A 270,118-nucleotide genomic window follows, 5' to 3' on the forward strand; every position below is an offset into this window, starting at 1 on the left:
CTTCAGTACATTCTGAGAAATAGCGGTAACAAACTTTAACTATCAAAATCCAAGATGGCTGCCTGGCGGCCATTTTGTTGACCGATTGGTCCCAAAATACAATATGCACAACTAGGGCCCTAGGGGAACCTACATATGAAATTTGAGAAACATCCCTTCAGTACTTTCTGAAAAATAGTGGTAACAAGAATTGTTAACGGACGGAAGGACGGACGACGAACAGACAAAAAGCGATTTGAATAGCCCACCATCTGTTGATGGTGGGCTAAAAATGTAAGAACCATGCATCATCTGTCATACACTATTTTACATATTACAATGTTCTATACTGTACAATGCTCTACTTTATACAATGTTCTACACAATGTAATGTTCTACACTATTACAATGTTCTACACTAATACAATGTTCTACACTAATACAATGTTGTACACTATTACAATGTTCTACACTATTACAATGTTCTACACTATTACAATGTTCTACACTATTATAATGTTCTATATTGTACAATGTTCTATATTATACAACGTTCTACACTATTACAATGTTCTACATTATTATAATGTTATATATTGAACAATGTTCTATATTATACAATGTTCTGTATTATACAATGTTCTACACTATTACAATGTTCTACACTAATACAATGTTCTGTATTATACAATGTTCTACACTATTACAATGTTCTACACTATTACAATGTTCTATATTGTACAATGTTCTATATTATACAATGTTCTACACTAATACAATGTTCTACACTAATGCAACGTTCTATATTGTACAATGTTCTTTATTATACAATATTCAATACTATTACAATGTTCTACACTATTACAATGTTCTATATTGTACAATGTTCTTTATTATACAATATTCTACACTATTACAATGTTCTACACTAATACAATGTTCTGTATTATACAATGTTCTACACTATTACAATGTTCTACACTAATACAATGTTCTACACTTATACAATGTTCTACACTAATACAATGTTCTACACAATGTAATGTTCTACACTATTACAATGTTCTACACTATTACAATGTTCTATATTGTACAATGTTCTACACTATTACCATACTATTACAATGTTCTACACTATTACAATGTTCTACACTATTATAATGTTCTATATTGTACAATGTTCTACACTAATACAATGTTCTACACAAATACAATGTTCTGTATTATACAATGTTCTATATTATACAATGTTCTGTATTATACAATGTTCTATATTATACAATGTTCTGTATTATACAATGTTATATATTATACAATGTTCTATATTATACAATGTTCTATACTATACAATGTTCTGTACTATACAATGTTCTGTATTATACAATGTTCTATATTATACAATGTTCTACACTAATACAATGTTCTACACTATTACAATGTTCTACACTATTACAATGTTCTGTATTATACAATGTTCTACACTAATACAATGTTTATATTATACAATATTCTGTATTATATAATGTTCTACACCATTACAATGTTCTGTATTATACAATGTTCTATATTATACAATGTTCTACACTAATACAATGTTCTATATTATACAATGTTCTACACTAATACAATGTTCTACACTAACATACTTTTCTGTATTATGTAATGTTGTTTATTATACAATGTTTTACTTCTGTATTATATAATGTTCAAAACTTTTACAATGTTCTATATTATACAACATTCTACACTAATACAATGGTCTGTATCATACAATGTTCTACCCTAATATAATGTTCTACACTAACATACTTTTCTGTATTATGTAATGTTGTTTATTATACAATGTTTTACTTCTGTATTATATAATGTTCAAAACTTTTACAAGGTTTTGTATTATACAATGTTCTATACAAAACAATGCATTGCTTACATATTTATGCACAAAAGAAAAAAATCCTATGTGGCAGCAATCTGATATAGATCATCACATTTGATCTATGCTTATATAATTTACTGATAAACATAAACTGTTTTATTTGTATTTACATATACATATATAAATAGTTTATATGTTATTTATACAGCTGTGTACATTAGCAAGTATCTGAACTACTGTAACTAATAACTATGTTCTAAGAGTGACATTGAGTTGCGGAATCGTGAGGTATTTACACTATAGGTGTATTGTAAACAATTTCGGCACTTAAATTTACTTCGATTACTAAATATAAGCCTAATTCAACTAAAGAATATTCCTTATAGAATGTCAAGCTTGTGTAGAGAAAGCATGTCATTCCATCCCGACCTATTAACGTTATACAACATCTACAGTAAGTAATACACTTACCAACCCTCCGCCAATAACGGCAACATGTTTGGTAGTTTGGTCCGACATTTTGCTGTAAGTTGTACAAGTCCACTTCGGAACAACTCGGCCTAAGTAATAAATCACCTGTGTGGTTACGGTAGTTTCGAATGGGGTCACGTCCCGACAGTGTGAATTGTTCTCGTGATAACAATGTTCCCCAAACTAACACTCTGATTGGTTAGAATCACACACTCCCCCTCAAACGTTCTACTTTCTCTTTCGCTTAGATTTATAATAACTATACATAATTCTGTGGAAAACCACACTTAAAGACATGTGTGACAACGCTCTATTTATAGATATCGAGGACGATAATCGTGAATCTCACGTATCGTAAATAGCACAGTATACTAATATATGTACATTGTAAGCATACACAGATGATGTACATAATGCATTTGTAGTAAAACGCGTTTAAAAAGGTTGTTGTGTCACATTTTGATATTTGTTTATTACACTATTGGTGTTAACAAAATAGGGTAAAATTCGAGTTTCAAAATTTATGTGTCTATCTTTACAGTTCCGAGAAATCCATGTAAAAATATACATCATTTAATTAGAGAACTCCAGAGCGGCAAAACGTTATAGAATACTATCTTATCACGTGTCCGACAGCTGGCGTGTATCTTAAGGAGGCATGTGTTATATACGAGACACATGATGTATGACTATCTGCCTTGAGGAGGCACGTGTTATATACGAGACACATGATGTATGACTATCTGCGATACAAAGATTAAACTGTGACAGATTTTCATAAATTCATGCAGGTGACGAAGACATACACATTGTACATGTTTAGAAATAAAGTTTAAAGGCACGTGAAGGAGTTTATCCATACACGTATTCATGTATAATGGGAGAGAGCGCTCTTTTTCACTATTCTCCCAAGAGAGACCGCTCTTTTTCACTATCCTCCAATGAAGTGTTTGTCCTTTTTCACTATCCTCCCAAGCAAGAGATCACTTTTTTACACTATCCTCCTAAGCAAGAAATCGCTCTTTTTCACTATCCTCCTATGAGAGAGCGCACTTTTTCACTATCCTCTAAGGAAGATATCACTCTTTTTCAATATCCTCCCAAGCAAGAGATCGCCCTTTTTCACTATCCTTCAAGGAAGAGAACCCTTTTTTGTTTACTATCCTCCCAAGCAACAGATCGCTCTTTTTCACAATATCACCAAGCAAAAGGTCGCTCTATTTCACTCTCCTCCAAGCAATAGATTGCTCTTTTTCACTATCCTTAAAGGAAGAGATAGCTCGTTTTCACTATCCTCCAAGGAAGTGTTACTCCTTTTACACCATACTCCCAAGCAAGAGATCACTCTTTTTCACTACCCCCAAGCAATAGATCGCCCTGTTTCACTATCATTAAAGGAAGAGATAGCTAATTTTTTTTCTCCCAAACAAGAGATCGCTCTTTTTCACTTTCCTCCAAGGAAATGTTCGTCCTTTTACACTATCCTCCCAAGCAAGAGATCACTCTTTTTCACTACCCCCAAGCAATAGATCGCTCTGTTTCACTATCCTCCCAAGCAAGAGATCACTCTTTTTCACTACCCCCCAAGCAATAGATCGCTCTGTTACACTATCCTTAAAGGAAGAGGTAGCTCTTTTTCACTATCCTCCAAGGAAATGTCCGTCCTTTTAAGCTATCCTCCCAAGCAAGAGATCGCTTTTTTTACACTGTCCTTGAAGAAAGTGTTCGTCCTTTTTCACTATCCTCCTAAGCAAGAGATCGTTTTTTACACTATCCTCCTAAGCAAGAAATCGCTCCTTTTCACTATCCTCCTATGAGAGAGCGCACTTAACTCTTTTTCAATATCCTCCCAAGCAAGAGATCGCCCTTTTTTATACTATCCTTCAAGGAAGAGAACCCTTTTTTGATTACTATCTACCCAAGCAACAGATCGCTCTTTTTCACAATACCACCAAGCAAAAGGTCGCTCTATTTCACTCTCCTCCAAGCAATAGATTGCTCTTTTTCACTATCCTTAAAGGAAGAGATAGCTCGTTTTCACTATCCTCCAAGGAAGTGTTACTCCTTTTACACTATACTCCCAAGCAAGAGATCACTCTTTTTCACTAACCCCCAAGCAAGAGATCGCCCTTTTTCACTATCCTTCAAGGAAGAGATAGCTAATTTTTACTATTCTCCCAAACAAGATATAGCTCTTTTTCACTTTCCTCCAAGGAAATGTTCGTCCTTTTACACTATCCTCCCAAGCAAGAGATCACTCTTTTTCACTACCCCCCCAGCAATAGATCGCTCTGTTTCACTATCCTCCCAAGCAAGAGATCACTCTTTTTCACTACCCCCCAAGCAATAGATCGCTCTGTTTCACTATCCTCCCAAGCAAGAGATCACTCTTTTTCACTACCCTCCAAGCAATAGATCGCTCTGTTACACTATCCTTAAAGGAAGAGGTAGCTCTTTTTCACTATCCTCCAAGGAAATGTCCGTCCTTTTAAGCTATCCTCCCAAGCAAGAGATCGCTTTTTTACACTGTCCTTGAAGAAAGTGTTCGTCCTTTTTCACTATCCTCCTAAGCAAGAGATCGTTTTTTACACTATCCTCCTAAGCAAGAAATCGCTCTTTTTCACTATCCTCCTATGAGAGAGCGCACTTTACTCTTTTTCAATATCCTCCCAAGCAAGAGATCGCCCTTTTTTATACTATCCTTCAAGGAAGAGAACCCTTTTTTGTTTACTATCTACCCAAGCAACAGATCGCTCTTTTTCACAATACCACCAAGCAAAAGGTCGCTCTATTTCACTCTCCTCCAAGCAATAGATTGCTCTTTTTCACTATCCTTAAAGGAAGAGATAGCTCGTTTTCACTATCCTCAAAGGAAGTGTTACTCCTTTTACACTATACTCCCAAGCAAGAGATCACTCTTTTTCACTAACCCCCAAGCAATAGATCGCTCTGTTTCACTATCATTAAAGGAAGAGATAGCTAATTTTACTATCCTCCCAAACAAGAGATCGCTCTTTTTCACTGTCCTTGAAGAAAGTGTTCGTCCTTTTTCACTATCCTCCCAAGCAAGAGATCGCTTTTTTTACACTATCCTCCTAAGCAAGAAATCGCTCTTTTTCACTATCCTCCTATGAGAGAGCGCAATTTTTCACTATCCTCTAAGGAAGATATCACTCTTTTTAAATATCCTCCCAAGCAAGAGATCGCCCTTTTTCACTATCCTTCAAGGAAGAGAACCCTTTTTTGTTTTCTATCCTTCCAAGCAACAGATCGCTCTTTTTCACAATATCACCAAGCAAAAGGTCGCTCTATTTCACTCTCCTCCAAGCAATAGATTGCTCTTTTTCACTATCCTTAAAGGAAGATATAGCTCTTTTTCACTTTCCTCCAAGGAAATGTTCGTCCTTTTACACTATACTCCCAAGCAATAGATCGCTCTGTCTCATTATCCTCCCAAGCAAGAGATCACTCTTTTACACTATCCTCCCAAGCAATAGATCGCTCTGTTTCACTATCCTCCCAAGCAAAAAGATCACTCTTTTTCACTACCCCCCCCCCCCAGCAATAGATCGCTCTGTTTCACTATCCTCCCAAGCAAGAGATCACTCTTTTTCACTACCCCCCAAGCAATAGATCGCTCTGTCTCATTATCCTCCAAAGCAAGAGATCACTCTTTTTCACTACCCCCCAAGCAATAGATCGCTCTGTTTCACTATCCTCCCAAGCAAAAGATCACTCTTTTTCACTACCCTCCAAGCAATAGATCGCTCTGTTACACTATCCTTAAAGGAAGAGGTAGCTCTTTTTCACTATCCTCCAAGGAAATGTCCGTCCTTTTAAGCTATCCTCCCAAGCAAGAGATCGCTTTTTTACACTGTCCTTGAAGAAAGTGTTCGTCCTTTTTCACTATCCTCCTCAGCAAGAGATCGTTTTTTACACTATCCTCCTAAGCAAGAAATCGCTCTTTTTCACTATCCTCCTATGAGAGAGCGCACTTTACTCTTTTTCAATATCCTCCCAAGCAAGAGATCGCCCTTTTTTATACTATCCTTCAAGGAAGAGAACCCTTTTTTGTTTACTATCTACCCAAGCAACAGATCGCTCTTTTTCACAATACCACCAAGCAAAAGGTCGCTCTATTTCACTCTCCTCCAAGCAATAGATTGCTCTTTTTCACTATCCTTAAAGGAAGAGATAGCTCGTTTTCACTATCCGCAAAGGAAGTGTTACTCCTTTTACACTATACTCCCAAGCAAGAGATCACTCTTTTTCACTAACCCCCAAGCAATAGATCGCTCTGTTTCACTATCATTAAAGGAAGAGATAGCTAATTTTACTATCCTCCCAAACAAGAGATCGCTCTTTTTCACTGTCCTTGAAGAAAGTGTTCGTCCTTTTTAACTATCCTCCCAAGCAAGAGATCGCTTTTTTTTACACTATCCTCCTAAGCAAGAAATCGCTCTTTTTCACTATCCTTCTATGAGAGAGCGCAATTTTCACTATCCTCTAAGGAAGATATCATTCTTTTTCAATATCCTCCCAAGCAAGAGATCGCCCTTTCTCACTATCCTTCAAGGAAGAGAACCCTTTTTTGTTTACTATCCTTCCAAGCAACAGATCGCTCTTTTTCACAATTTCACCAAGCAAAAGGTCGCTCTATTTCACTCTCCTCCAAGCAATAGATTGCTCTTTTTCACTATCCTTAAAGGAAGATATAGCTCGTTTTCACTATCCTCCAAGGAAGTGTTACTCCTTTTACACTATACTCCCAAGCAAGAGATCACTCTTTTTCACTAACCCCCAAGCAAGAGATCGCCCTTTTTCACTATCCTTCAAGGAAGAGATAGCTAATTTTTACTATTCTCCCAAACAAGAGATCGCTCTTTTTCACTATCCTTCAAGGAAGAGATAGCTAATTTTTACTATTCTCCCAAACAAGATATAGCTCTTTTTCACTTTCCTCCAAGGAAATGCTCGTCCTTTTACACTATACTTCCAAACAAGAGATCACTCTTTTTCACTACCCCCAAGCAAGAGATCGCCCTTTTTCATTATCCTCCCAAGCAAGAGATCACTCTTTTTCACTAACCCCCAAGCAAGAGATCGCCCTTTTTCATTATCCTCCCAAGCAAGAGATCACTCTTTTTCACTAACCCCCAAGCAAGAGATCGCCCTTTTTCATTATCCTCCCAAGCAAGAGATCACTCTTTTTCACTAACCCCCAAGCAAGAGATCGCCCTTTTTCATTATCCTTCAAGGAAGAGAACCCTTTTTTGTTTACTATCCTTCCAAGCAACAGATCGCTCTTTTTCACGATATCACCAAGCAAAAGGTCGCTCTATTTCACTCTCCTCCAAGCAATAGATTGCTCTTTTTCACTATCCTTAAAGGAAGAGATAGCTCGTTTTCACTATCCTCAAAGGAAGTGTTACTCCTTTTACACTATACTCCCAAGCAAGAGATCGCTTTTTTACACTGTCCTTGAAGAAAGTGTTCGTGCTTTTACACTATCCTCCTAAGCAAGAGATCGCTCTTTTTCACTATCCTCCAAGGAAATGCTCGTCCTTTTACACTATCCTCCCAAGCAAGAGATCACTCATTTTCACTACCCCCAAGCAATCCATTACCCCCATTTTGTCTCCTGTGTATCTCATCTTTCCATCCATTACCCCATTTTCTCTGTGTATCTCATCTGCTTCAATCCATTACCCCCATTTTGTCTCCTGTGTATCTCATCTTTCCATCCATTGCCCCATTTTCTCTGTGTATCTCATCTGTTTCAATCCATTACCCCCATTTTGTCTCCTGTGTATCTCATCTTTCCATCCATTGCCCCATTTTCTCTGTGTATCTCATCTGCTTCAATCCATTACCCCCATTTTGTCTCCTGTGTATCTCATCTTTCCATCCATTGCCCCATTTTCTCTGTGTATCTCATCTGTTTCAATCCATTTTCCCCATTTTGTCTCCTGTGTATCTCATCTTTCCATCCATTACCCCATTTTCTCTGTGTATCTCATCTGTTTCAATCCATTACCCCCATTTTGTCTCCTGTGTATCTCATCTTTCCATCCATTGCCCCATTTTCTCTGTGTATCTCATCTGTTTCAATCCATTACCCCCATTTTGTCTCCTGTGTATCTCATCTTTCCATCCATTACCCCATTTTCTCTGTGTATCTCATCTGTTTCAATCCATTACCCCCATTTTGTCTCCTGTGTATCTCATCTTTCCATCTTTTATCCCCTTTTTGTCTGCTGTGTATCTCATTTTTTCTTTCAATACCCCATTTTATCGACTATATAATGTTTTCCCACGTTATCGAATGTATCTCATTTTCCAACCCATCACCCCATTTTGCCGACTATCTCAGGTATCCCCCATTTTGTCGACTGTATCTCCTATCCATTCATCGTGTCATTTTGTCCGCTGCACATCCCAACCACTATCCCCATTATGTCGACTGTGTCTCTTACACAGATGAGATACAGTTATTGACTGTATCTCATCTTCCCATCCATCACCCCATTTTGTCTGCTGTGTATCTCATTTTTTCAACCATTACCCCATTTTGTCGACTATCTCAGGTTTCCCCCATTTTCATAATTCCATCCACTATCCCCATTATGTCGACTTTGTTTCTTATATGTCCCTCCATTAACCCATTTCGTCTACGGTAAATCTCATCTTTCCGTCCATTACTCCATTTTGTCGAATGTGTATCCCAATTTTCCATCCATAACCCCCATTTTGTGTACTGTGTATCTCAATCTTTCCATCCAGTACCCCCATTTAGTCGACTGTGTATCTCAATCCCCATTTTGTCGACTGTATATCTCGTTCTCCATCCATTACCCCAATTTGTCTGCTGCGTATCTCATTTTTCCATCCATTATCCCAAATTTGTCGACTTTCTCATGTTTCTAACCATTACCCTCACTTCGTGTACTGTGTATTTCATCTATTACCCTCATTTTGTCGACTGTATATCTCATCTTTCCATCTTTTATCCCTATTTTGACAGCTGTGTATCTCATTTTTTCATTCATTACCCCATTTTGTTGACTATCTCATGTTTCCCTTTGTTATCGACTGTATCTCATTTTCCCATCCATCACCCCATTATATCTGTCGTATATGACATCCATTACATTGAATGCGTCTCATATATTTCCATCTTTTACCCTCATTTTGTCTCCTGTAAATCTCATCTTTCCATCCATTAACCCCATTTTGTCGATTTTTTATCTCAGCTGCTTCCACCCATTACCCCATTTTCTTGACTGTGTATCTCATTTTTTCATCCATTACCCCCATTTTGTGTACTGTGTATCTCAATCTTTCCATCCATTACCCCCATTTTGTCAATTGTGTATCTCAATCTTTCCATCCATTACCCCCATTTTGTCGACTGTGTATCTCATCTTTCAATCCATTACCCCAACTTTATGGACTGTGTATCTCATCTTTCCATCGGTTACACCAATTTTATTGATTGTGTATCTCGTCTTTCCATCGGTTACACCCATTTTGTTGACTGTGTATCTCGTCTTTCCATCGGTTACACCCATTTTGTGGATTGTGTATCTAGTCTTTCCATCGGTTACACCCATTTTGTTGACTGTGTATCTCGTCTTTCCATCGGTTACACCCATTTTGTTGACTGTGTATCTCGTCTTTCCATCGGTTACACCCATTTTGTTGACTGTGTATCTCGTCTTTCCATCGGTTACACCCATTTTGTTGACTGTGTATCTCGTCTTTCCATCGGTTACACCCATTTTGTTGACTGTGTATCTCGTCTTTCCATCGGTTACACCCATTTTGTGGACTGTGTATCTCGTCTTTCCATCGGTTACACCCATTTTGTGGATTGTGTATCTAGTCTTTCCATCGGTTACACCCATTTTGTTGACTGTGTATCTCGTCTTTCCATCGGTTACACCCATTTTGTTGACTGTGTATCTCGTCTTTCCATCGGTTACACCCATTTTGTTGACTGTGTATCTCGTCTTTCCATCGGTTACACCCATTTTGTTGAATGTGTATCTCGTCTTTCCATCGGTTACACCCATTTTGTGGACTGTGTATCTCGTCTTTCCATCGGTTACACCCATTTTGTGGACTGTGTATCTCATCTTTCCATCGGTTACACCCATTTTGTGGACTGTGTATCTCTTCTTTCCATCGGTTACACCCATTTTGAGGACTGTATTTCTCGTCTTTCCATCGGTTAAACCCATTTTGTGGACTGTATTTCTGATCTGCCTTCACTGATTACTGCATCAACTGTTTAACCGTTTACCATGTCAATTGTTAATCTGTATCATAACACCATTTACACCAAAGTTCTCCAGCTTTGTTTATAAGTTATAATGTATTGTAGGATAGGACATTTTGTGGAACATCCATTTTAGTTTGGATTTCTTTATATGTATCTACATGTATATATGTTAATATTGGAAACTGCATGCTGTGATTTGTTACGATCTTGTCCATCAGTATTTTGATAATTTTATTGTTTTTCAGCGCTTATACATTTGTTTGTCATAAAACTGGCTTTACAGAGCTAATGGCAATTCATTTTAAGTATACAGCATAAAATAAATATTCTTGTATCTTAATTACTTATTGAGAATAAATCAAAAATAAAAAAAACGTTGACCACAAACTGTAAATAGTGTACAACAAGGAACAAAAGGCAATTACAACAGGTTACTTTGGTTTTGTCTCATTTGACCTTAGTTAGCACTTCAGCAAGTCAATTGATTACTAGTTTCTGTGAGGCTATTGGTAAACAAATCTGGCAGTCCCCTTCCCAGCATACAACTGGTCCACCATGTCCAGTCACCAATTTGGGAGCAAATCAAATAAGGCTTTCATCTTGGATTACTAGTAACACCTTTCAGCAGTTAGCAATTTCAGGCGTCCTTTTTGTAACACGTGACTAAATAAAACCAGAAGACCTCTTTGATATGTTTTATTACAATTTATTGCTTTGTGAACTTTAACAATGTTAGTCCTGTATATTAATTGTAGTATTTACAATATAGCAATACCGCAATGCATTATATTATAAAGTAATTCATACAATAGTACTTTTGGCATCTGTGATATATAGGTAATAGCGCGATTATGTTCATTATATTTCCTGAACTGTACTAATATTATTGTTCTATACACCAAGCTCTACACATATAAATTACTTTCATAAGATGAAATGTATTACATTGTATTATATAAGGCTTAAGAAAGTAAAATAATAAAATATTCAGATCCATGATGTATGACAGGAGATGCCCATGTATCACAGACATGTAAAGGATCACAGTGTAACACAGGTCTACATACAGGTATACACAAACTAATAATTACAGGTAAACCCAATACACAAACTAATAATTACAGGTAAATCCAATACACAAACTAATAATTACAGGTAAACCCAATATATAAACTAATAATTACAGGTAAACCCAATACACAAACTACTAATTACAGGTAAACCCAATACACAAACTACTAATTACAGGTAATGAAAATTTGTTCTTAATCGGCACTATGTGACAATGTGTAACACACTAAAACTATTGTAATGTAGTCTAAAATATCAAATGCCACTTCCTCATGATTAGGTATTTTTAATTAGAAACTTAAGCACTAGGTAAATACAGAGTTACAATAAAACAAAGTTTCACAACAAGATTTAAAACTATTTTCTGTACTAGTAAGAGGGATAATAAAGCCCATTTCACTTTCAAGAATGTTATACTTAATTTACTTTGACTCTGGTTTTCAATTATTGCTACCAGATAATTTGAACTTTGACCCTGACTTATTTTAAGTACCTGACCTTGACTTTCTCCCTGTGACCCTGACCCTGGTAGATTCCAGATTATTTAATATACCGGTATCATAATATTGGATTTCACAACCGTCAGTCAACAGTATGTAGTAATACCACGATTCTCTCAGAAACACAATGAGACAACGTATATAAATATATCTATATAAACTTTATATCCCTATATAGAACTGGACAACAGTCACCAATCTACTACAAACACTAAGAGGGGCTGTAGAAAAATTAATATAAAAGCAACAATTTTGAGAAAAAAATACAGTATTTAAACCTTTATTTAAGTCCCTATTATCCATAATTGTCATGAAATATACCTGTTTAAACTAGATCAAGTCAATGACAGGACATATTCATTCAATTAAGTCATATATTATAAAATGAAAGTTATCCCCACATGTACATCCTCAATGCAAGCACAACACATCCTGTTACATCTCTCACACTCACCATGCCTCTAGGACAATTTGTGTCATCAAGTTCATATTTTATGTTATATATGAATAAGAAAATGAAAACTGATGTTGGTCCCCTCCATACTTTATATAAATACGAAATGACTTTCAATAATTTTGTTCAATTTACACGGAACGTTGTGACAATATTGGTCCTGATGATTCATGATGTAATTATCTTGGTCCTCGTCAAGCGTTGCCTTGGTCCCAAAGTTATTAAGCAATATTGATAACAATGAATACCATATGCTCAATCTAATTTCTACATTTTAAAGAGTAAAAAACTTAACAAAAACAAATTTCTGTTATGAATGACAGAATTATATAATTAAGGAGACTTCATACAGGGATGGATGGATGGATTTGTTGCATAATATTGTTAATAATAGTTTATCAAAAATATTTGTTTTCTTGTTTATTTCTGCTAGACAATATTCATTAACAAAACTTAAAATCTAAAATTAGGGAAAATAAACATATATTCCAGAAATTGTATATGGAATAAGGTAGCATGTTACTTATTAAACATGTATAATGAACTAAAAGGCTTCTGACAATCAAAGACACATCACAACACAGAATTAATGGCTTTATAACTTATAATAAGTAATAAATTGGTATGCATAGTCTATTACATAATATGTCATAACATATAACATTTGATAACAATTATAAAACTATACACCACAAAGTTGCTGTCGACATCAAGATAACATCCAGAACCTTTTGTCTACATGGACAGCAAAAATTTAACATCTATAGAAAATGTGCCCCCTCTAGATGAAAATGAGAATCTCCCAAGGGTGTGACCTCTCCTGATGAGTTGTTGAATTAGACATACAAATAGAAGCACTATCTAATGGCCTGCTAACAACGTGAATATACTAAAATTATATAAAGTAATTGTGTCGATTAAGTAAATCTAAAACCAACTGATAAAAACTAAAGGTGTATAGCCCTAAACTCTAGTCTATTGAACACAACAGTTACTTTGGGATGGCAGAGAAAGTGCCTGGCCCCTTGTTTTATCTCCCATTTAGCTAGCCTTATAATCAGTAGTCCTCATGACTATTTACAATGAACCATTTCACGTAAAACAGTATTACGTTTATACGTCCGTCAAGCATGTGTCAACTGTTTAGTTACACTAGGAATCTTGTCCTTCCAGATTTCACCTTGACATTGTCATACGAACCATTGTCATACGGACGCTCATGTTCTGTGTTCTCCTTTTTGTGTTTTACATGTTAATGACAAATTTATGATTTACTTTGCTGGCTATGACTCGGCATTCTAGTCCTTTTTGTGTTTTAGAAGTTAAAGAGAACGCTATAATTTACTTTGTTGACTATGCCTCAGCTTTCTTGTCCTTTTTGTGTTTTTTATGTTCTTTGTGTTCCTCATGGTCTTTGTCCTTCTTTTTCTTCAGGAAACCAAACATGCTTCTCCTTTTCCCCTTCTTATCATCATCACCGTGATCAGCTTCCTCTCCACCCAGCTGTTCAGACATAGGTCGCTCTCGGGGTGCTGGGCGAGGTCTGGCCTGTAAAGGGAGATTATCATCATCAATGTGCCTAACACACATATATAACTTTAGATTTGTAAAGGGAGATAATTATCATACATAAACCCTTATCACCACGTCTAGATTTGTATCAAGGGAGACAATTGTCACAGAACATCCAATGTCACAATCCACAAGATTTGAAAGGGGAGACAACCACACATTTTTTAAGGCATGAGCAACCCCCAATCCTGCATTTTGATTTATAAAGCAGTTAATTATTATATTACCGTACAAGCTCTCTTACCACAATTGGGTTTGTAAAGGGAGATAATTATCATAGAGCACTTTTTATTTTAGTAATTGATGTGTAAAGAGATAAACCTTTAGCAATATCTATCTCTATATTCTTTCCTTAGAGATTATTAATTAAATCATACTTACTCTTGGACTGTCCTGCTGGTATTGATGATGATCTGAAATGAAAACATGTAAACAATCAGATTTCCTTCTTACATAATCTAATAACAAACCTTCAGCTGGAGAGATGTACAGATAATTGCCCTGTTACTCCAATGAAGGACAATTTTATGTATACCCTTATATCAATGGATATCACATGTAACATGTTCATTCATTTTATCTATAGAATCTCTCCTTGCATTAGTTTGGAAGGGCTCCAATATCCAAAAACTTACCCTGTCCATCCCCATTGAAATCATCACCTCCGTTGTAACTGCGTGGGGTCACCACTGGGGATTGGTCAGATGTTGCCGTGACGACAGGTGATTGGTCAGCAGTTGCTATGGGAGGCTGTTCTGAGGCCGGTAAGGGAGGGGGTGATGTTACATCCTCGTGATCTGTCAAAAAAAAAAAAAAGCAATAGTGGGCAGGTAAGTAACAAACCAGTACAAGCAATATATGGATTAAAGTGTGAAACTAAGCCACAAACAGGAAGATTATCTAATGATCTCCTAGATCACCGTGACCGACACCGTGACTGACACCGTGACTGACACCGTGACCTACACCGTGACTGGCATGTGAGAGTCAGAGTATCTAACCTGAAGCTGGATCACTCAATCTACTAGCGGTCCTGTCTGTGTGAGGGGTGTGGTGAGCCTCCTCCCTCTGACTCTCCTCTTGTTGTGGGGACACCTCTATAGAGACCTCCGGGACGCCACCTCTCTCTGCCATCTGTCGTGCTCTAGCCAAGTCCTCCTCCCTAAACTCCTGAGATTCTCGGTGTGGCGCCAGTGGAGACGTGCTGCGAGCTCGACCCTCAGCATGTTCTGTGTAAGCCATTGCCTCGGCGACATCATCAGAGACTTGAGCAGCTATAAACCAAATGTAGAAAAGTTATAAAACAATGTATATTATACAAAGTGGCTAATCATACCCTTTACAAGGAGTCCCAGGGCACTGTAATAGCAAATCAAACACATGCAATATTAATAGGGTTAATACACACAAATATAAACAGATAATCTAAAATTAAAACAATTCTTCTTTACACTTGATTTTACAAATTTTACAAACATAATAATTAGTTTTGATACTTATAATATAGGATAGAAAAATACAATAACACATTTACATTTTATAATTTGTAAATCAACAGTTTTTAACAAATAATAAATCAACCTATCTTTAAGACACATAGTTATTACCCCCTTTGGTAACCAATGATGTGTTTGTTATCAAATCATTTCAATACATCAATTTCCAGATACCAAAACAATGTGGATGAAGTATGATTTATTTTCGATTAGTTTTTCAGTGATCATGACATCATATTTTGATGACTTTTTCACACTAGGTCTAACAGATGGTAAATCATACTTCACTCGTGATGTTTTGGTATCTCCAAACACACATATTCAATTTAGTTGTTAAGTTGTACAACTTCATGGTTCACTGCTCCCCAGAGTCATGTGACCTTTGATCAGACAACCAATCAGAAATCAATTCCACTCTATAACATTTGATCATTTACAAATATTTGATTTCGAAAGCTTTAAATCTATGCACTTTTCATATACAAATAAATGGATTCAGTTAAAGCTATGTACTTTTCAATGTATGTATAAATTAAAGGATTTAGTTAAAGCTATGTACTTTTCAATGTATGTATAAATTAAAGGATTCAGTTAAAGCTATGTACTTTTCCATGTATGTATGTACAAATTAAAGGATTCGTTAAAGACCGAGAATCGTAATATACACAGAGAACAAAAGATATATGACAAGGTCAGAGTGATAGTGTTGTTTCTGTACTGTGACAAACCACAGCATCAAAACCACAAGTGCAAGGAATCACAATCAGGAGCTCTGTGTTACTAAAATATGTGAAGAATTCTACAGAATGTCATCTATTGATTTCTGTAACACAAGACAATGTCTGAAATCTGTATAATATATAAGAAGAAAATGTACATGTAATGTAACAATGACAAAAATTGTGTAAGATTGAAAAATGTAAAATTTGAAAAAATAAAAAATTACAAAAAAAAAAAAAAAAAAAAAAAAGATTGAAAGTAGTGAAAAAACAACAAGTAATGAAAGTCATTCCGTTTAAAGATTTGATAACGAAGACAAGATAGGGGCATCTCAATGCCTGTACTTGGTATATAAAGCAGAACTATGGACTGAACAATCACTAGACATCGAAGCATTACATTTAGTACACAGAATTACTAGCTGGTCATACTTGTGGTACCTGCTGATCATATCAACAGTCCATTAAGTTGTATATCTCGTCGCTATATATTACAGGGTTATCTGTTCTTGTGGGTAGGTACTGATTGTAATATTATGGATTCGCGAGCATAACATAATACTTTTTTAGAGAAAAACCATGTGAGTTTTCACACACAAAATAATGACATGATAATGGTACCTTCCTGAAATGGAGAACTTTTAATACGCAAAGACGGAATATCTGGTAGAAAAACACCTTAAAGCAATCAATTAAAGCAATCAAAACTCTTTGACCTTTATTGATGACCTTAATCCTAACCTTAACTTGACCTTAACTATGTCCTAATTTGGCATACAATTCAGGATGATATATTGAGGCACTGATCGATTCACATTTAAAATGATCTAATATGAAGATGGGACTTTATTGTGCCCTAACGATTAATATATAATGGAGGAGAGGAGGGGTATTATCAACATCCAATCCAAAGCTCATAACCCAGCTCGTCCTTGGAGGAGCACATCATTTAGACCTCAGGGGAGCTAACCCGCCGACCCTCCCAGTGTGCGGACTGTTCGTAGAGAGGTAGAGAAATCCTAGATCCACAAGTGGGTAAAGAATCACAGCAGAAAACAGCTAAGGAATGTATTTCCTCACCACTAAAGCCATATTGATAATATTCCATAAAATATTTTTTGTAATCAAATATATATTTGTAAACTATGTGCAATTTTATAAAATAAATTTTAGTTTTACAAAAATTGCTAAATTCATCTTATATATGATATCAGCAAATAAAAGTATGACAAGGAAAGCCAAATTTACAGATTTCCTGAAGTTGTACATTTGATGAGGATGATGAAGTGTTTAATTTGAGGTTTTTCTTGTAAAACCAATTTTACCTAGGAAAATACTTACCTGGCCAATTACAATAGCTTCTTCAAATCTATTAGGCCTCTTTGACACACAAGTTCTAAAAATAGATTATCCCATGGATTCCCCCACCAGGGGAACCACTTCCTGTATGTCACTTCCTGTTTGTCACATCCTTTCATATTTCTATGGCCGAAACCAGTAAAAAGGGAGACAAACGGGGAGGAGGGTGGGAAATCACATTGGCCAGGTAAGTATTTTCCTAGGTAAAATTGGTTTTACAAGAAAAACCTCAATTTACCTTCAGAAAATAGCTTACCTGGCCAATTACAATAGCGAATTCGTCTTACCGTAGAGGTGTCTCCCGCAAACAGTAACCAAAATGATCATAGCAGGAAATCCATGGGATAATAGTGAGGCTTTTAAGACATCATCAACATCCACAAGAATCAACCTCTAGCTATATGCAGACAAAAAGGCACCAAAATGAGCAAACCACAAACTGGACTGCCACCAAGGGCCAAGATTTGGACAAATGGAATGGCCCTCGAAGATGATAGGGCACAACCTTCATGACTGTACACATTACATTGTCCCATTACGTCATAGTCGGAGCCATCAAAGGCAGTCTAGATAGACAGACAGATCCATCATGAAATGGTCGCTGCTGAGATATCTGTGATGCCTTACTGAGAAAAAAAATTCTGTATCTCCTGTTTTGTCTAGGTAGTACCAAGGGGCACATATAAAACAAAACTCTGACTCTTAAATACTTAAATGACTATGTAAAGGAATGTGTACTGTGTCTGAGAAAAATCAGACACTTAACTCTAGTTAAAACATTGAATCTCACTCCTCAACAGCCTGAAGCAAATGTTGAATGATAGTAAGATTTTACTCGTAACTAAACACACAAGGCAGGCTTGTATGGTAAGGAAAGTTCCAGACAGGAGAACCAAGGTGAGATTCCTCTGAGGAACAAGGCACAGTGAAGAGCAAATGCTCATATCTTAAAGCCACTCTAAGCCAAAATATTGGCAACAACGACCTATAACCTTCAATGTTAATTGGAGATAGGACCTCACCCTTGAAAAAAAATGCAGTGAGAAGTCTGCAATCAAGGAATGTGGCTGAAATAGGATCAGCTTCCTTACTGACACACCAATCACTAAAGATAACCTCTCGGGAGAAGAACACGGCAGGACAAAAGATCTTATTGCCCTGGTGATGCGTCAGGCAATCTCTCCAGAAAGGATCTCCTGAGCGAGCTGCAAGGAGGTAGCCTCGATGTGAGGTAGTGTAGTCTATCAGGAGAAGGATGAAGCTGACAAGACTTTAGCAGATTGGTAAGGTCTGAGACGCATGGTAACCTATAATAGGTGTCTACACCAGCAGTTGGAGTAGAAACCATGTTTAACAAGACCTCTGAGGGTCATAGAAGCAGGGAACAAGATTCCTTGCGATGTTGAAAGACAATTGGACCCACCACATTGAAGTGAGGGAACCCATAAGCTAGAATTCCTGACCTGTCTAGAAACATGACATACACAGCTAGCTACAAATGCAGTTCACTTTGTTGGGAGGATGGCCAACAGACAAAATCAATAAAGGATACTGTAACAACAGTAGGACTTTCATTGATAGATCTCAAAAGGAGCAGGGACCTTGTCTCACTCAGTTGTTAAGGAATTTCCCACAACTGTGCAAGTCTGTAACTAGGCAAATCACCTAAGTCCTGACCCTGGTTAAAGGATTGAAAGCCCCTCAGGGATGGCAGGACTTTCCTCAGCTCTAGCACATTGATGAGACCTCTGTGTATAGGACCACTCCCCCAACCAAGTCCACCCAGACAGATATATATGACCCCCCCCCCCCCTCTGCTGATAAGGCATCAGTATACCGAGTGGCTGGACTATATGAGGTAGTTATACGGACAGAGGAACTCCAGTCAGTACACTGGATTCCAGCATCCATTAGAGAGTCCATCATTGCCTTTGGCAGAGGGATGTATGTATCCCACAATGACACATAGAGGGGGTCTAAACAATAAGAGATGCAGTTGGAGAGACTGAGTGTAGAAACCGCCGAGAGGCACTACATGTACATCTGCATCAAGAACTCAGGCATCCGAGGAAACGGGGGAACAACAGTACCTGAATACCTTCCAAACATACCAGGATAGTCACCAGCTGGCACACCTTCTGGAATAGTTGGAGAAGCAGGGTGTAGGGACTGCTAAGAGGCACTACATCTGCCAAAGATTTCAGGTATCCAGGGAAACGGAGGAACCAACATACCTGAATATGTTCCAACAGAACAAGGCTAACCACCAGCTGACACGCCTTCTCAATAGTTGGAGGTAGAGTGTAGGGACTACTAAGAGGCACTACATCTGCCAAGAAATTCAGGTATCCGAGGAAACGAAGGAACCAATGTACCCAAATACATTTAAACCAAACAAGGCTAGCCATGGCTTCTCGAATAGCCTGAAGCACGAATTGAAGGACTTATCAGAGTCCAAAAACAATTGCCCAGAAGAAAAAAAAGAAAGTCCTGAAGGGACTCACTCTAGATCTGACTTCTCCTTGGAAGGAAAAAGACCCAAGGAAGTAAAACTTGGGAGATTTTACCTAATGTTGCTCTTGGAAAGGGTTATTATGACCATATGTAATGGCAACGGGTAGTCGAAGTAGATGTGAACATCCACTGTGCAACTATGCAAGTAACCCATTACTGCTAGAAGTAATTGAGGAACCCAAATGAGAAGTGGTCAAGGTAAGATCAAGGGCATTGCTCGAAATTGGAAAACCCACCAATTGTGGATACAATGTATATTGGGGAAATTCCAAGATGACCGTTTGATAGGTGAATGAAATATGCTTCCATAAGGTTGATAGACAAGGCCCACAATTATTGAGGACACTTATGCAAGTCTATTACGGGGCTTTAGGAGCCGGCCTTCTTGGGAACAAGGAGTAGAAAACTGCACTGATTTCCTCCAGATAGCGTCCCTCTCCTGCACTTAGTGAGGAGGGTATCTATCTCCAAACTGGTTAAGTTTTAGGAAAACCTTAACGGTAATGCAAAGGGACAGGTGGATCCCTGTGAAAAGGGATACTAAGGCCCTAGGTACACGAATGGACTTAGGATTCTGTTATTTCCAACACTAAGAGAGGAAATAAGAATAGAGTCACTGACCAAAAGGTAAGACAGGCAATTGTAGTCCTGATCATGAATCAGGTGACAATTCCTGCAAGAGTACCAATGCATTGTGCGACACTTGAGAGGGCACAACCGTGGAGAGAGAAATCTTCTCTGCTCTGTCGGTCAATGTTTTCAAGGATGGACCATGTATGGTCTAATGCCCTCAACCTGAAGTAAAGGACTGTGGTGGCAGCACAGGACCAGTTTGGGAGAACTCTTGTTTTGCCTTTCTGGGCCTAGCCCAGAACTATGCATGTTCCGTAGATTAGAAGGGCAGAAACCCTATCTAGCACCATAGGATCTTGCCGGATCACCTCCATGAGGGAACAGCAGAACCAGAAGGGCCAATAAAAGACGTGAACGGAACAAACTAATTATCCTTAAAAAACTGATCCAAAACATAAGGTAGGCATGTGACTACAATTGTTTGATTGCTGCAGAGATTTAGGCTACTCCATAAAGGTGAGCCTATACACAGTCCTGCTAAACCTCTAGCTAGAGGATTAGCTAAATACCAAGCTCCTCATCCTGATCAGTCCGACCAGACAGAGTGAACAAGGCAGGAGTGACCCAGTCTATAAAGGTCAGTGTTTGGAAAGCTAAGTGATGATGCTCAGACTTGGTAAATTTCTTTTCGACAAGTTTACCATATAAGTACACATGCCTGCCCAACATGCTAAAACTCATCTTAGGGAGATAACAGATGGGGACCACCTGGGTCACAAACCTTATACATATAAGGTGCAAGGTCCACTAATTAATGATTGCTACCAGCATTGCAGACAAGCTAGAGTGGTCAGAAGTACTCACCTTACCCTGAATTACACATGTAATTGGGTCAGGGAGGATGACAACACTTACCTCGGGAGAGACTTGGCAGAGAGCAAAAGGGTTTCCTGCCAAAGGAAACAAAAAGCCCTGCAAAGCCTAAGTCTTCTTAGGGATCCCAAATGAGGAGGGAGCAGGACAAGCCTCTAGACCAAGAGTTTCATAGCCTCTGTGTATAAGATACAAGCAGAGAACGAAGCACAAATCTTGATAACTCAGCCCTACATCCAACATTGTTGGTAGATGGTAGAGAACAACCCCCTCATAGAGGAGCCAGCATCAGAGGATTGAGAGGTATGATAACCATCCTCAGGGCTAGCATCTCCAACTATCAGATTCCTGATCACTATACCACACAGTGATGGGATCTCTGAACAATCAAGAGAGCACATCTCTCTCATCACATCAACATAAGCCCTCACCAGGACCAAAAACCTCCATAGATCGGAGTGGTACTTATACTAGAGACCACAACAGGAGGGAGCAGGACTGTAGCTGATATGGGGCCTGAGTTAACAGACCCAAAAACAGCTGTAATCTTCTCAAACAAAGGAACAGGAAAACCTGCAAGGGACAAACCCTGCATAGTTAGAAGTTCCATAAGAAGATTAACCTGCATAAGGACAACCTGGATGGCTGAACCAGCTTCAGCTACAGCTGTGCAGGCACAAGAGAAGTCCCGGCAAATGTTCTCGGTGCTAAACCCCTTCTAAAGGGGAGGAGGGTGGGAGACCCATCACTTCCGCTGAAGGAGGGGGGTACTGTCTGGCAAGGAACCAGGCAGTCCAGCTGAATTGGGTAGTACTGCTGGATGAAACCCATATCTCATAATGGAGTAGCCCTATTTCGAGAAAAAGAGGGGGCATGCCAAATACCTGAGCCATATAATGGTCCAGTGAGGCAAAACTCCTATCTGGTATAAGGGAGGAATAACTAAAGAGCAAACCTAGTAGAAACCTCCATGTAACTGAGCTAACCCAGTTCCTGGCATAGCCAAAGACTGGGGGTAATGTGGTCTAGGGAACCTAGGGTCCTCAACAGACCCCCCACCATGTGTCCACTGAGACTGGATAGGCCAGTGGCCGAGACAGTCATCAAATGATTGGTAAACTCCAGAGGAGCTAGTTCATGAACTAAGACCAATCGGCCAGAAAAAAACCAAAAGGGTTTCTACTGAAAGTTAACCCTGAAAGGGGCATGGGAGGCACCCCTGGGGGTAACAGGACACAAGCACAGAAATACCAGAAGCGCCGGAAGTCACATATGTGACTGCTGGTGTAGCCATGACGTCAACACATAATGGAATCAGACAAGGCATACAACCTGGTGGCACCTGAAATCAGGTGCCCGGCTGCATCGCCGTCTTCCCCCCCCCCCCCCCCGCAGGGGATTTAAACGGGAGCGCCACCCTGCCAACCTGGTGCTGAAACACCTGGGGCAGTACAACTTGCCACGCTAACGGGAACCAGAGGACCGGGCCCGATAGGAGGTAAGTTAGACTCATAAGAGCTGGCCCATGAGAAGGAAGGGTCCAAATTGGAACCCAAGGGTCCATACCCTATAGAGCCATTGGAAGCAGATGGAACCAAACTCTACTCCACAAAGGAGAGGAGAGAGGAACTCTCTGAACCCAAAAATACAAATCCTGAAAGGAAAATGTTGGAAACGGGGGTAATACTCCCAAATTGGGAGGAACTTACCTTGGAAGGGGGTTCTGATGAAGCCCAAAAGGCAAATACAGAACAACTACCCTTATTTTTGACCTTACCTGTTTATAGAGCAAAGGAAATACTCTGTCCATTCATGTTTACCCAATTACTACACAGCAAACAAGTTTGGGTTGTCAAGCAGCAGTGACAAAAAACACAAACACTGTGAGGATCAACCTCATTAAATTCCCACATGCCCCTAGCCTATGGTAAGGGGGATGGAGAACAGAATTGGAACAATACATGTTTATTATAAAACATAAACAGTACTTTGTTTAGCATTTAAAACAAAATTAAGTAAAATCAAAAATAAAAATCAATATCAGGTAGCAATATGCCCCTATAGGAAATCAACATTCTATGAAATTGACAATCCCTGATGGAGCCACCAGCTCAAAATTGAAATGAACGCTGAGCTGCCAATCAGATGTTGATTTCATCTGAAATGCAAATAAAAATGTGGTGTACAACACCAGACACAATTTTAGTTGCTTATAAGCAGTATAAGACTGCCCCTGAACTTGATGGAGGTGGATATAATTCCAAGCTGGAAAAACAGCTGCCAAACAAGATGGAGGCCAAAAGAAATATGAAAGGATGTGACAAACAGGAAGTAACATACAGGAAGTGGTTCCCCTGGTGGGGGAATCCGTGGGATAATCTATTTTTAGAACTTGTGTGTCAAAGAGGCCTAATAGATTTGAAGAAGCTATTGTAATTGGCCGGGTAAGCTATTTTCTGAAGGTAAAATGGAATCACACATTGGCCACTTAGGTGTTCAATGTCTAGGTGTTACTTATCAATAAGCAACATCAAGCTCTCTTATTATGACCTGGCAAGGCTGTCTTAGTCAGTTTATGACACATTCAGGCACTTTGGCTGAGTTATCCACAGTACACCAAGACATCACAATGATTTAGCACAGAAGCATGTTGATAACACTGACTAGTCTATAGGAGATCTCCATCAACATCATCTCACTTGTTTATAACACTGACTTAGTCTATAGGAGATCTCCATCAACATCATCTCACTTGTTTATAACACTGACTTAGTCTATAGGAGATCTCCATCAACATCATCTCACTTGTTTATAACACTGACTTAGTCTATAGGAGATCTCCATCAACATCATCTCACTTGTTTATAACACTTCACTTAGTCTATAGGAGATCTCCATCAACATAATCTCACTTGTTTATAACACTGACTTAGTCTATAGGAGATCTCCATCAACATCATCTCACTTGTTTATAACCTCATGACTTCGTCTATAGGAGATCTCCATCAACATCATCTCACTTGTTTATAACACTGACTTAGTCTATAGGAGATCTCCATCAACATAATCTCACTTGTTTATAACACTGACTTAGTCTATAGGAGATCTCCATCAACATAATCTCACTTGTTTATAACACTGACTTAGTCTATAGGAGATCTCCATCAACACATCTCACTGTTTATAACACTGACTAGTCTATAGGAGATCTCCATCAAATCATCTCACTTGTTTATAACACTGACTTAGTCTATAGGAGATCTCCATCAACATCATCTCACTTGTTTATAACACTGACTTAGTCTATAGGAGATCTCCATCAAATCATCTCACTTGTTTATAACACTGACTTAGTCTATAGGAGATCTCATCAACATATCTCACTTTTTATAACACTGACTTAGTCTATAGGAGATCTCCATCAACATCATCTCACTTGTTTATAACACTGACTTAGTCTATAGGAGATCTCCATCAACATCATCTCACTTGTTTATAACACTGACTTAGTCTATAGGAGATCTCCATCAACATAATCTCACTTGTTTATAACACTGACTTAGTCTATAGGAGATCTCCATCAACATCATCTCACTTGTTTATAACACTGACTTAGTCTATAGGAGATCTCCATCAACATCATCTCACTTGTTTATAACACTGACTTAGTCTATAGGAGATCTCACATCAACATATCTCACTTGTTTATAACACTGACTTAGTCTATAGGAGATCTCCATCAACATCATCTCACTTGTTTATAACACTGACTTAGTCTATAGGAGATCTCCATCAACATCATCTCACTTGTTTATAACACTGACTAGTCTATAGGAGATCTCCATCAACATCATCTCACTTGTTTATAACACTGACTTAGTCTATAGGAGATCTCCATCAACATCATCTCACTTGTTTATAACACTGACTTAGTCTATAGGAGATCTCCATCAACATCATCTCACTTGTTTATAACACTGACTTAGTCTATAGGAGATCTCCATCAACATAATCTCACTTGTTTATAACACTGACTTAGTCTATAGGAGATCTCCATCAACATCATCTCACTTGTTTATAACACTGACTTAGTCTATAGGAGATCTCCATCAACATCATCTCACTTGTTTATAACACTGACTTAGTCTATAGGAGATCTCCATCAACATCATCTCACTTGTTTATAACACTGACTTAGTCTATAGGAGATCTCCATCAACATCATCTCACTTGTTTATAACACTGACTTAGTCTATAGGAGATCTCCATCAACATCATCTCACTTGTTTATAACACTGACTTAGTCTATAGGAGATCTCCATCAACATCATCTCACTTGTTTATAACACTGACTTAGTCTATAGGAGATCTCCATCAACATCATCTCACTTGTTTATAACACTGACTTAGTCTATAGGAGATCTCCATCAACATCATCTCACTTGTTTATAACACTGACTAGTCTATAGGAGATCTCCATCAACATCATCTCACTTGTTTATAACACTGACTTAGTCTATAGGAGATCTCCATCAACATCATCTCACTTGTTTATAACACTGACTTAGTCTATAGGAGATCTCCATCAACATCATCTCACTTGTTTATAACACTGACTTAGTCTATAGGAGATCTCCATCAACATCATCTCACTTGTTTATAAACACTGACTTAGTCTATAGGAGATCTCCATCAACATCATCTCACTTGTTTATAACACTGACTTAGTCTATAGGAGATCTCCATCAACATCATCTCACTTGTTTATAACACTGACTTAGTCTATAGGAGATCTCCATCAACATCATCTCACTTGTTTATAACACTGACTTAGTCTATAGGAGATCTCCATCAACATCATCTCACTTGTTTATAACACTGACTTAGTCTATAGGAGATCTCCATCAAACATCATCTCACTTGTTTATAACACTGACTTAGTCTATAGGAGATCTCCATCAACATCATCTCACTTGTTTATAACACTGACTTAGTCTATAGGAGATCTCCATCAACATCATCTCACTTGTTTATAACACTGACTTAGTCTATAGGAGATCTCCATCAACATCATCTCACTTGTTTATAACACTGACTTAGTCTATAGGAGATCTCCATCAACATCATCTCACTTGTTTATAACACTGACTTAGTCTATAGGAGATCTCCATCAACATCATCTCACTTGTTTATAACACTGACTTAGTCTATAGGAGATCTCCATCAACATCATCTCACTTGTTTATAACACTGACTTAGTCTATAGGAGATCTCCATCAACATCATCTCACTTGTTTATAACACTGACTTAGTCTATAGGAGATCTCCATCAACATCATCTCACTTGTTTATAACACTGACTTAGTCTATAGGAGATCTCCATCAACATCATCTCACTTGTTTATAACACTGACTTAGTCTATAGGAGATCTCCATCAACATCATCTCACTTGTTTATAACACTGACTTAGTCTATAGGAGATCTCCATCAACATCATCTCACTTGTTTATAACACTGACTTAGTCTATAGGAGATCTCCATCAACATCACTCACTTGTTTATAACACTGACTTAGTCTATAGGAGATCTCCATCAACATCATCTCACTTGTTTATAACACTGACTTAGTCTATAGGAGATCTCCATCAACATCATCTCACTTGTTTATAACACTGACTTAGTCTATAGGAGATCTCCATCAACATCATCTCACTTGTTTATAACACTGACTTAGTCTATAGGAGATCTCCATCAACATCATCTCACTTGTTTATAACACTGACTTAGTCTATAGGAGATCTCCATCAACATCATCTCACTTGTTTATAACACTGACTTAGTCTATAGGAGATCTCCATCAACATCATCTCACTTGTTTATAACACTGACTTAGTCTATAGGAGATCTCCATCAACATCATCTCACTTGTTTATAACACTGACTTAGTCTATAGGAGATCTCCATCAACATCATCTCACTTGTTTATAACACTGACTTAGTCTATAGGAGATCTCCATCAACATCATCTCACTTGTTTATAACACTGACTTAGTCTATAGGAGATCTCCATCAACATCATCTCACTTGTTTTATAACACTGACTTAGTCTATAGGAGATCTCCATCAACATCATCTCACTTGTTTATAACACTGACTTAGTCTATAGGAGATCTCCATCAACATCATCTCACTTGTTTATAACACTGACTTAGTCTATAGGAGATCTCCATCAACATCATCTCACTTGTTTATAACACTGACTTAGTCTATAGGAGATCTCCATCAACATCATCTCACTTGTTTATAACACTGACTTAGTCTATAGGAGATCTCCATCAACATCATCTCACTTGTTTATAACACTGACTTAGTCTATAGGAGATCTCCATCAACATCATCTCACTTCTACAAAGCTTCACTATTATATTAGCCACATCTAAAAGTTAGTCACAAGCTGCAATAAATCATTCTACGTCAAATTAAACAAGAGATCCCAGAGGGATCTTGGCGCCCACCTAAGAACGATCTTTGTCTGACAAAGGAAAGAGGGATCTTTTCTCTGCTTTTCAAGCTTTTACTACATATTACTACACATGAAATTTCAGAAAGATCCTTTGACTGCTTTCTGAGATATATAACGGTAACAAACTTTAATTATCAAAATCCTTGATAGCTACCTGTCGGCCATCTTGTTCACCGATCGGTCCTAAAATGCAATATGCACAACTACACCCCCAAAAGAACCTGCACATACAATTTGAGACAGATCCCTTCGGTATATTCTTAGACATAGCGGAAAAAAACTTCAATTGTCAAGATCCAAGATGGCGCTCTGTCGGCCATCTTGTTCACTGATCGGTACCAAAATGCAAATTGCATAACCAGGGACCTAGGGGAACATCTTGTTAATCAATCGGTCCCAAAAATGCAATATGCACAACTAGACCCCTAGGGGAACCTACATATGAAATTTGAGAAACATTCCTTCAGTACTTTCTGAAAAATAGCGGTAACAAGAATTGTTAACGGACGGAAGGACGGACGGACGGACGGAAGGACGGACGGACGGACGGAAGGACGGACGACGGACCACGCACAAAAAGCGATTTGAATAGCCCACCATCTGTTGATGGTGGGCTAAAAATTAAACTGACACAAAAAAAACAAGAAAAAACTGTCGACAAAATAGCAGTGTCAATAAAAGCTTAAAAGATTTAAGGAGTGCCACACCTGTGTAGCCGGTTAGGGAGCAGCATTTCAGACACATCCAGTAGCATGCTCATGCCTTTACCCTTTTATCTATCAAAATTGTTTGCATTCTCTTTAGGCAGCAGATTTCATTTTTATAAAAAGTTTTTCTTTCTTTTGCAATGAGCAGGTTGAAATTAAGATATTTTATGTTCATGGCAGATTCATGCATCTCCTTGAAGCAAAATAGAAAGAAAACATCACCAAATGCCATTGAAATTAATTGATAAATAAAATAAAATCCCTTCAACCTGCAAAAACAATGACTGAATTGCTAGAGCATTCTATAAGAAGCGGTCTGAAAGAGCCTTTGACTCCATAGCAATTAAACAGCTCTGCACTCGTCAGGAAAAGACAACTCTATACCACATGATACCTGTAAATATTTCTCTCAATTCCGAGTCATCCAGCATCTCATCTTCAGCCCCTGGGATAAAATCAGAACAGTTAAAATGTATACTCAATCACATATGCTAAAGGATTTAAAGTAAAGGATGTAAGCAAAAATACCAAAAATATCCTTAAAGAAATGAAAGAAAAGAGAGAAAAAGTTAAAGCCATAGCGAAAAAAAAAAAAAATAAATAAAAATATTAAAATATATCAGATATCATCTGATACTCAATTTTAATCTGATTTTTTCCACTACTTTAAATAAAATGATAACTACAGTTAAACTATAAAATAACAGACTCCTCAATAGCTACTTGTATGATAAATTGATAAATTGCATTACACATACTGATCTCTGCAGAAATGCTCAAGTCTTACTAGCATTCAAAGGTGTGTTGGACAATAAAGTTAAAATGTGTGGAAACACAACAGTTAAGCTTTAGCACCTAAATAAAAGATATGACCAAGTGAACCTATCATATCTTTTTATAACCTCTAGTGACCTTTCATAATGAAAGTCAAGGTCATTATATCATGGCCATCTTTTCCTTTATGTCACCATCTTAACAAAAGTCCTTTGCATAGCTAGGAGTGGATAAAATATACCGGTAGCTTTTAAACTTTGATATTTGTTTCTGTGATACACAGTGCAAGATTCCAGGAAGGTCAGTGCTTTTAGATCCTCCAGTAAATAGCTTATAGACAATACAAAACATCACAACCCACACTATACACAATACATAACATCACATTCTCCAACACTCGTTACCTGGTTTTATTGAGATACCCTTGGTTTGAAGGTACTTTTTGTACCATTAACAGATATCCAGATTTAGAAATGTTCCCAGGACTTGGTCCCGAAAGGAGGCTACAATGGCCTAATTGTGTTTGATATTCCACCTCTGTGTTAATGTTTTATAGAGGCCCACGGAGTTAATTTGATTTTTCCTTCAAACTCTGAATTATCTAACTCATCCTCAAATGACCCGAGTAGTTAAATAATGAAATGAGACCAACTAAATTATAGCTACCATTAGTGTTCAAACTGTATATAACTGACTCCTTGCAATCCCTAGATAGCCTGACACATTTACATGTATTAAGATGATCTTATCTCTGGTGTCTTAAACAATGTTGGAATACCTCAGTCTGAGTGAATCTCAATTATCTATTAATAATGAAACAATCTAGCTCATATTCAATACACAGGCCAAAAAAAGAATACGTAACTAATGTACTGCAGTAGCTATTACCATCAGCTAATTACCAATACGTAACTAATGTACTGCAGTAGCTATTACCATCGGCTAATTACCAATACGTAACTAATGTACTGCAGTAGCTATTACCACCAGCTAATTACCAATACGTAACTAATGTACTGCAGTAGCTATTACCATCGGCTAATTACCAATACGTAACTAATGTACTGCAGTAGCTATTACCATCGGCTAATTACCAATACGTAACTAATGTACTGCAGTAGCTATTACCATCGGCTAATTACCAATCTACCAACATACTGCAGTAGCTATTACCATCGGCTAATTACCAATACGTAACTAATGTACTGCAGTAGCTATTACCATCGGCTAATTACCAATACGTAACTAATGTACTGCAGTAGCTATTACCATCGGCTAATTACCAATACGTAACAAATGTACTGCAGTAGCTATTACCACCAGCTAATTACCAATACGTAACTAATGTACTGCAGTAGCTATTACCATCGGCTAATTACCAATACGTAACTAATGTACTGCAGTAGCTATTACCACCAGCTAATTACCAATACGTAACTAATGTACTGCAGTAGCTATTACCATCGGCTAATTACCAATACGTAACTAATGTACTGCAGTAGCTATTACCATCGGCTAATTACCAATACGTAACTAATGTACTGCAGTAGCTATTACCATCGGCTAATTACCAATACGTAACTAATGTACTGCAGTAGCTATTACCATCGGCTAATTTTATATCTACCAACATATTCACTTTGATTTCTGACATATTGAAATCTTTTCTTTTTTCTATTACTTTCTGATTTGTATCCTCACTAAATTGGACATACCTGATTAAGTCCCTAAATAAGTGTCAGAGTGATTAGTAATAGAAGTAAACAGACATGAAAGTGTCTTAATGGTATTTATCCTGGGGACCTCCTGCTAAAATGGGTTGCTTAGCAACAATGAATGGACAAATAAAACACAAACAATACTGTATCACAGCACCCTTACTCTACATTCATTGTAAAAAGTTTTATGGTAGGTCATACAGGATAAAGGTTCAACTAGTTAGTATCTGTTGTGTAGGAGGTGTGATAAGGGGAGATAACCCTTGTCCTGTACGACCAGTCAATCAAGCAACTGATGAATGCACTAAACTGATAGCAAATATCATTTTCATATAGCTGAAAAAAAAATCAATATTATTTCTTGGTTGACTAATTATTTTCTATCTAAATGATAATTTTTCCTCTCTTTTTATATTTTTTTTGTTTCACAGAATATTTGGCTTCATTTCGGGGTGTAGTGTACAGTATATTTAAGATGAATGCAGAGCTGTTGACTGTGCTACACAGAAAACCTGGCTACACAAAGAGAAAAAAATGGTCAAGTGAAAAAAAGCAGGAAATATGGCAAAAATCTGGAGAATACAAGTGAATATAAGTCACCTCCATGGTCATCCGCCTGATCAGACACATGTACGAATTCCGAATCTGTGTGCATGGGTAACTGAGCTATAGAGGGCATAAAGTAAAATATCATGAGTAATTATAATGATAGATGAATATTGGATACTGATTATACTTAGATATGAATATATTGTATACAGGTGACTATACACGTACATACACGATTAGGGAGTATTCAGTGAATTATCTTGTTTCATTCACTAATAAATAAATCTGATTGAACTATGTATGTACATGTATATTAGTTCACCATTTTGTGTGTGTATCAAACACTGCTAAAAGCATCACAACTTTAATAAGCATTCAATAAGCATCACCTCAAGTTAATAAGCAAACTTCAAACCCTACCCCTTATAGTTATAACCTGATAGCTACTGTGATCTAAATAATGTATACTACACAATGATCCTACATTCTCCCCTTGTTTATCTGTGGCGACACTAATACCAGAAACAATAATCATTAAGAGCCGTTTAAATAGGTAAGGAAGTTACTATCATACAATGATATCATGAAGGCAAGTCTTAATTCTTTAATGTAATGGTCAATGTAAATAACATTCCAATGAATGTATCGATCATCCAATTTAGGCTGTATAACGATTTATACACAAATATGTAGCTCCTACATTTTTTATAATTTTCATTTATGATAACACTTTTTTGTTTCCCCAGTTTCCTTACTTTAGTTATGCCACAATTAACAATCGCCACTCCTATATAATATAAACGGTATACAATTTCTGATTACCTGTAGAGCCGAGTAAATGTCTCTAACAGTGATTTAATAGGCACACAAATTAGTTAGATACACCAAGAGAATTAGCATATTATATAAGATAAGCAGGCAGTCAGGTGATATTATACATTATTTACTTGATCAGAATTATATGATTAAGAAGTTACAATACCAGAGTTTTACATCTAGTAGATTCTAGGGCTTTCAATGTCTTGGAATATTTACCTGCAAAATGACTGATTTTTGACAGCCAATCATTCATTTCACCCTGATTTCCAGCCTCCAATAAAAATTCAGCACCATCTTTGAGTCGTAGTCGGAATACATTTTTCTTTTTGTGGTAGTCTCTGGCAGCTTCACAATATGCATTGTGTATAAATAAGGACGGAGCACAGGGCACATTCTCCACAGACGCTGAAATACAGAGGATTCAAGGTCAAAAATGGACACAAATTCATAGTGAAACAATAAGTCAAAGATAATGACATTCAATGCCTTATGTAGTATTAGTCAGAGAAATTTAATTAGAAGAAGTGATAATATACCCTGATAGCCTCTATGACACTTCAATGTGACCAACAGTTTCAGCGTTGAAACATGCAGATCTTTGTAGAAATATTTATTATTATCAAAGACTAGCAAGCTTTCCAATATTTCATTTTGACATTCAAATATGTATTATACTAAGAATATGTGACCTAGGTAACTTATCAAGATACAAATCTCAATGTGCATTGCCATGTATGAACTTTGAACTAATTAGCATATAAAATACAAATTTCAATGTGTATTGCCATGTGTGACCTTTCAAAATGAAAGTCAAGGTCATTACATGTCTTTGTCATCTTTTCATTTATGTCACTATCTGTTGTAAAATTATCCTTAAATATGTACCCTAACTAATACAGTAAAATTATCCTTAAATATGTACCCTAACTAATACAGTCATGAATATGGTAAACTTTGGTCATAGCCATAACGACAATAATAATATATTACCTTCTTTATCTTTGAAAAATGCCATAATTTGTCCATACAACACAGTATACATAGATTTCCAGGATCGAATTGTAGCTTTTTTACCACCAGTTTGTAATTCCTGTTTACGTTCTAAAAGTCCTTCAACTTCAGCAGGTGGTAAATTATCAGGGAGTTTATATTTTTCCTTGAAACTGCGTGTTCGTCTCCGAAGATTAAAACTAGGAGTCCTCTTTTTCTTTTCTTTACCATCATCTTTGAGTGTCTCTATACGTTTCTGTTTGGGACTAAGCTGAGGTGACCGTGCGGGTACACCTTGTTGGTCAGTAACACCCAGCATCTCTGGGGGTGGGGCATCAGGCAGGGTGGGGGCATCCACCTCATCACTGTCATTCTGAACTATGCCCTCCCCTTGTCTGAATTCATAAGCCTTGTGTAGCACTGGGGGCGGGGAACTGGCCCCGTCTGTACGAGACTTGAAACTGATTGCTCTTCGTACTTCCTTTCCACCACTCTCCTTGTCGCCTTTCTTATCTCCCTTATTTTTCTTAATACTATGTGATCGGCCAATAAGATTCTTCACTGTGTTACGATCCAACTTGTCTTTATCACTAAAAATGAACCACATTATTACAGATACTACATTATCATGTATACTATGGATCAATTTGTCAATGCAGGTCAACCCATTTCTATGTAAACCATGAGGAACAGGTACATTTCTAATCAAATATTTAAGATTTCTGAGCAGTGATCATTCAATAGTTTATTTAGTATGCAGTACCTAATGAGTAAAATATTTAAATCAAAATTAAATCTTTAAACACTAGATTTTTCTATATACACTGTGAGAAGTGTACACCTGATCTTTAAACACTAGATTTTTCTATATACACTGTGAGAAGTGTACACCTGATAATTAAACACTAGATTTTTCTATATACACTGTGAGAAGTGTACACCTGATAATTAAACACTAGATTTTTCTATATACACTGTGAGAAGTGTACACCAGATAATTAAACACTAGATTTTTCTATATACACTGTGAGAAGTGTACACCTGATAATTAAACACTAGATTTTTCTATATACACTGTGAGAAGTGTACACCTGATCTTTAAACACTAGATTTTTCTATATACACTGTGAGAAGTGTACACCTGATAATTAAACACTAGATTTTTCTATATACACTGTGAGATGTGTACACCTGATAATCAAACACTAGATTTTTCTATATACACTGAGAAGTGTACACCTGATAATTAAACACTAGATTTTTCTATATACACTGTGAGAAGTGTACACCTGATAATTAAACACTAGATTTTTCTATATACACTGTGAGAAGTGTACACCTGATAATTAAACACTAGATTTTTCTATATACACTGTGAGAAGTGTACACCTGATAATTAAACACTAGATTTTTCTATATACACTGTGGGAAGTGTACACCTGATAATTAAACACTAGATTTTTCTATATACACTGTGAGAAGTGTACACCTGATAATTAAACACTAGATTTTTCTATATACACTGTGAGAAGTGTACACCTGATAACTTTCTGTCCTTACCCATCCTCCTCATCAGACGAGACATCAGCACTTTTCTGTCGTCGCAGGAGGACATCTCGTGCTTTCCTCTGTTCCTCCTCTCGTTTCCTTTCCTGTAAAATAAACAAACAACACATTTTAAAGTGTTACAATTATAGCTCTCCTCAAATCCTCCACAACAGGACATTGTTAATTAGGCTCCAATCAAAATAGCTAGCAGAGTGCTTGCATGGTGAGTAAAAGCCATAACAGTTATCCATCCATGCTAAGCGATGTCTGAAATAGCTGTACATACAAAGGAAAGCCAACAAAGGGAATTCTAGGAACGGTATTGTTTTCATTAACTTTCAATACAAATTACTTCAATCATCATTTCTCTAAATGTGTATGTATTTCGTTGATATCGTTTTATCAATCAAGCTTCAATATTTCAGAACAATCTATATTGAAAATGAATCTTTTATCTCTGAATAAAATTCCTGCATTTTTTTGACACGATTACTACAATTATGATAATCAAAAAGCCGTCATGCAACACAGAACACTTACTAATCAACTGAATTATCCCAATTAAAGTCTTACAATACTTCTCACATATATTTAAGTTATCAGGTAAATTTTCTTCAGGTGTGAGAAAAGATAAGTTTGAAAAATTCATATTTTCATCATTGTTAACATTTAATTAACATTAAAACTTTAAAAAGAAGAATAAATAACCGATCAAACTTGCCATGTGTGAAATTCTCTGTGATGTATATTGCACATAAGAGACAATTAATTTCTAATCTAAGAATATTTTTAATTCTCATTAAAAAGTAATAGACAAGAGAAGAGTTTTGGTTTAACTTATGCACCAGAGAACTAATTAATAAAGTAGAATCTGGGTTTATTGAAAACACTATCCAGCAATAAACACTACATGTATATTGTATATTGATTTGCAAAACTCAAAAGAATATATGAATGTTAAACAAAACGTGAATGAAAAGTCAATCTGAGTAATACTGTAGAGATTAGCGTCATACAACAACTTTTAAAACATCATTCCAGCTAAAACAGAATTTAGCAACGGTACACGACAAAACAACAGTTTTAAGCAGCAAATCTAATGTAGTTAAAACACTGAACAAGCAAAAAAACCAAACATACACTCAGCACAGTCTGCAAAAAAGACAGTGTTTAAATGGTAGGTGATGAATGTTCCTGTTAAAATAACAAGCTAATAGACTTTGTTGAATCCATCCATCTTTGGTTGAAATTGTATATTAATATTTTCTTCACAAATTTTATTTCTGATTATTTTTAAGCATAAGTATACATGAATGGTATAATGAAACACTATTGCCTTTTGTATTTTCTTCAATCCAACATGACAAATCTTTATGGTATATACCCAACAAGGAATCACAAAACACACTTTAAACATGCAGCTACATTTACCAAACATCTACTTCAATTTCCTTCTCATCTTTAATGTTTTAAAATGAATACCAAACTTGTTCATTTTTCTGATCAGCATACATATATCTAGTGTCTGTAATAAAACATCAAGTAAACCTACATATATCTAGTGTCTGTAATAAAACATCAAGTAAACCTACATATATCTAGTTTCTGTAATAAAACATCAAGTAAACCTACATATATCTAGTTTCTGTAATAAAACATCAAGTAAACCTACATATATCTAGTTTCTGTAATAAAACATCAAGTAAACCTATCTGAAACAATTGATAGCACCATCATGCCACGACCACATTATATGGCGGCAAGTAACCATAAAGAACTAAATCATAACTACATTTCCAGAAAGTAGTCCAATTCTTCTTGTGTATACAAATCAGCATCAGCTCCTAGATATGAGAAGTAGTATTACCAACAGATAAAAGGACGAGACAAAAACCAAACAAAGTGACAAGACAAACACCAAACAAAGTGACAAGACAAAAACCAAACAAAGTGACAAGACAAACACCAAACAAAGTGACAAGACAAACACCAAACAAAGTGACAAGACAAACACCAAACAAAGTGACAAGACAAACACCAAATAAAGTGACAAGACAAACACCAAACAAAGTCATTAGTAACGGAGAATTTTACCTCCATGATTCTATCCTGTTCACGTTTACGAATCTCCTCCAGTCTCTCCATCTCGCGTCTAGCGTTCTCCTGCTCAATCTCCTGCTGTTTCTTGTCAAGGGCAGCTTGTTCTAACTGGAAATTAAAACAGTATTCAATAAAAGTTTAGTCGAAAAACTATAAATTCATCTAAATAAACTTTGATTGTAAACAAAGAATGCAAATGCTTCTTTCTTTTTTATGGAGATAAAAATTTCAAATTGACCCGATAGGTACTATGTCTTACCTGTGTTCTACGACATATTCCTTTGAATTTTTCTGACTGAGCCTCGACCGTTTTTTCAAAGTCGTCCTGCCTCCTGAGAAGCTCTTCCACAGTCTGTATATTGCCTCCATAGTTCTTCTCCTTCATTAAAGGTTCCCTGATAGTCATCCAGGCTTCTAACTGTTCCATCTCGTGTTTCAATTGCTGAAAACAGTAGAAGTTCACATGCTTATTCAAGGACACTTTAATTTTGCATTCCTTAAACTGTTTCCTGAAAAAATGTAATTGATCTCTTCACTCCATTTTATTTCCTTTTGACATATTTCATTAAACATTCATAAAAAGAACAAGATAACAGATAAGAAATCTATTTTTTCACATTGGGGATAATGACTTTTAATTGTATTTCATGTCTTTTAATAAGTCTTAAAACTAGGTAAAAGACTGAAGTATCCTTTAAAGTTACAAATATCTACGGACCTGAGCCTCCAGGTTCTGTTCACAGATTCGTTTGTATGTCTCAAACGTACTCTTCAATGCCTCCCAGGCCGAGTTTAGATCCTTCACTTTCTCTTGGATCTGAAACGAGAAATTTATTTCAATATTCCAGCATTCAGACAATTTTAAGCTTTTCTGCGTTATTCATATTCTTGGTTTCCTAATTAAACAGGAGAAATAGATTAGGTACACCCCGAGTACGAACCTCATCAGACAGGAAGTGGCCGTTTTGGATCATGATCTGCCCGGTCTCCCTGAACGTGTTGACTACCTCCTCCCGACTGTCTATCTCAGTCTTGTGTTCCTTACACAATGTGATCTTGGCCTCGGCCAAGGATAGATCTCGTGGGTGCTCCTCCGACGTAATGATGGCAATCATTTCATTAATCCAGGCTCTGTAACAGAAAATGTTTTCTGGTTTAAGTTTTACCTCATTCACACAATATTATAACTTACAATTTATTAAGATAAAGGAAAAAATATTTAAATGATGCAGCTTAGGACTTCCTTTGTATGTTTAAATATTTTGTATTATGCTTACACTGTTGAAATGTTGACTTTTTTCTTTACATTAAATGTACATGTGATAAAACTGAATCCAGAAGCAATTAAAGAATTTTTATAGAAGACTGTTGTAAGTAAAGAATAGAAGCTACTATACACAGTATCCATGGTAACTTACATGAGTTCTCTGTAGTCGTTGAAGTAGACCTGAAGCTGATCTGCCTGTTGTAGTTTCTCCTTACGTAGTGTAGCCTTCTCCACTAAGTTGTTCCAAGCTTGTACCATTTCCTCGTGTTTCATGGCGATATGTTCCTGGGCGTCTGGGAACTGACTGATCAGTCTCTCCGCCTCCTTAGTGATAGACTCCACCTGTTCACTGATGGCTGCAAGGTCACGCTGTACAGACAAGGTCAAGGTCATTTATGGGTAACCAATGAACATCATACTTGCAGTGGACCCCTTATAATATGGATTCCGATAGTCCAGAAATAACACAATCTGAACGGAAATGGTGGGGAATATATTTCTTAACTTTATTTATACTCATCAGTCTGAAAACTGGAATTCTGAATCCAGATACATGTATTCATTTTGGGAATAGGATGTTGATTTCCTTAATAAAATTCATACAATACTCCAGAAGATGTTATGTCGCCAAGTAGGCTGGGAACAAAGGTATTTGGATTATTGAGGTCTATTGTACATACCTTTTCACCGTATTGGTTATACACTACTGTATATGTTTTACTTTGATAAATAGTTAGATCAGTAACAAATACCTCATGCCTACAACAAACTTACCTCTAGTCCTTCGTGCCTACTTAGTAGAGCCCGCACGCTTTCCAGATCATGGCCGAAGTCGTCCTTGGTAACTAGTCCCTCCTTCTCCTGGATCCAGTCCAAAGTGTCGTCTGCATCTCTCCCGTACATATGTACTTGCTTAGCAGCAGCTAGGGCCTGTGGAATAACAGATTGTTATATAATAGTTATTGTAATTACTGTACTAACAGTTACATCAAATGATCTTGCTTCCATAGAAACCAGAAAATCCTTTTCATATTCTACTTCAAAAATTCAACAAAATTTATGATAATTCAAGATACTGTGTTAAAACAAATTATTATGAAGAGATTAAGTCTTTTTACCTTGGACCTGACCTTGACCTTGCAGTACATGTACTTACATCCTGTCTTGCCTTGGTGACGTCCTTTAATTCTAGCCACATCTGATTAATCTCCTCCAATCTCATTTTGATCTTCTCGGACTCAAAGTGTTGTACTTCAACCATAGCATTTCCCATGGTTTCAACTTTCGTGATCCTATCTTCACTGGAGTTAAGGTCGTGGTTGAAATCTTCAAACTTCTGTTGTAACATCTGTAAGGAAAGGTAATGTTTTTTAGAAATATTCACATGACACTTCTCTCGGAAAAACTCTTACTTCACATTTTCGTCAATAATGAAATGTTTCTTTCCAATTTATATATTAGCTGATTCTTATTTTAAACAAATAAGCTCTACTGACCTCAACATGCTCCAGATCTTGTCCATAGTCTTCTGATGCTGCTATGACGACACGGTCAGAGATCCAGACAGTCACCTCCTCAGCCTCGCGGTAAAACTCGTAAAGTTTCCTCGTATCATTAAGTCGAACTCTGCGTTGACTGGAAAGATCCTGCAGATGGCTGTGTTTACTCTCAACAGATGCCTACAGAATATCAATATCATTTACAGATTAGACAAAGAAATCAATTTTAATGATTGATCAAAAATTGAAGTTTGTGCATATGTTACAATTATATTAATTATCAAATACCAGCAATCTTACTATGGAGCAACCCATGGAAGTCAACATAAAAAAGCAAAGAGAATTCGCTTCAGCAAAATTGTGTATTAACTCTTAAAATCTCTCTTTAGTGATGAACGATTGGATGGACCACCTCACGGGATATCAGTTTAAGTAAAGGTGACCTTACCTGCTGTTTCTTGATGTTGTCGCTATCGTAGTGACCCTTGTCCACCAATGTCCGACTCAGTGCCGCCAACTCACCAATGTTGTTACTGAAGTTGTCTATGTCTCTCTCAAGGGCATCCAACTTCTTTGAGTAGGCCTGGTATACAAAAAGAAACTAGGATTACATTTCAATCAATCACACCTTGACCTAGGAATTGGTTGTTATTGTTAGTTATGGCCTTGCTGTGGTTCATCTAGGATCTAGTCAAGGCTGACTTCATTAAGACCTAATTGTGGTTTTATTTGACATATGATCTTTGACCTAGTTGTGGTTTTATTTGACCTATGACCTTACTAGTACAGTATCCTCATCCTTGCCATAGTCAGGACTACTGAGGACAGGAACTTTCTCATCCATCCAGCTGTTCGCCTCTGCTATCTCAGCATAGAACTGAAACACAAACATTACCATAAACAACAGGATCATTCTCACTATGAATGATATCAGAAACTTAATTCAGCTCAAAGTACCCAATCATCTAGTCTAATACTCTACAGAACATCCCAAATGTTAGTTTTTAATATCCTTCAATTATCAAAGATTTTTCACATTTAAAAATATTTTAAACAATTTTACCTTTTGAGATTCCAGAGAGTCTTGTAGCGTGACCTTGCGGACAGATGTCTGTTCCTTGAGTTGCTGAAGGTCGCGGTGTAGTTCGTCTAGCCGCATCTCTATGTCCTGACTGGCAAAGTGTTTGGATTGAATCATCCTCTGAGCATTACTGGCCACATCATCAATCAGAGGTTCATGGGCGATGATCTCCGCCTCCAAAGCCTAAAACACGAGTTAGTGAGGGTTCAAAATTAAAGCCTCTATTCAATCATACTTTAATTACATTTGACCATACAAAAATGCCTTCTGTGTTTAGACTGACCCATACCTGGTGTTTCTTCATGAGGTTCTGGACGGCGGGGTAGGAGGCCCCCAGATCAGTGGAAGAGGCCACTGGTTTCTTGTCTTGTATCCATGACATCTCGTCCTCGACGTCACGGTAAAACTGGTACATCAGTAATGCTTCCTCCAGATTATCACGACGGATAGTGCAAGGCTCAGTCAGCGACTTGTACCTGTAAGGCAATAGCAATATTCAGAAAAGGCCAAGGGTGTCAAGGACTAGTTGTAGTTGGACAGTAAGTAGATTTAGGGTATTTAAAAAACTTTCAGAAAATCACATAAAATACAACGAAGTCAAAGATTTAATCTGTTTAAAATGTACTTGTTGTGGAGGATTAAGAACTACCTGTACGACAGCTACGTACCTGTCTGATGTTTCCTTGGCCCTGACCTGTAGGTCCTTGTTCATGAAGTGTTTAGCCTCCTTGAAGACCTGAGCAGCGTCCTGTACATCAGTCACTTTCTCTCTGTGGATCTGGATATCTTGCTCCAGCATCTGTAGTAAAAAGCATGTGTCTAATTAACAAGCCCATGTCTAATTACCAAGCATGTGTCTAATTAACAAGCTCATGTCTAATTAACAAGCTCATGTCTAATTAACAAGCTCATGTCTAATTAACAAGCACATGTCTAATTGACCAGTCCATGTCTAATTAACAAGCCCACATCTAATTAGCAAGCCCATATCTAATTAACACGCACATGTCTAATTAACAAGCACATGTCTAATTAACAAGATGTCGAATTAACAAGCCAATGTCTAATTGACCAGTCCATGTCTAATTAACAAGCTCATGTCTAATTAACAAGCACATGTCTAATTAACAAGAACATGTCTAATTAACAAGCACATGTCTAATTAACAAGTCCATGTCTAATTAACCAGTCCATGTCTAATTAACAAGCTCATGTCTAATTAACAAGCCAATGTCTAATTGACCAGTCCATGTCTAATTAACAAGCACATGTCTAATTAACAAGCACATGTCTAATTAACAAGCCCATGTCTAATTAACAAGCATGTGTCTAATTAACAAGCACATGTCTAATTAACAAGCACATGTCTAATTAACAAGCACATGTCTAATTAACAAGCACATGTCTAATTAACAAGCATGTGTCTAATTAACAAGCACATGTCTAATTAACAAGCACATGTCTAATTAACAAGCTCATGTCTAATTAACAAGTCCATGTCTAATTAACCAGTCCATGTCTAATTAACATGATGTCTAAATACAAGCACATGTCTATTTAACAAGCCAATGTCTAATTGACAAGCCCATGTATAATTAATAAGCACATGTCTTATTATCCTCCCATGTATAATTAACAAGCACATGGTTATGGAAAACTGGTTATAATATTACAGATATTGTGGACGGAGTGATCTACACCATCTCTACAGTTGAATCTGTATAAATTTTACCACTGGACCAGTGAACATTGTCGTCTATAGACAGGTGACCTTTTATAAAAGTGGAATCTGTATAATGTTATCACTGGACCAGTGAACATTGTCGTCTATAGACAGGTGACCTTTTACAAAAGTGGAATCTGTATAATGTTACCACTGGACCAGTGAACAATTTTCAATTTGTTTATTTCCATAAGCCTTGCGGCTTATAAGACACAAAGTACAATTTTAATACATATTGAATAATTTAAACATGTACGGAGAGTGATTGTATACAATAAAACACAAACATTAGCACACAATTATTATACATCAGATACTATACAGTTACGGCGTATTAAGAGACTGAGAACGTTTCTGGAATGCAAGTTTTAAGAATTTTCCGATATTATTTAAAATTTAACATTATTTACACTGAGTAATTGAACAAGTTTGAACACACTTGGATGATAAAAATAATAAGGTTTCAGTATAAAAAGGACATTTAAGGATGAAGTGAAACTCATCTTCTATATCATTGGTATTACAAACTGTACAAATTCTATTAGGTCGTGCTACATTTTGAAACCTACCACTTTCTATATTTAACTTATGACTACTTAATCGTATCCTTGTAATACTGTTTTTATACTTTTGATCAATGGGTTTCTTTAAATAATATTGCAAACCAAAATTGTCTACCAGATGTTGATATAAAATTCCTTTTGAGGAATTCTGTATCCTGTTTAAAATTACTTGAGTACATACATCATAAAATTTTTGTTCAATTAGTTAATATACAATATTACTCTCATACGTACTATTCCACGAATACCCCAATCCTAGCTTAATCAATTCGGCTGGTACATTCATGATCCAATCATCATTATCTAATATTCTTTGCTCATAACATGCTTTTAATATACAATTATCGGTTTCTTTAAGTTTTACACAGTATTTCAATATTTTCATTTTCCGGATAATATGCATAGGCAATCTACCTAGCTCATAGTATACAAGATCGTTACAAGTGTTTTTACCGACGCCTAGAATTCTTTTACAAAAAGTAACATGTACTTTTTCAACCTCAAGTGCTCTATGAAAACCCCATACTTCACATGCATAAACTAATACACTTCTTACGTAAGTGTCAAATACTGAACATAATGTTTCAGCGTTAAAACTATGGCTTTTAAATTTATTTGATAATGCGAAATATGCTTTTCTGCCCTTTTCAGCTACATGTTGTTGAGTTTTGTTAAATTTACCATTATAATTAAAAAACATACCTAGGTAGTTAAAATCATCTACCACTTCTACTTCTTTATGGTTGTAAAACCATTTTTCTTCTTGTCTTACAATACCACCATTTCTAAAAACTACAATTTTAGTTTTTTCTACATTAAGTGTAAGCTTCCATTCATTATTATACAAAAACATTGCATCCAACATAGTTTGTAAAGCATGCAGACTTTCTGCAATAAGCACTGTATCGTCTGCGTACATAATTAAAAACAGGGATATCATACCAATTTCAACCGGTTGACAACTTTCTTTTATAAAATTCATTTCGCAATCATTCACAAAAAGACTGTATAAAATTGGTGAGAGAACTTCGCCTTGGAAGAGACCGATGTCGTCTAGACAGGTGACCTTTTATAAAGTGGAATTTGCATAAAATTACCACTGGACAATGAACATTGTCATCTATAGACAGGTGACCTTTTATAAAAGGTTATAAATACATGTGAAGATAACTGACCTGGTGTTTTTTGAGGAGGTTGTTGACAGATGTGAGGTCCTTGCCGTGATCTTCTGACATAAGTTGTGACTCCACGTCTTCCATCCAGGACATGAGGTCGTCCACCACACGGTTAAACATTAACGCCTACAACAACAATCAAACACTTGGTTTACATCTCTAGCTCTGTTGGTAGTGAGACATGAAATATTCTAGCCAGAATTATTGTAACGTAACTACACCTGTGATTAGTGTTTGACAAGTCAGTATTACCTGGTACGCGTCCTGAAGTCGGTCTTTCTTTTCAGCACTAGCTGCCATTAGAGCCTCCCAACTCAGCTCTAACTCGTTAAGTCGCTTCTCTATATCCGTCTTGGCGTAGTGGTCTTCCTTCTCTAGACCGCTGCCCTCCTGTTCATTGGTACAGTATAGAAAGTGTGTAAGCAATGATGAGTACAAGTAATGTTAGTCCTAAACCTTTCGAATCAACTTCAATATTATAAAAGTTTCAAATTGTATTACACCTACAAAGAATAACTTTAATAGCTTTCATTTGAACTTAAGACACAATATCTTTACATGAGTATGATACCTTATTGATAACCAGTAAACAACTTATACATATAACTGCACTATTAGCTATTTAGGTATTTCACTGCCAAATCCCCATTGTTCATTGAGGTCAATAAAATATGGTAAAACTAATATAACTTTGGACACTGTTAATCTCACAAATTTACCCTAATAAACACAATCAGGACAATGTCCAAACTTTGCCCTGGCTTCAAACTTTGGGATGATGTGTGTATAGCCTACCTCTACCACAGCGTCCACTCTGTTCCTGTTGGCGGTCACCTCTGCCTCGAATGCCTGGTGTTTCTGTAGTTTGGCCTGTAGGTTGGTCGGGTCTCTATAGGATTCATCAAGGGCCACTTGGAGCTTCTCATTAATCCAGTTAGACACCTAATTACAAACAGGATGGGGTAAATCACAACAATCATTTATTTTTTATGAGTATAACAAAGAAGTGCCTCACAGAGGTACCAAAAGTCTATAGATATGTTACCTTGTCATACACCATACTGGTCACTTACTTACAGAAGTACCAATAGTCTATAGATATGTTACCTTGTCATACACCATACTGGTGACTTACTTACAGAAGTACCAAAAGTCTATAGATATGTTACCTTGTAATACACCATACTGGTGACTTACTTACAGAAGTACCAAAAGTCTATAGATATGTTACCTTGTCATACATCATACTGGTGACTTACTTACAGAAGTACCAATAGTCTATAGATATGTTACCTTGTAATACACCATACTGGTCACTTACTTACAGAAGTACCAATAGTCTATAGATATGTTACCTTGTCATACATCATACTGGTGACGTACTTACAGAAGTACCAAAAGTCTATAGATATGTTACCTTGTCATACATCATACTGGTGACGTACTTACAGAAACACCAATAGTTTATCTATAAAGTTGATATTGGAGACAGTTGTTATCCATGTCTATAGATATGTTACCTTGTAATACACCATACTGGTGACTTACTTACAGAAGTACCAAAAGTCTATAGATATGTTACCTTGTAATACACCATACTGGTGACTTACTTACAGAAGTACCAAAAGTCTATAGATATGTTACCTTGTAATACATCATACTGGTGACTTACTTACAGAAGTACCAAAAGTCTATAGATATGTTACCTTGTAATACACCATACTGGTGACTTACTTACAGAAGTACCAAAAGTCTATAGATATGTTACCTTGTAATACATCATACTGGTGACTTACTTACAGAAGTACCAAAAGTCTATAGATATGTTACCTTGTAATACATCATACTGGTGACTTACTTACAGAAGTACCAAAAGTCTATAGATATGTTACCTTGTAATACACCATACTGGTGACTTACTTACAGAAGTACCAAAAGTCTATAGATATGTTACCTTGTAACACATCCTACTGGTCACTTACTTACAGAAGTACCAAAAGTCTATAGATATGTTACCTTGTCATACATCATACTGGTGACTTACTTACAGAAGTACCAATAGTCTATAGATATGTTACCTTGTAATACACCATACTGGTGACTTACTTACAGAAGTACCAATAGTTATATATATTGATGGACTATCATGTCTATAGATATGTTACCTTGTAACACACCATACTGGTGACTTACTTACAGAAGTACCAAAAGTCTATAGATATGTTACCTTGTAATACACATACTGGTGACTTACTTACAGAAGTACCAAAAGTCTATAGATATGTTACCTTGTAATACATCCTACTGGTGACTTACTTACAGAAGCACCAATAGTTTTCTAAAGTTGATATTGACGTTGTTCTGTCTATAGTATTCCTTGTACACATACTGGTGACTACTACAGAAGTACCAAAGTCTATAGATATGTTACCTTGTAATACATCCTACTGGTGACTTACTTACAGAAGCACCAATAGTTTATCTATAAAGTTGATATTGGAGACAGTTGTTATCCATGTCTATAGATATGTTACCTTGTAATACACCATACTGGTGACTTACTTACAGAAGTACCAAAAGTCTATAGATATGTTACCTTGTAACACACCATACTGGTGACTTACTTACAGAAGTACCAAAAGTCTATAGATATGTTACCTTGTAATACACCATACTGGTGACTTACTTACAGAAGCACCAATAGTTTATCTATAAAGTTGATATTGGAGACAGTTGTTATCCATGTCTATAGATATGTTACCTTGTAACACACCATACTGGTGACTTACTTACAGAAACACCAATAGTTTATCTATAAAGTTGATATTGGAGACAGTTGTTATCCATGTCTATAGATATGTTACCTTGTAACACACCATACTGGTGACTTACTTACAGAAGTACCAAAAGTCTATAGATATGTTACCTTGTAATACATCATACTGGTGACTTACTTACAGAAGTACCAAAAGTCTATAGATATGTTACCTTGTAATACACCATACTGGTGACTTACTTACAGAAGTACCAAAAGTCTATAGATATGTTACCTTGTAATACACCATACTGGTGACTTACTTACAGAAGTACCAAAAGTCTATAGATATGTTACCTTGTAATACATCATACTGGTGACTTACTTACAGAAGTACCAAAAGTCTATAGATATGTTACCTTGTAATACACCATACTGGTGACTTACTTACAGAAGTACCAAAAGTCTATAGATATGTTACCTTGTAATACATCATACTGGTGACTTACTTACAGAAGCACCAATAGTTTATCTATAAAGTTGATATTGGAGACAGTTGTTATCCATGTCTATAGATATGTTACCTTGTAATACACCATACTGGTGACTTACTTACAGAAGTACCAAAAGTCTATAGATATGTTACCTTGTAATACACCATACTGGTGACTTACTTACAGAAGTACCAAAAGTCTATAGATATGTTACCTTGTAACACACCATACTGGTCACTTACTTACAGAAGCACCAATAGTTTATAGATATGTTACCTTGTAATACACCATACTGGTCACTTACTTACAGAAGCACCATATTTATCTATAAAGTTGATATTGAGACAGTTTATCCATGTTATAGATATGTTACCTTGTAATACACCATACTGGTCACTTACTTACAGAAGTACCAAAAGTCTATAGATATGTTACCTTGTCATACATCATACTGGTGACTTACTTACAGAAGTACCAATAGTCTATAGATATGTTACCTTGTAACACACCATACTGGTGACTTACTTACAGAAGTACCAAAAGTCTATAGATATGTTACCTTGTAATACATCCATACTGGTGACTTACTTACAGAAGTACCAATAGTTTATCTATAAAGTTGATATTGGAGACAGTTGTTATCCATGTCTATAGATATGTTACCTTGTAACACACCATACTGGTGACTTACTTACAGAAACACCAATAGTTTATCTATAAAGTTGATATTGGAGACAGTTGTTATCCATGTCTATAGATATGTTACCTTGTAATACACCATACTGGTGACTTACTTACAGAAGTACCAAAAGTCTATAGATATGTTACCTTGTAACACACCATACTTGTGACTTACTTACAGAAGTACCAATAGTCTATAGATATGTTACCTTGTAATACACCATACTGGTGACTTACTTACAGAAGTACCAAAAGTCTATAGATATGTTACCTTGTAATACACCATACTGGTGACTTACTTACAGAAGTACCAAAAGTCTATAGATATGTTACCTTGTAATACATCATACTTGTGACTTACTTACAGAAGTACCAAAAGTCTATAGATATGTTACCTTGTAACACACCATACTGGTGACTTACTTCATACAGGTTTCTATGGAAGAGCTGATATTCTATAAAGTTGATAGTTTGGAGACAGTTGTTATCCATGTCTATAGATATGTTACCTTGTAATACATCATACTGGTGACTTACTTACAGAAGTACCAATAGTTTATCTATAAAGTTGATATTGGAGACAGTTGTTATCCATGTCTATAGATATGTTACCTTGTAACACACCATACTGGTGACTTACTTACAGAAGTACCAAAAGTCTATAGATATGTTACCTTGTCATACATCATACTGGTGACTTACTTACAGAAGCACCAATAGTTTATCTATAAAGTTGATATTGGAGACAGTTGTTATCCATGTCTATAGATATGTTACCTTGTCATACATCCTACTGGTGACTTACTTACAGAAGCACCAATAGTTTATCTATAAAGTTGATATTGGAGACAGTTGTTATCCATGTCTATAGATATGTTACCTTGTAATACACCATACTTGTGATTTACTTACAGAAGTACCAATAGTTTATCTATAAAGTTGACATTGGAGACAGTTGTTATCCAAGTCTATAGATATGTTACCTTGTAACACACCATACTGGTGACTTACTTACAGAAGTACCAAAAGTCTATAGATATGTTACCTTGTAACACACCATACTGGTGACTTACTTACAGAAGCACCAATAGTTTATCTATAAAGTTGATATTGGAGACAGTTGTTATCCATGTCTATAGATATGTTACCTTGTAATACATCCTACTGGTGACTTACTTACAGAAGTACCAAAAGTCTATAGATATGTTACCTTGTAACACATCATACTGGTGACTTACTTACAGAAGTACCAAAAGTCTATAGATATGTTACCTTGTAATACACCATACTGGTGACTTACTTACAGAAGTACCAAAAGTCTATAGATATGTTACCTTGTAATACATCATACTGGTCACTTACTTACAGAAGTACCAAAAGTCTATAGATATGTTACCTTGTAATACATCCTACTGGTGACTTACTTACAGAAGTACCAATAGTTTATCTATAAAGTTGATATTGGAGACAGTTGTTATCCATGTCTATAGATATGTTACCTTGTAACACACCATACTGGTGACTTACTTACAGAAGTACCAAAAGTCTATAGATATGTTACCTTGTAATACATCCTACTGGTGACTTACTTACAGAAGTACCAAAAGTCTATAGATATGTTACCTTGTCATACATCCTACTGGTGACTTACTTACAGAAGCACCAATAGTTTATCTATAAAGTTGATATTGGAGACAGTTGTTATCCATGTCTATAGATATGTTACCTTGTAATACATCATACTTGTGACGTACTTACAGAAGTACCAATAGGTTATCTATAAAGTTGATATTGGAGACAGTTGTTATCCATGTCTATAGATATGTTACCTTGTAACACACCATACTGGTGACTTACTTCATACAGGTTTCTAAGGAAGAGCTGATAGTTTTTCGAATCTTCTAACTTCTGTCTCCTGGCAGCTGACTGGTCCATGAATTTCTTTGTCCTCTCTGAGGCTGCCTGACACCGGTCTACGATCTCATGTGTGGCATAGTGGTTCTGTTCTCTCAGATTCTGTGCAAATTGTTTCAGGTCTTCCAGTCTGTCTTGTTGAGCTGCTGTTGCCTTCTCAAATCCATCATGTTTCTTGATCAAGGCTTCAACACTATACAAGGTATTCTGAAACCACAATAGTATTATTACTGCCACATGAACACTTGATGGTTATGGAGATTACCTAAGTCACTGGTACTGTGATTATTATCTTTGTGTTAGCTTATATCAACTCAGCTTATATCAACTCACCCCAAGGTCATCATTAGATAGGAAAGCCTCTTTCGTAGATATCCACGACTCCACTTGTTCTGCTGTCTCAATAAAAACCTGGCAAACAGACAAAGTGTCGTTTTATTACAAATATTTACAATCAAATTTATATCTTTGGTATATATTTCAATTTCAATTTTCAATTTCCAAATATATTATTGACAAAAAGATATTTATATTAATATGTCAATAGGATTGGACATCACACATAGCCTTTGGTTTGAATTACCAGGGAAATCACTAAAACAGGATGTAGTGTATAGGGTAGTTAATCTTTGTAATTATAATTACATTTTTTCCAATTTTTTTTTTTTTTTTTATCCGTGAATAACTATAATACCTATTGCATTAGCATACATGAGTTTGACCTTTGACCTTACCTGGAGGTCATGACACTGAGTGAGTACTATGTTGCGTTTGTCCCAGGCTCCATTCAGTGATAATTTAGTGTGGTCAAGCTGACCAATGGTCTTCTGTATCTCCTCAGCTGCGTAATGTTTGTTCTCTATAAGTTTGTTACCAAACTCTCTAACAACAGCGAAGTGGGGCTTACGGCCATCGATCTCCGCCTAGACAACAGATAAACATACATGGTAACAGTGGTAACAAATAAGGAACTTTTTATGAGTACCTTCAATGTACTGCTGAATGTAAGAAAATGTTCTGTTTTGTTGAATCTTCCTTGATCATTTAGTACTTTGAGAAGTCCTCTTTTGTCTTTACATACCTTGCGTTCGTGGTGCATCTGCAGTAGACTCTCGGCCTCGGGTACATCCTTGGCCAAGTCCGCAGCATTCATCCTCGTGGTCATATCACCTGACCAGGATATCTGTAAAGGTCAAGGTCAAATACATGGTATACATTGCCTCTGTCAAATACTCCACAAATCTATTACAGACATCAGACAGTTTATCTTCCTAAACAAGTAACCACACTCTAAAGGTTTTATATTCTACATCAGACAGTTTATCTTACTAAACAAGTAACCACACTCTAAAGGTTTTATGAATGTTATGACTTACCAGCTCTCTAGAGTCTGTCAGGTTTACAATATTCTACATCAGACAGTTTATCTTACTAAACAAGTAACCACACTCTAAAAGGTTTTATGAATGTAATGACTTACCAGCTCTCTAGCGTCTGTCAGGAACTTCTGTAATTTGTAGGATTCCACAAGTTTGGACTTCCTATAAAAGGGAAATGAGTGTGTATAAAATGATTCCAATATAAATTCTGCATTGTTTCTTTAGTCTGGATAAATGATTCCAATGTAAATGATAACTCAGAAAACTTTATAAAACAAACACTACAACTTCTAAGTCTGTGAAGACATTTGGTCCCGTTGCCATGCCTACCTGAGGTCTGAGAGGTCCTCCAGTTTCTCCCAGTTGTCTTGTGCCTCCTTCTGTTTTGCCAGAATAGAATCTGCCATATCTGGGTACTTACTACACAGCTGTCGACACTGTAGCTCAATTCTCTGTTCACGGCAACAAAAACACATATCTCTTTACAAAACATTCATAAAATGTTTGCTACAATTGTTAATAGGTATAAGTATACTGTTTAACTCTTTCTGTACTGGTAGTGATTATACGGTGTCGACTATAGTCAATAGGATTTACCCTCCCTCTTCCTTGTTGTCGTCAACAGGATTTTACCCTCCCTCTTCCTCATTGTCAGCTGTCTGTATTGACGTTCATTCTTCACAATAAATTTCCTTGTATATTCCAATTTTCAATGCAGCGATATATGAAAAGTATTTTAATTTCAAATAAACTTTCTTCATGCTAGATAAGTAATTATTTTGAACATGCATTTCTTTTTTATGGCAGAGGTAAATTGTTTGTTGCACCTTCATTCAAAATAAAAATCTTGATGCACGCTTTAAATAAGCTGTAATATCATTACTAAGTAAGTTTAAGTAAATGCACTGACCTTAGCATGTTTAAATTAAAGGAATTAGCACACCAAAACTACCTTAAACTGGACATTTTGCCCAGTATTTTTTGGTGAGACTAATAACTACTTCCGGTGCAGAATCCGGAAAGAGTGCAAAGTACAAAAAGAGTTAAGAATGTTAATGCAAGAAGTGATTTTTGAAGAAAATTGTTCTTGTATGTTAACACTCTTGAACAACTATTAGCAGAAGAATCAGTTCTTGAAATCACTTTTCTTATGTAAATTTTTTTCTTGCTTTGCATTTCTGTTTAAATTTGGCTATTTACTAACATGCACATGAAATGTCAGTAGTTGTTATGAGGTACCTCTAGTTGTGTCTGTAGAGCTGTCATGTCCCGTTCCATCTCCTCCTGTCTTCTCTGTAGGGCCTCCACAGCAGGTAAGTCCTTTCCCATATCCTCGCTCGCCAACAGAGCTGCCTTCTCATTGATGCGATCGTTTATGTCATCTACATCACGATTAAAGGCGTGAATCTCAAGGGCAGCGGCCAACTTCTGTTTGTAGCCATCAAGGTCACCCTGGATGCCCTTCCATCTGATGATAAACAAAGATTGGTTACAGTGTAGTAGCCATGGAGATGGATTAAAGACTTACTTATACCTGACAATGTCTTACAAAGTACAGGTCATAATAATGTGTTATTCACCAGACAGAATCACAAAAAAGAACAAACAGCAATTTTAGAAAAGATTTTTGATATAACTCGCTATTGAACAATCACTGAAAAAATTCCCAGATTAAATCGAGACTGGCAGTGATGAGTTAGTTTATTTGATATTAACTCACTTCTGGTTCATCTCGTCACGTCTTTGTTTGACAGCCATGGTGTCTGTTCGTCCCTGCGAGATGAGCTTGGTGGCCAGATCATTGATAGCCTTGATGCGACTATCATCTACAGTAATACCCTGTCAGGTACAGAAAACATTTATCAGACAAGAGAAATAATCGAGTGGTTGAAAATTACACAGGGGAGATAACTTATCATCATCTACAGTAATGGCCTGTCAGTTACAGAAAGTAATCATTAGACAAGGGAGATAATCAATGGTTAAACATTAGACAGGGAAGACAACTAACATCAACAGTAATCACATCGTCTGGTACAGAGTGTTATTAATAGACAAGGGAGATAACCAAGTGATTCAACAGGGGGGATAATTCATCACCTGCATTGACCATGAAACTTTGTACAAGGGAGATAATTGAATTATTAAACGATTGAGAGGGGAGATAATTTATTAAATTTGCAGTAATACCCTGATAGAAACAGCAATAAATTATTACACCAGAGATTACAAAGAAAGTTTACATAAAAACAAAAACGATGATATGACAGTATGAATCTCAATTGTGTAGTTTAATTTATATATGTGGAAAATTACTATAACTCCACTCAAACACCTCAAGTTTTACTTCTTCTATAACTACATGCACTTTTCTTTAAACGAAATCTCACACATTACTATTGCTATTAATCAAGCACTTAAGTAATAGTGGAATGTAGGCATCAGATTAAAATCATCAAATAGTTGTCATGGTGACTCTTCAACAGGGTAACATCATTGCAGCTCATTTCCTACAGAAAAGCATTGCAGTCATTTTACCTGATTCAACATGTGTTTATTTGTAGGATGACATAAATATACATTTAGCATCACAAAACAGTTCATGTGAAGACAAATAAACAATGAATTCTGGGAAATGTTGTAACCAAGGAGAAGCAATAAACAGTGGGAGAAGTGGTGTTTAGATATAGGTACAGACATATCATGCAGTGATAAAGTGGAATCTTGGAAAAGGAAGATCCAGGTTTATATAAAATACATATAACATATAATGGTACAGCTATCAAATTCTGTGAATAGACATCTTACACAACATTGGACTGAATTAGCATACTCCTATCCTAACATCAACAAGGATATTGTTTAGCAACAAAATCAATAATCTGAAGACTGTAGGTTTTCACACACACTAGAAATATTTCATGAATCTATGATAGGAATATGATATTGATCATACAAGTAAGCCAGTAGAGAGATTGCTATATCCTAGGTATTGAGATTCTCTGAGATGACTGGTGTTGTACATTATCTACCACTCTTTGTCAAGCTTTCAACATGATTTGGTGTCTAGTGCTAGAGGAGATTGAAGGTGAGGTGGTGGACAGAGAGGGGTGTAAAAATGTAAGTGCTTACACCAAAAGAGTCCTGTAATACAAGGTTAGTTTGTGTTAAACAACTGTATAACCAACATTTAACTTATAACCAGGACTAAATACGAATTTAGTATGTGCAGGGGAATTAAAACGAATAGAATAGAAAGTATATCAATTTGCAACTAATCTTACAAAAAAGTGTGTAAGTATGTTTCAATTTTTCAAGGCATTTTATCCAACATCACAACTTCTTTTCATACATTATCAATATTTTTCTAATAATTACTCTTTGATATTTTCATTAATTGTGTCAAATTTTCAACATTTAAACCGTGATATCCTGACAGAGCTCATAGAAAATAGTTAACATAGCAACAAGGACATAGTCATTCAGATCCCCCGCCAATGGAGATATCAAAGCTGAAGTAAGTTTGATTATGGAGACTTATGTGTATGAAAAAAAAACAGGAAAAAGGAAGTTGAGCTAAAGAAAGATAAGGATGGAGTATAATTCAAGTAGAGCCCTTTGGCCCCGCCCCTCGGGGGCTGCAATTGTTGGGTGGAGTTTTGCAAAGTAGCATTTACCATGATATTTTCAGCAATGTTTTCCATGGTAACGGAAAAAGTGCAAAAAATGAAAACCTAAAAATAGCAAAAGGTACTACATGATATTTTCAGCAACCATAAAAAGAATGTACTACTAGACCATAAAAAGAATGTGTCTATGAAGTTTCGAGGAAATATCTCTGCTGGTTTTAGAGTTGTGCTCCGGAAACGATTCTTACACAAAAATCTGCCATTTTCAGCAATGTTTCCATGGTTACAGAAAAAAGTACAAAAGTGAAAACCTTAAAATAGCAAAAGGCACTACTACACCATAAGACCAATGTGTATATGAAGTTTTGTGGAAATATCTCTTCTGGTTTTAGAGTTATGCTGCAGAAACGAACCTGGTACAAAAATATGATATTTCCAGCAATGTTTCCATGGTTACGGAAAAAATGCAAAAAATGAAAACCTAACAATAGCAAAAGGCACTACTAGACCATAAGACCAATGTGTGTATGAAGTTTCGTGGAAATATCTCTACTGGTTTTAGAGTTATGCTCCGGAAACCATTCGTACGGACGGACAGACGGACGGACAGACGGACGGACGGAACCCATTTGTATATCTCCCGCCAACTTCTTTGGGCGGGGGATAATAATATAGTTTCATATATCATAATTTCATATATTATCAGTTATCATAATATCAATTGTCATTCTTTGGTTAAAAATAAAGACAGATTCTTCAAAAGATTATTAATAAAGCTCAAATCATATATCATCCCTAATGTTATTGTATTACTTCTCTTCTATAAACAACATTTAAAGCTCATCGTCTGGTTGTGTCAGGGGTTATAAAACATGCAAAACAAAAACTGCCAAAATATTGTAAATGATATTGTGCTCAACTATTAGATACATTACAAACCACCGTAAATATAAGGGTTACAACACTAGTACTGACACCTATAGCCAATATTTACAGTAGACTATAGTGACATCAACTTACGGCTGATTCCAAATCGTTAGCTTTCTTCTGTAGCTCACAGCAGTGTTCGTAGTCTCGACCAAGATCTCCAGCATTGACCAGTGCTTCCTGTAGTATAATAGGACCAAGTCATTAAATAGTTTAATTTGTTTTATATAATTATGTTACTAACACGAGATAATGATATCAGTGAATGATTGTATTCCAGCACATTTATCTTAAAGAGGATCGTTATGTGAGTTGACCTTGAATAGTGTCAGTTGATATTCCAGTCCATGAATATTGGCAAACTGATGGAATAACAAATGATTTTGTAGACTTTGTGACCTTGACCCGTGACCTTTACCTTTTCTCTGATCCAGGCCTCCACTTTGTTGACCTGCTCGTTGAACTTGAGTATATCCTTAGCTTCCTCCAGTCCTTTGCCACGGTTACTGGATCCCTGTAGCAGTTCGTTCCATTTGGAGGAGAAACGTTGCATACACTGACGTACTCTGTCTGACTCGGGGTGTTTCCTCCGCACCAACTCATTTCCTTTCTGTAAGAGAAAACCTCACAGGTATTAGTAACGGACTAACAATGTTATAATAAAACTATAAAGGAATACTTGTTTAACGGTAGTATCAAGTAATGGACTTACAATGTTATAATAAAACTATAAAGGAATACTTGTTTAACGGTAGTATCAAGTAATGGACTTACAATGTTATAATAAAACTATAAAGGAATACTTGTTTAACGGTAGTATCAAGTAATGGACTTACAATGTTATAATAAAACTATAAAGGAATACTTGTTTAACGGTAGTATCAAGTAATGGACTTACAATGTTATAATAAAACTATAAAGGAATACTTGTTTAACGGTAGTATCAAGTAATGGACTTACAATGTTATAATACAAGAATTCCATGGAAGTGGATGTGTCGCCTGCACAGCATCACAAAAAATATTTATTTACAGTTGAAAATATTGTTAATAATTTAGGTGAAGTAATCAAGTTCCATAACTCTTGCAAATATTGATGGATTTTGAAAAGTATCGAACCCATCTCAGATCTCATTGATATAAAGCAATATACCGAATTTGGTTGAAACCGGACAATAAATACTAAAGTTTTCAAGCGGAAGCCATGTTTCGACTATTTTAAGGTCCGTAACTCTTGCAAATATTGACAGATTTTGACCAGAATCGAACCCATCAAAGATCTCATTAATATAAAGCAACATATACCAAAGTTGGTTGAAATCGGACAATAAATATTTAAGTTATCGAGCGGAAACCATAGATTTTTAAGTTTTGATGATTTTAAAGTCCTGTAACTCTTGAAAATATTGACGAATTTTTACCATTGTTGAATACATCCAAGATCTAATTGATATAAAACAATTTATGAAATTTGGTTTAAATTGGACGATAAATAGTTAAGTTATCGTGCGGAAACCATGGATTTTTCTGTTTTGACAATTTTAAAGTCCCATAACTCTTGCAAAAATTTACAGATTTTGACCATTATTGAACTCATCCGAGATCTCATTGATATAAAGCTATATACCAAATTTGACGTCGACGACACCGACACCGACATAGTGATACCTAAGTGTCGCCCTTGCGTTGCGGGCAACACAAAAACTATAAAGCAATACTTGTTTAATTGTAGTATCAAGCAGACACAAACCTCTTTAATCTTCTCCACTCCTTCTGTGTTAGCCTTGATTTCTGCCTCAAAGGCCTGGTGTTTCTGTAACTTCTTCATCTTCTCATTTAGATCTGTCACATCCTGGAAATCATCCTCATAGGCCACTTTAAGTTTGTCATCCACCCAGCCCTCAAACTGTAACAGGAACACCAGGATACAGATCGGTATTATTACAGTGAACAAACTATTCTACTGTACCACGCCAGTAATACCAGGATACAGATCGGTATTATTTCAGTTAACTATTCTACTGTAAATGAACAGTAAATAAATGATCCATCACATTTATGTAGCTACACATCATTGATACAACTTTGTCATTGGATTTTGATATACAATATACCATTTTTCACATAACTAATATGGTAGATCATGTTTTCTCTAAAACTCTACCTCATGAACATCTCTGTTGAACTGAGCATACAGCAAGGAATCGTCGAGCTTCTGAGAGCGTACACCACTCTGGTCCTTGATGCCTGAACGCCTATAAATATACAATGATTATACATATTTATGTATTCTTTATAGGTTATGAAAAATAATAAATCAATTACTTTGATGAGTTTAAAACAATTGGAACTCTGTTTTCATACATTAAAACTGAAAATATACACAATAAAAACTTACCTGGCTGTGACTTCCTCAAGCGTGACTTGGACTCGTGGAGCCTCGAAGTGTTGTTTGTTGATTAGCTCTGTACCATGGTCCTTTAGTGCTTCCAACTGAAGGTAGAAAAATAATACCCTTCTAAATCAATCAAACCAGTATGGTGTAAATCATAATACTAACAGTGTCTTGTTTCAATGTCACCACAACACTTTCCTTTTTCTATATGGAATTTCTTTTCTCATACCTCATGTATTAATCTGACTGTATAACTATCCAATTGATGTGTTTGTAGACCACTTCAAGCCAATCATTACCTTGTCCTCCTGAACCTCTAGCACTTTGTCGAAGGCTTCATGTCGACGAATGAACATTTCAACTTGGTCAATATCTGTACCAAAGTCAGAACTAGACAAGTAAGCCTGAAAAGGAGAGATAGAAAAACCTTTTCTGTAAATTATGCAGGGTAAAGTTTAATCTAAGTCTTATATAATATTTACCGAGTAATCTTCCATAGGCTGTAGATGTAATGTGAAACAATTGAACTCTATATGCTATAATGTTATGACAAATTACAATACTGTGAAACAGATATTTCTTATGTAAGATGTCCTACATGAAATGCCTAACCCACCTCCTGAGAGGAGCTGATGGTGTCAAGTTGCTGGGCATCACGGAGGAAGGTGTGAAGGTCATAGAGTTTGTCATGGTAATCCTTCTGGTCCTCCCACGTCTTCTTCAGCTTCTCGTGAGTGTCCTCCACCTGCTTCACCTTGGTCTCAATCTATCAACACCAATGTCCTCTTAGTCATACCTATCTTACACCAACATGTCCTCTTAGATATACCTATCTTACACCAACATGTCCTCTTAGTATACCTATCTTACACCAACATGTCCTCTTAGTCATACCTATCTTACACCAACATGTCCTCTTAGTCATACCTATCTTACACCAACATGTCCTCTTAGTCATACCTATCTTACACCAACATGTCCTCTTAGATATACCTATCTTACACCAACATGTCCTCTTAGATATACCTATCTTACACCAACATGTCCTCTTAGTATACCTATCTTACACCAACATGTCCTCTTAGATATACCTATCTTACACCAACATGTCCTCTTAGATATACCTATCTTACACCAACATGTCCTCTTAGTCATACCTATCTTACACCAACATGTCCTCTTAGTCATACCTATCTTACACCAACATGTCCTCTTAGTCATACCTATCTTACACCAACATGTCCTCTTAGATATACCTATCTTACACCAACATGTCCTCTTAGATATACCTATCTTACACCAACATGTCCTCTTAGTCATACCTATCTTACACCAACATGTCCTCTTAGTCATACCTATCTTACACCAACATGTCCTCTTAGATATACCTATCTTACACCAACATGTCCTCTTAGATATACCTATCTTACACCAACATGTCCTCTTAGTCATACCTATCTTACACCAACATGTCCTCTTAGTCATACCTATCTTACACCAACATGTCCTCTTAGTCATACCTATCTTACACCAACATGTCCTCTTAGTCATACCTATCTTACACCAACATGTCCTCTTAGATATACCTATCTTACACCAACAATGTCCTCTTAGTCATACCTATCTTACACCAACATGTCCTCTTAGTCATACCTATCTTACACCAACATGTCCTCTTAGTCATACCTATCTTACACCAACATGTCCTCTCTTAGTCATACCTATCTTACACCAACATGTCCTCTTAGTCATACCTATCTTACACCAACATGTCCTCTTAGTCATACCTATCTTACACCAACATGTCCTCTTAGATATACCTATCTTACACCAACATGTCCTCTTAGTCATACCTATCTTACACCAACATGTCCTCTTAGTCATACCTATCTTACACCAACATGTCCTCTTAGTCATACCTATCTTACACCAACATGTCCTCTTAGTCATACCTATCTTACACCAACATGTCCTCTTAGATATACCTATCTTACACCAACATGTCCTCTTAGATATACCTATCTTACACCAACATGTCCTCTTAGTCATACCTATCTTACACCAACATGTCCTCTTAGTCATACCTATCTTACACCAACATGTCCTCTTAGTCATACCTATCTTACACCAACATGTCCTCTTAGTCATACCTATCTTACACCAACATGTCCTCTTAGTCATACCTATCTTACACCAACATGTCCTCTTAGTCATACCTATCTTACACCAACATGTCCTCTTAGTCATACCTATCTTACACCAACATGTCCTCTTAGTCATACCTATCTTACACCAACATGTCCTCTTAGTCATACCTATCTTACACCAACATGTCCTCTTAGTCATACCTATCTTACACCAACATGTCCTCTTAGATATACCTATCTTACACCAACATGTCCTCTTAGTCATACCTATCTTACACCAACATGTCCTCTTAGTCATACCTATCTTACACCAACATGTCCTCTTAGTCATACCTATCTTACACCAACATGTCCTCTTAGTCATACCTATCTTACACCAACATGTCCTCTTAGTCATACCTATCTTACACCAACATGTCCTCTTAGTCATACCTATCTTACACCAACATGTCCTCTTAGTCATACCTATCTTACACCAACATGTCCTCTTAGTCATACCTATCTTACACCAACATGTCCTCTTAGTCATACCTATCTTACACCAACATGTCCTCTTAGATATACCTATCTTACACCAACATGTCCTCTTAGTCATACCTATCTTACACCAACATGTCCTCTTAGTCATACCTATCTTACACCAACATGTCCTCTTAGTCATACCTATCTTACACCAACATGTCCTCTTAGATATACCTATCTTACACCAACATGTCCTCTTAGTCATACCTATCTTACACCAACATGTCCTCTTAGTCATACCTATCTTACACCAACATGTCCTCTTAGATATACCTATCTTACACCAACATGTCCTCTTAGTCATACCTATCTTACACCAACATGTCCTCTTAGTATACCTATCTTACACCACATGTCCTCTAGTCATACCTATCTTACACCAACATGTCCTCTTAGTCATACCTATCTTACACCAACATGTCCTCTTAGATATACCTATCTTACACCAACATGTCCTCTTAGTCATACCTATCTTACACCAACATGTCCTCTTAGATATACCTATCTTACACCAACATGTCCTCTTAGATATACCTATCTTACACCAACACATGTCCTCTTAGTCATACCTATCTTACACCAACATGTCCTCTTAGTCATACCTATCTTACACCAACATGTCCTCTTAGATATACCTATCTTACACCAACATGTCCTCTTAGATATACCTATCTTACACCAACATGTCCTCTTAGATATACCTATCTTACACCAACATGTCCTCTTAGTCATACCTATCTTACACCAACATGTCCTCTTAGTCATACCTATCTTACACCAACATGTCCTCTTAGTCATACCTATCTTACACCAACATGTCCTCTTAGTCATACCTATCTTACACCAACATGTCCTCTTAGTCATACCTATCTTACACCAACATGTCCTCTTAGATATACCTATCTTACACCAACATGTCCTCTTAGTCATACCTATCTTACACCAACATGTCCTCTTAGATATACCTATCTTACACCAACATGTCCTCTTAGTCATACCTATCTTACACCAACATGTCCTCTTAGTCATACCTATCTTACACCAACATGTCCTCTTAGTCATACCTATCTTACACCAACATGTCCTCTTAGTCTAGATATACCTATCTTACACCAACATGTCCTCTTAGTCATACCTATCTTACACCAACATGTCCTCTTAGTCATACCTATCTTACACCAACATGTCCTCTTAGTCATACCTATCTTACACCAACATGTCCTCTTAGATATACCTATCTTACACCAACATGTCCTCTTAGATATACCTATCTTACACCAACATGTCCTCTTAGTCATACCTATCTTACACCAACATGTCCTCTTAGTCATACCTATCTTACACCAACATGTCCTCTTAGTCATACCTATCTTACACCAACATGTCCTCTTAGATATACCTATCTTACACCAACATGTCCTCTTAGTCATACCTATCTTACACCAACATGTCCTCTTAGTCATACCTATCTTACACCAACATGTCCTCTTAGTCATACCTATCTTACACCAACATGTCCTCTTAGATATACCTATCTTACACCAACATGTCCTCTTAGTCATACCTATCTTACACCAACATGTCCTCTTAGATACATACCTATCTTACACCAACATGTCCTCTTAGTATACCTATCTTACACCAACATGTCCTCTTAGATATACCTATCTTACACCAACATGTCCTCTTAGATATACCTATCTTACACCAACATGTCCTCTTAGTCATACCTATCTTACACCAACATGTCCTCTTAGATATACCTATCTTACACCAACATGTCCTCTTAGTCATACCTATCTTACACCAACATGTCCTCTTAGATATACCTATCTTACACCAACATGTCCTCTTAGTCATACCTATCTTACACCAACATGTCCTCTTATATACTATCATACCTTTCTTTTACATACACCAACATGTCCTCTTAGTCATACCTATCTTACACCAACATGTCCTCTTAGTCATACCTATCTTACACCAACATGTCCTCTTAATACCTATCTTACACCAACATGTCCTCTTAGTCATACCTATCTTACACCAACATGTCCTCTTAGATATACCTATCTTACACCAACATGTCCTCTTAGTCATACCTATCTTACACCAACATGTCCTCTTAGTCATACCTATCTTACACCAACATGTCCTCTTAGTCATACCTATCTTACACCAACATGTCCTCTTAGATATACCTATCTTACACCAACATGTCCTCTTAGTCATACCTATCTTACACCAACATGTCCTCTTAGTCATACCTATCTTACACCAACATGTCCTCTTAGTCATACCTATCTTACACCAACATGTCCTCTTAGTCATACCTATCTTACACCAACATGTCCTCTTAGTCATACCTATCTTACACCAACATGTCCTCTTAGTCATACCTATCTTACACCAACATGTCCTCTTAGTCATACCTATCTTACACCAACATGTCCTCTTAGTCATACCTATCTTACACCAACATGTCCTCTTAGATATACCTATCTTACACCAACATGTCCTCTTAGTCATACCTATCTTACACCAACATGTCCTCTTAGATATACCTATCTTACACCAACATGTCCTCTTAGTCATACCTATCTTACACCAACATGTCCTCTTAGTCATACCTATCTTACACCAACATGTCCTCTTAGTCATACCTATCTTACACCAACATGTCCTCTTAGTCATACCTATCTTACACCAACATGTCCTCTTAGTCATACCTATCTTACACCAACATGTCCTCTTAGTCATACCTATCTTACACCAACATGTCCTCTTAGTCATACCTATCTTACACCAACATGTCCTCTTAGTCATACCTATCTTACACCAACATGTCCTCTTAGTCATACCTATCTTACACCAACATGTCTCTTATCATACCTATCTTACACCAACATGTCCTCTTAGTCATACCTATCTTACACCAACATGTCCTCTTAGTCATACCTATCTTACACCAACATGTCCTCTTAGTATACCTATCTTACACCAACATGTCCTCTTAGTCATACCTATCTTACACCAACATGTCCTCTTAGATCATACCTATCTTACACCAACATGTCCTCTTAGTATACCTATCTTACACCAACATGTCCTCTTAGTATACCTATCTTACACCAACATGTCCTCTTAGTCATACCTATCTTACACCAACATGTCCTCTTAGTCATACCTATCTTACACCAACATGTCCTCTTAGTCATACCTATCTTACACCAACATGTCCTCTTAGATATACCTATCTTACACCAACATGTCCTCTTAGTCATACCTATCTTACACCAACATGTCCTCTTAGTCATACCTATCTTACACCAACATGTTCCTCTTAGTCATACCTATCTTACACCAACATGTCCTCTTAGTCATACCTATCTTACACCAACATGTCCTCTTAGATATACCTATCTTACACCAACATGTCCTCTTAGTCATACCTATCTTACACCAACATGTCCTCTTAGTATACCTATCTTACACCAACATGTCCTCTTAGATATACCTATCTTACACCAACATGTCCTCTTAGTCATACCTATCTTACACCAACATGTCCTCTTAGTCATACCTATCTTACACCAACATGTCCTCTTAGTCATACCTATCTTACACCAACATGTCCTCTTAGTCATACCTATCTTACACCAACATGTCCTCTTAGTCATACCTATCTTACACCAACATGTCCTCTTAGTCATACCTATCTTACACCAACATGTCCTCTTAGTCATACCTATCTTACACCAACATGTCCTCTTAGTCATACCTATCTTACACCAACATGTCCTCTTAGTCATACCTATCTTACACCAACATGTCCTCTTAGTCATACCTATCTTACACCAACATGTCCTCTTAGTATACCTATCTTACACCAACATGTCCTCTTAGTCATACCTATCTTACACCAACATGTCCTCTTAGTCATACCTATCTTACACCAACATGTCCTCTTAGTCATACCTATCTTACACCAACATGTCCTCTTAGATATACCTATCTTACACCAACATGTCCTCTTAGTCATACCTATCTTACACCAACATGTCCTCTTAGATATACCTATCTTACACCAACATGTCCTCTTAGTCATACCTATCTTACACCAACATGTCCTCTTAGTCATACCTATCTTACACCAACATGTCCTCTTAGTCATACCTATCTTACACCAACATGTCCTCTTAGTCATACCTATCTTACACCAACATGTCCTCTTAGATATACCTATCTTACACCAACATGTCCTCTTAGTCATACCTATCTTACACCAACATGTCCTCTTAGTCATACCTATCTTACACCAACATGTCCTCTTAGTCATACCTATCTTACACCAACATGTCCTCTTAGTCATATACCTATCTTACACCAACATGTCCTCTTAGTCATACCTATCTTACACCAACATGTCCTCTTAGTCATACCTATCTTACACCAACATGTCCTCTTAGATATACCTATCTTACACCAACATGTCCTCTTAGATATACCTATCTTACACCAACATGTCCTCTTAGTCATACCTATCTTACACCAACATGTCCTCTTAGAGTCATACCTATCTTACACCAACATGTCCTCTTAGATATACCTATCTTACACCAACATGTCCTCTTAGTCATACCTATCTTACACCAACATGTCCTCTTAGTCATACCTATCTTACACCAACATGTCCTCTTAGTCATACCTATCTTACACCAACATGTCCTCTTAGTCATACCTATCTTACACCAACATGTCCTCTTAGTCATACCTATCTTACACCAACATGTCCTCTTAGTCATACCTATCTTACACCAACATGTCCTCTTAGTCATACCTATCTTACACCAACATGTCCTCTTAGTCATACCTATCTTACACCAACATGTCCTCTTAGTCATACCTATCTTACACCAACATGTCCTCTTAGTCATACCTATCTTACACCAACATGTCCTCTTAGTCATACCTATCTTACACCAACATGTCCTCTTAGTCATACCTATCTTACACCAACATGTCCTCTTAGTCATACCTATCTTACACCAACATGTCCTCTTAGTCATACCTATCTTACACCAACATGTCCTCTTAGTCATACCTATCTTACACCAACATGTCCTCTTAGTCATACCTATCTTACACCAACATGTCCTCTTAGTCATACCTATCTTACACCAACATGTCCTCTTAGTCATACCTATCTTACACCAACATGTCCTCTTAGTCATACCTATCTTACACCAACATGTCCTCTTAGATATACCTATCTTACACCAACATGTCCTCTTAGTCATACCTATCTTACACCAACATGTCCTCTTAGTCATACCTATCTTAAACCAACATGTCCTCTTAGTCATACCTATCTTACACCAACATGTCCTCTTAGTATACCTATCTTACACCAACATGTCCTCTTAGTCATACCTATCTTACACCAACATGTCCTCTTAGTCATACCTATCTTACACCAACATGTCCTCTTAGATATACCTATCTTACACCAACATGTCCTCTTAGTCATACCTATCTTACACCAACATGTCCTCTTAGTCATACCTATCTTACACCAACATGTCCTCTTAGTCATACCTATCTTACACCAACATGTCCTCTTAGTCATACCTATCTTACACCAACATGTCCTCTTAGATATACCTATCTTACACCAACATGTCCTCTTAGTCATACCTATCTTACACCAACATGTCCTCTTAGTCATACCTATCTTACACCAACATGTCCTCTTAGTCATACCTATCTTACCACCAACATGTCCTCTTAGATATACCTATCTTACACCAACATGTCCTCTTAGATATACCTATCTTACACCAACATGTCCTCTTAGATATACCTATCTTACACCAACATGTCCTCTTAGTCATACCTATCTTACACCAACATGTCCTCTTAGTCATACCTATCTTACACCAACATGTCCTCTTAGTCATACCTATCTTACACCAACATGTCCTCTTAGTCATACCTATCTTACACCAACATGTCCTCTTAGTCATACCTATCTTACACCAACATGTCCTCTTAGATATACCTATCTTACACCAACATGTCCTCTTAGTCATACCTATCTTACACCAACATGTCCTCTTAGTCATACCTATCTTACACCAACATGTCCTCTTAGTCATACCTATCTTACACCAACATGTCCTCTTAGATATACCTATCTTACACCAACATGTCCTCTTAGTCATACCTATCTTACACCAACATGTCCTCTTAGTCATACCTATCTTACACCAACATGTCCTCTTAGTCATACCTATCTTACACCAACATGTCCTCTTAGTCATACCTATCTTACACCAACATGTCCTCTTAGTCATACCTATCTTACACCAACATGTCCTCTTAGATATACCTATCTTACACCAACATGTCCTCTTAGTCATACCTATCTTACACCAACATGTCCTCTTAGTCATACCTATCTTACACCAACATGTCCTCTTAGATATACCTATCTTACACCAACATGTCCTCTTAGATATACCTATCTTACACCAACATGTCCTCTTAGTCATACCTATCTTACACCAACATGTCCTCTTAGTCATACCTATCTTACACCAACATGTCCTCTTAGTCATACCTATCTTACACCAACATGTCCTCTTAGTCATACCTATCTTACACCAACATGTCCTCTTAGTCATACCTATCTTACACCAACATGTCCTCTTAGATATACCTATCTTACACCAACATGTCCTCTTAGATATACCTATCTTACACCAACATGTCCTCTTAGTCATACCTATCTTACACCAACATGTCCTCTTAGTCATACCTATCTTACACCAACATGTCCTCTTAGTCATACCTATCTTACACCAACATGTCCTCTTAGATATACCTATCTTACACCAACATGTCCTCTTAGTCATACCTATCTTACACCAACATGTCCTCTTAGATATACCTATCTTACACCAACATGTCCTCTTAGATATACCTATCTTACACCAACATGTCCTCTTAGTCATACCTATCTTACACCAACATGTCCTCTTAGTCATACCTATCTTACACCAACATGTCCTCTTAGTCATACCTATCTTACACCAACATGTCCTCTTAGTCATACCTATCTTACACCAACATGTCCTCTTAGTCATACCTATCTTACACCAACATGTCCTCTTAGTCATACCTATCTTACACCAACATGTCCTCTAAGTCATACCTATCTTACACCAACATGTCCTCTTAGATATACCTATCTTACACCAACATGTCCTCTTAGTCATACCTATCTTACACCAACATGTCCTCTTAGTCATACCTATCTTACACCAACATGTCCTCTTAGTCATACCTATCTTACACCAACATGTCCTCTTAGATATACCTATCTTACACCAACATGTCCTCTTAGATATACCTATCTTACACCAACATGTCCTCTTAGTCATACCTATCTTACACCAACATGTCCTCTTAGTCATACCTATCTTACACCAACATGTCCTCTTAGTCATACCTATCTTACACCAACATGTCCTCTTAGTCATACCTATCTTACACCAACATGTCCTCTTAGTCATACCTATCTTCACCAACATGTCCTCTTAGTCATACCTATCTTACACCAACATGTCCTCTTAGATATACCTATCTTACACCAACATGTCCTCTTAGATATACCTATCTTACACCAACATGTCCTCTTAGTCATACCTATCTTACACCAACATGTCCTCTTAGTCATACCTATCTTACACCAACATGTCCTCTTAGATATACCTATCTTACACCAACATGTCCTCTTAGTCATACCTATCTTACACCAACATGTCCTCTTAGTCATACCTATCTTACACCAACATGTCCTCTTAGTCATACCTATCTTACACCAACATGTCCTCTTAGTCATACCTATCTTACACCAACATGTCCTCTTAGTCATACCTATCTTACACCAACATGTCCTCTTAGTCATACCTATCTTACACCAACATGTCCTCTTAGTCATACCTATCTTACACCAACATGTCCTCTTAGTCATACCTATCTTACACCAACATGTCCTCTTAGTCATACCTATCTTACACCAACATGTCCTCTTAGTCATACCTATCTTACACCAACATGTCCTCTTAGTCATACCTATCTTACACCAACATGTCCTCTTAGTCATACCTATCTTACACCAACATGTCCTCTTAGATATACCTATCTTACACCAACATGTCCTCTTAGTCATACCTATCTTACACCAACATGTCCTCTTAGTCATACCTATCTTACACCAACATGTCCTCTTAGTCATACCTATCTTACACCAACATGTCCTCTTAGTCATACCTATCTTACACCAACATGTCCTCTTAGTCATACCTATCTTACACCAACATGTCCTCTTAGTCATACCTATCTTACACCAACATGTCCTCTTAGATATACCTATCTTACACCAACATGTCCTCTTAGTCATACCTATCTTACACCAACATGTCCTCTTAGTCATACCTATCTTACACCAACATGTCCTCTTAGATATACCTATCTTACACCAACATGTCCTCTTAGTCATACCTATCTTACACCAACATGTCCTCTTAGTCATACCTATCTTACACCAACATGTCCTCTTAGTCATACCTATCTTACACCAACATGTCCTCTTAGTCATACCTATCTTACACCAACATGTCCTCTTAGTCATACCTATCTTACACCAACATGTCCTCTTAGTCATACCTATCTTACACCAACATGTCCTCTTAGTCATACCTATCTTACACCAACATGTCCTCTTAGTCATACCTATCTTACACCAACATGTCCTCTTAGTCATACCTATCTTACACCAACATGTCCTCTTAGTCATACCTATCTTACACCAACATGTCCTCTTAGTCATACCTATCTTACACCAACATGTCCTCTTAGTCATACCTATCTTACACCAACATGTCCTCTTAGATCATACCTATCTTACACCAACATGTCCTCTTAGTCATACCTATCTTACACCAACATGTCCTCTTAGTCATACCTATCTTACACCAACATGTCCTCTTAGTCATACCTATCTTACACCAACATGTCCTCTTAGTATACCTATCTTACACCAACATGTCCTCTTAGTCATACCTACTTACACCAACATGTCCTCTTAGTCATACCTATCTTACACCAACATGTCCTCTTAGTCATACCTATCTTACACCAACATGTCCTCTTAGTATACCTATCTTACACCAACATGTCCTCTTAGTCATACCTATCTTACACCAACATGTCCTCTTAGATATACCTATCTTACACCAACATGTCCTCTTAGTCATACCTATCTTACACCAACATGTCCTCTTAGATATACCTATCTTACACCAACATGTCCTCTTAGTCATACCTATCTTACACCAACATGTCCTCTTAGTCATACCTATCTTACACCAACATGTCCTCTTAGTCATACCTATCTTACACCAACATGTCCTCTTAGTCATACCTATCTTACACCAACATGTCCTCTTAGTCATACCTATCTTACACCAACATGTCCTCTTAGTCATACCTATCTTACACCAACATGTCCTCTTAGTCATACCTATCTTACACCAACATGTCCTCTTAGTCATACCTATCTTACACCAACATGTCCTCTTAGTCATACCTATCTTACACCAACATGTCCTCTTAGTCATACCTATCTTACACCAACATGTCCTCTTAGTCATACCTATCTTACACCAACATGTCCTCTTAGTCATACCTATCTTACACCAACATGTCCTCTTAGATCATACCTATCTTACACCAACATGTCCTCTTAGATATACCTATCTTACACCAACATGTCCTCTTAGATATACCTATCTTACACCAACATGTCCTCTTAGATATACCTATCTTACACCAACATGTCCTCTTAGTCATACCTATCTTACACCAACATGTCCTCTTAGTCATACCTATCTTACACCAACATGTCCTCTTAGTCATACCTATCTTACACCAACATGTCCTCTTAGATATACCTATCTTACACCAACATGTCCTCTTAGATATACCTATCTTACACCAACATGTCCTCTTAGTCATACCTATCTTACACCAACATGTCCTCTTAGTATACCTATCTTACACCAACATGTCCTCTTAGTCATACCTATCTTACACCAACATGTCCTCTTAGATATACCTATCTTACACCAACATGTCCTCTTAGTCATACCTATCTTACACCAACATGTCCTCTTAGATCATACCTATCTTACACCAACATGTCCTCTTAGATATACCTATCTTACACCAACATGTCCTCTTAGTCATACCTATCTTACACCAACATGTCCTCTTAGTCATACCTATCTTACACCAACATGTCCTCTTAGATATACCTATCTTACACCAACATGTCCTCTTAGTCATACCTATCTTACACCAACATGTCCTCTTAGTCATACCTATCTTACACCAACATGTCCTCTTAGTCATACCTATCTTACACCAACATGTCCTCTTAGTCATACCTATCTTACACCAACATGTCCTCTTAGTCATACCTATCTTACACCAACATGTCCTCTTAGATATACCTATCTTACACCAACATGTCCTCTTAGTCATACCTATCTTACACCAACATGTCCTCTTAGATATACCTATCTTACACCAACATGTCCTCTTAGTCATACCTATCTTACACCAACATGTCCTCTTAGTCATACCTATCTTACACCAACATGTCCTCTTAGTCATACCTATCTTACACCAACATGTCCTCTTAGATATACCTATCTTACACCAACATGTCCTCTTAGTCATACCTATCTTACACCAACATGTCCTCTTAGATATACCTATCTTACACCAACATGTCCTCTTAGTCATACCTATCTTACACCAACATGTCCTCTTAGTCATACCTATCTTACACCAACATGTCCTCTTAGATATACCTATCTTACACCAACATGTCCTCTTAGTCATACCTATCTTACACCAACATGTCCTCTTAGTCATACCTATCTTACACCAACATGTCCTCTTAGTCATACCTATCTTACACCAACATGTCCTCTTAGTCATACCTATCTTACACCAACATGTCCTCTTAGTCATACCTATCTTACACCAACATGTCCTCTTAGTCATACCTATCTTACACCAACATGTCCTCTTAGATATACCTATCTTACACCAACATGTCCTCTTAGTCATACCTATCTTACACCAACATGTCCTCTTAGTCATACCTATCTTACACCAACATGTCCTCTTAGATATACCTATCTTACACCAACATGTCCTCTTAGATATACCTATCTTACACCAACATGTCCTCTTAGTCATACCTATCTTACACCAACATGTCCTCTTAGTCATACCTATCTTACACCAACATGTCCTCTTAGTCATACCTATCTTACACCAACATGTCCTCTTAGTCATACCTATCTTACACCAACATGTCCTCTTAGTCATACCTATCTTACACCAACATGTCCTCTTAGATATACCTATCTTACACCAACATGTCCTCTTAGTCATACCTATCTTACACCAACATGTCCTCTTAGATATACCTATCTTACACCAACATGTCCTCTTAGTCATACCTATCTTACACCAACATGTCCTCTTAGTCATACCTATCTTACACCAACATGTCCTCTTAGTCATACCTATCTTACACCAACATGTCCTCTTAGATATACCTATCTTACACCAACATGTCCTCTTAGTCATACCTATCTTACACCAACATGTCCTCTTAGATATACCTATCTTACACCAACATGTCCTCTTAGATATACCTATCTTACACCAACATGTCCTCTTAGATATACCTATCTTACACCAACATGTCCTCTTAGTCATACCTATCTTACACCAACATGTCCTCTTAGTCATACCTATCTTACACCAACATGTCCTCTTAGATATACCTATCTTACACCAACATGTCCTCTTAGTCATACCTATCTTACACCAACATGTCCTCTTAGTCATACCTATCTTACACCAACATGTCCTCTTAGTCATACCTATCTTACACCAACATGTCCTCTTAGATATACCTATCTTACACCAACATGTCCTCTTAGTCATACCTATCTTACACCAACATGTCCTCTTAGTCATACCTATCTTACACCAACATGTCCTCTTAGTCATACCTATCTTACACCAACATGTCCTCTTAGTCATACCTATCTTACCACCAACATGTCCTCTTAGATATACCTATCTTACACCAACATGTCCTCTTAGATATACCTATCTTACACCAACATGTCCTCTTAGATATACCTATCTTACACCAACATGTCCTCTTAGTCATACCTATCTTACACCAACATGTCCTCTTAGATATACCTATCTTACACCAACATGTCCTCTTAGTCATACCTATCTTACACCAACATGTCCTCTTAGTCATACCTATCTTACACCAACATGTCCTCTTAGTCATACCTATCTTACACCAACATGTCCTCTTAGATATACCTATCTTACACCAACATGTCCTCTTAGATATACCTATCTTACACCAACATGTCCTCTTAGTCATACCTATCTTACACCAACATGTCCTCTTAGTCATACCTATCTTACACCAACATGTCCTCTTAGTCATACCTATCTTACACCAACATGTCCTCTTAGATATACCTATCTTACACCAACATGTCCTCTTAGTCATACCTATCTTACACCAACATGTCCTCTTAGTCATACCTATCTTACACCAACATGTCCTCTTAGTCATACCTATCTTACACCAACATGTCCTCTTAGTCATACCTATCTTACACCAACATGTCCTCTTAGATCATACCTATCTTACACCAACATGTCCTCTTAGTCATACCTATCTTACACCAACATGTCCTCTTAGTCATACCTATCTTACACCAACATGTCCTCTTAGATATACCTATCTTACACCAACATGTCCTCTTAGTCATACCTATCTTACACCAACATGTCCTCTTAGTCATACCTATCTTACACCAACATGTCCTCTTAGTCATACCTATCTTACACCAACATGTCCTCTTAGTCATACCTATCTTACACCAACATGTCCTCTTAGTCATACCTATCTTACACCAACATGTCCTCTTAGATATACCTATCTTACACCAACATGTCCTCTTAGTCATACCTATCTTACACCAACATGTCCTCTTAGTCATACCTATCTTACACCAACATGTCCTCTTAGTCATACCTATCTTACACCAACATGTCCTCTTAGTCATACCTATCTTACACCAACATGTCCTCTTAGTCATACCTATCTTACACCAACATGTCCTCTTAGTCATACCTATCTTACACCAACATGTCCTCTTAGTCATACCTATCTTACACCAACATGTCCTCTTAGATATACCTATCTTACACCAACATGTCCTCTTAGTCATACCTATCTTACACCAACATGTCCTCTTAGTCATACCTATCTTACACCAACATGTCCTCTTAGATATACCTATCTTACACCAACATGTCCTCTTAGTCATACCTATCTTACACCAACATGTCCTCTTAGTCATACCTATCTTACACCAACATGTCCTCTTAGATATACCTATCTTACACCAACATGTCCTCTTAGTCATACCTATCTTACACCAACATGTCCTCTTAGTCATACCTATCTTACACCAACATGTCCTCTTAGTCATACCTATCTTACACCAACATGTCCTCTTAGATATACCTATCTTACACCAACATGTCCTCTTAGTCATACCTATCTTACACCAACATGTCCTCTTAGATATACCTATCTTACACCAACATGTCCTCTTAGTCATACCTATCTTACACCAACATGTCCTCTTAGTTATACCTATCTTACACCAACATGTCCTCTTAGTCATACCTATCTTACACCAACATGTCCTCTTAGTCATACCTATCTTACACCAACATGTCCTCTTAGATATACCTATCTTACACCAACATGTCCTCTTAGTCATACCTATCTTACACCAACATGTCCTCTTAGTCATACCTATCTTACACCAACATGTCCTCTTAGTCATACCTATCTTACACCAACATGTCCTCTTAGATATACCTATCTTACACCAACATGTCCTCTTAGTCATACCTATCTTACACCAACATGTCCTCTTAGTCATACCTATCTTACACCAACATGTCCTCTTAGTCATACCTATCTTACACCAACATGTCCTCTTAGTCATACCTATCTTACACCAACATGTCCTCTTAGATATACCTATCTTACACCAACATGTCCTCTTAGATATACCTATCTTACACCAACATGTCCTCTTAGTCATACCTATCTTACACCAACATGTCCTCTTAGTCATACCTATCTTACACCAAACTCTTAGATATACCTATCTTACACCAACATGTCCTCTTAGTCATACCTATCTTACACCAACATGTCCTCTTAGTCATACCTATCTTACACCAACATGTCCTCTTAGTCATACCTATCTTACACCAACATGTCCTCTTAGATATACCTATCTTACACCAACATGTCCTCTTAGTCATACCTATCTTACACCAACATGTCCTCTTAGTCATACCTATCTTACACCAACATGTCCTCTTAGTCATACCTATCTTACACCAACATGTCCTCTTAGTCATACCTATCTTACACCAACATGTCCTCTTAGTCATACCTATCTTACACCAACATGTCCTCTTAGTCATACCTATCTTACACCAACATGTCCTCTTAGATATACCTATCTTACACCAACATGTCCTCTTAGATATACCTATCTTACACCAACATGTCCTCTTAGTCATACCTATCTTACACCAACATGTCCTCTTAGATATACCTATCTTACACCAACATGTCCTCTTAGTCATACCTATCTTACACCAACATGTCCTCTTAGATATACCTATCTTACACCAACATGTCCTCTTAGATATACCTATCTTACACCAACATGTCCTCTTAGATATACCTATCTTACACCAACATGTCCTCTTAGATATACCTATCTTACACCAACATGTCCTCTTAGATATACCTATCTTACACCAACATGTCCTCTTAGTCATACCTATCTTACACCAACATGTCCTCTTAGTCATACCTATCTTACACCAACATGTCCTCTTAGTCATACCTATCTTACACCAACATGTCCTCTTAGTCATACCTATCTTACACCAACATGTCCTCTTAGTCATACCTATCTTACACCAACATGTCCTCTTAGTCATACCTATCTTACACCAACATGTCCTCTTAGTCATACCTATCTTACACCAACATGTCCTCTTAGTCATACCTATCTTACACCAACATGTCCTCTTAGATATACCTATCTTACACCAACATGTCCTCTTAGTCATACCTATCTTACACCAACAATGTCCTCTTAGTCATACCTATCTTACACCAACATGTCCTCTTAGTCATACCTATCTTACACCAACATGTCCTCTTAGTCATACCTATCTTACACCAACATGTCCTCTTAGTCATACCTATCTTACACCAACATGTCCTCTTAGATATACCTATCTTACACCAACATGTCCTCTTAGATATACCTATCTTACACCAACATGTCCTCTTAGTCATACCTATCTTACACCAACATGTCCTCTTAGTCATACCTATCTTACACCAACATGTCCTCTTAGTCATACCTATCTTACACCAACATGTCCTCTTAGATATACCTATCTTACACCAACATGTCCTCTTAGTCATACCTATCTTACACCAACATGTCCTCTTAGTCATACCTATCTTACACCAACATGTCCTCTTAGATATACCTATCTTACACCAACATGTCCTCTTAGTCATACCTATCTTACACCAACATGTCCTCTTAGTCATACCTATCTTACACCAACATGTCCTCTTAGTCATACCTATCTTACACCAACATGTCCTCTTAGTCATATACCTATCTTACACCAACATGTCCTCTTAGTCATACCTATCTTACACCAACATGTCCTCTTAGTCATACCTATCTTACACCAACATGTCCTCTTAGTCATACCTATCTTACACCAACATGTCCTCTTAGTCATACCTATCTTACACCAACATGTCCTCTTAGTCATACCTATCTTACACCAACATGTCCTCTTAGTCATACCTATCTTACACCAACATGTCCTCTTAGTCATATACCTATCTTACACCAACATGTCCTCTTAGTCATACCTATCTTACACCAACATGTCCTCTTAGTCATACCTATCTTACACCAACATGTCCTCTTAGTCATACCTATCTTACACCAACATGTCCTCTTAGTCATACCTATCTTACACCAACATGTCCTCTTAGTCATACCTATCTTACACCAACATGTCCTCTTAGTCATACCTATCTTACACCAACATGTCCTCTTAGTCATACCTATCTTACACCAACATGTCCTCTTAGATATACCTATCTTACACCAACATGTCCTCTTAGTCATACCTATCTTACACCAACATGTCCTCTTAGTCATACCTATCTTACACCAACATGTCCTCTTAGATATACCTATCTTACACCAACATGTCCTCTTAGTCATACCTATCTTACACCAACATGTCCTCTTAGATATACCTATCTTACACCAACATGTCCTCTTAGTCATACCTATCTTACACCAACATGTCCTCTTAGTCATACCTATCTTACACCAACATGTCCTCTTAGATCATACCTATCTTACACCAACATGTCCTCTTAGTCATACCTATCTTACACCAACATGTCCTCTTAGTCATACCTATCTTACACCAACATGTCTTCTTAGATATACCTATCTTACACCAACATGTCCTCTTAGTCATACCTATCTTACACCAACATGTCCTCTTAGTCATACCTATCTTACACCAACATGTCCTCTTAGTCATACCTATCTTACACCAACATGTCCTCTTAGTCATATACCTATCTTACACCAACATGTCCTCTTAGTCATACCTATCTTACACCAACATGTCCTCTTAGTCATACCTATCTTACACCAACATGTCCTCTTAGTCATACCTATCTTACACCAACATGTCCTCTTAGTCATACCTATCTTACACCAACATGTCCTCTTAGTCATACCTATCTTACACCAACATGTCCTCTTAGTCATACCTATCTTACACCAACATGTCCTCTTAGATATACCTATCTTACACCAACATGTCCTCTTAGATATACCTATCTTACACCAACATGTCCTCTTTAGTCATACCTATCATACTACTTACACCAACATGTCCTCTTAGTCATACCTATCTTACACCAACATGTCCTCTTAGTCATACCTATCTTACACCAACATGTCCTCTTAGTCATACCTATCTTACACCAACATGTCCTCTTAGTCATACCTATCTTACACCAACATGTCCTCTTAGTCATACCTATCTTACACCAACATGTCCTCTTAGTCATACCTATCTTACACCAACATGTCCTCTTAGTCATACCTATCTTACACCAACATGTCCTCTTAGATATACCTATCTTACACCAACATGTCCTCTTAGTCATACCTATCTTACACCAACATGTCCTCTTAGTCATACCTATCTTACACCAACATGTCCTCTTAGTCATACCTATCTTACACCAACATGTCCTCTTAGTCATACCTATCTTACACCAACATGTCCTCTTAGATATACCTATCTTACACCAACATGTCCTCTTAGTCATACCTATCTTACACCAACATGTCCTCTTAGTCATACCTATCTTACACCAACATGTCCTCTTAGTCATACCTATCTTACACCAACATGTCCTCTTAGTCATACCTATCTTACACCAACATGTCCTCTTAGTCATACCTATCTTACACCAACATGTCCTCTTAGTCATACCTATCTTACACCAACATGTCCTCTTAGATATACCTATCTTACACCAACATGTCCTCTTAGTCATACCTATCTTACACCAACATGTCCTCTTAGATATACCTATCTTACACCAACATGTCCTCTTAGTCATACCTATCTTACACCAACATGTCCTCTTAGTCATACCTATCTTACACCAACATGTCCTCTTAGTCATACCTATCTTACACCAACATGTCCTCTTATCATACCTATCTTACACCAACATGTCCTCTTAGTCATACCTATCTTACACCAACATGTCCTCTTAGTCATACCTATCTTACACCAACATGTCCTCTTAGATATACCTATCTTACACCAACATGTCCTCTTAGATATACCTATCTTACACCAACATGTCCTCTTAGATATACCTATCTTACACCAACATGTCCTCTTAGTCATACCTATCTTACACCAACATGTCCTCTTAGTCATACCTATCTTACACCAACATGTCCTCTTAGTATACCTATCTTACACAACATGTCTCTTAGATATACCTATCTTACACCAACATGTCCTCTTAGTCATACCTATCTTACACCAACATGTCCTCTTAGATATACCTATCTTACACCAACATGTCCTCTTAGATATACCTATCTTACACCAACATGTCCTCTTAGTCATACCTATCTTACACCAACATGTCCTCTTAGTCATACCTATCTTACACCAACATGTCCTCTTAGATATACCTATCTTACACCAACATGTCCTCTTAGTCATACCTATCTTACACCAACATGTCCTCTTAGTCATACCTATCTTACACCAACATGTCCTCTTAGTCATACCTATCTTACACCAACATGTCCTCTTAGTCATACCTATCTTACACCAACATGTCCTCTTAGTCATACCTATCTTACACCAACATGTCCTCTTAGTCATACCTATCTTACACCAACATGTCCTCTTAGATATACCTATCTTACACCAACATGTCCTCTTAGTCATACCTATCTTACACCAACATGTCCTCTTAGATATACCTATCTTACACCAACATGTCCTCTTAGTCATACCTATCTTACACCAACATGTCCTCTTAGTCATACCTATCTTACACCAACATGTCCTCTTAGTCATACCTATCTTACACCAACATGTCCTCTTAGATATACCTATCTTACACCAACATGTCCTCTTAGTCATACCTATCTTACACCAACATGTCCTCTTAGTCATACCTATCTTACACCAACATGTCCTCTTAGTCATACCTATCTTACACCAACATGTCCTCTTAGATATACCTATCTTACACCAACATGTCCTCTTAGATATACCTATCTTACACCAACATGTCCTCTTAGTCATACCTATCTTACACCAACATGTCCTCTTAGTCATACCTATCTTACACCAACATGTCCTCTTAGTCATACCTATCTTACACCAACATGTCCTCTTAGATATACCTATCTTACACCAACATGTCCTCTTAGTCATACCTATCTTACACCAACATGTCCTCTTAGTCATACCTATCTTACACCAACATGTCCTCTTAGTCATACCTATCTTACACCAACATGTCCTCTTAGTCATACCTATCTTACACCAACATGTCCTCTTAGTCATACCTATCTTACACCAACATGTCCTCTTAGATCATACCTATCTTACACCAACATGTCCTCTTAGATATACCTATCTTACACCAACATGTCCTCTTAGTCATACCTATCTTACACCAACATGTCCTCTTAGTCATACCTATCTTACACCAACATGTCCTCTTAGATATACCTATCTTACACCAACATGTCCTCTTAGTCATACCTATCTTACACCAACATGTCCTCTTAGTCATACCTATCTTACACCAACATGTCCTCTTAGATATACCTATCTTACACCAACATGTCCTCTTAGTCATACCTATCTTACACCAACATGTCCTCTTAGATATACCTATCTTACACCAACATGTCCTCTTAGATATACCTATCTTACACCAACATGTCCTCTTAGATATACCTATCTTACACCAACATGTCCTCTTAGTCATACCTATCTTACACCAACATGTCCTCTTAGATATACCTATCTTACACCAACATGTCCTCTTAGATATACCTATCTTACACCAACATGTCCTCTTAGTCATACCTATCTTACACCAACATGTCCTCTTAGTCATACCTATCTTACACCAACATGTCCTCTTAGTCATATACCTATCTTACACCAACATGTCCTCTTAGTCATACCTATCTTACACCAACATGTCCTCTTAGTCATACCTATCTTACACCAACATGTCCTCTTAGTCATACCTATCTTACACCAACATGTCCTCTTAGTCATACCTATCTTACACCAACATGTCCTCTTAGTCATACCTATCTTACACCAACATGTCCTCTTAGTCATACCTATCTTACACCAACATGTCCTCTTAGTCATACCTATCTTACACCAACATGTCCTCTTAGATATACCTATCTTACACCAACATGTCCTCTTAGTCATACCTATCTTACACCAACATGTCCTCTTAGTCATACCTATCTTACACCAACATGTCCTCTTAGATCATACCTATCTTACACCAACATGTCCTCTTAGTCATACCTATCTTACACCAACATGTCCTCTTAGTCATACCTATCTTACACCAACATGTCCTCTTAGTCATACCTATCTTACACCAACATGTCCTCTTAGTCATACCTATCTTACACCAACATGTCCTCTTAGTCATACCTATCTTACACCAACATGTCCTCTTAGTCATACCTATCTTACACCAACATGTCCTCTTAGTCATACCTATCTTACACCAACATGTCCTCTTAGTCATACCTATCTTACACCAACATGTCCTCTTAGTCATACCTATCTTACACCAACATGTCCTCTTAGTCATACCTATCTTACACCAACATGTCCTCTTAGATATACCTATCTTACACCAACATGTCCTCTTAGTCATACCTATCTTACACCAACATGTCCTCTTAGATATACCTATCTTACACCAACATGTCCTCTTAGTCATACCTATCTTACACCAACATGTCCTCTTAGTATACCTATCTTACACCAACATGTCCTCTTAGTCATACCTATCTTACACCAACATGTCCTCTTAGTCATACCTATCTTACACCAACATGTCCTCTTAGATATACCTATCTTACACCAACATGTCCTCTTAGATATACCTATCTTACACCAACATGTCCTCTTAGATATACCTATCTTACACCAACATGTCCTCTTAGATATACCTATCTTACACCAACATGTCCTCTTAGTCATACCTATCTTACACCAACATGTCCTCTTAGTCATACCTATCTTACACCAACATGTCCTCTTAGTCATACCTATCTTACACCAACATGTCCTCTTAGTCATACCTATCTTACACCAACATGTCCTCTTAGTCATACCTATCTTACACCAACATGTCCTCTTAGATATACCTATCTTACACCAACATGTCCTCTTAGTCATACCTATCTTACACCAACATGTCCTCTTAGTCATACCTATCTTACACCAACATGTCCTCTTAGATATACCTATCTTACACCAACATGTCCTCTTAGTCATACCTATCTTACACCAACATGTCCTCTATACAAACAATACCTATCTTACACCAACATGTCCTCTTAGTCATACCTATCTTACACCAACATGTCCTCTTAGATATACCTATCTTACACCAACATGTCCTCTTAGATCATACCTATCTTACACCAACATGTCCTCTTAGTCATACCTATCTTACACCAACATGTCCTCTTAGTCATACCTATCTTACACCAACATGTCCTCTTAGTCATACCTATCTTACACCAACATGTCCTCTTAGTCATACCTATCTTACACCAACATGTCCTCTTAGTCATACCTATCTTACACCAACATGTCCTCTTAGTATACCTATCTTACACCAACATGTCCTCTTAGATATACCTATCTTACACCAACATGTCCTCTTAGTCATACCTATCTTACACCAACATGTCCTCTTAGTCATACCTATCTTACACCAACATGTCCTCTTAGATATACCTATCTTACACCAACATGTCCTCTTAGTCATACCTATCTTACACCAACATGTCCTCTTAGTCATACCTATCTTACACCAACATGTCCTCTTAGTCATACCTATCTTACACCAACATGTCCTCTTAGATATACCTATCTTACACCAACATGTCCTCTTAGATATACCTATCTTACACCAACATGTCCTCTTAGATATACCTATCTTACACCAACATGTCCTCTTAGATATACCTATCTTACACCAACATGTCCTCTTAGTATACCTATCTTACACCAACATGTCCTCTTAGATCATACCTATCTTACACCAACATGTCCTCTTAGTCATACCTATCTTACACCAACATGTCCTCTTAGTCATACCTATCTTACACCAACATGTCCTCTTAGTATGTTCTGGGAGGATAGCCATTGGCTATGTTCTGGTAAGTTAGGTGTCTAACATTAAAGCCCTTCCTTAGGGTAGGAGGATAGCCATTGGCTTATGTTCTGGCAAGTTAGGTGTCTAACATTGATAGGAGGGATAGCCCTTCCTTAGTTCTAGGAGATAGCATCCTTGGCTATGTTATGGTATGTAGTAAAGTAAAGGTGTCTATCATTAAAGCCCCATTCCTTAGGGTAGGAGGATAGCCATTGGCTATGTTCTGGTAAGTTAGGTGTCTAACATTGAAGCCCTTCCTTAGGGTAGGAGGATAGCCATTGGCTATGTTCTGGCAAGTTAGGTGTCTAACATTAAAGCCCTTCCTTAGGGTAGGAGGATAGCCATTGGCTATGTTCTGGCAAGTTAGGTGTCTAACATTAAAGCCCTTCCTTATGGTAGGAGGATAGCCATTGGCTATGTTCTGGTAAGTTAAGTGTATAACATTAAAGCTATCCTTAGGGTAGGAGGATAGCCATTGGCTATGTTCTGGTAAGTTAGGTGTCTAACATTGAAGCCCTTCCTTAGGGTAGGAGGATAGCCATTGGTTATGTTCTGGTAAGTTAGGTGTCTAACATTGAAGCCCTTCCTTAGGGTAGGAGGATAGCCATGGGCTATGTTCTGGCAAGTTAGGTGTCTAACATTAAAGCCCTTCCTTAGGGTAGGAGGATAGCCATTGGCTATGTTCTGGCAAGTTAGGTGTCTAGACATTAAAGCCCTTCCTTAGGGTAGGAGGATAGCCATTGGCTATGTTTCTAAGCTAAGGTAAAGCCTTTCCTTAGGGTAAGAGGATAGCCATTGGCTATGTTCTGGGAGGATAGCCATTGGCTATGTTCTGGTAAGTTAGGTGTCTAACATTAAAGCCCTTCCTTAGGGTAGGAGGATAGCCATTGGCTATGTTCTGGTAAGTTAGGTGTCTAACATTGAAGCCCTTCCTTAGGGTAGGAGGATAGCCATTGGCTATGTTCTGGTAAGTTAGGTGTCTAACATTAAAGCCCTTCCTTAGGGTAGGAGGATAGCCATTGGCTATGTTCTGGTAAGTTAGGTGTCTAACATTGAAGCCCTTCCTTAGGGTAGGAGGATAGCCATTGGCTATGTTCTGGTAAGTTAGGTGTCTAACATTAAAGCCCTTCCTTAGGGTAGGAGGATAGCCATTGGCTATGTTCTGGTAAGTTAGGTGTCTAACATTAAAGCCCTTCCTTAGGGTAGGAGGATAGCCATTGGCTATGTTCTGGTAAGTAAGGTGTCTAACATTAAAGCCCTTTCCTTAGGGTAGGAGGATAGATGATAGCCATTGGCTATGTTCTTAGGGTAGGAGGATAGCCCATTGGCTATGTTCTGGCAAGTTAGGTGTCTAACATTAAAGCCCTTCCTTAGGGTAGGAGGATAGCCATTGGCTATGTTCTGGGAGGGTAGCCATTGGCTATGTTCTGGTAAGTTAGGTGTCTAACATTGAAGCCCTTCCTTAGGGTAGGAGGATAGCCATTGGCTATGTTCTGGGAGGGTAGCCATTGGCTATGTTCTGGTAAGTTAGGTGTCTAACATTAAAGCCCTTCCTTAGGGTAGGAGGATAGCCATTGGCTATGTTCTGGTAAGTTAGGTGTCTAACATTAAAGCCCTTCCTTAGGGTAGGAGGATAGCCATTGGCTATGTTCTGGTAAGTTAGGTGTCTAACATTAAAGCCCTTTCCTTAGGGTAGGAGGATAGCCATTGCTATGTTCTGGTAAGGTGTCTAACATTAAAGCCTTTCTTTAGGAGGATAGCCATGGCTAATGTTCTGGTAAGTAAGGTGTCTAACATTAAAGCCCTTCCTTAGGGTAGGAGGATAGCCATTGGCTATGTTCTGGCAAGTTAGGTGTCTAACATTAAAGCCTTTCCTTAGGGGTAGGAGGATAGCCATTGGCTATGTTCTGGCAAGTTAGGTGTCTAACATTAAAGCCTTTCCTTAGGGTAGGAGGATAGCCATTGGCTATGTTCTGGCAAGTTAGGTGTCTAACATTGAAGCCCTTCCTTAGGGTAGGAGGATAGCCATTGGCTATGTTCTGGCAAGTTAGGTGTCTAACATTAAAGCCCTTCCTTAGGGTAGGAGGATAGCCATTGGCTATGTTCTGGTAAGTAAGGTGTCTAACATTGAAGCCCTTCCTTAGGGTAGGAGGATAGCCATTGGCTATGTTCTGGCAAGTTAGGTGTCTAACATTGAAGCCCTTCCTTAGGGTAGGAGGATAGCCATTGGCTATGTTCTGGCAAGTTAGGTGTCTAACATTGAAGCCCTTGGCTATGTTCTGGGAGGATAGCCATTGGCTATGTTCTGGTAAGTAAGGTGTCTAACATTGAAGCCCTTCCTTAGGGTAGGAGGATAGCCATTGGCTATGTTCTGGCAAGTTAGGTGTCTAACATTAAAGCCCTTCCTTAGGGTAGGAGGATAGCCATTGGCTATGTTCTGGTAAGTAAGGTGTCTAACATTAAAGCCCTTCCTTAGGGTAGGAGGATAGCCATTGGCTATGTTCTGGCAAGTTAGGTGTCTAACATTAAAGCCCTTCCTTAGGGTAGGAGGATAGCCATTGGCTATGTTCTGGCAAGTTAGGTGTCTAACATTAAAGCCCTTCCTTAGGGTAGGAGGATAGCCATTGGCTATGTTCTGGTAAGTTAAGTGTCTAACATTAAAGCCCTTCCTTAGGGTAGGAGGATAGCCATTGGCTATGTTCTGGCAAGTTAAGTGTCTAACATTAAAGCCCTTCCTTAGGGTAGGAGGATAGCCATTGGCTATGTTCTGGTAAGTTAGGTGTCTAACATTAAAGCCCTTCCTTAGGGTAGGAGGATAGCCATTGGCTATGTTCTGGTAAGTTAGGTGTCTAACATTGAAGCCCTTCCTTAGGGTAGGAGGATAGCCATTGGCTATGTTCTGGCAAGTAGGTGTCTAACATTAAAGCCCTTCCTTAGGGTAGGAGGATAGCCATTGGCTATGTTCTGGTAAGCTAAGTGTCTAACATTAAAGCCCTTCCTTATGTTCTGGGAGGATAGCCATTGGCTATGTTCTGGTAAGTTAGGTGTCTAACATTAAAGCCCTTCCTTAGGGTAGGAGGATAGCCATTGGCTATGTTCTGGTAAGTTAGGTGTCTAACATTAAAGCCCTTCCTTAGGGTAGGAGGATAGCCATTGGCTATGTTCTGGTAAGTTAGGTGTCTAACATTAAAGCCCTTCCTTAGGGTAGGAGGATAGCCATTGGCTATGTTCTGGTAAGTTAGGTGTCTAACATTGAAGCCCTTCCTTAGGGTAGGAGGATAGCCATTGGCTATGTTCTGGCAAGTTAGGTGTCTAACATTAAAGCCCTTCCTTAGGGTAGGAGGATAGCCATTGGCTATGTTCTGGGAGGATAGCCATTGGCTATGTTCTGGCAAGTTAGGTGTCTAACATTAAAGCCCTTCCTTAGGGTAGGAGGATAGCCATTGGCTATGTTCTGGCAAGTTAGGTGTCTAACATTAAAGCCCTTCCTTAGGGTAGGAGGATAGCCATTGGCTATGTTCTGGTAAGTTAGGTGTCTAACATTAAAGCCCTTCCTTAGGGTAGGAGGATAGCCATTGGCTATGTTCTGGCAAGTTAGGTGTCTAACATTAAAGCCCTTCCTTAGGGTAGGAGGATAGCCATTGGCTATGTTCTGGTAAGTAAGGTGTCTATCATTAAAGCCCTTCCTTAGGGTAGGAGGATAGCCATTGGCTATGTTCTGGTAAGTAAGGTGTCTAACATTAAAGCCCTTCCTTAGGGTAGGAGGATAGCCATTGGCTATGTTCTGGGAGGATAGCCATTGGCTATGTTCTGGTAAGTAAGGTGTCTAACATTAAAGCCCTTCCTTAGGGTAGGAGGATAGCCATTGGCTATGTTCTGGCAAGTTAGGTGTCTAACATTAAAGCCCTTCCTTAGGGTAGGAGGATAGCCATTGGCTATGTTCTGGCAAGTTAAGTGTCTAACATTAAAGCCCTTCCTTAGGGTAGGAGGATAGCCATTGGCTATGTTCTGGCAAGTTAGGTGTCTAACATTAAAGCCCTTCCTTAGGGTAGGAGGATAGCCATTGGCTATGTTCTGGTAAGTTAAGTGTCTAACATTAAAGCCCTTCCTTAGGGTAGGAGGATAGCCATTGGCTATGTTCTGGTAAGTAAGGTGTCTAACATTAAAGCCCTTCCTTAGGGTAGGAGGATAGCCATTGGCTATGTTCTGGTAAGTAAGGTGTCTAACATTAAAGCCCTTCCTTAGGGTAGGAGGATAGCCATTGGCTATGTTCTGGCAAGTTAGGTGTCTAACATTAAAGCCCTTCCTTAGGGTAGGAGGATAGCCATTGGCTATGTTCTGTAAGCCCTTCCTTAGGGTGGAGGATAGCCATTGGCTAGTTCTGGCAAGTTAGGTGTCTAACATTGAAGCCCTTCCTTAGGGTAGGAGGATAGCCATTGGCTATGTTCTGGCAAGTAAGTGTCTACATTAAAGCCCTTCCTTAGGGTAGGAGGATAGCCATTGGCTATGTTCTGGTAAGTAAGGTGTCTAACATTAAAGCCCTTCCTTAGGGTAGGAGGATAGCCATTGGCTATGTTCTGGGAGGATAGCCATTGGCTATGTTCTGGTAAGTTAGGTGTCTAACATTAAAGCCCTTCCTTAGGGTAGGAGGATAGCCATTGGCCATTGGCTATGTTCTGGGAGGATAGCCATTGGCTATGTTCTGGTAAGTTAGGTGTCTAACATTAAAGCCCTTCCTTAGGGTAGGAGGATAGCCATTGGCTATGTTCTGGTAAGTTAGGTGTCTAACATTAAAGCCCTTCCTTAGGGTAGGAGGATAGCCATTGGCTATGTTCTGGCAAGTTAGGTGTCTAACATTAAAGCCCTTCCTTAGGGTAGGAGGATAGCCATTGGCTATGTTCTGGCAAGTTAGGTGTCTAACATTAAAGCCCTTCCTTAGGGTAGGAGGATAGCCATTGGCTATGTTCTGGGAGGATAGCCATTGGCTTAGGGTAGGAGGATAGCCATTGGCTATGTTCTGGTAAGTTAGGTGTCTAACATTAAAGCCCTTCCTTAGGGTAGGAGGATAGCCATTGGCTATGTTCTGGGAGGATAGCCATTGGCTATGTTCTGGTAAGTTAGGTGTCTAACATTAAAGCCTTTCCTTAGGGTAGGAGGATAGCCATTGGCTATGTTCTGGCAAGTTAGGTGTCTAACATTGAAGCCCTTCCTTAGGGTAGGAGGATAGCCATTGGCTATGTTCTGGCAAGTTAGGTGTCTAACATTGAAGCCCTTCCTTAGGGTAGGAGGATAGCCATTGGCTATGTTCTGGTAAGTAAGGTGTCTATCATTAAAGCCCTTCCTTAGGGTAGGAGGATAGCTAGAGTCCTCCCTGGATATAATAGTAAGAATCTGCCCTGAAGCCTTAGTGTCTTCTCCCAGGTGAGAGATGAGCAGTTAAGCCCTTCTCTGTAGGAGAGGATAGGTCCCTTGTTACCGGCGGACGGTGAGCAGTACCCCAGATTTGAGATGAGCAGTAAAGCCCTTCCCTGTAAGAGAGGATAGGTCCCTTGTTACAGGGGGATGGTGAGCAGTACCTGTATCCTGGTGAGTGCCTCTTCCACATCCCTGTTAAACCTGTGGATCTCTCCAGCTCCATACAACTTCTGGTCCCTCGCCTCAATCTGCTCCAACAGATTATTCCAGGATTCTCTGTACAGAGAAAACAAGTCAATTAGAAATCTGTAGACAAATCACTTACTGATCTTCAAAACGTTCTTATCATTCACTTCTTTCCAAGTCCATGGTGTTATTATCGGATTCTGACACTTTAGCTCCATGATAAGTCACCTGTACATGTGGTATTTTATTCTCACCTGAGTTGGTCCTGACGTTCCTCCACCTGTTCCCGATAAGGAATGTTATCCTCCAAAAGAGTCTTAGCCAGGCGTTCACATTGGTTAAACCTTTCACCACCGGCTTCTATAGATCTCTTAAACTCATCAAATCTGTTCCTCAAAATCTAAAATAAACAAAAGTAATATAGGCACTTTGACAGTTCTGAAATATAATTGGGCCAACTGGAATAAAATATTGAGGTCCTTCTTTAAACATGCTTATAAAATTGGCTCAATAACTAATTTTAAAGTGCAATATCTACTATGATTCTTTACATATAAAAAGTAGAATACTTACAACGAGGTACTCGTAGTCCTGGCCATACTCCTCAGACGATGCGATCTGCATCTGTTGCTCTATCCAGCCCTCAAGGTCACTACTCTCACGAGTGTAAGCATGCATCCATTTAGACATCTCTAAGTTCTGGGTACGTTCAGCAGCAAGACGCTTTAACTTGTTCAGAAAGTCTTGGAGGTTGTCCTAAAATCACAAGAAGTTAACTTTATGTCCAGTATTTGACAGAATATATATTAGATACTAGATGTCAGATAACTACTGTAATGGCATCTCATGCTACTTAATGTATAAAAGTCTAAGATGATAATTAAAGAGAAGGGGGGAAATATGTCTTTAGATGATTATTAGTCTGAAAAGCATTAATGTTATCCATCTCTAAGAACTTTGTTAAAATGAAGAATTTTTTTATCAAAACTTATCACCAAATGAAGTGCTAGCTCCCAAAGGGTGAATATGTATTCTAACATTCCACAGGGTGCAGTGAAAACCTCTCCACATGTGACAAATCAAATCATTGGCAAAAAAATTGAATTTTCGACAAAATATAATGTGCATTTTTGAAATGGTAAAAATAGACAGAATCACAGTAGAAAAGGTAGAGGTACATTCAGGAAGGTCAGAGGTCAGATACCACCAAATGTCAAGGTCAAATGTTGTCATAAAACACCTCATTGGTTTAATTTAGAATTCATCAATTTTCTTGACTTTGTATCAAATATATGACATGGCTAAATGCCTTGATAAGTTTGTGGTATTTGGGAGGACTAGGCTGAGTGGGGAGGAGATATAAGAGAGTGGAGGAGGTAGAAAAGAGAAACTCTAAATATAGAACAGACCAAAGTCTACAGTGCACAGCATTTCTGTATATATAAATAGAATCTCAATCATTTAATCATCAAACTGAATATTTCAGGGGGTGTTATAGTGATCAAAACTGATTCAAATCTTTGATAGGAGTTCAAGCATTGTGTAGTTAAGCGTAAAGTTTGTAACCTTGTGACGAACGGATTCAATCATCTAAAAAGAAACACAAGCAAGCGGTTAAAAGAAATCTTCAGAGCTCGACTCATCTATTCGGTGTACCTGGATATATACATTGAGAGAATTGTGTTAGTAAATCAGGTTAGCATGGAAACATTGATCAGATGACATAGAAATAGTTATAAGTGTGCAGCTGTTTTACTACTACTCCTCACTTCTAGATATACTAAAGGCTATAGTCACAACACCCATCTTTCATTGTACAACATAATTGTACATTACTAGTAACATCTCAACTTTTCTGATGTCATTACACATTCTGAACAACAAGTCTTGCACATAATGGTTTTTCCACAAATACATGTACACACAAATATTTCTTAACACAAAAACTTTGTTCAGAGACTTGCATTAAAAAGAATTTGAAACAATGACACATTTAGTTCAATTTTTGCTTCAAAATTCTAATAATTGCATTCAAGAAAACTTATCTTGGTCAATCTGAATTGAAATTCTGCTTTTCCTGAATCATAAGTTTTTGTTCAGTGTGTGATTTCTTGGTTGTTATCGTAAAACTATATCTGCATCTTTACATGTCTGACTGTTTATCTTGATTATTACAAATAGGTTATTTTACTTTTTGACTTTTTCCTTTAATCTGAACCAATTCATTTGACTATCAACTAAATACACACCTTGTCATTATTTGATTTTAGGTCCCTGAACCGATCTGGGCCCTTGTCATATTACACTATAAATGACTTACTGATAAATAATATATAATACAGGATATCTTGTACAATTTCTGTACAGACCTGGGCCTTCCTTAGACTAGATGGATCCTGACAGCCTATCTTGAAGATCCTCTGTGCCTCCTTACTTAGTCCCGTTACGATGCCCTGGTATGTCTGAATGTCTGTCTCCAGTACCTGACAATAGACACCACATTACTTGTGTGTAGGTTATCCTTAAATATCTCAAGTTATTTAACGTCATCATTAAATATCTCAAGTTATTTAACATCACCATTAAATATCTCTCAGTTATTTAACGTCACCATTAAATATCTCAGTTATTTAACGTCACCATTAAATATCTCTCATTATTTAATGTCATCATTAAATATCTCTCAGTTATTAAACGTCGTCAATAAATATCTCAGTTATTTAACGTCACCATTAAATATCTCTGTTATTTAACGTCACCATTAAATATCTCCGTTATTTAATGTCATCATTAAATATCTCTCAGTTATTAAACGTTGTCATTAAATATCTCTCAGTTATTAAATGTCATCATTAAATATCTCTCAGTTATTAAACGTCGTCATTAAATATCTCTCCAATATTTAACGTCACCATTAAATATCTCTCATTATTTAATGTCATCATTAAATATCTCTCATTTATTCAATGTCATCATTAAATATCTCTCATTTATTTAATGTCATCATTAAATATCTCTCATTTATTTAATGTCATCATTAAATATCTCTCAGTTATTAAACGTCCTCATTAAATATATCAGTTATTTAACGTCACCATTAAATATCTCTCATTTATTTAACGTCACCATTAAATATCTCTCAGTTATTTAACGTCACCATTAAATATCTCAGTTATTTAACGTCACCATTAAATATCTCAGTTATTTAACGTCACCATTAAATATCTCTCAGTTATTTAACGTCACCATTAAATATCTCTCATTATTTAACGTCACCATTAAATATCTCTCATTATTTAACGTCACCATTAAATATCTCTCAGTTATTTAATGTCATCATTAAATATCTCTCATTTATTTAATGTCATCATTAAATATCTCTCAGTTATTAAACGTCGTCATTAAATAATCTCTCAGTTATTTAACGTCACCATTAAATATCTCTCATTATTTAATGTCCATTAAATATCACTCAGTTATTTAACGTCACCATTAAATATCTCTCATTATTTAACGTCACCATTAAATATCTCTCATTATTTAACGTCACCATTAAATATCTCAGTTATTTAACGTCACCATTAAATATCTCAGTTATTTAACGTCACCATTAAATATCTCTCAGTTATTTAACGTCACCATTAAATATCTCTCATTATTTAACGTCATCATTAAATATCTCTCAGTTATTTAATGTCATCATTAAATATCTCTCATTTATTTAATGTCATCATTAAATATCTCTCAGTTATCAAACGTCGTCATTAAATATATCAGTTATTTAACGTCACCATTAAATATCTCTCAGTTATTTAACGTCACCATTAAATATCTCTCAGTTATTAAATGTCTCTCATTATTTAACGTCACCATTAAATATCTCTCAGTTATTTAACGTCACCATTAAATATATCTCAGTTATTTAACGTCACCATTAAATATCTCTCATTATTTAACGTCACCATTAAATATCTCAGTTATTTAACGCCACCATTAAATATCTCTCATTATTTAACGTCACCATTAAATATCTCTCATTATTAATCACATTAAATTCTCATTATTTAATCATCATTAAACTCAGTTATTTAATGTCATCATTAAATATCTCTCATTTATTTAATGTCATCATTAAATATCTCTCAGTTATCAAACATCGTCATTAAATATATCAGTTATTTAACGTCACCATTAAATATCTCTCAGTTATTTAACGTCACCATTAAATATCTCTCAGTTATTTAACGTCATCATTAAATATCTCTCAGTTATTTAACGTCACCATTAAATATTTCTCAGTTATTTAACGTCACCATTAAATATCTCTCAGTTATTTAACGTCACCATTAAATATCTCTCATTATTTAACGTCACCATTAAATATCTCTCAGTTATTTAACGTCACCATTAAATATATCTCAGTTATTTAACGTCACCATTAAATATCTCAGTTATTTAACGTCACCATTAAATATCTGTTATTTAACGTCACCATTAAATATCTCTCAGTTATTTAACGTCACCATTAAATATCTCTCAATACATCATCATTAAATACTCAGTTATTTAATGTCATCATTAAATATCTCTCATTTATTTAATGTCATCATTAAATATCTCTCAGTTATCAAACGTCGTCATTAAATATATCAGTTATTTAACGTCACCATTAAATATTTCTCAGTTATTTAACGTCACCATTAAATATCTCTCAGTTATTTAACGTCACCATTAAATATCTCTCATTATTTAACGTCACCATTAAATATCTCAGTTATTTAACGTCACCATTAAATATCTCTCAGTTATTTAATGTCATCATTAAATATCTCTCATTATTTAACGTCACCATTAAATATCTCTCATTATTAAACGTCACCATTAAATATCTCAGTTATTTAACGTCACCATTAAATATCTCAGTTATTTAACGTCACCATTAAATATCTCAGTTATTTAACGTCACCATTAAATATCTCTCAGTTATTTAACGTCACCATTAAATATCTCTCATTATTTAACGTCACCATTAAATATCTCTCAGTTATTTAACGTCACCATTAAATATATCTCAGTTATTTAACGTCACCATTAAATATCTCAGTTATTTAACGTCACCATTAAATATCTCTCATTATTTAACGTCACCATTAAATATCTCTCATTATTTAATGTCCACCATTAAATATCTCTCATTATTTAACGTCACATTAAATATCTCTCAGTTATTTAATGTCATCATTAAATATCTCTCATTTATTTAATGTCATCATTAAATATCTCTCAGTTATTAAACGTCGTCATTAAATATATCAGTTATTTAACGTCACCATTAAATATTTCTCAGTTATTTAACGTCACCATTAAATATCTCTCATTATTTAACGTCACCATTAAATATCTCTCATTATTTAACGTCACCATTAAATATCCTCATTATTTAACGTCACCATTAAATATCTCTCAGTTATTTAACGTCACCATTAAATATCTCTCAGTTATTTAACGTCACCATTAAATATCTCTCATTATTTAAGTCTCTCAGTTATTTAACGTCATCATTAAATATCTCTCATTTATTTAACGTCATCATTAAATATCTCTCAGTTATTTAAACGTCATCATTAAATATCTCTCAGTTATTTAACGTCACCATTAAATATCTCTCAGTTATTTAACGTCACCATTAAATATATCTCAGTTATTTAACGTCACCATTAAATATCTCTCATTATTTAACGTCACCATTAAATATCTCAGTTATTTAACGTCACCATTAAATATCTCTCAGTTATTTAACGTCACCATTAAATATCTCTCAGTTATTTAACGTCACCATTAAATATCTCTCAGTTATTTAACGTCACCATTAAATATCTCTCAGTTATTAAATGTCATCATTAAATATCTCTCAGTTATTTAACGTCACCATTAAACATCTCTCATTATTTAACGTCACCATTAAATATCTCTCAGTTATTTAACGTCACCATTAAATATATCTCAGTTATTTAACGTCACCATTAAATATCTCTCAGTTATTTAACGTCACCATTAAATATCTCTCAGTTATTTAACGTCACCATTAAATATCTCTCAGTTATTTAACGTCACCATTAAATATCTCTCATTATTTAACGCCACCATTAAATATCTCAGTTATTTAATGCCACCATTAAATATCTCTCATTATTTAACGTCACCATTAAATATCTCAGTTATTTAACGTCACCATTAAATATCTCTCAGTTATTTAACGTCACCATTAAATATCTCTCATTATTTAATGTCATCATTAAATATCTCTCAGTTATTTAACGTCACCATTAAATATCTCTCAGTTATTTAACGTCACCATTAAATATCTCTCATTATTTAACATCACCATTAAATATCTCTCATTATTTAACGTCACCATTAAATATATCTCAGTTATTTAACGTCCCCATTAAATATCTCAGTTATTTAACGTCCCCATTAAAATATCTCAGTTATACTTAACGTCACCATTAAATATCTCAGTTATTTAACGTCACCATTAAATATCTCTCAGTTATTTAACGTCACCATTAAATATCTCAGTTATTTAACGTCACCATTAAATATCTCTCAGTTATTTAACGTCACCATTAAATATCTCAGTTATTTAACGTCACCATTAAATATCTCTCAGTTATTTAACGTCACCATTAAATATCTCTCATTATTTAACGTCACCATTAAATATCTCTCAGTTATTTAACGTCACCATTAAATATCTCAGTTATTTAACGTCACCATTAAATATCTCTCAGTTATTTAACGTCACCATTAAATATCTCTCAGTTATTTAACGTCACCATTAAATATCTCAGTTATTTAACGTCACCATTAAATATCTCTCAGTTATTTAACGTCACCATTAAATATCTCTCAGTTATTTAACGTCACCATTAAATATCTCTCAGTTATTTAACGTCACCATTAAATATCTCTCAGTTATTTAACGTCACCATTAAATATCTCTCAGTTATTTAACGTCACCATTAAATATCTCAGTTATTTAACGTCACCATTAAATATCTCTCAGTTATTTAACGTCATCATTAAATATCTCTCAGTTATTTAACGTCATCATTAAATATCTCTCAGTTATTTAACGTCACCATTAAATATCTCAGTTATTTAACGTCACCATTAAATATCTCTCAGTTATTTAACGTCACCATTAAATATCTCAGTTATTTAACGTCACCATTAAATATCTCAGTTATTTAACGTCACCATTAAATATCTCAGTTATTTAACGTCACCATTAAATATCTCTCAGTTATTTAACGTCACCATTAAATATCTCTCAGTTATTTAACGTCACCATTAAATATCTCTCAGTTATTTAACGTCACCATTAAATATCTCAGTTATTTAACGTCACATTAAATATCTCAGTTATTTAACGTCACCATTAAATATCTCAGTTATTTAACGTCACCATTAAATATCTCTCAGTTATTTAACGTCACCATTAAATATCTCAGTTATTTAACGTCACCATTAAATATCTCTCAGTTATTTAACGTCACATTAAATATCTCAGTTATTTAACGTCACCATTAAATATCTCTCAGTTATTTAACGTCACCATTAAATATCTCAGTTATTTAACGTCACCATTAAATATCTCTCAGTTATTTAACGTCACCATTAAATATCTCAGTTATTTAACGTCACCATTAAATATCTCTCAGTTATTTAACGTCAGCATTAAATATCTCAATTATTTAACGTCACCATTAAATATCTCTCAGTTATTTAACGTCACCATTAAATATCTCAGTTTTTTAACGTCACCATTAAATATCTCTCAGTTATTTAACGTCACTATTAAATATCTCTCAGTTATTTAACGTCACCATTAAATATCTCAGTTTTTTAACGTCACCATTAAATATCTCTAAGTTATTTACGACATAATTAAAAATCAGGATAAACAAAATAGGAGATGAATAACAAAGATGGAAGAGTTGAAGGTTAATTGAAGTCAAAATATTTTCATTGTGAATATCTTCATTAAAGGAATATGAAAATTGTGTTCTCAAAATTAGTAAAAACTGCCTTTTGATATGCAGCTGGATCTTATATTCTGTAGCTTAACATTATCTGTGTACCTTGTTCTTGGTTAGCATCTTGTCGGCCGCTGACTCATCCTTTCCATAGTCTGTGCTTGTCACCAACACCTCACCAACACCATCTTATCGTTTATCCAGTTTTCTACCTCAGCAACCTCCGACAGGTACTGTGGAGTAACACACAGATACACAAACATCAAAGTCAGTATAATTACATATATCTGGAGGCATCTAAACAAACATCAATAACATTTACTTTTATGCCATATCTTCTCATTTTATCTTACAGTAATTACTGATAGCAACTTTTTAACTGTGTGAGATTTAAATACCCTTTGGATCTGTACAGAAAGATCCAGATTTTTTTTGCGTATTTTGGACTTGTTGGTGAGGTCGTCCCAAGAGAGCTGGAGTTCCTGGCATTTGTCCTTGATCTGTTTGGCACTGGAGTGGCGCTCCTCTATCAACTTTTCTCCCGTCCCTAACACCTTCTCGATGATAGGGTGATGGCCAACGATCTCAAGATCAAGTTTCTGTAAAGAAAGATGTAAAAATAGTTAAAACTGGCACAAAATGACAAATTCAAACAGAGCTAAATTATTTAAGGATTAAAGTCTCTTTCTGGTGGTTCTATCGAAGGATAAAGTTGAGTAGGGTATCGATATTTGGAATGGACCGCGAAGCGGTCCATGAAACAAATATCGATACCCTACTCAACTTTATCCTTCGATAGAACCACCAGAAAGAGACTTTAATCCTTATATTTACAGTCTTAACTATTATTTTCATAGCTCAAAGTTTACCCTTGATAGGGTTTATGGCATTTATAGGACTAAAATTGAATTATATCGTTTGGTTCCGACAGGCATTTCGAACAGCCACTTGAAGTGGCGGAAATTCCCGCCAATTTATCAATGAACATACCAATAAAATGAGTTCCGTCTGATGAAGCATATATCTGAGGTTTTCTCGGTATGGAACTATAAATCATTTTATTTATCTGTTGTTAAAAACACCATGGTGCAAAGCAGTTTGGTTTTAATATTTTGCTTCGTATGATTTCACACGCTTACACAATTCATAACGTGGCAGGATATTTAACGTAGTTGTGACGCGGCGTCCGATTCAAACCGCCTGTGTCAAGGAGTTGTGACAAACAGAGAGTTTCTTCAATTTCGTGATCACTTGAGTTCTACTTAATCAGTTCACGTTTGAAATTTCTTGAATACACGGATGTTTACATAGTTCCATGTCATTCTTTCCGGATTTTAGAGATTTTCAAATGTATCGGACGTCGTTTCGAGGAACATGTACAAACACAGGTAGGCCCACCACTGTAAACGTTTACTGTACCGCTCTCAAAATGTTAGCTATATTTATATTGTTGTTTTAAACACTTCAATAAATATTAGAGGTATCTATTACAAGTATTGTTAAGCTACAATTGAAGGATTCCGTTTCATTGATATTTCGAAACACCCAAACGTACATTGTGTATGTAAGTCCCACTCTCGCCGATTCACAGTAGTAGATTCTAGATAACGTACAGGACTTGTCTGTCCGCCGAGGTGAACAAAAATGCATTGTCGTGCTAGGTCGTTTTGGTTACACTTATCCAACTCAAATACTGACGTGTTCTGACATATCTTATCCATTCGCGTACAACCAAAGATGTTAAAAATACAAATATAATGTAGATCTAGGCTACATGTTGTAGAGAACAACACAGACTCACAGACACACAACATGTAAACATTTCGACGTCATCGGAATGTGCAAAACTGTACATTATACAACATTGTTTATTTATCATACGCACGGAAGCATTGCTCAAAGAGGTACGGTAGTAACATAAACAATGTAACTTTTCTACATTTGTATTTACACACGTACATGTATATGTGTTCAAACCTATTTTGATACATGTACATGTTCATCGAACGTGCGTTCGGTTACTGAAAACACCAAAAGTTTCTGATTTGGTCCATCATAAATTCATCCGCGCGGCTCCAAATTGCGCGTGACATACTCAATTTATCGAGAAATAAAGTTGAGTAGCCTTTGGTTGAAATCAACGGGGTTTATACTATCAATTCACCACTGACTGTAAATATTAACACATAACTGATGCATTAATTGTCTTCTATGCTATGATCATGACTACCGGTACAACCTTGAATACCATCAACTGAAAATAACATACATGTGTACTATTTTTTAGGAGAACCTTTTTTTGATCTTATAAAAAATACCATGTAATTATAAACTGCATTGTTAACTACGAATATGAACTGAAATGAGAGAGGAAATAACACTTAAATATGGAAAAAGGTGTTTTTGGTTTTATTTCAAAAACAAACTTGCAAACATTTAAAATTTAATGTTACCTGGTGTTTTTTATGAAGGTTCTGAGCATCCACGAGACTTTTACCATACTCAGTTGACGAGGCAGCAGGCAGGTGCTCTTTGATCCAGATTATCTCCTCATCAGCGTCAAACTTGAACTGATAGAAATGTAGTGAGTCCTGAAGTAGACCTTTCCTTTTTTCTACTTCAGGCTTTAGTTTGCCAAATCTGGAATTGATAACAAGAAGATGATGAAATATAGATCTGAGAGCGCCAAGGTTAGAATTCTTTTTTCCCTTTACATCAGGCTTTGGTTAGCCATAATATGGACGTCGGCCGGAAGTGGTCATCAAAAACTTTAAAACTTGAATTAATTTAATATTTTAATATTTTTTTAAATTTAAACCTAGAGTACTTGCTGCTTGACAATTAAATTTCATACCCATCTCCCCCATCCCTAATGGAAGAATAAGTTTCTGTAATATTTGTTTGCGAGTTGCTGACCTGGTGTTGAAGTTGTTTACAGCCTTACGGATACCAGCACTATCAAAATGGCCGGAATCGGCCAGAGCCTGGCCCTGAGATATGATGTCGTTGATGGTGGCGTCCAACAACACGAGGTCATTCTCCAGGTTCTGGTGTTTCTTCAGCAATGTTTTGACACCTCGTAAGTCACAGCCTACATCGGGGTTGGCCACAGACTTCTCCATCTCGTCCAGCTTACCCTACACACAAGAGTTTTACAGATTCTGTACCGACATATAGCAGATCATTTTCTTTCATACCTAAATGTGCAATACTGGCTGGTCTAGGACAATACACTCAAGTCGCCTGGTAGCCATGCAATACAGCATGACGTCACAGCATTAACAAAATTACTATTTCCTCTGTATAATTTTAACAATTTTTTTCAGAAACAAAGCTGGATTTACTTTAAAAGATACAACCAAGGGGATTTGCATTGAAAATATCACACAAATTTCATGTATGGAAAAATGACTTGCAGACCTTCTCTTTTTTTTTTTTTAATTTATTTCAAAATGGCGGAAAATCATTGTAGTAAAATTGCAATAAAACATTGAGGTATGAGAAAAGAATACTCTTTCATACAGGGATATGAAGGATTGGGATATTCTACCCTGGGGATCACAAAATGTTGTAAAACCCTCGCCAAGCCTCGGGTTTTACAACATTTTGTGACCCTCGGGTAGAATATCCCTATCCTTCATTTCACATATGAAAGAGTCTAATAATAATTATTTACACATTTGAAACTCCTGTTTGAATTATCACTGTTTGTGATAACGGGAAGTTTTGAGATTCAATTCAGATGTACATATTTAATAATTAAAACATTTCTTGTCTGATCTGTAGAAAGATTATGTCATCAAATAAATATGCATTTAACTTAACTTTGAAAGAACTTTTGTTTCTACATGAAGAATATCACACAAGCAGTACAACTTTGAATGAACAATGACATACCTGAGCGTCAGCCAGGGCCTTGTTGAGAGCATACTGTTGAGCTGCCTGGCGGAGTTTGTTCCCTTTGTCTGTCGACTTATCGGACAGATCCCTCCACTGAGTGTTAAGGTCGTCCAGGATGACCTTGATCTCGGAAGTAGCAGGATGTTTATCCTGGACCATAGCATTGCCTTGCTGTAAACAAACATGACATAGCTATGTGTTAACAACAACACAAACAATGATAACTGGAGAAACAACAGAATGAGACAATCATGAATTTACTACCCAGGAAACATCTAAAATATTATGGAGCATTCTGGATAAATTTGACAGGAAAAAATGCTTAACTAAGATGCTTTTAATTAATTGATTGATTTTCCAGGTTTGCCTATATATGTATACCTATCTCTATACATACCTCATTAAGAGACTTGAGTCCCTCACTGTTGGCTTTTAGCTCAGCCTCAAAGGCTTGGTGTTTCTTAAGTTTCTCCTGAAGGTTGTTCAGGTCTCTGTATGACTCATCTGTGGCAGTCTTGTATTTCTCTTTCATCCACGAGGATAACTGCAAGTACAAAACATAAAATATTGTCAAAATTTAAAAAAAAAACCACAAAAAAACAACAAACTCAACCTTAGTATCATTAAAGTCAAGTACTCAAAAAGACCATAACCTGTACATTACTAATCTGTGAACTACTATACCTACCTCAGCAGAATCTCTCTTGAACTCCTGAGAGCCCTGGGCGGCCAGCAGGGCGTTATGACGTTCAATGGCCTTTTCCTTCACCTTCTGACGTCTCTCCAGAGCTTGGTTTCTACGCATATCAATACTGAAGGCAGGAAGACACCATTGAATTTCAAATACAGTTATAAATTAAATCTTATGATATTGTTAAAGTTCATATGTGAATTGTTAAATAAGCTTGGAGAATAAATGTATGATATAGAAAGTTTTGCCAAGTAAACATAGAGCAGATATATCAGTAACATTATATTCATATGACAAATTTGATTCAAAAGAGGCTGACAATAGAGAAGAAGTGTAAGAATAGTATTTGATGGAGAACTGACTGGTCTTTGTCTGGATGGTCTTCTGCAATCAGCTTGCTGGCGAGGTCATCCAGGGCCTTCACTTTCTCATCCTGTGCCTGCAAGGTACTCTCAAAATCTTCATGTCGCTTAAATAATGACTCCACATCGTCAACGGTGCTCTGGAATCAGACAGGGATAACATGATAGTGGGATGCCTTCCACGAAAAACATTGATGTATAGAAGAGACGTTGATTGTAATATCATAAGACAGTTTCATTCAAATTGATTGTTGATGATAATCAACTTACCCCAAGATCAGCGAATTCCAGAAATTTCTCATGACTACTGGTGACAGAGTCAATATTGTCTGCATCTTTGTTAAATGCCTGCAAAAAAGACAGTTTGTTAGCTCTTCCTTAAATCACAGTATTCTTTTTAACTTCAAAATAAAAGTATATAAAGTATTCATCACAAAATTCAACTGTTGTTTAACATCACTTTAAAGTTTCATTATTCCCTTCATTTATCTCTTTATTGAATTAGCTTTCATGCTTACTTACCTGTAAAATCGCGTGCATTTAGCTTTCATACTTACTTACCTGTAAATCATATGCATCCTGTAACTGGTTTTTTCTATGGATCCACATTTCATTAATGACCTTTTCATCCTCTTCCAGTTTCCCTAATTTATCTTTAACGTCAGCTGCATCAGGTGTTTTATGTAGGACACTACATGCTAAAGCCTTCACCTGCTCAAATCTGGAACACAAGAATTACGCGTAATTATAAGTATCACTCATACCACTTTGTTGATTTACAAAAAAGTGAAATACAGCATAATTGTGTCCTACAGCATCGGAATCGCACATGCTGAAATGAATCCTGTAACAGTACATTCCAAATCCTGCAACAATTAGGTGTGTTGATGTGATAATGATGGTCTTTAGCTATATTCTAAGATGTTTAGGATTAGTCTCTGCATCCCACAGCCTGAAATGAATCCTGCAATAATAAGGTGTGTTGAGGTAATAATGTCCTTTTGCTATCTTTAAAGTTTGGTTAGGATTGGACATAATTTGTTTTTTTGAGAAACAGAGCTAAACGCAAAACATTAAATGAAATGTTGACGACAACGCTGCCGCCAGCGGAAAAGTAACACCATAGTATCTCCTTCACAAACTATAGTCACAGGCGATACAAAAACCACTTTGTTATTTGATAAAAGCTCATTATAAATGCCTCTCTTACAACAAATTGATGTTTGGAACAAAAGGCCCAAGGGCCTTAACGGTCATCTGATTACCTTGACAAACGTCATATAGGAAATTAATTAGATATGGTTTCACGGTAGCCATCTTCAATTTGGGATACACCAGAGATGTAACAACACTTTGTCGAGATCATATCAGGATTATTTCAGGCAAGTTTCAGCCAAATCGCACCGGTAGAAGTTGAGAAGAAGTTCAAAATGTGTTTTCAATATGGCGGTTATCTTGGATTTCGGATCGATCCGAAAAATGACAACACTTGGTCGGGACCATGTCAGGATATCTTTGAATTTGGATCGACCCAAAAAATATCAACACTTGGTGGGGATCATGTCAGGATCATTTCATGTAAGTTTCAGTTAAATCTCACTGGTAGAACTTGAGAAGAAGTTCAAAATGTGAAAAGTTAACGCACGTTGGATGGCGCACGGCGCACAACGACAGACGAAGCATGATGAAAATAGGTCAGATGACCTAAAAATTAAGTAACATAATGTGTTTCTTAAATCAATTTGGAATTCTCCTTAATTCTAGATGGTCTCTACCTTGGATTTTGGAAACACTACATAGTTGTCAATATTCAGGTCTTCTTGGGTTACACAAGCAAAACTTTGGTTTCAGTATAGATTCTAATTTATTTTGCAAAGTATACAAAATAAAGTTTTTATATATTTGACAAATTTTAGACCATATCTACTTTTTTTATATTTGGGTTTTTGAGTACCTAGTATGTTTGTGTATACTTACTTGGGTTTGTGGGCTTCAATATCATCAGCCAATTCATCATGGTCTTTTATCATAGCTTCTGCCATCTGAACATCTCGTGGCATTTCATTGGTCGCTAACTTGGACTTCATTGTACTACTCCAGGCCATCTAGTAAAAACAAATTATACCGAAGGTGTCGATAAACAGTTTATAATGGAAATACTTTAAAGATGCTCCACCGCCGACAGACCATAACTGATATTCATCATCTGAACAATAATTAGTGTTTAATCGTGTATATATATGTCTAATTAACCCAAAAAATAATATGAAATAATTTATTTTGCCTTTGGGTCATGCGCAATCAGTACTTCATTCCATATAGGATATAGTGCCATGGATTTTTTTCGGGATGCAATTAATTATTTTTTATATTTTTAACTTCAAGTAAAATTAGAAGCTCAAACTTTTCAACTGTGGTAATGGTGTAAAGTAAGTAACTTTTGTAACTGAAGAAAAATACTAAATCGTCTGCTGCTGTTTATGATAGTGAAAAAATACCATTTGCCAGCGGTGGAGCATCTTTAAATGCATTTATTTTAGTGCAGTCAAACTTAAGTGAAAATGTGAAAAATTGTAAATTATGATTAAAGGGACAATTCACTTAGGCTAATTCTTTTACATAACCAAGAAGTAAAATATAGCACAAATGCATTGTTCTATATTTCTTATGAAACATATAATAACGTAAAACATTGACAAATTCGATGACATTGTTAAGTATTTTAATTAATATCGTTGGAATATCAAATCGTTGATCAATACGATTAAGCAGTAACAATATGGATGCTGTACCCATACCCGAGCCAAAGTCATGCACATTAAACAAATGAACTACATAACCACTGAGAAGATGATAAAATGATTTTAAGACAAGACAATTCACATAATAAGGTAAACATACTACTGTCAGATCGATTTGAGCACTTCTAGACAACAGTTGCATTACTCTACGAGCAAGGGACAGGGCTTGGCATACAAGAAGTTCGACCACAATGCATAATGGCGGACAGCAAGCGAGTTTGAACATCTGCACACAAGTCACCACCATGGGCTTTTCAGGCATATCACAGTAAAACCGACTGATCTAATTTCCGTTAGAACTGGGTCTTTTCCGATATATGTACAAATTTTAATGTTCTCTTAGACTGAATTGTCCCTTTAACTAGTGCAGATATAAATAGGGAAATTCAGTGGTTTAATACTGGGAATACACTATTTCAATACTAAGCTTTGTACTTTAATTAGACCATGTGTTCATACAAAGGCCCAATGTGCCCTAATCACTCACCTGCTATCTGGTAATCCCTAATCACTCATCTGCTATCTGGTAATCCCTAATCACTCACCTGCTATCTGGTAATCCCTAATCACTCATCTGCTATCTGGTAATCCCTAATCACTCATCTGCTATCTGGTAATCCCTAATCACTCATCTGCTATCTGGTAATCCCTAATCGCTCATCTGCTATCTGGTAATCCCTAATCGCTCATCTGCTATCTGGTAATCCCTAATCGCTCATCTGCTATCTGGTAATCCCTAATCGCTCATCTGCTATCTGGTAATCCCTAATCACTCCTCTGCTATCTGGTAATCCCTAATCACTCATCTGCTATCTGGTAATCCCTAATCACTCACCTGCTATCTGGTAATCCCTAATCGCTCACCTGCTATCTGGTAATCCCTGATCACTCACCTGCTATCTGGTAATCCCTAATCACTCACCTGCTATCTGGTAATCCCTAATCACTCACCTGCTATCTGGTAATCATGGTGCATACTGAAGACCTTTGGGTAATATCAGGTGTCTAGACCACTTGGTTTTAGAGATTTTAGTTTATTTTACACCTGTGCCTTGCATGAATGTCAAGGTCATTCATTTGAACAAACTTGGTAGCCCTTCATCCCAGCATGCAACAACCCAATATCGGATCTCTAAGCCTCTTGGTTATTAAGTTGTTTAAAGATTTTAGCCTTTTTGACTCCTGTGACCTTAAATGAAGGTCAAGGTCATTTATTTGAACAAACTTGGTAGCCCTTCATCCCAGCATGTCAGGCCCAATATCAGGTCTCTAGGTCTCCAACTTTCAGAGAAGAAGTTGTTCTAATTGAAAAGTTGACGCAGAATGACGGACGGATGATGGATGCCGCACCACGGCATAAGCTCACTTCTGGTGAGCTAAAAACTACCACTTTAATATTAAGTATTAGTATAGTATATTATATCGCTCAACATTTGAGACTTTGTCTCAGATTACCTAAAACTATTCAATTTTTATGATACAGTTTTAAACAAACATTATAATCAATAAATACTTACCAAGTCATTCGCATCCTCATTAAATTGCTGGCGTTCTTGTGAATCACCAAGTTTGTCTTTCTTGGAATCAGCTTTCCTCTGAAATTGACATAAAACTTAATAAAATTGTTTTCCAAATGAAGAATCAATCTTTCAGTTACATGCAAAGTTAGCATGCTCTATCAAAGTCAATAGCTAGTTCAACTTTTAGGCTAGTTAGTTACCTTTAAGTTATCCCACATATTCTGTAGTTCAGTCTGCCTCTGATCCACATACTCCCGTTCGTCTGGGTACGATGCCCTCACACTGTTAAAGTCAACATCATGTATTAGTTTTCTTATCCTTTTTATTCATAAGATTAGCCCATTTTTTAATCTCTAAAGCTTTAGCCCCATGTGAAAATATGTATGTTACAATTTAATTCATTATCACACATAGCATTTATTTCCTAACTATGGATTTTAAGTTATGACATTTTCCTATTACCAACAATGGAAAACTGCTGTCAAGAATCGACTAAATCTGTGTACTATGATTGTCTATACAAATATCTTATCTCTATTTCCCATTTCCATCCCAAAGTAAATTTGACATTAATGTGACTTACGAATCTGCCAGATAGTTCATCCTGTTCATTTTCTCCTCCACAGGAACCAATTCTCTTTCTAAATTCTGAAAGTGAAAATTAAACAGAATTATGAATTTGGATCTCCTGTAAATTCAGTCAATCTGTCCCATTTCAATCATAACTAGAACTGTCGCCAGAGTGTGCAACTAATACCCCCCACTGCACAAATTTAGTAAGAACTCCATAAATAAGGGACATTGTAAAACACAAATAATTGTAAAGGCGCGTCCCTAATCCTGGTCACAGCACCATTCTGTAATAGCGCATCCCCACTCCCGGGACCAGTATCGAGGGGAATTTCCAAAGGTGTGATTGTACAGTTTTGACTTACAATCCTTCACACCAGTCAGCAGAAGAATTCCCAAGAAAAGAGACACGCACACATGCTGAATGAGTAGATTACAGACAGCTGACAACCCAAGTTCATGAGGACATGGCACAGCAATTTAATTACATATCAACAAACACATTGTATAAAGTTAAATGAAGATTTATTATAATATTTAATAGATTATACATGTAAACTGTAAAAAAGTGAGTGTAGAGAATGTAAGTATTTACAGAGAGTATCTAAAGATAACATTAGCACACCAAATGTTCCTGCTGAAAGCCTAGTTAATGATTGACCAACACCCTTTCCCAGTCCCTAAAATTACATTTAATATCCTAACGTAAGTACGTACATAGGTGCGTTAGCTGTTATCAGCACTATGTGGCAACTGTTGTCAGCGCCTGGTAGGAGATGTATCTCCCCTGGGTGTTGGCCGGTTATCCGGCCATGCAAGTTGTCCACTTTTTTTTTGTTGTGCAGCCATTTTTATAACCCCATCCCCATGATACTACATGTGAAATTACACGCCCATTCTTATTGGTTGAATCTATGGCATATGCGCAGTGAGCGTGGAACCTCTTCCGGCAACTCACCAATATCCTTTCATTTCAAGGGTAAACACCCAGTTAACCTAGACTGCAGAAAGATACAAACGATAGCAGCTATATTACATAACAGGAAACGAACACGGAATGTTTACATATAGCTCTACCCTACCAGTGTCACATCAAACAGATGGAAACAATGAAAGAGACCACAGCAATTATGGTACATAAAACACTCAAATAATACACATATATAAGGCGAGTGACCTTTACTCCCACATAATATAGTTTACTCAACTCTCCTTTATGTCAGGGTTCTGTGTACCAAATTTCATCAAAATCTGTCAAACTATTTAGGTGGAGTTTGCAAGATAAAGTTGTGTCTACAGAAAGACAGGCAATCCGATTAAGTATACCCCCCTTTAACTTTGTTGTGGGGGAATAACTATACATGATGAATTTTTAATATGCATATTTTTCTTATGCTACACGTATCTGTGACTTTGTTGGTAAAACTAAACAAAACTTTACAGTACACTATGTAGAATCTCAGTTAAATGCTCATGATGGTCATGATTGAAAAGAAGGTCAAACGTTGAATTAATACCAAAGCGAAAATCTAGTAGCAAGAATCCAATGGAAGAATCAGGTCCAAAGGTCAAGTTCAAAAGGTAATTTGGAACACATGGTGTATCCGTATCAAGATATTTATAATTTGGTACTGAAATATCAATGGCAGGGATTGGTGACAATGCTACATGGCCAAGGTCACAAGGAACTCATGTGACATGCCTTTGTTGTATCTTGATTACTGTTAAACACTTCACTTTTATCTATGTATAAATATATTGAAAACAAGGAGCCGCAAAGCTTGGCATTATCCCCCGCGCCCAGTTGTGTATGAAAGCTCAAACATAAAATAAATAAAGCTCATTGTAACTAAGAGTTTAAATTTTGATATTGTCATCCATGTAGGTTTAACTATTTGAACAGAGCTTAGTATTGTCCTTGAATAAATTCATACAACAATATATCCGCTCTCCAGTAACATGACATTTAAAAGTAACAGAAAAAGTATCGAAAATGAAAGGTTCCCATTAGCAAAAGGCACAACTAGAGCACTAGCCTAACATGTACAGAAAGTTAAATGGTTTCGATTATAGCCCGGAATAGAAAGGAAACTTTAATAATATGGTATTTTTGAATAAATTTCCATGGTAACAGAAAAAGTATTGAAAATGGAAGGTTCCCATTAGAAAAAGGCACAACTAGAGCACTAGCCTAACATGTACAGAAAGTTTCGTGTAGCCAAGTTGAACGGTTTTCGAGTTATAGCCCGGAATAGAAAGGAAACTTTAATAATATAGTATTTTTGAATAAGTTTCCATGGTAACAGAAAAAGTATCGAAAATGAAAGGTTCCCATTAGCAAAAGGCACAACTAGAGCACTAGCCTAACATGTACAGAAAGTTTCGTGTAGCCAAGTTGAACGGTTTTCGAGTTATAGCCCGGAATAGAAAGGAAACTTTAATAATATGGTATTTTTGAATAAGTTTCCATGGTAACAGAAAAAGTATCGAAAATGAAAGGTTCCCATTAGCAAAAGGCACAACTAGAGCACTAGCCTAACATGTACAGAAAGTTTCGTGTAGCCAAGTTGAACGGTTTTCGAGTTATAGCCCGGAATAGAAAGGAAACTTTAATAATATGGTATTTTTGAATAAGTTTCCATGGTAACAGAAAAAGTATCGAAAATGAAAGGTTCCCATTAGCAAAAGGCACAACTAGAGCACTAGCCTAACATGTACAGAAAGTTTCGTGTAGCCAAGTTGAACGGTTTAGGAGTTATAGCCCGGAAACGATACTCGGACGGACGGACGCACGCACGGACGGACGGACGGACAGAGCCCAAATCAATATCCCCCGCAAACGCGTTTCGCGGGGGATAATAACAAAGATGTAAAATATCATATACATAAAAAAGTGGTCAAGGTCATTGGATAACAAGGAACTTATGCAACATCTCTTTGATAGGTCTTCCTTAGTACTGAGAAACCAATAGTAGTCATAAGGTCAAAGGGTCAAGGTCACAAGAACACATGTAACATATCTTAATTAGTAGTGCCATACTATTGATTGGTCACAAGGTCAGAAGGCATATATCTCATCCTATTTTCATTATCACTGTCACAACATGAATATACTGGCCTGTATGTCTATGGCTGTTGAGTAATAACAGGACTATCCTGTTGAGCTGCTAATTATAGGAAGAGTAAGCGCATGTTCTGCCCCTTGTAGCCATTCTTTGATGACAACAGAATTTTACTACAACGAGCATCCAATCAAGTTCAGTATGATGTGACAGTTATTCTATCAATAAACTAGAGTGAATACAATCATGCTTGTTTGTGATAAAAAAAATATAATCTCCTGCAGTATGTGAATATACTGACTGGTATAGCCATCTTTTGATAGACATATTGATTGACTAAAGCTACATTTATTGACGGAATCCTATTATAAAGACAAGACGGTTTTATTCTTCATAAGCGACTAGACAATCTCAGCTAATCCAGTATGATTTTATTGATCGAAATATAACAGTAACAACAGGTACATCTATGGCTATCAGACTTGCTATTTCCTCTCACATTGACAACCACTTCCTCAAATTGTACGCAGTAAGTAGTCACAAACAAAAGTCTCTCCTTATACAGCCATGTCATTTCTCTGACAACCAGAACAAACGGTCTATTAATGCATTTCCATAAACCTGTCACACTGATTATGCTACTACAAAAACATTACACTGGTTACACACAGTTCTTCCTTTGTCTTGGTCAACAACACTGTCTTAATCTGCTATTATTGATTTTTATCACAGCTCAGCTTCATAAGCCTACATATTTGGCTCATGTTGACTGCAGCACTAAACTAAATGTTTGTCAAAAAACTAAGGCAAGGACTCCAAATTTTACTTCTGATTAATAGCCATTGCCACATTGTTTAAAAGTTTTCTCAGTTTCACAGAAAGGCCTTATTGTCATCTGGAGTGGAAGGAAGTCTCTGTAGACCATCTTGGATTTCTCAAATTCTTAAATCCCTATTGTACATCTACATAACATAGCCAATTAATAGGAGTAATTTCAAACAGTTTTCTTTTGTTTTTTTGGAGAAAAAAACCAACTAGCTGAAACCAGTACAAGTACAAGATTTTTGCGTCAGGTATATTATTGACTTAACTCCCTAACCGTTTCTTCATATCAGCTGAGAAATGGTCTGGTCTGCCCTTAGTGTGGTTGTATAACGGCTCTCAATGGCATGGAAAGGGGCTATCACTCTCAGTAAGGAAGCCATAAGCAACTCACTATTCCTAGGACTAAAAAACAGAAAAAAATCTGTTACAATAACTTACAGCGTGTTTACGTTGTAGTGCTTCTATTGTCTTGAGGTTGTTGGCCACCTCATCAGTGTTGAGACTGGCATCTTTGTCTTTCATCCATTCTCCCAGCTCATCACATGTGGACTGGAACATCTCAATACTGTAACACAAATTCAAACCCTTAAATACTATAAAACAACATGTCTGTACTGTAACACAACATGTCAATACTCTTATCACAACATGTCCGTACTGTAACACAACATGTCCATACTGTAACGCAACATGTCCATACTGTAACACAACATGTCCATACAGTAACACAACATATCCGTACTGTACCACAAATTGTACATGTCTGTACTATTACACATGTCCATACTCTATCACAACATGTCCATACTGTAACACAACATGTCCATACTGTAACACAACATGTCCATACTGTAACAAAACATGTCCATGCAGTAACACAACATGTCCATACTGTAACACAACATGTCCATACTGTAACACAACATGTCCATACAGTTACACAACATGTCCATACTGTACCACAAATTGTATATGTCTGTACTATTACATATGTCCATACTGTAACACAAGATGTCCATACTGTAACACAACATGTCCATACTGTAACACAAATTGTATATGTCTGTACTATTACACAACATGTCCATACTGTAATGCAACATGTCCGTACTGTAACACAACATGTCCATACTGTAATGCAACATGTCCATACTGTAACACAACATGTCCATACAGTAACACAACATGTCCGTACTGTACCACAAGATGTCCATACTGTAACACAAGATGTCCATACTGTAACACAACATGTCCATACTGTAACACAACATGTCCATACTGTAACACAACATGTCCATACAGTAACACAACATGTCCGTACTGTAACACAAATTGTATATGTCTGTACTGTAACACAACATGTATATGTCTGTACTATTTCAAATGTCCATACTGTAACACAAGATGTCCATACTGTAACACAAGATGTCCATACTGTAACACAACATGTCCATACAGTAACACAACATGTCCGTACTGTAACACAAATTGTATATGTCTGTACTGTAACACAACATGTCAATACTCTTATCACAACATGTCCGTACTGTAACACAACATGTCCATACTGTAACGCAACATGTCCATACTGTAACACAACATGTCCATACAGTAACACAACATATCCGTACTGTACCACAAATTGTACATGTCTGTAACACAACATGTCCATACTGTAACACAACATGTCCATACTGTATCACAACATGTCCATACTGTAACACAACATGTCCATACTGTAACACAACATGTCCGTACTGTAACACAACATGTCCATACTGTAACACAACATGTCCATACTGTAACACAACATGTCCATACTGTAACACAACATGTCCATACTGTAACACAACATGTCCATACTGTAACACAACATGTCCATACTGTAACACAACATGTCCATACTGTAACACAACATGTCCATACTGTAACACAACATGTCCATACTGTAACACAACATGTCCATACTGTAACACAACATGTCCATACTGTAACACAACATGTCCATACTGTAACACAACATGTCCATACTGTAACACAACATGTCCATACTGTAACACAACATGTCCATACTGTAACACAACATGTCCATACTGTAACACAACATGTCCATACAGTAACACAACATGTCCGTACTGTACCACAAATTGTATATGTCTGTACTATTACACATGTCCATACTGTATCACAACATGTCCATACTGTAACACAACATGTCCATACTGTAACACAACATGTCCATACTGTAACACAACATGTCCATACTGTAACACAACATGTCCATACAGTAACACAACATGTCCGTACTGTACCACAAATTGTATATGTCTGTACTATTACACATGTCCATACTCTATCACAACTCTACTATCACAACATGTCCATACTGTAACACAACATGTCCATATGTAACACAACATGTACTGTAGTCCAACTGTAACACACAACATGTCCATACTGTAACACAAACTACTGTAACACAATTATATGTGTACGTACTGTAACACAAAGTGTCCATACTGTACACAACAATATGTAACACCGTCCATACTGTAACACAACATGTCCATACTGTACACAAATGTCTGTACTACTGTAACACAACATGTCCATACTGTAACACAACATGTCCCATACTGTAACACAACATGTCCATACTGTAACACAACATGTCACGTACTGTAAACACAACATGTCCATACTGTAACACAAACATGTCCATACTGTAACACAACATGTCCATACTGTAACACAACATGTCCATACTGTAACACAACATGTCCGTACTGTAACACAACATGTCCATACTGTAACACAACATGTCCATACTGTAATGTCCTACAACATGTCCATACTGTAACACAACATGTCCATACTGTAACACAACATGTCCATACTGTAACACAACATGTACATACTGTAACACAACATGTCCATACTAACACACATGTCCATACTGTAACACAACATGTCCATACTCTAACACAAATGTCCATACAGAAACACAACATGTCCATACTGTAACACAACATGTCCTTACTCTAACACAACGTCTCCGTACTGTAACACAAATTGTATATATCTGTACTATTACACAACAAGTCCATACAGTAACACAACATTTCCATACTGTAACACAACATGTCAATACTGTAACACAACATGTCCATACAGTTACACAAGATGTCCATACTGTAACACAACATGTCCTTACTGTAACACAACATGTCCGTACTGTACCACAAATTGTATATGTCTGTACTATTACACATGTCCATACTCTATCACAACATGTCCATACTGTAACACAACATGTCCATACTGTAACACAACATGTCCATACAGTAACACAACATGTCCATACTGTAACACAACATGTCCATACAGTAACACAACATGTCCATACTCTATCACAACATGTCCATACTGTAACACAACATGTCCATACTGTAACACAACATGTCCATACTGTAACACAAAATGTCCATACAGTAACACAACATGTTCGTACTGTACCACAAATTGTATATGTCTGTAGTATTACACATGTCCATACTCTATCACAACATGTCCATACTGTAACACAACATGTCCATACTGTAACACAACATGTCCATACTGTAACACAACATGTCCATACAGTAACACAACATGTCCATACAGTAACACAACATGTCCATACTGTAACACAACATGTCCGTACTGTAACACAACATGTCCGTACAGTAACACAACATGTCCATACAGTAACGCAACATGTCCATACTGTAACACAACATGTTTGTACTGTAACACAACATGTCTGTACTGTAACACAACATGTCTGTACTGTAACACAACATGTCCATACTGTAACACAACATGTCCGTTCTGAAACACAACATGTCCGTACAGTAACACAACATGTCCATATGGTAACTATTATGTCATACAGCAATATATAATGTATAAAATTACCTTGAGGCTCCTTCCAAGTTTTTCTCTTTCTCCATCTTCAAACGATTTAATCGGTCCCACCTGTAACAAGCATTAACGTCATCATCAAATTTGTAACTATGCTTTAAAATTACAGTGGAACCTCCCGAAACCGATCATGGTCGGTGCATATAATTTCGGCCGGTTTAGAGAGGGTTCGGTTTGGAGAAGTGAACCGAATACCTATCATTACGATCCGAATTTAATCGCTCTGAAGTCGTTTTTTACACTAGTGTACCGCATGTATGCCTAGTGTTCGTTAAAACCGACCGATATTGATTGTTAATGTGAATGTTATCACAAAAGAGAGAATCATATGTTTAAAAGGAATGGATTACAACAATCTTGAATTTGTTACCGCTTATAAACGTAGTTTAGTTAGTTAGTTGCGTGAATGTTCTTGGGATGTTCTCGTCTGCACTAACCTACATACGGCCGATCGCTTCCGGTTACGTCAAAAATCAAATTATATGGTCTAATTACACGATGATCAGTCGATGCCGGTCATTATATGACATAGTCATTTTCTAAAACAATACATGGCTTCGGTTTCTTCATACAGATAATTTACGTTATCCGACGACTACATAAGTAAATAAAAAACCCGTGTGATTTGAATACGAAACTTTCTCTTTATTACTAGCTCTGTTTGTTTTCCCACAGTAAAACAAACCGCGTGCGGTAGACCTTCGTTAGATATCTAAACAATAGACATGATTAAATAATTACACCACCATCACGGGTATAATTACCGTGTACCTATATCTACATCTGTATACATGCCCCAGGACATGGCATGCGACAACTATGGTACAGGTACGTGTGTATTTCACGGTCGGTTGATCAGACCTCAATGCAATCTATCGGTGTCGCTCAGGTAAGGCCGGTTTTCAGAAGTGTATTTTAGTTACATTTGACAATTTCGATCTCGAAATTGGTCCGGTATTCAGAATTGGGAGGGATCGGTTTTGGGAAGTTTAATATACAACTAATAAAGAGGAATTCATTCCGTACATGACATCCATGTTCGGTTTCAAGAGGTGATCGGTTTTGAGAAGGTTCGGTTTTGGGAAGTTACACTGTATTTGAATAGGATTTTTTTATATTGAAGATGATAAAAGTAAGAAATGTTGATTGTGACTGGGATGTTGAGAGGTGAAGTAATCAGAGATAATCAATGTAACTAATTACCTCTACAACAAACACCACTGGCCTCACTCTCATGTGCTAACAAACAACGTAAGGGGAGGTCTCTTCAGTCAACGTCTGCCTTGACATTTATAACTAGAAAACATCTAGAAATGACCACTTGACTTTTTTTATCTTTTATCATATGAAACAAATATAAACAGTTCCTGCTGGTTCTTTGTTCCTGTTTGTCTACTCAGAATTACATACCTGTCATTTATCTCCTGACGACGTTTTTTCACTTTTTCTTGTTGACTACTGCCCGACTTGATGATCTCATCAGCTAATTTGTTGATGCTATCAACATGTCCTTTATTGGCCGCAAGGCTTGTAAGTAGGTTCTGAAATACAATCCATGTACATAATAAATCATGAGTGTTAACTAGAATATCTATATTACATGTGAACTGTACTTTAGAATTACAAAACTCTGAACATGTACACTGTACATAAGTACACTGTACATAAACATGGTTATATCCAGGTTTGGTACATACATTTACACTGTTCATGGACATGGTTATATCCAGGTTTGGTACATACATGTACACTGTACATGGACATGGTTATATCCAGGTTTCGTACATACATGTACACTGTACATGGACATGGTTATATCAAGGTTTGGTACATACACCAGGTTTGGTACATACATGTACACTGTACATGGACATGGTTATATCCAGGTTTGGTACATACATGTACACTGTACATGGACATGGTTATATCCAGGTTTGGTACATACATGTACACTGTACATGGACATGGTTATATCCAGGTTTGGTACATACATGTACACTGTACATGGACATGGTTATATCCAGGTTTGGTACATACATGTACACTGTACATGGACATGGTTATATCAAGGTTTGGTACATACACCAGGTTTGGTACATACATGTACACTGTACATGGACATGGTTATATCCAGGTTTGGTACATACATGTACACTGTACATGGACATGGTTATATCCAGGTTTGGTACATACATGTACACTGTACATGGACATGGTTATATCCAGGTTTGGTACATACATGTACACTGTACATGGACATGGTTATATCCAGGTTTGGTACATACATGTACACTGTACATGGACATGGTTATATCCAGGTTTGGTACATACATGTACACTGTACATGGACATGGTTATATCCAGGTTTGGTTACATGTAATGTTGACTGTTATATCCAGGTTTGGTACATACATGTACACTGTACATGGACATGGTTATATCCAGGTTTGGTACATACATGTACACTGTACATGTTCATGGTTATATCCAGGTTTGGTACATACATGTACACTGTACATGGACATGGTTATATCCAGGTTTGTACATACATGTACACTGAACATGGACATGGTTATATCCAGGTTTGGTACATACATGTACACTGTACATGGACATGGTTATATCCAGGTTTGGTACATACATGTACACTGTACATGGACATGGTTATATCCAGGTTTGGTACATACATGTACACTGTACATGGACATGGTTATATCCAGGTTTGGTACATACACATGTTTGGTATAAACATGTACACTGTACATGGACATGGTTATATCCAGGTTTGGTACATACATGTACACTGTACATGGAATGGTTATATCCAGGTTTGGTACAACATGTACACTGTACATGGACATGGTTATATCCAGGTTTGTATACATACATCATGTCACTGTACATGGACATGGTTATATCCAGGTTTGGTACATACATGTACACTGTACATGGACATGGTTATATCCAGGTTTGGTACATACATGTACACTGTACATGGACATGGTTATATCCAGGTTTGGTACATACATGTACACTGTACATGGACATGGTTATATCCAGGTTTGGTACATACATGTACACTGTACATGGAGGTTTGGTACATACACCAGGTTTGGTACATACATGTACACTGTGCATGGACATGGTTATATCCAGGTTTGGTACATACATGTACACTGTACATGGACATGGTTATATCCAGGTTTGGTACATACATGTACACTGTACATAAACATGGTTATATCCAGGTTTGGTACATACATGTACACTGTACATGGACATGGTTATATCCAGGTTTGGTACATACATGTACACTGTACATGGACATGGTTATATCCAGGTTTGGTACATACATGTACACTGTACATGGACATGGTTATATCCAGGTTTGGTACATACATGTACACTGTACATGGACATGGTTATATCCAGGTTTGGTACATACATGTACACTGTACATGGACATGGTTATATCCAGGTTTGGTACATACATGTACACTGTACATGGACATGGTTATATCCAGGTTTGGTACATACATGTACATGTACACTCCAGGTTGTACATGGACATGGTTATATCCAGGTTTGTACATCATGTATACATCCATGGTTATATCCAGGTTTGGTACATACATGTACACTGTACATGGACATGGTTATATCCAGGTTTGGTACATACATGTACACTGTACATGGACATGGTTATATCCAGGTTTGGTACATACATGTACACTGTACATGGACATGGTTATATCCAGGTTTGGTACATACATGTACACTGTACATGGACATGGTTATATCCAGGTTATTGGTACATACATGTACACTGTACATGGACATGGTTATATCCAGGTTTGGTACATACATGTACACTGTACATGGACATGGTTATATCCAGGTTTGGTACATACATGTACACTGTACATGGACATGGTTATATCCAGGTTTGGTACATACATGTACACTGTACATGGACATGGTTATATCCAGGTTTGGTACATACATGTACACTGTACATGGACATGGTTATATCCAGGTTTGGTACATACATGTACACTGTACATGGACATGGTTATATCCAGGTTTGGTACATACATGTACACTGTACATGGACATGGTTATATCCAGGTTTGGTACATACATGTACACTGTACATGGACATGGTTATATCCAGGTTTGGTACATACATGTACACTGTACATGGACATGGTTATATCCAGGTTTGGTACATACATGTACACTGTACATGGACTGGACATGGTTATATCCAGGTTTGGTACATACATGTACACTGTACATGGACATGGTTATATCCAGGTTTGGTACATACATGTACACTGTACATGGACATGGTTATATCCAGGTTTGGTACATACATGTACACTGTACATGGACATGGTTATATCCAGGTTTGGTACATACATGTACACTGTACATGGACATGGTTATATCCAGGTTTGGTACATACATGTACACTGTACATGGACATGGTTATATCCAGGTTTGGTACATACATGTACACTGTACATGGACATGGTTATATCCAGGTTTGGTACATACATGTACACTGTACATGGACATGGTTATATCCAGGTTTGGTACATACATGTACACTGTACATGGACATGGTTATATCCAGGTTTGGTACATACATGTACACTGTACATGGACATGGTTATATCCAGGTTTGGTACATACATGTACACTGTACATGGACATGGTTATATCCAGGTTTGGTACATACATGTACACTGTACATGGACATGGTTATATCCAGGTTTGGTACATACATGTACACTGTACATGGACATGGTTATATCCAGGTTTGGTACATACATGTACACTGTACATGGACATGGTTATATCCAGGTTTGGTACATACATGTACACTGTACATGGACATGGTTATATCCAGGTTTGGTACATACATGTACACTGTACATGGACATGGTTTATCCAGGTTTGTACACATGTACACTGTACATGGACATGGTTATATCCAGGTTTGGTACATACATGTACACTGTACATGGACATGGTTATATCCAGGTTTGGTACATACATGTACACTGTACATGGACATGGTTATATCCAGGTTTGGTACATACATGTACACTGTACATGGACATGGTTATATCCAGGTTTGGTACATACATGTACACTGTACATGGACATGGTTATATCCAGGTTTGGTACATACATGTACACTGTACATGGACATGGTTATATCCAGGTTTGGTACATACACCAGGTTTGTACATACATGTACACTGTGCATGGACATGGTTATATCCAGGTTTGGTACAGACATGTACACTGTGCATGGACATGGTTATATCCAGGTTTGGTACATACATGTACACTGTACATGGACATGGTTATATCCAGGTTTGGTACATACATGTACACTGTACATGGACATGGTTATATCCAGTTGGTACATACATGTACACTGTACATGGACATGGTTATATCCAGGTTTGGTACATACATGTACACTGTACATGGACATGGTTATATCCAGGTTTGGTACATACATGTACACTGTACATGGACATGGTTATATCCAGGTTTGGTACATACATGTACACTGTACATGGACATGGTTATATCCAGGTTTGGTACATACATGTACACTGTACATGGACATGGTTATATCCAGGTTTGGTACATACATGTACACTGTACATGGACATGGTTATATCCAGGTTTGGTACATACATGTACACTGTACATGGACATGGTTATATCCAGGTTTGGTACATACATGTACACTGTACATGGACATGGTTATATCCAGGTTTGGTACATACATGTACACTGTACATGGACATGGTTATATCCAGGTTTGGTACATACATGTACACTGTACATGGACATGGTTATATCCAGGTTTGGTACATACATGTACACTGTACATGGACATGGTTATATCCAGGTTTGGGTACATACATGTACACTGTACATGGACATGGTTATATCCAGGTTTGGTACATACATGTACACTGTACATGGACATGGTTATATCCAGGTTTGGTCACTTACATACATAATACATGTACATGTACATGACATGGTTATATCCAGGTTTGGTACATACATGTACACTGTACATGGACATGGTTATATCCAGGTTTGGTACATACATGTACACTGTACATGGACATGGTTATATCCAGGTTTGGTACATACATGTACACTGTACATGGACATGGTTATATCCAGGTTTGGTACATACATGTACACTGTACATGGACATGGTTATATCCAGGTTTGGTACATACATGTACACTGTACATGGACATGGTTATATCCAGGTTTGGTACATACATGTACACTGTACATGGACATGGTTATATCCAGGTTTGGTACATACATGTACACTGTACATGGACATGGTTATATCCAGGTTTGGTACATACATGTACACTGTACATGGACATGGTTATATCCAGGTTTGGTACATACATGTACACTGTACATGGACATGGTTATATCCAGGTTTGGTACATACATGTACACTGTACATGGACATGGTTATATCCAGGTTTGGTACATACATGTACACTGTACATGGACATGGTTATATCCAGGTTTGGTACATACATGTACACTGTACATGGACATGGTTATATCCAGGTTTGGTACATACATGTACACTGTACATGGACATGGTTATATCCAGGTTTGGTACATACATGTACACTGTACATGGACATGGTTATATCCAGGTTTGGTACATACATGTACACTGTACATGGACATGGTTATATCCAGGTTTGGTACATACATGTACACTGTACATGGACATGGTTATATCCAGGTTTGGTACATACATGTACACTGTACATGGACATGGTTATATCCAGGTTTGGTACATACATGTACACTGTACATGGACATGGTTATATCCAGGTTTGGTACATACATGTACACTGTACATGGACATGGTTATATCCAGGTTTGGTACATACATGTACACTGTACATGGACATGGTTATATCCAGGTTTGGTAACATACATGTACACTGTACATGGACATGGTTATATCCAGGTTTGGTACATACATGTACACTGTACATGGACATGGTTATATCCAGGTTTGGTACATACATGTACACTGTACATGGACATGGTTATATCCAGGTTTGGTACATACATGTACACTGTACATGGACATGGTTATATCCAGGTTTGGTACATACATGTACACTGTACATGGACATGGTTATATCCAGGTTTGGTACATACATGTACACTGTACATGGACATGGTTATATCCAGGTTTGGTACATACATGTACACTGTACATGGACATGGTTATATCCAGGTTTGGTACATACATGTACACTGTACATGGACATGGTTATATCCAGGTTTGGTACATACATGTACACTGTACATGGACATGGTTATATCCAGGTTTGGTACATACATGTACACTGTACATGGACATGGTTATATCCAGGTTTAGTACATACATGTACACTGTACATGGACATGGTTATATCCAGGTTTGGTACATACATGTACACTGTACATGGACATGGTTATATCCAGGTTTGGTACATACATGTACACTGTACATGGACATGGTTATATCCAGGTTTGGTACATACATGTACACTGTACATGGACATGGTTATATCCAGGTTTGGTACATACATGTACACTGTACATGGACATGGTTATATCCAGGTTTGGTACATACATGTACACTGTACATGGACATGGTTATATCCAGGTTTGGTACATACATGTACACTGTACATGGACATGGTTATATCCAGGTTTGGTACATACATGTACACTGTACATGGACATGGTTATATCCAGGTTTGGTACATACATGTACACTGTACATGGACATGGTTATATCCAGGTTTGGTACATACATGTACACTGTACATGGACATGGTTATATCCAGGTTTGGTACATCATACATGTACACTGTACATGGACATGGTTATATCCAGGTTTGGTACATACATGTACACTGTACATGGACATGGTTATATCCAGGTTTGGTACATACATGTACACTGTACATGGACATGGTTATATCCAGGTTTGGTACATACATGTACACTGTACATGGACATGGTTATATCCAGTTGTACATACATGGTCAGGACATTATACATGTACATGTACACTGTACATGGACATGGTTATATCCAGGTTTGGTACATACATGTACACTGTACATGGACATGGTTATATCCAGGTTTGGTACATACATGTACACTGTACATGGACATGGTTATATCCAGGTTTGGTACATACATGTACACTGTACATGGACATGGTTATATCCAGGTTTGGTACATACATGTACACTGTACATGGACATGGTTATATCCAGGTTTGGTACATACATGTACACTGTACATGGACATGGTTATATCCAGGTTTGGTACATACATGTACACTGTACATGGACATGGTTATATCCAGGTTTGGTACATACATGTACACTGTACATGGACATGGTTATATCCAGGTTTGGTACATACATGTACACTGTACATGGACATGGTTATATCCAGGTTTGGTACATACATGTACACTGTACATGGACATGGTTATATCCAGGTTTGGTACATACATGTACACTGTACATGGACATGGTTATATCCAGGTTTGGTACAGTACATACATGTACACTGTACATGGACATGGTTATATCCAGGTTTGGTACATACATGTACACTGTACATGGACATGGTTATATCCAGGTTTGGTACATACATGTACACTGTACATGGACATGGTTATATCCAGGTTTGGTACATACATGTACACTGTACATGGACATGGTTATATCCAGGTTTGGTACATACATGTACACTGTACATGGACATGGTTATATCCAGGTTTGGTACATACATGTACACTGTACATGGACATGGTTATATCCAGGTTTGGTACATACATGTACACTGTACATGGACATGGTTATATCCAGGTTTAGTACATACATGTACACTGTACATGGACATGGTTATATCCAGGTTTAGTACATACATGTACACTGTACATGGACATGGTTATATCCAGGTTTAGTACATACATGTACACTGTACATGGACATGGTTATATCCAGGTTTGGTACATACATGTACACTGTACATGGACATGGTTATATCCAGGTTTGGTACATACATGTACACTGTACATGGACATGGTTATATCCAGGTTTGGTACATACATGTACACTGTACATGGACATGGTTATATCCAGGTTTGGTACATACATGTACACTGTACATGGACATGGTTATATCCAGGTTTAGTACATACATGTACACTGTACATGGACATGGTTATATCCAGGTTTGGTACATACATGTACACTGTACATGGACATGGTTATATCCAGGTTTGGTACATACATGTACACTGTACATGGACATGGTTATATCCAGGTTTAGTACATACATGTACACTGTACATGGACATGGTTATATCCAGGTTTGGTACATACATGTACACTGTACATGGACATGGTTATATCCAGGTTTAGTACATACATGTACACTGTACATGGACATGGTTATATCCAGGTTTGGTACATACATGTACACTGTACATGGACATGGTTATATCCAGGTTTGGTACATACATACATGTACACTGTACATGGACATGGTTATATCCAGGTTTGGTACATACATGTACACTGTACATGGACATGGTTATATCCAGGTTTGGTACATACATGTACACTGTACATGGACATGGTTATATCCAGGTTTGGTACATACATGTACACTGTACATGGACATGGTTATATCCAGGTTTGGTACATACATGTACACTGTACATGGACATGGTTATATCCAGGTTTGGTACATACATGTACACTGTACATGGACATGGTTATATCCAGGTTTGGTACATACATGTACACTGTACATGGACATGGTTATATCCAGGTTTGGTACATACATGTACACTGTACATGGACATGGTTATATCCAGGTTTGGTACATACATGTACACTGTACATGGACATGGTTATATCCAGGTTTGGTACATACATGTACACTGTACATGGACATGGTTATATCCAGGTTTGGTACATACATGTACACTGTACATGGACATGGTTATATCCAGGTTTGGTACATACATGTACACTGTACATGGACATGGTTATATCCAGGTTTGGTACATACATGTACACTGTACATGGACATGGTTATATCCAGGTTTGGTACATACATGTACACTGTACATGGACATGGTTATATCCAGGTTTGGTACATACATGTACACTGTACATGGACATGGTTATATCCAGGTTTGTACATGGACATGTATCCACTGTACAACATTACACTGTACATGGACATGGTTATATCCAGGTTTGGTACATACATGTACACTGTACATGGACATGGTTATATCCAGGTTTGGTACATACATGTACACTGTACATGGACATGGTTATATCCAGGTTTGGTACATACATGTACACTGTACATGGACATGGTTATATCCAGGTTTGGTACATACATGTACACTGTACATGGACATGGTTATATCCAGGTTTGGTACATACATGTACACTGTACATGGACATGGTTATATCCAGGTTTGGTACATACATGTACACTGTACATGGACATGGTTATATCCAGGTTTGGTACATACATGTACACTGTACATGGACATGGTTATATCCAGGTTTGGTACATACATGTACACTGTACATGGACATGGTTATATCCAGGTTTGGTACATACATGTACACTGTACATGGACATGGTTATATCCAGGTTTGGTACATACATGTACACTGTACATGGACATGGTTATATCCAGGTTTGGTACATACATGTACACTGTACATGGACATGGTTATATCCAGGTTTGGTACATACATGTACACTGTACATGGACATGGTTATATCAGGTACATACTGTACATGGACATGGTTATATCCAGGTTTGGTACATACATGTACACTGTACATGGACATGGTTATATCCAGGTTTGGTACATACATGTACACTGTACATGACATGGACATGGTTATATCCAGGTTTGGTACATACATGTACACTGTACATGGACATGGTTATATCCAGGTTTGGTACATACATGTACACTGTACATGGACATGGTTATATCCAGGTTTGGTACATACATGTACACTGTACATGGACATGGTTATATCCAGGTTTGGTACATACATGTACACTGTACATGGACATGGTTATATCCAGGTTTAGTACATACATGTACACTGTACATGGACATGGTTATATCCAGGTTTAGTACATACATGTACACTGTACATGGACATGGTTATATCCAGGTTTAGTACATACATGTACACTGTACATGGACATGGTTATATCCAGGTTTAGTACATACATGTACACTGTACATGGACATGGTTATATCCAGGTTTAGTACATACATGTACACTGTACATGAACATGGTTATATCCAGGTTTAGTACATGGTTATACATGTACATGTACACTGTACATGGACATGGTTATATCCATGGTTTAGTACATACGTGTACACTGTACATGGACATGGACTGGTTATATCCAGGTTTAGTACATACGTGTACACTGTACATGGACATGGTTATATCCAGGTTTAGTACAACAGTTTTAACTACAGAAATGTTTACCTCAAACTTCTTCCTAACAGCCTCCATGTTGTCTGCTAGACTTTCCTTGCTAGTCAGCACTTGTTCCTACAAACAGTTTAAAATAAAGGTCATCATTTTCTAGGTTTGCAAAAGACTGATGATAATTGTCTTCATATAAATATTGAATATTTATATACTGATGTCCTGTGAAAGCAAAAGGTCAACATTTGTACCTATATTGTTGAACAATTAATATCTAAATATCCATTACTGGGGTGTTTCTATAGTTGTTGTTTTAACTATTACATAACGTTTTCCTGTGAAACCAAGCCATTAAAACGTCAACTTACCTTCTCAACCATCCAAGCCTCCAGCTCGTCACATTTCTGATAAAACTTGAACAGGGCTACAGCATCGTCTAATGCTACCCTGCGTGCCTGTAACATACAGTACATATTAAACTTCCTATAACATATGTAAGTATGATGACCATTAGAGATTATGTTTAATCCTATAACACATGTAAGTATGATGTCCATTACAGAGATTATGTTTAATCCTATAACACATGTAAGTATGATGACCATTAGAGATTATGTTTAATCCTATAACACATGTAAGTATGATGACCATTACAGAGATTATGTTTAATCCTATAACACATGTAAGTATGATGACCATTAGAGATTATGTTTAATCCTATAACACATGTAAGATGATGACCATACAGAGATTATGTTTAATCCTATAACACATGTAAGTATGATGACCATTAGAGATTATGTTTAATCCTATAACACATGTAAGTATGATGACCATTACAGAGATTATGTTTAATCCTATAACACATGTAAGTATGATGACCATTAGAGATTATGTTTAATCCTATAACACATGTAAGTATGATGACCATTACAGAGATTATGTTTAATCCTATAACACATGTAAGTATGATGACCATTAGAGAGATTATGTTTAATCCTATAACACATGTAAGTATGATGACCATTAGAGAGATTATGTTTAATCCTATAACACATGTAAGTATGATGACCATTACAGAGATTATGTTTAATCCTATAACACATGTAAGTATGATGACCATTACAGAGATTATGTTTAATCCTATAACACATGTAAGTATGATGACCATTACAGAGATTATGTTTAATCCTATAACACATGTAAGTATGATGACCATTAGAGATTATGTTTAATCCTATAACACATGTAAGTATGATGACCATTAGAGATTATGTTTAATCCTATAACACATGTAAGTATGATGACCATTACAGAGATTATGTTTAATCCTATAACACATGTAAGTATGATGACCATTACAGAGATTATGTTTAATCCTATAACACATGTAAGTATGATGACCATTAGAGATTATGTTTAATCCTATAACACATGTAAGTATGATGACCATTAGAGATTATGTTTAATCCTATAACACATGTAAGTATGATGACCATTAGAGATTATGTTTAATCCTATAACACATGTAAGTATGATGACCATTACAGAGATTATGTTTAATCCTATAACACATGTAAGTATGATGACCATTACAGAGATTATGTTTAATCCTATAACACATGTAAGTATGATGACCATTACAGAGATTATGTTTAATCCTATAACACATGTAAGTATGATGACCATTACAGAGATTATGTTTAATCCTATAACACATGTAAGTATGATGACCATTACAGAGATTATGTTTAATCCTATAACACATGTAAGTATGATGACCATTACAGAGATTATGTTTAATCCTATAACACATGTAAGTATGATGACCATTACAGAGATTATGTTTAATCCTATAACACATGTAAGTATGATGACCATTACAGAGATTATGTTTAATCCTATAACACATGTAAGTATGATGACCATTACAGAGATTATGTTTAATCCTATAACACATGTAAGTATGATGACCATTACAGAGATTATGTTTAATCCTATAACACATGTAAGTATGATGTCCATTACAGAGATTATGTTTAATCCTATAACACATGTAAGTATGATGACCATTAGAGATTATGTTTAATCCTATAACACATGTAAGTATGATGACCATTACAGAGATTATTATGTTTAATCCTATAACACATGTAAGTATGATGACCATTAGAGAGATTATGTTTAATCCTATAACACATGTAAGTATGATGACCATTACAGAGATTATGTTTAATCCTATAACACATGTAAGTATGATGACCATTACAGAGATTATGTTTAATCCTATAACACATGTAAGTATGATGACCATTACAGAGATTATGTTTAATCCTATAACACATGTAAGTATGATGACCATTACAGAGATTATGTTTAATCCTATAACACATGTAAGTATGATGACCATTACAGAGATTATGTTTAATCCTATAACACATGTAAGTATGATGACCATTACAGAGATTATGTTTATGTTATTAATCTTAACAATGTAAGTATGATGACCATTACAGAGATTATGTTTAATCCTATAACACATGTAAGTATGATGACCATTTAGAGATTATGTTTAATCCTATAACACATGTAAGTATGATGACCATTACAGAGATTATGTTTAATCCTATAACACATGTAAGTATGATGACCATTAGAGATTATGTTTAATCCTATAACACATGTAAGTATGATGACCATTACAGAGATTATGTTTAATCCTATAACACATGTAAGTATGATGACCATTACAGAGATTATGTTTAATCCTATAACACATGTAAGTATGATGACCATTACAGAGATTATGTTTAATCCTATAACACATGTAAGTATGATGACCATTAGAGATTATGTTTAATCCTATAACACATGTAAGTATGATGACCATTACAGAGATTATGTTTAATCCTATAACACATGTAAGTATGATGACCATTACAGAGATTATGTTTAATCCTATAACACATGTAAGTATGATGACCATTACAGAGATTATGTTTAATCCTATAACACATGTAAGTATGATGACCATTACAGAGATTATGTTTAATCCTATAACACATGTAAGTATGATGACCATTACAGAGATTATGTTTAATCCTATAACACATGTAAGTATGATGACCATTACAGAGATTATGTTTAATCCTATAACACATGTAAGTATGATGACCATTCAGAGATTATGTTTAATCCTATAACAATAAGTATGATGACCATTAAGATTATGTTTAATCCTATAACACATGTAAGTATGATGACCATTAGAGATTATGTTTAATCCTATAACACATGTAAGTATGATGACCATTACAGAGATTATGTTTAATCCTATAACACATGTAAGTATGATGACCATTACAGAGATTATGTTTAATCCTATAACACATGTAAGTATGATGACCATTACAGAGATTATGTTTAATCCTATATAACACATGTAAGTTAATATGACCATTACAGAGAATGTTTAATCCTATAACACATGTAAGTATGATGACCATTACAGAGATTATGTTTAATCCTATAACACATGTAAGTATGATGACCATTACAGAGATTATGTTTAATCCTATAACACATGTAAGTATGATGACCATTAGAGATTATGTTTAATCTTATAACACATGTAAGTATGATGACCATTAGAGATTATGTTTAATCATATCAACCATTACGAGTAGCAAAGTAAAGTCACATTTTACCTGAGCTAGACGGACAAGCTTATTGTAGGTGACATTCACTTGTCGTTGCCTCTTGTCAACATTGTCTTTGTCAAAATGAAGGTTGGCCTTTGACCTTACTGTAACAAAAAAGAGGCATATAAATATTGCTAAAAAATGATGTCAACATTCATGGAACAATTTCGCCTAATTGAACTAAGTTCCATGTTTGGGAAGAAAAGCATAAATTCAATTTATGAAATAAGTAAACCTTAACATATCTTACTATAATCACACATTGCAGTAGAAGTCAAGTGAAATCATATCTTTTACCATCAAGGAAACGAAATGGGCTTTAAAAAGATATGTTTATAATATAAAGATAACAAAACTCTGGGAACATTTACATACCAGAGGGTGCTCTTCTTAACTTTGAAGACTTTTCTTTTTCTTTCTTCTTTTTCACTAGTTCTTTCTTCATCACAGTCTTTTTGATCTTGACCTTCTCTGGGACCTTTGTGGGCCTCTTGACAATTTTTTGTGTGACCTTTGGATCTATATCTGCTACATAGTTAGCTGGTACAAAGCCTTCAGTTCCGTCCGACTTCCTAATCTGCCACCAATCGGCATTAGTTCTCTGGACCACAATCATAATCTGCAACATAGAAAATTAACATGGTCATCAAAAATATTTTCAAAGTAAATCATGACATCAACCTTCTAAAATGTACATAATTCCTGCAACATTATGCAGTTGTTGCCCGAAATCCAAGTCAATAACTGTTTTGTTATACCCATTGACTCAAAACAATGCATTGATGTCACGAATTGTAGGTGTCATTGCGGTCCAACAGCACATTTTAACAGTCGATTTTAACAGTTCTTTGGCTCTTGACGAAACAGTTCATTTATTGGCATTTTTATCAATAGAGTTTATAAAGAAACTATTTTATAGGGGTATAACAATTACAAGAGATCCCAGAGGGATCTTGGCGCCCACCAAAGAATGATCTACGTCTGACAATGGAAAGATGGATCTTTTCTTTGCATTTCAAACTTTTACTACAAACTTCATATAATATTTGAGAAGGATCCTTTCATTACGTACTGAGATATATCGCAGTAACAAACTTCAATTATCAAAATCCAAGATGGCTACCTGTTGGCCATCTTGTTCATCAATTGGTCCCAAAATGCAATATACACAACTAAGGTCCTAGGGGAACCTAAATATGAAATTTGAGACAGATCGTTTCAGTACTTTCTGAGAAATAGCAGTAACAAACTTCAATAATCAAAATCCAAGATAGCGGCCTGTCGGCCATCTTTTTCACCGAATAATCTGAAAATGCAATATGCACAACTAGGGACCTAGGGGAACCTGCACATGACATTTGAGACAGATTATTTCAGTACTTTCTGAGAAATAGTGGTAACAAAACTTCAATTGTCAAAATCAAAGATGGCGGCCTGTCGGCCATCTTGTTCACTGATCAGTCGGAAATGCTGTATGCACAACAAGATCTCTAGGGGAACCTGCACATGAAATTTGGGACATATCCCTTCACTACTTTATGAGAAGTAGCGATAACAAACTTCAACTGCCAAAATCAAAAATGGCTGCCTGGCGGCCATCTTGTTTTTCAGATCAGCCTCAAAATTTGTATGGCACAACTAGGGACCGATGGGATCCTCCATGTGAAGTTTGAACAAAATCCCTGCAGTAGTTTTTAAAAAATAGTGATAACAAGCATTGTCTACGTACGGACGACGGATGCATGGCGATTTGAATAGCCCACCATCTGATGATGGTGGGCTAAAAATCTATTTTTTACCTAAATTGCAACCAGCTATTTAATCAAAAGATTTTTAACTTTTGGTATACATTTCATCTTTCTATATTCTTTTTTGATACACATACTTGGAATTATTCAAGACCCTGATTTTGGGACTGCTATTTAAAGTTGTATGGTCTATCACTTTCGCTCTTTTTGTCGTAGTGAAAACTATTTAAGTATTATACATATTTTTCTCTGTCTGTCTGAGTTCTAAACTTTCTAATTTTACCACTTTTTATAAAGTTCCAGCACTGGAAGTATTTTTTATTATAAAAGTAACAAATCTTTTTAACGTGTACACATGAAAAATAGGCTCGAAAGTTGCCGAATCATTCCGAACATCGTCGCAACAATCTCGAAGTAACAGGAGAGTTGTGAAACCAAGAGCAAATGTTAACAGTTTTTCATAAACAAAACATGCGGTCGACCTCAGTCGACTAGATCTACAAAGAAAATAATGCTCACACATTACATTATTTAATACACATAATATTTTACAGCAATGTGTGAATTGGATGTTTCAAATCCTCACTCTGTGGACATATACCAGCATGATTTGTTCATATTAGTCAGAAGGAAAACGTAAACAAACACATGTGCGCTTATGCTAACTACCTAGCTCACTACGTGCAGGTCGTGTCGAACGTTAGTCACAAGATACGATTCGGAATCTGACAAAACCCGAAGTCACTGAACATGGTGGTGATTGAAGGCGCTTTATTCAAAACTAGGAATATATGATTCCTAGATTTCAGCTCTCTTATAGACCAACGTGTTCTTAAAGGCCAACATGTGTTTTTGGGGAGCTAAATTGTTTAGTTACATCTCAATGTTCAAATATCAAATGTTTAAGTGACATATCGTTACAGTGAAATTAGCGTGCAATATATCTTTAACCATTAAAATAAATTGAGAAATTTTAATGATAAATATGACCCATGAAATAGATCCCAAAACTTATTTTTGCAATAATTACAAATAAGATTATACCTTAAGTTTACTTTTTGGCCACTGACAAAAGCAAATAGAGTACCAGGAGGGAACAACATCATTTGGCAGGGGACTTCATACATGTTCACAAGTGTCAATTTTTGAAAGAAGATTATTCAGGCCTATCCTGATTTTTGTTTAGTTGGCTGTGTTTACATGGACAGAACATACGAGTACCTAGACCTGAAGGCAGCAGATCGTGTAGGTGTATTACAAAATACCATTCATCTTTTATAACAAATATTTATATTAAGTATGGTTGTACTCAGCGATATCAATACTAGAAGAAAGACCTGCTAACTTGCTAATCACATTGGCTGTTCATTAGTTTCCAGTTAGTATCAAAATAAATCCATTATACCACTATCCAATATTATGTGGTACTAACAAGCTGTCACCTGGAAAAGGTGAATGTTAATTACCCTGATTTTGAACATGCTCTTTTTATACTAAATAATGAAATTGAGATGTGGATACAGATCATAAGGTTAGTTGGCTGACATTGTAATTAACTTTATCTGATTTAATATTGATGTGAGAGACATTATTCCACTGGATTAATTAAGGCCGGGGCTTTCTGATCCTGTGACACTCGATTGAGTACCCAAGCCAACGTCAGACATTGATCAACACCAGTCCAGTAATCAACACCGACACACACATGAAAGGAGCACTATAGACATGGACAGCAGAGTTGTAGAGGCTGTCTTCAATGTAACAAGGTAAAACTTTATCTTTTCTTCATCTCAGATATGCTAAGTAATGCAAAACAAGAGATTTTGAAAACATAGACCAGTAGAAAAAATAAGGCATGGAAATAAACAACTTCCTTGTTAAAAATCTCTATAAACATTCTATCCATATAAACATAATATATAATCACTGCACAGGTGTTATACTGTAAAAAAACACTATCTATGTTGTGATTGAAATTTAAATAATTTTGATGTGAACAAAACCTGAATACATTGAATATACTGACATTTAACTTATTTAGTGTATCTGTTTTTGTTTGTTTTATCATTTACGTTATAACAATCTAAAAGTACATTTTTTGGAAAAGCTCCAAGAAAAGGCCACTAAAAATAAACATTAGATGTTTGATTTATTTTTTGTGAGAGTACCAGTGAAGTTATTATGTGACTTAAAGGACTATGTATGGTTTGGATGCTTAATTTTGTTATTTAGTAATTAAATTGAGGACTATCAAATATTGAGTACCTATCTGATAGAATAAATATAATAGTTATGTATCATTTTAGCTGTAGTTGTTATGGTAACCATCCTAAATATGCAGAATTTATGTCAATGTGGAAATTTTGTTAATTTTTTGCAAAGTTTTTTATGTGGAAAGCGTAGAGTGCATCCTATATTTCTCCTAAAGGTGTAAATAAGGTATCTACATATTCTCAATAAATATTAAGTTTGTTCAAGATTGCACTCTATTATTTTTTAGACAAATCTATCAAAAAAGAGGCAAAAAAAAGGACAAAATTTTCAAATTCAGTTACCAGATAATTTATACGGATGGTTCTGTGCCAACTTAAAACTGTGAAATTGAAAAAAACATTTCAATTAAATATGTGATGTACTAAATATTTCAAATGAAATAATCTTATTTCTTGATACTTTGTTTAAACAAGAGTTTCATGGGCCTTAATGGTCACCTGAATTCGGATACAGCAGACTTGAAATTTTAGCCATTTTACCCCGCCCCTCTAGCCCCTGAGGGTCGGTCAGGACCAATATAGATATGGTGTTAAAATGCTATTTTCAACCAATAATTCTAAACCAGTTTGACTCATTTCCTATTAAAACTAACCAAATAATGTTCAATAATGTGTTTTTCCAATATAAACTATAGTAAATTTGACTCCCTCCCCAGGGGAAAATCTGAGATCCCTGGGCCATGAAATTCACATGTTTTGTAAAAGGCCTTAAGACCTTTCAATCTATGAAGAGTATTTGGTTCCATCGAATCTGAAAATTCAGAAGAATGATTTTTGAAAAGTTAGCCATTTTGACCCATTTTGACCCCGCCCATCTGGTCACTGGGGGTCAGTCAGGACCAATATGGATATTGTGTTAAAATGCTATTTCAGGCTAATTATTCTAACTCAGTTTGACTAATTTCCTATGAAAACAAAGCTAATAATGTTCATAAATGTGTTTTTCCTATATAAACTATAAAATTTGACCCCATCCCTAGGGATCCCAGAGCCATCAAGTTCACATTTTTTTTAAGACCTTCCAATTTATGAAGAGTATTTGGTTTCATCAAATCTGTGAATTCAGAAGAAGATTTTTGAAGTTTTAGCCTATTTGACCCCTTTTGGCCCCGCCCCTAAGGCCCCTGGGGGTCAGCCAGGACCAAAATGACTAATTTCCTATGAAAAACAAGCAAATAATGTTCATGAATGTGTTTTCCTATATAAACTATAGTAAACGTGCCCCCTCCCCATGGGGAAACATGAAACCCCAGGGTCACATAATTCACATTTTTGTAAAGGACCTCAAGACCTTCCCTCTATGAAGAGTATTTGATTTTATCAGTTCCAGAACTTCAGAAGTAGATTTTAAAAGTTCTAGCTTATTTGACCCCTTTTGGCCCCGGATTAATAGGATTTAATGTCCATTTCATAGGGACAATTCTAACACCATTTGACTAATATCCTATTATAAATGACCAAATAATGCTCCAAAACGTGTTTTCGCTATATAAACTATAGTAAATGTAATCCCCTCCCCAGGAGGAAACCCCAGAGTGATATGATTCACAATTTTTGAAGAGGGCCTTGAGACCTTTCTACTTCTGAAGAGTATTTGATTCTACCACATCTGTGAGTGGAAAAGAATATTTTTGAAATTTTAGTCAATTTTACCCCTTTATTAAAAATTAACAATTTTGATTGGCTTAGAAGGTTTGTGCAAATTTTCATTGAAATTGCTTCAGCGGTTTTGGAGAAGTCGAAAATGTAGATTGTTTATGAAACACATGACGACGGACAAAAGGCAATTAGAATATAGAATAGGTCACTTGAGAACTAATTCGTCTTAGGTGACCTAAAAATTCCTGAAACCTTGTAATGGAATGGTTGGGGTAGATGATGGCAGAGCTATATGGTATTTAATGCTATTTATTGTTTAATAATTCAGTAATGTCAGGTGGGGGGAGATACAATTGTCGGTAGGGAGCGCCCCCACCACTCATTGTATTTTTCCTACATATTATTTGAATTACATATATGTAACAGGGTGCAGGATTTACAATTAATTTAATACCTGCCTCCCCTCCAGAGATCAAACTCGGGACCTCTGGATTACTAGTCTGACACTCAACCAATCGAGCTAAAGAGAAGTTCTCTTTAGCCGAGCGGTATATTGTGGCTAGTATTGACCGAGGTTATATTCTCATGCTTTAGGTATCAACTCGTCCTCGAGTTTCTAGGGGGTCACAACGATTCCTTTGAAGGTATAGTTCAGTATCATTCCTGAGTCCCTACATTGGTGCCAATGTAACAGTGCAAGATTTACAATAAATTTAATACCTGCCTCTGCCTGGGATCGAACTCGGGACCTCTGGATTACTAGTCTGACGCTCAACCGATGGAGCTAAAGAGAAGTTCTCCCTAGCCGAGTGATACATTGTGGCTAGTATTGAGCAGGGTTACATGTAGATTAATAACTAAATGTATATATAAACTGTGATGATTTAGGAAGTTTTAATGTAAGTCTATTGTGGGTGGTCACATTTAATATTGATATAACCAGGTATGTAGGTTTTGTGGTTTTTACAAATTAACATGTGTTGGATAAAATAAAATAATTTCGAATAGAATGATTTATTGACTATTACATTACCAGCTAAAATAATGATCATATTGATTATTTACACAAAGAGACAAGAACTGACTTTTTTTAATCCCTTTGCTGATTTCAGATCCAAGGTACAAATCTCCACTCGAAGGAACTGACAGTGCAGAATTGATGACAGTATGCTTCATTTGATTGATAGCATCTTTGTTGAGGATAATAGAGCAAAATTTATCCTTCAAACTATTAAGGACAAAGCTCAACAATCATTTACAGATTAATCAACTTTCTCATCTCCATAGATATGAAAAGATGATTGGTGTCCTGTGAATAGTTTAATGCTAATAAAGAGTAATTGATCATTCCTGAAGATCGGACTTGTTTACAGAGAGAATTCTATGTCCACTTGGGACTATGTCACTACTTCAAAAGACATGAAGTGAATAGGACTACTGCATGACGATCCTAGAACATTAACAAACGGTGGCGTGAGGATACCTAGAATGTTAACCAACGTTTGACAGTTCAGCATGAGTGAAGTGAACATTACCCAGACTTACAACACAGAGGAACTACGCACCACTGTGGAGATAGTGTTTTCAGCCATGTTCCTTTTGGTGGTGATTATAACATCAGTATTCGGTAACATGGCTGTAATAGTGGCAGTGGCAGTAAGTCGACATCTGAGAGAGGAACACGCTAGCGTTCTTATCGTAAACCTTGCCGTCACTGACCTCATCAATGGTCTCACTGTAATGGTCAGTTCCTTTAGCTCCATGGTGGCTGACCGTTGGGTCTTTGGACATGCCATGTGCTCTATAGTGTGTGCTATTAACTACTGCCTAATTATCACCTCCATGTTGACCCTGTGTTTCATTAGTTTTGACCGTTACCAAGCAGTTCTCCGGCCTTTGGCCTATCCTATGTGGATCAGTCGGACCAAGGTCAATGTAACTATTGTGTACTCGTGGTTCCAGGGTGTCGTGTTTTCTGTGGTTCCTGTTATACTACAGTGGATCCAGTATGACTATTGGGAGGCTGTCTGTGCTATACAATGGCAGCAGGAAAAAGAACAGGCCGTTTATTATGTTGTTACAGCATTCTTACTCTGTTTTTTCCTACCTGGCCTCGCGCTGGTGGTAAACTACTTCCTTGTGGTCAGAGAGGTCAGGCGTTCTACAAGGTCATTACAACCTCTTAATGAATTACCAAACTCTAGAAAAAAATCTAACTACAGTCAGAGTAAGAAAGTGGTGAAAAGTCTCCTAGTGGTTGTGCTGGCCTACTTTGTATGCATGACCCCGTTCAGTGTCACCAAACTTATTAAGGTGATTGTCTCCGATACTAACTTTGTATCCGGACGTATCAACACTTTTGCTAGTCTTGTTGCATACTGTTCAAGTTCTGTGAACCCTTTCATATATGGAATTCTTAGAAAAGATTTTAGAAATGCATACAAACTTATTTTTAAGAAAATTCTGAACCCAACACTCCAAATTACACAAGACACATCACTTAATGATTAGATTTAAGTATGAGAGTTTAGGATAAGAATGTTTTACTAGTATAAAATGTGATTTTGGACAGGTTTGTATCCTTTAAGGTTAAGGTACAGGGTGCCATAGAGGATTTATACCCTCACAGGATAAGGCGCAATATACTAAAAGTCTGTTGAAGTTTTAGGGAATGGTTTTTAATACAGTCGAAACTTGTTACCTCAAAATCGCTTGAGTCGAAATTCCGGTTGAGTTCAATTAATTTTGAAGTCCCGCTATTTTTCCTTCTTTGTGTATGTATTTTAAGATCGGATGACTCGAATTTCGATGACTCGAAACTCCGGTTGAGTCAAAGTCAATTCCTGGTCCCTAGAACGGATATTTAGCGAAAAAATAGTCGCTATCTCGAATTTAATTTCAGTAAAAATTTAAAAAAAAAAAAAACCATGACGTAAATATAACATGGATACAAACGATTGAAATTCACCAGTGGTTTATCGTAATATGCGATTGGTTTACCTGCACATACAACAATGACTGCTAATTATGAATTGTTTAATAATCCTCTGAAGTCTGGCTTCCTAATCAGTATCACTTTATAATTGTGACTTACCTGTACATAGACACGACGCGTGTTTACACAATCACATTCAGCTTGGCTCGATCAGAGCTGATCATAACCGGAAGCGTGTTTGTTTAGGAATCATTAGAACCGAAAGTGTTTTCTGAGGCTTGTATGGAATGTTAATAGTGCAAAATGATTTTTTAGAAACCCACAATGTTTATTAAATGTTAACTAGTGGTTGCATATGAACTAGTATATTAGTTATACAATGTATTTCTTCGTTGGTATTGAAATCTACTTTCGTTTCATTTGCCGTAAATTATATTAACCAGTATGTGTGAACATGTGTGTGAGAGCCGGAAACGGAGAGTGTAGTCTGCTCATGGTAGGTGAAACATATTGTTTATTTTGCTATGTTATTATTTTGAAATACCATAAAATTATGAAGTGAGAAAGATGGTTGTTTTTATTTGTTCATGTACTATATTCCATATAAGTTTGATGTATTAACCATTGAAGTCAGTATAACGTTACCACCGGGAAATCAGGGTGCATGCCTATTATCGTGACGGTCATATCATCGTAATTCTTTTTTACTTATTTCATCTGAAACATATAACTTAAAAGATTTAATACAAACCATATAAGTTGGAAAATCACGATAATATGCTGATCACGGCATAAGGCATGTACCCCGCTGTAATAGTCATAAGATAAGGACCGTTAAAAACAACATTCTGATCAAACCTAATGACATTATGTTTAAGTCGAATTCCGGATGAGTTGAATTATTTTCGTTGGTCCGTTGAATTTCGAGATAACGAGTTTCGACTGTATTGTTTGTATTATCATCGGGATTAACTTAAATGTAATGTAGTCCACCACATGTCATATATAATTAGTGCTTACTGTGAGGTTACCGAGTGAAATGCTTCTGTCACAAGTAACAAAGTTCCATGTTGTATAAAATCTGATATTTTTTATTTCTGTTAGAATGGTTTAGTCTTGCTATAGATGTTACCATGTTTGGAAAGAATCATGTCATATAAATCATTTATTTTGAAATAAAAGTGTTGAATTTTTGTGCATTGCTACTTCAACCAGCATTTAAACATTTTACAAGACAAAATTTTAGTATCTTGAAGAAAATGACCACATATTGGTAAGATACTGACTGTAATTAGTTTTTCATTGTCCATGATTTCAAAAAGTTATTCTCAGGCATTACAAGAACAATTGGTGAGTAAGTATAACTAGGTTTCCAAACTGACTCTGACCACAGGTAAGTACCAAGCCCTATATCAGATCAGAGTGAGGCAAGCTCTAGTTTACACATTACCACATGACTGGTACGGTCAACACTAAATATGAACAAGGATCCAATAAACTTGACTTACCTCCCCTTTGTCCACTTTCATTCCTTGGCCTTTGTAGGCGTACATGGCTTTGACCTGGGGTATTTTGCGAGTTTCTACAACATCTTGGATGACCTCCCTTTCCACAACCTCTTCAACCTCTATTTCATGTGGAACATCGACAAGCTCCTCTACAAGTTCCTCCTCATCCGACTTTTCACCATTCTCCTGGGGCATGAATTTTTCTGGTGAAATCTGTAACAGATGATAAATAAACACCAGCATTAGTGTGACATCCAACTACACTGCTTAGTGAATCAGCTAACGTGAAAATCTTAATCCTGGATACAGAACGACAGGTAAAGATACTTCAATCTTAAAACTTATTATTCAAACCAGTTCATCTGTTTTTGCAGTATATTAGGTGAATCTCTTTATATCTGGCATTTCAGTTTTCAGAACCAGCAGCAGAGTTGACTTACATTGTGTTCACTGGCAGCTTTAGTCATCAACTGAGCTAGTTCATCCAGTCGCATTATTTCAGATTTGAATCCTCGAATCTCCTCTTCCAAACGATTATGTCTTGATAAGAGAGCCTGAAAAATAAAACACCAGATTCTAAACCAAACATAACCAAAATATAATGAAGCAGTGCTTTATAATATAAAGATATGTCAAACATGCCAACCAAGGAAGATCGAATGATTATACTACAAGATACATCTAGTAAAGTCAAATTATCCAAAACTTTATTGGGTAATATTTTTTTGAAAGTAAGTTATAATTTATTAAATTTAGAATGATGTGTAACATTCTCACAAACAAATATTTTTGGGAACATAGCAATATAGGACAAATATCACATATAAAAGTTAAAATCCTGTAAATATCACATATAAAAGTTAAAAATCCTGTAAATATCACATATAAAAGTTAAAAATCCTGTAAATATCACATGTAAAAGTTAAAAATCCTGTAAATATCACATATAAAAGTTAAAAATCCTGTAAATATCACATGTAAAAGTTAAAATCCTGTAAATATCACATATAAAAGTTAAAATCCTGTAAATATCACATATAAAAGTTAAAATCCTGTAAATATGACAAGTTAAAATCCTGTTTTATGTTAACACAGACTCGTTAACACTGGTGCTATGTTAACACAGTCTCTCGACTCGTTAACACTGGTGCTCATTGTGTATCAATGGTGTATTTATTGTAACATCCTTGACCATTGGTACTAACAGCATCTCATGTAATTTGTAGGTAAAACATGTTCAGAATTCCTACCACTTGCATGATTTCTGTAGGTTTTACTAATGTTTAATTTTTGTTTGGGTGTCTGTGGTGTTAGTAGCATGGCTTCAATTCAGTTTACACTATAGAAACATTCATGTTATTCACAATGAAGACTTGTAAATAGAGGGACATCGGTTACCTGAGAATTGGCCTCATCTCTACCATAGTCATCACTTGTTACAATCGGCATCTTTTCTCTCATCCACGACTCGGCCTCGTTAGCATCTGCATAGTACTGTAAAGGTAAAAACACGTCTCTGGAATGCATTGATATGATAAAATAACAAAGGCGACAGGTTCTTGGTAGATTTGTTTCAACCTTCTGTACTGTGCACCGAATGATAAAAATGATTCTTATTTTAATTCCATAACTAAAACTTTCAATTTCTCCAATGTTCTTATAGCCGCTTTATTTGCCTGAATAACCCACATGAATTCCTGAAGTAGGGGAGACAACTCTGATTTATCTAGTCTGATACACCTGACTAAGAACAAGATTTTGACACAATACTAATTTGACCTATACCTGGTGAGCCTCAATGCCGTCCTCTATCTTGGTTTTTCTCAGTGCAGCTAACTCCTTGAGCTGTTTCCACTTATCCATGAGGCTATTAATTTTGGAGCCAATTTCTGAGCGTGCCTTGTGGCCGCTGTTGACGAGATCCTGACCTACCCCACACATCTGCTCACAGCGGGGCCATCGGCCATGCATCTCTGCCTCCAAGGCCTGGGGAAAACAAAGAATTTATTTTAATAATAACTCTATTAGACTTACTGTAGTGATCATCAAACAGCTTGTATATATATATTATTCCCTAACACACATAATTCAAGAAATGGTAAAAACGTTTTAAACTTTTCAGAACAAACCCTTCCAGCAGATGTTAGTCTACAATTATCTGTGTCAACTGATATATAGTCCCATACCTCATGCTTTTTGAGAAGTACGAGAGCAGCGTTGAGATTTTTGCCGATGTTTGAAGACCGACAGACGTCAATTTTCTCTAAGACCCATCTCTCCTCTTCCTCGGCGTCCTGTAGGAATTGGTAGTATTTCTTGGCCACATCCAAACCTTTGTGTCGCACATTACTCATATCGTTTACCCTGAGGAAAGGTAAAGTAACTCTTCAACATCTCTAAACTTTTTCTACAATTTATGAGGTGAAAATTTTAGCACATAAAACTGTTTCTGTATTCTGAGGCAGGATTTGACTTTGAAATAAAATGTAAATTTTCTTTCCCTTAATGATATATGATTTACATTGAGGCATAAAACTGAAATAAGAAGAAAAGTTCAAATTTTCATCAGTTACATATACAGATGTATAGTTATATAGATTAAGAGGATGGGTATGAACCTGTCGTAGGCCTTGTTGACACCGTTAAGTCTCTGCTCCAGGACGGTGCCCTCTGGGTGGGAAGAATCTGTAGAGCTCTTAGAGCGTCGGTTTAGGTTGCGCATGCGTTTGCCGAGGGAGTTGAGTTGAGTCTCTGCCAGACTGTGTTGTTGTAAATATTCCTCAACAGCCTGTAGGTGTTTACCATACTCGTCTATCTTCACTTTGTTCTGAAACATCACGAATCAAGTCTGGTGTTTAATTTGTAATCAAGGATGGAATACTACAGTGATTGACATTGTGTTTGCAGACTATGAATGTCTAAATGAGACAAAAGATTCTTGATTTTTGTTTGTTTGTTTGATCCTATTAACAGCCAAGGTCATGTAAGGATTCTTGATCTTTTTTTGAAATATTGAGTCTAGGCTCATGCTACTACACTGCGCATTGTCTATTGATGATTCAAGTATGTAACATGTGTGAGCATTTATAGCCTTACATTTATAACATAGTATCATAACAATAAATAGAGCAGTCCAATAGGACTTAAAAGAATACGCGACAGACTTTATGACATGAACTAAGAAATTATTAGAACAATACATAGAAACATCATCATTATAGAATGTCTCCCTTAATTTGAAGTGGAGGCATCAAAATTCACCCTGATTGGATATTATGATTTAAAGACATTGAAATAATTAAGATCACCAAAGAGTATTGTTCGGGTTATTATAGTATCAGACTGGTATGTTGTTTCTCCTGTATACCATTGTATTACTCATAATGACACAAATATACATCACACAAATCACACAACAATTCAACTTGTATAGATTGATACTGGTATGTTGTTTCTCCTGTATACCTACATCACACAAATCACAGAACAATTCAACTTGTATAGATTGATACTGGTATGTTGTTTCTCCGGCTGTATCTCCATTTGCCCACTTTTTATAATCCGATAATTAGCAGAATGTTATGAAAAGGATTATAGTCTATTACAGAGAAGTAATCGGGGATCCGGCCCCGATTGTTTGGTATCTACTTCCGGAAAATTTGAATCAAAACAAAAATGATAGGGGTACATGCTAAAACGCTTCAAAAACTCGATATTATTTCAAAACAAATGAAATAATATCGAGTTTTTGAAGCGTTTTAGCATGTATCCCTATCATTTTTTGGGGTACGATTTTTCCGGAAGTAGATACCAAACAACCGGGGCCGGATCCAGTTACCATGCAGTGAATTTGCAGTCTGCAGAAGTCTATCTTCTGTAGAAATGCTTAGGTTTTTTATAGTGTGATAAAAGTGATGTGCATTAATATAAATATAATACATGTATTATCAAATTACGCAAATTTACTAAGTTTTGCAAGTTACTGTAAATAAAAGACATCTCAATTAATCCAAATATTGCATTCTGACTAAAAAGTGTTTTTTTTTTCATTTATTAATATCTCATACTTAAAATTGCAAAAATATCATCCTTGATGAAAAAAGCTGGCTTTTCTAAATGTCCAACATACAAATATACACAGTACATGTATGTTTGACTTTCTTGTTACTGTAGAATTGGAATGTCGGGACATCAGTAAAGTTTTATGTACAATGTATATGATATAGTTAATTAGATACATGCATATTTACATGTGTATTGTTACATGTATCATCCTATAGAATTGAACAGTATCTTGTGATATATTCTCTATATAGCTACATAAGTACACATGCCAACATTACAAGCATTATTATCTGGATTGGGTTCTCCTAATAACGACAGATGTAGAAGTTTTTATGATTTTAACTAATTCTTGAAATTGAAACAGTTGGTAAAAAACAATTTGCTCTTCCTGTGACACTTGTCCTTTGTTCTTTATTCTTATTTTAATGTTGAAATTTATATATTGATATCTCTCTATTTCCCCACTTTTGACAAACTATTGGTAGCTCAGGTAAACGAATACAGGTAAGCACAGGTGAAAATTATTATGAAACTGACTATAATTGGTTTTCCATTGTTCTCCTATACCAACACTTTTCTTTGTTCTCTAAAAAGTGGGCAAATGGAGAACACACCGTTTCCCCTGTATACCATGTATTACTCATAATGACACAAATATACATCACACAAATCACAGAACAATTCAACTTGTATAGATTGATACTGGTATGTTGTTTCTCCTGTATACCTACATCACACAAATCACAGAACAATTCAACTTGTATAGATTGATACTGGTATGTTGTTTCTCCTGTATACCTACATCACACAAATCACAGAACAATTCAACTTGTATAGATTGATACTGGTATGTTGTTTCTCCTGTATACCTACATCACACAAATCACAGAACAATTCAACTTGTATAGATTGATACTGGTATGTTGTTTCTCCTGTATACCTACATCACACAAATCACAGAACAATTGAACTTGTATAGATTGATACTGGTATGCTGTTTCTCCTGTATACCTACATCACACAAATCACAGAACAATTCAACTTGTATAGATTGATACTCAATTACCTCCACTTCCTTTAACTCTTCTTGGATGCTTTCAATTTCTCTAAACATGTTCATCAAGTTGTTAAATCCGGAGAGTGTCAGCTTCCTCTTCTCCAGCTTGTCCAGGAGCTCCTGCCATTTCTTGGCAATTCTCTCATCTCTACAACAAACAAAAACAGATTACAATCTGTAGATTTATTTCAAATCAAATTTAATTTAAAAGTTTCAGCTTGTAATATTTTGACACACAAACACTGGATAATAATAAGCTTCTGATGACAATAAGCATCAATACACTGGATAATAATAAGATTCTGAGGACAATAAGCCCCTAAATCAATTCCTTATACATGTGTACATGTTCTACAGGGCGAGAGGCTTATTGTCACTTAAACATGTGTACATGTTCTACAGGGCAGAGGCTTATTGTCACTTAAACATGAGTACATGTTCTACAGGGTGAGAGGCTTATTGTCACTAAAACATGTGTACATGTTCTACAGGGCGAGAGGCTTACTGTCACTTAAACATGTGTACATGTTCTACAGGGTGAGAGGCTTATTGTCACTAAAACATGTGTACATGTTCTACAGGGCGAGAGGCTTATTGTCACTTAAACATATGTACATGTTCTACAGGGCGAGAGGCTTGTTGTCACTTAAACATGTGTACATGTTCTACAGGGCGACAGAGTTATTGTCATTTAAACATATGTACATGTTCTACAGGGCGACAGAGTTATTGTCACTTAAACATGTGTACATTTTCTACAGGGCGAGAGGCTTATTGTCACTTAAACATGTGAACATGTTCTACAGGGCGAGTGGCTTATTGTCACTTAAACATATGTACATGTTCTACAGGGCGAAAGGCTTATTGTCACTTAAAACATGTATACATTTTCTGCGGGGTGAGAGGCTCATTGTCACTAAAACATGTGTACATGTTCTTCAGGGCGAGAGGCTAATTGTCACTTAAACATATATACATGTTCTACAGTGCGACAGAGTTATTGTCACTTAAACATGTGTACATGTTCTACAGGGCGAGAGGCTTATTGTCACTGTAACATATGTACATGTTCTACAGGGCGATAGAGTTATTGTCACTTAAACATGTGTACATTTTCTACAGGGTGAGAGGCTTATTGTCACTTAAACATGTGTACATGTTCTTCAGGTCGAGAGGCTTATTGTCACTTAAACATGTGTACATGTTCTACAGGGCGAGTGGCTTATTGTCACTTAAACATATGTACATGTTCTACAGGGCGACAGAGTTATTGTCACTTAAACATGTGTACATGTTCTACAGGGCGAGAGGCTTATTGTCACTGTAACATATGTACATGTTCTACAGGGCGATAGAGTTATTGTCACTTAAACATGTGTACATTTTCTACAGGGTGAGAGGCTTATTGTCACTTAAACATGTGTACATGTTCTACAGGGCGAGAGGCTTATTGTCACTTAAACATATGTACCTGTTCTACAGGGCGAGAGGCTTATTGTCACTTAAACATATGTACATGTTCTACAGGGCGACAGAGTTATTGTCACTTAAACATATGTACATGTTCTACAGGGCGACAGAGTTATTGTCACTTAAACATATGTACATGTTCTACAGGGCGACAGAGTTATTGTCACTTAAACATGTGTACATGTTCTACAGGGCGACAGAGTTATTGTCACTTAAACAGTAAAGGACTGTGTAACATAGCAGTAAGACTGACGTTTGTTGGACGGCTCCCTTGGCATGGTAGTTTCCCTGTACAAGTTCATCAGCTAGTCCTCTCAGGGCCTTGAATCTGTCTTTCTGTTAACATAGAAAACCTGGAATAATCTACTGTCTCTTTCTTTGTCCTAAACTCTACTGTTCTATGTTTACATAATGTCTGATTGGACACTTGCTTGTTCATGAACCATCTTTTGGGTAATAAAATAATCATTCTAAATTTTCACTACAAAATAATGTGTTCTTTCATTTTTATGTATAAATTGATACTTTAAATACTTACTTTTTCAATTTGCCATCATCGTAATATCTACCCTTGCCGGTGTTTCAGTTGGATATTTACCCTTGCCAGTGTTTCAGTCAGATATTTACCCATGCCAGTGTTTCAGTCTGATATTAACCCTTGCCAGTGTTTCAGTCTGATATTTACCCTTGCCAGTGTTTCAGTCAGACATTTACCCTTGCCAGTGTTTCAGTCAGATATTTACCCTTGCCAGTGTTTCAGTCAGATATTTACCCATGCCAGTGTTTCAGTCAGATATTTACCCTTGCCAGTGTTTCAGTCAGATATTTACCCTTGCCGGTGTTTCAGTTGGATATTTACCCTTGCCAGTGTTTCAGTCTGATATTTACCCTTGCCAGTGTTTCAGTCAGATATTAACCCTTGCCAGTTTTTCAGTCAGATATTTACCCTTGCCAGTGTTTCAGTCAGACATTTACCCTTGCCAGTGTTTCAGTCTGATATTTACCCTTGCCAGTGTTTCAGTCAGATATTTACCCTTGCCAGTGTTTCAGTCAGATATTTACCCTTGCCAGTGTTTCAGTCTGATATTTACCCTTGCCAGTGTTTCAGTCAGACATTTACCCTTGCCAGTGTTTCAGTCAGATATTTACCCTTGCCAGTGTTTCAGTCAGATATTTACCCATGCCAGTGTTTCAGTCTGATATTTACCCTTGTCAGTGTTTCAGTCTGATATTTACCCTTGCCGGTGTTTCGGTTGGATATTTACCCTTGCCAGTGTTTCAGTCAGATATTTACCCTTGCCAGTGTTTCAGTCAGATATTTACCCTTGCCAGTGTTTCAGTCAGATATTTACCCTTGCCAGTGTTTCAGTCTGATATTTACCCTTGCCGGTGTTTCAGTTGGATATTTACCCTTGCCAGTGTTTCAGTCAGATATTTACCCTTGCCAGTGTTTCAGTCTGATATTTACCCTTGCCAGTATTTCAGTCAGATATTTACCCTTGCCGGTGTTTCAGTTGGATATTTACCCTTGCCAGTGTTTCAGTCAGATATTTACCCTTGCCAGTGTTTCAGTCAGATATTTACCCTTGCCCGTATTTCAGTCAGATATTTACCCTTGCCAGTGTTTCAGTCTGATATTTACCCTTGCCAGTATTTCAGTCAGATATTTACCCTTGCCAGTGTTTCAGTCAGATATTTACCCTTGCCAGTATTTCAGTCAGATATTTACCCTTGCCAGTATTTCAGTCAGATATTTACCCTTGCCAGTGTTTCAGTCTGATATTTACCCTTGCCAGTGTTTCAGTCTGATATTTACCCTTGCCAGTGTTTCAGTCTGATATTTACCCTTGCCAGTATTTCAGTCAGATATTTACCCTTGCCAGTATTTCAGTCAGATATTTACCCTTGCCAGTGTTTCAGTCTGATATTTACCCTTGCCAGTGTTTCAGTCTGATATTTACCCTTGTCAGTGTTTCAGTCTGATATTTACCCTTGCCAGTATTTCAGTCAGATATTTACCCTTGCCAGTGTTTCAGTCAGATATTTACCCTTGCCAGTATTTCAGTCAGATATTTACCCTTGCCAGTGTTTCAGTCAGATATTTACCCTTGCCGGTGTTTCAGTTGGATATTTACCCTTGCCAGTATTTCAGTCATATATTTACCCTTGCCGGTGTTTCAGTCAGATATTTACCCTTGCCAGTATTTCAGTCAGATATTTACCCTTGCCAGTGTTTCAGTCAGATATTTACCCTTGCCAGTGTTTCAGTCTGATATTTATCCTTGCCAGTGTTTCAGTCAGATATTTACCCTTGCCAGTGTTTCAGTCAGATATTTACCCTTGCCAGTGTTTCAGTCAGATATTTACCCTTGCCAGTGTGTTTCAGTCTGATATTTACCCTTGCCAGTGTTTCAGTCAGATATTTACCCTTGCCAGTGTTTCAGTCAGATATTTACCCTTGCCAGTGTTTCAGTCTGATATTTACCCTTGCCAGTATTTCAGTCAGATATTTACCCTTGCCAGTGTTTCAGTCTGATATTTACCCTTGCCAGTGTTTCAGTCAGATATTTACCCTTGCCAGTGTTTCAGTCAGATATTTACCCTTGCCAGTGTTTCAGTCTGATATTTACCCTTGCCAGTGTTTCAGTCTGATATTTACCCTTGCCAGTGTTTTCAGTCTGATATTTACCCTTGCCAGTATTTCAGTCAGATATTTACCCTTGCCAGTGTTTCAGTCAGATATTTACCCTTGCCAGTGTTTCAGTCAGATATTTACCCTTGCCAGTGTTTCAGTCAGATATTTACCCTTGCCAGTGTTTCAGTCAGACATTTACCCTTGCCGGTGTTTCAGTTGGATATTTACCCTTGCCAGTATTTCAGTCATATATTTACCCTTGCCGGTGTTTCAGTCAGATATTTACCCTTGCCAGTATTTCAGTCAGATATTTACCCTTGCCAGTGTTTCAGTCAGATATTTACCCTTGCCAGTGTTTCAGTCTGATATTTATCCTTGCCAGTGTTTCAGTCAGATATTTACCCTTGCCAGTGTTTCAGTCAGATATTTACCCTTGCCAGTGTTTCAGTCAGATATTTACCCTTGCCAGATATTTACCCTTGCCAGTGTTCTGATATTTACCCTTGCCAGTGTTTCAGTCAGATATTTACCCTTGCCAGTGTTTCAGTCAGATATTTACCCTTGCCAGTGTTTCAGTCAGATATTTACCCTTGCCAGTGTTTCAGTCAGATATTTACCCTTGTCAGTGTTTCAGTCAGATATTTACCCTTGCCAGTGTTTCAGTCAGATATTTACCCTTGCCAGTGTTTCAGTCAGATATTTACCCTTTCAGTGTCAGTGTTTCAGTCAGATATTTACCCTTGCCAGTGTTTCAGTCAGATATTTACCCTTGCCAGTGTTTCAGTCAGATATTTACCCATGCCAGTGTTTCAGTCAGATATTTACCCTTGCCAGTGTTTCAGTCAGATATTTACCCTTGCCAGTGTTTCAGTCAGATATTTTACCCATGCCAGTGTGTTTCAGTCAGATATTTACCCATGCCAGTGTTTCAGTCAGATATTTACCCTTGCCAGTGTTTCAGTCAGATATTTACCCTTGCCAGTGTTTCAGTCAGATATTTACCCATGCCAGTGTTTCAGTCAGATATTTACCCATGCCAGTGTTTCAGTCAGATATTTACCCATGCCAGTGTTTCAGTCAGATATTTTACCCATGTCAGTGTTTCAGTCAGATATTTACCCATGCCAGTGTTTCAGTGATATTTCAGTCAGTCATATTTACCCTTGCCAGTGTTTCAGTCAGATATTTAACAGTTTTGAATCATACTGAAAATGAGGTAATTTGTCAGTTAACTTGGCTCAGATATTTTAACATCCATCATTGCCATTCGATTGTGCAAAAGGTAGATAACTCAGAACATCATGATTTGATATCCATCATCAAAAGGCCTTCAACTGTGTCTGAGGGGAGATAACTTGGTCAGTCAAACATCAATTAATTTATACTTTTAACATCCCATCATCAGCCTACGATCTGTGTAACATGGGAGTCAAACTCAGTCAAACATGTTCAATTGATTATTTTAACAGTCCCCATCATCAGGCCAGTCATTAGATAACTCATCAAACATCTGATATACATCTATCATGGCCTACGATCTGTGTACAAGGGTAATAAACTGTCAAACATCAATTGAATTAATACTATTAACATTCCAGTTCAGTCAAATTTACATCCCATGTATCAAACAGATAAATGTTTCACCTTACAAAACATCATATACCCTCATCTTGTACAATGTTGTTTAACATTTTTACTCAGTCAGTCAGATTATTTCCTTAAAAACATCCCATGTGCCCAAGCCTACGATCTGTAAAATGTTTTGATAACTAGTCAAACATCAATTAATTTATTGTCATGTAGTCAGAATTCTGTTACAGGGGAGATAACCCTGTTTCACCCAACAAATTCATGTATTCATTAACGATTATACATCACACCAGGCCTACATCAGTGTACAATTCAGATAACTTTCAAACATCAATTGTTTATACGATTAAAATCCAACCAATCATCAGGCCTACATCTGGTACAATCCAGAACAATCAAGTCATTTAAGATCAATTCATTGTTTTAACATCCAAAGGCTGTCAATCATTATAGTCTATTACAGAGAAGTAATCGGGGATCCGGCCCCGATTGTTTGGTATCTACTTCCGGAAAATTTGAATCAAAACAAAAATGATAGGGGTACATGCTAAAACGCTTCAAAAACTCGATATTATTTCAAACAAATGAAATAATATCGAGTTTTTGAAGCGTTTTAGCATGTATCCCTATCATTTTTTTGGGGTACGATTTTTCCGGAAGTAGATACCAAACAACCGGGGCCGGATCCCCTTACCATGCAGTGAATTTGCAGTCTGCAGAAGTCTATTTTCTGTAGAAATGCTTAGGTTTTTTATAGTGTGATAAAAGTGATGTGCATTAATATAAATATAATACATGTATTATCAAATTACGCAAATTTACTAAGTTTTGCAAGTTACTGTAAATAAAAGACATCTCAATTAATCCAAATATTGCATTCTGACTAAAAAGTGTTTTTTTTTTTCATTTATTAATATCTCATACTTAAAATTGCAAAAATATCATCCTTGATGAAAAAAGCTGGCTTTTCTAAATGTCCAACACACAAATATACACAGTACATGTATGTTTGACTTTCTTGTTACTGTAGAATTGGAATGTCGGGACATCAGTAAAGTTTTATGTACAATGTATATGATATAGTTAATTAGATACATGCATATTTACATGTGTATTGTTACATGTATCATCCTATAGAATTGAACAGTATCTTGTGATATATTCTCTATATAGCTACATAAGTACACATGCCAACATTACAAGCATTATTATCTGGATTGGGTTCTCCTAATAACGACAGATGTAGAAGTTTTTATGATTTTAACTAATTCTTGAAATTGAAACAGTTGGTAAAAAACAATTTGCTCTTCCTGTGACACTTGTCCTTTGTTCTTTATTCTTATTTTAATGTTGAAATTTATATATTGATATCTCTCTATTTCCCCACTTTTGACAAACTATAGGTAGCTCAGGTAAACGAATACAGGTAAGCACAGGTGAAAATTATTATGAAACTGACTATAATTGGTTTTCCATTGTTCTCCTATACCAACACTTTTCTTTGTTCTCTAAAAAAGTGGGCAAATGGAGAACACACCGTTTCCCCTGTATACCATGTATTACTCATAATGACACAAATATACATCACACAAATCACAGAACAATTCAACTTGTATAGATTGATACTGGTATGTTGTTTCTCCTGTATACCTACATCACACAAATCACAGAACAATTCAACTTGTATAGATTGATACTGGTATGTTGTTTCTCCTGTATACCTACATCACACAAATCATAGAACAATTCAACTTGTATAGATTGATACTGGTATGTTGTTTCTCCTGTATACCTACATCACACAAATCACAGAACAATTCAACTTGTATAGATTGATACTGGTATGTTGTTTCTCCTGTATACCTACATCACACAAATCACAGAACAATTCAACTTGTATAGATTGATACTGGTATGTTGTTTCTCCTGTATACCTACATCACACAAATCACAGAACAATTGAACTTGTATAGATTGATACTCAATTACCTCCACTTCCTTTAACTCTTCTTGGATGCTTTCAATTTCTCTAAACATGTTCATCAAGTTGTTAAATCCGGAGAGTGTCAGCTTCCTCTTCTCCAGCTTGTCCAGGAGCTCCTGCCATTTCTTGGCAATTCTCTCATCTCTACAACAAACAAAAACAGATTACAATCTGTAGATTTATTTCAAATCAAATTTAATTTAAAGTTTCAGCTTGTAATATTTTGACACACAAACACTGGATAATAATAAGCTTCTGATGACAATAAGCATCAATACACTGGATAATAATAAGATTCTGAGGACAATAAGCCCCTAAATCAATTCCTTATACATGTGTACATGTTCTACAGGGCGAGAGGCTTATTGTCACTTAAACATGTGTACATGTTCTACAGGGCAGAGGCTTATTGTCACTTAAACATGAGTACATGTTCTACAGGGTGAGAGGCTTATTGTCACTAAAAAATGTGTACATGTTCTACAGGGCGAGAGGCTTACTGTCACTTAAACATGTGTACATGTTCTACAGGGGTGAGAGGCTTATTGTCACTAAAACATGTGTACATGTTCTACAGGGCGAGAGGCTTATTGTCACTTAAACATATGTACATGTTCTACAGGGCGAGAGGCTTGTTGTCACTTAAACATGTGTACATGTTCTACAGGGCGACAGAGTTATTGTCATTTAAACATATGTACATGTTCTACAGGGCGACAGAGTTATTGTCACTTAAACATGTGTACATTTTCTACAGGGCGAGAGGCTTATTGTCACTTAAACATGTGTACATGTTCTACAGGGCGAGTGGCTTATTGTCACTTAAACATATGTACATGTTCTACAGGGCGAGAGGCTTATTGTCACTTAAACATGTGTACATGTTCTACAGGGCGAAAGGCTTATTGTCATTAAACATGTATACAATTTTCTGCGGGGTGAGAGGCTCATTGTCACTAAAACATGTGTACATGTTCTTCAGGGCGAGAGGCTAATTGTCACTTAAACATATATACATGTTCTACAGTGCGACAGAGTTATTGTCACTTAAACATGTGTACATGTTCTACAGGGTGAGAGGCTTATTGTCACTGTAACATATACATGTTCTACAGGGCGATGTTATTGTCACTTAAACATGTGTACATTTTCTACAGGGTGAGAGGCTTATTGTCACTTAAACATGTGTACATGTTCTTCAGGGTCGAGAGGCTTATTGTCACTTAAACATGTGTACATGTTCTACAGGGCGAGTGGCTTATTGTCACTTAAACATATGTACATGTTCTACAGGGCGACAGAGTTATTGTCATTTAAACATTGTACATGTTCTACAGGGCGACAGAGTTATTGTCACTTAAACATGTGTACATGTTCTACAGGGCGAGTGGCTTATTGTCACTTAAACATATGTACATGTTCTACAGGGCGACAGAGTTATTGTCACTTAAACATGTGTACATGTTCTACAGGGCGAGAGGCTTATTGTCACTGTAACATATGTACATGTTCTACAGGGCGATAGAGTTATTGTCACTTAAACATGTGTACATTTTCTACAGGGTGAGAGGCTTATTGTCACTTAAACATGTGTACATGTTCTACAGGGCGAGAGGCTTATTGTCACTTAAACATATGTACCTGTTCTACAGGGCGAGAGGCTTATTGTCACTTAAACATATGTACATGTTCTACAGGGCGACAGAGTTATTGTCACTTAAACATATGTACATGTTCTACAGGGCGACAGAGTTATTGTCACTTAAACATATGTACATGTTCTACAGGGCGACAGAGTTATTGTCACTTAAACATGTGTACATGTTCTACAGGGCGACAGAGTTATTGTCACTGGTAACCAGTAAAGGACTGTGTAACATAGCAGTAAGACTGACTTTTGTTGGACGGCTCCCTTGGCATGGTAGTTTCCCTGTACAAGTTCATCAGCTAGTCCTCTCAGGGCCTTGAATCTGTCTTTCTGTTAACATAGAAAACCTGGAATAATCTAATGTCTCTTTCTTTGTCCTAAACTCTACTGTTCTATGTTTACATAATGTCTGATTGGACACTTGCTTGTTCATGAACCATCTTTTGGGTAATAAAATATATCATTCTAAATTTTCACTACAAATAATGTGCTCTTTCATTTTTATGTATAAATTGATACTTTAAATACTTACTTTTTCAATTTGCCATCATCGTAATATCTACCCTTGCCGGTGTTTCAGTTGGATATTTACCCTTGCCAGTGTTTCAGTCAGATATTTACCCTTGCCAGTGTTTCAGTCAGATATTTACCCTTGCCAGTGTTTCAGTCAGATATTTACCCTTGCCAGTGTTTCAGTCAGATATTTACCCTTGCCAGTGTTTCAGTCAGATATTTACCCTTGCCAGTGTTTCAGTCAGATATTTACCCATGCCAGTGTTTCAGTCAGATATTTACCCTTGCCAGTGTTTCAGTCAGATATTTACCCTTGCCGGTGTTTCAGATATTTACCCTTGCCAATTTTCTGATATTTACCCTTGCCAGTGTTTCAGTCTGATATTTACCCTTGCCAGTTTTCAGTCAGATATTTACCCTTGCCAGTGTTCATCAACAATTTACCCTTGCCAGTGTTTCAGTCGATATTTACCCTTGCCAGTGTTTCAGTCTGATATTTACCCTTGCCAGTGTTTCAGTCAGATATTTACCTTGCCAGTTTGTGATTTACCTTCTGTTCGTGATATTTACCCTTGCCAGTGTTTCAGTCAGATATTTACCCTTGCCAGTGTTTCAGTCAGATATTTACCTTGCCAGTGTTTCAGTCAGATATTTACCCATGCCAGTGTTTCAGTCTGATATTTACCCTTGTCAGTGTTTCAGTCTGATATTTACCCTTGCCGGTGTTTCGCAGTTGGATATTTACCCTTGCCAGTGTTTCAGTCAGATATTTACCCTTGCCAGTGTTTCAGTCAGATATTTACCCTTGCCAGTGTTTCAGTCAGATATTTACCCTTGCCAGTTTTTCAGTCTGATATTTACCCTTGCCGGTGTTTCAGTTGGATATTTACCCTTGCCAGTGTTTCAGTCAGATATTTACCCTTGCCAGTGTTTCAGTCTGATATTTACCCTTGCCAGTATTTCAGTCAGATATTTACCCTTGCCGGTGTTTCAGTTGATATTTACCCTTGCCAGTGTTTCAGTCAGATATTTACCCTTGCCAGTGTTTCAGTCAGATATTTACCCTTGCCAGTGTTTCAGTCAGATATTTACCCTTGCCAGTGTTTCAGTCAGATATTTACCCTTGCCAGTGTTTCAGTCAGATATTTACCCTTGCCAGTGTTTCAGTCAGATATTTACCCTTGCCAGTGTTTCAGTCAGATATTTACCCTTGCCAGTGTTTCAGTCAGATATTTACCCTTGCCAGTGTTTCAGTCTGATATTTACCCTTGCCAGTGTTTCAGTCAGATATTTACCCTTGCCAGTGTTTCAGTCTGATATTTACCCTTGCCAGTATTTCAGTCAGATATTTACCCTTGCCAGTATTTCAGTCAGATATTTACCCTTGCCAGTGTTTCAGTCTGATATTTACCCTTGCCAGTGTTTCAGTCTGATATTTACCCTTGCCAGTGTTTCAGTCTGATATTTACCCTTGCCAGTATTTCAGTCAGATATTTACCCTTGCCAGTGTTTCAGTCAGATATTTACCCTTGCCAGTGTTTCAGTCAGATATTTACCCTTGCCAGTGTTTCAGTCAGATATTTACCCTTGCCAGTGTTTCAGTCAGATATTTACCCTTGCCAGTGTTTCAGTCAGATATTTACCCTTGCCAGTGTTTCAGTCAGATATTTACCCTTGCCAGTGTTTCAGTCAGATATTTACCCTTGCCAGTGTTTCAGTCAGATATTTACCCTTGCCAGTGTTTCAGTCTGATATTTATCCTTGCCAGTGTTTCAGTCAGATATTTACCCTTGCCAGTGTTTCAGTCAGATATTTACCCTTGCCAGTGTTTCAGTCAGATATTTACCCTTGCCAGTGTTTCAGTCTGATATTTACCCTTGCCAGTGTTTCAGTCAGATATTTACCCTTGCCAGTGTTTCAGTCAGATATTTACCCTTGCCAGTGTTTCAGTCTGATATTTACCCTTGCCAGTGTTTCAGTCAGATATTTACCCTTGCCAGTGTTTCAGTCTGATATTTACCCTTGCCAGTGTCTATTTTTCAGTCAGATATTTACCCTTGCCAGTGTTTCAGTCAGATATTTACCCTTGCCAGTGTTTCAGTCAGATATTTACCCTTGCCAGTGTTTCAGTCAGATATTTACCCTTGCCAGTGTTTCAGTCAGATATTTACCCTTGCCAGTGTTTCAGTCAGATATTTACCCTTGCCAGTGTTTCAGTCAGATATTTACCCTTGCCAGTGTTTCAGTCAGATATTTACCCTTGCCAGTGTTTCAGTCAGATATTTACCCTTGCCAGTGTTTCAGTCAGATATTTACCCTTGCCAGTGTTTCAGTCAGATATTTACCCTTGCCAGTGTTTCAGTCAGATATTTACCCTTGCCAGTGTTTCAGTCAGATATTTACCCTTGCCAGTGTTTCAGTCAGATATTTACCCTTGCCAGTGTTTCAGTCAGATATTTACCCTTGCCAGTGTTTCAGTCAGATATTTACCCTTGCCAGTGTTTCAGTCAGATATTTACCCTTGCCAGTGTTTCAGTCAGATATTTACCCTTGCCAGTGTTTCAGTCAGATATTTACCCTTGCCAGTGTTTCAGTCAGATATTTACCCTTGCCAGTGTTTCAGTCAGATATTTACCCTTGCCAGTGTTTCAGTCAGATATTTACCCTTGCCAGTGTTTCAGTCAGATATTTACCCTTGCAGTGTTTCAGTATTTACCCTTGCCAGTGTTTCAGTCAGATATTTACCCTTGCCAGTGTTTCAGTCAGATATTTACCCTTGCCAGTGTTTCAGTCAGATATTTACCCTTGCCAGTGTTTCAGTCAGATATTTACCCTTGCCAGTGTTTCAGTCAGATATTTACCCTTGCCAGTGTTTCAGTCAGATATTTACCCTTGCCAGTGTTTCAGTCAGATATTTACCCTTGCCAGTGTTTCAGTCAGATATTTACCCATGCCAGTGTTTCAGTCAGATATTTACCCATGCCAGTGTTTCAGTCAGATATTTACCCATGCCAGTATTTCAGTCAGATATTTACCCTTGCCAGTGTTTCAGTCAGATATTTACCCTTGCCAGTATTTCAGCACTGATGGCTTCATGTTTCTTTACAGCAGCCTCCACTGTGGCCACGTCGTCACACACAATTTTCTCATCTAAGATCTGTCCCATGTCTGCCAGCCATGACTCACGGATCTCTCCCTGTAGAGGGAAACACACACTTAATGCTCTTTATGTTTGAGGAAATATCTAATATTATTTATTTAAAGTAAAATTTATGTATCTGTTTTAGTTAAGTGGGTTTGAATGTAAAGTCATTAACTTTGAATTACAGGACCTTTGAGTTTTGAGATTTAGAGTTATACATATTCATTGGAGCAAGTTGTTTTAAAACACAAACCTTTCGTCTGAATCGCTGGGCAAGTTGTTCAAGTCGCTCTTGCCTGAAAGTTAAATAAACCCACATTATATCATTTAACAAATCATCAATCTTTCCTTGAATACTTAACTCATCATTATCTAACCCATTTTTAAAATACATTAATCGGCAAGTTAATGAAGAAAAGATAGTTTTATAAATATAAATGATGTAATCTAGTCATCTAAAAATATTCTCCTCAACAAAATTTCAAAATACACAGCATAATAATATCTCCCTATTTCCTGCACCTGATCATCTCATCTCGGAGTGCCACTTCACGGACATGTTCAGATTTATCAAGACAGATCCAAGCTGTTTCTATATCATGAATAAGTTGTCCCTCTGGTGGTGTGTATAAAATCTGGCCGTTAGCTTTCAGTTTGGCCTGTATGTTGAAGTATTGGGCTTCAATGTTCCCCTTCTCTCTCATCCTGCAACAAACAGTAGGATTACTTGAAAAGCCAGTCAGGAATGAATATGAACAAATAGGATCATAAAATGTTGTCACTCGAGCTGATATTACTTTACAATTTTGTATTTTAATGATAATATGTGATAGAATTCTTACTTTGGGGGTTTCTCAACAGTTCTGTATTCCTTGAACTTGATCAGCTCCTTCTGTATGCCCTCCACAGAGTTGGGAAAGTTGCGATCATTGAGTTCCTCCACCTTCCGTACAATCCACTCCAGAAGTCGTGTGGTGAGAGTCTCATAATCATCTACCATGTTCTCTACATCCATCATCAGGCCTACAATCTGTGTATAAGGGGAGATAACTCAGTCAAACATCAATTAATTATACTCTTAACAAGGCCTACGATCTGTGTACAAGGGGAGATAACTCAGTCAAACATAAATTAATTATACAATTAACATCCATCATCAGGCCAACGATCTGTGTACAAGGGGAGACAACTCAGTCAAACATCAATTGATTATACGATTAACATCCATCATCAGGCCTACAATGTGTGTACAAGGGGAGATAACTTGGTCAAACATCAATTAATTATACTTTTAACATCCATCATCAGGCCTACGATCTGTGTACAAGGGGAGATAACTCAGTCAAACATCAATTGATTATACGATTAACATCCATCATCAGGCCTACGATCTGTGTACAAGGGGAGATAACTTGGTCAAACATCAATTAATTATACTTTTAACATCCATCATCAGGCCTACGATCTGTGTACAAGGGGAGATAACTCAGTCAAACATCAATTGATTATACGATTAACATCCATCATCAGGCCTACGATCTGTGTACAAGGGGAGATAACTCAGTCAAACATCAATTGATTGTACTCTTAACAAGGCCTACGATCTGTGTACAAGGGGAGATAACTCAGTCAAACATCAATTAATTATACTATTAACATCCATCATCAGGCCTACGATCTGTGTACCAGGGGAGACAACTCAGTCAAACATCAATTGATTATACGATTAACATCCATCATCAGGCCTACGATCTGTGTACAAGGGGAGATAACTCAGTCAAACATCAATTGATTATACTCTTAACAAGGCCTACGATCTGTGTACAAGGGGAGACAACTCAGTCAAACATCAATTAATTATACTTTTAACATCCATCATCAGGCCTACGATCTGTGTACAAGGGGAGATAACTCTGCCAACATTGATAAATTATACTCTTTACATCCATAATCAGACCTAGGCCATTTTCGATAATACGGTTTGACTGATTCGACCAAGTTGTTCGTTTATGAATAAAAGATGGACCTGGTGAGTTTATATTGTTTCAGAGGACCATTGACAAAGCCCTCTCATGCCTGTATCAAAACCTGCAGGTCCATCGGGATTTTTACATGAAATAAAGACTTTTAACAAGGGTCTAACCGGTTGCTCCGAATAAACAAAAAACGGCCCTATAATCTGTGATGACTGAAGATTACTCAGTCAACATCAATAATTCATACAATCTATGTACTAGAGGAGATAATTCAACATCAATTAATCCTACTCTTAAAATCCATCACCAGACTTACAATCTGCACAAGGGGAGATAACTCAGTCACCATGAATTTTTTACTCTCAAGAATCAGACGTATGATCTTTGTATAAAGGGGAATAACTTAACCAACAATCAAATATTACTGTTGCTGTTGAATACGCCTTTAATAAAACTTTTGTCACTCTAACAATTTCATCCAATAGAAATCATTTATTAAACAGAGTCATTTCTGTTACCTTGGCAATCCTCTTTCCTCCTGTCATCTCACTCTTCATCTTGGCAAAGTAATGGTAATAAGAGGCCACGTAGGTGATGATAGATTTCTCATCTGGTCGGTTCACATCCACATCTAAAAGATAAAGAACACATTTCTAGATGTCCATTATTCAGCCTTGGATACAACCAATATTTATATGTCTTGTTTTTAACTTTATATAAGTCTAATACAGGTCCTTGTATACAATTAATGTCTTTGTATATATATTTAATATCTGACTTATCCGAATATCTGCCAATTTCTCTGTAAAACTTTAATACATGAATGTATACAGAAGTGTACTTTTTGTCCTTACCCTCAGCATCCAGGATGGGAGGGATACCCAGCTGGCTGTTGGCACATGTGAAAGCATTGTTGAGGTTTTCTATGTGCTCCTCTGGAGCAAGTCTGTCATAGTCTATCAGGTCGGGTCTGCAAAATACAACCAACAACTCATCATAAAACAAGAACATTTCAAAGATTTCAAGTTTCATAGTTTGGCTTTTAACTTGAAGACATGATGAATACTCAATTCTATTTATGATGAATTAAACAAAGACTTTTAATTCCTTTGCCTCCATTAAAAACCAGAACAGGCCACCATGGGACATGATGCTACAGAACCGGCCACCATGGGACATGATGCTACAGAACCGGCCACCATGGGACATGATGCTACAGAACCGGCCACCATGGGACATGATGCTACAGAACCGGCCACCATGGGACATGATGCTACAGAACCGGCCACCATGGGACATGATGCTACAGAACCGGCCACCATGGGACATGATGCTACAGAACAGGCCACCATGGGACATGATGCTACAGAACCGGCCACCATTGGACATGATGCTACAGAACAGGCCACAATGGGAAATGATGCTACAGAACCGGCCACATGGGACATGATGCTACAGAACCGGCCACCATGGGACATGATGCTACAGAACCGGCCACCATGGGACATGATGCTACAGAACCGGCCACCACCATGGGACATGATGCTACAGAACCGGCCACCATGGGACATGATGCTACAGAACCGGCCACCATGGGACATGATGCTACAGAACAGGCCACAATGGGAAATGATGCTACAGAACAGGCCACAATGGAAATGATGCTACAGAACAGGCCACATGGAAATGATGCACAGAACGCCACATGGGAAATGATGCTACAGAACAGGCCACAATGGGAAATGATGCTACAGAACCGCCACATGGGAATGATGCTACAGAACCGGCCACCATGGGACATGATGCTACAGAACAGGCCACACATGGGACATGATGCTACAGAAACGGCCACCATGGGACATGATGCTACAGAACCGGCCACCATGGGACATGATGCTACAGAACCGGCCACCATGGGACATGATGCTACAGAACCGGCCACCATGGGACATGATGCTACAGAACAGGCCACAATGGGAAATGATGCTACAGAACAGGCCACAATGGGAAATGATGCTACAGAACAGGCCACAATGGGAAATGATGCTACAGAACGGCCACCATGGGACATGATGCTACAGAACCGGCCACCATTGGACATGATGCTACAGAACAGGCCACATGGGACATGATGCTACAGAACCGGCCACCATGGGACATGATGCTACAGAACCGGCCACCATGGGACATGATGCTACAGAACCGGCCACCATGGGACATGATGCTACAGAACCGGCCACCATGGGACATGATGCTACAGAACCGGCCACCATGGGACATGATGCTACAGAACAGGCCACCATGGGACATGATGCTACAGAACCGGCCACCATGGGACATGATGCTACAGAACCGGCCACCATGGGACATGATGCTACAGAACAGGCCACCATGGGACATGATGCTACAGAACCGGCCACCATGGGACATGATGCTACAGAACCGGCCACCATGGGACATGATGCTACAGAACAGGCCACCAATGAACATGATGCTACAGAACCGGCCACCATGGGACATGATGCTACAGAACAGGCCACCATGGGACATGATGCTACAGAACAGGCCACCATGGGACATGATGCTACAGAACAGGCCACCATGGGACATGATGCTACAGAACAGGCCACCATGGGACATGATGCTACAGAACAGGCCACCATGGGAAATGATGCTACAGAACAGGCCACCAATGAACATGATACTACAGAACCGGCCACCATGGGACATGATGCTACAGAACCGGCCACCATGGGACATGATGCTACAGAACAGGCCACCATGGGACATGATGCTACAGAACCGGCCACCATGGGACATGATGCTACAGAACAGGCCACCATGGGACATGATGCTACAGAACCGGCCACCAATGAACATGATACTACAGAACAGGCCACCATGGGACATGATGCTACAGAACAGGCCACCAATGAACATGATACTACAGAACCGGCCACCATGGGACATGATGCTACAGAACAGGCCACCAATGAACATGATACTACAGAACCGGCCACCATGGGACATGATGCTACAGAACAGGCCACCATGGGACATGATGCTACAGAACAGGCCACCATGGGACATGATGCTACAGAACAGGCCACCATGGGACATGATGCTACAGAACAGGCCACCATGGGACATGATGCTACAGAACCGGCCACCATGGGACATGATGCTACAGAACCGGCCACCATGGGACATGATGCTACAGAACCGGCCACCATGGGACATGATGCTACAGAACCGGCCACCATGGGACATGATGCTACAGAACAGGCATGAATAATCACTAAATGACCTCCCATCATTCATAGTGGGCACATAACAATGGAGGTATTAGCAAAGGGAGAGGTGGCGGTTTCCTTAAAACTGTAAATGGCAACATTGACATTTTAGCCAGAACTTGAAGAAGGCGCAAGGTTGATGGTCCTCATAACGAGTTGTGTTACCTTATTCCATACAACTAATATCTTGAGTTAGGTACGTTACCTGTGAGCGTGTATAAGGGCGTTAAATCCCAGTCCATTTCTCCAGCTGCTAGAGAAGTTTGTAATGTTAACTCCAGGATACCTGTAAGAGAGGACAACATTGGTACAGAAACCAATAATACCAGTTCTGATATACTAAATTTCAGTATATATACTTGTTCATCTGTAAATGTAACATTTGTTTCCAAAATATTTTTAAAAAGATGACAAGGATGAGAACACATAAAGACTTTATGAATGAATTATGATGACATATCAATTTCATTTTCCTAACTAACAATTAGTACAGTAATTTTTCAATAATCATATGATCTCATAGGAGCATGCTCAAAAATATACCAGCATGTTGTTGGTATTAATAAAGTAGATATTTTTTTATGTTTGTATCCTTTTAACTGTAACCTTAAAGCTTTAATCTATGAAATGATTGATACCCCAGATATATATAATATGGGATATGATTAGCTAACTAGAGATCAGTGCATGTGTGAGGATAAAATCAACTTCTTTATCGATTCTTCATCAATCATGGTATGGCAGGTGCTTTAGGAATGAGTGTACTGGATGATTATTTGTTTATGGTGTCAATGGTTTACGGAGTACGATACAGACAGTTGCTCTCAGGACAGTGCTTAAGTAGCTCAAATTTCACCTGCTCTTACGATCTTTCCTGAAATTATACAGTATAATGAAGTGAATCATTAAAATCAGTGACAATCATAGTGTTGACAATTGTAGTGTTCCTAGCTCATTGGCCATTACTGTCACAATGCCAGCAGTGGGGGATAAAATGCCTCAACAGTACAGCTAAAATTCATGATTTTATTGCAAAGCCAGCAGAATCCTCGCCAAGTTCCTAGCAGTAAGTTGTGGTAATTAAACATCAGATAAAACAGCCAGGTATGGTTTATTCATGGTATGTATATAAAAACACTGCAGCATTGCCATAAGTTTGTACAACACTAGCTAGAGTCCGACCAGGTAAATCAATTTTACAAGTGTAGTAAAGACCTCACAGAGTAGACATTACACGGTCTGACTCACTGCCTAAATATCAAATACATTATATTTAAAACGCTACCAAATCACTGAAAACCTGTTTTACTGTCAACAAAACAGGAATCTAACACTTTTCACAGTAAATTACTTTGTGCTTTTTTTGTTTAGTGAAATCCATACTTGAACAATCTGTTGCCTTTCAATATCACTGTAAAGGTTGGATAACGTCAGCGTTGGCCTTGCTGATTATTGATAATTAGACTATCTGTACAACATTCACTTCCATCAAGTTACAGTGATCTGATAGTCCATTTACTTTGTTTGAACTTTATAAGAATAATTGAAGAACATCTGTGTATTCAGAGCAATGTCTAAGGAAGAAAACTTTAATAGCGTCAGTTCAGGAAATATTTCTAATTTGAATAATAAGTTTCTATAAGCAAATACATTACGTGAGTTTACCTGTATTTTTTTATCAAGCTTTTTCAATTATCCTGATATCGATGTTACCTGCACACAATTATTGATCCCTATACATGGACATACCCAATTCATCTTATTTACATTGATATCAATCTTGAATTCGTCATATTTATCACTTATACAAAATACAAAACAGTATGTATAATTATAGCACCTCAAGTACATTTTCAAAGGGAACCCCAGTCATTTCCCTTAGCCCATAATCTTGAATTGGCAGAATACAACAGAAAAGTTACGCAATGATGTGAATAATTTATAGGTAAACACGGACCTCACTGGCATAGGAATCATTTAATAGGTACATAGCGTAGAGTGACAATGCCATCACCCAGGTACATAGACAGGAAACCCAAGTAAACCACAGGTTATGAATAATTTGTAGATGACATAGTCTACTGCTGAGAGGAATACCTCTAACCACTACAGATCTCACCATGATGTAATACCACTAAAGTCTTCCAATAGGCCAAATTTCTACCCTCTAATCATATTGTATATGGCTTAAGTCTTTTTGTTTTATCAGAATATCTTTTTCTTTATTTACCCAAGATCAAATGATGAGCAATGATCAATAGTAGCTTACCCCTTAGGATTACTAAATATTACTTTACCCCTGGGTATTACTCAATGTTACCTTGCCCCTGGGGATTACTCAATGTAACCGTATCCCTGGGGATTACTCATGTTACTTTACCCCTTGGGATTACTAAAAATTACTTTACCCCTGGTAATTACTCTATATAACCTTATACCTAGGGGTTACTGAATGTTACCCTACCCTTGGGGATTACACAATGTAACCTTAACCCTGGGGATTACTGTATATAACCTTACCCTTGGGGATTACTCAATGTTACTCTACCCCTGGGAATTACTCAGTATAAACTTACCCTTGGGGATTACACAATGAAACCTTACTCCTGGGGATTACTCAATATAACCTTTCCCCTGGGGATTACACAATGTAACCTTACCCCTGGGATTACTCTATATAACCTTACCCCTGGGGATTACTATATTTAACCTTACCCCTGTGGATTACTCAATGTAACCTAACCTTGGGTATTGCTAAATGTTACTTGACCCCTGGGGATTATTCAATGTTACCTTACCCCAGGGGATAACTCATTTTTTCTTTACCCCTGAGGATTACTCAATGTTAACTCCCCCCTGGAGATTACTCCATGTGACTTTACCCCTGGGGATTACTCAATGTGACCTTACCCCTGGGGATTACTCAATGTGACTTTACCCCTGGGGATTACTCAATATAACCATTCCCCCGGGGATTACACAATGTAACCTTAGCCCTGGGGATTACTCTCTATAACCTTACCCCTGGGGATTACTCAATGTTACTTTACCCCTGGGGCATACACAATATAACCTTACTCCTGGGGTTTACTCAATGTTATCTTACCCCTAGGGAGTATTCAATATAACCTTCCCCCTGGGGATTACTCAATGTTATTTTACCCCTAGGGATTATTCAATATAACCTTACCCCTGGGGATTACACAATGTAACCTAACCCCTGGAGATAACGCAATGTGACCTTACCCCTGGGGATTACTCAATGTAACCTTACCCCTTGGGATTACTCAATGTGACCTTACCCCTGAGCGTATCACTACACTAGCTTACCCCTGAGCGTATCGCTACACTAGCTTACCCCTGAGCATATTGCTACATTAGCTTACCCCTGAGCGTATTGCTACACTAGCTAACCCCTGACTACACGAGCTTACCCCTGAGTGTATTGCTACACTAGCTTACCCCTGACTACACTAGCTTACCCCTGACTACACTAGCTTACCCCTGAGCGTATTGCTACACTAGCTTACCCCTGAGCGTATTGCTACACTAGCTTACCCCTGAGCGTATTGCTACACTAGCTTACCCCTGAGCGTATTGCTACACTAGCTTACCCCTGACTACACTAGCTTACCCCTGAGCGTATTGCTACACTAGCTTACCCCTGAGCTTATTGCTACACTAGCTTAACCCTGACTACACTAGCTTACCCCTGAGTGTATTGCTACACTAGCTTACCCCTGACTACACTAGCTTACCCCTGAGCGTATTGCTACACTAGCTTACCCCTGAGCGTATTGCTACACTAGCTTACCCCTGACTACACTAGCTTACCCCTGAGTGTATTGCTACACTAGCTTACCCCTGACTACACTAGCTTACCCCTGAGCGTATTGCTACACTAGCTTACCCCTGACTACACTAGCTTACCCCTGAGCGTATTGCTACACTAGCTTACCCCTGAGCATATCACTACACTAGCTTACCCCTGAGCACTACACTAGCTTACCCCTGACTACACTAGCTTACCCCTGAGCATATTGCTACACTAGCTTACCCCTGAGTGTATTGCTACACTAGCTTACCCCGAGTGTATTGCTACACTAGCTTACCCCTGAGTTATTGCTACATTAGCTTACCCCTGAGCGTATTGCTACACTAGCTTACCCCTGAGCACTACACTAGCTTACCCCTGACTACACTAGCTTACCCCTGAGCATATTACTACACTAGCTTACCCCTGAGTGTATCGCTACACTAGCTTACCCCTGACTACACTAGCTTACCCCTGAGTTATTGCTACATTAGCTTACCCCTGAGTGTATTGCTACACTAGCTTACCCTTGAGTTATTGCTACATTAGCTTACCCCTGAGTGTATCACTACACTAGCTTACCCCTGACTACACTAGCTTACCCCTGACTACACTAGCTTACCCCTGAGCGTATTGCTACACTAGCTTACCCCTGACTACACTAGCTTACCCCTGACTACACTAGCTTACCCCTGAGCGTATTGCTACACTAGCTTACCCCTGAGCGTATTGCTACACTAGCTTACCCCTGAGCATATTGCTACACTAGCTTACCCCTGACTACACTAGCTTACCCCTGACTACACTAGCTTACCCCTGAGTGTATCGCTACACTAGCTTACTCCTGACTACACTAGCTTACCCCTGAGCGTATTGCTACACTAGCTTACCCCTGACTACACTAGCTTACCCCTGAGCGTATTGCTACACTAGCTTACCGCTGAGCGTATTGCTACACTAGCTTAACCCTGAGTGTATCGCTACACTAGCTTACCCCTGAGCGTATTGCTACACTAGCTTACCCCTGACTACACTAGCTTACCCCTGCCTACACTAGCTTACCCCTGAGCATATCGCTACACTAGCTTACCCCTGAGTGTATCACTACACTAGCTTACCCCTGACTACACTAGCTTACCCCTGACTACACTAGCTTACCCCTGACTACACTAGCTTACCCCTGAGTGTATCGCTACACTAGCTTACCCCTGAGTGTATCGCTACACTAGATTACCCCTGAGTGTATCGCTACACTAGCTTACCCCTGACTACACTAGCTTACCCCTGAGCGTATTGCTACACTAGCTTACCCCTGACTACACTAGCTTACCCCTGACTACACTAGCTTACCCCTGAGCGTATTGCTACACTAGCTTACCCCTGAGTGTATTGCTACACTAGCTTACCCCTGACTACACTAGCTTACCCCTGAGTGTATCACTACACTAGCTTACCCCTGACTACACTAGCTTACCCCTGAGCGTATTGCTACACTAGCTTACCCCTGAGTGTATCACTACACTAGCTTACCCCTGACTACACTAGCTTACCCCTGAGCGTATTGCTACACTAGCTTACCCCTGACTACACTAGCTTACCCCTGACTACACTAGCTTACCCCTGACTACACTAGCTTACCCCTGAGCATATTGCTACACTAGCTTACCCCTGAGCGTATTGCTACACTAGCTTACCCCTGAGCGTATTGCTACACTAGCTTACCCCTGAGCGTATTGCTACACTAGCTTACCCCTGAGTGTATCGCTACACTAGCTTACCCCTGACTACACTAGCTTACCCCTGAGCGTATTGCTACACTAGCTTACCCCTGAGTGTATCGCTACACTAGCTTACCCCTGACAACACTAGCTTACCCCTGACTACACTAGCTTACCCCTGAGCGTATTGTTACACTAGCTTACCCCTGACTACACTAGCTTACCCCTGACTACACTAGCTTACCCCTGACTACACTAGCTTACCCCTGAGCGTATTGCTACACTAGCTTACCCCTGAGCGCATTGCTACACTAGCTTACCCCTGAGCGTATTGCTACACTAGCTTACCCCTGAGCGTATTGCTACACTAGATTACCCCTGAGTGTATCGCTACACTAGCTTACCCCTGACTACACTAGCTTACCCCTGAGCGTATTGCTACACTAGCTTACCCCTGAGTGTATCGCTACACTAGCTTACCCCTGACTACACTAGCTTACCCCTGAGCGTATTGCTACACTAGCTTACCCCTGACTACACTAGCTTAACCCTGAGCGTATCGCTACACTAGCTTACCCCTGAGTGTATTGCTACACTAGCTTACCCCTGAGCGTATCGCTACACTAGCTTACCCCTGAGCCTATCGCTACACTAGCTTACCCCTGAGCGTATTGCTACACTAGCTTACCCCTGAGCGTATCGCTACACTAGCTTACCCCTGAGCGTATCGCTACACTAGCTTACCCCTGAGCCTATCGCTACACTAGCTTACCCCTGAGCGTATTGCTACACTAGCTTACCCCTGAGCGTATCGCTACACTAGCTTACCCCTGAGTGTATAGCTACACTAGCTTACCCCTGAGTCTTTCGTTGACACCATAACAGTAAAGCATCTTTAGCTGATCTCTTCTCAGATGATTCCTCATCCTGAAATCAAAAGCATCATTTAAACAGTCTTTAGTTCCAAGGTCACCCTATAAAACTGGATTTCATGGCTGCAATTTTACAGCTTGAGTGAAAAGTTCTGCTGAGAAATTGATCACAAAATTGAGTTAGATGTAACAAACTAGAATCTAGCTGAAACATTATTTCCATGTTGGATTCTAATTCATGGCAGCTAGCTTATGCATGATGAAAAGCTGAAGTCACTCTCATCTATATTTATTCCTTAATGGTGTAAAAGTTGTAATCTTGGTGAAACTAGAACAGTCTGAGGAAAATACATGGTGGTACTTGTAATAACAGAGTGTTGGAAAAAATTCAATTGTCAAAAGAATCTAAATATCTTACCACTTCTATTTCGATTTCCTGAATCTGGAAGCGAAGGATTATAGTCCATATAAGACCGAGAATGAGGCGAGGATTTCCATCCACAATATCTTCTGCTCCAATATTCTCAAAGTACACCTGCAATAGATGGAACACCATCAGTTGAAGCATCTATATACAATAAGAATAAGCATGCATCTAAGCATTACTCCATTAAGTGTCACTGTGATAAACTATGACCTTCAATGTTTGCAGAAAAACATGGTGATGATGAGTGTGGAGACACATTACTTTGTTATAAGCCTAGTTTGTTATACACATATCACAGACATCTGGTAGGAACAGAGAATAAGGAGTTATAGCCAGGCATACCATGTAGTACGAGTTTATAAATGTGTTTTATTTTCATTCTTATTTTCATCATAAATTTGATGTCTTCCATTTATCTTACCAGTTAACATTTATATTGATAAATACTGCAATATGAACAATCAAAAAAGCTAAAAAGGCCTTTAGTCACTTTCAAAATTTAATTAGTTAAACTAAAAGTGCAGATTATGATTCAGATACTTCAATTTTTCCATATGAGACTAGAAACATCAGATGAAAAACTAACAACTTTTACATCCGCCTACATGTCAACATTTCACATTAGCAATGACATGAGAATACCACATCTGACATTTGACCCCTATAATCTCCCTGAAAACAATCCACAATCATCCAATCATCATTAAATTATAAGGAAAATCCACATAATATGGAACATGTCAGCCAGAGTTCAACCTATGTAGATGATAGTAGTAAACACTAGCAGATACAAACTGATTGTTAGTTTTAGGATTTTGTTCATTTTCAACTGGTGAAAGCACCTGCTAGAGATCTTATTGTTAGTAACATTAATAATGACAGAGAATTTAGAGCAAAAAAGTATTCCTATTACCTAATGGTAACCTCTATGTTCTCACACAGATGGAGGATGAAACTTAATTTTGTAAAAGTAACTATAGATGTTCAGCATCACCATCAAAACCATTCACAGGTTTGATCCAGAATACTTTAACTAAGCTTCTAGACTAAGAAACTCTCATATCAAAGTCCCTGCCTGTTTACAGGGCGACACCCTAATACTAAGTAATCCGATGGAATGTTCTGGAATATAGCTATCTGTTATTTGGTTGAAGGAACCACCAGCTACTACTCGAGGGGCCCCATCTTAAAATGTCTTTGGCTGTGTATATACAAAGAAGCTTCTAGCTAAATACATTAAAATACACAAAAATATACCTGGCTTTTCACAGCGTGATTAATCAAACACCAAGTGCAATTTTATATCATATTTCATAAGCAACATCTACATCAGTGAGTGTGAGTAAAATTACAATTGGCAGAAGTTGTGCACAATGCTAGACTTCAGGAAATCGTACAACATTCCTGACAAACAATTCTAAACATTGTATCTCTTCCGCAACAACGCTTTTCCAATAAATTGTCCCGCAGGTTTACAAATGAAATTCCTGTTCTGAAGGTTATTTTTGTGTGGATGAATGAACACCTCGCTAAGTTGGACCTGTTGGGAATACTAGGCTGGACACATCATTATGGTGTGTACCTATTTATCTACATCACGAGGATCACTATCAATTTCTAAAATGAATTTTACATTTACTCTTGTCATAAATATGGGTGCAGATACTCCATCGATGGAAGGTGCCTACCAAGGCAGTCATTAACACATGGTCTGATTCTGAATGGTGTATTGTAGTAGATCTATGGGACACATTACCCCTGCCTTCAAGTCATATTTATACAAAATCAAGTGTTTTCCTGGTCCAATGAACAAACAATATCAGCAGTTTTGATGTGTTAGTCTGTATGACAAAAAACACCTAGATAATGCTACCCTTACTGACCAGTGGGGTACATCTGAACACAGGCAAACCTTTTAGGCCAACCACAGAATTCCAAGTCCTGACATCCCATAATTATCTTCACACCAGCTATGAGGACAAACTAGCTTGTAAAAGCTTGAAGACATAACACAGTCCTTTCTCTCTCCCTCTTTAGATTGGTCATCCCAAGTAGTCATATACTTTGGATTCCTCACCACCTCCAGATATTATTCATATAGAAGTTTTATAATCCATTGCTGTCTGGATGTTATACCTTACCTTTGTAGCTAAGAATTTCAAACATCTGCTGCAGTTTTCCACCTTCTGTACTCGCATTAACCCCTTGTTAGGTTTACCGACGGTTTCTCCCGAAATTATCTCCAAAAGTTTCATTAAGATCTTGCCATCAGCAAGATCAGTAAAGAGATCCTTGATTTCCAGTCTTGCCTGTAATGAAGGACAAACACATGAAAGTCAATCAACAAGTTTACATACTCTTCTCACTTCTTTACTCATTAAAGGTATATCATTATTTTCAGCATTTCCATTAATATTCAGAATAATTACACAGATATATTTTAGAGATGTAAAAAATGGCATGTTTAAAGATAGTTAAGAGATATTAGCTAGATTTGCCAACAAATACTGAAGGTAGTTCATCTTTACACAGAATGCTTTATTCGATTTTATTCTTAGGAATTCGGTTTTCATTTCTCGTGGTGCAGGTGATGTTAAGTACTTCCAGAACATAGAGTTATAAGCAGTGATACCAATAATTATACATCTGTACATGTAACTGTTGGCAAGACCCATATGGACAAATGGTAAGATTGTTCACTATAAGTCTCTTGATACTGATGAATGCCAAAGATATATATCCTCAAAGATCATGCCAATAAAATTAGGATCTTGAGAAAAGTTTGGAAAACACAGTATTTAAGGATGCAAAAACACATAACTAGTTAATTATCATTAAACAATGGTACAATCTCAATTGTTTTGACTTTGTATTTTCTACCAGATGCAATAGAACCAGCCCTGATTTTGTATAAGGGTTACACCTGTACACAATAGACAGTGTGAGCTAGTGTATTGGTGATCATACAGGTGTTCTGTTTACCTGGCTGTAGGTGCCCTTAATTAGCTGACACCTAATGTATTACAGGTATGTCTGATCAAGACCGATTACTTTGAGGTGTTGACATCGGCTCTGTTAATCTTATGCATTAAGACATGGGGCACATGTTCACTAAGCAAAACCAACAACTGTTTTGAGTTTGTGCAAATGAAACACATTCAATCTAAAGAGATTGAGATATCCAACTAAAATATTTTCACAGGCCTTCTCCTTTCAGAGGGTCACGCCAAGCCAGTTCAGCGCGGTTTACAGATGTATATGGTAACCGTCCGACACAATTGATGACACAATCCTCCGAATTATTAGACCATAAAGTGTGGCCTATCACGGGAAATGTGTAACTCAATGAGTCTGGGTGAGATTTTAGCTGATTGTCCTCCCATGTCTGAAGGTACCCAGGTATAAACAGTATTGTTCCTGTATATGTTTTGTGCGTCTTTGAAGTGCTAATTCATGTACAGTGCTTAATTTCATAAACCTGTATTTCTGATATTGAACCACTGAATTGATCTAATTTAATTCCGTGCTAATAAATTATATTTTACAGTTTTTCGCACCTGTGCTAAAATAAACTTGTACGTTTACCGCGTGTTACCTTGGAAAATGATTTCTTTGCCAGTAATTAAAATGCATCAATAGAATATGATTAAATTAACTGCTTTGTCATGCATATTAATACCTAATTGTATTTTATACTAGGTAATAATAAATATGTGATCCTGCTGCACACCTATATTGTTACTGCTCCTACTAAGCGTGACAAATCTCGGATAGGAAATCAATACATGGAATGTCCTACTTATTTCTCATACATCCTACAGCTCAATATCAAGTATGGGGGATAATACAGTATATTATATCGCAAACATATGTCAGATTCATAAATCATTTAGGAAATTCCTTTTCTCCGCTCTGCATTATAATATCAAAGAATGCATATATAATGTGCAGATCTCTTCTTTGTGTCACAAATGCATTTCTGACCCATCAGATCTGAATTCCATTTACCGTAATTACCTTAAACTTGCAGTTTGACTTGTTTTAGGACGTTTCACCTTGATATAATTAACCTCCGGCAAGCAGTTTAACAAGTGGACCTTCTATATTGAACATCAAACTAACTACAAGTCTGACTTTTATGAGGATACCTTATAGTTAGCCTGAACATGCTGTTAGAGAACCAACAGAAGCAGACTACTGCTTACAGTAGTTACCCTGAACATGCTGTTAGAGAACCAACAGAAGCAGACTACTGCTTACGGTAGTTACCCTGAACATGCTGTGAGAGAACCAACAGAAGCAGACTACTGCTTACGGTAGTTACCCTGAACATGCTGTTAGAGAACCAACAGAAGCAGACTACTGCTTACAGTAGTTACCCTGAACATGCTGTTAGAGAACCAACAGAAGCAGACTACTGCTTACGGTAGTTACCCTGAACATGCTGTGAGAGAACCAACAGAAGCAGACTACTGCTTACAGTAGTTACCCTGAACATGCTGTGAGAGAACCAACAGAAGCAGACTACTGCTTACAGTAGTTACCCTGAACATGCTGTTAGAGAACCAACAGAAGCAGACTACTGCTTACGGTAGTTACCCTGAACATGCTGTGAGAGAACCAACAGAAGCAGACTACTGCTTACGTAGTAGTTACCCTGAACAGACTACTGCTGTGAGAGAACCAACAGAAGCAGACTACTGCTTACAGACTGAACATGCGTTAGAGAACAACAGAAGCAGACTACTGCTTACGGTAGTTACCCTGAACTGCTGTAGAGACAAACAGCTACTGTAGTTACCCTGAACATGCTGTGAGAGAACCAACTACGTAGTTACCCTGAACATGCTGTTAGAGAACCAACAGAAGCAGACTACTGCTGTACAGACTACTGCTTCGGTAGTTACCCTGAACATGCTGTGAGAGAACCAACAGAAGCAACTACTGCTTACGAACATGAACTGCTGAGAGAACCAACAGAAGCAGACTACTGCTTACCGTAGTTACCCTGAACATGCTGTGAGAGAACCAACAGAAGCAGACTACTGCTTACGGTAGTTACCCTGAACATGCTGTGAGAGAACCAACAGAAGCAGACTACTGCTTACCGTAGTTACCCTGAACATGCTGTGAGAGAACCAACAGAAGCAGACTACTGCTTACCGTAGTTACCCTGAACATGCTGTGAGAGAACCAACAGAAGCAGACTAATGCTTACCGTAGTTACCCTAAACATGCACTCATGATTTTACCTTTATTTATGTACCATAAGTACCCACAAATTTGTTCTCATTCTCCAGGAGTAAAGTTTATCTCTAAAGTTGGAGATCCCATATTTGTACAGAGTTTTTTGTTGTTTCTTTAGGTACAGTTATTAGAAAATTGTATTTCAGGTTTAAATCATACAAAATAGATACCTACATTTAAAGAATTGTTCAATCAAGCACCAATGTTTTTTAATTAACTTGACAAGGAAGGTTCCAAAGGTAAATATTGTTATTTGAGCAATAGAAATAAATTGCATGAATTTATCAAAGTAACTAATAATGTGGGCGATGAACACTCTAACGGAAACTTACAAAACTTATAAAAATGTTTAAACGGAAAGCCAATGGTACAAACAGAATGTACTTCTACAAGACTTTGTTTTACAACCCAATAGATATTACAAACTAAGGAGTTATGTGTATTGGCAGGCATTTCTGCTTTTTAAATATAGGTAAGATTCACTTTAGTTTGGGTATGGTCCAGAACATGACCAAATAAGGACTTAAAGTGATGGTCAAGATTTCTGGCACCAAACAAGCCAATAAAGTGTAATCCGTGTGTTTGTTGGCCGGCTAGGGCTGTTGTAGGGGACAGGAAGACGGAATTCGTAGGATCAATAACCTACCTGGATACAAAGGTATGTAGCAGAGATATCGAAATATGCACACGGATGAAGCCCACAATGCATGTCTACAACTCGGAATTCCGCAGGGCCATAAATTTCATTGACACAGGAACTTAGATCATTGATTTGGTAATATATGAGGGAGTACATACACACACCAGTAAACCTTTCACTGTGTAATCATCTAAACCAATCCTATCTCATTATCTAAACAGATCTACAACTTTTATCAGGCTTCAGATGACATAATACCAAATCTTGTTATTCCATAATGACACAAATTCAGGTACGGTCGGAATGGATTCCACTGATTAGTTTCATAGTTCTAATCTTGGATATTTTGGCTAAATAACAGAAAATCTGGTTAACTTGTTAAGAGTTTACTTATATTTGGGGATTAGTCATTAGAACAATAACTGAAACAATCTAAGTCTTTATATGAAACTGTTTTCTTTATATACCAAAATACAGCTATTCATCTTAATATTTATTTTATATGTACAAGCACCAAAGACTTCTAAAAAGGCCCTACAGGGAGGAAAATATACCAACAGTTTTAATTGTATTCTAAATCAAACTTTTCACAGCTATGATATCAGAGCAATTCAAGATCTAACAAGATTAGCCATGCAAATAAATGATATTCAAAGTCTTTAAACCAAAACAAATTCAAACTAATTCAACACCTAAACTTGAGATATAAAAGTGGCGGTATCCCGATATAAATGCACCATGCGTATTGTGTGTAGGTTTACTATCTGAATTACATACTCCACACATGCATTTCTTTTTAATTCCTCTGCATAATACCTGAAAGGTGTGCCAAAAAACTGTGTTGTAGTTTAAACACAATAAAACATATCTTTAGATATAAATGCATACCTTTACAACATATCCGTCTAAAATCCAAATTTTAATCTTGCATTATCACCAACAGTGTCCGACTCAAGTTCAGTGAATACAAGCAATGAGCGGAAGCTAGACTGATTTTTTTTTATAATTCTTAAGGAGTAGACAAAGCAGTTTTCCCCTTACATTTCTGAAGAACAGATAGACAGGAACGTGACATTGCATGTAGATTTGTCATAAAAATTAAACATAAATTTCGCAAATATAGAAACATAAAACTCCTTCATATCAAGAATCAAAGGCACACATAGGATATTGAAACAAACATTACTAAGGCGGTCTCTGCAGCCAGTGAGTAACAAGAATATGATATATAGAAATTATTTAATGTCGGGATAGTTTCCAATGGTGACCAAATCATAGGCACCTTTGTGTGAGTTTTCTTAAGGTGACTGTCTGTTATATCATCTGCTATATAGGTAACTGTATAGCGTGTAATTTTGCCAATGGTAAATTAATACTGCCAACAATAATCTAGTGAAAACCAGTGATAAAGGTCAATTTCCCAGAGTGGTTTCTATAGGTAACCAGCAAGACCTGCAAATGTAAAGGACTGGTTTCTATTGGTAACTATAGTGAAGCATGTCAATATATGAGACTGGTGTCCATAGGTAACTATAGAGAAGCATGTCAATATATAAGACTGGTTTCCATAGGTAACTATAGTGAAGCATGCATGTCAATATATAAGACTGGTTTCCATAGGTAACTATAGTGAAGCATGTCAATATATATGAGTGGTTTCCATAGGGAACTATAGTAGTGAAGCATGTCAATATATAAGACTGGTTTCCATAGGTAACTATAGTGAAGCATGTCAATATATGAGACTGGTTTCCATAGGTAACTATAGTGAAGCATGTCAATATATGAGACTGGTTTCCATAGGTAACTATAGTGAAGCATGTCAATATATGAGACTGGTTTCCATAGGTAACTATAGTGAAGCATGTCAATATATGAAACTGGTTTTCCATAGGTAACTATAGTGAGCATGTCATAGATGGTTTCATAGTGACAGTCAATATATAGATGGTTTCATAGGTAACTATATAGATGCATATGAAGCATGTAATATATAAGACTGGTTTCCATAGGTAACTATAGTGAAGCATGTCAATATATAAGACTGGTTTCCATAGGTAACTATAGTGAAGCATGTCAATATATGAGACTGGTTTCCATAGGTAACTATAGTGAAGCATGTCAATATATGAGACTGGTTTCCATAGGTAACTATAGTGAAGCAGCATGGTTTCAAGGTAACTATAGTGAAGCATGTCAATATATAGATGCTGGTTTCCATAGGTAACTATAGTGAAGCATGTCAATATATAGACTGGTCATAGGAACTATAGTGAAGCTGTCATATATAGAGGTTTCCATAGTAACTATAGTGAAGCATGTCATATATATGAGACTGGTTTCCATAGGTAAAACTATAGTGAAGCATGTCATATATATGAAGAATTGGTTTCCATAGGTAACTATAGTGAAGCATGTCAATATATGAGACTGGTTTCCATAGGTAACTATAGTGAAGCATGTCAATATATGAGAGTGGTTTCCATAGGTAACTATAGTGAAGCATGTCAATATATGAGACTGGTTTCCATAGGTAACTATAGTGAAGCATGTCAATATATGAGACTGGTTTCCATAGGTAACTATAGTGAAGCATGTCAATATATGAGACTGGTTTCCATAGGTAACTATAGTGAAGCATGTCAATATATGAAACTGGTTTTCCATAGGTAACTATAGTGAAGCATATCAATATATAAGACTGGTTTCCATAGGTAACTATAGTGAAGCATGTCAATATATGAGACTGCATGGTTTCAATAGGGAACTATAGTGAAGCATGTCAATATATATCCATAGGTAACTATAGTGAAGCATGTCAATATATGAGTGTGGTTTCCATAGGTAACTATAGTGAAGCATGTCAATATATGAGACTGCATGGTTTCCATAGGTAACTATAGTGAAGCATGTCAATATATAAGACTGGTTTCCATAGGTAACTATAGTGAAGCATGTCAATATATGAGATTGGTTTCCATAGGTAACTATAGTGAAGCATGTCAATATATGAGTGGTTTCCATAGGGAACTATAGTGAAGCATGTCAATATATAAGACTGGTTTCCATAGGTAACTATAGAGAAGCATGTCAATATATGAGAGTGGTTTCCATAGGTAACTATTGTGAAGCATGTCGATATATGAGACTGGTTTCTATAGGTAACTATAGTGAAGCATGTCAATATATGAGACTGGTTTCCATAGGTAACTATAGTGAAGCATGTCAATATATAAGACTGGTTTCCATAGGTAACTATAGTGAAGCATGTCAATATATGAGACTGCATGGTTTCAATAGGGAACTATAGTGAAGCATGTCAATATATATCCATAGGTAACTATAGTGAAGCATGTCAATATATGAGTGTGGTTTCCATAGGTAACTATAGTGAAGCATGTCAATATATGAGACTGCATGGTTTCCATAGGTAACTATAGTGAAGCATGTCAATATATAAGACTGGTTTCCATAGGTAACTATAGTGAAGCATGTCAATATATGAGATTGGTTTCCATAGGTAACTATAGTGAAGCATGTCAATATATGAGACTGGTTTCCATAGGTAACTATAGAGAAGCATGTCAATATATGAGACTGGTTTCTATAGGTAACTATAGAGAAGCATGTCAATATATGAGACTGCATGGTTTCCATAGGTAACTATAGTGAAGCATGTCAATATATAAGACTGGTTTCCATAGGTAACTATAGTGAAGCATGCATGTCAATATATAAGACTGGTTTCCATAGGTAACTATAGTGAAGCATGTCAATATATGAGACTGGTTTCCATAGGTAACTATAGAGAAGCATGTCGATATATGAGACTGGTTTTTATAGGTAACTATAGTGAAGCATGTCAATATATGAGACTGGATTCCATAGGTAACTATAGTGAAGCATGTCAATATATGAGACTGGTTTTCCATAGGTAACTATAGTGAAGTATATCAATATATAAGACTGGTTTCCATAGGTAACTATAGAGAAGCATGTCAATATATGAGACTGCATGGTTTCCATAGGTAACTATAGTGAAGCATGTCAATATATAAGCCTGGTTTCCATAGAGAACTATAGTGAAGCATGTCAGTATATAAGACTGGTTTCCATAGGTAACTATAGTGAAGCATGTCAATATATGAGACTGGTTTCCATAGGTAACTATAGTGAAGCATGCCAATATATGAGACTGCATGGTTTCCATAGGTAACTATAGTGAAGCATGTCAAATATATAAGACTGGAAGCATGTCAATATATAAGACTGGTTTCCATAGGTAACTATAGTGAAGCATGTCAATATATGAGACTGGTTTCCATAGGCAACTATAGTAAAGCATGTCAATATATGAAAGTGGTTTCCATAGGTAACTATAGTGAAGCATGTCAATATATGAGACTGGTTTCTATAGGTAACTATAGAGAAGCATGTCAATATATGAGAGTGGTTTCCATAGGTAACTATAGTGAAGCATGCATGTCAATATATAAGACTGGTTTCTATAGGTAACTATAGTGAAGCATGTCAATATATGAGACTGGTTTCCATAGGTAACTATAGTGAAGCATGTCAATATATGAGAGTGGTTTCCATAGGTAACTATAGTGAAGCATGTCAATATATGAGACTGGTTTCCATAGGTAACTATAGTGAAGCATGTCAATATATGAGACTGGTTTCCATAGGTAACTATAGTGAAGCATGTCAATATATAAGACTGGTTTCCATAGGTAACTATAGTGAAGCATGTCAATATATGAGAGTGGTTTCCATAGGTAACTATAGTGAAGCATGTCAATATATGAGACTGGTTTCCATAAGTAACTATAGAGAAGCATGTCAATATATGAGACTGGTTTCCATAGGTAACTATAGAGAAGCATGTCAATATATGAGACTGGTTTTCCATAAGTAACCTATAAATCCTGTCAATTTACCAGTGGTTTCCATAGGTAACTAGGGAAATCTTCTTATTAGCATTTGGTTTCCATAATAAGCACAGTACAGAAATTTTGCATTTGTTGGATTCCTTAGTAACTATACTGTGAAAATTAAAACAGTTTCTAACAATGCATCTAAGGATCCATAAGTTAATGATGACAGAAATGTTTGTTTGGTTTCGAAAAGTAACTTGTGTCAGGAAAACTTAAGTGGTTTTCGTAAAAGGCATTCCACAAATATAGCAGACAAGTCATATCTATTTTAATGATACAAGGATAAGGAACCTCTTATGATGGTGTGTAAAATCTCTGATGTGTAAGTGTGTGTGTGTGTCACTAGAGGATATAGAATTGTCACACATATGCATATAGATGGTGTTATTACAGCCTGCAGCTCATTATAAATTACAACTGCAGTGGAATCATATATTATACGCATGTTTGTACAGCATGGACGGCCTCCATTACTGTACATTATAACGCCTGTATTTGAAGAAATAATTACCACAAAGACAATATTCAATAGAATGAAGTACACATCCACTTCAAATAGTGGAGAAGACTTACCTAACTTTCATATAATGTATTCAACTTGTTAGATCGAAGATAAACTACCAAATATGTTGATTTATAAAACATGACAAAAACACCGACATCTTGTGTGACAAACTTGTGGCCGTACTTGACAAACCTATAACATCTCAAGGTATCTTCTTCAGGTATCCCCATAAACATACCTAAAACATGTACAGGTACCATCAGGTATCTTGTTATCTGTAAAGGACAGACAGAAGGTCCCCTCGTTTGTCGTTATAACAAAGACATTAGACAAGTTTAAAGGTGACGTCGGAGTCAGGAGCTAGCTAACTTAACAACCCACTGCATGTAGCTTCACACTTCGTACTGCCTTTGAAGATGATTTAGATTGAGCTTAAAGAGTACATATCAGGAGAGATAAATGACACAATCTTTGTAGAAATGTTACCTGGTGCATTTGTAAGGACACCGAGGGCAGTTAGCTATCGGCAAATGATATTGGGCCAAGAGAAGAAAATTAGACGGAGGCTTGATCGAGTGACCAACTAAATAAATACCAAAAAAGTAATTATCACTTGAATTTTTTTGAATCACTTTGTCCTGTTGGTGTTTGCCTAATCTATAGTGTTGCCTCACTGAATCGACATGGACACACTATCCTGTCACATCAAACTGGTAACGTTTGTTGCCTTCCTCACAGGGGAAACCATATAATTCACGATTTCTGTAACTGATCATGTCATAACCAAGATAATACATCAATATTACATCAGACAGAAAAATGGCAGTACAATAAAAAGATCATTTTAAATATCATACTGTTAAAGGGGCAATTCCACTGGTAAATTTACAAATGTCACCTGCACTGCAAATGTCATTGACATGGGTAAAATTACTATGAATGTCAACAGCAGTTTCAATAACTATCAGGACGTTTATGGATATCTATTCCCTTGTTTTTATTGTTTGTAACCGACATCAGTCTGAATGAAACTGCTTCAAACTTTATGAGACAATTACATTGGTTAAATAAATGGATGTCCACTTTGCATCACCATATTTCCTGTAAACAGAGATGAAGTCTGGTTAGATAGAGTACAGATTTATAACGACTGCTCACCTTTTCCAGAAAGGCATTGGCCCACTTAGTGAAGGTCTTTTTCTGTATGTACACTCGTTCATCCTGCAGGGCTTTTATACGCCCTTTCTCAAAGTTCTGGATGTCCATCGCTGACGTCCTGGTATTGAAGATCAACGAGGACCGTTATTCCATCTGAAAGAAAAACAAAAACAAATTAATACAGGATAATGGACATGCCATCTATTGGTTTATACAAATGTGTAGATAATTTGTTAATCTTTTCAGTTACAACCAATCAAACTTGAAATGTATTTATATCTTTATATTTATATGTTAACTTTCTATTATCATTTTAATATCAGTACATTTTTGTCTCTTGAAAGCTAAATCTTTTAAAGATTCTGGTTAATGTTACATCCCATAACCTATCAGGACCAACAATGTATATGAACATTGTTACACTTGTCCAATCATATCTGTGGTCCATATACAGTGTTATTGGCTATTTGAAAAACATATCTGTTTGATTCCATCTATTACATAATTACATTAGGGCTTTTTTCAATGAAAACTGGTAAAAACCTGTTATATTTATTGGTAACGTTAATTTGGCATGTTAAAGTAGGTATTAAATCATTAATACAGTATTAATAAGATGGGATGTGGAAACCTAATTGGTTCTGGCGGTCCCACTATCTTACATGTTCTGATTGACCAGGGGTCACTTTCATCCTCTGTCAGCTATTGGCTTTGTGCACTCATGCTTGGTATGCCAGACTAGGGGCAATGGGTCCTTTGGGCCCCCTTTGCTTGCCAATGTGTCACCTTGCTTCCTCTGACAGCTGCTGGCTACATGACTTAGTACAGCATGTGGGGTTAGGGCCCGAGACCCTTATGGGATCCCTATGCTGGGGAGGTTTGGTGACAAGCCAATCACATTCTAGTTCTGGCACATTCTAGCCAATGACAGAGGTTGAAGGGCTATAGGTTACTGTGCTAGGACTTGTACAGTACAGTCTCCTGAGCACTGTGATGGTGTCTAGTCATCACCAGGTTCCAACACCTGTTCAATTTCTATACAGTTGGTGTTTCCTCATGGAACAAAATCCCATCCCACCCATCCCATATAATTTAGCTATGCTTTGTAATGTTTCTTTTTATAGTGATTAGTTGTTTATGTTGTAGTTTCTAGTTTGTTATTGTCTATTAGCAGAAGACCAATATTTCATATTTAGGGACTATCGTTTCCAAAGATATATAATGTGTATTATTACATAATATTACATAATATTAAATATTGGTTACTTTTGGCCCAAACCTGTCTTTGTGTTTTTATTTACCAACAGTATATCTGATTAATCAGTAGATCTTACAGAGCTATAGGCTTTAGTCTGTAACATACAGTACACAACTGCTGACAACTAGGATATTAATATAATCTTGGTAACCATTTTTTTCCATTGATTGCAATCACTCACAAAACGTCTTTAGCTTTGATTTCCAGAACAATCAACTTGAGTTCTACTTTTCATAGATTATAATTCCGGAATGGACTGCAATTGCTCAGTTTCTTCAAGAATTATTTTGACCTTCATTTTTGACCCTAAATCAATACTGCACCTTTGAAGTCAGCTTATATTCCAGCTAAACCCAAGAAAAGCATCAAAATCACACATGATCAGCATCAAATAGCAGTCAGCACCTGCCCAGAAAAGAGCCCGTCAAGGTGAGTATAATCAATTACCTAGAGACAGAATACCTGATGCTTCGACCTTCTCTTTGACCTCTAGTAATATGACCCCAGAATCAATAAGGTTTGGCAGCTACAAGTCAGTAGCTGTGGTACTTGGTAGTCCATGATGCCTTTAATGGTTTTACCATGAAGGCTGGGTACTTGACTAAATTGACAGATTGACGTCCTGCCATTAAGCCTCTTCATTGATTTGATGATTGAAAATGCATGTTTAAAAGGAATGGTGAAGACATAAGATATACTTAAAGTATTCATATCATATAAACAAAAGCATTACACAAAACTGTACAAATCAGATGGCTATTGCCCAAGTGAAAGAAAGCACTTGTATATCTATAAAGACTTTCTATTGATAGGCAATCTTCTTTTCAGCTTACAATGAGTGTACTGAAGCTTGCCATGTATAATAGAAGCTTTGACCTGAAGTATGATATTCTGGTTATAAATATCCCAATAACTGACCCGTGACGGGCTGACTACCTGAAGGAGATACACAGTCAATATCATATCCAGCCCAGTGATCCCACACAATTTAAGATCTCCCAAAGCCGTTGGATAAGGACGCTTTGCCCTGTCAATGCCTGCCAGAGTTACTCTTACCCTCAATTCATAAGTTATAGCTATAGCACTACAAAATAAAGCAACTTTCTAAAACTTTCTGCCGAGAAAGTCCCCACCCCCTCAAAAAGATATTTAGCAATTAATGTTTTTATCTAATAACAGATTTAGTTTAAATATATTTTACTAATGTAAACACATTAACAGATTTATTGTGACAATTCAAAAATGCACGAGATAAAGATTCGGAATGGGATTCACATGACCGTATAAACAATGTAGGAAATGCACCATCTTGTCATTCCGGATTTAGACATTGAAGTAGGTGAATACACAGGTCTATTTAATTGCATCGGTGATTATTTAGTGAAGGAAATACTGAAATCCAACACCAAGATCTTGACCTAGCAGATTAAAGCTGCCATTTGAATTGATGTGTATTATACTTAATCCAGGTGTAGATCAATGGAGACTTCTATAGAGAACTCCCCTGTATAGGTAAACAAGATAGTGAATTCATATTGTATAAAGAAAAAGGTCACATTGCTTTATAATATAGACTTGTTTTAATGAGATTATTTATAGGGAACCAGGCCTTGAAAACATAGTGAATTGATTTGAAATCAATGAAAACCTATCTGCACAGTTCTAACATCGCTGTAAACATCCAGTGTATTCCTGAAAAGTACAAAGTGTACACAATAGGAATAATGCCAGATAAATAGCAAACTCACTACTGGAGTCATGGCAGGAATGACAATACAGAACCTGTATCTCTATAAATTGCAGAAAATAATACATAGTAAAATGTTTGTAATTTACCTGTACATATCACGACAGGTAATAACTGGTAAGTGGTGTAATAGCCAAGGACAACTGTAACTGTATCCAACTAGACATGTATCATTTTTGTAAAAACAAAACGTACTGTACGTATTATATCACTTCCTGCATTACTATTCCAGCTTATAAAATTATCCTTGGTCCTTAATTATAAAAGAAACTTTATAGTTATCAGATTGGAGATTTAATGTATGCATATTTACCATTGCTGTGCGTTGCAGCAGTAAATACCTTCAGGACATGTTCTTATAAACTTTCCAAATCATTGCCATAACAAGTTCACATTTGGATGTAAGTAAATAGTCTAGGAACATGAGAAGGGATATTTGGCATACATGCACAACGATTTCATACCAAAATATTTTTCGCTATCTAATGTACACAACACAATATCTGACAATTGCACGACTCCATCTTCTGAGCTTTAACTGCCATGGAACAATTGAGGTACACAAATTTAAAAATAGGGTTATCTGTCCGAAGTACACAAATTAAACAAGGACATAGTCATTCAGATCCCCCGCCAATGGAGATATCAAAGCTAAAGTAAGTTTGATTGTGGAGACTTATGTGTATGAAAAAAAAAACAGGAAAAAGGAAGTTGAGCTAAAGAAAGATGGAGTATAATTCAAGTAGAGCGGGGCTGCAATTGTTGAATCAGGTATACAGCCTTGACATTTATATATATTAGACTATATATACAAAGATGGGTGGAGTTTTGCAAAGTAACATTTACCATTTACCATGATATTTTCAGCAATGTTTCCATGGTAACGGAAAAAGTGCAAAAATGAAAACCTAAAAATAGAAAAAGGTACTACTGGACCATAAAAAGAATGTGTCTATGAAGTTTTGAGGAAATATCTCTGCTGGTTTATGCTCCGGAAATGAACCTGCTACAAAATATGATATTTTCAGCAATGTTTCTATGGTTACAGAAAAAAGCACAAACAGTGAAAACCTAAAAATAGCAAAAGACACTACTAGACTATAAGAACAATGTGTCTATGAAGTTTCATGGAAATATCTCTGCTGGTTTTAGAGTTGTGCTCCGGAAACGATTCTTACACAAAAATCTGCCATTTTCAGCAATGTTTCCATGGTTACAGAAAAAAGTACAAAAAGTGAAAACCTTAAAATAGCAAAAGGCACTACTAGACCATAAGACTAATGTGCCTATGGAGTTCCGTGCATATATCTCAACCGGTTTTCCAGTTATGCTGCGGAAACGAACCTGGTACAAAACTACGATATTTTCAGCAATGTTTCCATGGTTACGGAAAAAGTGCAAAAAATGAAAACCTAAAAATAGCAAAAAGCACTACTAGACCATAAGAACAATGTGTCTATAAAGTTTCATGGAAATATCTCTGCTGGTTTTAGAGTTGTGCTCCGAAAACGATTCTTACACAAAAATCTGCCATTTTCAGCAATGTTTCCATGGTTACAGAAAAAAGTACAAAAAGTGAAAACCAGAAAATAGCAAAAGGCACTACTAGACCATAAGACCAATGTGTGTATGAAGTTTCATGGAAATATCTCTACTGGTTTTAGAGTTATGCTCCGGAAACCATTCGTATGGACGGACAGACGGACAGACAGACGGACGGAACCCATTTGTATATCCCCCTCCAACTTTGTTGGGCGGGGGATAATTAATTCTTAATAGCATTTTTAGTCAGACGTAATTTGAAGCAATCACATGCATCTGAACCCTACTGAGATCGTATTACAGAAGGGACTATAAAGACACATTTATAATGTATGCCTTTACACTTAAGAATATAGTGGTAGGGACTTCACCATCTGTTGCAAAGTTAGCTTTTTATTGAGATTTGTCCAATGATGAATTACATTTAATTAAATGCAAACACTTTTCTGTAGCCCTCCGATTCAGTATTGATTCACTGTTTTACTGTCTGTAGGTACCTCAAAGTAACCCAATCGGTATATGCATCAATGTCATCAGATTTGATGCGACTTCAAATAATTTTACCGCTGCAAGTATACATTTGATAATAATATGTTTATGAATGCACTTCAGCTTGAAACATGTATGACAGCTAGCCAATGTTATTCAATGATCAATACATGTCCCATCCTAAACTTCATCAGCTTAAGACTCCCAAAATGTATCACAGATATTTAAGGCTCCTAAAATATATCACAGATAATTGAAATTCCCAAAATTTGTGACAGATAATTAAGGCTCCCAAAATGTGTCACAGATAATTAAGGCTCCAAAAATGTATCACAGATAATTAAGGCTCCCAAAATGTATCACAGATAATTAAGGCTCCCAAAATGTATCACAGATAATTAAGGCTCCCAAAATGTATCACAGATAATTAAGGCTCCCAAAATGTGTCACAGATAATTAAGCTCCAAAATGTATCACAGATAATTAAGGCTCCCCAAAATGTATCAGATAATTAAGCTCCCAAAATGTATCACAGATAATTAAGGCTCCCAAAATGTATCACAGATAATTAAGGCTCCCAAAATGTGTCACAGATAATTAAGGCTCCAAAAATGTATCACAGATAATTAAGGCTCCCAAAATGTATCACAGATAATTAAGGCTCCCAAAATGTATCACAGATAATTAAGGCTCCAACAAGAGCTGTTGGAGAACAGCAAAGCTCGCCTATTCAGAAGAAGTTGATGTTCAAGTATTTACTATTTAAGCATGGAAATATGACAAATTAACAGACTCAAAAACCCCGTAAAGGGCCTCAAATTCGTTGCATTATCACATTCAGCATCCATACAAATTAGGAAAATAAAATCATAAACATTTATGATGACTTAAGCTTAAACAATTGACGAAACAGAAACTTGCTCAAAAACTTTAACGTGAAATGGGACGCCAACGCTGACGCAACGCTGACGCAGACGCCGACGCCGGGGTGACAACATTAGCTCCCCCTATTCTTCTAATAGGCGAGCTAAAAATGTATCACAGATAATTGAGGCTCCCAAAATGTATCATTGATAATTAAAGCTCCTAAAATAATATCACAGATAATTAATGCTCCCAAAATGTATCATAAATAATTAAGGTTCCCAAAATGTATTATAGATAATTAAGGCTCCCAAAATATATCATAGATAATTAAGGCTCCTAAAAATATATCAGATAATTAATGCTCCCAAAATGTATCACAGATAATTAAGGCTCCCAAAATGTATCACAGATAATTAAAGCTCCTAAAATGTATCACAGATAATTAAGGCTCCCAAAATGTATCATAGATAATTAAGGCTCTCAAAATGTATCATAGATAATTAAGGATCCCAAAATGTATCATAGATAATTAAGGCTCCTAAAATATATCACAGATAATTAATGCTCCCAAAATGTATCACAGATAATTAAGGCTCCCAAAATGTATCACAGATAATTAATGCTCCTAAAATGTATCACAGATAATTAAGGCTCCCAAAATGTATCATAGTTAAATTAAGGCTCCCAAAATATATCACAGATAATTAAGGCTCCCAAAATGTATCACAGATAATTAATGCTCCCAAAATGTATCAAGATAATTAAGGCTCCCAAAATGTATCATTGATAATTAAAGCTCCCAAAATGTATCACAGATAATTAAGTCTCCCAAAATGTATCATTGATAATTAAAGCTCCTAAAATATATCACAGATAATTAAGACTCCCAAAATGTATCATAGATAATTAAGGCTCCCAAAATGTATCATAGAAAATTAATGCTCCCAAAATGTATCACAGATAATTAATGCTCCCAAAATGTATCACAGATAATTAATGCTCCCAAAATGTATCATAGATAATTAAGGCTCCCAAAATGTATCGTAGATAATTAAGGGCTCCCAAAATGTATCACAGATAATTAAGGCTCCCAAAATGTATCATAGAAAATTAAGGCTCCAAACATGTATCATTGATATTTAAGCTCCTAAAATATATCATAGATAATTAAGGCTCCCAAAATGTATCACAGATAATCAAGGCTCCCAAAATGTATCACAGATAATTAAGGCTCATAAAAATGTATCATAGATAAATTAATGCTCCAAAATGTATCATAGATAATTAAGCTCCAAAATGTATCACAGTAATAAGCTCCTAAATGTATCATAGATAATTAAGGCTCCCAAAATGTATCATAGATAATTAAGGCTCCAAAATGTATCATAGATAATTAAGGCTCCAAGATGTATCAAGAAAATTAATGCTCCCAAAATGTATCACAGATAATTAATGCTCCCCAAAATGTATCACAGATAATTAATGCTCCCAAAATGTATCATAGATAATTAAGGCTCCCAAAATGTATCGTAGATAATTAAGGCTCCCAAAAATGTATCACAGATAATTAAGGCTCCCAAAATGTATCATAGATAATAAGCTCCAAATGTATCACAGATAATTAAGGCTCCCAAAATGTATCATAGATAATTAAGGCTCCCAAAATGTATCATAGATAATTAAGGCTCCTAAAATGTATCATAGATAATTAATGCTCCCAAAATGTATCACAGATAATTAAGGCTCCCAAAATGTATCACAGATAATTAATGCTCCCAAAATGTATCACAGATAATTAAGCTCCCAAAATGTATCACAGATAATTAAGGCTAGCTCCAAAATGTATCACAAGATAATTAAGGCTCCCAAAATGTATCACAGATAATTAAGGCTCCCAAAATGTATCACAGATAATTAAGGCTCCCAAAATGTATCACAGATAATTAAGGCTCCCAAAATGTATCACAGATAATTAAGCTCCCAAAATGTATCACAGATAATTAAGGCTCCCAAAATGTATCACAGATAATTAAGGCTCCCAAAATGTATCAAGATAATTAAGCTCCCAAATTTCATAAAGATAATTAAGCTCCCAAAATGTATCACAGATAATTAAGGCTCCCAAAATGTATCACAGATAATTAAGGCTCCCAAAATGTATCACAGATAATTAAGGCTCCCAAAATGTATCACAGATAATTAAGGCTCCCAAAATGTATCATTGATAATTCAAGCTCCCAAAAATGTATCAAGATAATTAAGGCTCCCAAAATGTATATGTAAGCTCCCAAAATTATCATAGATAATTAAGGCTCCCAAAATGTATCATAGATAATTAAGCTCCCAAAATGTGTCACAGATAATTAAGGCTCCCAAAATGTATCACAGATAATTAAGGCTCCCAAAATGTATCACAGATAATTAAGGCTCCCAAAATGTGTCACAGATAATTAAGGCTCCAACAAGAGCTGTTGGAGAACAGCAAAGCTCGCCTATTCAGAAGAAGTTGATGTTCAAGTATTTACTATTTAAGCATGGAAATATGACAAATTAACAGACTCAAAAACCCCGTAAAGGGCCTCAAATTCGTTGTATTATCACGTTCAGCATCCATACAAATTAGGAAAATAAAATCATAAACATTTATGATGACTTAAGCTTAAACAATTGACGAAACAGAAACTTGCTCAAAAACTTTAACGTGAAATGGGACGCCAACGCTGACGCAGACGCCGACGCCGGGGTGACAACATTAGCTCCCCCTATTCTTCTAATAGGCGAGCTAAAAATGTATCACAGATAATTGAGGCTCCCAAAATGTATCATTGATAATTAAAGCTCCTAAAATAGATCATAGATAATTAAGGCTCCTAAAATGTATCACAGATAATTAAGGCTCCCAAAATGTATCATAGATAATTAAAGGTAGGTTTCGCCCAACCAAATAAATATTTTTTTGTGAAATGCGATAAGCGGAAGAAAAGATGAAAAATACATATTAAAATATCTCAATTAAATTTCTTTATGTGTTTGAGATTGAACAAATGTGTCTTGAATACAAAATTGAAGGAAATCCTTGATTTATTACGGTGTCCGTCAGACAAAATAATATGCAAATGAAGCTGCGATGGATTGTGTTGTCGAAGTTTGGCGCATGCGCATTGTCACGCACTAAAAGTAAACAAAATGGCTACACGAAAGTGTGCGCGATGAAAAAAATATATCTGAATCGGCAACAAAGTGGAGGAAATTATATTGGATTAGGTAGCACCCTAGGATATCTATAGGGAATTAAATTCAGAGATGGCGTGTAGCAATAGAAGAAACAGAAGCCACATCTCAAGCGGAACTTGCCGGGATCTGTTGGGACTCGTGTAACGGCATTGCACGTGGTGAGTTAAATTTCAACACATATGCCAGCGCACAAACAGCCGCAGACTAACTACGTGTATATTTGGTGTACAAAGTTAGCGAGCGTATGATATGTATAAACAGTCCCTCGCACTTCGATTTGTTGTTGTTGTTTTTTAACTAAACATGCCGTGGCAAGACTGTCACTTCTATCTGACATTTTGTTGCACGCTTCGAATTCCGTTTGTTGCTGTGGCCTCATTTTGGAAAAAATACGTCATGTTCTATGTAAAGCTTGACTTCGCTCTATTTTTAGAGGAGTATTTTCCTGGTCAAGCTAGGCAACTGACCACCCATATTATTCGCTGTATGCATTGAAAATGATCTGAAGATTATATCTATGTATAGGATAAATTTCAATTTCGTAGTCTTTATATTTCATTGGGCGAAACCTACCTTTAAGGCTCCCAAAATGTATCACAGATAATTAAGGCTCATAAAATGTATCATAGATAATTAATGCTCCAAAATGTATCACAGATAATTAAAGCTCCTAAAATGTATCACAGATAATTAAGGCTCCCAAAATGTATCACAGATAATTAATGCTCCCAAAATGTATCATAGATAATTAAGGCTCCCAAAATGTATCACAGATAATTAAGGCTCCCAAAATGTATCACAGATAATTAAGGCTCCCAAAATGTATCATAGATAATTAAGGCTCTCAAAATGTATCACAGATAATTAAGGCTCCCAAAATGTATCATAGATAATTAAGGCTCCTAAAATGTATCACAGATAATTAAGGCTCCCAAAATGTATCACAGATAATTAAGGCTCCCAAAATGTATCACAGATAATTAAGGCTCCCAAAATGTATCACAGATAATTAAGGCTCCCAAAATGTATCACAGATAATTAAGGCTCCCAAAATGTATCACAGATAATTAAGGCTCCCAAAATGTATCACAGATAATTAAGGCTCCCAAAATGTATCATTGATAATTAAAGCTCCCAAAATGTGTCACAGATAATTAAGGCTCCCAAAATGTATCATTGATAATTTAAGCTCCTAAAATATGTCATATATAATTAAGGCTCCCAAAATGTATCATAGATAATTAAGGCTCCCAAAATATATCATAGATAATTAAGGCTCCCAAAATGTATCACAGATAATTAAGGCTCCCAAAATGTATCACAGATAATTAATGCTCCCAAAATGTATCACAGATAATTAAGGCTCCCAAAATGTATCACAGATAATTAAGGCTCTCAAGATGTATCATAGAAAATTAATGCTCCCAAAATGTATCACAGATAATTAATGCTCCCAAAATGTATCATAGATAATTAAGGCTCCCAAAATGTATCGTAGATAATTAAGGCTCCCAAAATGTATCACAGATAATTAAGGCTCCCAAAATGTATCATAGAAAATTAAGGCTCCAAAAATGTATCATTGATAATTTAAGCTCCTAAAACATATCATAGATAATAAAGGCTCCCAAAATGTATCACAGATAATTAAGGCTCCTAAAATATATCATAGATAATTAAGGCTCCCAAAATGTATCACAGATAATTAATGCTCCCAAAATGTATCACAGATAATTAATGCTCCCAAAATGTATCACAGATAATTAAAGCTCCCAAAATGTATCATAGATAATTAATGCTCCCAAAATGTATCACAGATAATCAAGGCTCCCAAAATGTATCACAGATAATTAAGGCTCCCAAAATGTATCGTAGAAAATTAAAGCTCCAAAAATGTATCATTGATAATTTAAGCTCCTAAAATATATCATAGATAATTAATGCTCCCAAAATGTATCATTGATAATTAAAGCTCCTTAAATATATCATAGATAATTAAGGGTCATAAAATGTATCACAGATAATTAATGCTCCCAAAATGTATCACAGATAATTAAGGCTCCCAAAATGTATCATAGATAATTAAGGCTCCCAAAATGTATCACAGATAATTAAGGCTCCCAAAATGTATCACAGATAATTAATGCTCCCAAAATGTATCACAGATAATTAAGGCTCCCAAAATGTATCATAGATAATTAATGCTCCCAAAATGTATTACCGACATATATATATATATATATAGAGCCCTACCTAACCAGTGTACTCAGAGCAGGGCCTGTATATATAGCCACTATTGGTAATCTACAGAGTGATATTCTTATATTCATCCCATTTTAGTGCAGTGCTAATGCTTTCAGAACACCGACTATAAAGTCTGTCAGATAAAGCCTTGGTTATTATTGGGAGTCATGTATGTGATAAACTAGCCAATGTGAATACAATCTCATCCTATACTAGTCACCATCAATCTAGATATAAACTTTTTTATTCATCACAGTCCTGGCTGCCTCAGATTAGACTCCCAAACTGCATACCAACAGGATCTACTACCACATTAATTAAATGCCCCAGCTTTAAACCCCGCTTTTGTAACTGCATGCTGTCAGCCCCATTAAGGGCCCCATCACCATGCATCTACCAGCATCATCCCATTATTTTGTGACATTTACATATCGATTCCATCAGAAATTTTCATAATATAAAACAGCTGAGCTCTATTGTCACAGGTAATGATTTTTAGCCAGGTAAATGGATTCGCTTCATACACCATTGAGACAGTATTTTCTAACATGGGTAATGGTATTGTAGAAGATCAATAGACATCTCGATATGACATCCATTACAACAGACTTAGTTTTTATTCTGCCTACTATAAATCAATGTCCTAATCACTAATTAACATGATCATAGATTTATAGTTCCTCAATACATAGTGACCACAACAAAATAATGTACGTAGTTTATAGTTCCTCAATACATAATGACCACAACAGAAAAATGCACAAGTTTATAAATACATGTACTATAGAAAGAGTCATTGATCTCATATTCTTTTTATCTTGCAACATTCACAAAATAATCTTTGAACAATATTGCATAAAAAGTACATGTGGTATTAATGCTTATTACAGGCTATTTCAGTCAAAGTTGTCAATACACTAGCAAACATCATTATAAGTCAGCAGGATTAGAGGTTATCTCATATACCCAAATATTTCATTCAAATTACTCAGTATGTGAAATTTGGTTGGGAGCAAGTTGAATTAATCTACTCCACATTACTAATCATACATGGTCTTTGAGTTGAAATAATAATGTAGATCTGCATGTACATAATGCTTCATTGTTTTATACTGACGATGATTGTATGGTATTTCCTAATGACAGTAAGGATTCCATACTGTTTCAAAATCAAAATGCTGGGCTTTTTTAACATCTGAGCTTTTTTAACATCTCCATTTCAAGAGAACAAGTTAAGATGTTGAAGATAATGATTTAGAGCTCGTAAACTCCAAATACTGTAAATCAACTTTCTTTCTTGACTACTAAATTTTGCGATTTCCATTTCAAAACAAGTCCATGATGATAAAAATTTGCTGATGTAACAACTGAATGATAATTCCAATCAATATATACAACGTCGTAAATATTAATTTGTGGAGAAAAGCTTTCGTAAATTGACTTGGATTGTGAAATTCACAAAAGTAAATTACACTTGAATGAAAGTTGGTTTACAGTAACTACCAATAACAATTCAAGAAAAGCTTTAAGACATCATATACTGTAAACCAATTTCTTTTCCATAATATGTAGCTGTGAAATATAAAGTAGTAAAATGAAATGAAAATTTCTTACTGTGTCTCGAAGGATATTAAAATATAATCAAGAGGCATGTTCAGTTCTCCCGTTCAATGTACAATACAGGGGTTTCGAGATTCCAAAATGACGGGGAAAAGTAAAACTCACCGTTTATTAGTCCCACCATTCAGTGATTACAACATCATTTGACGTCAGTTTCGTGAAGTCATACTTTACTTTACCCACATTGTTTTAGGATTTCAAAACCCTGTATTGCATAAATTTATTTTCAATGAAATTGTCTTAACCTGGAGTATGTGGACATATAAAAAAAACAGCCAGGATTTAAGTCACAATTATCAGCCCTGGTATAGACTGTTTACCTTACGAGTACTGTTAATCAGCGTAATGCTGTAACAATGGCCAATAAAGCTGTGTGCCAATGTAAATATTGAGACCTATATCAGTGGCTGTGTACCTCCCAGATACTATAACTACCCTGACCTCAAATCTCCATATATATACATAAACTACCAAGCCTGACAGGCCAGTCATTAAATTGTAGGTACCTTAATTACTCCAATCTGAGACTGCATGTTGACAATGTAGTACCTACTAACACATACCGAGACAGATTACCAGGCTCAATCAAAACTAAAAATCACATCACTTGTTTTGAAATTCAATCCAACCTCACACGATATAATCCACAATGTGATATTGACATTATGCCAACTTGTTCCTGCTGACTTCAGACATATTCCAGCCGACTGGTCCCGTTCATAGTATAAAGTAGTAGTACTTGGATATAATTATACTGCGATTTACTCAACTACTTAGGACATTGTCTACATGACCTATACGTTGACCTTTTGTAAAGTCAATTGAACTCCCACAATAATGAAGAAATGTGTCGCCTACACTAACTTAAAAATGAATGAATTCTGCTATTATCATGTTAAACTTTTCACAACGAATTGTGTAAATGATTTAAGCACCTGCTTTAAGACATTTAAGAAATAGCAGTAACTTGTATTTCCTAACATTCTAGTATCTGTTGACACCTGTAATCCAAGATGCTAACATTACAGGTAGGATTGAAAGAGGTAAAATATGTAAATGTGTATTGTGTACCACGGAATCGGTTTTATGCATAAACATTATTCCCTCATTCAATGACACTGTTTACTTACTATCCCTATAATATGTGGACCATAGTCTTAACTCCGCTGGACGTCTCTCACCTGTCTTTACCTGCCCACAGGTCAGTGTTACATATCCAGGGGTCAGTGCTCCCGTCTATTATTACTTCAGAATTACTAGCTAGTAAACATCTTGTTTTACATGATGGACATTTCCTGACATAAAAAACATCAAGTTTTTACAGAGACAAATCTGACTGATATTACAGGAAATACATGTGAGAAAAAGCCTGAAGAGCGTTAAAATTGTTAAATGTCTAAATTCAAAAGCTAGCTATGTATAGATGACGAGATCAAGCACATTCAAACATGGAACTGAAACTTAATTTCAACTTCAGGGATCAATTACTCCTCTTTAATCTAATAAGGAAACAGGCCTAGCCACTACTCACAATCAGACATTTAGACAGGGCTAAATTGACCATTACTTAAATATTGTGAAAATAATATATTATGTGATTATTCAGGGCTAATAATTAGCATAAGCTGTAAAATTTAAATACTATCATTAGAGATTCTCATTTGTTAATTAAATATGTGCAAAGGACAGGGTAAAATGTTTAATTATCATAACATCTCCATTAGTTTGTGGATATTTATTTCATTTCCATATAGTAGGAATCTATAATAGGCAGAGACACCTATGAATTAAAACAGTATACAAAAGCCTGCTGTCATTCAACCACGCTGAGATTGGTGAATATAAATGGCGGACAGTGTGTAGGGCACATTGGACTTCTGATTACCAAACCAGTGACCCAAAGAATACATTTATCTTATTTCATGTCCATAGACACTATTCATGGATGAAAGCACTACAAAGGCCTGTTGATGAAATATGACAAGTATGTAGGAATGGTGTCGAGGAATGTCCTTGTTCACACCAAACTTTCAGTTATAACCACCTGTAGGATTATATTTATTTACATATGGATTCATTAAACACTGAAACAATCCAATCAAATATGGATTTCTCATCAAGTTCAAGATATCTATAAGTTTTATTTAACATAAAACAAAACTGTGATATTCCTTAACACATACCTAAAGGTAATCACAAATTTGAGTTTGGCATTTCTATACAGGAATATCAAACAGACCTCAGAATTCTAATTAGTCTTATCAGATTCATCTGACATATCCAAAGAACAGCTGGTTCACTTGTTATACAAAACAGGACATTCTATCTGCTTACATATCACCAATATTTCCAAAGTAAGGGAGATCGTTCCACTCGTGACCAGTCATATTAATACAGTACACCATTCATTTCTTTTAATTATGAAGAAGAAATCTTTTTAAATCTTTGAGACTCAACTTTTACATTTCAGCAAGTAGTAGCTCAAAACTGTTTACAAGGAAGCCCTTCCTAAGCTTTTACACCTTATTACTTATCAAATGGTTTACCAGAGGATTATAAGGACAAATCTTCTCCCAAGCTATTCTTTTATAACTTGAAAAAAAGCATTGAGAATTTACTACAGAAACTTTATTTACATTGTTCTGTTTACTTAATTTACAATGTCATGGCACACATTTCACCATACTTTTGACACTAAAAGCAAGCTAGAATAAATAATAATATTGATATTCTTACTAACATGAACAACAACAATTTTGCAATACACCAATGGCCATGAAGAATAATAAATGACAACAGCAGGGACATTGTCCCCACACCCACCTCGTCATAACTAATCCTGTCAATAGAACAAATCATGTGGATGAAAAACATTTTTTATCATCTGCATTATCATGTGTTGGTATAATTACTAATTAGAAGCAGAGCATATCATATAAACAAAAATTCAAGACACTGACAAAAATACCTGTTCCCTGCACTCATTATAGTGTTATCTAACTGAAACTACACTCAGCAAAGACATGTCACAAATTCAAACTTGATCATGCTTGTATGCTTCGATCAACCCAGGGATATATACTAATCCCAAACCTTCATACCTTGGCTACTAACTGGGAAATGACTGCTAGATTGAAGAACAGAAGTCAATTGAGACATTTAGACAAGGGAAACCTGAGAAACTTAAAAGAGGATGTTGTACTGTTATCATTAACTCCATGCAGTGTTACAATCAGAAGTATATCAGGAGACACTGAGATGTGTTAGCCTAGATGGTTAGGCTGGACAGGTAGTGATGGATGGGCAGGTATGTCCTGTCTGTCAGCACCAACACAGACAGGTATTGTATCCCCACACATACCTACTAATGTTCCCAAATCAGGGCACTAACTCCTACCTGTCAGGTGTTACAAGGTGTTACATATGTACACCACAAAAAGTGACCACCAACCTGTCACAGCAATGCTATGAATACACCACAAAAACTGACCAATGACTAAAACAATGATAGCAATGAACCTTTTGACATCAATAGCCAATAATATCAATGGGGTTGCTCTTCAGAGGAGATATATTACTAAGTTAATACAATTGTTATTAGTGTAATTAATACTGTACAATATTGATTAGAGATCCTTAACTTGATATCAACAATTTCCAATACTATTTTTTCCAATGTCCTCTACCGTCCTGTTCAGTCGTAGAGTAACTTGGTCAGAATTTTAAGGCCACCAGTTAGTAAACAAGCCAGATTCTTTGAAGGTAAACAGCTTGAATGATTTACAAGTCAAGATATGTACTGAGGTCATGAAGTTACCATTTAAATCCTGATCTAAAACTTCAAATCAAGGTCTTATATAGCAAATAATCTTGTTCTGAAGAAGATTTTAATCTGTACCTGTCCACAGCTTTTTAAACATTGTGATTTACTCTGATGACTAATACAGAAAAAATATTCAACTATATCAAAGTATCTATTCATAGTTGTAGAAGGAAAACATTAATGACAACTCCTCAATTGAAATTGGATAAAATAACTTAATGCACAGTAGGAGTACTTATCATGTATAAAGAAAATGCAAAAACGAGGAGTTATACCTAAGGTTAATTGTTATATTTCATGCAGATATCAAAGGATGATGGATAATTGTATATAGTAGTTTTGTATGTAAGATGTACTTACCTGGAGAGTTTACCTACATCAGTACACTATATTCCCTAATCAGTACTGATCAACACTACACATGCACACAGCCCACAGGCTGGCCATTGACAAAGTGTGCTGACAGCTTCCACCCCGAGCATGACTAGATCCACAGATATGGGACGCTTGTAAATAAATATTCCCCTTATCAATGGGAAATATTTTGCCTCTTCAAATCTGGTGACCTGGCATACTATATGTTAGGGGTGAGGTGGGATCACTTACAGAGGAGGTATTCCATGCGATATGGGGGCGGGTGCATGGACTGCCTTCACTCTGACAAGACATTAAAAAAAAAATAATAAAGATGCCCGATTAGCTAAAATTTTAGCTGCTTGTGAAAGTAAGTTTTGAAATTTAATTTGTCAATCATTACAGTAAATGCTTCCCAAGTTTTCAGAAATTTTAGTGCTCATTTAAATACTATACCAGTAGATAGTTGTCCCGTAATCTCTACATATTGAGGGAACCATGATGGATGTAAGTCCTTACAAATAAATTTTAACACCCCCCCCCCCAATATAGTGGGGAAAAATAGTCTACTGGAGGATACAGTATGCCCCAATTGAGACATGCTTCCTCAGGTTTCTATTGCAGTGGCCCAGACGTAGGTCACCTAAAATGTACCTCTCACTCAATCATGGCTGTACATTTTTTGAACAGTTACATCATGAGGTAGGACAGACTGTGTGACCTTGAGGTTTGTTGGTACAATAAATCTATGTCATTGTATTTACAACACATATCGTTTACTACTATCAGGCTTCTCTCCATTACACAATCTCTGCTTTAAGTGCATATTGTAATTTACATTGTGTACATTCTGTATGTATGTGTGGTTTATGTAAATTTACCTGCCTCAGGTATGCTGTAGACGAGGAAAGTATTTCACCATGGATCACTCACCCTTTTCAAGGTTAAAGTAAGATACAAATACCTCATATGTATTTTATACACATTACACAAACATATTTTTAACGTTTATCAAATTTATATGAGATAAACTGCAATATTGCAGCTGAAAATAGGTACAATGTACCTCAGAAATTCTTACTTGCTTGGTGTAATGTTTCAACTTGAATGACAAAAAATTGTCTGCAAAGATTTCAAAAGTAATCTCAAAGTTTCACCAAGATATTTAATCGTCCATATTTAGCCTAGATATTCAATATGAAACATTATGATCTTAGCTTATAAAATCAGAGTGTTCCGACTGCCCTATGGGGTATATACACACTGTCGGTACACACTGTCGGGTATATAAGGATTTTTGGGTCAAGTCTTTGTTTTGGTAAGACACCCAATGTACTGTGGTTTCACACCCCAATAAATATAAAAGGATATGTGTATTTTAACACGTACCAACATTCCATGAAAGTTTAGAGTGGACCCCGCCTCTTTCCTATACCCAGTAAAGTATATGTGTACCAGTGCTGGGTGGGTCAATCATTATACTTACAAGAAAATAGATACAGCATTAAATACACATAAACAAAACTTTCCACTATAGATTTACAAACAAGTTTACACACTATATAGTATACTACTTGGCTACAGGTGCAACAGTCACCTACAATGAACCAGGTATGAGCAGTTCACACACTACTTTTCATGCTCAAAATACTCAAGGCTTTGTTTCTTCTCGTAAAAACCGATTTAATAAAAGTAAATATAGCAAATTGAAATACCTAAAGCAAATGAGGCTAAAAAAACAAGCCATTGAATCACCTTATACCCTTACTACAAGCATTCACTGAGGCTAGCCAGTATGTCTTACATCATTTATATATTTGTAGGAGGGACATTTTTATATAGCTTTGTGTTAATTATTGTTTTTGTTTGTAGGACTTGTATTGATTTATTTTAAGTCGTCGTGTCCGAGCGTATTTACGATTGGCGTCCGTGTGTCAGGTACTTTGTCGTTTGGTGTCGTTGGTGTCTGTAACGTCATATTGGTCATGTGTAGGTCTAGCGTTTTGATTGGTCAGTGTTTGTGGTCATTGTCTTTATGTGGTTTTACGGACAGTTGGCGGGAGTTCGTCTGTAAGAGCGGACGGTGTAATAGACTGACTGTAATGTGACGCCAACAGCTTGAATGTAAGTAGTTGTATATAACATGTTGCATAACATCACCTATTTATATTTATTTATATCTATTTGTATTATCTTTATATGTAGCGGTAAAGCTACGTATAATATACATATCAGGAGAAAGATCCGATGAATATTTTTTAATTCATATATTGTATATGGATCACCGACAGATTGCTATGATCCATGTGAAAATGGTGTATTTTGAATATTTAGTCCCTGTCATCTGTGTGGAATAGTGTTGTAAATGAGTGTATTGTGTTGTTTGTAGATTGATGTTATATATGTGAGCCTCACCCCGCACATGTACCGTAATCACCTTGTATGTAAAGGGGATCTTACATACCTTGCGCCACACACAGGTACGCTACATTATCTGCTATTTCATGTACTGTATAGTTTGCGTATATTGTGCAAATGATAATATAATTTACTTTGGCATTTTGTATCAGTATACGAGATGTGTATCAGATTAATTGTAAGAGTTACGTCCCTTTTTGATATGTCATGTATATGAGATAACGTGTGTATGTATTGGTTAGTGTGTAATCTGTTTATTTGTATCTGTTACAGGGTTTTTTGTAATGTTTCCAATAAATCCTGGTTCCTAGAAACTTAGCTTAAGGGTTGTGTTTTGTCTCTAACCTACACCCCGTTCACATATTGGATCTCCTTTCTGTACCTATACTATGATATAAACAACTTTTAATTAACCTGTCCTCTTATTCACAAGCAATGGCCTCAAATTTTGATTCTGACTTTTTTATCCTAAAATTGCTTCATATGCATTCTGGAATCGTTGGTTGGAGGACCTAACCAGAACAAGGTATCAAAGGGCCTTAACTCTGTTTATACTTTATTTAGACTATAGCCATCTGCAGTGTCTAAAATGTTAAATTCATCCTGCAAAAGTGAGCTTTTTTTTCAAGAGAGCACTTACATCATACATGGAGATTGGAGAACTTTTGTAGTGTGAAAATAAACCATTTAAAAAAAAGAACAATTTGTTTTAAATTGGAGACTATCCTGAGTAATCCTGACTAAATATTGCTAGTATGAGTGAAACACAACAAAAATGCTGAATATGGTATTCTGGACTTTGATGGAAACAATACTCGACTTGATTTCTACAATCATTCCATTTTATCCTTGTGACACAATGAAATGTTATGTATATAGACGTCCTTAAAACTAAAGATTGTGAGCATGCATAGGCTTAGGGAAAGTAAAAAAAAGCATATAAATGTATTATATAAACTCTGCAATGTGTCACAGTTTGTAAAACCACTCCCCTCACACCACACCGTTATCTATGTCTAAATACAACTATGATATCATCTTAAATCATGAATACATTTATGGTTTCAATCATTTTGTCATAAAATATTCAAACTTGATTTAGATTAACTTACCATTCATGTTATGACTTTTGTTCAATCTCTAGATGAATGGCTCAGAAATATGCATTATACACCTGTTAGAGAACTCGTCCAGGTGAATTGAATTGTAAACATTGAAATCTATAGTAGGATAGAAAACTCACTATTACAGAAGGGCACCTGCATGACTCAACATTCCTGCATCGTAAACGATGATTTAATCCGTACAGGAAGTCACCTTGGACAGCGTTTTACACCATGGTTGATAAAGTGTGGCTTATCCTCTTTAGTCAAAGACCCTAGAGGTTAAAGGCAAATAATATCAAACTTTCCCGGGTAATCTGCCAGGACTAAGTGAATGTATAATATCTATTTCAGTAACTGATGCTTTTCAATAGCCCCAGCTTATCTAATGACTTCCTGATATAGGTGATTCTGAACATGAAAACACATTCCTGCCTAGTAGACATACCAAAGCTGGGGAGGAGCATTTAAGAAATGCATGAAACTAAATGTTTCTTAAAAGGCAGAAGTAATATGGCATGATTATAATGTCACTTTGATCTTATTCAGTACAAAACTCTGCATTTTGAAGTTCGTTTGCATGACATAACTGGGTCCTCTGTCTTAATTAACTCACTGAATCCTGATAACTTATGTTTGGAGAAAAAGTTTGAGTTTATTATAACCAAACCTGATGTAGAATTCATGATTCTATGAAATAAAAGATAAAACTACTTCTACAAAGACGGGAACAATTGTTTACTCTGTAACCACAATACAATAATCTCCGCACACTTTAAACACTACATAAATCTACTATTATATTTATATTTACGGGACAGAAGTAAATCTGCCAGTCACCGTACATGTATATATCATATCACAATGCTATTGGGTTTGCAGCCATACATTCACTCTGAGGTATAACAAGTCAGCATGATCTAGAGAGTCACAGTGATATTATTGTTTTCCAATAATGAGGTTATGACCATAAACAACCACTCATGGTATTAATATTCCATAGCGATGATCCAGGTCTGTTAGGGAAGTATGGATACAGTGAATGATGGATTGGGCAGTGACAGGACTAATATAAACACTATAGACTCGTGTGTAAATACCAATCATCTATGTAATCAGCCTTACTGACACAGGTGCTTCTATACCAGTGGCCAGGTACCTCTGAAGTGTGAGGGGGTCTACCTGGACAGCATGGTAAAACTGCCTCTCAAGTAGTTGTAACAGTATATCAGACTGCGTTACAAGGACCAATAAATTAAGTTTGTACACAAACGTATGTTATACTGTCAGGGATGATATTTCCTTTGATTAACTTCGTCATAGCTTGTTTCACAGTTAACTTAATGCTATGGTTATAGGATTTTGTAATTATCAAAATAAACTATGTATATATCAACATTTTTAGTTTACCAAAGGTGCAAGAAATAAGGTCACTAACAGGCAAAATCTACAGCAAAACTTACAAGACTTCTCCTTCAAAAGTTAAAATATAACTTAGCGGTATCCTATACTCATGATGTAGGGTTAGGTTTATCACAGGTAATAAAGGTACGTTGTAGGCAAAGACAAATGAGTTACTGAAGATTTTCTTTATGTCATCCAACATTCAAAATTGGCCATGTCCATGCAACCATATAGGTTTGGTATCTTGTAAATAACCAACCCACATAATTGAACCACTAATACAGACCTTACCAGACACCATTAAACATTGGACCGAGACTGTCACAGGGTACCTGCTAGTAGGGCCTAGAACCCCTCATAGGGACATGTATGTCACGAGTAAACAGCGTGCGCGCGTGGTACAAGGAGCATGCATTTGTCGCGCACGTTTACAAACAAGGTCATTGAAGTGTGATGGAGTCTATAAATATGCCTGTGTGATGGTTACAAGTCAGTGACACCACCACGACTTTATGATATACAATATTTGGTGAAAGTTTATACGGGATAAGAGAGTTTCAAACCTGTCCCGTACCCATGAACAGAAACCGGATGCTGACCAGCAGGCGTGGAGCTGTGACGAGCCACCGTCCGACACACGACTTACCTACAAACACCAAGTTTACCGTGGCATCCTCTCCCGAACTGAAATTATTACAGGAGAATATATATATATCCCTCTTCTTATTTATGAAACACCAATCCACATTCAAATTTAAATGAATTTAACGAACAGAGTGTGCATGGAATGGCTGCCACCCGACGATAGTGTATACCTGATACAGGTGCGCCAACTAAAGCGACCTCTGGCGACAAACACGAACGCTATTCGGTGGGCGGTGCCCCAGTGCTATTTCAGCTACCGGTTTATTTACCTGTAGAACTCGCACACCTTGTTTCGGTTTGTGTGATAATACACGGGACATATTAAATGTATGATATGATCACACGGCTGAACTATCTAATCGGACGTGTATCTTGTTCATCAAGGTATATATTTAGTATTAAAAGTCGGTCATGTCAACTGATTCAAAAACATGGGATATTATTAGGACTATGTACATCGGACGCACAATAAGGAAACATTACTTTATTTGTGGTAATATTATATCACTGACTAGAACTGCTGGGTAACAGTCAAAGTATTGAAATTATGTGATCGATTTCGACCGTTTCGTCAATGTAAATTACTAGTAAGAAAATAATAAGCAAATTGTACATAAAAAATAACTGGTAACAATGACAACATTAAAATCTCTATGGAAATGATTCTCCGTCGTTGTTGTGAATACTAATGAATTTCAAGGTGTATTTTATAAAATATCACAATGTTCCGCCTTATCGCGGCGTTATCGTTGTGAGCTGATGATAAAGAAAATAAATGACTGTTGTATCTTCGATCATGTCCCTTCTACCTGTCACCAATTATAAAGGACTGGCATACCTGTCGTGTCTCTTCCAATACGTCACGTGTGTCAATATATGTCATTAGCTGGAGCTAAGAGATGGGACACATCCACACAGTGAGGGATAGGAAATGGTAAAGGAGGCGACCATGTTGGTTGGTTTGGTTGTCCTGATTTAGGTAACAACCTCTACTCTGGACTTGTTAGTAACCAGGGGTTATTCCCTCCTCCTTTCTCTACACGGGCTTGGGGCCGGCTGCGCAGAGCGAATCCTTAATCAGAATTAGTTACCTGCATCAGGCCGCCGGCTAAATGCATGGACCTATCAAAGATCTCACCAGAACTATCAACATATCTCGCCTGAACTACCAAATAACTCACCTGAACTACCAAATAGCTCACCTGAACTACCAAGTGCGTCACCTCACTGACCCCCTACCTGCCCTACCTGCTCTACCTTTGATGTTGACCAGCGTGTTAGATGCTGATGATTGGATGGGGTTGGGATTTTATCTGATAGAGAGATGGAACACGTGGTTTAGTTTGATATATTACACATGTATAGTTACACACCTACCTATATATTGTCTATATTGTGTTTTATTTCCACCCTAAAGACAGCCCTGGCGGGTACACGTTATACAGATGAAGCGATCACACATACAGTGACATCTATATTATCACCACATGACGAGGTGTTACAGAATGTCGGAAACACATCATGTGCCCGGAGGTCGTGACATCATGTCCGTAATTAACTTCACATTTTAACTTCTGTACCTGAGGCATGTTCTGAGGCCCCTTAGGATAAACTTTATATATTTGCCGTCTATATCAGTTACAAACAAAATAGTAAAAGTAGGTTACATATTTTTCTGTATTTTGTCGTCATTAGACGGCCATACGTACATAGCTGTAGACAATGTACTTAATTAATGTCGGCTGCCTTTCTGTTTAACAGAATTTGATTAATTGTAAAAGTTGATTAATCATATGTAAATGTAGCTAAAGGATGGACCTTCCAATAGCATAGATGCCTTTATTATTATCCTAGCTATACCTGACACCGTTTCCTTTGTGATATAACACATCGATATTCCTTAACTCTATCCAAATCCATCCGTACCGATTGTCTCCCCAATCCATCCCTACCGATTGTCTCCCCCAATCCATCCGTACCGATTGTCTCTCCAAATCCATCCGTACCGATTGTCAACCCAATCCATCCATACCGATTGTCTCTCCAAATCCATCCGTACTGATTGTCTCCCCAAATCCATCCGATTGTCTCCTCAAATCCATCCGTACCGATTGTCTCCCCCAATCCATCCGTACCGATGGTCTCTCCAAATCCATCCGTACCGATTGTCTCCCCAATCCATTCATACCGATTGTCTCTCCAAATCCATCCGTACTGATTGTCTCCCCAAATCCATCGGTAACGATTGTCTCTCCAAATCCATCCGTACCGATTGTCTCCCCAAATCCATCCGTACCGATTGTCACCCCAAATCCATCCGTACCGATTGTCTCTCCAAATCCATCGGTAACGATTGTCTCTCCAAATCCATCCGTACCGATTGTCTCCCCAAATCCATCCGTACCGATTGTATTTCCAAATCCATCGGTAACGATTGTCTCCCCAAATCCATCCGTACCGATTGTCTCCCCAAATCCATACGTATCAATTGTCTCTCCAAATCTATCCGTACCGATTGTCGCCCCAAATCCATACGTATCAATTGTCTCCCCCATTCCATCCATACCAATTTCTTCCCCCATATCCATCCGTACGGATTTCTCCCCCACCATATCCATCCATACCGATTGTCTCCCTCATATCCATCCGTACCAATTGTCTCTCCAAATCCATCCGTACCAATTGTCTCTCCAAATCCATCCGTACCGATTGTCTCCCCCAAATCCATTCGTAAAGATTATCTCCCAAAATCCATACGCACACGAAATGAAGTTTGTTTACGGTATAAAAGTAAAATGTTCAGAACCATAGTAGATCTATAGTATAGAGTACAGTATAAAAATACAATGTACAGTACCACAGTAGATATGTTGTATAGAGTACAGTATAAAAGTACAATATACAGTACCATAGTAGATCTATAGTATAGAGTGCAGTATAAAAGTACAATGTACAGTACCATAGTAGATCTATAGTATAGAGTACAGTATAAAAGTACAATATACAGTACCACAGTAGATCTATAGTATAGAGTACAGTATAAAAGTACAATGTACAGTACCACAGTAGATCTACAGTACAGAGTACAGTATAAAAGTACAATGTACAGTACCATAGTAGATCTATAGTATAGAGTACAGTATAAAAGTACAATGTACAGTACCACAGTAGATATGTCGTATAGAGTACATTATAAAAGTACAATGTACAGTACCACAGTAGATCTATAGTATAGAGTACAGTATAAAAGTACAGTGTACAGTACCACAGTAGATCTATAGTATAGAGTACAGTATAAAAGTACAATGTACAGTACCATAGTAGATCTATAGTATAGAGTACAGTATAAAAGTACAATGTACAGTACCACAGTAGATCTATAGTATAGAGTACAGTATAAAAGTACAATGTACAGTACCATAGTAGATCTATAGTATAGAGTACAGTATAAAAGTACAATGTACAGTACCACAGTAGATCTATAGTATAGAGTACAGTATAAAAGTACAATGTACAGTACCACAGTAGATCTATAGTATAGAGTACAGTATAAAAGTACAATGTACAGTACCACAGTAGATCTATAGTATAGAGTACAGTATAAAAGTACAATGTACAGTACCACAGTAGATCTATAGTATAGAGTACAGTATAAAAGTACAGTGTACAGTACCACAGTAGATCTATAGTATAGAGTACAGTATAAAAGTACAATGTACAGTACTACAGTAGATCTATAGTATAGAGTACAGTATAAAAGTACAATGTACAGTACCATAGTAGATCTATAGTATAGAGTACAGTATAAAAGTACAATGTACAGTACCACAGTAGATCTATAGTATAGAGTACAGTATAAAAGTACAATGTACAGTACCATAGTAGATCTATAGTATAGAGTACAGTATAAAAGTACAATGTACAGTACCACAGTAGATCTATAGTATAGAGTACAGTATAAAAGTACAATGTACAGTACCATAGTAGATCTATAGTATAGAGTACAGTATAAAAGTACAATGTACAGTACCACAGTAGATCTATAGTATAGAGTACAGTATAAAAGTACAATGTACAGTACCACAGTAGATCTATAGTATAGAGTACAGTATAAAAGTACAATGTACAGTACCACAGTAGATCTATAGTATAGAGTACAGTATAAAAGTACAATGTACAGTACCACAGTAGATCTATAGTATAGAGTACAGTTAAAAGTACATGTACAGTACCACAGTAGATCTATAGTATAGAGTACAGTATAAAAGTACAATGTACAGTACCACAGTAGATCTATAGTATAGAGTACAGTATAAAAGTACAATGTACAGTACCACAGTAGATCTATAGTATAGAGTACAGTATAAAAGTACAATGTACAGTACCACAGTAGATATAGTATAGAGTACAGTATAAAAGTACATGTACAGTACCACAGTAGATCTATAGTATAGAGTACAGTATAAAAGTACAATGTACAGTACACACAGTAGATACTAAAGTATAGAGTACAGATTATAAAGTACAATGTACAATGTACAGTACCACAGTAGATCTATAGTATAGAGTACAGTATAAAAGTACAATGTACAGTACCACAGTAGATCTATAGTATAGAGTACAGTATAAAAGTACAATGTACAGTACCACAGTAGATATAGTATAGAGCAGTATAAAAGTACAATGTACAGTACCAAGTAGATCTATAGTATAGAGTACAGTATGTACATGTACAGTACCACAGTAGATCTATAGTATAGAGTACATATAAAAGTACAATGTACAGTACCAGTAGATCTAGTTAGAGTACAGTATAAAAGTACAATGTACAGTACACAGTAGATCTATAGTATAGAGTACAGTATAAAAGTACAATGTACAGTACCACAGTAGATCTATAGTATAGAGTACAGTATAAAAGTACAATGTACAGTACCACAGTAGATCTATAGTATAGAGTACAGTATAAAAGTACAATGTACAGTACCACAGTAGATCTATAGTATAGAGTACAGTATAAAAGTACAATGTACAGTACACAGTAGATCTAGTAATTATAGTATAGAGTACAGTATAAAAGTACATGTACAGTACCACAGTAGATCTATAGTATAGAGTACAGTATAAAAGTACAATGTACAGTACCACAGTAGATCTATAGTATAGAGTACAGTATAAAAGTACAATGTACAGTACCACAGTAGATCTATAGTATAGAGTACAGTATAAAAGTACAATGTACAGTACCATAGTAGATCTATAGTATAGAGTACAGTATAAAAGTACAATGTACAGTACCACAGTAGATCTATAGTATAGAGTACAGTATAAAAGTACAATGTACAGTACCACAGTAGATCTACAGTATAGAGTACAGTATAAAAGTACAATGTACAGTACCACAGTAGATCTATAGTATAGAGTACAGTATAAAAGTACAATGTACAGTACCATAGTAGATCTATAGTATAGAGTACAGTATAAAAGTACAATGTACAGTACCACAGTAGATCTATAGTATAGAGTACAGTATAAAAGTACAATGTACAGTACCACAGTAGATCTATAGTATAGAGTACAGTATAAAAGTACAATGTACAGTACCACAGTAGATCTATAGTATAGAGTACAGTATAAAAGTACAATGTACAGTACCACAGTAGATCTATAGTATAGAGTACAGTATAAAAGTACATGTACAGTACCACAGTAGATCTATAGTATAGAGTACAGTATAAAAGTACAATGTACAGTACCACAGTAGATCTATAGTATAGAGTACAGTATAAAAGTACAATGTACAGTACCACAGTAGATCTATAGTATAGAGTACAGTATAAAAGTACAATGTACAGTACCATAGTAGATCTATAGTATAGAGTACAGTATAAAAGTACAATGTACAGTACCACAGTAGATCTATAGTATAGAGTACAGTATAAAAGTACAATGTACAGTACCACAGTAGATCTATAGTATAGAGTACAGTATAAAAGTACAATGTACAGTACCACAGTAGATCTATAGTATAGAGTACAGTATAAAAGTACAATGTACAGTACCACAGTAGATCTATAGTATAGAGTACAGTATAAAAGTACAATGTACAGTACCACAGTAGATCTATAGTATAGAGTACAGTATAAAAGTACAATGTACAGTACCATAGTAGATCTATAGTATAGAGTACAGTATAAAAGTACAGTGTACAGTACCACAGTAGATCTATAGTATAGAGTACAGTATAAAAGTACAATGTACAGTACCACAGTAGATCTATAGTATAGAGTACAGTATAAAAGTACAATGTACAGTACCACAGTAGATCTATAGTATAGAGTACAGTATAAAAGTACAATGTACAGTACCACAGTAGATCTATAGTATAGAGTACAGTATAAAAGTACAGTGTACAGTACCACAGTAGATCTATAGTATAGAGTACAGTATAAAAGTACAGTGTACAGTACCATAGTAGATCTATAGTATAGAGTACAGTATAAAAGTACAGTGTACAGTACCACAGTAGATCTATAGTATAGAGTACAGTATAAAAGTACAATGTACAGTACCACAGTAGATCTATAGTATAGAGTACAGTATAAAAGTACAATGTACAGTACCATAGTAGATCTATAGTATAGAGTACAGTATAAAAGTACAGTGTACAGTACCACAGTAGATCTATAGTATAGAGTACAGTATAAAAGTACAGTGTACAGTACCACAGTAGATCTATAGTATAGAGTACAGTATAAAAGTACAGTGTACAGTACCACAGTAGATCTATAGTATAGAGTACAGTATAAAAGTACAATGTACAGTACCACAGTAGATCTATAGTATAGAGTAAGTATAAAAGTACATGTACAGTACCAAAGATTATAGTTAAGTACAGTATAAGTACAGTGTACAGTACCACAGTAGATCTATAGTATAGAGTACAGTATAAAAGTACAATGTACAGTACCACAGTAGATCTATAGTATAGAGTACAGTATAAAAGTACAGTGTACAGTACCACAGTAGATCTATAGTGTAGAGTACAGTATAAAAGTACAATGTACAGTACCACAGTAGATCTATAGTATAGAGTACAGTATAAAAGTACAGTGTACAGTACCACAGTAGATCTATAGTATAGAGTACAGTATAAAAGTACAATGTACAGTACCACAGTAGATCTATAGTATAGAGTACAGTATAAAAGTACAGTGTACAGTACCACAGTAGATCTATAGTATAGAGTACAGTATAAAAGTACAATGTACAGTACCACAGTAGATCTATAGTATAGAGTACAGTATAAAAGTACAATGTACAGTACCACAGTAGATCTATAGTATAGAGTACAGTATAAAAGTACAGTGTACAGTACCACAGTAGATCTATAGTATAGAGTACAGTATAAAAGTACAGTGTACAGTACCACAGTAGATCTATAGTATAGAGTACAGTATAAAAGTACAATGTACAGTACCATAGTAGATCTATAGTATAGAGTACAGTATAAAAGTACAATGTACAGTACCACAGTAGATCTATAGTATAGAGTACAGTATAAAAGTACAATGTACAGTACCACAGTAGATCTATAGTATAGAGTACAGTATAAAAGTACAATGTACAGTACCATAGTAGATCTATAGTATAGAGTACAGTATAAAAGTACAATGTACAGTACCACAGTAGATCTATAGTATAGAGTACAGTATAAAAGTACAGTGTACAGTACCATACAGTAGATCTATAGTATAGAGTACAGTATAAAAGTACAAGTGTACAGTACCACAGTAGATCTATAGTATAGAGTACAGTATAAAAGTACAATGTACAGTACCACAGTAGATCTATAGTATAGAGTACAGTATAAAAGTACAATGTACAGTACCACAGTAGATCTATAGTATAGAGTACAGTATAAAAGTACAGTGTACAGTACCACAGTAGATATAGTAGTAGCTAGTATAGAGTACAGTATAAAAGTACAATGTACAGTACCACAGTAGATCTATAGTATAGAGTACAGTATAAAAGTACAATGTACAGTACCACAGTAGATCTATAGTATAGAGTACAGTATAAAAGTACAATGTACAGTACCACAGTAGATCTATAGTATAGAGTACAGTATAAAAGTACAGTGTACAGTACCACAGTAGATCTATAGTATAGAGTACAGTATAAAAGTACAATGTACAGTACCATAGTAGATCTATAGTATAGAGTACAGTATAAAAGTACAGTGTACAGTACCACAGTAGATATGTTGTATAGAGTACAGTATAAAAGTACAGTGTACAGTACCACAGTAGATCTATAGTATAGAGTACAGTATAAAAGTACAGTGTACAGTACCACAGTAGATCTATAGTATAGAGTACAGTATAAAAGTACAATGTACAGTACCACAGTAGATCTATAGTATAGAGTACAGTATAAAAGTACAGTGTACAGTACCACAGTAGATCTATAGTATAGAGTACAGTATAAAAGTACAGTGTACAGTACCACAGTAGATCTATAGTATAGAGTACAGTATAAAAGTACAATGTACAGTACCACAGTAGATCTACAGTATAGAGTACAGTATAAAAGTACAATGTACAGTACCATAGTAGATCTATAGTATAGAGTACAGTATAAAAGTACAATGTACAGTACCACAGTAGATCTATAGTATAGAGTACAGTATAAAAGTACAATGTACAGTACCACAGTAGATCTATAGTATAGAGTACAGTATAAAAGTACAATGTACAGTACCACAGTAGATCTATAGTATAGAGTACAGTATAAAAGTACAATGTACAGTACCACAGTAGATCTATAGTATAGAGTACAGTATAAAAGTACAGTGTACAGTACCACAGTAGATCTATAGTATAGAGTACAGTATAAAAGTACAATGTACAGTACCATAGTAGATCAGTATAGTATAGAGTACAGTATAAAAGTACAATGTACAGTACCACAGTAGATCTATAGTATAGAGTACAGTATAAAAGTACAATGTACAGTACCATAGTAGATCTATAGTATAGAGTACAGTATAAAAGTACAATGTACAGTACCACAGTAGATCTATAGTATAGAGTACAGTATAAAAGTACAATGTACAGTACCACAGTAGATCTATAGTATAGAGTACAGTATAAAAGTACAATGTACAGTACCACAGTAGATCTATAGTATAGAGTACAGTATAAAAGTACAATGTACAGTACCACAGTAGATCTATAGTATAGAGTACAGTATAAAAGTACAATGTACAGTACCACAGTAGATCTATAGTATAGAGTACAGTATAAAAGTACAATGTACAGTACCACAGTAGATCTATAGTATAGAGTACAGTATAAAAGTACAGTGTACAGTACCACAGTAGATCTATAGTATAGAGTACAGTATAAAAGTACAATGTACAGTACCACAAGTAGATCTATAGTATAGAGTACAGTATAAAAGTACAGTGTACAGTACCACAGTAGATCTATATGTATAGAGTACAGTATAAAAGTACAATGTACAGTACCACAGTAGATCTATAGTATAGAGTACAGTATAAAAGTACAATGTACAGTACCACAGTAGATCTATAGTATAGAGTACAGTATAAAAGTACATGTGTACAGTACCACAGTAGATCTATAGTATAGAGTACAGTATAAAAGTACAATGTACAGTACCACAGTAGATCTATAGTATAGAGTACAGTATAAAAGTACAATGTACAGTACCACAGTAGATCTATAGTATAGAGTACAGTATAAAAGTACAATGTACAGTACCACAGTAGATCTATAGTATAGAGTACAGTATAAAAGTACAATGTACAGTACCACAGTAGATCTATAGTATAGAGTACAGTATAAAAGTACAATGTACAGTACCACAGTAGATCTATAGTATAGAGAGTACAGTATAAAAGTACAATGTACAGTACCACAGTAGATCTATAGTATAGAGTACAGTATAAAAGTACAATGTACAGTACCACAGTAGATCTATAGTATAGAGTACAGTATAAAAGTACAATGTACAGTACCACAGTAGATCTATAGTATAGAGTACAGTATAAAAGTACAATGTACAGTACCACAGTAGATCTATAGTATAGAGTACAGTATAAAAGTACAATGTACAGTACCACAGTAGATCTATAGTATAGAGTACAGTATAAAAGTACAATGTACAGTACCACAGTAGATCTATAGTATAGAGTACAGTATAAAAGTACAATGTACAGTACCACAGTAGATCTATAGTATAGAGTACAGTATAAAAGTACAATGTACAGTACCACAATAGATCTATAGTATAGAGTACAGTATAAAAGTACAGTGTACAGTACCACAGTAGATATATAGTATAGAGTACAGTATAAAAGTACAATGTACAGTACCACAGTAGATCTATAGTATAGAGTACAGTATAAAAGTACAATGTACAGTACCACAGTAGATCTATAGTATAGAGTACAGTATAAAAGTACAGTGTACAGTACCACAGTAGATCTATAGTATAGAGTACAGTATAAAAGTACAATGTACAGTACCACAGTAGATCTATAGTATAGAGTACAGTATAAAAGTACAATGTACAGTACCACAGTAGATCTATAGTATAGAGTACAGTATAAAAGTACAGTGTACAGTACCACAGTAGATCTATAGTATAGAGTACAGTATAAAAGTACAATGTACAGTACCACAGTAGATCTATAGTAGTATAGAGTACAGTATAAAAGTACAATGTACAGTACCACAGTAGATCTATAGTATAGAGTACAGTATAAAAGTACAATGTACAGTACCACAGTAGATCTATAGTATAGAGTACAGTATAAAAGTACAATGTACAGTACCACAGTAGATCTATAGTATAGAGTACAGTATAAAAGTACAATGTACAGTACCACAGTAGATCTATAGTATAGAGTACAGTATAAAAGTACAATGTACAGTACCACAGTAGATCTATAGTATAGAGTACAGTATAAAAGTACAATGTACAGTACCACAGTAGATCTATAGTATAGAGTACAGTATAAAAGTACAATGTACAGTACCACAGTAGATCTATAGTATAGAGTACAGTATAAAAGTACAATGTACAGTACCACAGTAGATCTATAGTATAGAGTACAGTATAAAAGTACAGTGTACAGTACCACAGTAGATCTATAGTATAGAGTACAGTATAAAAGTACAGTGTACAGTACCATAGTAGATCTATAGTATAGAGTATAGTATATATATATGATATAGAGTGCACTGGTACTTTGGGACAGGTGGTAACAGGTACGTTTATCGTTAATTAGAACAGGTATATTGTTATACGTCATACACGTGTAGTAGTACACACCTTTCATTCCAGGGTTCTGACCAGAAAAACACGACCCGGAGATTTTGGGAGGATTGCTAGCCCCAGAGACCCTCAGTGTATAATAGATACCATTCACACCACGCTCCACACACACACAACACAACAGATTTTTCTCTATGCATGTCGAATACCATTGAATAGTAAAGTTGAGAGCGATCAGATTTCAAGCTTTTATACTGGGCTGAGGGTTCCCTGTAGGTGATACCGTTTTTGTTACAAGTGGATCACAGGATGAAGTTAGACTTCCGAGAAAAACAAATAAACAAACAAACAAAAAACAGTGAAACACAACAAATAAACATTTATTCGGTTTTAAATGTTGCATTGAATTGTAGTTAGACGCACCTCTCCATTGACAATATTCGGCCTCTCCCGTAGCTCCCCCTCCCGACAACCCCCTCCTACAACGGGCGGACGACAGTGCTATGATGGTATTCCGGACCTTTCCCCTGATATTACCATTCCTTATCTAAAGAACGTCCGGGTTATTGTGGTTTATCGTAGGGTTACTCTCCGTGGAGGAAAACGATCGAGGGGTGACCATAATTATAAGTCGGCGAGCATTGTCTACATGAGATCTAGGACAGACAATTTTGAACATAATATATGTTATCTATTTTTTAGTTATGTATTACTGTAAGCCGAGACCCCCCTCCCCCCGCAAATAAATGAATAAATAAATTGAGATTGCTTCATTACACAATTAATCGTGTAAGTTAAACTTAATGCCCACAAGTTAAAATTAATAGGTGGTTGTTAGTGCCAAAAGGAATGCGGGGTTGACGTGCAGAACATACCAAAATTCCGAATTAGCATATGTAACATGGAAGAAATACGCCAAATCCCAGATGTTTGACATACTGTTTTTATTCCTTCTTGTTATAAGCTATACAATTTAGGCATTTGGTCTGCTAAAATACAAAAAGCAAATCCAGTTGCAGAACAACAAATATAATCAAATTACACAGATAAAACTAAATAGGGAATAATTAACAATTAACTGATAACATATTCAGTTATATATAATAGAATGATAAACGATCTATTATAGTTCACACATTTATAATTACTTTATACTATATACATTTGTCATATAACACCGAAGAACAGTATGTTTTACAGACAAGTGAATAGTACTCACAAATATACAAACTAATGATAACTCACCCTAAGAAAGGATTATGGAGTTTCAAATTCACATGATGGTTAATGTCCGCTCTGGACACAAACCGACGGAAAGACAACTACGTCAAGAGCCAAATCATGCTCGTAAGATCCTGCGTAAATGGGATCGATTAGCTGAAGAGGATGGAATTCTATGGTACAGAGTTATGGACCCAGAAGTTGGTAATAACTTCTTATTTATTACTCCTGAATCCACGAGGCCTACAATACTGGAATCGCTACACAATTTATTAGGTCATCAAGGAATTGAGCGCACCGTGTGCTTAGTCAAAAAGCGATGTTACTGGTCTGGAATGGAAAGCGACGTTCAGAAATGGATAAAACAATGTGAGCGTTGCAACAATTAAGCCACCAATGGCGCATCTCTTAGCTTTCCAGCCAATGGAAGTTGTTGCTATGGACTTAACGCAACTAGAGAAAGCATCAGATGGACGAGAAAATGTGTTGGTGATAACAGACGTTTTTACGAAATTTTCCGCCGCCATTCCAACAAAAGATCAAAAAGCAACAACAGTGGCAAAGATTCTTGTCAAAGACTGGTTTTTGAAATTTGGCATACCAAACCGAATCCATAGTGATATGGGTAGAAATTTCGAAAGTAACGTCATTAAGGAGTTGTGTAACATCTACAACGTTACCAAATCGCGGACAACACCGTATAATACGGAAGGAAATGCTCAATGCGAACGCTTTAATAGAACAATGCACAATCTATTAAAAACCTTACCGCCGGAGAAAAAACGGAAATGGCCCGAATATCTACAGGAATTGGTATACAATTACAACGTAACGCCGCACGCGTCAACGGGGATGTCACCATTTTATCTACTATTCGGACGCGATCCGAAATTACCGATTGATCACGTATTCAGGCGACCACATGCCAATCTTACAACGACGTTGGATGATTGGTTAGACCTACATCATCGTCGTATGTCGGAATCAAGAAGAAAGCGTCGGAAAGATCAGAGTACATGAATAGGAATACAAAAGAACAATATTCCTATTGGAACTAGAGTTTTCCTTCGAAACCACCCTCAAGGACGAAACAAAATACAAGATGCTTGGAAATCAACACCATATAAAGTTGTTGGTAAACTACAGGACAACGTTTATCAAGTACAACTGGTTGATGGCGCTGGACCCGTGAAATCATCGTCACGTAGAGAAATTCTAGACACAAAGGAACCAGTCGAAAGCGACAAAGTTGATGTTAAAAATGCTGAGGACAGCATTAAAGCGGCTAGGGGAGGCGAGACAGAATCGTCGGACGAATCTGAAATCGGCGATATTCTAGCCAATGCGCACAAAATAAAGAAATAAGGTCGAATACAAGTGAAACTGACCATGATGACTCGGATGACTGGGGTGTGTATAGCGGACCCCCTCAAGGATGTGACAAAGCAGGGAAGGGGAGTCCAGAGAGCTATACTAGTGACAGTAATGACGAAACGTTATTAAAGCAGGCTCAACCTGTCGTGCAACGACAAACACCCGAGAAGTGCGTCACGAGAGATACTGAGTCAGAGACTCAGACGGAGTTAGGGAGCCAAGGGCCAGTAAGGAGACGGAGGGTATCCGAACGTCGGAACAAAGGGATGCATTCCAACCGGCGAATTCCCCGAACACCAACTCTGGTAAAGACAAAGGGAGGTGTTTATGTAGGGAACCCTTTGAAGTTTAGTTATAGTCTGTTTCAAAATCTAACACCAACTCAGGTAACTTTTCAACCAGGTAAATTTTTATACTCATACCTATGATAAGATAATAATAATAATAATGCATAATAATGTCACAAATCTTTACACAACATTTACAATTAAAAAAAATGTCTTCATTAGTAAAAATGCCCAGCCATTAATTGGCTTACGAGACACGAATGTACTAAAATTATGAACAACATATGTGAATAAAACAACATTATCAGTTAAAGTTATAATAAGTCAAAATTACTATTATAGAGATCGCCTTCTCCTCATCGCTGAAAAGATATATTTAGCAAAACTAACTTGTAAAACATCACAATTCATTAAAAAGATAAGTTGATTATCAGAAGACATACTTTCAAAATATTCACATAAAACAGTTACTCTATCAAATACGCTAAGTTAAAAATAAAATGAACATAATGCATCCCAATTCTCCTGTAAGATATCGTTCCAGTAAGGTTTATATAACGAATTGCGTTTGTAACTATTATACGAGTTCTGTGTACGTAAATGTACACGGTATGATAAGATACATCATAAGATATATTACAGTTTTGTTAATGTTTAATTTGTATAAAATGTTGTACACTAGTGGAAGAGGGAAAGGGTTGATATAGGCACTGCCTGTTACCCAATCCTATTTTGTATAATTTATATAAAATAAAATATTTTTAATTGAATTGATATGCAAAATAGTTCCTGCCAATTTAAGCAAGGTGCAGCAGCTGTGATGCTGATCATGAGTCGGCTTATGTCATCAAGTCAATGGTTCCGTTCTGGTATCCCAAATAATGTCTGTATTTTCTAAAATTGGTCTGATATAGGAGAGATACAAAGTTCTTGGTGACTCTATCTAGTTTATGTTTCAATGTTCGTAATAAGTTCTGTCTTGATGAAACTTTTTCAAAAATATTAAAGATGTGATCCGACCATGATCTTTTTTTTTATCAGCCCATGAAGAAATTGACGATAGATCATCATCCAAGAACTCTGCATGTATTACTGTCAGTAAAAGGTCATCATCATTATCAATACAGAGATGTGTCATCAGCAAATATTTTTATGTAAGATATTACATTATCTGTTAAGTCATTTATAAACAATAAGAAAAGAAAAGACCAAGTACTGAACCTTGCGGTACTCAAGCATTTATTGGTTTTTCATCACGGCGTTATTGGTATGGTAGGTGTGGGTGTTTGGTTTAGGGTGGGGTACTGGCGGGTCACGAGTTATTGATTGGTGCGAGGACGGTGTGATCCAATTTAACGTGGGTGGGTTGACGGTCAGATGTAGGAATTGGCCGGCGCTTTACAGACCTTGCTTCGTCACAGGGGATGATTCGAGGGTACGGGTCTTGTCACTGTGGGGGGGCTCTAACCGTATACATTAAGGTTTTAATGCCTCTCCCCAACCCTACTTTTTTTCGCTCATAAGCTTCGTAATTAACACAGGGAAAGAAAATTAGATGAAATGAAAATAGTTTATCGATCTTATCAACAAAGGGAGGAAGGAGGAAGGAGGACTGGGGGAGGGAGGGGAGGAAACATTTCACTTTTATCCTAAGATACTAATCCCCCCCACTAAGGTGTTTTTTTTTTTTTTTATTTTATAAAAGGGTCAATTTATGATATTTTAGATCATATCTGACATTATTTGTTTCTCCTAAATATTGCCCAATCAGAAGAAATCCTCTGAATTAAAGAGGAAGATTCTCATCCTTGAAAACTGAAAAATAACATGCAGTCAAGTATAGATCAATAATAAACTGTAAATTCGACAGTTCTAGTACAGATGTTTTACAAAGTGTATATTAATCTAAATCTGAAAACTAAAATAAGTCGGAAAGTATAAAAAATGATGAAATTGAATGATCTAGAATAGTTAACGTTCTATTCAAATATCATGGCAAGTATGATTTTTTCTGAAGTATGCCTCTGTTTTATACACCATTCTGCAGCATCTTGACAATAACAGTTACTGATTTGCTGATCACCTACCAGGTGAGTTGATTTACCTGAGATTTACCTGTGATCTTGCACTGAGAACAATTCTGAGATAGACTATAACTCCCTATCAACACACCTTAACCCCTATGAAAACACCCCACCCTACCCAGAGTTGGTGTTCGGGGAAGACCCCTTCCAACCCCCATCATCTCCCTAAGACAGCATTGCAGCCTGCAACGGTCGGGAACGACGAGATGTCGGCTATTGTAAGGCCTGGCCCACCTCCTAATTTCCAAGATTTTAGTCAAGCTGTTGCGATGTTAGGCACATCCATCAGTAATTCGTTAGGACGAACACTACAGGAGAGTTTTAGTGATTTTTCACAGTATAAGTGATATACATTTCTATAGTTTTGCAGTGTTCAGTCAAAACGGTTAGTTTTAAAGCTCAGATACAATATTTTGTTGTGTACGCGCTAGAGTTGTACAAGATGAGAAATATGTTTTGTTCAAATATTTTCCGTAGCTTACTTAGCTTGGTAATTATTTTGAAATTACATTGAGAATATTGGTAAACTAATACTGTACACGTACATTTTAAACAAATGTTGTATCGGTATTGTTGAATTAAGAAGGTTGTTGAGACATCAACCTTAAGCAGGGAAGAATGTAACAATGTGAATTGTACATACTTTGTATTTATTTGTTATATGTATTTTAAATATAGACTATCAAGGTCACGTGATAGTCATGTGACATTTAGTCAAAAAACTATATGTGATATTTTATAAGTTATTTTATATATAGCCTATGGTTTTTTTAATTGTAATCATTTAAGTTTTATACGATTATAAATAATCAGCGAATTAAAGAAAATTAAACACTACGGAAAGTAACGATAGATTTCGGCCAATCAGATCTACTGGTCAGTTCAAATCATAACTCCTTGTTAAGAGCTGGTCAGTTCCTGATCGTCTAGAAGACAGCTAGCACGCATTTAAATACATCTACAATAATCAACCAAGTAACGACTTTGAATCTTTTGAATCTTGTAAGTACTTTTAGATCTATTCATATTTGATCGTATATATATACATGTATGTAATTATCAGATCATTTATATTTGAAACACGATCGATTCGACATTTGAATACGTACTATATGCGTTTCTTTGTTTAATCATATTTATAGACATGTAGCTTTTTGTAAATGCCTATCAGTATATTTATTTGTAAGTGATTCGATAGCGTAGTCGATAGAGTGGTAGACGATTGTGTTGAACTAGCTGTGTACGTAGTGAGTTCGAATCCGATAATGTGAAGATTTTTATTGTATTGTATTTTTTATTCGTATATCTGTGTACATTACAGAATGCTTGTATTTGTTCACAGGCACTATCTGTAATAGCGGACATTAACCATCATGTGAATTTGAAACTCCATAATCCTTTCTTAGGGTGAGTTATCATTAGTTTGTGTATTTGTGAGTACTATTCACTTGTCTGTAAAACATACTGTTCTTCGGTGTTATATGACAAATGTATATAGTAATTATAAATGTGTGAACTATAATAGATCGTTTATCATTCTATTATATATAACTGAATATGTTATCAGTTAATTGTTAATTATTCCCTATTTAGTTTTATCTGTGTAATTTGATTATATTTGTTGTTCTGCAACTGGATATGCTTTTTGTATTTTTGCAGACCAAATGCCTAAATTGTATAGCTTTTAACAAGAAGGAATAAAAACAGTATGTCAAACATCTGGGATTTGGCGTATTTCTTCCATGTTACACATATTACAGAGTTATCTGCACTTGCAGGTAGGTATTGATTGTGACGTCATGTGCTTGGGAGCGTAACGTCATACGTTTCGGAGAAAACGACGTGAATTGCGCTCACAAAATAATGACGTAACAATCGGTACCTACCCGCAAGGGAGCTAACTCTGTAATATGCAAAGACAGATAAACTTGTTGTGTGGATATGTTTGTACTTTCGCGCACTCCATTTAATACTTTCTGACGCAATCAGTTGGATCACATTGATTTTGGAAAATATTTTAATTGAGATAAAGCGTTCTCGAGACTCGTTAACCCAATACTGACCACTCCGAAGGATGCAAGAGTTATGCCCCTTCCGCTAGCTAAAAGTAATATTTCTATGTTATCTTACATGTAACTCTCCATTTTATCACGGAGTATAGGATTTTCACGGCGACAGACACTGGCTGAATAATACTTTAAAAATAAATGATAATAAAAAACAACACATCTTATTTGCTCAGGAGATCATTTTTTATTAGAGAAACAAATACCTCTGCTGAGATTAATTAATGTATTTACTCTAGTTTTAACATGGTCCAACATTCACCATATTGTTTGAGTATCATACACTGAAAGCTAAATTTCAAAGATTGTGGAAGGACAGACAAATTATTGAAGGGCTAGGATTCCCCACAAATCATTTGGCTAAAATGAATGACTAATATGTGTTAAAGATGATGATAGGCTAACGATGCTACACGGACAAACAGGCATTGAAGAAGCTGGCGAGTAGGACTGATAACAAGGCTGGTCTCCTTTCCCATTGTAAATGTTCCACTTGACTGCACCAAAATGTATCTGCCATGTATGTATGTAACAACGTAAATTCCTCCGTTTATTTTTCGGAGCACCCGCCTATATGACGGTACAACAAAGTCAGATACACTCCACAATAAGGGATTACTGGGTTTAGTGTCTATGGCATCCAACAACCAACTCTACCAACACAAACTACAATTTATATACAAACATGCACATGCATCCATACGCAGAGAACAATTAACTTAACCACAATGTATACATATTTTACCGATACATAAAGAATTGTGCAAACCACACTAAATTGCGATTACATCGCGTTTTCTGTACTTGCACCCTGATACCGAGAAATCAATGGAAAGATTATGGGAATTTCTGTACAGGTTATCAATCATGTAATTAAAACAATTCATTAGGTATCCAAAGATGGAATGTCACCAAAGTTATAGCTTTCAAATAACTATCTCTCTCTAAATATTGATTGCCAGTCATGGACGGGATGGACCAAACCACAGAGTCGCGATACACATGAATGTTGCCAATCTGACCTTTCAGCTGTCACAAAGTCTATGTCTTCACTTATAAACCATGTTGTATTTTGGGATAAAGCATAAAACTAACCGTTCATGGAAACAGTTGCCAACAATAACAGAATAGTCTGAAGCAACACTTTCCAACATATCTCACAGCACCATTTAAATAACGGAAATAAAACTGATCATGGACAATTTTGAACTTCTTCTGAGATCTTGGTTGCAATGGTAATATTAATGTAACCATGATGTTAGAGGTGTGCTGGATCTCCTAGGCGAATTATGATATGATGCTCCACCTTTACTGCCAACAAGTAAGTCACCCCTTGCAAAAACGATATTATCACAATTGGTGTGGTACGCTGGGTGGTCGGGTATTACCATGGGCGATTAACGAAATGGTATAAAACTATTTTCATATCACGCAGTAATTGGGGATTCGTACGTATTGTGACAGGTAGTCTGAATGGTTTCCGAGGGCCAATTTATGTTTCAGGTCCTAAGCGTGAACAACGAGACATCCAAAGGGCGACTCACATTGTATCTCTTTTGCGAAGATATATTATTCTTGCAAAACGGATAACAGAGGATCCAAACATGAGCTATAGATCCGAAAGTGAATATAGAAACGGAGAGCTCCAACATTTCTTTTACTGATAATAAGTCAACGGCTGGATTGAGAACTCGTACTTTATAGTATTGTCAAAAGATCACTGAGCCAAAAAACTTAATCCAACACTGAAGATTTTACATCAACAATTAATCATCTTAGACAACACACTGAACTGTGTGAACTCTGAAGTCATCCTGGAGCTGCGAGTAGGAGTCCAGGATTAATTAGGTTGTAAAGGTGTGCTTACCTTATATTTGTGGTCCTGTTGACCTAATGAAAAACTTGAACCAGCATGCAATGACTGTCATATCGAAGCTCTCATGTGTGGTTATTTCTGAGTACCTGACTAAGAAGCTAAAACTGTTAGAATGTCCTCAATACCCCAAAGTAGACTGCAATAATCACAAGGTCAATCGTTAAACAGACATATCCATCGTCAAGGTCAATCGTTAAACAGACATATCCATCGTCAAGGTCAATCGTTAAACAGACATATCCATCGTCAAGGTCAATCGTTAAACAGACATATCCATCGTCAAGTTCTATCGTTAAACAGACATTCCATCGTCAAGTTCAATCGTTAAACAGACATTCCATCGTCAAGTTCTATCGTTAAACAGACATTCCATCGTCAAGGTCAATCGTTAAACAGACATATCCATCGTCAAGGTCAATCGTTAAACAGACATATCCATCGTCAAGGTCAATCGTTAAACAGACATATCCATCGTCAAGGTCAATCGTTAAACAGACATATCCATCGTCAAGGTCAATCGTCAAGGTCAATCGTTAAACAGACATATCCATCGTCAAGGTCAATCGTTAAACAGACATATCCATCGTCAAGGTCAATCGTTAAACAGACATATCCATCGTCAAGGTCAATCGTTAAACAGACATATCCATCGTCAAGTTCTATCGTTAAACAGACATATCCATCGTCAAGTTCTATCGTTAAACAGACCATCGTCAAGTCATCGTTAAAATTCATCGTCAAGTTCAATCGTTAAACAGACATATCCATCGTCAAGTTCAATCGTTAAACAGACATCAATCATCGTCAAGTTCATCGTCAGTCATCGTTAAACAGACATATCCATCGTCAAGTTCAATCGTTAAACAGACATATCCATCGTCAAGTTCTATCGTTAAACAGACATTCCATCGTCAAGTTCTATCGTTAAACAGACATTCCATCGTCAAGTTCTATCGTTAAACAGACATATCCATCGTCAAGTTCTATCGTTAAACAGACATATCCATCGTCAAGTTCTATCGTTAAACAGACATTCCATCGTCAAGTTCTATCGTTAAACAGACATATCCATCGTCAAGTTCTATCGTTAAACAGACATATCCATCGTCAAGTTCAATCGTTAAACAGACATTCCATCGTCAAGTTCTATCGTTAAACAGACATATCCATCGTCAAGTTCTATCGTTAAACAGACATATCCATCGTCAAGTTCTATCGTTAAACAGACATCATCGTCAAGTCCATCGTTAAAACATTCAGTTCTATCGTTAAACAGACATATCCATCGTCAAGTTCTATCGTTAAACAGACATATCCATCGTCATCGTCAAGTTCTATCGTTAAACAGACATTCCATCGTCAAGTTCTATCGTTAAACAGACATTCCATCGTCAAGTTCTATCGTTAAACAGACATATCCATCGTCAAGTTCTATCGTTAAACAGACATATCCATCGTCAAGTTCTATCGTTAAACAGACATATCCATCGTCAAGTTCTATCGTTAAACAGACATATCCATCGTCAAGTTCAATCGTTAAACAGACATATCCATCGTCAAGTTCTATCGTTAAACAGACATTCCATCGTCAAGTTCAATCGTTAAACAGACATTCCATCGTCAAGTTCAATCGTTAAACAGACATATCCATCGTCAAGTTCTATCGTTAAACAGACATAATCATCGTCAAGTTCAATCGTTAAACAGACATAATCATCGTCAAGTTCCTATCGTTAAACAGACATATCCATCGTCAAGTTCTATCGTTAAACAGACATATCCATCGTCAAGTTCAATCGTTAAACAGACATATCCATCGTCAAGGTAAATCGTTAAACAGACATATCCATCGTCAAGGTCAATCGTTAAACAGACATTCCATCGTCAAGTTCAATCGTTAAACAGACATATCCATCGTCAAGTTCTATCGTTAAACAGACATATCCATCGTCAAGTTCTATCGTTAAACAGACATATCCATCGTCAAGTTCTATCGTTAAACAGACATATCCATCGTCAAGTTCTATCGTTAAACAGACATATCCATCGTCAAGTTCTATCGTTAAACAGACATATCCATCGTCAAGTTCTATCGTTAAACAGACATATCCATCGTCAAGTTCAATCGTTAAACAGACATATCCATCGTCAAGTTCTATCGTTAAACAGACATATCCATCGTCAAGTTCTATCGTTAAACAGACATATCCATCGTCAAGTTCTATCGTTAAACAGACATATCCATCGTCAAGTTCTATCGTTAAACAGACATTCCATCGTCAAGTTCTATCGTTAAACAGACATATCCATCGTCAAGGTCAATCGTTAAACAGACATATCCATCGTCAAGGTCAATCGTTAAACAGACATATCCATCGTCAAGTTCTATCGTTAAACAGACATTCCATCGTCAAGTTCATCGTTAAACAGACATATCCATCGTCAAGTTCTATCGTTAAACAGACATATCCATCGTCAAGTTCTATCGTTAAACAGACATATCCATCGTCAAGTTCAATCGTTAAACAGACATATCCATCGTCAAGTTCTATCGTTAAACAGACATATCCATCGTCAAGTTCTATCGTTAAACAGACATTCCATCGTCAAGTTCTATCGTTAAACAGACATATCCATCGTCAAGTTCTATCGTTAAACAGACATAATCCATCGTCAAGTTCAATCGTTAATCGTTAAACAGACATATCCATCGTCAAGTTCTATCGTTAAACAGACATTCCATCGTCAAGTTCAATCGTTAAACAGACATTCCATCGTCAAGTTCTATCGTTAAACAGACATTCCATCGTCAAGTTCTATCGTTAAACAGACATATCCATCGTCAAGTTCTATCGTTAAACAGACATATCCATCGTCAAGTTCTATCGTTAAACAGACATTCCATCGTCAAGTTCAATCGTTAAACAGACATTCCATCGTCAAGTTCTATCGTTAAACAGACATTCCATCGTCAAGTTCTATCGTTAAACAGACATATCCATCGTCAAGTTCTATCGTTAAACAGACATATCCATCGTCAAGTTCTATCGTTAAACAGACATATCCATCGTCAAGTTCTATCGTTAAACAGACATTCCATCGTCAAGTTCTATCGTTAAACAGACATATCCATCGTCAAGTTCTATCGTTAAACAGACATATCCATCGTCAAGTTCAATCGTTTAACAGACATTCCATCGTCAAGTTCTATCGTTAAACAGACATATCCATCGTCAAGGTCAATCGTTAAACCGATCATATCCATCGTCAAGTTCTATCGTTAAACAGACATATCCATCGTCAAGTTCTATCGTTAAACAGACATTCCATCGTCAAGTTCTATCGTTAAACAGACATTCCATCGTCAAGTTCTATCGTTAAACAGACATATCCATCGTCAAGTTCTATCGTTAAACAGACATATCCATCGTCAAGTTCTATCGTTAAACAGACATATCCATCGTCAAGTTCTATCGTTAAACAGACATATCCATCGTCAAGTTCTATCGTTAAACAGACATATCCATCGTCAAGTTCTATCGTTAAACAGACATATCCATCGTCAAGTTCTATCGTTAAACAGACATATCCATCGTCAAGTTCTATCGTTAAACAGACATATCCATCGTCAAGTTCTATCGTTAAACAGACATATCCATCGTCAAGTTCAATCGTTAAACAGACATATCCATCGTCAAGTTCTATCGTTAAACAGACATATCCATCGTCAAGTTCAATCGTTAAACAGACATATCCATCGTCAAGGTCATCGTTAAACAGACATATCCATCGTCAAGGTCAATCGTTAAACAGACATATCCATCGTCAAGTTCTATCGTTAAACAGACATTTCATCGTCAAGTTCAATCGTTAAACAGACATTCCATCGTCAAGTTCAATCGTTAAACAGACATATCCATCGTCAAGTTCTATCGTTAAACAGACATATCCATCGTCAAGTTCAATCGTTAAACAGACATATCCATCGTCAAGTTCTATCGTTAAACAGACATAATCATCGTCAAGTTCAATCGTTAAACAGACATATCCATCGTCAAGTTCTATCGTTAAACAGACATATCCATCGTCAAGTTCAATCGTTAAACAGACATATCCATCGTCAAGTTCTATCGTTAAACAGACATATCCATCGTCAAGTTCTATCGTTAAACAGACATATCCATCGTCAAGTTCTATCGTTAAACAGACATTCCATCGTCAAGTTCAATCGTTAAACAGACATTCCATCGTCAAGTTCTATCGTTAAACAGACATATCCATCGTCAAGTTCAATCGTTAAACAGACATATCCATCGTCAAGTTCTATCGTTAAACAGACATATCCATCGTCAAGTTCTATCGTTAAACAGACATATCCATCGTCAAGTTCTATCGTTAAACAGACATTCCATCGTCAAGTTCAATCGTTAAACAGACATTCCATCGTCAAGTTCTATCGTTAAACAGACATATCCATCGTCAAGTTCTATCGTTAAACAGACATATCCATCGTCAAGTTCTATCGTTAAACAGACATTCCATCGTCAAGTTTCTATCGTTAAACAGACATATCCATCGTCAAGTTCTATCGTTAAACAGACATATCCATCGTCAAGTTCTATCGTTAAACAGACATTCCATCGTCAAGTTCTATCGTTAAACAGACATAATCCATCGTCAAGTTCTATCGTTAAACAGACATATCCATCGTCAAGTTCTATCGTTAAACAGACATTCCATCGTCAAGTTCTATCGTTAAACAGACATATCCATCGTCAAGTTCAATCGTTAAACAGACATATCCATCGTCAAGTTCTATCGTTAAACAGACATTCCATCGTCAAGTTCTATCGTTAAACAGACATTCCATCGTCAAGTTCTATCGTTAAACAGACATATCCATCGTCAAGTTCTATCGTTAAACAGACATATCCATCGTCAAGTTCAATCGTTAAACAGACATATCCATCGTCAAGTTCTATCGTTAAACAGACATATCCATCGTCAAGTTCTATCGTTAAACAGACATATCCATCGTCAAGTTCTATCGTTAAACAACACATTCCATCGTCAAGTTCTATCGTTAAACAGACATTCCATCGTCAAATCGTTAAACAGACATTCCATCGTCAAGTTCTATCGTTAAACAGACATTCCATCGTCAAGTTCAATCGTTAAACAGACATATCCATCGTCAAGTTCTATCGTTAAACAGACATATCCATCGTCAAGTTCTATCGTTAAACAGACATATCCATCGTCAAGTTCTATATATCCATCGTCAAGTTCTATCGTTAAACAGACATATCCATCGTCAAGTTCTATCGTTAAACAGACATATCCATCGTCAAGTTCTATCGTTAAACAGACATTCCATCGTCAAGTTCAATCGTTAAACAGACATTCCATCGTCAAGTTCTATCGTTAAACAGACATATCCATCGTCAAGTTCTATCGTTAAACAGACATTCCATCGTCAATTTCCATCGTCAAGTTCCTTCGTTAAACAGACATTCCATCGTCAAGTTCAATCGTTAAACAGACATTCCATCGTCAAGTTCTATCGTTAAACAGACATATCCATCGTCAAGTTCAATCGTTAAACAGACATATCCATCGTCAAGGTCAATCGTTAAACAGACATATCCATCGTCAAGGTCAATCGTTAAACAGACATATCCATCGTCAAGTTCTATCGTTAAACAGACATATCCATCGTCAAGTTCTATCGTTAAACAGACATTCCATCGTCAAGTTCTATCGTTAAACAGACATATCCATCGTCAAGTTCTATCGTTAAACAGACATTCCATCGTCAAGTTCTATCGTTAAACAGACATATCCATCGTCAAGTTCTATCGTTAAACAGACATTCCATCGTCAAGTTCTATATATCCATCGTCAAGTTCTATCGTTAAACAGACATTCCATCGTCAAGTTCTATCGTTAAACAGACATATCCATCGTCAAGTTCTATCGTTAAACAGACATATCCATCGTCAAGTTCTATCGTTAAACAGACATATCCATCGTCAAGTTCTATCGTTAAACAGACATATCCATCGTCAAGTTCTATCGTTAAACAGACATATCCATCGTCAAGTTCTATCGTTAAACAGACATATCCATCGTCAAGTTCAATCGTTAAACAGACATTCCATCGTCAAGTTCTATCGTTAAACAGACATTCCATCGTCAAGTTCTATCGTTAAACAGACATAATCATCGTCAAGTTCTATCGTTAAACAGACATATCCATCGTCAAGTTCAATCGTTAAACAGACATATCCATCGTCAAGTTCTATCGTTAAACAGACATATCCATCGTCAAGTTCTATCGTTAAACAGACATATCCATCGTCAGTCATCGTTAAACAGACATATCCATCGTCAAGTTCTATCGTTAAACAGACATATCCATCGTCAAGTTCAATCGTTAAACAGACATATCCATCGTCAAGTTCTATCGTTAAACAGACATATCCATCGTCAAGTTCTATCGTTAAACAGACATATCCATCGTCAAGTTCAATCGTTAAACAGACATATCCATCGTCAAGTTCTATCGTTAAACAGACATATCCATCGTCAAGTTCTATCGTTAAACAGACATATCCATCGTCAAGTTCTATCGTTAAACAGACATATCCATCGTCAAGTTCAATCGTTAAACAGACATATCCATCGTCAAGTTCTATCGTTAAACAGACATATCCATCGTCAAGTTCTATCGTTAAACAGACATTCCATCGTCAAGTTCTATCGTTAAACAGACATTCCATCGTCAAGTTCTATCGTTAAACAGACATATCCATCGTCAAGTTCTATCGTTAAACAGACATATCCATCGTCAAGTTCTATCGTTAAACAGACATATCCATCGTCAAGTTCTATCGTTAAACAGACATTCCATCGTCAAGTTCTATCGTTAAACAGACATATCCATCGTCAAGTTCTATCGTTAAACAGACATATCCATCGTCAAGTTCTATCGTTAAACAGACATATCCATCGTCAAGTTCTATCGTTAAACAGACATATCCATCGTCAAGTTCTATCGTTAAACAGACATATCCATCGTCAAGTTCTATCGTTAAACAGACAAATTCCATCGTCAAGTTCATCGTTAACAGACAATCATCGTCAGTCATCGTTAAACAGACATATCCATCGTCAAGTTCTATCGTTAAACAGACATATCCATCGTCAAGTTCTATCGTTAAACAGACATATCCATCGTCAAGTTCTATCGTTAAACAGACATTCCATCGTCAAGTTCAATCGTTAAACAGACATCCATCGTCAAGTTCTATCGTTAAACAGACATATCCATCGTCAAGTTCTATCGTTAAACAGACATATCCATCGTCAAGTTCTATCGTTAAACAGACATATCCATCGTCAAGTTCTATCGTTAAACAGACATTCCATCGTCAAGTTCTATCGTTAAACAGACATATCCATCGTCAAGTTCTATCGTTAAACAGACATATCCATCGTCAAGTTCAATCGTTAAACAGACATATCCATCGTCAAGTTCTATCGTTAAACAGACATTCCATCGTCAAGTTCAATCGTTAAACAGACATTCCATCGTCAAGTTCATCGTTAAACAGACATATCCATCGTCAAGTCATCGTTAAACAGACATTCCATCGTCAAGTCAATCGTTAAACAGACATCCATCGTCAAGTTCTATCGTTAAACAGACATATCCATCGTCAAGTTCTATCGTTAAACAGACATATCCATCGTCAAGTTCTATCGTTAAACAGACATATCCATCGTCAAGTTCAATCGTTAAACAGACATATCCATCGTCAAGTTCTATCGTTAAACAGACATATCCATCGTCAAGTTCTATCGTTAAACAGACATATCCATCGTCAAGTTCTATCGTTAAACAGACATATCCATCGTCAAGTTCAATCGTTAAACAGACATATCCATCGTCAAGGTCAATCGTTAAACAGACATATCCATCGTCAAGGTCAATCGTTAAACAGACATATCCATCGTCAAGGTCAATCGTTAAACAGACATATCCATCGTCAAGTTCTATCGTTAAACAGACATATCCATCGTCAAGTTCTATCGTTAAACAGACATTCCATCGTCAAGTTCTATCGTTAAACAGACATATCCATCGTCAAGGTCAATCATTAAACAGACATATCCATCGTCAAGGTCAATCGTTAAACAGACATATCCATCGTCAAGTTCTATCGTTAAACAGACATATCCATCGTCAAGTTCTATCGTTAAACAGACATTCCATCGTCAAGTTCTATCGTTAAACAGACATTCCATCGTCAAGTTCTATCGTTAAACAGACATATCCATCGTCAAGTTCTATCGTTAAACAGACATATCCATCGTCAAGTTCTATCGTTAAACAGACATTCCATCGTCAAGTTCTATCGTTAAACAGACATATCCATCGTCAAGTTCAATCGTTAAACAGACATATCCATCGTCAAGTTCTATCGTTAAACAGACATATCCATCGTCAAGTTCTATCGTTAAACAGACATTCCATCGTCAAGTTCTATCGTTAAACAGACATATCCATCGTCAAGTTCTATCGTTAAACAGACATATCCATCGTCAAGTTCTATCGTTAAACAGACATATCCATCGTCAAGTTCTATCGTTAAACAGACATATCCATCGTCAAGTTCTATCGTTAAACAGACATATCCATCGTCAAGTTCTATCGTTAAACAGACATATCCATCGTCAAGTTCTATCGTTAAACAGACATATCCATCGTCAAGTTCTATCGTTAAACAGACATTCCATCGTCAAGTTCTATCGTTAAACAGACATTCCATCGTCAAGTTCTATCGTTAAACAGACATATCCATCGTCAAGTTCTATCGTTAAACAGACATATCCATCGTCAAGTTCAATCGTTAAACAGACATATCCATCGTCAAGTTCTATCGTTAAACAGACATATCCATCGTCAAGTTCTATCGTTAAACAGACATTCCATCGTCAAGTTCAATCGTTAAACAACATCGCAACATATTCCATCGTCAAGTTCTATCGTTAAACAGACATATCCATCGTCAAGTTCTATCGTTAAACAGACATATCCATCGTCAAGTTCTATCGTTAAACAGACATATCCATCGTCAAGTTCTATCGTTAAACAGACATATCCATCGTCAAGTTCTATCGTTAAACAGACATTCCATCGTCAAGTTCTATCGTTAAACAGACATTCCATCGTCAAGTTCTATCGTTAAACAGACATTCCATCGTCAAGTTCTATCGTTAAACAGACATTCCATCGTCAAGTTCTATCGTTAAACAGACATATCCATCGTCAAGTTCAATCGTTAAACAGACATATCCATCGTCAAGTTCTATCGTTAAACAGACATATCCATCGTCAAGTTCAATCGTTAAACAGACATTCCATCGTCAAGTTCTATCGTTAAACAGACATTCCATCGTCAAGTTCTATCGTTAAACAGACATTCCATCGTCAAGTTCTATCGTTAAACAGACATATCCATCGTCAAGTTCTATCGTTAAACAGACATTCCATCGTCAAGTTCTATCGTTAAACAGACATTCCATCGTCAAGTTCAATCGTTAAACAGACATTCCATCGTCAAGTTCTATCGTTAAACAGACATTCCATCGTCAAGTTCTATCGTTAAACAGACATTCCATCGTCAAGTTCTATCGTTAAACAGACATTCCATCGTCAAGTTCAATCGTTCCATCGTCAAGTTCTATCGTTAAACAGACATATCCATCGTCAAGTTCTATCGTTAAACAGACATTCCATCGTCAAGTTCTATCGTTAAACAGACATTCCATCGTCAAGTTCAATCGTTAAACAGACATTCCATCGTCAAGTTCTATCGTTAAACAGACATATCCATCGTCAAGTTCTATCGTTAAACAGACATTCCATCGTCAAGTTCTATCGTTAAACAGACATATCCATCGTCAAGTTCTATCGTTAAACAGACATTCCATCGTCAAGTTCTATCGTTAAACAGACATTCCATCGTCAAGTTCTATCGTTAAACAGACATATCCATCGTCAAGTTCTATCGTTAAACAGACATTCCATCGTCAAGTTCTATCGTTAAACAGACATATCCATCGTCAAGTTCTATCGTTAAACAGACATTCCATCGTCAAGTTCTATCGTTAAACAGACATATCCATCGTCAAGTTCTATCGTTAAACAGACATTCCATCGTCAAGTTCTATCGTTAAACAGACATTCCAGCGTCAAGTTCAATCGTTAAACAGACATTCCATCGTCAACGTAACAGTTATTGAGATTCAATAACTTTGTAAGTGTAAACATATCTATATAATTTTAACCAATGCCAAATTATACAGAAACAGCTTTTGTCCAGGTGAACATTTGAATAGACATGATCATAAAATATATGCAATCGTCATGTTGAGTAGGACTTGATAATGTAAACATTGATCAACAGTTGTGGCGCCCTAAGACAAGATTCCTTGAGCTCTGTGTGTTGTAAGTAAAGCTTATGGTACCTATTTTAGTCTCGGCAAAGTGTATGCCAAACTTTATACATCTCTTATAACGACACACACATGCACCAATTCCAATGCAGCAAGGATCTTTGCTAACAGGTCAATTTCAGGAAAAAATGTATGCTAAAACAATCGACAAAAAGTGCTCCTTTTCGATAACATTAAATCTATCTCTGAATCAATGTAAGTTTCCAAGTCAATGCAAGAGCTACAGTCATACCTTTATTACAAAAGGGCGAACTTTTTTATCTTCACATTACAGACAAATGTTTAGTACTGTTAATATTGTGTTTGAGCGAGTCGTCTATGGAAATGTGTAAAATAATATTATTTTAGAAACACTAATCTGGTTTAGTCCTCGGCCATTACATCGTTACACAATTACTAGATATCTATCATAACATTTGTTTATCTTTAGAAAACAAGATTTTTTTTTTATATATTCCCAAGGCTTTCGACAAAGACTGGCACAATGGTTTATTAGTAAAACGTAATTCATATGGTTTTTAAAATATTATTTACAATTGGTTTACAGGATATCTTTTCAGAAATCAAAGCTTATAGATGAATAATGAAGGTCTAATACTGACTAACGCTTGTGTGACACAAGGACTAGTTTTGGGCCCATTTTTATTGATGTTATATTTAATGCTATTTTAAATACTCATTTTCAATGTACATGTATAGGATGTTCACCGATCACTTTTCGCTGGCATATCCTTCTAATAATAGTGTATATATTAGTTATAATACATAGTTGGTTCAGAAAATAGAATGTAACAATCCTACAGACGTAGTCATGATACCCATTGGTCAAATGTCAAACAGTCTCTTACACAAACAAACATTTAGGGTAAAGTGGGAGACATAACTATAAGACACCAGTAAAATGAGACTTTACAATCATTCGTTTGTTTTATGGAAGTTGACATTTTCTGCTAAAAAGATAAATTGTCTTAATTTGGCGAAACAGAAGAAGATAAAATATTGCTTCATAAAATGAAATATTATTTAGCGAAATTCAGACATGGTTCTATTAACCTTGATAAGAAAATAACAATTTACCATTGTTTGTTCAATTTCTATCTGTTTTGTCTTACAAACGTGACAACATCAACGACAAACATTGTAGGACTATATTGTTGAAACAGCGTACGTGTTCATACCTGAACTATTTAAATGTAATGTCTATTTTCATTTGGGGAAGAAATTTCATTATGGAGCTCACGATACAAGACTATGTAGATCCTGGACCATTAATGCTTGTCCGTTATCATTGACATAAATGTTCATTTCTGGAGTAGCCAACATCCGGGGTGTATATAAGATAGTTCACTCCTTTATATAAACGTCAAACTCACTCGTACAATCATTAGGGATTTAGATGACATTAACAATGATGTGATGAACAAATGAGTATTAAATTATAACATTATCATACACCTGCCTACAAGACTATGTAGATTCTGGACCATTAATGCTTGTCCGTTATCATTGACATAAATGTTCATTTCTGGAGTAGTATCACAAGGAAATTTTGTGATAAAAAGCGTAGTGCTAAAATTGACTTTGAACTGTTCAAAATACGTTTACTCATAAGACTCTTTGTTAAATATATTTCTAAGACATCGCAATAGCTAGTATTCCTATTGTTAATATTATCAATGTATATAATTAGAGTCCGGAAGTCCAGCTTTAGTGTACATGTCAACATTGATCAATTCTTTGTCGCATAGGTATAACAACTCAGCTAACCTGTCCATTATATTACGTAATTGGATTATCATATTAGTCCACTGGTCATCTTCAGATTGCCTCAGTCTAATTTAACACCTATAGATAAGCGACATCTGTCAATCACAATTCTAGAATTTCATTGTCTGTATATGTATTTAACCATGTTATGTTTTATTTCATGTTAGTTAGGTCCCAGACTTTGTACGGAACACATCGGGTATATTCTGGACATTCCAGAATAGCCCTCCGTCAAGTCAAATGTATCGTTATTAAATTCTAAAGTTAAAATTCAACATTCTCTTACGTCATCTTTACATCGTGACAAAACGTACGGAAGTTCCGTATGTTAACTGGTGGAGTTAATCCGGACAGTACCCACTTTTTAGCTGGGTACGCTTTCCCGTTACCTCAGCTGCTAAGCGAAGTATTCCCTACGAGTGACACAAAGATCTAGAAGGACCAACTCTATTCGGAATCACACGGACTGGAACCCAACCAAGGCTGTGTTCGTCATACTTTGGATCTAACCAGAGTAACGTTTGTGTATGACAGTAACTGTCAGGATGACGAACGCCGCATGTTACAGATGCGGTGATAAATTCGTCCCCAATCATGTATTGTGGTGTCCTGCGAACGGATGTTACTGTTTCCGGTGTGGAAATATTGGACATTGGATGTGTTTTCGTCGGACCGGATATCGTACTGAAAACATCAGTACTACAGGATCTTCTCCCTGGACCAGACAGTGTCCCAATTCCTTTGCACGTCCTGTTTCTGCTCCGAAAAAAATCTTCGGACAGAGAGTCTGATCGTCCGACATCGCCAAGGAAAAAGACCAAGTCCACATCTAAACGGCGGCGAGATTCCGAACGACTCGGGAATTGCCGAGAGATCAAAAAGGTACAGAAATCATTTCCTTTTTATGAACTTTCTGACATTGAGCTGACAGCCGTTTCGAAAACTGATATGAAACAGGACAATTTAAAATGTCTCACAAAAAAGAACAAAAGACTAGTGTCTACAGTAGAGATTCTACAACGACAATGTAATAATTTTCAATCTGAAATCACAACTCTTAAGGACTGTGTCTCCGATCTTCAGAACTCCCAAGACAACATAGCATCAGCATGGGAAAAACAGTGTATAACCCTTAAGATTGAACATCAGAATACAATAAGGGAATTGCACTCCAGATATAATAAAATGGTTTTTGAATCTTGTTTTGTAAAGTTGTATTATTTAGCTGTTGTATAGGTGGCCATCAGGTATATGTAGTCTTCGTCTGTTGGGTCCGTATAACTTTTTGTGCGTTGAGAATTGTCGTTGAAATGATGATTGACTCTGATGTTTTTTGTCGACATTTTATTCTATAGTACTTCATACGTTACATAGAGTCATTGTTGATATATGTGGCCCAAAATAGGACCACACACAAGGTGTGTGTTCCTCTATGTTTCTCCCTCTCTCTTCTACAATAAGTGGTCAGCTCTATTTATACATAACAACGAGAGCATGGGGATCAGTATTTGGCCATGATATCCAACACCTGAAACATCTGATACATGGATAGCTACTGCATAACATAAGTAACACGCTGAACCAATTAATACTGACCAGTTTCACAATTAGCATTACATACAAGATGTTCAGGCACCACATACCATTACACAACAACGAGAAACCTATACCTATAACCCAGACTATTATGTACAGACCTGGCCAGCTATCGCATGGCACTGATAACTGATAGTATATATACGTTTAGACCTGGGACACACACGAATAGCTGTAAGTCTATATCAGTATCTTATGAAATAAAACTTATTATATTATATTACGTCCCCTTGTTAATAATTATTTAAAATTAGTTATAATTTGAAATAATAATAATAAATTTAAAATAAAACTTATTATATTCCGCTATGTTTCCGAAATACAATCTAAATTGATACAAGACTTAAACATTATCATATGAAAAATTTATATAAAGCTTGATAATTATAGATTATGTACTTAATAATTATAAATGATGTACAATGTAAATCAACTTGAAGAACGTACAAGAACTGATTCTATATTTGTAGCTAGAGTTTGTGTAAGCAAAATACAAAAACAATTACAGGACTTCGACATATTCATGATAATTATGCTGTTATTAAAATAAAAATGAAAATGAAAGCAAATGAATAGCGCTAGGTCAACGCCATATCGTTTTAAAACACTAGCATGATGCCTCGTCTTTAATTAGACTAAGACTGGTAAACAATTAATGTAATGATACAATTCACAGGAAGTTCTTTGTTGTTGTGCAAGTAATAAATGTAGCAAAGTTGTGTAAATAACGCAAGAGGAACATATTTCAACTTATGTGAACCCAGCATAAAACTGCATTAGGCATGCCCCAAATTATTTGGTAAGTTAATGTGTTTATGAATTTCATATGTATTAATGTCACAATATAAAATGTTAAAAGAACTTCCATATGAAAAATTGTAGTACAACAGCATAACCATGGATAAGTCACAGAGTATATAAAAATTTAGCAATAAATTGTTACATTGCTTTAAGAAAATCTGTACTATTAATAAAGTGGAAAAAATATTCTCTAATTAATCATAGGTATTTATATTACAGTGTGTAGCTACATTAGAACATAATATGTTTCTTGTTAGTTATCAGTTATAAATGTACATGATGCAATATAATTAATTGAATAATTTGACCTGGGCACAGTGTTTTGTATATCTGTTAAACGTTAGTTGATAAATCAATTATAAAATGACCAATATATAGAAATTACCAAGTGCATGGTTACAATTGTATTGTGAATGATATCTAAGTATTAACCAACCAGTAAAAATGAAAATGCTATAAAAAAGTAATTGTACATTTGCTCAGAGTAACAACATATGTAAAACAGAATTTTGTTGTATTGTATTTCAAATATCTTAGACTAATAGTAATTTTAAGAATGTTTAAATATCATGATTTTGTAAAATAAAGGATGATAGAGTTCATTAGCATAGAAATTTCATTTAGTTCATAAATCCAAAAAGAATAAAAAAAATGATTAACCTGAACTAGTACTGTTCAAACTTGTGCTATATAAAAATGGAATTAATGAAAAGAAAAAAAATGCTCGTGCTGACGTCATGCCGTATTAACAATCAAGCCGTGAAATCTTGCACTCCAATCAGGCTAAGATCTTATAATCAATAAAATGAAAGGAAAATCATCTTACAGGGAAATAAGATAGTCCAGGGGTGTAGAGATCGTAAGTAATCGGAACCCCTGGAATATCGAGGATGAACCAATTAATACTGACCAGTTTCACAATTAGCATTACATATAAGATGTTCAGGCACCACATACCATTACACAACAACGAGAAACCTATACCTATAACCCAGACTATTATGTACAGACCTGGCCAGCTATCGCATGGCACTGATAACTGATAGTATATATACGTTTAGACCTGGGACACACACGAATAGCTGTAAGTCTATATCAGTATCTTATGCAATAAAACTTATTATATTAAACAGAGATATTTTCATCGAGGACTTGCAGGCATCGCTTTTTAACCAAAAAGAGGAATTTCGCACTATTAGTTTAGAAAACAGCAGGCTTATCCAACGGAACACCAACCTCGGCAAAGAAATTTCTAGATTAAAGCGGAACATTAAAGAATGTGTACAGACTTTACCATCTCATTCAGCAAATTATATGCCAAACCAGAACACGTGTTCTTCCAATGGATTGCCCGTGAACCAACAGCACCAGTACCCCTACATTACAACCATGGACCGTACCAAAATAAACGAAGCCGAAGAGGGAGATTTAAATAACTCTCTGAGACGAGGACGTCTCATTTTTCGTAGCCGGAGGGAATTATCACAAGGAAATTTTGTATTAAAAAACGTAGTGCTAAAATTGACTCTGAACTGTTCAAAATACGTTTACTCATAAGACTCTTTGTTAAATATATTTCTAAGACATCACAATAGCTAGTATTCCTATTGTTAATATTATCAATGTATATGATGAGAGTCCGGAAGTCCAGCTTTACTGTGTAGCAGGAGGGGGGTCTTAGCGAATGGGTGAGCCTTCCGTGTATAGTGGAGATGGTAATTCGCGTTGTGTTTTAGTATATATGGCTCATCACCCATTCCTCAAGTTCTCCCTCTGCAATGTTCTTTTGAGATTCCGGCGGGACACAATGGAAAGTATAACCAGAAGATGAAATAAATGTCAACAGTTTATTATATAAACATAAAGTAAACAGATAACAAAAGTAAAAAGTAGAAAAATTATCCTGGATCTAATCGGAATGGACAAAGTATTTGATTCCAGCTATAACAATTTCAGTATGTAAATTACCCATGATAAAAACTCCTGAACTGAATAGAATCATAAAATAAGGCTAACAAAAGATTCGTCAATTTACTAAACCCTAAGATATCTGTTAACAATAAAATTCCCTAAAATAGAACTAAAAGGAACAAAGGGAGATAACCTCAACAAAAGTTAGCAACAAAGGGAGACAATTCCCATAACAAATAAAATACGGTATAGGTAAACACTCGATAACGGTTTCATTTAACAAATAGCCCTGACTTATAGAATATGTGATAACAAAAATATGAATAATCAGCAATTAGACCTTCTTCTTATTAACAATAATATAAATGATTCAAAAATACTGTATATAACAATTCGTATAATAAAAATACTATTATACTTCCAAGAAAAATATATAATAAGAAATACCCCAGTTACGAAGATCCAATGAAATCCGATAATATATATATGATATTTATAGACCAATTGACTTAATCAATTGGTCTCCTGTATGCGTAATAACCACTCCCCATACAACGTACTAATTACCGACCTAATGTCCCAACTATTGACCTTTAACCCCGAGTAACAGAACAGACTGACATCCTGACCTACACACGCTGCCAGAGCACAGGTTTAATTTAGATATGGAATTTAATAACTTTGCACAACATTTACAGTGAAGTTAATAGTGGAAGTTCTGAGGGTTTAACCATTCTTATCCCTAGCGCCCAGGGCCGACCTAAACCTACTTGTCTCACCCTAGCTGCGATGACGTAGCTCTGAACGACGGACGGAAGATTCCTGACAGATGGTCGTCGTCAGAGCTACGATTCCGTCCCATTGCCCGTAGTGTTGCAAAACATCCAGCGGTGAAAATGTTGCATTTCATGTGTGTCATGTAATTTTTTAATTAAATTCAACAATATCAAACATTTTTTAACATAAAATGATACCCACCTCCATGTCTTAATTATGTTTTGAAGCACTTTTGAATGGCTCGCATCTCCGACACGGCTCACTTGGCCGCCATGATGCTTCTCGTTAGAAAGTCTCGCGCTCCAAATATGGCACCTAGTACCATATATGGAATGACCTACAAATTTTCACTTCGAAAGAAATAAATGTTACAAAGTTTTTAACATGAACTTTAAAAATTCTTTTTTGCTTAATTCTTAATAATACTTACATTTGTTCAGTTTCACCATATTTTTTCTTAGTTTGTTGGCTTTTTAAAACTTTTAAACATATTTTACCTGTTGAGTGTTTCATTTCGTCACAGTTTCCGGTAAATCAAAATGGCGGCGTATTTGAACAGAATTATACATGTGTTGTGTTTGCCTTGGATTTTACCACTAATAGTTGATGAAAGATTATAATCGAAAGGTTTGTGAATTGAATATTGATCATAGTTGTCAGAACAATACAGTTACATAAGGATAATACCCGAAAAATATATTTTTATCAGTCTCAAAGTGCCCGATGTGGATCACATCGGGGCTTGCAACACTAGCGGCAACGGGGTGGAATTCATACCCTGCCGGGAACGCAATATTTGTCACTATTATACACATCCCCAGTAAAATAGACGGTAAAAACCTGTCTTTCTCCTAGGTAATGTAAACCCGAAATGTCTAATTCCCTTCTGTACTAGTTTCATTATCACTGACCAGTAGTAATTACGCTATATCCGGCCGACATACGCAATATCACTTCACAGCCAGCTTACTGTTTATTTATACTAGTTACAGTTGTTACATATTACCAACGGAACGATTCCCGTATTATTTTATTCAATTTCATATGTATATTCTATTTGAATTTGGAGGTAATAAGGAGGCATGGTGCACCATAGTGCCTCCATTCCGGAGACTGCTGGCACTTACCAGTGAATGGGCTGGCTCAACCAGTCCTGCAACCAATCTGCTGTATCGCGTGCGCGCACGAGTATTTATACCTGCCGCGCGGTAGAAACGATGGCCCACATTGCTTGTCGCTACTCACGATCGACCAATCACAGCGCTCGGCACATCGCTCCGAAGGTTGTAGTTTCCATCATGGCCGCCTGTAGCGCCGGTTTCGAACAACTGAAATGTACCTTGGCTCTCTACAGCTCCATAAGACCGTAATTACTCGTAAATTAGTAACGCTTTAAATAGGTAAGCTTTATATATATTACTTGTACTCTTATTCCACCCAGAGGAGATTCTAATAGCTAGCAAATACATCATAGCCATTTCCCGCCAAAGCCTTCTCCGTTACAACTGTACATGTCAACATTGATCAATTCTTTGTCGCATAGGTATAACAACTCAGCTAACCTGTCCATTATATTACGTAATAGGATTATCATATTAGTCCACTGGTCATCTTCAGATTGCCTCAGTCTAATTTAACACCTATAGATAAGCGACATCTGTCAATCACAATTCTAGAATTTCATTGTCTGTATATGTATTTAACCATGTTATGTTTTATTTCATGTTAGTTAGGTCTCCGACTTTGCACGGAACACAACGGCTACATTCTGGATACTCCAGAATTGCCCTCCGTCAAGTCAAACGTATCGTTATTAAAATTTAAAGTTCAACTTCAACATTTCTTTTTACATCATCTTTACTTCTTGACATAACGTGCGGAAGTTTCCGTATGTTAGTAGCCAACATCCAGGGTGTATATAAGATAGTTCACTCCATTATATAAACGTCAAACTCACTCGTACAATCATTAGGGATTTAGATGACATTAACAATGATGTGATGAACAAATGAGTATTAAATTATAACATTATCATACACCTGCCTAATTTTCCTGACGATAATCGTCTGTTTGAGATACAGAAACGTCAACTTGATTCGGTTCAATGTCTTGTATCCGATTTCCAACATAGTCATATATTCCAGAGGATGCCAACACCCCCATATTGTTGATGTGGAGTTGTTATATCAAACAAATAAAAGTAGACAGAAGTTTTCTTAGCTGCCATGCCGTCCACATCTTTATTCAAAGAGAGGCTTGGTTACATATAAATTTAGGAATAGCGAATTATAGAAATGATATTCCGGATCTCGATATCTTACGGAACGAAATTAGATAATGTTCAACAACCCTTTTTCTTTAAGAAAAAAAAACTATCTAAGATAGCACTGAACATATATAACTTGTATTTGAAATATTTGGTTTACTATAAACACATCTATGATAATGTCTCTTGACTAGCAGATATATATGACTAGAAGTTAAGAAATAAAGGTATTACAGTAAACTTATTGAACTTGTGTTCCTCGACTTATTATTATTATTTTTAACAGTGTCCTTCACATAATTTCACCGGCAGTATAAAATGTCCTGTTCAAACAAGTCTTTAGGACCTTTTAAACACACTAACTACTTTAACTAACTATAACTACTAGAAACAAACTTTAAACTTTGATTGGAACTCATCAGAAATACTAGAGTTTCCGAGAACCACCTATTATTTGAGAAGATTCACTTATAACGAACAAAGTCTTTCAAATGAGTAGGTTCTCTCCTTTCCCTTCTAGACCTTCTGGGTGGTACGTTAAGGCTTCCTTTTGTGGTTCCTTCCATGGTTTTAGATGGTGAAGTGTTAGTGGCACACTTTTCCTCATCGCGCTTAATCGGGCTTGCTCGATTGTCCAACTCATGGCTATCACATATGGGTTGATGTTGTGGTACCGTAATATCACTCTTGTCCAGAGTGTCACTGTTGCTGTGGTAACGCGGACACAGTGACCTATCGCGGATAATTGCCTCAACCTTGATTGGTCGAAAGTGCATTCGATTTCTACGGTATACAGCACCATTCTGAGCCTGTATCATGTAGGTAGAGTCACTACACTGTTCCAAAACACGACCTAGTATCCATCGTTCATGTTCCTTGTATTAAAAATAGACATTCTGTCCTTCATTCACGTACGGTAGATCACGAGCAGTCTTGTCATAGTAACGTTTGACACTTTTCTTCCGACTCTCGCGTTTTCGTTTAATCACGTCATTTTCCTCGCGACCATGGTTCAAATCTGGGAGGAGCGTACGCGTTCGTCGACCGAACACCATCTCGTTAGGACTGAGTCCTGTATCCTGTCTAGGTACGTTCCTTAGTTCCATAAAGACCTCGTATTGGTCCTCTCTGTTTCTGGTACATTTTATCATAAGGTGTTTGATCACTTTTACGGCTGCTTCAGCCTTGCCATTCGCTCGCTGATGCTGAGGAGATGACGTCACATGGTTAATACCCCATGTCTTGGTAAAGTGTTGGAATTCTCTAGAGGTAAATTGTGGTCCTCCATCTGACACGATTATTGTTGGAATTCCAAAATGAGCGAATTGTTTCTTCAGAACGTTCACGACAGCAGTTGAGGTTACCTTTGAGAGGTAATCAACCTCTATGTAGTTACTGTAATAGTCTACAGTTATCAGGTATTGTCTCCCCTTTATCTCAAATAGATCCATACCTAACTTTTTCCATGGCTTGTCACCATCATCATGTTGTTTGAGTGATAATTTCGTAGATCGAGGTGCCATCTCTTGACATGCCTCACAGGTTTCCACCATCTGCTTTATTTCAGTTTTCATGCCGGGCCAGTATACAGTACATCTGGCTCTCCTCATAGTGGCGTCTAATCCAACATGTGATTTGTGAAGCTTAGATTTGATGTCAGCTAGTAGTGATTTGGGTACAATGACAGCTTCTCCTTTCACTATCAAGCCATCTATAATCCCCAGAGTGTCTCTTACATCGAAATAGGGCTTACAAGGATTTGGAGTAGTCTCCCTTGTTTCTGGCCATCCAGTTTCTATAGTGTTCATTAAGGTTTGAAAATCAGGGTCTGATGATGTGGCGTCACATATTTCTCTTATCCATTTGTCTGAAATGTCCTCATTGACCTCTATGTTCATGATGCGAGGTCTAGCTTCGTCAAGATATGCTCTGCTCAGAGTATCAGCAATGACGAGTGATGTCCCTTTAAGGAAACGAAATTCTACATCATACCGGTAGAGTTTCATGATGATATCCTGAAGCCTCCTTGGGGCACAGCTAAGTGGTTTCTTCAGTATTGACTCCAACGGCTTGTGATTCTGCGCCATATAGGGTAGCGTTCTGCGCCATATAGGGTAGTGAGTGCTTCCTTTTCGATTTGTGCCCACTTCCTTTCTGAGGAAGTAAGTGCTCGGGATGCATACTCCAATGGTTTTCCATCCTGCAACATAACAGCACCAATACCATCTTTGCTACTGTCAACCTGGATTACTAACTCCCTATTGGGATCATAGTATGCTAAGACTGGTGTAGATGTGAGTGCCTGTTTTACAGTAGAGAAACATGCATCATGTGTCTTTGTCCACTTGAAATCAGTAGGACTGGCCATTTTCAGAATGGCCTCAACTTTCAGAGGGTCTGCTTTAATACCATTGGCGGTAATGGTATGTCCATGAAAGAGTATCTCCTTGAGACCTGTAACTTTCTTCTCTTCATTAAGGACTATGTTTCTTTCTTCACATCGCTGATAAAGAATCTCTAGTTTCTCTTTGTTGTCCTCCAGAGCGATTGCGTCTGACGCGCCTTTTCCTACAACAATGATATCGTCAGCTATGGCGAAAATATCATCTAGTCCTTCTAAGGCTTCGTTTAATTTTCTCTGGAAGATTTCACCAGATACTTTCAGTCCAAAAGTTAGTCGAGCCCATCTATATCGTCCAAATGGAGTTATCATGGTTGTATATTCACTGGATTCTTCGTCCAGGCGTATATGCCAAAAAGCCTCCTTTACGTCTAGTTTACTAAATACGCGGGCATTGTTCAGCTTTGATAAAACATCGTCAACTGTCGGTAGTTTGAAGTGCTCTCTTTGAAGGGCTGTGTTTAGTACTTGGGGGTCCAAACATATCCTAAGTTTTCCGTTTGGCTTATGGGCCACCGCCATTTGACTTACCCAAGGTGTAGGTTTGGTAATTGGTATCAAAATCTGTCTCTCCACCAAACTGTCTAATTCAGTCTTGACTTGATCTTGGAGTGAAATTGGTAGTTTTCTACAAGGTAGAACTTTAGGTTTTACCTCAGGGTCAAGAGTAAGAGTTGCCTCCCCTAGGTCACCCAGTTTGGTAACAGTTGATGATTCTACTTTTCCAATGAACCGTTCATTGTTTACAGTTACTAGACCCAATTCTTGTATGGATCTTAACCCAAGAATGTTCTGTAATCTATTATTGACGACAACAAATTTCACAGACTGTTCCTCTCCTGTTTTAGGATTCATGACCATGAGTTCCGTCTCTCCGAATGGTTTGAGTGTGCTCTCATTACGTAAATTTGTGTTGATATGCTTGGTTGCCGGTACGGGCATTGCCTCGGCGGGAAGGAAAACCTCTTGACCTTCTTCACCCATTCTTTCATAGATTTAGTCACAGAACAGTTCAACACTTACGTTGTACTAAGTACAGTTCATAGCATACGACCGTCACCGCTGCCACCATGTTGATGTGGAGTTGTTATATCAAACAAATAAAAGTAGACAGAAGTTTTCTTAGCTGCCATGCCGTCCACATTTTTATTCAAAGAGAGGCTTGGTTCCATATAAATTTAGGAATAGCGAATTATAGAAATGATATTCCGGATCTCGATATCTTACGGAACGAAATTAGAAAATGTTCAACAACCCTTTTTCTTTAAGAAAAAAAACTATCTAAGATAGCACTGAACATATATAACTTGTATTTGAAATATTTGGTTTACTATAAACACATCTATGATAATGTCTCTTGACTAGCAGATATATATGACTAGAAGTTAAGAAATAAAGGTATTACAGTAAACTTATTGAACTTGTGTTCCTCGACTTATTATTATTATTTTTAACAGTGTCCTTCACATAATTTCACCGGCAGTATAAAATGTCCTGTTATGTCACAGAGAACGCAGACTCGAGATGAAGTCACTTATCCTAATAACCAATGATGGCAGGTCCGGTGTAACGTTGAAATTGGACCTCCGTTGAAAACTGACCTCGGGTCATTATTCAACGTTGAAAAATGACCACGAAAACCGTTGACAAGAGATCCCAGAGGGATCTTGGCGCCCACCAAAGAATGATCTATGTCTGACAATGGAAAGAGGGATCTTTTCCCTGCTTTTCAAACTTTTTCAAACACGACTACACATAAAATTTGAGACAGATCGCTGCAGCACTTTCTAAGAAATAGTGGTAACAAACTTCAACAATGAAATCCAAGATGGCGGCCGTGCAGCCATCTTGTTGACCTATCAGTTACAAAATGCAATATGCACAACTAAGGCCCTAAGGGAACCTACATATAAAATTTGAGAGACATCCTTTCAGTACTTTTTTTAGAAATAGCAATAACAAACTTTAACTATCAAAATCCAAGATGGCTGCCAGACGGCCATCTTGTTGACTGATTGGTCCCAAAACGCAATATGCATAACTAGGGCCCTAGGGGAACCTATGTATGGAATTTGCTTGAGATCCCTTCAATACTTTCTGAGAAATAGTGGTAACAAACTTCCACTACCAAAATCCAAGATGGCCGTCTGTCTTGTTGACAAATCAGTATCAAAACACAATATGCACAACTAGGTCCCTAGGGGAACCTACATATGAAATTTGAGAAAGATCCCTTTTGTACTTTCTCAGAAATTGCGGTAACAAACTTTAACTATCAAAATACAAGATGGCCGCCTGGCAGCCATCTTGTTGACCGATCGGTCCCAAAATGCAATATGCACAACTAGGGCCCTACGGGAACCTATATATGACATTTGAGATTGATCCCTTTAGTACTTTCTGAGAAATAGCAGTAACAAACTTTAACTATCAAAATCCAAGATGGTCGCCTGGCAGCCATCTTGTTGACCGATCGGTCCCAAAATGCAATATGCACAACTAGGGCCCTAGGGGAACCTACATATGAAATTTGAGAAAGATCCCTTCAGTACTTTCTGAGAAATAGCGGTAACAAACTTTAATTATCAAAATCCAAGATGGCCGCGTGTCCGCCATCTTGTTGACCGATCGGTCCCAAAATGCAATATGCACAACTAGGGTCCTAGGGGAACCTGCATATGAAATTTGAGAAAGATCCCTTTAGTACTTTCTGAGAAATAGCGGTAACAAACTTTAACTATCAAAATCCAAGATGGCCGCCTGTCGGCCATCTTGTTAACCGATCGGTCCCAAATTGCAATATGCACAACTAGGGTCCTAGGGGAACCTACATATGAAATGTGAGAAAGATCCCTTCAGTACTTTCTGAGAAATAGCGGTAACAAACTTTAACTATCAAAATCCAAGATGGCCGCCTGTCGGCCATCTTGTTGACCGATCGGTCCCAAAACGCAATATGCACAACTAGGGTCCGAGGGGAACCTACATATGAAATGTGAGAAAGATCCCTTCAGTACTTTCTGAGAAATAGCGGTAACAAACTTTAACTATCAAAATCCAAAATGGCCGCCTGTCGGCCATCTTGTTCGCCGATCGGTCGTAAAATGCAATATGCACAACTAGGGTCCTAGGGGAACCTACATATGAAATTTGAGAAAGATCCCTTCAGTACTTTCTGAGAAATAGCGGTAACAAACTTTAACTATCAAAATCCAAGATGGCCGCCTGTCGGCCATCTTGTTCACCGATCGGTCCCAAAATGCAATATGCACAACTAGGGTCCTAGGAGAACCTGCATATGAAATTTAAGAAAGATCCTTTCAGTACTTTTTGAGAAATAGCGGTAACAAACTTTAACTACCAAAATCCAAGATGGCCGCCTGTCGGCCATCTTGTTGACCGATCGGTCCCAAATTGCAATATGCACAACTAGGTCCATAGGGGAACCTACATATGAAATTTGAAAAAGATCCCTTTAGTACTTTCTGAGAAATAGCGGTAACAAGAATTGTTAACGGACGGACGGACGGACGGAAGTACGGAAGGACGGACGGACGACGGACCACGGACGAAAGGCGATTTGAATAGCCCACCATCTGATGATGGTGGGCTAAAAACTGAACTTTCAGCGCACTTTTAACACCGACCCGTTGAAAATAGACCCCGTTGAAAAGTGACCTTACAAGAACTCGTTTTTATAAAACAACACAACATGACACCACAACACCACGAAACCACACAGCATCACACAGCACAGCAACACACCAACAACACAACAACACTACACAATACAACAACACTACACAAAACAACACCACACAACAACACATCACATCACACAACAAAACACAACAAAATAACACAAAATCACACAATACAACATCAAACAACATAAAATCACAAAACACAACAACGCATCACACTAAACACAACATCACCAAACACACAACACAAGACAACATTACACAACAACACAACACAACATTACACAACAACACAACACAACATCACAACAAAATATACAACACAACACCACACAACCACACCACAACACACAACCACACAACAAAAACACAACAACATCCAACAATCACAACACTACACAACACAACACAACATAACGCAACAACATATCACAAAAACATCACGTAACAACACATTACACATACACGGACAACAACACAACACACAACAACACAACACAAAACAAAGCCACATAGCACACAACAACACACAACACACCAATGACACACATCACAATAACATGACACAACAACACATAACAATACAACACAACTCACAACAACACAACATCACACAACAACAAAACAACACACAACAACACCACACAACACACAACACAAAAACACACAACCACAAAACAACACAACAACACAACCATACGCAAAACACAACATAACTGATCCATACGCAGATATATAATACATGCATTCTTGTATTGCAGGGAATAAGTATATATTAACAATTACTGAATATCTGACAAACGTTAAATCGTCGAAAATATAATCATAAAAAATCATTAAGAAACAAATTAATAATATCCCATATTATAGTTTTGTAACACTATCCACTGGTACTCGGAAGTGAACACCACACAGTACAAACTTTGCATGCAGTTGACAATTCCTTTTTATTTACTACGTTACCTCAGTGTTATATAGCAATTCCTCAGTCTGAGAACAATTAAATTAACATTATCTACACGGACGAACAAAATGACTATAGAAAAAAATGAAAGTTTTGTAGTGCCGTATTCTCCATAATAAACATACAAGCACCTAAAATATTTAAATGAGGTATTTGTTACGATGATAACAATACCAAATTTCAATTCAAATCGAGGTGATTACATAATTTAAGTACCAGCACAGAAGGGTCGCTTATATTAGGAATGGCGATAACAGAATTATGTTTGTGCAACAGTTATATATATGTGAATGTACTAGGATCATATTTCAACAGACCATCCGTTGATAGTTTGCCAAGGTCATTTTTCAACGGTCATTTTTCAACAGACCTGCCGTTGAGAATTGACCCTAGACACTGTCAATTTTCAACGGCATGTTCAATTTTCAACGGCATGCGGGGTCCGTTTTCAACGTTGAAAACTGACCCGAGGTCAATTTTCAACGGAGGTCCATTTTCAACGTTACACCGGCGAAGGACAATCAATTTGTATTAGATAACCGGATATATTACGACCGGCGTATGATAATTTGAATGACTTTTGTTCTTCAGATGTTGCACTATCAAACAGCACAGAAGTATGTTTACTAATGAGGGAGTTGTCGATTTCCAGAAAACGACGTCATTCTGTTTCGTAAGTAAATTACGTAACTGTTTCCAAACAAAGCTAAATCTACAGAACTCGTGAGATGTTTGACTGTCAACTGTAGACGTACAAACAACACTACTATCGCTGTGTATAAACCAATAATTTTATTTTATAAAAAAGTAAATGGCATCTAGAACTTAATAGAAATCATTACAGCACACCATGTGTACAGTAATGAGTCAGCAGTGGATGATAAGATGAGAGGCCAGGATTTATAACTGGATTTCGTCTAGCATCAGCAACACCGAAATATACTTTCCATATAAACATGTCCTGTATAAATGCTAAGATTACCCTTATACGTAGTCACCAAAGGGTAACCATATAAAACAAATTATGAAATAAATCGACAAACTGTTCGTGTAAAGTACTGCCAAGTATTCGGTAGTGTATTCCAGGTGATATTACTAGAGTTTATCTCGCCGGTATTCACACCACAACAATGATAACTAACGAGATATTCTGCTTCATTCTCATCTACCAGAATTACTTCCCTTCGTTTCACGTCGTCAAGAGGAAGGTAGATCAGAACGTCTCTGATTGTGGAGAAGGTATCCGTCCTGGTTAATATACGTCATAAATTAAATGCTATGGCCGTCTTATGTTTCTCGACGTCTTCATAATTAGTTCTGTCGTTAAAATTGTTTTTAAAAAACTCATAGTGGGCATTTTTTTCTTCTCATTTATGGCATGTTATAGACATTTATCAACAAAATACCCGTGATGTATATATCAACAGCTGTCTTTGTTATCTAGGGTTAACCTATAGTCATCAGCCTACTCGGTCTAGCGTCATTGACAATAGCTCGACAACTTATTGTATTCCAGTAAACACACTCTTACAGAACTTCAGACAGAGTGTCACTCCTAATAAAACTAGTGTTTATTAGCAATGACTAGCATTCTCATGTCGAGTTCATTAATGCATATCTGAGAGCACAGAATAGTGAATAAAGCATAATAATTGGCCATTGTAACGTCATGCATGCCATTTCCAAGTTTATTTATTGTGAATTCTTTCTCTTAGATATAATTAAGCGAGAAATTTCACATCAATAACTTAGGCAGAAATTAACAGTTCTAAATGTGATCTTCATCCAAATTTCACATGTCTCCTTGTTAATGATAACGAAAGCTAACTGTTATAGAAGTGGTGCACAAAGTCAACATATAGCAGGACCACCATATGTTAACACAAGGATCAGATACTGGTGTGACATTTTTGTCAAAGTATTTGGGTACCATAATTTATGGCGGAACGATATCACAATGCGAAATGTGTCAGAAAGCTGCCCTGCATGTGACAGAAACGATTGATCATCACGGTATTGATATAGAGTTAAAGTTTTCGGATACACAAGTTCCTTAACGCACTGTTATTTATCATGTTTATCTAAACTTTCGTAAGTTTTCAAATACTGAAATGACACGAGCTTCTTTTCAAAAGAAATGAACTAACATAGTTTGATAAACATGATAAACAACAGTCATTTGTTGGGGAATGTAGCATTGATGTGGTCTTTGTGGAGCATGTCGTTATATGATATAGTACTATGGAGCAGGTCCTTACACCACCTTTCCCCGATCACCAATCCCACGGCAGATACAGCAAGCCGCCACAAAACATAAAATCTAAAACAAAAAACATCTCGGTGATTCAGTGTCCACAATATTTCACGTAATCCTGATAATGCTGCAAAGCTATTATTCCATCACAGGTAACAGGTAACCAGTATATATAATATAATGTATCACAATTGTTTTACCAAGTTAATAATTCATTAGAGATTCAAGATTTAAGAGTAATTGTATCACAAAATATTTCAAATTTTCTTTGAAGACACCCCCCTCAATTTGACCATGTTTTATAATGAACTTATTGGTACATTATGGCAATTTATAAAATAGTTTGGCATTTCTTTAGATATATTTCAAACAGAACTTTCGCCCTGGGATTGTTTTTCAATTCGATTTGTATTTCTCATTCATCCCTTCATTTCAATAAATGTATTTATATTAGAGGTCTGGAGTTAAGACTATCGGATACATTCCTTGTGATGGTAGATGGTAAAGCCACTAACTTGATCATTTCAATCCACAAAATACTGTTATTATACTTTCAGATTTTTCTTGCCTCTATCTGTAAATAAGTAACAAGTTATGGACGGATTATCGGCTCTATGTATGGTGGCCATTGGGCGTGGCTATCAGAGCCAGGGTAGGACTTTAGGCGTGGCTATCAGAGCCAGGGTAGGACGTTAGGCGTGGCTATCAGAGCCAGGGTAGGACTTTAGGCGTGGCTATCAGAGCCAGGGTAGGACTTTAGGCGTGGCTATCAGAGCCAGGGTAGGACTTTAGGCGTGGCTATCAGAGCCAGGGTAGGACTTTAGGCGTGGCTATCAGAGCCTGGGTAGGACTTTAGGCGTGGCTATCAGAGCCAGGGTAGGACTTTAGGCGTGGCTATCAGAGCCAGGGTAGGACTTTAGGCGTGGCTATCAGAGCCAGGGTAGGACTTTTAATAGACCAGACATTGTTATATAGACATCTTACCTCTACAACAATAAGTGAGATACCGACTCCCAGGAACAGATTCTGGTAGACACCAAGGAAATCCTCGAGTGACTGGAAACACCCCTGTAATAATGATAACAGAATGTTATAACAGATATTAATATTTCTGGTTGACACCGAGGAAATCCTCGAGTGACTGGAAACATCCCTGTAATAATGATAACAGAATGTTATAACAGATATTAATATTTCTGGTTGACACCGAGGAAATCCTCGAGTGACAGGTAACACCCCTGTAATAATGATAGCAGAATGTTATAACAGATATTAATATTTCTGGTAGACACCAAGGAAATCCTCGAGTGACTGGAAACACCCCTGTAATAATGATAACAGAATGTTATAACAGATATTAATATTTCTGGTAGACACCAAGGAAATCCTCGAGTGACTGGAAACACACCTGTAATAATGATAACAGAATGTTATAACAGATATTAATATTTCTGGTTGACACCGAGGAAATCCTCGAGTGACTGGAAACACCCCTGTAATAATGATAACAGAATGTTATAACAGGTATTAATATTTCTGGTAGACACTGAGGAAATCCTCGAGTGACTGGAAACACCCCTGTAATAATGATAACAGAATGGTATAACAGGTATTAATATTTCTGGTAGACACCGAGGAAATCCTCGAGTGACTGGAAACACCCCTGTAATAATAATAACAGAATTCTATAACAGATATTAATATTTCTGGTAGACACCCAGGAAATCCTCGAGTGACTGGAAACACCCCTGTAATAATGATAACAGAATGTTATAACACATATTAATATTTCTGGTTGACACCGAGGAAATCCTCGAGTGACTGGAAACACCCCTGTAATAATGATAACAGAATGTTATAACAGATATTAATATTTCTGGTAGACACCGAGGAAATCCTCGAGTGACTGGAAACACCCCTGTAATAATGATAACAGAATGTTATAACACATATTAATATTTCTGGTTGACACCGAGGAAATCCTCGAGTGACTGGAAACACCCCTGTAATAATGATAACAGAATGTTATAACAGATATTAATATTTCTGGTAGACACCGAGGAAATCCTCGAGTGACAGGTAACACCCCTGTAATAATGATAACAGAATGTTATAACCGATATTAATAACCGATTTTGTCCTTTGTGATAGCAAACAGGAATAATCGATCCAATGTAACTGAAATGGCAAATAAAAAATAAAGAAAATCAGAGACAACATCCATTTTATGGCTATTCTATTTTGTAGAGGGTCACTCACCATAAAATAATTGTTGTCTCTGAGTTTCCTTCTTTTCTAATGATAATTTACTGAAATCCCAAATGAATGAAACAACCGGAGATGGCTTTGACATTTCGTTTTTTATGAATTTACGTATGCAATGTAAGAAATAGTAATCTAAATTTACTTCTAGATATGCTATGTATATATCATTTTTTCCTTTGAACATTAATGATCATGTTGATGGATCAGTTTCAAAATGCAATATGCTATGGAATTTGAGACATGTACCTTAGCAATGATATGAAGTGCTAGAAGATTGAGTGGTGTTTGTTGTTCGGCTCTGTACGTTGTTGGTTACATATCAACTAACTGTGGGACTCTGCAATATGGCGATAGGAAGGATAGACACATTCTACCCGAGGGTTACAAATGTAGTAAAACACCTGGCTTGTCGATAGTTTTGTGATCTCGAGGGAAGAACATCCTATAGTTCTTATACGTCGACGTTTTATTACAATTTTACAATTATGATAGCCATTTATTTTCAGAGAAAGTTCGATGAAACCCGAAACTGTAAATCAATTCTCCATACATGAAAATTGCGTGTAGCCATGCAATACTTGTTTGTTTGTTTATTTAACGTCCTAATAATAACCAGGGTCATGTAAGGACGGCCTCCCATGTATGCAGTGTGCAGCGTGTGTGAAGTGCAGGTGCGTGTTTTGGCAGACTGCGATATGTTCGTGTTGTGTCTTCTTGTATAGCGGAACTGTTGCCCTTTTTATAGTGCTATATCATTGAAGCATGCCGCCGAAGACACCAAGCAACGCAACACACCCCACCCGGTCACATTATACTGACAACGGGCGAACCAGTCGTCCCACTCCTTGTATGCTGAGCGCTAAGCAGGAGCAGAAACTACCACCTTTATAGACTTTGGTGTGTCTCGGCCAGGGGACAGAACCCAGAGCCTTCCTCACAGGGGCGAACGCTCAACTCAAGGACAAAAGTGAGGCGGTACCAAGGGAGGCATTAGGAAGATAAAGTCAGTTAGGAAGAAGAGAAACGATAAGATCCTAAATTTAGTCGCCTTTTACGATCATGCAACATGGGCAGCAGGCACAATTCTAACAACATCATGCGGCATGAGTGTATTGCATACGACCAGTATTACATCTGAAGGAGAGAAAATGTATGAATTATAAACGATATTATATATCTTACCATGAATTTCCAATGACACCGGTGACTTACCCTCATATAGTTGGAGTTTTCTGTGGTTGGATATTTGGAGCAGTTGAATGAGGGATCGTTAGGGGGCGGAGTCAGCTTTGGGTAGTTGAACTCAATTTCCTTACAACAGAATGGGATTACTTGGAAGCTGGGGTTGGTCTGGGTAAAATTCTTGGCGTTATCAATGTCCATGTAGTTGTTCACTCCACAACAGTCGAACTGGAACAGAAAACAAACAGGGTAACTATAGGTAGTATAATACATATATTTATTTGTTATATAGAGGAGAGGACTTTTATATAAGTTGTCATAACTTACGCACTTTGCGTTTGTTTTATACAATAAAATATGTTAAATCAAAACACATATTTGGATGTCTTCTGTTCAATGTTAGGTGAGTGTAAAGAGTTTTAATCTTTCGAACACTAATATTTTGAATTAAGATGAGGGCTTGGTGACTGTACCTTGTAGAACAGTGTGTTCCATCCAATCACTACTGGGTTGTCGGCCTTGTTGTCATATGTCTCGTACAGGGTCTGGTTCATGGCGTTTTTCATGTTCGTCGTAATCTGAGCGGACACATGACAGATGAACGTCAGCAATGTCAAGCGTTGCCTTTATGGCTTCGACCGTAAATTGTTTTGCTAACAAGATACATTTACTTTTTGCTTTGTTTTGTAAAGATGAATATATAACAGCACCACCGTTTTATCAGAATATTTTCATTAGTTGATAAAGCTACTTGGTACATTACTCCTGCCATACCAGCGCTGTGATTATTGTGATGGACCTATAAAAGCTTTCATTGTTACGTACCTCTGATCTGAAAAGGACAACCAATACAACGAGGGCCACCTCGGCACACAATACAAGGAAGATAATGATGGAGTACTGAAACATTCAAAACACATGTGTCTAAAAGCTAGGAAAATAACAAGGGAGATAATCGGCAGTCAGTGTGATTACTAGAACACTAGGTTAATCTGACTGGAATACCAGACGAAAGGCAGTCAGTGTGATTACTAGAACGCTAGGTTTATCTGACTGGAATACCAGACGAAAGGCAGTCAGTGTGATTACTAGAACGCTAGGTTTATCTGACTGGAATACCAGACGAAAGGCAGTCAGTGTGATTACTAGAACGCTAGGTTTATCTGACTGGAATACCAGACGAAAGGCAGTCAGTGAGATTACTAGAACGCTAGGTTTATCTGACTGGAATACCAGACGAAAGGCAGTCAGTGTGATTACTAGAACGCTAGGTTTATCTGACTGGAATACCAGACGAAAGGCAGTCAGTTTGATAACTAGAACGCTAGGTTTATCTAACTGGAATACCAGACGAAAGGCAGTCAGTTTGATTACTAGAACGCTAGGTTTATCTAACTGGAATACCAGACGAAAGGCAGTCAGTTTGATTACTAGAACGCTAGGTTTATCTAACTGGGATACCAGACGAAAGGCAGTCAGTTTGATTACTAGAACGCTAGGTTTATCTGACTAGAATACCAGACGAAAGGCAGTCAGTTTGATAACTAGAACGCTAGGTTTATCTGACTGGAATACCAGACGAAAGGCAGTCAGTTTGATTACTAGAACGCTAAGTTTATATGACTGGAATACCAGACGAAAGGAGCTTTGTCCAAAGTAAACTCGAGTTAGGAATGTTGTAATATCGTGTCCGGGACATATTTACAGATGTTGCATCGAATTTGTGCATTTAAATTTTCTTTAGCAAGAATTATGTAATAACCCCACTACCAGAGACTATAATATGTAAAAATACTTACAATGATCAGAGCAATTTTCCATTCACAACAAGCGCCGAGACATCCAAGCAGCGACACGACGAGGATCACAGCCCCTGCTACGATACAGATGATGACGATGTTGTCAAGCACACCAGACATGGACTGCTCGATGCCTGCCAGGACCACCTCAGCCAGTGTGTCCTCGATGTACCCATTCACGTCTATCAAACCGCTACCAAACTTCAGCAAACATCCTCCCACCAACAGTGCGAGGCCGAGGAGCTGCAACAGCAGAACCACGTGATCATTCAATACACCATAGGGATAGGGTGGTGATGGACGGGCGTAACAGAGGTATACATGCAAACGCAATAAGATGTTTTCCAAAGATTCAATATATCAAGGATATAAAGAAGAGATAATTTGATCACTCTAAATTAAAAATGTTACAAATAAAAATATAAGGCGATTGAAACCTAGACTTGAACAATTGCCAAACAAAAATATTGATGGTGCGGTTTTGGGAATTACTCTCAATAATAACTTTCAATGCTTATTGTGAACGAACATATTTTCAGACATGTTATTGTTTCGATGAATTTTGTGAGACATGCAATGTACGCAATATATCAGGATTAGAGTTGCATTATATCAGTAAATTATTAAAAGTGTACACTGGGTATTAAATACCATTTAAAACTATATACCACATGCCAGGTTTGTTATATTTGATATCTATGAGAGTATCATGGAACTGTCTGTGTACGATATGTGAGCTTCAGGAATTGGTAATCATATTGATTTTTACATAAGTAGGATATCAGTTTAAGACTAACGAATGCGGAAGAATAAACGAGGATAAAGGAAAGAACCGAATATGTTAAATCTGAGCTTTAAACTTATACTGTATATGCCATTTATGTATATAATATATTACAACGTAACAAGCCCGACGTAGGAATCATCTAAATAACGTCAGAAGTAAATCAAGTGTGTGGTACTCTATCCGGTCAAAGGTTTATCCTAATTTTACTATTTCTGACTTTAATATTATTAGTGAAATTGGTTTTTTCCTGTTCTGCATCAAATGTTTCCTCATATTAAAACCTGTATATCAACTTCTTCACGTATGCAGAAGCAGGCTGTTAGACAGGGTAGATTTTATGGGATGGAGCGCTCGTTTTTTGTTAATCTTCATCAAAGTATGACGTGTAATTTGATTATTATTTATTTCATAAATTAAGTTCCGTAAACTGCCGCGTCACGGCGGCTGGACGTGTACAATGTGAACACGAGAATGGTGGCTGACTGTAGAGAAAATGGTCCTCTACATCAAGTATTAGACACAAAGATCAAACGCTTACACAGACCCATCAGGTAAATCTACAGCTTACACAGACCCATCAGATAAATCTACAGCTTACACAGACCCATCAGATAAATATACAGCTTAAACAGACCAATCAAATAAATCTACAGCTTACACAGACCCATCAGGTAAATCTACAGCTTACACAAACCATCAGATAAATCTACAGCTTACACAAACCATCAGATAAATCTACAGCTTACACAAACCATCAGATAAATCTACAGCTTACACAAACCCGTCAGATAAATCTACAGCTTACACAGACCCATCAGGTAAATCTACAGCTTACAAAGACACATCAGAAAAATCTACAGCTTACACAGACCCATCAGGTAAATCTACAGCTTACACAGACCCGTCAGATAAATCTACAGCTTACACAAACCCGTCAGATAAATCTACAGCTTACACAAACCCATCAGATAAATCTACAGCTTACACAAACCCGTCAGATAAATCCACAGCTTACACAGACCCGTCAGATTAATCTACAGCTTACACAGACCAATCAGGTAAATCTACAGCTTACACAGACCCATCAGATAAATCTACAGCTTACACAGACCCATCAGATAAATCTACAGCTTACACAAACCATCAGATAAATCTACAGCTTACACAGACCCATCAGATAAATCTACAGCTTACACAGACCCATCAGATAAATCTACAGCTTACACAGACCCATCAGATAAATCTACAGCTTACACAGACCCATCAGATAAATATACACCTTAAACAGACCAATCAGATAAATCTACAGCTTACACAGACCCATCAGGTAAATCTACAACTTACACAAACCATCAGATAAATCTACAGCTTACACAAACCATCAGATAAATCTACAGCTTACACAAACCCGTCAGATAAATCTACAGCTTACACAGACCCGTCAGATAAATCTACAGCTTACACAAACCCGTCAGATAAATCTACAGCTTACACAGACCCATCAGATAAATCTACAGCTTACACAGACCCATCAGATAAATCTACAGCTTACACAAACCATCAGATAAATCTACAGCTTACACAGACCCATCAGATAAATCTACAGCTTACACAAACCCGTCAGATAAATCTACAGCTTACACAAACCCGTCAGATAAATCTACAGCTTACACAAACCCGTCAGATAAATCTACAGCTTACACAAACCATCAGATAAATCTAAAGCTTACACAGACCATCAGATAAATGAAGACTTATAATAATTATTAGAGTAAGTTAGATATTTTCATACGTTTTACTAAATTACTAAAAATAAACTTTACGTTATCTAATCTCTTACTCTTCGTCGAAACCATCAACAAATAAATATTTGTTGAAACAATTGTAGTCAAAGGTTTGTTGAATTTTATTTCAAAGAGAAAAGTTATCTTAAATAATTTATTATGCAGTTTTGGACATCCATGCACATATATATGTGTACAGCACGTTCAATCCTAACGTACATGATATGTATTTTCCCCTTATTTTTTATCACCGAGACTTACAGCTATGACATCAATCTTTAGATCTGAAACCAACGTCTAAACTTGTATATATACACAAAACATATCGTTTATCTATATGCATCTATAGATATGTGGTATTCTTTAAGCTGCACGTGTATGATATGAATATTTGTGTATAATTAACGGGGTTTAAAGACAAAGACAACAAAAGATATCGCATAAAATGTACCCTAATACCAAGACCCCAACTAAAAATAAATTAGTACATGTATCGGTTTCCGTGGTTACCTCCCTTTACAACAATTGAAAATTCGCAGTGTGCGTTTATTTATAATTTTGGTACTTATTACACAGACTAGATATCACTGTTCAAGTTATAGCGTGCGTTCGATAAATAAGTATATATAACTGCTGTACCTGTGTACGTCACCGCTACATTAAACAGTGAACACGTACAGGTGTGATGTGTATTTCACAATCTACATGTACAGGTAAATAATGGCGGTACAACAACAATATCATATAGAAATCAGCCTCATAGCTACTTACACCGACTAGAACGTTGACTATCACCAATACTATTTGCCCACAACTCGCACAACAGTTATCCATATTCCTGAACGATGAATAATAAAGATCTTCCTGGTAAAGTTGTATAAATATCACCAACGAACGACCGGACCATCCATGAACTTATCCCGAGGTGTCAGCTGCCCAGCTTGTCGTAACCCTATATTATAAAGTTACGGGACCAATCTACGCTTGTATACCGATATTTACTCTCACACGGGTAACTTACCACCAATGATAAAACATTTAAAACGCTTCAGCTGGTTTAACCGGAATATTGACAAGTTACTATATATAGAGAATCACCGTGACCCAGTTGTATGCGTAGGCCCATTACGGCTATTGTTAGGTGGTCGGCGAAATGTCAACGCCCATACAACCAACACTCGCATGGCGTTAGTATCTCCAAATATCTCTTAAGAATTTGATCTAAAATGATTTGGTTCGGGTACTTGATGTCATAATCTAAAAACACACGCGGTAACGTCATATGTCTAAATATAAACATAGAAAAGTCCTTATCATCATAAATGCTTCTTTTTACCTCCACTCACTGGTCTCTCTAAAATTATTTAAGTTATATCGCTCGTTTCCATGATCATGATGCGTCAATTAGTTAAATGAAAATATACCAATAACCTGCATTTAGATCCCCTGTCAATAGTTGTAAAGATATTTATGCCTTTTTTTTCTCTCTAGTTCTTTTTTGTTTGCTCATAAATATAATAATCTATTGGCTTGGAAAACGTTGATAAACTGCTTTTTATTGAATTATCATTTAATTGAAAAATACGAATTTAATCTAATTACCTTCCCTGATGTAAACCTATTTTACATATTGTTATTGACCAGAAGGCACTATAAAACACTAATTATGAAATTCTCGGGGTTTGTTAACTATTATAATCAGGAAAAACACACAATGTCACAGGTTGTGTCTAGAATATTTGCTTAACCAGTTCGTTTTTCATATCAATTATATGTCTATTTTTTTATCAGTTCGGGGTTTCTTTAAAATTGTTCCAAATATAGCCACAATAAAATAAAATAAAAAACATTTCCCGTCAGAAGTTCTCAATATGATATCAACATTTTGTGGTACCTTCATTAACAAATGAAGATATGGAGATGCCCACCGAACTTTCTGATAGATGACCATTTGGGTATAATATCTTTTCTTATCATACCTGTTACTCTCTACCTTAACATGGCCGCCACCATTCCAACAATAATATTCAACAAACCTCTCAAGAGGTAAAGGTCTGCTCTGTTTTTGATACAAAGAATAAAACGATGTAATTTGACGGATGTCATGTGCTAATAAACAAACAAAATGGAAATAGACAGAGAAAAGTCACCAAAGAAGTGAACTAGGTAAAAATGCCTACGATTTCACATTGACTTGATTTGACTGCGACAGTCAAACTCTTCTGAACCACATACATGTACTGTATATCTGTCCTTTTGTTTTTACTATAATGTCACTGTTAAGTATTTATAGCTTTAGTTTAGTATCTTAGCTACCGTAATTTAATGTAACTCAATGAATATCAAATGTGTCTAAATAGGCAGACTACACATCGTGTTACTATTCATTTTCACGCCTCTTAGAACGTCGCATTGGATTGGTTGATACAACAGCGTAATAATTTGTGAGAGAAAAGATTCCGGCAATAAAAGAGAAATTACAGGTAAAATATCATACATGTGTTATAAGGATTACTTGAATTTATGTTATGTTCTGGATATAACAAAATATATATGAAAGTTAATCATTACAGACATATAAAGTAGACCCACACCACATTTTTATTGAAAATCTTACTTTGTCAGTGCATGTTTTGTTTCATCCTTCTAGGACTCGTCAGCAAGGCTTTAGGTACATCAAGATTATGTTTCGTCCCTCTGGGACTCGTCAGTAATACTTAAGGTACATCAAGATTTTGTTTCGTACATCTAGGACTTGCCAGTAATACTTTAGGTACATCAAGATTGTGTTTCGTCCCTCTAGGACTCGTCAGTAATACTTAAGGTACATCAAGATTTTGTTTCGTACATCTAGGACTTGCCAGTAATACTTTAGGTACATCAAGATTGTGTTTCGTCCCTCTAGGACTCGTCAGTAATACTTAAGGTACATCAAGATTATGTTTCGTCCCTCTAGGACTCGTCAGTAATACTTTAGGTACATCAAGATTGTGTTTCGTCCCTCTAGGACTCGTCAGTAATACTTAAGGTACATCAAGATTATGTTTCGTCCCTCTAGGACTCGTCAGTAATACTTTAGGTACATCAAGATTATGTTTCGTCCTTCTAGGACTCGTCAGTAATACTATAGGTACATCAAGATTATGTTTCGTCCCTCTAGGACTCGTCAGTAATACTATAGGTACATCAAGATTATGTTTCGTCCCTCTAGGACTCGTCAGTAATACTATAGGTACATCAAGATTATGTTTCGTCCCTCTAGGACTCGTCAGTAATACTATAGGTACATCAAGATTATGTTTCGTCCTTCTAGGACTCGTCAGTAATACTATAGGTACATCAAGATTGTGTTTCGTCCCTCTAGGACTCGTCAGTAATACTATAGGTACATCAAGATTGTGTTTCGTCCCTCTAGGACTCGTCAGTAATACTATAGGTACATCAAGATTATGTTTCGTCCTTCTAGGACTCGTCAGTAATACTATAGGTACATCAAGATTATGTTTCGTCCCTCTAGGACTCGTCAGTAATACTATAGGTACATCAAGATTGTGTTTCGTCCCTCTAGGACTCGTCAGTAATACTATAGGTACATCAAGATTATGTTTCGTCCCTCTAGGACTCGTCAGTAATACTATAGGTACATCAAGATTATGTTTCGTCCCTCTAGGACTCGTCAGTAATACTTTAGGTACATCAAGATTATGTTTCGTCCCTCTAGGACTCGTCAGTAATACTATAGGTACATCAAGATTATGTTTCGTCCTTCTAGGACTCGTCAGTAATACTTTAGGTACATCAAGATTTTGTTTCGTCCTTCTAGGACTCGTCAGTAATACTTTAGGTACATCAAGATTTTGTTTCGTCCTTCTAGGACTCGTCAGTAATACTTTAGGTACATCAAGATTTTGTTTCGTCCTTCTAGGACTCGTCAGTAATACTTTAGGTACATCAAGATTATGTTTCGTCCTTCTAGGACTTGCCAGTAATACTTTAGGTACATCAAGATTATGTTTCGTCCCTCTAGGACTCGTCAGTAATACTTTAGGTACATCAAGATTTTGTTTCGTCCTTCTAGGACTCGTCAGCAAGGCTTTAGGGACACCAAAGTGGATAAAATAATTCATTTCTATCTACAATTTCATCATGTCTTAAGAAACATACTGCATCAGAATAAAAAATACAAATTCAATGCCGATCAGGCATACACTGCTGAAATAGAATTGCAATCATGGATATTTATCTTAATTTCTTATAATGGATGGATTAGTGACATTAACACAAATAGTCTTGACCCAAATATTGAAATGTTGTATGGTCAGCTTTCTGCTAATGTTTCAAAGTATTATAATTAATGCAGTCTGACGTTCTCAATATCTGTGGTGTCCATAGTGATTACAACCATTTCAATATGTTTCCTTTTACATGCCATACTCCAGATGATTGCTAACTAATGTTTTGGTTTCTTATCATGATATAATCCACGAACATGCTCCATCGTCGCCACGTACAAATGAATTTACGGGACCGTTGCAGGAAGAGAGAGCATTAACGGCAGTTAACTGGTTCAGCTCCAAAAAAACGATGCAACAATATGCCCTTTTTAACTTTTTATCTCTTTTACCCGAAGTTTGACATAGACCTGTCTGGTATCACTTATCAAGCAGAAGACGTTCACCCTTCCGAAACACAGGGTCGTATTATAGATATATTGTTTATATTCCAGTTGATCTTGTCATCGTCACTGTAAAACTAAAGTTAGTGTGGGCCATACCTTTACGATGGTTGATAAGTTTCAAATTGTGCGTTCTTATTTGTGGTGTTTTGAGTATATAAACTACACATGTACTTACCTTGATTTAGAACCGAATGTAAAGCTGACGTAAGGACGCTAGGTATTAATAGTAGGATGGCTGGAGACTGTTACTTAGATGGAACGTATGCTGAATATATTAGCGATGTCTATACGATGATAACGGCCCTCTATAACAGCGGTGATTTACTGGAAATTCACGGTTATTGTGTTACCCCTTTCCACGGTGAAACATCTTTACAATGGACATTATCTCTTGGCTTTGTTTACATCTGATAAATACAAACAATTAAAGCCATTTTCGTGATCTCAGATAATTCATGCAATGTATAAACTGACTACGATACCTTACTGTCCTAAAACACCAAGGATAGTACGCTTAAAGGTGGTTGTACAATCTATCATTTTTATTATCACATCTCTCTAAATCGCCGTTTAGCATATGAACTTTCTAATATGTCACGTGTTTGGATTCACATCTTTGTTTCTATTTCCAGCCAGAGAAGACACATGAACAGACGCTATGACCTCCTCCGTATACTGACAACTGCTATCCTACTCCAGAGGGGATAGAGTTGGATAGACAATAGGAAGATGATGGATGAATACAGAAAATAAAAAAAAAAAACTTACAGCACTAAGGACATTCACGGACACCAGTATCCATCGTCCAGTGTCGCTCCAGCAACTCATCTCCACGTCACGTGACCAATTAACGCCTTAACAAAGCAGTACCTACTGATGCTTCTCACCTGGATACAATATGATTGTTTTACCTGAGAGATACCTGTGTAGATTTCCGGTGTACCACGTGACAGGTATAATAAATTATAGGAATTGTCGAGTTTATAGATAGAGTAATAATTGAAGGTCCCTGACCTCTAGGAGATGCATGTAGTATCTGTGGACATTGTGTATATGGTAATAAAGCGTGATTTACACATCTGTTTATGGTGTACAATACAAATCGGGTAAATATCTTAACTCATGACTCTGTCTAAACCTACAGTTATACCATAATGTGACAATATTTATTTAATTTTCTAACTATTGTTTTGACTACATTTTTCTTTGCCCCATATTTATTATTTAAAGCAATTTGCATCCTTCAGACATACATCTGGAATACAACCATTGTTATTACTTCTCTGATCCATATGAACAATCGACCGTAACAGTCATATAATTATATCTTGTGAGCGATAAATATATGATGTATACTGACAGGATTTGTTTATAATGACATTGATGTATCATTGCCATCCCTGATAATGCTATAAAGTTTTTGCTTACTGATTTTGATCACTTAATCATAATGCACCATCCTCGATACTACAGTAGCCCGATAACGACAGTTATGGTAACCTCTGGGATATCGAGTATAATTATGCACAAAAAGTTTTCAGAAAACTGTTTCTCCTGTTTTATTGATGTCGAAAAAGAAATAGTCCCAACTGTCTTGTAAATCGGTAACTACGTGGTTTCGAATGTGTATTGCAGTTTATCATATCATGGCAATCTAGATTGATAATCTCTGTTTGCCCATTTCCATGATAAAGATTACAAACTCTTTGCTGTGGTACCTATTTCCTGTATCATGATATACTACGTGACCTTTTTTTAGTTTAGAGTATGAAAATAGACAAAAGCATGTTGGCCAATACACATAAAGTGTGATATTCGTCCTCTAACACCTACCAGGTCCAATATTATTTATACCCAAGAAGACAACGCCCATCGTACAGTCTCCGGCTGTGAACATTGTCAGGACAGCTTTGTGGGAGGACATAACGTGCTGAGTTCTATGCATATTTCATGCTCAAACCTTGGCGTGAATCTACTGACACGAATTTCGTTATTGTGTACCAACTGGGAACCTATTGAAGTATATTTTAATGTTACCCTGGCAAATGACACATCCACCAGTGAATAAGTTACCACTGGTAACTGAAACATCCGCCAGTAAATATGTTACCACTGGTTACTGACACATCCACCAGTGAATATGTTACCACTGGTAACTGACACATCCACCAGTGAATATGTTACCACTGGTAACTGACACATCCACCAGTGAATATGTTACCACTGGTAACTGACACATCCACCAGTGAATATGTTACCACTGGTAACTGACACATCCACCAGTGAATATGTTACCACTGGTAACTGACACATCCACCAGTGAATATGTTACCACTGGTA

The 270,118-nt window shown here is 36.8% G+C and overlaps 5 protein-coding genes across 7 annotated transcripts in view; 1 reads left to right on the forward strand and 4 right to left on the reverse strand.

Annotated features, from left to right (window-relative positions):
- LOC138319360 (kynurenine 3-monooxygenase-like) overlaps positions 1-2,576 on the reverse strand; it is an 11,996-nt gene extending 9,420 nt beyond the window's left edge. The window contains exon 1 of the mRNA XM_069262452.1: positions 2,327-2,576. Within this exon, the coding sequence (XP_069118553.1) occupies positions 2,327-2,374 (48 nt within the window). The 5' untranslated portion in view covers positions 2,375-2,576. The remainder of the gene's footprint in view (positions 1-2,326) is intronic.
- A 7,177-nt stretch (positions 2,577-9,753) lies between these two features.
- Positions 9,754-10,569, reverse strand: LOC138319789 (uncharacterized). The gene has a single exon (XM_069262922.1). It carries the CDS (start codon positions 10,567-10,569, stop codon positions 9,754-9,756), a length of 816 nt encoding a protein of 271 aa, XP_069119023.1.
- Positions 10,570-11,295: 726 nt separating this feature from the next.
- LOC138319790 (spectrin beta chain-like) lies at positions 11,296-206,291 on the reverse strand. The gene is given in 87 exon segments (XM_069262923.1): positions 11,296-14,183; positions 14,589-14,620; positions 14,843-15,004; positions 15,209-15,481; positions 29,367-29,417; positions 32,065-32,130; positions 33,049-33,237; positions 33,823-34,412; positions 35,383-35,474; positions 37,465-37,578; positions 37,730-37,912; positions 38,189-38,287; positions 38,412-38,601; positions 38,889-39,106; positions 39,512-39,667; positions 39,894-40,085; positions 40,234-40,416; positions 40,685-40,819; positions 41,018-41,113; positions 41,300-41,500; positions 41,607-41,793; positions 41,986-42,116; positions 44,779-44,904; positions 45,031-45,168; positions 45,574-45,720; positions 50,566-50,829; positions 50,956-51,033; positions 51,357-51,545; positions 51,704-51,805; positions 52,103-52,163; positions 52,332-52,453; positions 53,241-53,469; positions 53,722-53,840; positions 56,651-56,737; positions 56,976-57,167; positions 58,307-58,462; positions 58,721-58,811; positions 58,955-59,049; positions 59,251-59,355; positions 59,568-59,717; positions 89,533-89,647; positions 89,812-89,957; positions 90,131-90,313; positions 91,124-91,147; positions 91,927-92,040; positions 97,705-97,773; positions 97,776-97,832; positions 97,998-98,198; positions 100,053-100,239; positions 100,516-100,736; positions 101,497-101,670; positions 101,897-102,043; positions 102,188-102,311; positions 102,553-102,692; positions 102,823-102,900; positions 103,114-103,273; positions 104,530-104,657; positions 106,871-106,948; positions 107,074-107,155; positions 107,457-107,521; positions 111,769-111,895; positions 115,288-115,347; positions 116,704-116,834; positions 126,952-127,017; positions 127,263-127,349; positions 130,602-130,699; positions 130,971-131,214; positions 140,659-140,871; positions 141,099-141,212; positions 142,057-142,152; positions 142,444-142,644; positions 142,845-143,022; positions 143,277-143,485; positions 145,790-145,928; positions 147,504-147,586; positions 158,685-158,816; positions 159,016-159,058; positions 159,285-159,467; positions 159,605-159,792; positions 161,257-161,369; positions 161,593-161,708; positions 164,237-164,317; positions 170,420-170,490; positions 170,854-170,970; positions 173,004-173,171; positions 183,353-183,505; positions 206,102-206,291. Coding segments are annotated over 86 exon segments (12,045 nt in total). The 5' UTR covers positions 183,461-183,505; positions 206,102-206,291; the 3' UTR covers positions 11,296-13,988.
- LOC138320114 (histamine H2 receptor-like) lies at positions 136,877-139,311 on the forward strand. The gene has a single exon (XM_069263180.1). It carries the CDS (start codon positions 137,731-137,733, stop codon positions 138,724-138,726), a length of 996 nt encoding a protein of 331 aa, XP_069119281.1. The 5' UTR covers positions 136,877-137,730; the 3' UTR covers positions 138,727-139,311.
- Positions 206,292-253,802: 47,511 nt separating the features above from the next.
- LOC138319361 (tetraspanin-1-like) lies at positions 253,803-264,115 on the reverse strand. Of its 3 annotated transcripts, XM_069262453.1 has the most exons (7): positions 263,872-264,115; positions 260,530-260,772; positions 259,556-259,630; positions 259,204-259,308; positions 258,761-258,958; positions 256,268-256,351; positions 253,803-255,349 (listed from the first exon to the last, which is right to left on the reverse strand). In XM_069262453.1, the coding sequence occupies exons 1-7, from the start codon at positions 263,932-263,934 to the stop codon at positions 255,284-255,286; spliced, it is 834 nt and encodes a 277-aa protein (XP_069118554.1). In that variant the 5' UTR covers positions 263,935-264,115; the 3' UTR covers positions 253,803-255,283. The 3 variants fall into 3 exon arrangements, with proteins under 3 accessions (XP_069118554.1, XP_069118556.1, XP_069118555.1); XM_069262455.1 differs by lacking the exons at positions 253,803-255,349; positions 256,268-256,351 and adding an exon at positions 256,541-256,606; XM_069262454.1 differs by lacking the exons at positions 253,803-255,349; positions 256,268-256,351 and adding an exon at positions 257,221-257,286.
- Between the last annotated feature and the right edge of the window lie 6,003 nt (positions 264,116-270,118).

The sequence above is a fragment of the Argopecten irradians genome, chromosome 3 (genome assembly GCF_041381155.1).
Source record: "Argopecten irradians isolate NY chromosome 3, Ai_NY, whole genome shotgun sequence".
Classification (NCBI taxonomy): domain Eukaryota; kingdom Metazoa; phylum Mollusca; class Bivalvia; order Pectinida; family Pectinidae; genus Argopecten; species Argopecten irradians.

What these genes read in the sequence shown, in the direction of transcription:
- LOC138319789 (XM_069262922.1), bottom strand. Translation starts at nt 10,569, where the DNA reads ATGGGTTTAACCGATGGAAAGACGAGAAATACAGTCCTCAAAATGGGT.
- LOC138320114 (XM_069263180.1), top strand. Translation starts at nt 137,731, where the DNA reads ATGAGTGAAGTGAACATTACCCAGACTTACAACACAGAGGAACTACGC.
- LOC138319361 (XM_069262453.1), bottom strand. Translation starts at nt 263,934, where the DNA reads ATGGATAACTGTTGTGCGAGTTGTGGGCAAATAGTATTGGTGATAGTC. An exon ending in TAGTCAACGTTCTAGTCGGT is followed by an intron (nt 260,773 to 263,871) that starts GTAAGTAGCTAT and finishes CTGCTGTTGCAG; the next exon opens with CTCCTCGGCCTCGCACTGTT. An exon ending in AAAACTCCAACTATATGAGG is followed by an intron (nt 256,352 to 258,760) that starts GTAAGTCACCGG and finishes TCATTATTACAG; the next exon opens with GGGTGTTTCCAGTCACTCGA.